General features: G+C 44.9%; 1 protein-coding gene across 5 annotated transcripts; it reads left to right on the forward strand.

The window, feature by feature from the left end:
- Positions 1–208: 208 nt before the first annotated feature.
- On the forward strand, positions 209–214,240 carry C2H10orf90 (chromosome 2 C10orf90 homolog). 5 transcript variants are annotated; one of them, XM_070481036.1, is made up of 11 exons: positions 209–1,025; positions 24,323–24,395; positions 44,134–44,212; positions 138,627–138,718; positions 146,601–147,729; positions 187,156–187,443; positions 190,603–190,787; positions 192,937–193,114; positions 207,557–207,620; positions 210,740–210,839; positions 210,929–214,240. In XM_070481036.1, exons 2-11 carry the CDS (start codon positions 24,375–24,377, stop codon positions 210,965–210,967), a joined length of 2,175 nt encoding a protein of 724 aa, XP_070337137.1. In that variant the 5' UTR covers positions 209–1,025; positions 24,323–24,374; the 3' UTR covers positions 210,968–214,240. The 5 variants fall into 5 exon arrangements, with proteins under 5 accessions (XP_070337137.1, XP_070337129.1, XP_070337131.1 ...); XM_070481028.1 differs by lacking the exon at positions 44,134–44,212; XM_070481030.1 differs by lacking the exon at positions 44,134–44,212 and having other exon boundaries at positions 187,159–187,443.
- Positions 214,241–221,195: the final 6,955 nt, after the last annotated feature.

Here is a 221,195-nt window from a genome sequence, read left to right on the forward strand (position 1 = left end):
GATCCTCCCAACAATCCTGTGAGTGGAAGGTATTTTTATTCCAATTTTCCTCGTGGGGAAACTGAGGCTCAAGTTGGTGAGGGGACTTCCCATGGTTGAGTCAGGACCAGAGCCCTCTCTAAGCCAGGGCACTCCCCTCCCCGCTGACGGGCACACGGGGCTTCCTCACAGGGCCCTGTCTTCTAACGCCTGCTGGCTGCCATCCCTTGTTCTCTTTTTCACTTGAATGTGTTTCTTATCTTTGCCGGGGCTGAGGTCACTCTTTGTGTCAGCAGGAGTCTGCACTTGTTCCTTTCAGTCCTGGCGAGAAAAAGCAGGAATTCTAAAAAGCAGCAATTATCACTCCTGCTTCCTTTGTATGGTGTCCTGTAAATAATTTATCTGGCTTTGAGGGGTCTGAGACTGAAAACATATTAAACCTTGCTGTAACCGGGCGAATTCTGCGTTCCGGACTTGAATGAAGCAGGAAAGAGAAAGGTGTCTTTGAAATCAGAGAAGACTTCAACTGACCGGAGAACACAAGTGGAAGCGCTGGAAAGGGAGGGACGGCAGCAAGAAGGAGCATTTTCATGGCATGGAAAGGTCACCGCGAGGTTCCCACGTCCACATCCCACACTCTTTGCAGCTGGGATCTGGGACCAACTAGTTCTGGAGTTGGAAAACATCGGGAGAGGTCCTAGCTGGGGCACTTCCCGAGTCCCTCCTGCTGTATTCGATACCTGGATTAAACAAAGAAAATTGTGTTTGCCAGGCTCACCAGCTGAAGTCACAAGATTCCGGGGATCATGCAGCGCTCTGGAATTCCTACAAAAAGTCATCAGAAAGGGTATGCTGCCCGCCACGCAGAAACAGCTGTGCGCCGGACTTTTCAGATAAAAACCTTTAGCACAGAGTTGAAAAACCATGTGATGGTCATGGATTTCGTGAAGAGTAACTGGTTTCCCTCCCAGAGAAGAGCCAAAGTTTGTATCATCCACATGTATCAAGGCCTGAAGACAGCTGAGCAGACAGCTAGCAGATACGAGGTATGGCTGAATTTGGGCAGGGAGCAGTGGGCGCACACCCCATCCAGAGAAATGGAGCTTTGCTCATCAGGCAGACAGTTCAGATGTTCTAGCTGGTCTAATAGATTAATCATCTGTTTACAGTTTTTCCCAAGGAATTTGGAAAAGACTTTCTCATCTCTTAATTTATTTCAGCTTTTGAAATGTGAGGAGGGAAGCATTGGATTGATGTAATTTACACATGGCGCAAGTCTGCATTTATAAACATTTAATAGTGTTCCAAACAGTTGATAGTTTGTATCCTCATTTAGAAACTACAGTAAATTTTTGAGTTAAGTATTCTTAGCTCTGTAAGTTTGCAATCATCTGTCTTTAAAACAAATTCCTGTTTCCCCATGTGTTATGCAGGAGACTATCTCTGACTTACCTTGATGGAGTTGAAATAGAAGGATTTAAGTTAGGTGGGTAAGAATGGTCTTTTATTTTTTGAAGGTGAGCTCTAATTTTCAAGCAGAAACTGCTTTTGTGGGGGAAAAAGAACTTCGGAGATTTAGAATGTCAAAGTGAGATAAAGACATTATTCAGAAACATATTTGTATTCTGCAACTAGTATAAGCCACGAACGGTTATCCTTTGGAAAATAAACACACATGAAATCTGATCAGCTCTTTATTGTACATGGAATAAATTATGAATGGCATTGTAATTGACTCCCATATAGCTCACTTACCCATCTCTTTTGATAAATGTAACATGCAAATTGCTAATGTTTTATGAAAAGGGAGGCTTTCTGAATATTGACGCTGTTATTAGGAAAAGCTGCCCATGAATGCTGGCAAGAAGTCCAGATCTTTTGTTCCGCACACTGGGCTTGCTTATTTCGGGACAGTGCGAGAACCTGTTCCACAGGGTTCAAGGCTGGCTTCTTCCAGTTCCAGCCCTGGGATTGTGAATTTCCATGTTCACAACAGAGATGTAAAGGCCACAGGAATAATGGTGTTAATTAAATTCAGTAATAGTTTTTCATTAGTTCATTGCCCAATCAACCAGAGCAAAAGGTGTGCAATTAGAATATAATTGAAAGAAACCAGAGATGTTATTATTCACAACTAATTAATCAGATGGGGACAGAATTTTATCGTTGTATAATTTTCATTGAGGCTATTTTTCAGTCCTCCAGAGAGAGAAAAACTTGTTGAATGATATCATCTTGTATTTTACAAAAGCCTTATAGCCCCATTTTAAACCCTAAATGGCAAAGAGCAGGTCTGGCGTCCCCGTTTTTTTGTCTGCATAAAACTTCATTTATTTCTATAGCAACGTGCAAGATAACACTGTGGGAAAGTGCAGCTTTGTAGGAGATTGTAAAAAACATCAAGTATACTGACAATCATAGCTACGGCATTTTTTCGTGCCCCCTCCCCATCCATTACCAGTTTCAGCCACCAACTGAGGTTGTGTGCCTGCTGCTTAAATGTAACCTAGAGTCTAAAGTCTTCTGTGGAAATGAGTCCAAGACCCCTCCCACGGCAATCAGCCTGGTCCGCTGGACAGTCCTCACTGTGTCTGTGATTTGAGAAGTGGTCCTGGCGGGGCTGCTTCTTCCGCTCGCCGGCAGGCCAGGTTTGAAAACTGTCAGATAGGATCTGCGCTTCCTGTCCCTCTGAATTCTGAGCTCTGTTCTTTCAACAGCAAACATTTCAGAATTTCAAATTTTCCATATCCATTGGACTGTTTCTCATATTATTCCCACTGGGGCATGTCAGTACCATTTAGATTAGGAAACCCAGGAAGAAGGCAATTCCTTGCTCAATTTCCAAGCTGAACTGATGAGAGAGCACAATTAACAGCCGCTGGGTCCTGTTAGACTTGGCCCAGTGACCCCTTCTCTCTCCAAGGCTCTGAGGCCATTGGTTAACTTGCCGGGGCCTTGACCATAAAGTGCCCAGTGGGGTAAAAAATGAGCCAGGTCACTGGAATGAACTCTCAGTGCACAAAGTTGCTAGATTAAAGAAACTGGTTCTCCAGTAAAAGTGAGTTTGAGAGATTTTGTTTCCATAAAAACCTTATGGATTTCAAGTCCTTCCCATGAGGACCTACAAATCTGCTTGAGTTGAGTTTCAGATCTAAGACTGGCATTTTTCTAAAACTGTGACCTTAGTCCTGAGCTGTGTTAACACTTGGAGGTGCTGCCTCTCATCTGGGACAAGCAGTGACCCAGCCTATCTCTGCCACTGATGGTCCAGCCACACTCACTCTCTTACTTAAATGCCTTTTGACAGGAATGATGAGCAGACCTCTTGTGCTGGAGGGTAACTAGGATTGAAGCAGATGGCGGTGAGGGCGCTAAAGATCTGTGTCTTCATGTTTGCAAAACTTTGATCCCTTCTGACTCCAAAATGCTCAAAACTGTTAAAAGCACAGTGTGTGAAGGCCATTTCTCCCCCTGCATACACATTTGATAAATTTCAGACATCCAGATAGCCATAACTGGGCAGTGGGATGGACCTGTGTTTGGGTTATGACCACTGTCATTGCAAGCATGGACGCGTTCTGAGATTCCCTGTGAAGCAGAGCGTGGATGGTTTCACCAACTTCATGGAGAATTCAGAGGTGTGCTTGCATCTGCCAGAGTTTCACTGTGAGTCGGCGTCTCCTAATTGACTGTTGAGACCTTTCTGATGATAGGTGCAGGCTGGGGCCACCAAGCCAAGGCTTGTCCATTCATCTTCCTGGAGGTGACAGTTTCTAATATATTTAATCATTAGATGAGCCAGGGAAAGTTTCTGTATTTGGCAATTGCCATTTGGCCATGCTTCTCAATATTTCCCAAAACCCCTGTCATTTTCACCTCCCCTTCCTATTCATCCTACTTTTTGGATTTGGCTAGCGGTACTCAATTTTGGCTGAATACATGAATCACGGTGAACTTTTATTTTTATTTTTTTGATATACAAAAAATTGCACATATTTAATATATATGTTTTGATGAGTTTGGACATATGCATACACTTGTGATGCTATCACCACAATCAAGGTACTAAATACATCCATCACCTCCAAAAATTTCCTGTGTTCTTCTGCATGTTGCTTTTTTATTTGTTTTTGGTGTAAGAACACCTAACATGAGATCCGTCCTCTTCATATTTTAAAGTGCACGATGCCACGTTCTTAGCTGTAGGCACTGTGTTGTGCAGCAGAGCCCCAGAACTTACTCATCTTGCAGAACTGAAGCTTTGGACCCACTGAGCAACAACTCCCCATTCTCCCTCCCCCAACCCCCAGCAACCAACATTCTATTTTCTGCTTCTATGAATTTGACTAGTTTGGATCCATCATATGAGTGGAATCATGCAGTATTTGTCCTTCTGTAACTGGCTTATTTCACCAAGCATAATGTTCTCTAGTTTCATCCATGTTGTTGCAAATAGCAGGATTTCCTTTTTAAAGGCTGAATAATATTCCCTTGTATGTGTATGTTACATGTTTTTTATCTATTCATCTATTGATGGACATTTGGGTTGTTTCCTCATGGTGAACTTTTAAAAACGATGTGTGCCGTGGCCCAGCCTAGGCTGTTGAGAGCCAGAGCGGCTGTTTGATTTGGTTGTAGTCCTTTGGAGAGCATTGACCTTTGTTCTGGCATGACGTTAAGTTCCTTGAAAACAGTTTGATTCTTTCAGGGCTTACTTCTCAGCCGACTTTAGTCTAGGGAGAATTTTACCCCCAGGGGGTGTGTGGTAACGTCTGGAGACATTTTCGGTTGTGATAACTTGGGGAAGATGCTACTTGTACCTGCTGGGTAGAGGCCAGAGACGCTGCTAAACGTTCTACATGCCCAGGACAGCTCCCCACCCCCAACGACAAAGAATCACCAGCCTGAAATGTCCACAGAGCGGAGGCTGAGAAACCCTGCTTTAAGGCTGATTTAGTCCCTCTGTTAGAGCATGACCCTGTGAGAGTCTAGCTGATGCCTCACGAGTGTGAGATCTTTCTCCCGGGGCCCGTGGGAATATGAACTGTTTCCAGCTCTGGGTGAGGTCCCAGAAGTGTTCGACCTACTATTTTCTGGCAGTTCTTTTCCTAGTTTCAGGTCGTTTCCCCTCAAGCATGTGCAAACCAGTATTCAGCCAAAGACTCAGGGACCTCCTGCAGATTGCTAGAAGTCTCTTTCCTTGCAGTTCTCTCCTCTTCGGTGTGTGGCCCGGCGAGTTCTAGCTATCTTGGCCTCTCCGAATCCTGAGCTCTGCCTCCTTCACTCAGTGAGTCCCTGGGTTCTCTGAGTTTCTCCTCCCTGAGCTGCAGCCTGGAAACCGCCTCCAGGTGGGGACAATTATAGGGCTTGCCTCTCTCGTGTTTCCCCTCCCTCCAGGATCAGAGCCCCACACTGCTTATTGCCCAGTGTCTGGAAACCATTGTTTCATAGCTTTTGTCTGGTTTCTCCATCATGGCCAGAAGCAGAAGTCTCCCCGGGTGTTTGCATGTCCCACCAGAGCTGAGAAATGGGCTCTGAGGGATGTTTGCAAGTGGCTGGGGTGAGCCCTTAGGTCTTATGAAATGAAAGTGCTCAAGTGCTTGAAAATGAAAGTGCTTGGGCTTCAAGACAGCTGATTATCAGAGAATAAAGAAGTCACTGAGACGCAACAGCAGGTAAACAAATGTTCCCTTTCTTCTCGTAGTTATCGAAAGGAGCAGAACAATTTCACCTCTTTCCAAGCTCAGCTGAAGAGATTGAGCCAGATCCGAGTCTGCAGACTCTCGCTTCTCTTCCTCAAATCTTGGCCCCCAAGTGATGCTTTTTCCGGAATATGCTGGTGGCTCTGGCTGCAGTGAAGGCACTAAGCCCTCCAGAGTGAAGAGGGTTGAGAAAAGGGTATTTCACAAAGGGCCAAACATCTTTCAATTAGCTTTGCCACCCCTCGAACGGGTCAGGAAGCCCTGCCTCATCCCTGGGGCCTGCCTCCTGCCTGAGCGTGTACTTGATGATCCTCCTGGCAGCCTCAACCACTCACCTCCGTTGACAATGGCTGGTAGCCAAATGCAGGAGGAGGGAAATCTAAGAGGCAAAAGGTGAAGCGACCACCCTTGGGGCTCAATGCTGCCCACTCGCCGTGTTCTTCCAGCCCCTCCTGGCACCTGCCAATGGGAGGCTGGCTGTCAGGGGCCAGGCCTGGAAGAGGAGCAAGGGGTCAGAGGTCTGAAATTAGTTTTTCTGCATCAGGAGTTGCATCTGGTGATTGAGGTCTCCGCTGGGAATTTTATTATGGGTGAAGGGACTTGATCCAGGGCATTTGCTGCCAAGGCTCCTGAGGTCTATCTGACATCATTTTGGCCAACTTCCATCAGAAAACTGGACGTAGGTGGGCAGACTATGTCCGCATTTCAGCCAAACCAAGGGAGAGGAGACAGCAGATGAAAGGTGGTGGTGTGGTTAAGAGCGAGGGCACAGGATTAGATTTCCTGGGGTCTTGCTTGTTGAGTGACCTTGGCAAATTTCTTGACCTCTTTGAGACTCAGTTTCCTCATCTGTGTTCATGAGAACCGTGATAATATAGGGTTGTTGAGAGGAGTAAGGGAGATAATCTATAGAAAGGGCTGAGCCTCAGGCCTGGCATGGAGACAGTATTCCCTGAAAGTGAGTCATTGGTGCTCAAGTTTCAATATGCTTTTTTCTGTCATCCCCAGCCCTGCCACAGAGCCACGGTGGGAAGATGTGGCCCCAGGGCCCAGGCTCACTGTGACCAGCACTTTAAGGATGCTGCCTCTGTGCAAGCAGCCGTGTTTAAATTGAATACTCCCTTCCGTCTTTCCCCACACTCAAAGTGCCAGGTGGTAGGGATTTATGACCTTCTATACTCTGCACGGGGAAATCCCCATTCCCGAAGAACTCAGAGATGAGTCACCAAACTGGCCCTGAGCTGAACGCACAGTTTGCATTCAGAGCCCACCCCGTGCTGTGGTCAACTGCAAATTCCATGTGTGACAAGAGACTATTGAGAATGTGAGTTCGTACTGCTTCCTGCCTGATAGACGCAGGGTTGATGCAAGGAGTATTAACAGGGCATTTTCCATGTGCAATGCACCCTCCCTTAGAAGACCTATAAGGACCCAAATGGGTTTTTACCATCTCCTAAAGGATCAAATGGACCTCACACCTAAGTGTCCTGTAGAAGCCTCAGGAGAACTTTCTAAGAATGCAGACCCCTGGGCTCTGAGAAGGGTGAGGTCTAGAAAATCTATATTTTTAACCTGAAAACTGTGATTCTGATGCAGTTGTGAAGTCCTGATCTGGAAGTTCCAGGCCAATATTTTCCAACTGCGTGAGCCCAGGAGAAAATGGTAAAGAAGCCCATGTGAATTGCCTGTGTGAAGAAAGCTGGTGTGAAGGAGTAGGGGGATGGGGGAGGGAGGTAGGATCAGGGAGGAGAGTGGCAGGGCTGGACCGCTGTGTGCAAGGAGAGTTGAGAGACAGTGATTGAACAAAGGGGACTGGTGGTGTTGATCCTTGAATTGCCCCATTGACGCTCACCACAGCTGTGTGAGGCACGTGAGCCCTATTGTTCCGAAGAGAGAGTTCTGTGAGGCCCAGATGGATGGTGCAGGCTGCCTGGGGACAGGGTTAGGAGTGGCAGGATCTGGCTTGGTTACGCCCTACCCCGAGGGTGTGCTTATTCACGGTGCTGGGGAGAAGAGCAGGAAGCAGCATTTGTCCTGACAGCCACAGCTGGAAACCCAGGGGCCCTCAGAGTTGACCGTGGAGAAAGTGAGCTCTGCCAGGATCAGGTGGCAAGAGGCCGCTCCAGAGCCCCTCTGACTTCCTCTCTCCTGTAGCTTTGGGCATCCTTCCTTCTAAGGTTCTTTCACTAAGCACCTCCTGCGGGCTCTCAGTCCCACCTGTGTTCTCACTACCTGCTGTTTTTGCTGTTCCAGGTTCTCTTACTTTTCTAGTGGAGCAGTCAGATCAAAGAGGAAATATTGGGCTGTCTTGTTAAAAAAAAAATATGTATCAAGGACCTACTATGTGGTAGGAACTGTGTTAGGTGCTGGGGACACAGAGGTCCCCAAAGGCAGTGTTCCTGTCCCTGTTCATCATCTGGTTGGGGAGGCAGCCATTCCAAGGAATGCCAAGTCAGGGTGTCTACACTGAGCCGTAGACCCAGAGAACTCAGCAAGACTGCACAGGGAAGGAGGCATTTGGGCATGGAAGATGGGGAGTTCCTGCCCCGTGAATCCGCCTTCATGGAAGGTTGGGAGTTTTCCATGTCTAGGAGGGACAGTGAGAATATGGAGAATATGGGGCAAAGAATGGGGACATTTCAGGCAGAAGGAATGACAACCTCTGGATGGTGGCACAGAAAGGGAGAACCTAAACAGATCTGATCGTCTCTACAATTGCCACTAGAATTTGCAGGGCACAGTTCCCGAGAGCGGGGATCCAGGCAGAGGAAGGGCTCCAGAAGTTTGCTTCAGATTCCCTTGGGTCTGTGGCTGAAAGCCAGTCTGTGCCATGCAATCCATGAGGCCAGATGAAGAACTGGCCAGGGAAGAACAGGGACTGGGAAGCTGTAAGAGGAACGATCCTCAGAGCTCACCCAGGGCTGCGGATCATTCAAGCTCCCTACCATCCAGAATGTAGGGACCTCACTCACTGAATACAGGGTGAACTCAGTAGAGGTTGCCATGCCTGGGAAGGATGGCTGAGCTAGTCCCAGACTAAAGGCTGCTCTAGGCCCATCCTATAACAATTGTAAAAACAATTCTTGAAAGAATTAAGTTGTTTCACAAGTAGTTTAACTGCCTGCCTGAACAAAGTTCCACATTTTTTAAAAGATGACAACAAAATCCAGCAAGCAATAATATAAAATAAAAAATATCTGCATCCAGACAAAGCTTACTAGACATTCACAGAAGCAGGAAAGTATGACTATTAACCAGGTGAAATTACGGTTAATAGAAACAGACCATGAATGACAGAGACGATGAAATTAGCAAGGAAGGAGCTCTTAAAAAACTATTCTAAATATTATAGATATATTGCTTTCCCTTTAAATTCAAGGATTTAAGGATAATAGGGAGAGAAACAGTTGATAGAGAAAACGAACCAAATAGAATTTCTAGAGAAGAAAAAAAAAAATGACGCTACCTGAAATGGAAATTTTCCTAGGTGGAGTTAACAGGAAATTGAATGCTATTGAAGAAAAGATCAGTGAAATTTCTAAACTGAAGACAAGAGAGAAAAGAGGAGAGAGAGAGAATGAGAGAGAAAGAGCAGAGCTTGAGGGACCTGTAGGACAATATCAATATCAAGAGGTCCAACATACACATAATTAGAGTCTCAGAAAGCGCAGGGAGGGGGTGAGGGCAGAAAAAAGATTTGAAGAAATAGTGGCTGAAACATTTCCAAATTTAGTAGAACATAAGTCAAAGTACTACTTGTCAAGTATGTATACAGCCGAGGCCAGATTGTCAATGTCGTCCTATGCTGTGTTAAATAGTATATATTTCAGTGTTTCCCAGGACCGTGGTCCACAGGGTTATCAATCAGCCTTCTCCACTCTGAGGGATATGTTTGTTTCCATATGATCACTCTGCATAAATTAACTGAGGCTGCTTGCTTATTTACTTGTGGCTGAGATATTATCAATTTAGGGTAGGGTCCTAGGTTGTTTTGGCTCTGATCGGCTATTGGAAGAAGGAAAAACAATCTGGCAGACACTATCTGTATTATTCTTCTATTGCTGCAAAACAAATTATTACATACTTAGCAGCTTAAAACAACACCTATTTATTATCTCACAGTTTTGTAAGTCAGAAGTCCTGATGTGGGTTAACTAGCCCCTCTGCTTAGGGTCTCTCCAGGCTGAATCAAGGTATCAGATGAGGCTGTGATTTCATCTGTGGCTCAGAGGCCTCTTCCAAGATCACTGGTTATTGTCAGAATTCAGTTCCTTGTGGTCACAGGACTGAAGTCCCCATGTTACTGGTGGCTGTCAGCCAGCCCTCTCAGCTCCTGCAGGCTGTCCTCAGATCCTTGCCCTGTGCCTTCAGCCACAGGTAGTTTACAACATGTTCATTTGCCTCTTCAAGGCCAGCAGGACAGTCTCTGTTGCTTTGAATCTTTGACTTCTTTTAAAGACACACCTGATTAGGTCAGGCCCACCAGGTATAATCTCCCTTTGATTAACTCAACACCAACGGATTAGTAACCTTAATTATAGCTGCCAAACCCTTTTGCCATATAACATAACTTAATGGTGGAAGTAACAGTCCATCATATTCACAGGTTCTGCTCACACTCAAAGGAAAGAGAACATACAGGGCAGGTGCGCCAAGAGGTGGGAACCTTGGGAGCTGAGAATACTGTCTACCACACTATATTTGAAATTTTTGTATCTGGGCAGAAAAGGAAATAAAAGGAGCTCTTGAAATTGGAGGCATGTAGATTGGAGGCTCTGTCGAGGAGTTCCGTGAGGAAAGGCGCCCCAAATCTCCTGCAGCTCACCACTGTGCCCCCAGCACCAGGTCAGCCTTCAAGAAACATCTGAGGGATACGTGTAGGACTGAGTGAGTAAATGAACAGAAGTGCGTGAAGTGCGTTTTAGATGAAGACCTGAGGCCGGGCGAATGGTGGCTGATGACATCACACATGTAAGAGATGGTCCTCTGATTCGATACTTCTGTTAGGGTCCCTTAAAGATTCATTCATCTTCTGGTCATCGACAGACAGACAGGCATCAGCCCTAGTTTGCCCAAGTGAAGCTCCAAAGTGGACGGCACTTGTTTTATCACAAACTCCAAATAGAAAATTGTTTAATTTCCTCTCTGTGAGTCTCATTTACACCCCTTCTCCATCCAGAAAGGACTTGGAGACAGCTCCAAACATAAGTATGTTGGAAAACATCCAGCCTTTAGGAATAATAATGTATCAGACAAACAAATAGGGCTGAAGACAAATGGAGGCATTTTCTTAGAGTAGACAACAAATTGCTTGCCATTTTGTATTGAAGACAAGAAGCCACTTCCCAGCAAAGCAGCCTGCAGTCAGTGGTGAGTAGATTGGCCCTCAAGGGGCGACTCTGTGGCAGGGTTCAGATGGCTCGGATCTAGCCCTCTATTTCCAGAAAGTTCATGAAACTCATTATTTTAGCTACAAATGTGCTCAACTCCTCACTAATGAGCTCTGGATGCTGCTGGCGTCTCAGTGCCTGGCTCTGGTCAGTTGCTTCGTGCAGCTCTATAGTTATGGAGGAAGCATGTTGAGCGGTGCTGGGCGAGGCCTCGTATGCGAAAGGGACTGGGTCTCGTTGGTTGATGGACATGCAAAGGGGGGCCCAGGAGTGTATGGGAGATGCCGTGTGCTCAGATCTGCACTGTTTGCTCTCACTGTTGATTTAGTACGCAGGAAGGAAGCTTTGCTCTGCTCCCAAGGAGTGCAGGCCACTGTGCCAGCTGTCAAACACTCAGGGAGCAAAAATATGAAGACTCCGTGAAACATTCCGCAATAAATGGCCAAATGGTGTTTATTTTTAATACAAATATAAAAGCATTTAACTCATGTGGAATCACCGAAATGATACAATTTGTATTTTTTAGCTCATAGATGCATGTATGTATTTCATTCTTACTAGGACAATGGAAACACTGCAAAAACCAACTCAAAATTTTTTTCATCCCTTGATATAATCACATTCTCCCCACACTCTCTGCCTTAGTCCACTGCCGAGTAAGGAAGGTTCGAAAGGAAAGGGAGTTCTGGTGCCCTGTCCTCCCCTTTGCTTCTTCACCATCATTTTCGGCATAAGCGATTGGCTAACACAGGGACTTAACTGAGCAAGAGATGAACGATTGGGTTGGCTGGTTATTCACGTTTCTCGGAATCCGTCACCTTCTTTCTGCATTTGAAGTCGGTCTGGTTCTGGGGCAGCATGGCTTCTACGACTGACAGAACTCCACCTACTCCATCTTAGACATAATTCACTCATTTCGTGTTCATTTTGAGTCTTGCTGAACTGCCATGCATCGTAAGTTCACCCGAATTCTGTAATCAAGAAGCACCTGACACCTTATGTGAATGAGGCAGCGAGCACACACATTGTGTCTTTCTGCTCACGTGCACACTTCACTGGCCCACAGGACTTCAATTACAAAACGCAAGTTCAAAGGTAAGATTATTAAAAAATTCAAGATGGCGATACCAAAAGCAGAGGCCACAAAACAAAAAATGGATAAGTTGGAATTCACCAAAATGAAAAGCTTGTTTGCATCAAAGGACACTGTCAACAGAGTGAAAAGGCAACCCTCCTACAACATAGATGAACCTTGAGGGCATTATGCTCAATAAGCCAGTCACAAAAGGACTTATATTGTTTGGCTCCATTTTTATGATCTACCTGGAATAGCTAAATTCACAGAGACAGAAAGTAGAATGGTGGCCACTAAGGGCTGGGTGGAGGGGGGAATGGAGAATTCTTGTTTAATGGGTTCAGAGTTTCAGTTCGGGAGGATGGAAAATTCCAGAGATGGATGGTGTGATGGTTGCATAGCATGGTGAATGTACTTAATCTCACCGAATCGGACACTTTAATGGTCAATTTTATGTTATGTATATTTCACCATAATAAAAGACAGCTCAAGATGGCAACACTAAACCAAGCATGTGGCCCTTCTGAGTGCAGGCCCCGTGAACCGCAGGGCTCTCACACCTTGAGGCTGGTCCTGAACTCACTGGTGTTTATAATGCATAAGACAATTCTTTTTCACTAGATGATGAGATCCCTGAGGTCAGAGTCCAGGTCTTATTTCTCTCACTAACTCTCTGTTTGTTGAATTGAAACTTTAACCTAAATTGAAGCTGATTCATGATACATTAAAAAAAAAAAAATCAGCCTTATTAAGGTATAATTTGCATACATTAATATTCATACATATTATAAGTGTACAGTTCATTTTGTTTTGACGAATGCATACAGTTGTGTAACCAGTACCAAATCATGATGTAGGGCATTTCCACCAACCCAGAAAGTTCCCTCATGCCCTTGCACTCAATGCCCTTCCCCCGACTCAGCCCCTGGCAACCACTGAGCTGCTTTTAGCCACTTTAGTTTTGCCTGGTTCGGCAAGTCCTATCACTGAAATCATGCAGTGTGTGGTTTCTGTGACTACGATAAGTTTCTGTTACACCTTTTGGCGTCTTAATTAAATAGATGATGTTCTCTTGAGGCAGCAGAGGGGTGAGGACTTGGCCAGGTAAACTTGAGTTTTTATCCTGACTTTGCCATTTATTAATTCTGGCTTTGTGTGAACTCTGACCTTCTCCAGTGTCAGTTGCTTCATATACAAAACGGAATTAATAGTTAAAGTACCTTCATCTGGCACGTTTGTGGGGATTGAATTATGTGGTATCCGGAAAGAATTTATGGCAATGCTTGGCTCAGAGTAACAGCTCAGTAATGCTTAGTTATTTATCATATTATTATTGATGTTATTAACCTTAATCCTAAGAATAACATATCCTTGTGTGCATCATACAATGGGAGGAGAGTGGTACCTCCCTTATAGGGTTGCCATGGAGATTACATATGCCTGGGAAGCATTTAGCATGGAGCCTGGCGCTTGGTAAGCGCTCTGTAGTGTAGCTGTTATAAAGCCATTAAGGACCCTATCCTGCTATTCCCCACTAAGTAAAAGTCACCGTTTCTCCTAATTCTGAGAAGGTGTGAAAGCCAGCTATAAAAAGGGCTTCTTGTAGACGGCTTTTTGTCAGTCTGGGTGAAAAAAAAGTTGGTGAAATGCAGCCACCAGTGTGAGATGATAAGGCCCTTTGCCCTCAGGCCCAGGGGAATAGGACAGCGTGAACAGGTGAGCCAAAGCACAGGAAATACCTCCATCCTTTTTCTTCTTTTTTTGTGTCTTTTCCTTTGAAAGAAGAAAAGCAACAGCAATTGAGTTAAAAGTTGTAGGTGTGAGTGGGCGATTGAATTCTCAGAACTTTCCGAAGTGTTCCCAAGCCAGAGTAACTTTGTTGTATTTGATTTTGAAGTACCTCAAGCAATGCAGGACTCTAATTGAGGGAAAGTAGATGGTGACAGTAAACAATTACCGGGGAAAGAAGTTTGCGCATGGTACAAGAAATGGATTCCGTTTCTGGGATCATCAGCTCACATTTCCGAGTAAGGAGAAAATGCTGCCAGTGATAGGAAACATAATAGAACGTGCTGAAAGGAATACTTAAGGAGTCAGGGGAAATCTAACTCTTTGATATACAAAATAGTTCAGCTAAATTTGACTTTGTAACCGGGTAATTAACATGCCAATATTATGGAGTTATTTTCCCCCCACGCCTGATGTTTGCATAGAAATCTCCAGCCAAGTGCTTCGTCATTGCTGTTCTCATTTATCCCTGCAAACACTCAGGGAGCTGAAGTCACCCCAGTGGGGAAATGAGGAGCGAACTCTCTGTAGATCACTTCTCATTAGGCAGCCAGGGGAGGCTGTCTTCCTCCGCGTGTCTCGCAAGAGGAGGAATGATCGAAATAATACATCCTCTTTACATCCTGATTTGTCTCATTTTTAAACCAGAACCCCACCGGACACCACCCTTGAAAACAAAAGTGAAGGAGAATCAAGGAGAGACGGAAAGACCAAACTGCATCATCTTCATTCAGATCCTAACAAGGGAACCATCCCGCCATTTGCAATCAGATAGGGCATATTATCTCAGTAATAAAAGACAATTGAGAATCTAAATGAAAAATCTAATGCTTTTCATGCTGATTTATTTTATATTAGAAAAAGTTAAACCAGATGTAAACATGAAGAGATGAAGCATGAAGAGGGAATCAGGGCAGAGTGATAAATCTCAGCTTTGAGTTATTATAGGTGCAGGGTTGCATTAACCAGAAAGTACCCTGTTGATCCATAAACTGATCTGACATTAATTATTGTTGCAGAAGAGAGTTCAGAAGATTGAATACAAACATGTAACACTGGCAAAGATCAATCACGCGTCTAGATTAGCTGTGGAGGGTGTATTCGGCCCCAAGAGAGGCTGTGTTAACCCGTCGGCAGTCCAACCTGGAACCACCCCTGCCACAGGCTTGCTATCTGCCCTCTAGTAGGACCCTCAGCATGCCCAGGAGGAGGCATCAGGATGCTGAAAAGAAATGGTTCTCTTCCTGTCCTGTTGACAGACTCCAACAACGTCTGCCACATCCTAAAGAGCAGACCCAGCCAAAACCCCCCTTGGCCTTTGACAACTTGGGATATAAATAGATTCAGAATCTCTCCTCTGTTTTCTTTGCCGACCACGTATGTGTCCAGAAGAGGCAGAACGGAGGTGGGGTTCTGTGTGGGCCTGGCAAGTCCTAATTGTTTTCTCCCCTCTCTTCTTTCCTAGGGCCTATGAGATTTCAGTCCTTGTTTTACTTGCTCAACCATCTCTACCTACTTCCACTACCCCTACGTAAACACACACACACACTAATGTGGGGAATGCAGCGAGAACACTACTTCTAGTTGGAGAAGGATCCTGGCTCTGTCATTGGTAGTTCTGTGACCTGGGGCAAATTACTTAATCTTTCCCTACCCCAGGACCCATATCTATAAAATGCAGAGGGAATGCCTGTCTTGTGTGGACTGGATGAGGGATATATGGAAAACCCTAACCCAGGGACCAGTGAGTTTCTTAACTATCTGCAGTACCAAGCCACAGTTCTCCACCGAAAATTCTTGGGGCCAAATGTGATTCAACAACGATTTCTTAATATTATTTCAGAAAGGTAATACTGCACGACATTCCCAGCGGGATCTGAGGTAGCACCCTGTAATTAAGCTCGCTGATGTTTTTGCAATAAAATTTGTGAATAGTCACGCTAAATGGAATACATTAATATTACAAACAGCCTCAGGTTAGTTCAGGTAAGGTTTTGCTGTCAGGTTAGTTTTCTACAAACTCAGAGAGAAAAACTCTCTGATTTCAGAGCGTTGTGGAGTTTAGAATTGCAGATAAGGCATTATGGGTTCATAGTAAGAACTAAGATGTCTTGAAGGGAGAGTCAGTAAACAACAAAAACAGCGAAAAGCAGGAACATATTTGCTGCTCAAAGCCCAGCTGTGATGTCAGGGCTCGGGGGCAGCAAGGGAGAGAGTGTGAAAGTCATCCTGTAAATCATTTAATCTGACACAAATGGACGGGTCTAGTGGTATTGTACCTACGATGTTCAAATCCAGCACAGCTTCTGCCACCTGATGGAGCGCATAGGTCAGTTTGCTGTCAATGTCATCAGCGTCCTCACTGGTGTCAGGCTTAACCACAGGATTTCTGCTGTGGCTGGTGCTGGTCAGGCTGGACTCTGTAAGGTGGCGGGTGGGGAGGTGGTGTGGAAAGAACGCCAGATGAGAGTTGGGAGGGCTGGCATAGGGGCCAGCGCCACTGTTTTCTTGTTCTTGAGCCTTTCTGTCTCTCATCCTCTCTGCCTTGGTTTCTTTATATAAAAACCCTTTGTGTTCTGGCCATGTCTCAGCACCTTGGAGAATCAAAATGAAGTAATGTGTATAAAAGAGCTTTGCAATCTGGAACATTTCCTATGATTGTGAGATATCACTATTCTCTTCACGTGCTTGATCCCAATCATAGTTTTCTCCCAAAAAGTAGATCCTAATTGCCTGGCTTCCAATCTGGGCTCTTTCACTTGCTTCCTAGGTGTGTGTGTGATTTTGGGCAAGTGAGTTAACCTCTCTGTGCCTCAATTTCCACCTCTGCAAAGTGGAAATAATAACTATCCATCTCTCACGGAGTCGCTGGAGGATCCAGCGAGCTAAGTGTCAGGCCCTCAGTGAGCCCTCAGTGATAGCTCCTTTGTGATCTCAGGCTCGAGCCAGGCCCAGGAGCCACTGGGAACAGAGATGGAAAGCAGGGTCTTCAATCTTTTCCCTATTGTGTGGCTTTGGTAAATTACTGTTGCCATTCACTAAATAACACGCTAATGGCTTCAGAGACCTAAGGGAGACAAGATCTTGAAAGAACTGAGTTAGGAGTCACTTAATGATCACTCAGGAAATAGCTTGGGGCTGATCAGACTCTCCCGGTGAGTAGTAAATAGTAAGAACTATAGCAGTACCTTTCCTTTATCACGGGAAGTATTTTTACATGTAGAAAGAGTGTCACTATAGTCACCTATGTATGCTTTTTCCATTTTTTAAAAAAAATTTATTTTTTACTTACTTGCTGGGAATCATAGTGGACATCCATTTATGTTGCCTGTTGCATTAACAGTATATCACAAGGATGTTCTCATGTGATTTCACAGTCCTTTCATTCATTTCATTCATTCAGCATATATATATATATATATATTTTTTTTTTTTTTTTTGCTGAGAGAGATTAGCCCTGAGCTAACATCTGTGCCAATCTTTCTCCACTTTATATGTGGAGGATGGCTGACGAGTGGTGTAGGTCTGCACCCAGGATCCGAAACCATGAACCCGGGTGGCCGAAGTGCAGTGCACTGAACTTAACCACTATGCCATGGGGGCAGCCCTTCAAAGACATATTACAGACCTGGTGCTGTTGTAGGTGTTGCAAGTACTTCAAGGAACAAAGAACTTACAGTGTGGAGCTTATGTTCCAGTGGGGAGGAAACGGAAAACAAATCAATAAATAAATGTCACACTCGACAAATGAGGAACAGAAGGAAACTACCTCCACATAATGAAAGCCATATATGAAAACCCCACAGAGAACAGTATACTCATTGGTGAAAGACTGAAAGCTTTTCCTCTAAGATCAGGAACAAGGTGAAGATGCCCACTTTCACCACTTCTCTGCAACATAGTACTGGGAGATCCAGCCCGAGCAATTAGGGAAGGAAGAGAACTAAAAGGCACCCAAATTGTAAAGGAAGAAGTAGAATTATCTCTGTTGGTACATATATGTAGAAAACACTACAGAGTCCATAAAAAACTGTTGGAACTAATAAATGAATTCAGCAAAATAGCAGGATACAATGTCAACACAGAAAAATCAGTTGCATTTCTATATACTAACAATGAGCAGTCTGGAAAGGAAATTAGGAAAGCAATTCCATTTACAACAACATCTAAAAGAATAAAATACTTAGGAATTAACTTCACCAAGGAAGTGAAAGACTTGTGCAATGAAAACGGCAAAACGCTGCTGAAAGAAATTGACAGACATAAATAAATGGAAACGCATCTCATATTCACGGCTTAGGAGAATTAATGTTAAGATGTCGATACTACCCAAAACGATCTAGGGATGAAGTCTCCATGAAGGCCCAATGATTTTTTTTTTTTTTTGGTAGAAACAGAAAAGCCTATCCTAAAATTTGTATGTAATCTCAAGGGATCCCACATAGCGAAAACAATCTGGAAAAAGAAGAACAGAGCTGGAAGACACACACTTCTGATTTCAAAACTTCCTATGAAGCTACAGTAACCAAAGCACTGCGGTGCTGGCATACAGACAGATGTATAGACCAACAGAGAGGAATAGAAAGCCCCCAAAGAAACCCTCACATATACAGTCAAAGGATTTTTGACAAGGGTGTTCAGACCATTCAATGGGGAAAGGACAGTCTTTTCAACCAATGGTAATGGGAAAACTGGACAGCCACATGCAAAAGAATGAAATTGGAGCCCTTTCTAACACCATATTTTAAAATTAACTCAAAATGGATCAAAGATCTAAATGTAAGACCTAAAACTATAAAACTCTTATAAGAAAGCATACAGCAAAGCTTCACAGCGATGGATTTGACAATAATTTCTTAGATATGACACTGAAGGTACAGGCAACAAAAGAAAAAAATAGACAAATTGGGCTTCATAAAAATTAAAAAACTTCTTACATCAAAAGACAATATTGGGGCCCAGTGGCACAGCGGTTAAGTTTGCGCTCTCTGCTCTGGTGGCCCAGGGTTCACAGGTTCGGATCCTGGGTGTGAACCTACATCCCACTCATCAAGCCATGCTGTGGCAGCATTCCACATACAAAAAATTGGCACAGATGTTAGCTCAGGGCCAATCTTCTTCACCAAAAAAAAAAGAAAGAAAGAAAAAAAATATCAACAGAGTAAAAAGGCAACCCACAGAATGAGAGAAAATATTTACGAATCATGGAGCTGATAAGGGATTAACCAGAATATAGCGAGAACTAAAACTCAAGAACAAATAAACAAACAACTCAATTCAAAAATAGGCAGAGGACTAGACTAGAATAAACATTTCTCCAAAGAGGACATACAAATGGCCAATAAGCACGCGAAAAGATGCTCAACATCACTAATCATTAGGGAAATGCAAATCAGACTACAATGAGATACCACCCCATATCCATTACGATGGCTACTATCAAAAACCCCCAGAAAATAGTAAGTGTTAGCGAGGATGTGGAGCAGTTGAAACACTTGTGCACTGTTGGTGGAATGCAAAATGGTGCAGTTTCTGTGGAACACAATATGGCGGTTCTCCAAAGAATTAAAAATATAATTACCATACGATCCAGCAATTCCGCTGCTGGGTATGTACCCCAAAGAACTGAAAGCAGGGTCTCAAAGAGATATGTGCACACCCATGTTCATAGCAGCATTATTCCCAACAGATAAAACATGAAGGCAACTCAAGTGTGTCTATTGACAGAAGAATGGATAAACAAAATGTGGCACATACACGCAATAGAATATTATTCAGTCTTAAAAAGGAAGCAAATTCTGACACATGCTACAACGTGGATGAGCCTGGAGGAGATGATGCTGAGTGAAATAAGCCAGCCACAAAAGGACGCATACTGCATGATTCCACTCATATGAAGAACTTAGAGTAGTCCAAATCCCAGAGACAGAAAGAACAATGCTGTTTGCCACTGGCTGCCGGGAGAGGAGAAGGAGGAGTTGCTGTTTAACGGGTAAAGAGTTTCAGTTTTACAAGGTGAAAAGAATTATGGAGATGGATGGTGGAAATAGTTGCACAGTATTATGAATGGTTTGAACACCACTGAGCTGTACACTTGAAAATGGTTATGATGGTGAATTTTATGTTAAGTATATTTTATCACAATAAAAAACTAAATTAAAAAATTAATATACGTCTCATGTTAGTCTTGGTAAAACGTAGTTGCAAAATGTTGCGTCTTCCAGGGGCAGCAACCGACTTCAGCTCGTGAGCAAATGCTCCCAAGATAAGGCTGTAAGCCAGCCCCTCTCAGGACCAAGCTTTAACACGTCACTGAACGTAAGGCACAGACTCTCCTGGTTCAAAAATTGCCGAAGCTTCTCTGTCACTTAGGAAATAAAATCCAAATTAGCCTAGCATTCAAGGCCACCCAGGATATGTTGCTATAGTCTGTAGATGCCAAGACTGTAGCGTGGACCATGAAAATTGTTATAATGTTAATGGACACATTAACACAGGTACTCTGACTTACAAAGCCATTCCCTGCTGTTGGATATTTCCGATACTTCCGATGTTTTTCCATTATGAACCACACTGCAACAATGTCCTCGTGAGTATGGCTTTAATTATATTTGAATCAGTTAAGAATCCGAGAGTTTTAAGCTGGGGAGGGACATAACCAGATTTGCTCTGTGGGCACACCATAGGTGATGAAGTGGAGGGAGGAGGCTGTTGGAATGTGAGTTAGGAGGCTGGTGGGGTCTTGGCAAGAATTATCAGGGCCTCCGTTATGGCGCAGGAGGAGAGAGGGGGAGGCAGAGAGAAGATGGAGAGATGTTTAGGAAATGTAACTGACAGGAGTTGTTGACAGAACACATCTATTGAAGTTGGCAGGTAGGTGGTCACCGGAGAGCAGAGTGAGAAGAATTCAGTGTCACAGATCACAGCAGCTCAATCTTGTGGTATTGATGGTGGTAAACTGAGGACTGAGTGGGGGACGAGGAGGTGGGGCAGAGAGTGTGGCCATTTCCTTCAAGAAGGTTTCTGCGGGTGGGAAGGTGAAAGGGAGGAAGATAACGTGTTTTGGGGAGGAAGTCTTTTGGTTTTAAGTTGAGAGAGATTTGGATGTGGTTAGAAATGTTGAGGGAGGCAAAGTTGAAGAGAGGAGAGAACACGAGTCCTTGATGGCGTAAGATCTCTGAGGAGACAGGAGAGTGGATTCCAAAGGGCACTGTGCATAATTTACCCCAGATAAGAGGCTTTGCTTCCGTTCAATAATTAATTGATTGATTAATTCTTCCACTTTTTTTCTGAGGAAGATTAGCCCTGAGCTAACATCCTCCGCCAATCCTCCTCTTTTTGCTGAGGAAGACTGGCCCTGAGCTAACATCCATGCCCACCTTCCTCTGTATGTGGGGTGCTGCCACAGCACAGCTTAATAAGCGGTGCGTAGGTCCGTGCCTGGGATCCCAAACCGGCAAACCCTGCACTGCCGAAGCAGGACGCGTGAACTTAATCACTACACCACTGGGCCAGCCCCTCTTCCACCCTTTTTTTCAACAAGTATTTATTAAAAGCCTACCATGTGATCGGCCCTATACTAAGAGCTAGGAATCCATTGGCAAGCAAGGCAAAAATAATTTTATCCTCATAAGGATAATAGTCTAGGGGAGAAGCAGACATCAGTTGTGGTTTCACACAAGTCAATATGTATTTGCAAACCCAGGTGAGTGCCCTAAAGGGAAAGGAATGCTCTGCAAGAGCTTATAAGTCAGAAACCTGACCTAGTTTTGAGAGTGGTGTCTGGAGAGAAACTCACATGAGCAGATCATGTGAGCTGAGATCTGGAGGAGGACCAGGAAAGCAACATGCTATGCCTATGGAACAACATATGCAAAGGCCCTGTGGTGGGGGAGAGAATTCATATTCAAGAGGATGAGGGAAGCTCACACAGTGTGTGGCCTGGAGAGAGGTGTCCATTGATGTCACAGAGATTAGCAGTGGCAGACCACATAGGGCCCTTTGATTCTTTTTCCTAAAGGCAACGAAGAGCGTTGCTCTTCTGTACAAAGGGATTACAACGAGCAACCAGCAAAGGTAGAGTGAAAGTCAGGACGTCACTATTGGATTGAGACCTGGAGTCAGTTGATGACAGAGATTCCTGAATCGCCCTGGTGTTGGGAATTCTTGGATCAATAGTGCCAGAGCCTGTACAAGACGGTTCCAGGCTTTGGAGAAGCCAGGCGTTTGCAGAGGGCTGTGGGGCCTCGTCAGCTTGCCACCCCCTGCCCCCTGCTGGGACCCGGAGAGAGAGAAATCATCGTCCTCAGTCTGAAGCAGGGCATGTCAGTGTTTGTTCCTTCCCCGTGGGGATGGGGCTCCCCGCTGAGGACTGTGTGGTGCATCGGGAGTTTGCTGGGGAAACATGGATTCTGCACCGTCCTGTCCCAGCTTAGCTGCCTCTAGTTAGACCTGATAGAGCTACTTTAAAAAATAAGCATAAAATCTTTATTAAACAGCCGCACAAGACAACAACCCAGGAGAGAGGAAGCTTAAACTGTCTGCCCACCCCCGCCCTAGAGAGCTTCCAGACCCACCTGCTTGGTTGTGTTTGAAGCGACGGAGAGAGAACTCACTTCTGCTGAATTTGGGATTGAAATGATGTTCCAGCCCCATGTCTAATGTTGTTGTATTTTATTTCCTTCCAGAAAAGTTTTCATGTGTTATCCAGTAATTCTTATGATGTGTCTATGCTAAGCCTGAGAAAAGGACGTATTATCAGTATAACGGCTCTATACGTACAGCCAGGTGTAGTCAAATAGCCAAATAATAATACTTAGTAATAAAAAAATAGTAATCACAATATTTGGAACACACTGGCTAAGAGCTCAGGCACCTTGGGTGGACCAGCCTGGTTGGGATCCCGGCTGTGTGCACCCAGTGGGTGCCTTAGCCTTGGCTTTCTCGGCGGCCGTGGCAGGGCTAATTCCATGCATCTTTCTAACAGTTGTGAGAATTCAATGAGATGGTACACGGAGCACAACAAGGGGCCCGTGTGAAGTCTCAGCAGTTCTTCTTATGACTATTATAATTAATAATCATATTACTAACAGGCAAAGGCTGAGTTAGGCCCATGGTAGAGAAGGCCAGGGAGTGGCTGAAAATGGTGCGGAACGGTTTAATTCTCCCAGGCTCAGCCCAGCCACAGGCCAGGTCCTGCCCCCATCTTTCTCTGCTGCCCTGGGGTCTGGGGGGCCAGGCTCCTGCTTGGGACAGAAGAATTGTTTGCCTGCAGCTTCCCCTCTGCAACCCTGAACTGGTTGCCCAGATGTTGGGGGTGAGAGGAAGCCAAAAATGGGACGGGAACCCCGTGAAGCTTAAGTCAGGCTAGAAGTTAACCAGGGTTCAGAGTTAGAGGCCGGCTTGAGCTCCATGAACGCGCCGCCTCTTCAAATCACACTAGGATTATAACGGGGAGTCAGAAGAGTGATTTTTCAGCTTTGGGGGGAGGTCACGGGGTATTCAGAGGGATGACGGCCGTAGGGGCGGACCCGGTGTGGAATGAGGTGCTGTGAAGTCAGATTATAAGTTTATAAATCAGAATCAAAGGTCTCAGCCACAGTGAACCGCTTTCCAAATCAACTTACAAAACAAACCTTTGCCTCCTGGCGGAGAAAGTCAGCATGATACTCAAACATGCAGACAGTAGGATACTTTTGCATGTATTAATCTCGTTTTCATTGAGCCTTGAAGGCTAATTGCTGAAATTTGACTGCTCGTGGTTAATCAATTTATCAATATTTATTGAATGTCCAATTTTAGCTCAACACCCGTTCAGCACTATGACGGGACAGAAAAGAAGCATTAGATGTGGTTCTTTGATCTGCTAGCAAAATCTGTGGCAAAATCAATGTTAGCTGATTGCAATTTTTCTCCCTCCCTTCCTCCTTCCTGTGTATTTTGAAACCTTCAGAAACCTACCCTTTATTCATTGGCAGAGCTAACACAGGAGACAGTGGAAATAAGCATTCGTCACAATCTATAGTTCTTTGTTAGAATGGAGAAATTCTAGGGACGTTTCAAAAATTTTTTTTTTTTAAAGATTTTACTTTTTTGCTTTTTCTCCCCAAAGCCCCCCGGTACATAGTTGTATATTCTTCGGTGTGGGTCCTTCTAGTTGTGGCATGTGGGATGCTGCCTCAGCGTGGTTTGATGAGCAGTACCATGTCCACGCCCAGGAATCGAACCAACGAAACACTGGGCCGCCTGCAGCGGAGTGCGCGAACTTAACCACTCGGCCACAGGGCCAGCCCCTCAAAATTTTTTTAAAATAGTAATGTATGTTATTGAAGATTATATATCTGGCAAAAAAAAATATAAAACTGGGAAGCTTTCTGTTTGTCTTCCAGATCCACAGTCGGCTCTTCTCGTCCCCCAAAGATCGCTCCGCCTGGGAAAGAAATGAAAGTCTTTCAAACGCAGGTAAAGACCTGGGCTCTGACTGGGTACATTCGCTTTCAAGCCTTTATTTTTAATAATGAAATGTGCCTTGGAGGCTAGTGTCCCCCCAAACCCGGGAGGAGGGCTCAGTGGCTCTGACAAGACTTGAAGCTGATCTGAATTTCTAAACACACGGGCTTCTGGGCTGGCAGTCTCTGAAAAAGCAAACGATGCAAAAGAAATATTAGTGGCCTCAGGCAGCGCAGGGGAACCCGAGATGACGGCAGATTGCTGGTCGTGCAGGGGTTCAGGCCAGTGCTGTGCGGGGTTCCGCCAGGAATGAGGACTGGGACAAATGTGGAACCTTCTCAGTATAGAGTGGGTGCAATTTACACACAGGCATGGTATCTGTGCGTTCATCAATCATTTTTTTTTTAAAGATTTTTTTTTTTATTTTTTCCTTTTTTCTCCCCAAAGCCCCCCAGTACATAGTTGTATATTCTTCGTTGTGGGTCCTTCTAGTTGTGGCATATGGGACGCTGCCTCAGCGTGGTTTGATGAGCAGTGCCATGTCCGCGCCCAGGATTCGAACCAACGAAACACTGGGCCGCCTGCAGCGGAGCGTGCGAACTTAACCACACGGCCACGGGGCCAGCCCCTCATCAATCATTTTTTACGAAGCTTCAATTCATAGCCACTAAGCTGTAAAAACACTAGGTGATATGGTTGCCGTTCATAACGTTTATTAAGTTTGTCAACATAACTGGTGTGAAAGCAAACTTTTTTTCTCCCTTTCATGAGAGAAATCATGGATTTAAGTCAGATTTTCTGATGGGACTGTAGTAAGACTACTGGGTTAGTCGAATATTCCAATTCAGAGACTCTAGCAAAAATAAATTCTGAAGGAATGTTTTCATGCGGCAAATTTTATTTTGTAATCTTCATTTTAATTGGAGTTTGTAAATGTTGCAGACGAGTTGGTATATGCAAAAAATATATCTGCGTGTGTATATATGTGTACATACATATGTGTGTGATGTGTGAATGCACACAACACACATACAGTTTATAGCTTCTCTTTTTATTACCTCTTACCACCTGCCTATGTTAAAGATATCAGGGACCTGAATTCTTTTTCATAACTGACACAGTCAACCCAGGACGAAAATATTATTTGAAGGAAGCCTTCATGGTTAATCCTTTCTGGAGCGCCCCCAAAGCATGGTTTACAGCTTGTTCTTTAATAGTGGCAGCTACTTAGTTTGGATCCTTTACACAACTAGCCCAGAAACTGCCTGTGGTAAGAAGGTGAATCCGCTGATAGAAGCTTCTGGTTGCCTGAACGGCAGGCTCAGGAAGCACGTCTGGCCCCCTGCACCCCACAGGGAATTGGGGAGCATTGAGAAGAATGCCGCATTTTCCTTAGAGCACTCAGAGGTGGCTGGGAGACTAGTGACCTAAACGAGGACGCCTTGGTCCTCTTCTCCTGAGGACGAGGTCAGCTGGAAATGGGCCTTCTCCAGCACTTCTGAAGCGGATGCCTGTACTTAGCAGTTTAAGGACTTAGAAACCAAGTACAAGCTGGCCCCCATGCCAGAGGTCAACGGTCCAGGCTGCAGGGAATGGGCCCCAGCAGCTCTGGGTGAGGAGAGGAGGATGCATGTCTCCTGGATTTCTTTCTTCCTTTTTAAATCTATCTGTATTTTCAAAGTTCTAATTATGGAAGAACACTTCAGAGGCGGTCTTAAACCTTGCGTATTCTGGTAGAAGGCAAGGAATTATTAAAGAAAAAAATCATTCATGGTGCTTTTTAGAGGGTAAGGCAGACTTTATCTGGGGGACTACTGCAGTGGGGGTTTCATAGCAGGGGAGAGAGGTTGGGTTCAACTCCACATACAAGGAGGAGTGGGGCCTGATGGCCAAGGAGCAGGGAGGGGTCGGTGGCTGGAACATTTCTAGGAGGAAACACCAGAGGTAAGGGACATTTTGGCTACATGGACTTGAGAGTTGGGAGGATGAGGAATTTGATGAGACGTCAAGGTTGGGGGATTTTCTCTAAATTGACTCAGCAGGATTCTTGCTAAAACTGGACTAAACAGGCCAAGGACAGAAGCCAAGAGTGAGGCCTTGTCAAGAGTTCTCAGAGGAGACTGACTCAAATTTGGTTAAAGAGAGTCTCTGTCAGCTGGGACATAAATGGGCACCAAGCTTCCCTGGAGGGCTGACTCTCTGAGAGCCCACTCGTGAGATGCTACCTGCATCTCCCCACAAGGTTGTTTCTATCTGTTAAAGAGAACTTGCCCTGGATGCTGGTTAAAAAGGGCAAGACAGTTTTATTCGAGCTTCCGAAGGAGAGGAGAGAGACTTCAACACAGAACTGAGCTCAACTCTGAATACAGCAGGGGCAGCTGAGGATTTATGGCTAATGGGCAGAGAGAGGGCCTTGTGGATGGGAAATTACTAAGAACTTGATCAGATATCAAAGGTAGGGAAAGAGGAACGTGATTAGACAGCAAGGGTCAGGGAAATACTTGCTAAACTGGCTCAGCAGCATTCTCTCTAAGACTGGACTCAATAGGATTCTTGCTAAAACGGGGCCTGGCAGGCCACAAGACGGGCTAGTCTGGAAGGGGGCTCAGAGGAGCCTGAGTAAAGTTTGCTCAGGGAGGGAGTCCTGTCACATCTTTTCTGTGATAGTTGGCCTGAGCACCACCTGTGCCCTCGGAGCTCTCTGTGGTTGAACTTGCTCTCTCAGGAGGAACAAGGAAGTAGACGCCCTGTCCCCATACTCATGAGAACCCAGCACAAGGAGGACATCTTTAGCAGCCCTCTCAGTGGCTTTGGGAAACCCAGAGAACAGAGTTTAAGGTCAAGCTTGGGGTGGCAAGAACCAGAATCACACTATAGGATACAAAAGGGACACTGGTGTCAGGAAACTAGTGAATTTGATGGAAGCACAAGCCAGCAGGTTGCAGAAAGCACAGGAACCAAGGGGGCTCCGCGGGCCTCGGCGGCAGGATGGTGGACCGTCACCTAGAGCTGTGGTAACAGGAATCGGTGCCTGACTCTTGCTGCTCGTGTGGCCCGATGCACCTTCTCGGGCTCCATCCTGACTCAGTCATCTCAGGTCAGGAGGCAAGGTCAGACACTGGAAACACGGCTTCCGAGGATCCGACTTCATGGGTGCCAGCTAGGAGGGCAGTTCTCCCAGAAGGAGTCCATGGACCGAGCAGAAGTCCCAAAGGCCCATGGAACCTCAAGTTTGAAAGGCTCCACAGAGGTCATTTTGTCCATCTTCCTGAGTCCAATATCTGAAGCCCCACCCCTCATTCCCAGGCAGAAATGGAGAAGCCTCTGCAGGTAATAAGCCTGAAGGACAGGGGACTCACTCTATTCCAGGGTAGCTCACGCAGCTGGAATTGCTAGAAGGCTTTTAGAGTGTGTTGAGCCAAAATAAATAACTTTATTTTTAATCTGTATTGAGTAGGCAAAGAGGACCTATTAAATGGTTTAAAGTTGCTGGAATATGTGGTCTGGTCAGTGTTCTAGGAAAATGACTCTGCTGTGCCATTCCAGGAAGGAGATGATCTGAGTTCGGTCCGGGCAGGGGCAGCGGGTGCTGGGACCCTTGGGGCGCTAGGAAATGGCTGAATTATTTCAGGGCAGTTGGGATAAGGGCGAAGTTAAAGATGTTGCTGGGTGGATAGTGGTACCATTAATGGAGTAGAGAATGCTGGATTCAGGAGGCTTATGGGGTCAAGGGATCGTGTTGGTGGGAGGATCCTGAATTTGTGGTGTTTGGACACTGTGTGTAAGAGGCCATCTGCCCTAGGTGTCCAGGAGGCGGTTGGCGGTTTGGCATCGAGATCAAGAGACCAGTCAGGGTTATAGATCTTGTTATGATTGTCATTTACAGGTGGGTCATATGAGAAACCACAAGAACAGCTGAGGTTAGTGCAGGAGAGAACACATGTGGCAGGAAGAGGATGAGGCTACAAAACCTATGGAACCCACATACATGGGGTGGGGAGATGAGTCCTGGCTTTGGCTCCTAGACTTTTTTTTTTGTGAGGAAGATAGGCACTGAGCTAACATCTATTGCCAATCTTCCTCTATTTTATGTGGGATGCTGCCACAGCGTGGCTTGACGAGTGGTGCAATGTCCGTGCCTGGGATCCGAATTTATGAACCTCGGGCCATGGAAGTGGAGTGCACACGCTTAATCACTACGCCACCTGGCCAACCCCACAGACTTTTGTTTTTTTAAATTGAGTTTCCTAGTGGCAGTGTCGACTGTGCCCTCAATTGGGGCTTTATCTTTGGAAGTCTTTCCACTTCCTCAGGTCTTATTTTGCTCTTAGACAATGGTGGTTTAGGGTCCCCCATCTCTGTGGAGCTGCTCTAAAATCCAGTGATGTGGGTGGTAGCCTCTGGTATAGATGCTGGATCAGTGGGTATTTGGTCCACACAGGGTCCAAAGTGCTTATCAGGAAATCTTCACTGAACTGTCCCCTCCAGATTTTCACTTTTGTGTCCTTGTCTGCACAATGCCACTATTCATGGCCTGGTCATTGGAAATTCCAGGACCACGAAGGGCAGGGAGCTGACTTGATATGGTAAAACTGTCCTCTTGGCAAAGCCTTTGAAATCTGTTGGCCTGGGTACAATTTCAGTTTACTGTGATTAATAGGATCTGAACACTAAGGGAGAAGAAAATGTAGGAAGGGATGATTATTTCTGCCCAAACTCACATCTGTTTTCAAAATCAGTGGAAGTAGGAAGTCCCATTCAAATTTCCATTCTTCGTGTCATAAAACGATTCCATTTACCGCCGTTTCCCCATCATCGTGCTACCTGTCAGCAGGTGAGACTGCTTGAGCTTAGGATTTCACAAGGATTGGGAGAATCTGGTGTCTAGTTAAGCCATTTCCGGGGAAATCAGTTACAGGAAATGTATCTAAAGGGAACTGATGAAGGTCACTTGGAATTTTTAATTACTAATTCTCTCTGTTTAGGAAGGAAGGTGGGACAGCATGAAATTTTCTGTCTCCTGATCAATTAGGCCTGACCTTTACGACTGGCAGATTTTAAAGGGTGGGTCTTTGATTGATGAGTGGGATGAAGTAATTATATTTCCGCTTAAAACCTGAGGAGAATTGTTCCTTTAGTCCAGCTTTTACGAGAGCAGTGATGCAGCCTTCATAACCATAGTTTGTTTCATTAGTACCCAGTCAAACAATTAGTTGCCCCAAAAAGATACATACCCTTGACGGTGCTTTGAGGAAAGATTGTTCTATTATCCCTTAAAAACCATCCTGGATCTGACATGAGCTGTGTTTCTTTTCTCTTCCAGAAGTCATTTGTAATTGCAGTTCTCTATGAACAAGGTATGGAAGGGACACCCAATTTATCTGTTTGTTTTCCCTGAAAATAACTGGTTTTTATCAAGGCTCTAATTGTTGGAGTTGAGACGTGGGTTATTTTTGACACAGAAGCCGTTTTGAACACACTGCACTTCACCTGCCTCATTCTCATAGATGCTTCCCTGCCCCTGAGGCGAGTTCACCTACTGGTCAGTGTTTTAGAGCATCTTTAATCAATGCAAATTCTCTGCTCAAAAGTCCCATCAGTCCTCAGAGGGCAAGGTGCAAACTCCTTCGCAAACGCCTTTGGTGCCCTTCCCACTCTGACTCTAGTTTATCCTTCTAGATTTTTCTCCAGTAACATAGGCTTGCAGCACCTGTGCTCAACACTTGCCTGTATTGCTCCTTGCCTGTGGAGAGACTTTCCTGAAACCAACTTCTATATATTTCTGTTGTGAAAATCCTTCCTTTTGTGAAACGAGTCCCCTGATTCAACCTGCCCACCCCCAGTCTCCAAGGGCATTTGGTTTGTTCCACAACCAGCATTGCCTTGTTCCAGCATTGCCTTGTTCCCTTTGTAGACTTGTCTTTTTTCCCCCTTCAAGACTGTGTGTTCACAGGGCAGGGACCTTGTCCCACTTGCCTCCGTGTTCCTAAGATCAGGGACTGGCTCGTAGGAGTTGTTCACTAGATTGAACAGCATTATTTGTGTGAAGGAGCTACATGGAGTTGATCCTGCATCCAGGGACCACCCCCCTTGACCCTCCCAGGCAAGCCCGCAGAGCAGGCTGGGAACTGGATCATGTGATAGCTGTTGGCGCCTGACAAAGAAAGCATTGCCTTTGGTCACCTGTGCTGTTACTCAGCTTCCTTTGTCGGGAGGGACAGAGGCTTCCACCCAGGCGGCTCCTGGGGAGTCTGCTCGGAGCTCACTCCTCCCAGTGTCCACGCTGTTCTGGAGGTGGGAAAAGGCAGTGCAGCTTCTGAACACCAGTGAAGAAAGAACATTGACTCCTGCCTTCTGCACAAGACATAAAGGAGACACAATTGAGTCTGTTGCGCCTACTTGTGTAGGATATCATTGGAAAGAAAATGGACCAAGTCTCCTTTGTCACAGGGGCATGTGATAGTCCCTGTTTGCTCATAAATAACTGTTATGCTCATGAATAACCCCCTCCTGAGTTCTGCTTGGCGGCTGCCTGGGTGTTGATCCTCATTTTGCTGCAATCACCCATAAACAGGGTTACAAGCAATGTTTTTCCCTCCTGCACGAGTTTCTGCCTCTAGCTTCATCTTTGCCCATCACCTGGTGCATAATCTAATTTTAAAATAATTGGTAAAATAATGTGCTAAGCAAAGAGCTGAACTGAAGATTTCCCAGTCTGTGTAGCTTTGTGTCAGAAAGAAATGCATCCAGCCAGATTTAACTGCTTCCTCTCAAAGGTGTGAAAGCTCAGTTAGTGCCTCTTGTGTACTGAGGAACACATCCAGATCTGAGGAAATGAGGTGCTGGGGTGGACACGAGGTGGGCAGTCCATGAGGGCCACTATGTCTCATTCTTAGAAAGGTGGAATGAGGGGGCTGGCCCAGTGGCATTTGCGTGCTCTGCTTCAGCAGCCCAGGGTTTGCTGGTTTGGTTCCCAGGCACGCACTTACGCACCGCTTATCAAGCCACACTGTGGCAGGTGTAGCACATATAAAGTAGAGGAGCATGGGCACAGATGTTAGTTCAGGGCCAATCTTCCTCAGCAACAAGAGGAGGATTGGGAGCAGATGTTAGCTCAGAGCTAATCTTCCTCAAAAAAAAAAAGAAAAAGTAAAAAGAAAGATGAAATGAGTAGAGCCACCTGTAGTTTCAATTTGTTTGCCTCTGAAGTGTGTGAACCCTTCTACCTTGCTGTGGGTGCCCAGATAGCTAGCCATCTGGGCCTCAGAGACAGGCATCCAGCATTTATTTTTCCTGGAAAGGAGCACCCCTTAGTGAAACATCAAGAAGCCTAAGCACAATGACTGAGAAGCAGCTCCATGCCATCCAACAGAAAGACAAGATTTTACTGCAATCACAGCATGAGGAAAATGGCTTTGCTTTAGCAGGAGTTCTCCCAGGAAGAGGGCATCTGAATCAATCACAGGACCTAAAACAGAAATAGGTCTCCTGACTCCACCCAGACCCGCAGCATCAGAGTCTATGGGTGCAGAACCGAAGAAGCTGTCATGAGCATCCCTTGTTAAAAGCACCAGCAAGGGTCTTTTGGAGTTTGCTGTGTTTTTAAGAAATAAAGGTGTAATTTGCTAGTTCAAGTGATTGTCGTTCCTTCACCTCCAAGAGTTATCCAGCATAAAGCTCTTCTGTAAAGCGCTGTTTTAACTGCCTCCTCTTCGTCCTGTTGATAAGGGAGGGATTCCTGCACTACGGTAATGGGGATGGCCATATGCCACACCTGACCCTGGACAGATGAGATCAACAGCAGTTCGTGAGTCACGTGCACTCAGCCCCAGGGAGGAGGAAACCACATGCTACATGCAGGGCACACAAGGATCGCACGCGAGAACATGGTGAACAAGGACAAGCTGTGGGAGGCAGCTTTGTAGTATCAAAGGGGGAGGTGCCCCCTGGTTCCTGCGGGAGGATGTGATTGGCTTGTTTGAATAATTCCATGGGCTGGCGGGGATGTGAAGCCCACCACTCGGGGATAAACAGGAACTGCTCCTAGTGCCCATGATAAGAAGGTTATTTGCCTGGGGGATCTTATCTGTGGGAGCCAGTAGGAAGGCTAAGCCAGTGGTTTAGCCAGATGAAGCCCTCCCAGTTGCTTCAGATGTCATGGCAGCATACAATATTGGGTCTTAGTTTTTAGGCCTGAGACCACGAGGGCCTGACTTGGAGAAAGTGAAGCTGTGGAAGACTGGGCAGAATGAGATGCCTGGGACCTGGGGGTCAACCCAGCTGCCGGGGCAGGGAAGTCAGGGAGAGCCTGAACCCAGTTCCAGAGAGTATGGTGAGAGCTGGGTGTGGACAATGTCAGGGAGAGGCAGTTGGAGGACACGGTGGCCTCAGATGGAGCAGGTACATCTTGGTGTCTGGGATCATAGGGTGGGGGCCTTGTGGGAGAGAGGCTGTGGCTGGTCTGACACAGGACAGGTCCTGCCCAGAGTACCTGAGGTCATCAGGTATAGGAACTGGGTACAAGTCAGGAACTCACTCTCCAGAACTAGGCAGAAACCCAAGTTTGAGACTGGGCACAATGTGGGCATGAGGACCATTGAACCGCTGACATCTCTGTAAGCTCCAGATTGCTGTCTCATCTCAGGAATGGCACTGCTGTCCATCTGGTTGGCCAAGCTGGAAACCTGGGAGTCTTTCTGCCTCTCCCACACTCCTGTGTTCAATCCATGACCAAGTCCCTCTGAGGTACCCCTGGGTAAATCATCTCTGGGATCCACCCTCTTCTCTCCAGTCCTGCTGCCCTGTTGGCCTGGACTACTGCAACAGTCTGTGCCTTCTCTGTCTAGTCTATGTCTCCAGCTAGAATGAGTTGTTGAGGCCATGCCACTCTCTGCTTGAAACACTTCCAAGCCTTCCAATTGCTCTTAGAATAAAGACAATTCTTACCGTGGTCCAGAAGGCCCTGGGGCCACTGGTCCCTGAGCGCCATTCTACCTCCCTCTTCCTGTCTCTGCTCCACCCCTGCTCTCCATGTGCCTCCTGCTACGGAGTCTTTGCACAAGCTGATCTCTTTGCTGGAGCTATGCCACCCATCCTCTTTCCCTTAAGTAACCTTGACCCATCCTATGGATCCTCATCCTTATGTCTTAGTGAAGCCATCCCTGATCTCAAGACCAATCCCACCTCAGGAGCCCACCTTTTTTGCTGCACTTGTCACAGTCACGATTTTATGTTTATTAGTATTTGATGACTATCTGCTCCCCCATCCAGAGTGTAAGCTGCACAAGAGCTTGGGTTTTGCTTGCCAGCCCCATTGCCAAGCCTAGGTCCTCCATAAACACCTGTTGGGAGAATGAGCTGGCTGGTTGGAGGGAGGAGCTAAGTTACTTGTGGAATTTGGAGAGTCATGGGGGACAGGGAACCAGGCATGTCACCATGGCTGACGTCAAAGGACTTTGAGGTGACACACCGAGACACTCCGTGTATTTCCATTTCTGCTTTCTCTCCTTCCACCGCTCTGAGTTGACCTGTCCCTCTCCCCTGACCTTGGTCGTCTCAATCTCCTTCCTCTGACTTCATCAACCTCTGTCCATCTTATATCGCCTGGCCCCAGGGCCAAGAGCCCCAACCTGTGCAGAAGTCTGAGTGGGGCTTATACGTTATTACTGGTGTGATTTTAGGTTGCTTTAAATTAAAGAGGTTTATTGGTTTCAATTTTCTTATTAATTGCTAGTTGTATATCAAGAGCCCCCCAAGAGAAAAATAGCAAAAGTAATCGCCGGAAGTCACACGCTCCTTCCAAGGGTTGTATATTATTGGGGAATGCCTGCAAATAGAAGGCATGTTCCCAAACTCGGTGGGCCCTGCTGTGCGGAATGCTGCTTGTTTTGGTGAAATATTATTAATAAGGCTTGGAGAGAATAGACTTGGTTAGGAGCTAAAGTGGCATTTTTTTGAGTAGTTTTGAGCCCCGCTGGCCATCTAAAGAAAAGATTTTTTAAAAGAAAAAGTATATACACAAAGGCGACACAAATTGAAAGCGACACATGGAATTAAATGTATTTTTGAAGCTTATTGTGTTATTTAATATAACGATCATGTTAGTGTCAGCTTCCCAGCACGAAAGGAAGATTTATTTGGCAGCTGTTATGTGGCTGAGCCAGAGGGGACGAGGACACTGAGGAAAGCAACTCCCCAACCAAGGGAAGCCCGCTACCCTCTCATTGCATACCCTTGGCTTTTCAATGCCTATTTTAGACCTTGGTTAAGACGCCAGCACTGGCTGTGAGATCATTCTCGTAAAGCACCTTGTTTTGAACGATGTGTCTCCTAACCTACTTTCTCCTCTCTTGCTTTTTAAGAGTGGCTCTGCCTCTCTGGGTGTGGTTGCATGCTGACCACTTGTCCTTGGCTCAGGTGGTGAAATGCACTAGGCAGGGAGGCCGTGCCCGGCTGACGGAGAGCTCCTGAAGAGCATGAGAGGTCCTAATTGCCAGAAAAGGAAAATTAGGGCCAACGCCCTCCCCAGCTTCTAGGGAGCTCAAAGACGTCTCGTGTCCTGGTGGAAACCGTATCCCCGTGCTCCAGCAGAAGACAAGTAAGATCTGGCTTCCTGCTCACAGATGCCCTTGTTCTTGAAAGGGCCGTGGCTTCACATCATACGCCTACCTTGGGCACATGAGGAGATCTTATGTTTATAAAATCTTCTGGAACATTCTCCCCTTAGGCTGGTATTTGACAATGCTGCCGTCTGACCTCTGTGCTGAGGGGAGAGCACCTGAAAAATATTTTAGGAGCTTCAGCTGTGAAGTTTCTGTTTTTCACAAACTCTATTGACTCCAGAGGGCTGAGTTCCCTTAAAGCAGTTTGTGTTATTTTTAAATGGAACTTTTTCGTAAAATGGAATCTTATGGAAAGTCAATTTGCAAAACAGATAAAAGGAGAGGCGCTCTGGTGGGAGGGGGCGTTGAACACGTCTGTCCAGGTGGCGTGCTCCCCTGTGCCGTTCCAGAAGTCCAGCCGTGTGTTGGAGCATGGTTGGAAAACCATCGTCTACAGTGCTGGAAGGAGAGCTCAGACTATTTGAGTGAAAATTGATTGCTTTCTCTTTGAATGTTAAGACTTCACATAGTTAACCTGGAGCCCCGTGGAACGAGCGGGTTATCTCTGTGGGTAGTCCATTTTAACCTAGAGATGGCTGCCGCTTCCTTATCGATCTGCTCTTGAGTTCCTCAATCCCGCCTATTTCAGGGCTCTCATGAATGTGATTATCTTAGCTCCTCTGAGCCGGAGCTGATACGGCACATTCTCAGGGGTGGAGGGCTGGTTCCCGTGGCGCCCCCGAGAAGGGAGAAGAGGTGGACACAGGCTCCTCATTTTAACTGGAAGATGGGATGAAGCGAGAGTCTATAATAGGACTGTGATTTTAAACTTCTCTTCCTTTTCCGGTATTAAATTGCTTGACTTTAATGACCCTCAGCTCATAGTTTCTTTTAGATCCTTCATACCGGCCCTGGCGGAACTCCAGCTACTTACTCAGCCCAGAATGTGGCTTTCTCTAATGCCTTGCGTGTGCTTAAGTTTGATTTGTTCTTTTTATGGGACTTAGGAGACAGTCTATGAGGGTGATTAAACATCGAGACAGGCAGGAGGGGTTGGCCAAGCCCTGTTCCTGGACGGCTTTGAAAACACGCAATGCTAGGGATCAGGGACTTCCCTTCCAGAAAGCTGTGCTACGTGATGAGGCTGGGGAACGTGGATTCTGAGTTTGGAGTGCCTTGAGCGTGTATTAAAATTTGGGTCAAAGGATAATGTTCCTGCCCTCGGAGACAAGAGTGGAGTCAGCGTTCTGGGGTGAAACTAGGAGGTTTTGGGAAATCCCAGCTCTTCCACTGTTCATTCTTTGACCTTGGACAACTTAGTTGACCTCTGTGAGGCTGAGCTTCCCCATTTGTAAAGTGGTGCGCCTACCCTGGATTGTTGTTCTGAGGAGTAGTTATAATGGATATAAAATGCTAATCCCAATCACCTTTTAAAATTTTACTTTATTGTGGTAAGAACACTTAACGTGAGATTTACCCTCCTAAGAAGCTTTTAAGTATACATTATTGGTGACAATACAAACAATGTTGTTCGGTGGATCTGTAGAGCATATGCCTCTTGCTCAACTGAAATTTTATGCCTGTTGCTTAGTAACTCCCATCTCCCCCGCCCTTCAGCCCCTGGCCATCACCATTCCAGTCTTTGTATGAATTTGACCATTTTAGAGACCTCATATAAGTGGAATCATGCAGTGTTTGTCTTTCTGTGACTTGCTTATTTCACTTCGTACAACGTCCTTAAGATTCATCCATGTTGTTACATATTGCAGGATTATCTTCTTTTTTAGGGCTATATAATATTCCATTGTCTTTATATACCATATTTTCTTTAGCCATTTATCTGTAGATGGACATTTAGGTTGTTTCTGTGTCTTGGCTATTGTGCTGCAGTGAATACGGGGATGCAGATATCTCTTCGAGATCCTGATTTCAATTCTTTGGATGAATACCCAGAAGTGAGATTACTAGATCAGATGGTGGTTCTATTTTTGATTTCTTGAGGAGTCTCCATACTGTTTTCCATTGCAGCTGTACCATTTTGCATTTCTCACTAAGAGTGTGCAAGGGTTCCAATTTCTTCACATCCTTGCCAACACTTGTTGTCTTTCATTTTTTTAACAATAGCCATTCTGGCAAATATGAGGTGATATCTCATTGTGGTTTTGATTTGCATTTTCCTGTGATTAGTGACTAATCCTAATCATTGATTTCTAAATTAGCATGACATGATCTCAATCATCCCCCCAGCCTGGTCAAAAAAATACAGATGCTTATAGATTGTGTTATTTTCTTTTCTGAAGCATTCTGTTCAAACTGTGTCTTGGGGAAAGAGAGAAAGTGAGATTGGGAGGAGGGAAAGGGGATGAGGGTTGAGGTAGGGCATGCAGAGGGAAGGACAAGTTGTCAGATGACCTGTGGGCTCACTCCAGGTCTGTGATACTAGGAAGTCAGGCAGCTGTTCTCTCACTACTGACATATACAGTTGGCCGCCATGCTCGGCCCATCTGCCCGCCTTCCTTTGTCTTTATCCCAGCAGCTTCATCCCTGGCTAAGGGCTGTTCTCTCCCAGCTGACCATGGAGGCACCGCCCAACACCTTCCCTGGTCAGGAGCCCTGCAATGGCCAATGTTGTCCCTGTCCTAGGCAGCCCCAAGATGAATCAGACCTACGGGCCTGGCCTGTGCTTCTAGCTACTTCAGCAGGTGTCTGGCGACCTCCTTGCCATCTCAGGGACACACTGCCATACCTTCTCCAAGGAATTGCCTGGCAATTCCCGGAATGTCCTACATCCTGTCTTCCACAACACTTCTTTCCTATCAGCAAAATTCCTGCCTTCTGGACACTTAGTGGGGAGATGATGGAAAATGCCCACAGAGCCTGGACACGGCACCCTCCCAGGCAGGGTTTTATCACATGGGTGGCTGTGGTGGGGGTAACATCTGGATGGTGGCAGCAGGCACAGGAGTCAGAACAGCCTCCATGTAGACCTAGAAATGTCATTTTGTCAGAGGACCTGGAGGGGGATAAGGTATGAACAAACAGTAATGGAATTCAGGTATCTATTGCCATGATAATGCTGAAAAACACACCATCCCTAGACACAGTGGCTCAGGGAACAATAAACATCTCTTTAGCTCTCAAGGCTGAGGGTTGGTGATTTTGGTTGGTGGTCTGGTCTCGTCTGGGCCTGTGTACTTGGGGTCAGCAGGCTGTCAACTGCAGTGAGGGCTGTGCTCAAGTGGACCAGTCTGGGAATGCTGTCAAGGTGAAGGCAGGGGCAAGAGCAGAAACACAAGTGCGAAAGCATGTCTGCAAACCAAAGCAAGTCAAACGGCAGAACTCAGAATCTAGAGGTGGGAAAATAGGCCCCACCTTTTGATGGAAGGAGCTGCAAAGCCCCCTGAAAATGGTGAGGTATGGGGGCTGTGGAGAATCGAGACTCCTAATGCCATCCATCTACCAACACTGCACCCTGCAATTTACTGGGCAGGGACAAGAGTTTGTGCTATTTTTCACAACTATTCCACGAGAAAGGTATACTTATACCCATTGGATAGACAAAAATATTGAGATTCAGAAAAGTCCAGTAACGTGTGGGGTTGCTGAATTGCTCATCCCTATGATGGAGGTCATATTTTCTACCCCAAGTTCTTCAGTGGGGGTAAATGTGCTAACATATGTTAAGTGCTTTCTGCATCTGTGCCTGGCAACGGTCAAGGCTCAGCAAATGCTGGTTGCCCACTGGCCTGGGACCACACGTGTCCAAGAACCACATGTTGCATGCATCACTGCAGCCCCAGCGCCCAGCACAGCATCTGGGACCCAATCAATAGCTGTTCAATGGATTCATGACAACATAGAGGGTCTTGGAAAGGTAACAGCTCAAGGTCAGACAGACCTGGGTCTGAGTCTGATGAGTCATTTATTAATTGTGGGATCTCTGGTTTTGGAGTCTGAGAGACGTGGTGTCTTCCTAAGGTCACTCTCGAAGGTTTCCAATCCCATCTCTTCCGTATGAATTTTGCCAGTTTATCCAACTTGGGATTCTGCTCCCTGCAGTCACCGTGTTCCAGCTCTACTGGGGCACCTGCAGCTGCACAAAGGAGGACAGCGTCTGGTCCCCACTGATGCCTGCCCCACGTGCTCTTGCCACTTCTGCAGTGGCTTAGTCCTTGACCTTGCCCTGCCAAGAGGAAGCTCCACCTTGTGGCTTCTTCATGATGGTTTCATCGTCTCCATGCTTCTGTGTGTACATCTGCTCCTTGGGTCTCAGTGCTTATGCTGCTTGTCCTTGATTTCCATCACTGAGCAGTTACTATGTGCTGGGAACTATGCTGAGCACTGGGTATGCACAGTTGAAGACGACATCACGGAAACCTGCCCTACTGAAATTTATATTCTAGAGGTTCAAGATGGACAAAAATCAAGTGAACAGACAAGTAAGCAAAATTACTGCAACAAAGAGATGAGAAAGAAAAACAGAAGGGCACCTCATTCAGGTCAAGAAGCTTGAAAAGGAGTTTGCCATACCAGTAGCCAGGGTCGGGGGTGTTTCAGGCAGAGGAAGCAGGCTGTGCAAAGGTCCTGAGGAAGGGAAGAGCCTAGTACCTTCAAGTAGCTAAAAAGAAACCGGGTGTGGCTTGATCATGCTGAGCAAGGGGGAAGTGGTATGAAAAGTGGCTGGAGAGGTAGGTAGGAGATGGATCAGGCAGAGTTAAAGGCCCGCGGCAGCTGTCCATAGAAGAGAAAGTGGTGATGAGGGTGGTGGCCTCAGAGAACCAGATGTACTTGGAGAGGTGTGGGAAATAGAGTCCAAAGATTTTTCTCAAGGATTGGATGTGGGTGGCAAAGGAATGGAGGAGTTGAGGAGGATGTCACACAAAGGACCTCTTTTAATCCTGTGGATACGTCTAGGAGGTGCTGATTATCATCTTAAATCCAGAAGTAAGGAAGCGCACACTCGGAGGGTTAGTGACCTGCCTGGGTCTCAGGGCTGCTTAGTGTCAGGCGTGAGCCCTGGCTGGGCTGCCCTCAAGCAGCTGCCCATAAGCCGTCTGTCACCATAGGCTCATGGGGGCTGTAGAGCTGGGGTGGGCCCTCTCAGGGATCATTCACTTTAGACCAGACCCACACAGGGCCCATCAGACAGACCGGAGGAATGGCTCTGTCCTTCTTCCGTCTCTTCTTCATCCTCACTCTACCTCCTTCTCCCCACTGCTGACTCTCACCATCTGCACTCCCAGGGTCCCTCCGCTGCTTTTCAGAGCCCCCCCTGGCCATATCATCTGAGGCAGTCACCTCTCTTTCCTCCTTTGCTTCCCCACCCCCAACCCCATTGGTTCATTCAAAGGGTGACCACCCTGGGACCAATTCATCCCAGCGTCTTCCGGGCTCAGTGCGCAGTAGGCATCCAGTCGAGTTTTGTTGAATGAAGGTCTTCGATATAGAGGTCGAATAGCAGGCTGGTTACGTGCAAGGGCTGCAGGAATTTAAGCTCTCTGGCTTGTTTTCTTGTTATTAAAATGGGGACGATGCTAGTCCCTGCATCACGGAGTCACTGAGAGGATTAAACAAGGTCATGCTGGCCCCATGCCTAACGCAGAGTGCACACGCAGGTGATTGTTATTTTATTATCTACGTTTTAAGAGGCAAAAAAGATGAACAATGTCATATAGCTAATGTGAGATAAAACTCTGAGGAATATTTGCAAGTTAAGGGAGAAGTTGGTGAATGCAAAAGAAATGCTCTCTAGCGGCAAAGATCATAGACGATCTTTGGGGTCTGAGACCCCCCCCATACTCACCTTTCCTTGCAGCTGGCATTCATCAAACCCAGCACTGCCTGGCCTCGTCCCTGGACAGAGCTTTGCAGGGTTGGTGGCTCCCATCTTTACTGAATACAAAGTATGTGGATTTACTAATGGGGAAGGATGTCATATCTACACGGAATACAAAGCATGCATAGCCCTACTGTTTGCAAGCCCATTTTTCTACAAATGGCTTCTCATCCCTTGTGCGCATCCGTTTTTCTGATAAGTTTAACTAAGATTTTAAATATGTGGAATTTAAAGTTACTTTGAAAACTTTCCCCCTTTCAAGCCATCGCATAAAGAATAGATCCCTTCAGATGTCTGCATCTGTTGGGCAGCTGGAAACTGCGTCTCCTGCTCTTCCTTTTAACTCCTGCCATTTGTCTCTGCAGAGGCTTTTCTTGATAATTGAGATGTGTTGTGCATGAAGCAGGGGTCTTCTTCGAGGGTGCCTAAGACAGTCTCCGGCCAGATGTTTCCCCTTCATTAGAATGTGTCCATCAGACATTGCTCATTGCCGGAGGGTGTCTGCCTCTGTCGTCCTATTAGATAGGATAAGCCGGGCTTCTTCTTCCCTCACCAGAAAGACAAAATTAACATTTAAGAAGCTGTCGTCATAAAAGTTTTCACCCTCACAATTAATGCAGGAAGAGGTCAACGATGGTAAATTAATGCTGCAGGAATAGCCTTCATCATTCATGAGCAGTTAGGGCCCTAAATGCCACATCTGAAGGCTGCCTCTGCCTTCCAATCCCAGTGAGGATGTAACTATATGGAACACTGGCTTGTGTTTGGAATCTTAATTTCTGCATTGGCAGTGTTGCCAGGAGTCCTATTTAGATCCCAGCTTCTTACACAAGGGCCATTCAGAGGCCAGGGTGTGTGGTGCGGGGGAAGGGGGGGAGCAGGGCCAACAGAAGCAGTTACGTGTTTGGAAGGAACAAGGCAGTCACAGCCCAGGCCCTCCGTAATGAACTGGGATCACCAGTTGCACTCTCACCTGTGAGAAGAGTGGAGATTGAGTGGTGGGTAAGCAAGCCTGCTCTCAGAGAAGCTGCAGGGACCAGAGGAAGGACGTCATGTTATGTGGCGAAGGAGACACCCAACTTAGGAGTGGTGACTGCCAGGTATTCAGAACTGTCCACTCCGCAAAATCAGCCCCAAATTACTTATTATTGAACTATTCACAATGCTGAGAGGCAGGAGCCAACGAAACTCATCTTGGAGGCTGACCTCTAGCAAGATCATGTCCTTCCCCTGGGGTCAGTGTTCTCAGTGACTGTCAAAACTCAAGAAGAGGGCTCATTATGAGTGTTGGAATCCTCCACAAATAAAGAACCCATGAAACAGGGATGAACATAGCATCCAATCACCCAACTCCATCCTTTCCTTTCCAGCCATCCTTCCATCCATTCACCCAATATCTAACGGGTGCAACTTTCAGAAAGGCCCTGAAAATAAATAAGACACAGACCTTGGTATTTTGAATTTACTACAACAAATTGACATTTGGAGACCCCAAGAATGTGAAAGCCAAAGAGATCTTTAGAGACCCCCTTGTCCTATCTGACCAATAAGAGAACTGAGTCACAGGAAAGGTGAGTGACCCAACCAGGCTGGGCTGGAATCCAGGCCTTATAACTGCCAGTTGAAGGAGTTTTCCTGTCCCACACAGAGGAGCCTGTCTTCATGATAAGAACAAACTTATGCTTTGTAGATTGGATATAATTGCATGCATTTTTCCAAGGGACATTTGCTAATTTTGAGGAGGAGAACAAGCAGGTCCCTTTTTCAGAGAAAATTGGTCCAGCATGCTCAGAAGTAAATCGGCTATATTCATGTTGACATGAAAACATGCTCTGCTAAGCAGCTGGGATCTGGGTTTTCTCTTTGCCGAGGGTGCCAAGAGAAATGAAAGTGCATAACCTTAGCCCGTTAGACCTCTCCCTCCTGGTCTCTAACTGCCAAAATGCAGAAATGGGCTAGAAGTGCTTTTTCTCCAATGGTGGGTCTCCCTCTACCCCACGCCTCACCTTCTTTGTTTTAACCCTAGAGTGGCCAAACCTCTAGAGTTTCAGTCTGGCTTCAGGACTGGAGGCATGGACCACAGAGAGACAAGCAAGAGGTTGTTCTCCTGCGTGTTTCTCTTTAGGCATCACTCCTGGTAAATCACACGCTATTGCATTGCTATTTCACCAACATGGACCACAGTGAGGTTTTCCCAATCATCAACAAGGCATATTAAAGTGGAACCATTCTTTAAAAATTAAAATAGCCAGGGGCTGGCCCCGTGGCTGAGTGGTTAAGTTCGCGCACTCCGCTGCAGGCAGCCCAGTATTCGTTGGTTCGAATCCTGGGCGAGGACATGGCACTGCTCATCAAACCACACTGAGGCAGCGTCCCACATGCCACAACTAGAAGGACCCACAACGAAGAATATACAACTATGTACTGGGGGGCTTTGGGGAGAAAAAGGAAAAAAAAAAATTAAAATAGCCAGTTTATCTCTATTATTATAAAAAAACAAAGACACCACACTTACATGGCCAACCAGGTTTCACCGAGCTTTATTTCAGTTTGGCAAGATGGCCTTTGTCGTGGCAGCTGAGGTAGCTGCTAGATGGAAATGTCCTTGCAGACAGCCGGGGAAGAGTTTAGAAATGTTGACAACCCCAAGGACAGTTACACTCTCACTTAGAAATCAAGGTTATGTGCTCCTGGTGAAGCGGTTTTAAAGTCAACCTGTGTCTTTAATCGCCAGCACCAGCCTGCCCAGGAAGCCTGCAAGCGACAGCCCCGATATCGCTCAGTTTATTGATCCTTCTGATTCAGTGTTTCCGCTCAAGGCATATTTTAGCACTTTTAGCAGATCAGCACAATAGTTCAAGGATCAATCATTATCTCTCCCTACTGATCCATTTTAATTGTGATATCAAAGATGCAGTAATCCTTTCTTAAGTTGCAAGGACATATCTAAAGCCAGGGTAAGACTTTATTATGACAGTAAGGAGACTTTCACATGTGAGGCAAGGTAGGAGCCTCAGCAGGTCCTGGACTGACCCCAAGCATCCGCACCCCTGAGCTGAATTAAAGCTGCTGCAGTCAGCAATTCAGCCAGCCAGGTGACCTCTGTCCCTCGCTCCTCATCAACAACTGTGGGTTCTGGGAGGCAAGTGGTCTCTGTACGACAATAGAGATGTAGGACTCACCTGGGCTATGGGGGATGGACAGTGAGGTTGAGGGAATGGCCCACTTTCTGTGATAACCTGTCTTTAGTTCAGAGGAGACTGGGTTATATACCAGAAAAAGAAAGCCATCTGAGGCCTTCCTCCACTTTCAGAAGGAACCCAGCATCCACGGAAAGTCTGCCATCGCAAAACCTTCCACTGCAGGAATTAAGGATTGCCATAAAAATTCTGGTAAGTCATGTAAAAAAATTAAGTGATTGAGTTTCAGTCCTCAAGGTAATTTCTATGTTGCCCACTTTCTACCTCCTTTTGAGTCTTTGATATCTCTAGAGAAATTAAGGAATTGCCCAAACCAGGTTAGCCCCCTTAAAAAGCAAGTGTGCTGGCTCTATCTACACTGCCTCCCACCCCCCACCACTTCTGCCCTCTGAGTTTCTCTTCTTTCTCACAGTACATTGGAACCAATCAGAAGTGAGATGGGTGGCAGAGGGAACACATCCTAAAGGACCACTGTATTCTGGCTCAGGTTTCCCAAATGACGTTCCATTGACTACCAGTTAAGCAGGATGCTAAATGCTTGGTGCGTTTTGTAGGAACGTCACTTGGGCAAGTCAATTTGGGAAACAATGGGTTACTGAGGTGAGCTGATTTTTTTTTTAAGTGAGGAGTTCTTAGAGCCCTCAATACACTAATGGGCATATTTGTGCAAGTTCTGGAAACCTACTTGACTTTTGCATGATGGGCATCTTGCAGGACAAGTGTTGTGTGGAATATGCATTAGGAAGTGCTGCTCTGGAGACATATAGTGAATGCCCAGCCTATGGGACTAGGCCCTGAGGCTCCACGGGAAAGGACAGACCAGTGTCTGCTCAGATGTCATCTCTTTACTTCCAATGAGGAAGAGTGTGTGGGGGACTCTAGGGTCCCATCGGGCACCTCCTCAGAACCCCTGAAGCTCCCTGCATCGGCATGGCCATCGTGTCACTCGACTAGTGCATCCTTCACTTATGACTTAACAGTAAGCACCTGGCAACTCCTCGAGGGCGAGGGCGGAGTGGATATTGACCATCTTTGGCTGCCCAGAATCCCTTTCCATTTCCTCCCAGCATGCCAAATTCTGTCTAGAGACAGCCTTAACCCACTGCACTCAGCCTCGTTGGGAATAAATATGGATGCCTATTCCCCACCATGGATGCTAAAGTCGTCCCTAGGCAGATTCCCTTCTTCTTCCTGCTCCATACAGTTAGCATAAATCCTAAAGGTGACCCATCGGATGCTCTTTCCTAGAACTTTCACCCTAGAATAAGGAGAAAAGAAGTAATCATAGGTCATATGGCTCAATGTTCTTGTCCTGACCGTGTCTGGCTATAAAACCACTCCTGACCCTCTCTGCTGTTTAGTTCCCAGGAGCCCGCTCAGTTCCTGCCAGGTTCCGTGTTCTCAGTCTTCTCAGCAATTCTGTGAGCTACCCAAATCCCATTGGTTTAGGTTCATGATGAGGCAGTTAGGTTCCCAGAGGCAGTTCGTGATGAGAACTCTGCATGGAAAACAGACAAAAGGACCAGGTTTTATTACCTTGTAATCCTCCTCCTGTGCTAGCACTGGCAAGACACCTAGTGAGATTTTAATACCTACTTGCTGACAACTCAGTGAAGTTCTTCATCTCTTTGCATTATGGGGGTAGACCCAAAATTACAGTGATGGAGTCATTCATTCAACAAATATTTATTAAATAAACATTATATTCTAGAAACCACTCTAGGGGCTGGGACTATAGCCGTAAACAATCAAAGACGCTGTCACACTAAGCTCTCATTCCTCTTGGGGAGACAGACAAACAAAGATGTAAGTTGTCAGGTGGTGGTGGGCTCTGCAGAGAAATATAAAACAAAGGAAGGTGGTAGAGAGGGATGGGGGTGTGCTCTCTTATAGAGGAGGTTGGAGAAGACCTCTTGGATAAAGGGATCTTTGAGAGACTTAGAGGAAGTGAGCTATGTAGAAATTTGGCGGGGGACAAAATCCTGAGGCTGGGATGTGTGCAGGGTGTTTGAGAACAGCGTGGAGGCCAGCCTGGAGCTAATGCAGGGGAGCAGTGGGGGTTGATCTCACAGATGGGGGTCCTGAGGCCATGGTAAGGCTTTTGACTTTTACTCAGGTTGAAGTCAGGAGCCCAGGGAAGGTTTTGAGTGGGAGGGCATGCTCCAACTTCTATTTTTCAAGTATTACTCTAAGGTCTGCAATGACATCCAGCTGTGAGCTCATCCGCCAGCTCTTGGAGCTGCTGGTTGGGCAGGGCTGGGGCCTGGGGCCTTGGGCTGTGCTGTTTGCTGCAACTTCTGTGTCTCCAGTGGAGGATGATTGCGTAGAGCACTTGGAAATCAAATTATTTTGTTAATATTTCATGTGAGACTTTCCAATATTGCCACTTAATTTGTGGCAATGATAAGTATGTATGAAAACATGTGCTTGCACATGTAAATTAAATAATTTTATGTCGAGTAGATATCTGAAGGGTTGTTGAGGTTTCTTTGCATAACAGGAGTGTGTGCACCTTTCTGACTAGAGCATGGTTGGCACTGTCAGAGCCGGGGACCATGGCTGCATGCCGGGTCATTCTGGCCACTGCTAGTGAAAATATTCCCAGGGTTTAGGCTTCTGGGGACAAGGAGACTGCTAAGTGGTGGCAGAGGGGCTTCTGAAGTAATTGGAAGGGTTTCATAGAGGAGTGTTTCTCAGCCTCAGCAATATTGACATTGGGGCAGATCATTCTTCGTGGTGGGGGCCGTCCTGGGCCTTGTAGTGTGTTAGCTGCATCCCTGGCCTCTACCTCCTAGATACTAGCAGCACCTCCTCCCCCTAGTTAAGAAAACCAAAAATGTCTCCAGACGTTGACCACTATCCTCTAGAGGGTAAATTGCCCCAGTTGAGAACCACCATTACAGAGTGTCCAGACTTAAAAACAACGCTAACAGAAAGAGAAATCGGGATTTTTTTCTTGGTCATGGGGAAGAGAGAGCAGAGCCTCTCAATGGGCAGGAGTGAAAAAAAGTAGAAAGTTGGGTCTGGGTCTCCTTTTTAAGCCTGATGAAATTATTCATTAGTTGAGCTAGAGAAGGCTGATATCCATGGAGTTTATTTCAATTATTTTCATCCACTTAGCCATAAGTCTGTGATTGTGACTATGTCCCAGGGACTTTGACAGAGTCCAGGGTGAAGAGTGGGAGTGCGCGTAAGAATGACCTCCGCATAGTCGCTGCAGACAGTTCTAACACTTGATACAAAGTGCTAGGAGAGGGGAAAAATCAGGGGTGCTAGGAGGAAATAGGGGAGGAACACTCCAACCCGTCCATGGGAGGGAGAGAGCAGAGGATGTTTGCTGAACTGGGAATCTGAAGGAACGGAGTATAAGCCAGTTGTGGGGTGGAGATGGGCAGGGGTGGTAGAAATGGCAGAGAACAGTATGCTCAAAGGCCAAGCGGGAAGAGAGAGCACAGTGCATTCTGGGAACTGCACGTCAGTTAGCATCGTTGAAATGCAAAATAATTGTAGAGAATGAATAGGTGTGTATTGATCAGTTAAAGCAACGTTTGGGGGTTTTCTTTAAATTTCCATATTTATATTACATCAATCATATAGATGAATTCTTATTTATATCAAGAATGAGAGGAGTGGCCTCAGAAAAAACAATCCATAAGATTGTCAGACTGAAACAGCTAAATGGGAGACTCTTATTCATGACAGATGCTACTAAAAATAAATATACCATATGTCATCATTATCATAATAAACAATCAACATTTATTAATTCCTTCCATGCGCAAAGCACAGATGGCAAGAATAGACGGGGAAGAATACTTGAAACAAACATGATTCCATTCACTCAGCAAATATTGATTGAGCACATGCTGTGTGCGTGTCGTGTGCCAACCACTGAAGACACACAGATGAATTCCACACGTCCCTGACCCAAAGGAGCACAAGCTCTAACAAAAGACAAATAGCGCTATTTTCGTCATCTAAAGACGTGTTATGCAAACTGAAGAGAAAAATATTAAGACCTTGCTATATCAATGCACAAAGAACCAAAAAGATGTTAGTAAAAAACACATAGAAAAAGATTTGACCTCATTAAAATGTAAATTAATTCACAATGTGTATATTGAAACTGAACACTGTCAGTGGTCTTGTCAACTAGTAAAACCCACTAGGAAGAAATGCTTCAGCAGAGGAAAACAACCATATAGTTGAAGATGTTCGTTGCAGTATTATCTATTCTAAGAGAAATCAGAAGCAACCTGAAAGCTTGACAGTAGGGAAATGGTTATGTAAATTTTGGTAATGTGCTTAATCAAATGTTCACATTTATGATAGAGGTTATGAATAAGTTTCAGTAATGCAAAACGTGGTACAATGCTTTGCCAAATTAAAAACCAATGGCTAGTTAAACATGTGAAATAAAGACCAGGCAGAGACAGATTGAATTTACAATTGTTGAGTTAGTTGGGAATATAGATTATTACTCTCCTTCCATTTACTGAAATTTAGGAAATGCTTGTATGGCTTCTATAAGTTTAAAACCAAACAAAATTCAAACAAATGATTAACAGTGAGTCTCTCTAGACCTCCCTGACCAGTCAAAAAAGACTGGATTTGCTAAACTTTTCTTCCCTGTGCCCCTTCCACCCTCCAAGGAGTGTCTTCTATTTTTTTCTGACTTCTGTGATGGACAGCAGGAGAGTGAATTAAGGGTGGAGGAGGAAGGTGCTCAAGGAATGATGCTCAAGAAATACAAATAAAGTTGTTGAAATATTTTTAAATTTCTTTGGTTTCAATGAACTATGTTCTTTTGTTCAAGACACTGTCCTGGGGATGAATCACATGGGTAACAATTTGATAACAAAAATAAAATTAATTTTTTTTGCTAAATAAAGCAAACGAGCTAAAGTAGTCAAGACAGTGTGGAACTGGAGCAAGAATAGAAAAGAGAGCCAGCTACAGACCCACATACATGGTCACCTGATATGTGACAAAGGGGCCATAGCGATGACATGGGGAAAAAGTCATCCTGAATCAGTTGGAAATACCCCCAAAAATTTAGTTCCACGTGGATTGTGAAATGTTTTATCTAAATGTAAAAGCTAAAACAACTAGGTTTTAGAAGATAACATCGTAAGATATTTTCATGATTGTAGGGTAGGTAAAACATAAAACACTGCCTGTAAAGGAAAAGATTGTTTAACTGGATTATTTGAAAATTGAATTAAAATCGAGAACTCCTGCTTATCAAAAGACACTGTGTAAGATAATGAAAAGGCAAGCCACAGAATGGCAGAAGATAATTGTGATGATAGGTAGGTAGGTAGATAGATAGATCCAACTAACAAAAGATTTGTATCTAGTATTGAATATGTAAAGAATTTCTATAAATGAATAAGGAAAAACAACCCAATTTTTAAAAGGGCCAAAGACTTGAAGAGGTCCTTCACAAAAGAGGATATCCAATGGCCAAGAAATACATGAAAAGATTCTCAAGATTATTAATCATCAGGGAAATGCAAATTAAAACTGCAAAGAGATGTCACCCACCAGAAGTAGACACTAGCGAGTGTTGGTGAGGATTTGGAGCAGTTGGAATGCTCAGACACTGCTTGCAGGAGTATGAACTAGCACGACGCCTTTGGAAAACTGGTGTGTGGTCAGTACTAAAGCTGAACATATGCATGCCCTATGACCAAGTGATTCAACCCTTAGGTATATTCCCAACAGGAATGTGTGCCTATGTGTCCTGGAAGACGTATATAAGAGTATCCCTGAGGGGCTGGCCCCGTGGCCGAGTGGTTAAGTTCGCGCGCTCCGCTGCAGGCGGCCCAGTGTTTCGTCAGTTTGAATCCTGGGCGCGGACGTGGCACTGCTCATCAGACCACACTGAGGCAGCGTCCCACATGCCACAACTAGAAGAACCCACAACGAAGAATACACAGCTGTGTACCGGGGGGCTTTGGGGAGAAAAAGGAAAAAATAAGGTCTTTAAAAAAAAAAAAAGAGTATCCCTGACAGCGTTATTCATAGTAGGCATCAGTGGGAAACACCCCAAATGAAATGGATAAGTATACTGCAGCAATGAAAAAGAACAGACAACTGCCACACCCTGCAAGACAGTGTGCATATTGTTGAGAAAAGAAACCAAATGCAAAGGAATATATACTGTATGCTCCCATTTATACACAGTTCAAAACAGGTAAAATGAATCTCTGGTTCTGACTAAAGTAAGAATGACTAACTTGGGGGTGTAGAATGAAGGCAGGATGGCACGAGGGAGGCTCATACTTCTTAAAAATCAGAGTGGTGATTTTTTAGAGGTGTTCACTTTTTAAAAATTATCAAGCTGTACATATGTGATTAGTCTTTTTCTGTATGTACCTGTCATACTTCAATAAAAACAAATTGAAGTTATTTGACTTATAGGAGAAAAGACTGGGGTGCTTGACTCTGGTCTTTAAGCAAATACAAGACTTTAGTTAACATAAGGAAGGAAAAGTCTAGTGTATATCCAGGTAAGTGGAAAACCAAACAAGTAGAAATTAGAGTAGTGGAGAATTTGGCCAGGCAAAAGGAAGGACTTTGTGAGAATAAGGATGATTCAAGTGCAACAATGGTTTGTGGGGTGGTGGAAGGCCTCGTCTTAAAATCTTCCACGAGAATCAAGAAGGAAACAGTGTTCCAGCACTGACGTTTCCATGTCAAAGTCAGGAGCAAAGTTAGATAAAATAACACATTTTATTGATCCTAATATGCACATTTTGCCACATTTTATTATTTCTGAAACCTGGGTGCATCATACAGTCCTAGCACTTTGCAATTAATGGTAGTGTCTTTCTTAGGTCCAGAAAATAATGGTGCATCAATATAAGATTGTAAGATTGAAAGACACTTTCAATTTGATGAAATATGGTAATAAAACCCCTTCTAGCTTCAAGAGTCCCTTCTGAGCCTCACAATGAGGGAGGCTTGTTCCCTTAGGAAAGCATTTTTGATGCCCCCTGAGGGTTGTTCCACAAGAGGGTCAGAAGGGGCCTCATTCATTATGAGCACTCAATAAATATGAAGCATCAGCTGTGGCCCACAGCCAGCTCTGAATAAAAATTGGCATACGTTAACATTTATTGCTCACAGATTTTGTGACTGATGATCTCTCTCCCTCTGATTGTATAATCCACATTCGTAATGGCAAACCCAACGTAAGACAGAGAGACAGCCCGTGGTAGATGATGCTTTTCTCTGTAGAGATAAAGAGTGGGGATGAGAGAGCAGATCAGCCTGGCAGAAAGAGAGGATCCCAGGACACAGCCAAGGAGAAAGGTCTTGATGTCAAGGCCTCTTGTCCTAGAAAAGACCTTGGAAGCCATTCAAGCAAATGAGGTACAGTGTTGGGGAATGCTTCTCCTGCAGAGAATGAATCAAGGGCCTTGTGTCCATACTTGAAGACTGAATGTTTAACCATGATATATACACCTGCTAAGAAGACTGGCTCTTTGCTGGAGGAGTCAAAGAGCCCACGCCATGATGGCTTGACCCAGTGGTTTAGAAGAATCCAAACCGGTCATTATGAGTGGAAGGCACAGCATCTCTGAGTAGGTATTTAGGTTGGTGGTGGTATCTTGCCATTGTGCTTGTTCTTGCCAATCAGCAAGCACCCTGGGGAAAGGAGTGGAGAGCAAGCACTAGTCTCATGACACTCCCTGGTTAAAGATCAAATTGGAAGAAATGCCCCAAATTTTCTCATTGGGGTGGGGTATAGGCATAGAGAGTAATCTGGGGAAGATAAAGCAGAGGCAGCTCAAAGCATGTTAGCCCAGCATAGATAGAAAAATTTGTACTATTCAATTGTGCACACGGTTTTTTATTTTGCCCCTCTTTCGGTTATGAGAAACAAGAGGAAGTTTCGATGGGTAGGAATTAAGGCAGTTTGATTTTCTGGCAGCAAATGGTGCCCAACAGATTTAGTGGAGTGGAGTCCAGGGATTTAAGTCTCCCATTGTCTTTCCAGTTAGATAAATGGCTCTGATTAGGAAAGGGAGGTTCGGGAAGCAGGAAGCCTGGTCACATATCAATGTCTCAGGGCCCCTGGGCCGGGGCTCTGAGGGTCACTGCATGGAGGAGGGAAGACTTGCTGTTATTTTTCTTTCTGCCTGAGATTCAGTTAGAAGGAGACAAGCAAAGAGCAAAGAGCAAAGGTTCTGCTCTTCAAGTGGCAGGAATGGCCACGAGCTTGGCTTTCATCGTGAATGGCCATTAATTAAGGAGATGGATTGTAGAGACCAGAAAGAAAAGGCTCAAATACCCCAAAGCCCTGCCCTGACCTCTAGAGTTAAGTTAGTGGACAAAGAGCCACCATGTTGCTGACTAAGAGACTGCTGGAAGCTGCTGGCGGTTCACACTGCACAACCACCTTTGTGCCTTGCTCACATCTGCAATGCCTTCCTGCCTCTTGAAATCCTCCCAAGACCCAGCTCACATTCTGATCTGTATAAATACCAACTGGCTGCAAGGCTCTCTAGTAGATTCAGTGGGGTGAGTGGAACCATATTTGAGCGATCACTTGTTGTGCGTCTCCCCCACTTCCCACCCCTATGCTCTTCAGATTCCCTCAGGTCAGCCACGAAAACCTTGCCCCTGGGACAGGTAGACGTGGTCACTGCTTGATGGCAGCAGATCACTGCAGAAAGGGAAGCATAGATGGCGGCAAATGCTCGAATATTTAGTTCAAAGCCGTTGGTTTCAGTGTGAGGCAGGCAGACTTGGATGCACATTTGCAGAGCTAGTTTATTCCACCCCTAGAATCAGTAAAAGACACACAGGCTTGGAAGAAGTGCCTCTCAAATAAGAATAGTGGAGGATCGAGAGACCATCAGCTTCTGGCAGACCATAAACACCAGAAGTAGGGGTGTGCATATCAATTGTCCAGTGGAAATGTGCTCGTTTGTGCCCTGAGACCTTGCTCAGCCCCACATCCAGTCATCCCAGAGGATAACCCCCTGTCCAGGGTCTAGGACACTTGGAAGTCCCCAGTGACTACTGCCAACATCTTGGACGTCAATAAAGGTGATAGTGCCCTGATAGGAGATCCCCAGCGCCCCAAGTTAGAACTAGATGGAAAACCGGGAATTCCATGAAGCTACAACAGTGAGGTATACAGAAAGCCTGATAAAAGTGGGTATACAGAAAACCTGATCTTGACCCATTGGACTTTTCTCTGCTTCTCTACTCCCATAAAGCCTTTCCCCTCTCTTATGGCAAATGTTACAGCAATTCGAGTAGAGACTCTGTCTCTCCCAGTGGGGTAGAGATCATGTCTTACTCATCTTTGCATCTTCACAATTCCTTATATATCATAAGTACTGAAAAAAGATGTTTGCTGAATAAGTGAGGGAAACATTAAGGAGATTTGATTAGAGAATAAAACATAAGGAGTGTGAGTATAAAAGTAGGCGTCAGATCATTGTATTCAGATTTTGCATTTTTATAGCTTCGCTTCAACTGCATCTTCTTTCCTAGATAATGGTTACTGAAGTCATATCATGAAATATTACTAATAAGTATAATAAGTTGGCTTTGGTACTATTTCAGTCTTGTCTACATTTCATTCAACAGAAGAGATGGACTTTGCTGGTTTATGGTACTCACATCACATCTGGGGTAATTTCTGATAGATTGCTGCAGAAATGGCCTCCACTGAATCATGCCTCCCTGTGGCCATGCCCTTGGATAGCTCCTCTTAACTGACTCTGGGCTGCCCATTTGACTTGCTTTGGCCAAAGGGACATCCGCAGTTGCAATGCAAGTAGAAGCCTGAAAAGCTCTTGTGAGGTGGGGCTTATCCCCTCTGGTTTCTGGGAACCTTTGTGCCTTCGAGTGAGCAAGCTCACGCTAGCCTCCTGGAGGATCAGAGAGCACAGGGAGAGAGTCCCCAGGACCCCAGCTGACAAGGCAGACATGTCAGTGAGGCCATTCTAGACCATCTAGCCTCAGCCAGACACCTCGGAACAGAAGCAGCATCCAGCCAATGCACAAAATCATGAGAAATGATAAATATGTCTTGTTTCAGCACACTAAGTTTTGCAGCACTTTGTTATGCTGTACGTGCCAACTGACACACAACTGAGCCCAATCGTTGGCATAGAAAAATGTATTCCTGCTGCTCTATTTCACAGGTGATCTCAGATATCATCAAAGTATTTAAATCTATTAGACAGAAGCTAATGCCACTCTTCTTTCTGGTTCTATGTAACACCTCTCTATTCATTGCTAGTCCTCAAGTTCGATGAACCTTCACTGGCGTTAAAAGACTGAGGTGAGGAAAGAAAACTATGTAAGAGTATTAGCCCTGGACTGGGACCCACCCTAAGAATGGGTAACTGGTTTCTCCTCTAAATTCCCAGTGCCCCACATCCACCCCCACATGACAACCTCACTCCACAGACATGGGAAGGGCAGGGGTTACCTGGATTTGACAGCTGAATTGAGCAGAAGGTGTTACATGGTTCTGCAGACCTGAGATGCCTTTCTCTAACCCTGACTCCGCTAAGCAGAGGCAAGCTGTGCCTATTCTTGATCTTGTAATATTATTAGAGGTGCTTGCTACATATTATGAATGTTTTTATTCCCTTTATGGTGACCAGACACCTTGATTCCTGTCCCATCCCAACGACCTTGATTTAGTCTTTTACAGAGAAGTGGCCTTCTCTGTAAAGTGGCAACGGTAAGACCATACCTCCCGGAAAGTCGTCAGGTGAAGATGGCAGGAGCTCAGAGCAATGATCTCTGTGGTCTCACTCAGCTTTCTCTCTGTCCCTAAAAGACTTCTGATTATACCCACTCTTGAACCTACTTTACAACTACATTGACTTTTCCTGATACTCTGCTGCTGCTTATGACCCACCACACAGGGAGAGTAGATGTGCAATGGGACCACGTAATATGCCCATACAGAACACAGGCCTTTAAGGAAGGAGAATGACACCAGCTTCAGTGGAGCCCACCGTCTCTTGACTGCCTTTGGAGGGGAGCACAGGGCTAGGCTGCCCGTCTGCATTTGCTGAACAAGCGGTGGATGTCAGGCCATCACAATCAGCAGCTTCACATGGGGTACTGCATATTCTGTACAGATGTAAAACGTTGAAAATCTTGGCTCATGCATAAACCAGAGGCCCATATCCAGAGAGAATTCCTCAGACGCCCTTCAGTCTTTGCCTGAAGATCACATACTTGTGAATTTGATTTATCCTGATTGAGAAGTTACTGGTTGCCTCTTTAAAACAAGACCTGGTGGGGCTGCCCTGTGGTCAAGAGGTTAAGTTGCGTGCTCTGCTTCGGTGGCCCAGGGTTTCATCAGTTTGGATCCTGGGTGCGGAGATGGCACCGCTCATCAGGCCATGCTGTGGTGGCGTCCCACATAGCACAACCAGAGGCACTCACAACTAGAATAGACAACTATGTACTGGGGGGACTTTGGGAAGAAAAAAAAAAGATTGGCAATAGTTGTTAGCTCAGATGCCAATCTTTAAAAAAAAAATCTTTAGTGTTAAAAAAAAAAACAAAAAAAACAAGACCTGGCAAGAGCTACTTTGTCTACCGTGATTTAAAGAGGGGAAGAGCTCTGTGGAGAACTTGACTTTTAAGTTGCTTTATATGGTTTTCCAGATTTGAATTAGTAAATACAAACTTCTGTACAAGTGGATTGAAATGTTCATCTGTAACTTCGGTCCTCAGACATCATTTAACTTGTGGCAAAGTGTGGTAATATAACTTTAGAGATAAGGCTAGTGCCCACTGATATCTCCTATACAAATGGTAAGGAGTGTTTGCCTGCCTTTCAAAGTATAAAGAATATACTCTTTGAATATTAACAATAATAAAGACGTGTGAAATACAGTATTTGGTATGCCTCAGCAGATCCCCAGCCCCGGCATTCAAGGCTGACTCTGCTTTAGTATGTGACACGCCATTGCTGCTTCAAGGTCAACTTTTTCGCTAAGAAACCACTTGGTTAACATTTCTAACATGCTGGAAGCTGAAAGTGTTAATTGACTGCTAATTATTAATAGCACATATGCAGCAAATTCATTTTTTTTAGAAGAACATGAATGTTGGCCATCCTTCACAGAAAAGCCTTCAAAAAGAGATCATTTTAAATGTTAGGTATTTCCCACCCCACACATTGAGGTTTGGGTGGTCAGATCCTGAAGAGTAAAAGGAATGACTTCAATATCATGGAACTGATTGGAAAACATGAAAGTCCATCTGTGAGGTCTAGAGGTCTACTTTCCTGCATTCTACAACAAAATAGACACCCATCCCCCTTTTTTTTGGCATCCCCAAGGGTTCTGAGCTTCTTTGGTTGACTGGAAAAATGGGCCATGGGGGTGTGTGTCATGGGGTATTTAAATGGAGGAGTCTGGAGACAAAGCCACTTTGATGAACATTTCTCAGAGGGTGGTGATGTGCAGTGTCTGTTGTCTTTCCTCTTAGGTGTTGTCCAATAGAACTTTCTACAGTGATGGAAATGTGTTGTATCTACACTGTCCACTAAAGCTAATGAGCACTTGAAATGTGACTAGTGTGGCTGAGCAACTGATTGTTTAATTTCATTTCATTTTAATTTAAATTTGAATGGCCACATATGGTTAGTGGTTGCCATATTGGACAGGATAGCTCTAGAGCATGCAGAAATCATGCCATGGTGGAATTTGTCTGGACTCCTGTTGTGCTACTTGGGGCCACATCTACTTAGTGCCCCTGGAACCAGATAGAACTCCAGAAATTGCGAGGTAAGGGGAAGCAGCTCTAGGATATCCCCCTAAACATGTGGTCACTTCACTGGGGGCTCCAGACAGCTGACTGAAGCCACCTTTGACAAAAACCCCCTCTCCTGGAAGAATTGAAGGATGAGTCTAGAGCTATCATAAAAAATCCCGGATCATAATATGTGTTGGTGAGGGTGTAGGGAAGCTGGAATCCTCCTACTCTGCTGGTGGGAATGTAAAATGGTACAGCTCCTTTAGAAAACAGTCTGGCACTTCCTCAAAAGGTTAAACATAGAGTTACCATAGGACCTGGAAATCCCACCAAAGAGAAATGGAAATGTATGTCCACATATAACTTGTACACAAGTGTTCATAGCAGCATTATTCATGATAGCCAAAAGGTGGAAACGAATGTCCATCAACTGATGAATGGATCGATGAAATGTGGTCTCTTCATACAGTGGAATATCATCTGGCAATAAACAAGAATGAAGTACTGATATATGCTACAGCATGAATGAATCTTGAAAATATTATGCTAAATGAAAAAACCATCACAAAGGATCGCATATTGTATGATCCTATTTATATGAAATGTCCAGAATTGGCAAATCTATAGGTAGTGGATGCCTAGGGCTGGGGGGTTGGAGGGAAATAGGGAGTGACTGCTAATGAATATGGAGTTTCTTTTTGGGGTGGTGAAAAGGTTCTAAAATTGATTGTAGATGTCGTTGAACAATTCCATGAATACACTAAAAACCAATGATTTGAACACTTTAAATGGGTGAATGGTATTTTACGTGAATTATATCTTAATCAAGTTATGTTAAAATGTACTGTAAGTGAAATTAAAAGGCAAATGGAGACAAAGAAAGAAAGAAAAACAGAACAAATATACAGATTCCCACCCCTCTCCCGGTCACAAGAATGTTTCTGGGGAGTGTGGAGTCCTAGGTGAGATTTCCAGATAGGGCTTCATTTGTGTTCTCTCTATCTGCTAACTTGTTATGTGTCTTGTTTTTCATTTATTAACTATGGGTGGGTGGATGTTTGATTATAGCTGTGGATGAAAGTAATGACTAGGAGAGTCAATTAATTCCCATTCTAAAGTGTTTTGAAGCGTTTGATTTAATATATGAACAGAATTAAAATGGAAATTCATTTATCATTCACTCATCCAACAAATATTTAGTAAGTGCCTACTATGAGCCTAGGACTCTTCTCAACCCTGCATAACAGTGGTAAACAGGACAGTAGAGGGCCCTGCCCTTTCCTAGGTCCATCTATGCCCAAGGTATTAGGTTGGACCCGTGCAAGGCCATTGGTGAGGGGCCTGGTAGGAGACAGAAAGCACATTCCATTTGGGTAATTTTAGGAGAGCTTTAAAAAAGGCACCATTTATAAGGTGTGGGCAGAGGACGGTGCAGAACCCTAGGACTTGTTTTAGCGCCTCTTTCCAGTCTCACCAGAGGTAGTGATGCGAGGCTGGGTTCCAGATGGTAGAGTGTGGGAGGTGGGAAAAGAGAAAGAGCTGCCTACAGGGCCTGGACTCAGTCAGCCCAAACAAGGCCCACGAGGAGGAACCAGGGGAGTAAATACGCCAACGTATCTCCTTCCTATATCTTACCTGTGGCCCCTTTGGATGAACCCAACTGAGAGCCAGAGGCAAGGAATCCTTATGAATGGGGTCCACGCAGGTCAATCTGACAGGGCCATGCACAGGTGGAGAAGGATAGAGTGAATCTGGAGAGGTGGAGAGGAGACATCCAGGACAGGGGGAAACAACATTGAGAAGGATTCACTTCTAACCCAGACACTTGTGATCTTTAGGGCCCATGGAGGAGGAGACAAAGAGATATTTCTTGGCTACTGAGAAGACTCCGAGTAAAGGTTCTATGTGAGCAGGCCCTGAAAGCTTTGCCCAGGCAAAGAGGGCAATTCTGGGGGTGAGGACATCACACCATGATCTTGTTAAAGTGGGAATCAGATCACACCACACCTTTGCTCAACATCTCCCAAGCCTCACATCTCCCTCAGAATGTGCCCAAAGTCTTGTCAGTGCCCGTGACGCCCCATGTGGTCTGCCTCACCCTCTCCCACTCAGATCTGGTCTCCTGCTCAGGCTCCCTTGTCCATGCTTCAGCCACACAGGCCATCCCAGGCCATCCCACCGGTTGTTTGGCTTGATCCTTTGCCCTCTCTGGGCTTCACTCACATGCTACCTTGTAGCAAGGCCCTCCCTGCCCATCCTTCTCTAAATCTCTGCTCTACGACACGCCCCACCCCTCCTTTCTGTCACACTTATCCCTCTCAAACATACTGGACATTTTACTTACTTATTTGGTTCATTGTCTGCTTCTCTTGGCAGAATGCAAGCACCCTGAGGCCAGGGATTTTTGTCTGTCTTGTTCACGATTGTTTTCCCAGTCTCTGGAACAGTGCTGGCACTTAGTGATGCTCAATGAAGTTATTGAGAAAACAATAACAGCCAACACCCATTGAGGGCTTACTGTGGACCAGGTGCTGCACTAAATGGTTTATATGCATTATTTCATTATCACCCTCATTTTACAAATGAGGAAACTGAGGCAGAGAGGATTAACTGTCTTGCCCAAAGCCACACAGCCTGTAAGTGGCGGAGACAGAATCTTTTAAGCCAGTAATTCTCTAACTTTCTGGTTAGGACTTCTAGAACCTTTCTGAAAATTATTGAGATTTGGTTTACATAGACGGTATCTACTTATATTTACTGAATTAGAAATGCAAACTAAGAAAAATTTAAAATATTAATTTATTGACTCATTTAAAAGAACAGCAATAGATCTATTGCCTATTGACATAAATAACATATTGTTACAAAAATAACTTTTTTAAAACAAAAATTATGATAAGCCTGAAATTGTTTTACATTTCTGCATCTCTCTGTAGTGTCTGGGTTAATAGGAGACCGCTGGTTCTCATGTCTGTTTCTGCATGCAATCTATTACCAGATGTTCTTTGGGTTGAAGTATATGAAGAAAATCAGACGTAATACAAGTATGTAGCTGGAAGGGAGGAATATTTTAAAAGCCTTTTCATATAATTGTGGATAGTTTTCTTTGATACTATGCTAAAACTTGTTGAGCGAGAGTTTCCTAAAGGTTAGTTATAATGTGGAATTTGAAACCATTTCAGTGAACTTCTTTTACTTTGTTACATTAAAATCCATCGGTTGGTCTGACCCTTGAATGATCTTTTATCCACGATATGATTTGGGAGCATCCTGCACAGGTGATTTGGAAAATAGTGCCTCTCTGGGTTATGCAGATCTTCCAAGTGTTGACACGCTTTATTTTTCAATATAAAAATTGAATTCATTAGTATCATTTCTGATCTCATCAGAAAAGTTATTGAGAAGCTGGCAATCTCCAGGAGGCATATATGAGTTTTCAAAATTCTAATTTTACTTGAAAGTTCTCATTTTATCCTTGGCTACTAAGATTATCAGTTGTTTTCCTTAAAGTAGTAAGGTCAGTTTGTTTATCTTGAAAAAAATGTCTGCCAAATACTCATGTCTGAGGAACCATAGTTTGTCAGTAGTTCTTTCAAGTTAAAATGAAACAATGGCTGAAAACGATGACTAGCTGAAAACAATAGCTAGTTCAGTTTGCTACTCCAACAATTAACAATTGCACAAGTGCATTTCCTCGAGACAACCAAAGTGCTACAGCTAATGTGAGCTTCTCGTTTCATCTCACAGAATATTAAAAAAGGGAGCCCTCAAGGGTAACTGTGTAGTGTAGTTAATAATTTGTCTGTTTTCATCAAAAACATTGTTAAGGGAAATGGGCATTTTCTATTTTGTTTCATACTGTGGGTGTGTGCTGGTGAAGGATACAACGACTGCTCTTAGAGTTCGGGGCCATGCCGTTGATACATGTTGAAGAGCCAGCTGCTTTAGCCATCATTACTTTGGTACCATCAGTGCAAGTGTCAACTCAGTGGGGAAGGCAAATAACATCTTGTTAACGTTATAGAAATAACTTTGGCATTGTGGAATCTGAAAGGACCACGGGGATCTCATATGTTGAGAACTGCAATTTTAAGAGATGCCCACTTTTTTTTTTTTTTTTTTTGAGGAAGATTAGCCCTGAGCTAACATCTGCCACTAATCCTCCTCTTTTTGCTAAGGAAGGTTGGCCCTGAGCTAACATCCGTGCCCATCTTCCTCTACTTTATATGTGGGATGCCTGCCACAGCATGGCTTGATAAGCAGTCCATAGGTCCGTGCCTGGGATCCCAACCTGCGAACCATGGGCCCCCAAAGTAGAGAGCATGAACTTAACCGCTACACCACCGGGCGGGCCTGAGATGCCCACTTTTAAAAGGTTCCTCTTTACACCTTATAGGTCGTTGCATTGACTATTCCACTGGCTATTGTCCCTGGTTATGTTCCTCATCCTGTAATTGAATATGGGTTTTGGAAAATGAAATCCAGGAGTTCTATTGCTTCCCCAGGTTCAGCAGGTTCATCATGGAAATCTAGAATATTCTCCAGCATTTGTGCAAATAGTCCAAAATAAATACCCCAACCAAAACAGCTACATCATTGAAATTATTGAAACTGATTCAATCAAGAGTTGAGCTATTCTTAGTTCTGCTTCCATCCACACCCCACACCCAGGTTCTAAAAGGATATTATGCTGTTAAGCTGCATCCAACAGCAAATCATTAAGCCCCTCAAAGTTTCTTGGAAGTGGACTACAGCAGGTGGAATGCCTAGGACTTTTCTGTTTTTCTGGCAGTAAGTTATCTGATTTTACTTACCAAGAAAGATGATATTGGACAGCCCACTCCGGAACAGCCTTCAGAAATGGCGTGGATGACCTGGAGCATCTTCACGTTATTCAAAGAGAAAGAGAGATGAGATATTCACAGGCCACAACCAAAGTGAGGCAGCCCACAGCCACTAGTAAGAACCAGACTGACTGATGGTGTCACGGTAATGGGCCGTACTTATTTTCTCCCCCAAGCGTTTTAAAACCAAAATCCTTTTTCATACTGATTATAACCTACAAGAGTGACATTATTCATCTTTTTAATATCATTTCGTGTCTCAAAGGACATTCTTTTAATCATAACATCGATAGAATCCCTGATGGGCATTCTCCTGTCTTCAAAGTTGCTTTATGTACTGCACACAGAACTCTTGAGAGCCCCTGGGACCCCGGGGGGTGATGGGACAGCCTTCACAGACTCTAGCTGGAATGGCATAGCCTCTGAATTGCTACAGACTCTAGCTGGAATGGCATAGCCTCTGAATTGCTATTCTATAGTTTGAGCTATTTCTTCCACTTAATTTCAAGGCTACTAATTTGGATCTCAATAGTGGCCATCATATGAACTTCAGTTCATAGATGGAATTTTTAAATTTAAAGATTGTATTTAGTTAGAAAAAGTCCTTTTAAAAAAATACAACTGAATTTCATTATTATTATGATTATTAATTTTATTATTTTTTTAAAAGTTTTCCTTTGCGGGGCTGGCCCCGTGTCCGAGTGGTTAAGTTCGCGCGCTCCACTGCAGGCAGCCCAGTGTTTCGTTGGTTCGAATCCTGGGCGCGTACATGGCACTGCTCGTCGGACCACGCTGGGGCAGCGTCCCACATGCCACAACTAGAAGGACCCACAACGAAGAATATACAACTATGTACCAGGGGGCTTTGGAGAGAAAAAGGAAAAAATAAAATCTTTAAAAAAAAAAAAAAAGTTTTCCTTTGCATCCTCTACTAGTTCTGTTCCACGAGGAGCCATCTTTTCTGGGTTTCGGCTTGTTCCTCACTCTTGGGCTGGGGTCTCCAGGTCCCAGGCTCTAGTCATTCTTAGGCTAGGGGTCCAGTTTCAGAGGCTGCAATGTCACACGCAGTGGGATGCTCGACAGGCCCCATCTCTAAGAGCAGGTGTTGTCAAGGCCCCCGCAGGAAACAAGGAGACCTCAGAGCCCACCTTTCTCCTTGGCTACAAAGGCTAGGGGCGCGTGCTCTCCAGGCCTAGGGGTTGGGGCTGGGGGCATGCAGACCATCTTTCTCTCTCTCCTATTTGTCTTCCCAGGACCCCTTACACAGGCTGTTTCCACCAGGGGCCCAGTGGTCGCCAAGGGGCAGCTATTCTGCAGAACAGCAGAACTCCTCCAGGTTACCCCACAACCAGCCCCCAGAGGGAACAAGGGCTCCTTTTGTACCCTGCAGAACTGGCCCTGCCCACTCCCCACAAGGCCAGTGGGCGCGCCTCTAACAAGTGGGGCCTGTGCTTACACTGGGGTTGGGAGAGGAGAGTGTCGGAGTCAGAGAAATCCATTCCTGCCCCCATATCGCCTCGGGTTTGGCACGTGGAAGAGTGTGCTCCTTTGAGGGCGTTTATGGTCATCCATATTCATGACTTGTTGGCCCAAATTCTGTCTCTACTTGAAATAAATATGAAGCCATTTTTCAGAAGGAAGTTTGTTTTTTTTCTGTCTTGGTTATAAGGTTAAAAACAGCCATTAGGTGATTAGCGTGACTGCATACATGGAGCAACATTCATTCGAAAGTTGAGTTCTTTTTAATATACAAAATCCATTTTATTATACAGTGTCTTTTACAGCCAGTTTTGCCTTTTTTCTGTGCTTCCCTGGCGTGGCACCAGATCAAAAGGGTATGGTGGAGCGAAATGTCTATATTTTAGGCAGGGGCTCTGTGACCAAGTCCCAGGATCCATTAATGGAAAAATATGCGTACCTCTTGTGCCCTATTATGAAAATGTGCCTTATCTTACCTGATTAAACTGTCAGCTCTTATTAAAACGGATCCATGGAGCTAAAGAAATTCAAGCTTGGTGGAACTTGCAGAGAAGTGTAGATAAATTGTTACCTCAGTAAAATCTGTGTCTATTATTAGAACTTCAGCCTTTCCGACCCTTAGGATGTTGAGGGATGTGGTAAAAACCAATTCTCTCACTCTATGGCTTCTGAGGGAAAAAACAATCCTGAAATGAACTTTGCTAGTAATCTGGGGGCAGGAGAAGAGACCACAGCTGCATTTGCATTTCTGTGTTTTGTCGATTATCTTTCCTCTCTTGAATAGTAGAGATGAGGTTCTCCCTAAAGACTGAAGACTTTTTACTGAAGCAATTTTCTCTCTATCTTTAAAAAAAGTGCATACATATGGGTTCGTATTTTTTTTTTTTCCTTCAACTAAAGATCGAGTCTGAGAAAGGAAATGAAGAATTAAGACAGCTGAACAATTCAGGCAAAAGTAATGGATAAATTACCTAAAGGCTTCTTTTTTTTTTTATTGTCCTTTGTGAAAATGTGGCACAGAAGAGGGCTCTCAGGTGATGCAGAAGGTTCATGTTTTTCCCCGGCTCAATTTTATGGAGGTGTCCAGGGACAGTCAGGCAGAAGGTCAGGGCCACGCTGCCACCAGGAGAGCCCAGAGAGTCCAGGTGGCTTCTCAGAATCCGAATTTCTGGAAGGAGCCCAGGCTGGCTCAAGGTGGGTGGAAGTAAAAAGATCATGGAGATGAGCCAGCCCTGATGGCCTAGCGGTTAAAGTTGAGTGTGCTCTGCTTTGGTGGCCTGGGTTCAGTTCCCAGGTGTGGAACCACACCGCTCGTCTGTCAGTAGCCATGCTGTGGTGGCGGCTCACATAGAAGAACTAGAAGGAGCTACAACTAGAATCTACAACTATGTAATGGGGCTTTGGGGAGGGGAAAAAAAAAGAGGAAGATTGGCAGCAGATGTTAGCTCAGGGTGACTCTTTCCCAGCAAAAAAAAAATCATGAAGGAACTGAGCACCATGGAGAGCCATGTTCAGGGAAAATGGCCGTGAGCATCCTTCTTCTCAAACTCACCCAATCTATTTCATCTCAGTCTTTGCTCTCACCCCCGCTTGATGAACGCGTGTCTCCCCCTAGTCTGAATCCTAAGGGGAGGGCAGCGTGACGTGGTCTCTGATGTCAGGCTTTCTCGGGCGGCCTCTGTGCCCTTCCCTCACCTTCCTCAGCTACAGTTCTTTTTGTCACCCAGCAGAAGCTTCCCCCAAATCCAAATATTTGGGTGGCTTCAACCCCACACCTGTGACTGCCTTTTTGCCTGGAAGCAGTATAAGCATGCTTTCATAGATAAAATATAGATTGACACCATCTAGGGATAATCGCCAGGGGCTCTTTTCAGCACTTTGACGTTCACACTAACCTGGCATGGAGGGTCAACAATTAGCCCTCTTTTGCAGATAAGGAAACTGAGGCATGGAGGCTTAAGCAGCTCACCTAAGGTCACACAGCTAGCAGGTGGGGGCATCCAGGAGTCAAACCCAGGTATACTGTCTCATCTAAGACATCAGATGACACGGATGAGACCCAGAGCTGCACCTCCTCGCTGGAGCTCTCCTCTGGTTTCTCAAGTGGGTGGATGCAGAACAGCACCGGCTCCCAGCAGGCTGCCTGTCTTCTCGGGTCTTTCTCCCCCGCACTTTGTCCCTCCCCCAGAGTCATTACTCTGTGGGTGCTGCCTCATCCACATTACCAATTGTTTGTTCTTCTGAATTCTGAAAACTGCTCATATGGAATATATTTCAACAATGGGGTAAATAGACATTACCATATTTCATCAAATCCAAAATCCACCGATTGTAAGAGTCGCCATTATTTTATGTGCAGTTAACAAAGACCAAAAAAGAAACCAGAAACTTGTCAGTTAAACTATGACACACCATCCCTTGGAAGACTTCAGAGAGGTTAAATTGCTTGCAGCAGCAGGGCAAACTGGCTTACAAATCATATCCCAAACGCCTGTATTGACACGGACTCTGAGCAAACCAGGGAAGCAGTAATTGGTGCCACTCCTACCCATAAGGGCCTATGTGCTCCTGGGACTCAGCTGTGTGCCAAGGGAAGCATTTAAGAGCAGGGGTTCTGCAGCCAGACCACCCCAGTGGCGATCCAGGAGAGCCCTGCACAGCTGGGCCACCAGCTGGGGGTGTCTGGCTCTTGCTTCTCCTGCCTCCCCTTGTGGGTATAAGATGCAATATTCCGTAGAAAGCCCAGGGCTGGGAGCACAGCAACTGCTCAGGAAGGGTTAGCTTTCATCACTATTACCATGATTATGATGTGCCCAGCTGTTGGCTCACCCAGGTGGACGCTCAGGAGTTCAGGGAAGAATTTACTGGCAATGCATCCAGCACCTTCATTGTAGCTCAAAGCTTGGGAAACGGTGATTCGTGTCACATTTGAACATTTCTGTTTAGAGATGTGGCTCATCAGAAGGGCTTATCCTGAAAGAGGAGCAGACGATCCGGGGGACGCTTTTCCTGGAGCTTGGGCTGTGGGCCTCACTCAGAGAGCACAGCAGCTCTCATGCTGGGAGGAGGCTGGCTGTAAAGAGGGTATTTGCACAGTAACAGGAACAAGAGCGGTTTGACTAGGCCTGCTTTTTCCTAAAGCCAGGTGCTTGCTCCATGCTTCTTCATCCTCTAGGATCCTTTGCAGCATATCGAGATGAGACAGGAGAGAGGGTCACCATATGAGAAAGTCTTACTGTGCTTTCCTGCTCCCTGATGGCAAGCAGAGGGCAGGCCATGCTCCCTGCCTGCTAAGAGCTGTGGTGCCCCAGCCTCGGCATGATCGGAGGTCCTCGTGGTTCCTTAGCAGGGCGACTTGCTGGTTATTCTGGTCCCAAAAGAATGTCTGTGTGGTAGGAACCTTAGAGCTCGGAACTTCTTCCAGCTTCAGAATACTAGGGTATAACTAGAAAAGTGATCTTATTCTATTAAAATAAAAAAATAGTCATTGAAGTCAAATGAGATATTTGGTGTATAATTGCACCAAAATGGCAAGAAACTGGGGAAAAACTGATTGTTTGAGGTCAGGCATCATATATGATGCTTTCGGAAAAAAACAAAGATAAATAAAACACAGTTCCTGCCTTCAGTGGCCCTTAATTAAAACGTTGCCTTTAAACATAGACTTGCAGAAACATACACACACATACACAGATGCAGTCTTTAGTGTGTACCTGGACCTGCAGTACATCTTGTAAATTTTCTGGTTTGAGTAGACAGGAGCATCTGGGTCGCTGTTTTTTTTGGGGGGAGGTTGAAATTTAGTGCCTCAGTGAGATGGGTTTCCCTCGCTGGGTAGCGGGGTGTTTCTCTGCTCTCCTGGTGCTTCCTGAGCCCAGCACTGGGCGTTGCTTGGTTGCCCGGAGTACACCCATGAGCTTCTCTCTGCATCTGTCCTTTGCTCCCCAAGGATTTCCTGCTTGCACACAGCACGGGTCTCTGCAAACCGGGGCTCGGTGGGTGTTTTCATCTGACTGGTCACGAGGGGGATAATGAGATTGCCCTCAAGAGTTTCCGCGGCATCTCCCAGGGGAAGTAGAGCTCGGATCACCTGTGCTCAGCCTGCCAGCTGTGGTGAGCTGGCCACCTGCTGGCCCTCTGGGCTGCAAGAAAAGTCACCCACCTGCACCCTCCCCCCCCCCCCCCCCCACCGTGACGGAAGCCTGGTTCCCATTAACTGAGCTCCCTCTGCGTTTTTATTTCAATAATTTGACTGCAGTGACCAATAAGAAACTTCTTGGAGGAAATGATAGACAATTATGGCTCAGAACTTAAACATTTCCTCACCGCCGGGTGATGGCGGGAGGTGAATGACATTCCCTTCCTGCTCCCTTCCCTTCCTTCCACCCCCGCTATCACAAAGCTCTGCTCCAAGAGGGAAAACAAACACGCAACGCTTCCTGGAGGGAAAAGACAAGCTGAAGGCCACCTACTGCCCTGCCTTCTCGATTTCCTCCTTTGCAGAAGTGGTTAGTGTTCGTGGCATAATGAAAGCAAAAAGCACTTTAAGGAATATTAACAATTGGAAGGGGATTAGTGCCCAAAGCCCCTATTACTCGTTTTTCTAATCCACCTCTAATTGCACACGCAGCTCTCAGTGAAGCACTTAAACCCTGCAAAGCAGAGGGGGCAGCCAGAGGGGGGCAGTTCCCCCGGTGTCTCCGAGGAGGCCACAAGGGCCCGTCCAGTCTCTCTCTCCTGGTCTTTCCCAAAGGGCTGCTCTTCCATCCATTGAAAAATGGCTCCATGATCTTCCTCCAACCTTGCCTTTTCAAGAGCGGAACTCCAAGGCGGCCCAGCATCTTTATCTCTGTAGTGCACCAAGTTCGGCTTCCTGTGTAGCGGAGATCTGACCAGAAAGAGTAGAGACTTGGGGAACGTGAAACAGGCCTAAGCTAAGGCCCACTGACCCTGACAGAAATGTCTTCAAGTTTCTAAGTTACTGTCAGCAAAATTGCAACTAGAGGTTTGCCAGCAGGTACATGTGAAGTTCTGTTTCAAAGATAGAGTAAAGCTGAATTATAGACAATCACAGCCAGCAAATCCTTCATCATTTAATTGGAAAAAAGAAAGAGAGAAAGAAGGAAGGGAGGGAGGGAGAAGGAAAACCAGCAGGCCCGATGCCCCCAGGTTTCATCCTTCCCCTCCCCACCCCAGCGCCGGAGATGGAAATGCTCCCTGGTAAACTCATTAATTTCACTCAGTTTTGACAGCCTGCTTAAATCAGCTCAGAAATGCCACCGCTGAATAAGTCCATCCATGAGTTGATGATTGCTTCCCTCCTAAAGACCAGCTCACATGCCAACTGCAAATGAAATGGTGTGCTGAAAGACTAGCTTAATTACAGGTCTGGGAGAGGAAGACACAGAGGAAGTGGAAGGACTGAGGAGGCTGCAGGCAAGGGGCGTGAAGCCGAACAGGTGTGATGGATGCTTAAATCATAACCTGTTAGATGGCATAGCTGGAGGACAAGGCAGGATTTGTTCTAAATATCTGCTTCCAGTGGATTTGGTATTCAAAGATATTAATTCCCACGTGGTCAGATTATAGGATGTTCAAAAGAGAAAGATGTCAAGAGGATATTTGCTGTTTCTTTCTCTCTTCCAAGAAAAGAGCACCAGATGTAATTATTTACCTGAGTTTATAGCACACTGCACAGGAGGGTCAAAGGCTAAGTTCTGCTAGATCTGTCATCTCAGAGCTGAGCGCTAGAGAAAGGGCAGAGTGAACGGTGCTCAGTGACCTGGGTGTGGGACCAGCTCTGCCACTGATTGGTAAAGATACACGAGGACCACAAGGAAGTCCTTGGAGATCTCTAGGGGACCAGGACCGTTTACAAGACAGTCAGTCATGTTACAAGATCCTTCTTCCTTTTCTGACACGCTTACCAGAGCAGCAGGTCAGAGGAATGCTGTGAGTAGGGTCTCTCCCATGAGGCATTTGCCCACGTCACTCATGATGACCTTGAGGGAAGAGTGGAGAAACGTGGGCTGGTAGAGTGAACCAACATAGCTGGTAGAGTGAAGGGTGTTCCAACTCAACTTAGAAGGAGAAGGGGTCTCTTGTGCCAGAATGCACCTTGTCTTGTTTTGACATTTGCAGCAATGCCTTAGATGACACAGACAGACATTGATCAGATTTGTGAGGAATTACTTATATCCTAGATGACAGAATCTAAAATGAAGAGTAGAAGCTAAGAAGATAAAATGTAATAGGGATAAATAGAATCTTTTCCCCAAACCCAATCAGTCATTGAGTTCTGTGGATGAAATCTCTTAAAGCTGTCTCAAATGCACCCACCTGTCTCCATCACTGCCATCCTAACCCCAGCCACGGTCATCTCATTTCTCCTAGTTGGTCTCATGTCCTTTATTCTCGCTCCTTTCCAGTTTACTCTCTTCCCAGCAGCCAGCTATCTTTTAAAAAGGCAAATCTGATCAAATTAGTCTGCTGCATCACTTTTCCTGCCCTTAGAACAAATCCAGGCTAATTAGTATGTTTCCCAAGGCTGTGTGTTATCTGGTGCCAGATATACCGTCCATCCACTCCTTTTCATTGCTGAGTAATATTCCATTGCTTGGATTTACCACTGTTGTGACTGATGTAATTATAAACATTTTCATACAAGTCTTTTGTGGACATATGTTTTCCTTTCTTTTTGGATAAATCCCTAGGATTGGATTGCTGGGTTGTATAGTAAATCTTTGTAGTTTAACCTTATAAGAAATTACCAAACTGTTTTCCAGAGTGAACTGTATCCTTTCATAGTCCCCCCAGCAATGTATGAAAGTTCAGATTTTTTTGTCAACACTTCTATTGTCAGTATTTTTTGTTTAAGCCATTTTGTGTAGGTGTCTAGTGATATTTCATTGTGGTTTTAATTTGCGTTCCCCTGATGACTAAAGATGTCAAGCAGCTTTTCATGTGCTCATCTGTCATTTGTATATCTTTATTTATGAAGTGTTTGTTTAAACCTTTTGCTCATTTCTTAAATTTGAGTTGTTTTCATCTTATTGAGCTATAAAAATTCCTTATATAATATGGATACAAGTCTTTTGCAAGATATATGTAATGCAAATATTTTCTTCCAACCTGTGGTTTGCTTTTTCACTTTCTTAATGGTATCTTTCAAAGAACATGAGATTTTAATTTTGATGAAGTCCAATTATCAATGTTTTTATGGTATTTTTGCAGTTCTGAACAAGAAATCTTTGCTACCCCAAGACATAAAGATTTTCTATGTTTTATTTTGCAAGTTTTATAGTTTTAGCTTTTACATTCAGGTCTATAATCCATTTCAAATTAACTTTTGTATATGGTGTGAGTTAAGGGTTGAGGCTCATTTTTTTCTAAATGGGTAGTCAAGTGGGTTATTTTCTAAATGATACAGTCCCGTGAACTTTAGGATTCCCAGCACCCAAGATAGGAGCCTCGCTGTGATATGTGTCAATGGAAAGGGGTACTGAGTAGGTCTGGGGGATCCTGGATTGTCCACCCATTTCAACCTTGGCCTATCCACTTTGATCTCTGCCTTCATTGGTCTTCCGCACAGAGTTTCATCTGAACCAGGGATTCCATGAGTAACGTGGTTAGGATTCTGTCTAATCCCTAAGTTACAAGATGGGGAAATTGGGCCCAGGGAAGCTTGTGATTTGCCCAGGTGAGTCTATGCCCAAACTGGAGCGGGAGGCCAGGTCTCCATCTGCCATGCAGCCTCCCTGCCCTCCCCTGGGTTAGGGTTAGTGTTAGTGCTGGGTTTTGGGTTAGGGTTAGGGTTAAGGCTGAGAACTGCTGGAAATTCCACAAAAATCCCTTATTTGCAGGTTGCCTTTTCAGCATTTTAACCATTGAACACGGGTAACCAATAAAGCTAAATAATTTAGGTCCTCTTTTTCTGACGCTGTCACTTGCAGGGGAGATAAAAGATGGGTTTCTCAGGAGGGGTGGCAGCTGTCCAAAGGCTACGCAAGCACATTTTGAATCTCAGTGGAAGAGCCCAATCTATCAATCAATGCGGAACAGAGGTCAGCTTCATGGGTATCAATTAGGATTTCTTTTCCACTTTCTGAAATGTGGCCTGACATTCTAATGATCTGCTTGGGTTTCCAAAGACTCTGCATTCTTGTAACCTAACTAACAACCATAAGTGCAAGTGGAAGCAGAGCAAGGGCTGAATTCCACAGTTGAAGAACAAGGCCAGAGAATTCCAGGAGTCGTAAATGAGGGCTTGTAGAACATGAATATATTCTCTTTGCGACCGACTCTGATCCACATTGTCTCCCTCCCACCCCTGAAACCACCAGTGTCCAGGTCATCGGTGACAGTTGTGTTGTCACGTTTCTACCTCGCCGTACTCCCCTCTCGGGAGCATCTGGGACAGCAGGTCATGTTCTTCCTGGACCACCTCTGCTGTAGCCTTTAAGGCCACTCAGTCACCTGCCACTCCTTTTCCTTCCCTGTATTCCTTGATGTCTCCTCCACCTTCCCCAGACCCTAAATCTTGGTGTGACCCTGAGCTGCATCCTCTCATCTACCTGCTTCATCTCTCAAGGTGACATCATCTCGCCCCATAGTTGAAGTACCTTCTAGGGGCTGCTGAGGGCCTCTCTGATTCAGAGCATCGGTCTGAACCTTCTCCTGGGTCCCACAGCTGTCTGTGGGACCGCCTACTTGTATCTCTTCTTGGAAGGCAACTCAGACTGGCACCTCTGATGATTTTCCCTCCAAATCTTGCCCATACTCCCTGCCCGTCCTCAGTCTGACCAATTTCAGCAATGAAACCATCTTCCACCAAGCTTGTTGGCCTCCACTCCAGGGTCACAGTTGATCCTTCTCTTTTGCCACATCCCACACTGAATGCATCGGAAGTCCTGCCAAATTTCCTTCAAAAGCAGATCATGAAAACCACCACTTTATGCCATTTCTGCTGCCACTCTGCTTGGGCCTGTGCCCCTGCCTCTGCAGCAGACTGATCTTTCTTAGCATAAACCTGATCATGTCTCTTCTCCTCCACCTGAGAACTCTCCAGAGTCCTCCCATCTCACTTAGAATACAATCCAAACCCCTGACCTTGTGAGAGGCTCCTGCCCACCTCTCGAGCCTTCTTTCCACCTCCTCTCTGTTGACTCCTCCCTGGCCCCAAGAGTCTCCTTTCTGTCTTTTGAACCCAGCAAGCTCTCCTTGGCTCAGGACCTGTGCTCAGGATGACCCTCTTGCCTGGAATGTTCTTACTCTGAAACTGCTGTGGTTTGTCCTCAATCATTCAGCTGCTCAGAGAGGACGTCTCCACCCACTCTGCCATTTCCTTTTTTTTTTAAAGATTTTATTTTTCCTTTTTCTCCCAAAGCCCCCTGGTACATAGTTGTGTATTTTTTAGTTGTGGGTCCTTCTAGTTGTGGCATGTGGGATGCAGCCTCAGCATGGCTTGATGAACGGTGCCACGTCCGTGTCCAGGATTTGAACCCGTGAAACCCTGGGCCGCCAAAGTGGAGTATGCAAACTTAACCACTAGGCCACGGGGCCGGCCCCCCACTCTGCCATTTTCTATCACGTACTCTCCTGAATACTCTCCATAGCATTGATCTGCACCTGATTTTACTTACTTATGTGTTTGTTTATTCTCTCCTCCCACCTAATGTAATCACCTGGAGGGCGCTGCCTCTCTGGTTCACCCCACATACGTAGCATCAAGAATGGTGTTCAGCACGGGTGAGTGTTAAGCTGTGCTGACTGCTATGAGAGTCAGTTCAGGAGGCCCTCATCTTCCATATCCAAACTCCCTCCCCAGGTCCTCACTGCTCACATGTTCGTGCATTTCCTGCCAATCCTTTTCTGGACACTTACATATCTATATATGCACTTACATTGGACACGTACGTGATTTGTCTCTGTTTTGGGCTTCTTTTTTGTTTTTTACGTAAATGAGATCTTTCTATCCATCCCGTCCTGCAGCTCACTCTTCTCACCTGGGAATGTGCCTGGAGGGAATCTCTCCCCTTCAGCACATAGAGATCTACCCCATTTTTGGTAAAGTCGGCCCGGTCTTCTATGCTTGGGTCACTATCCAACTATCAACAGATGTCCGGGTTGTTTCTGCATCTGTGGTTCTAGAACTTCACCAGCAGTTCCCTCCCTTGGCTGATCCTGCTTTTCAGCCCTCATTTTGCCCTTCCCTTTTGGAAGCTCATTCACAGTGTGGCCCTCCCTGTCGTTCCCACCCTTCGCATGCAGACTCAAGGTAGATGACGCCTTGCTGGAATGCCAAGGATGCTATTCCTGTGCATAGAAATGGTAACACCCCCCTCCGCCGACACAGTGTTTGAAAGCAAAAAAGGGTTTTTTAAGACTACAAGGTGGCAGAGGACACAATGTATGGTAGGAAACAAGTAATTTTAAAATAATATACATCCTAGAAAACACTATATTGCTGATAATTTTGAGCTCACCTTACCCTGTGGTTTCTCCGCCAGCCTTCAGATGTCTGTGGACTGTAAGCACACAGCTCTTTCTCTTCTTGCCCCTTGCTCCTCCCTGGAAATCCTGGTGGTGTCCTCTTGGCAACTCATTTCCTTGTGTGGAGTAAGGAGTGGGAGGTATGTCACATGTCTCATCGCTGCAATTTACTAGTGCCTTTTGACTTTAGGTTCTTGAGCCTCCATAGCTTCAGCTGGACTACCTTTCAAAGATCTGTGAGATGGTTGGTTGGGGCCTAAAAAAATCACTTTAATGGCTCAAAAGTGTGAAAAGAAAAAGTATAAAATTAATACATGCTTACTTAAATGTCTACAGAGTATCACATTATGTCAAGTAATCAACCACATCTCCACTCGACTCCTGAAGCTCTATGGGGGCATTTTTATTTGTTTCCTAGGATGGGACTCACAAAGGCCTTAAGATGCCATGGATCCCATCCACGCTTTATAACATAATTATATAAGAAAATATAAAAGTGGCCAGAACAGTGAGGCCTCCCTGATGTCACTGCTGTGATGTCACTGGGCTGTGACATCACTGGTGGTCATAGATTGGTGGACTCCATCATTCTTAGGCATGAGACCTCACAGCTAACCTTTCTTCAGCTATCATAATGGTATGACTCTAAAAATGGATAATTACAGAATCCTGTTGTCTCAGTGCCGCTGTAGCCCGGTTGTCTCCTTTGTTGAGAGAGGAGGCCATGCAGGGCCCATTCCTGTGCTGGCCTCTGAGAACCTCCACATCTTGGACTTTGTGCAGAGTCGGATTCCCGAGGTTTGGGGTGAGGGCGGTGAGTGGAATGTCTCTGAGGAGCAGAGTGTGTGGCCAGCACAAAGCTCATGCTTTAAAACTGAAGAGCCTCCTCACGACACCAGCGTTTTGATCTCGCTCTGCCTGTTTGCCCCTCCCCCCTGTCATCTGGGAACTTTGAGACCCTCCAGAGTCTCTTGCCCTCCACGTCTGACACTTCTTTCTGTTACCTTTGGGGATTAGGGGACCCAATTAAGAAAACGTTCTATAGGCCTATTCCAAGCAGCGGGATGCAAGTTAAGACCTTCAGGAAAGAAACAGATGCAAATAGCCATTTCGAAGGTGCTGGGCAGCAATTACTGACCTGTTTTTTTAATCTGTTGTTTTGTGAACAAAGTGACTCAAAGAAAGCTGTATCCTGGCAGCTGCACAAACTCTGAATGTACTCGCGCAGCGGCATCACGTTTGGTCAGAACCCCTTCCAATTTTCACTTGCCTGACCTCTCATGTGAGTGCCTTGGGGGCCACCTCCGTCCGGGCTCCACAAATGCTCTCTTTTGCTTAATTAAAGCAAAGGTTTTACAAGCTGCAGCTGCTGAGGGATGTCAACGGCTTTGGTTTCAGGGCAGCATCCTCACGTCTCTTTCCCCTCAAATGGATTTCCTGTGGCCCTTATTCAGCACGCCTGGCTGCTGGTCTAGGGAGGTTGTTTCTATGTTGTCAATATTAGGGTAGCAAAACCACTCTGAAATAATCAGAGCCGAATATTAGAAAACATGCCATTGGGGCGGCCCTGTTGCTGAGTGGTTAAGTCCGTGCACTCTGCTTCGGTGGCCCAGGGTTTTGCCGGTTCGAATCCTGGGTGTGGACATCGCACTGCTCGTCAAGCCATGCTGAGGTGGCATCCCGCATGCCACAACTAGAAGGACCCACAACTAAAATATACAACTATGTACTAGGGGCTCTGGGAGGAAAAGGAAAACTAAAATCTTTAAAAGCTGGCAAAAAAAAAAAGAAAGAAAACAAGCCGAAGGAGAAGGTATGGAATTAGGAGGACATGAAACCACTTAGACTTTGAATTTACCGTTCACATTTTGAGATGCTGGGAAAAAATAAGTTGCTTCAGTTTTTAGGACAGATTTAAGTCACTTCTCTGCCCAGTCATCTCCAACATTTCCCTATTGCTTACAGCAGTGGGTCTCAAACTTCAGCAAACTGGAGGGCTTTCTTAAAACTCAGATTGCTGGGCCTCATGGCAGGGCTGTCTGGTTCTTAGGTCTGCAGGGTGGGGGAGGTGACGTGAGAGTTTGACTTACTCTGTAGTTCCTGGGTGATGCTGTTGAAGCTGAAGCTGATGCTGTGGTGTGTGGACCCCACTTGGAGAACCGCCAGCTTATAGCATGAGGTCCACGTGCCTTAACCTGGCCCTGAACGCTCCCTGTTATCTGGCTCTAATTTGCTTTTCCAATCTTGTCTCCAACTCATAAATTCTTTACTTTAGTCAAATGGAATGCTTTCTGTTCTTTGTACTTGCCCTGTACAAGCTGAATCTTGCCATTTCTCCCTCTCTCCTTTCCCTGCTTCCTCCCTCCCTTCCCTCTTCCCCTACCTCTCTTGTTCCCTTTCCCCATCTTTCTCCTTCCTTCCTTCCATTCTCCTTTCCTTCCTCCTTTCTCTCCTCCCCTCTCCTTCTTTTCTTTCCTTTCTTCCTTCCTTCCTTACTTTCTTCCAATGCCCAAATCCCACCTTCAAGGATTCAAGCATCACCTTAATTCCTACCTTCGTTATCTTTGTCCTGAACAGCTAGAGACTAGCATCCCAGCAGGAATCCTGCCTCCAGCCTGTTCCCCCTCCGTCCATCCTCCACGCTGCTGGGAGAGGCATCTCCCAGATAGAAATCTGATGCCACGTCTGCTCTTCTGCTTAGGCTCCTCCAGGGACTTTGTACTGGCCACAGCCAGTGTTTGCCGCCCTGGGGGTTGAGAAGTATGTGTGTGTACTCATAGGGGATGGGATGGAAGGACAGGGCTTGTTAGACCCACCCAGGGAACTTCGAAAACACATGCAAACATCATACAGCACCTCTCAGGGATTGGAGTGAATGGGTATGAGAATTGTGAAAAATTCTAAAATAATAATACTATTCTAAAATTACAAAATAAAATAAAATCGTAAAAAGCAGTAATATTCCTCAACCCTCTTCTCCAGCTTCCGGAGTGTCAGCCACTTTCAGATCAGCTGAGTTCTGAGAGGGGACAGTGGGCATCCCTTGTGCTGTTGCCACCAGGAGGGGGACAAGACTTGAAGCAAACAAAACAGTGGAGGTGTCCTGTAGATGGGAAGGTCCAGGCTGGCTTTTTCGGGTATTTCCCACGCAGCACAAAGCGTGTCCACAGTCTGCATATGGCTCTGTTCATGCTCCTAAATCCCACGTGCTGGATGGAGACGATCACTGAGCACCATGGACAGATGTGTAGACTGGCTGACGTGGTGGTTGTTAGTGGGGTTTTCCCTTCCAGGTCAGAGCACTGAATTTTTATCCAGTTTTGCTTATCATTCCCACTAGCCTGTTGGGCACTGGGGAGATGGGTAGCAGGACTGTCTTTCCTGACACATCATCGGTGGGTCCCGAACACTGGAAGAGCTGAGAGGGCAGAGCGCAGGAACTCGGGGAGCTGCGGCAAGTCCGGAGGCAGAGCCGGCTTCAGCCGTCTGTCCTCACGGGGCCAACGCTTTGACAGGGCACAGGTCCTTGGAAACACCACAAGAGCCTGCCCGCCATGCCAGGCTGCACTCTGAGTAGCATAATGCCGAGAAATGGCTGTTTAAAAGAACAGAGCTGCTAATGTTCACGCTCATAAATATGAAACAGAAGAAAATTGAAGAATATAAATTTAGTGCTTATTTGAAGCCTGAAATATAAAGTTGGATAAGGGATCTTTTGGACAACCTAGGATCTATTTTCGATATAACATCTCAAATAGAGGGAGATGACTTTTGAGGTTGAGAGATTTTTGAGCTCTTTGTATTAGAATTCATAATGATTTTTCCTCTCTAAATGTTTCAGAGATAAAAGAAAATTACCTTGAGATTTAGTGTACAACTCTTGAGATTTTGACTGAAAAACATTATTCTTTAAGCTTAAACACTCATGTGCATGCACACACACACACACACACACACACACATAGTGTTTCCTGCACTTTGGTTTGGCAAAGTGGCCTATTGTGTCTACCTCTAGAGCAGTAGTTCTCAATCAGGGTGATTTTGTCCCCAGGGCTCATTTGGCAATGATTTCTGGAGACATCTTTGGTTTTTACAACTGGTGAAAGGCATCCTACTGGCATCTGGTGGGTAGAGGTAGAGATGCTTCTAAACATCCTACGATGCCCAGGACAGTCCCCACAACTGAGGAGTATCCAGCTCAAAATGTCAATAGTGTCAACCAAGGTTGACAAACCCTCCTGTAGATTGAGCTTGAGCCATTGAGGGGACAATCTCTTGATCTGTGATTTAGTGGCACACCACCTCTTTCTAAAAGTGGTGCAAGGTCCATATTTTCAAGTTTTTTTCTTTTTTCTTTTTTTGCTGAGGAAGATTTGCCCTGAGCTAATATTTGTTGCCAATCTTCCTCTTTTTGCTTGAGAAAGATTCACCCTGAGCTAACATCAGTGCCACTCTTCCTCTATTTTGTATATGAGCTGCTGCCACTGCCTAGCTGCCAACAAGTGGTGTAGGTCCACGCCTGGGATCTGAACCTGCAAATCCCTGGCTGCTGAAGCAGAGGGCACAGAACTTAACCACCAGGCCCCGGGGCCAGGCCCCCATATTTTCAAGTTTTAAGTAGTCCATTACACCTTTTATTTCAAGACTTTGGGCTCACTCCTTGAGATCATTAGAGGTAGCATGGGATACTGCTTGCATCTCTTGATTACATCATTTTTATGATGTTTAGAAAATAGGAAAGAAATGTAATCACATGAAGAAGATAAAGAGAACCAAACTGGAAGACACACATCTCCCCATTCATTTCCATGGTTATGTGATTATATTCATACCTCCTTCTCCCTCATACAGATCGAGGGGCTTTGTCTCACTTTTAACTGGAAATGAAAATGGAATCTGGAGGTAGCAGCCACCCTCACTGTTCTACGGGGTCCCAGCAGATCCTTTCACAGCGAACACTGATGTTTTCAGCAGGTTGCAAATGGGCACGCCCATTTGTGTGACACACTTTCCTCGCAGGCTTCATAAGTGTCCTTAGGTTTCATCTGAATCATGGAAACGAGGAAAAATGAAATCAGAAGAGATGGATCAGGAAGCAGAGCAGTGCATGCAACTGCACATTTCGATCAAAAGTGTGGAAGCTCCCGAGGAGGTGGGAGCGGGGAAGCAGCAGTCCTAGTCTTTAAAAGTGCCCTTAGCACACACTCAGCATAGACTTATGGAATTGGCCAGGTTCTTAGTTGCAGACCACAATGTCCTCTGCTGCTGGTTCGAGGGACTGTTTAAAGGACATCCCTAGAGCGGTCCTGGGAGCAGGCTCCAGGCTGCCTCCAGGACCAAGTTCCCAAGCCACTGCAGGATGACCTGGCGGAGGAGCTGCTGCTGATGCCAGGAATATGCTGTCCCTACCACAGCCAGGAAGCTGCCTCGTCCCCATGTCCCTTCACTGGAGCCCACTATCTCTGCTACAACCAGAAGTTGGCACCACAGCTGCCAACCTCAGAATCACATCACCTTCTGTGACTGGGATGCTGCCACTGTGCGCCAGTAAGAGGACCCCACGAGATTCCTTCTACAGCCGCTTTCTGAACCAAAGTGCTCCAGGGGCACACCTGGTTGGCGGCCTCTGAGTCACATGTCTGCATCCTCACAGCAAAGTATGCTGGGAAATGGAGTTCTTTGTTTTTGTTTTAAAATTATGCACTATAAGTGAGGAATTTTGAAAATACGGGGAAGGCGTTCATCATGTTTTATGCAGCCACATGTGATAGCTAGGCGCGAGTCCACATTTAACACTGGCAAATATGAGCTGCCATTCAATTTAGACTCTGGCCATGAGTGCCATGCCTGTGAAGAGGATGACCCACCTGTGGAAAGGTGGGAGGCAAAGGTCTGCTCCCTAAGAAGGGAGAAGAGAGGAAACATGGCCGACATGATGATGGAGCATCTGCAGAAGGCCCCAGCGCTGTCTTCAGGGCTGCGCGGTGCACCCAGAAGGCGTCATGGCAACGGGCCAGCATGGACTTCCACACCGCTGGGCAGCTAGCCCCCCTGGCCATCCCCTCTCAAGGATGTGCTCCTAGGAAGAGGGTCAGTTGGGCTGTTTGCTCTCCCGTGGTGCACACCTGCTGCTCGAATAAACTCTGAGCCTGGAATTCTCACCACAGTGGGGCTTTTTCTTTCTAATTCCTGGAGTTCTTCAGAACAAAAGGCCCAGCATGAATATTCCTGTTAGTCCCATTTTGTCAAAGGGCCTAAGTGAGGCAGAGGAGGGAGAAAGCTAGTCTAGCTATGGTTCTAGCTAAACAAACAGCAGAAGACGTGGCGCGTATCCCCAGGGCTCGCAGTCTGCAATGCAGCTCATGCAAGCGGTGGTGTCTCAGCCAGGCTGTGAGTGAGCTCTCTGTGGACACCTGTGGTTTTGCCTTGTTAGTGTAAATTAATGCCTCCTATAACAACTGTGAATGTCAGTCATGGCTGTTGGAAAAATAGGGATGAGAACGTGGGACAAAACTGACCGTGTGCCTAGTGCTTCTGGGTGGGGCAGAGGGAGGGTAGAAACCTGTCCTGAATACACACGGACGTGCACACACACACATAGACACACGCACACTTCTTGTTTATGCTGTGGAGAAGTAGACGGTATGCATCTTGTCTTAAGTGGTCTTTTTCTTTTTTTCTCACTGTGGTGAGAGAAACCAACTCAAACTAGCTTTTGGAAAATTAGATTTATTAGAAAAGAAACAGATTTCATAGGATCCAAAGAGGAGTTGAAAATTCAGGTCTCAGGAAGAGAGAGCCAGGCATGCTGGCCCCCGCCTCCCCCCCCCCCCAGCCCCTGCAGTAAGAATTCAGGTGTAGCTGGGTTTCCCTCAGGCGCTCACCATTACCACACCTCCATCCCATCCTTCTCACCTGGTAGCTTCCAGATCAGATTCTGGATGCTGGCCAGCAAATGGGTCAATTTCCACCAGTCAGGTGTCTCCCCCTAGAAAACCCGCCATGACCCAAGAGAGGCACAAGAGAAGATCATTTCCAGGTAGAATCCTGAGCGCAGGAACCAGGCACTGGGTTTGTGGCCTATCGGCTTCATATAAGCGATTTACAATTGTGAACAAACTGTTTAACCATTCAGCTTCCCCGGCTGTAGAAAGGAGCTAAGAAGACCCTACCCGGTGGGGTCATCCTGAGGACCGCTGGAGGGGGATGCATGGAAGGTGTCTGCAACTACACCTTCCATGTGAGAGCTGGGTGAGAATCGGCTCTTTTTTCCCGTTACCTCACCAACATATATTTACATGTGAAATATTTTGTAATAAAACGATGGTAGGTTTCAATACGAGATCGCTCCTGAAAAACTTCTGTTGTTTTCTCTTTTCTCTAGCTATGAGTAATATACACGCTAAACTTTTTATAAGTTTCAAGCAGTCTTTTATTTGAACAGAGTTCAGTGAAATTTGTTTAGTGTGAAACTGCATCACGAAATATAGATTTGTGAAACCCTTTCGGAATGCAATCTCGCTGAAACACTGTGTGCGACTGGTTGATAAGTCTGACCTTGTGGCCCTGCCTCCTTAGAGAAAAGAATACGGGTGTGCTGCTGCTGCCTGAGCAGCTGGCACTAAACACCTGCTCGTAAGAGCAGAACTGACTTTTTTTTTTTAACTTGTAACTGAGCTGTATTATCTGTACACAAAAATGCACATATCATAAGCGTACAGTTCCAGGAATTTTCACAAAATGAACACACCTATGTAACCAGGACCCAGATCAAGACATAGAACGTGCCCGGCCTCCCTAAAGCTCCCCGTCTCCTTCCTGACTCTCCTGGGATCGACACACCGACCAGTTGGCTGGCCGGTTGGAACTTGCATTCGTGAACCTTGCAGTATGTACTTTTCATGTCTGGCCTCCTTCACACCTTGTGTTTGTCAGATTCATCCATATTGTTGCATGTTGTCGTGGTTCACTTATTCTCACAGCTGAGTAGAATTTCTTTGTGCAAATGTATGATTTCTTTGTCCATTCTGTTGTTGCTGGACATCTGAATAGTTTCCAGTTTGGGGCTAAGAACAGAGCTGCCATAAAAATTCTTATGCCTGTCTTTGGGTAAGTGTATGTAAGCATTTCTGTTGAGCATCTGGCCGGGAGTGAATTGGTGGGTCATGGGGCATGCCAAACAGTTTTGCAAGGCGATTTTTCTACTGCACTCTACCAGCAGCACTGTGTGAGATTCAAGGGCTCCATACCCTCACCAACACGTGGCATTTTCTTACTGTTTCACTTTAGCCATTCTGACGAGAGTCTAGCAGTTCTCATAGCGGTTTTAATTAGGTCTTCCCTGATGATTAATGAAGTTGAGCATGTTTCCCTTTGTTGATTAGCCATTAGAATATTCTCGCTTATAATAAAAAGCCTGTTGAAGTCCTTTGCCCATCTTCAATTGGGTTGTTTGTCTTTTTCTTACTGATTTGTAGGAATTCTTTCTAGACCCTAGATATGACTTCTTCGTTGGATATGTGTGTTATAAATACCTTTTCTCACTCTGTGGATTGTATTTTCCCTCCCTTAATGGTGTCTTTTCATGAATAGTTCTTAATTTAGTAGGATCCAATTTATTAGTGTTTCATGCATTATGAATAATGCAATTATTTTGTTTGTGACATTTTTTGCCTACTCTAAGGTCATAAAGATGTTATTGTCTAAGTTTTCTTCTAAAAGCTTTACTTATTTTCTCCTTTCACATTAAGATCCTATCCATCTGGAAGTGATTCTTGTGTATGGTGTGAGATAGGGGTCCTACAAATATCCATTTGACCCAGTTCCTTTTATTGAAAGACCATTCTTTTCCCTGCCACATTTCTGTATCACATTTGTCACAAATCAGGTGATGGTCTGTTTCTGGACTCTATTCATTTCAAGTGGTTAGTTTGCCCATCCTTCATTAGGATCACACTGTCTTAATTTTTGTAACTTTAGGGTAGGTCTTGGTGTCTGGTAGTGTAAGTCCCCCAGCTTTGTCTTTCAAGATTGCCTGGAATTTCCATTTGAGTTTTAGAATCAGGTTAAGTTCCACAAAAAATATGGAATTTTGCTGGAATATTGATGGGATTGTGATGAATTTATAGGTCAATTTGAGGAGAGCTGACATCTCTACAAAATATGGTCTTCTACTCCATGAACATGGTTTATCTCTCCATTTATTCCTATCTACTCTATTTCAATAATATTTAAAAGTTTTTAGCCCAGAGGTCTTGTACACCTTTTGTTAGATTTCTTCCTAGGAGGTTTTTTTAATGTTATTATAAATAAGATAATTAAAATTCTTTTGTTTTCTATTTGTTTGTTGCCAGAAAATAGAAATACTAGTAAATTTTGTATCCTACTCTCTTACACCCAAATACCTTGCTAGTTTCACTTATTAATTCTAACAGTTTATGGATTCTTGTGAGTTTTCTCTCTATATAATCATGTTATCACTGAATAATTAGTTTTATTCCTTCCTTTATATTGCTTCTGCATTTTATTTCTTTTTCTTGTCTTATTTTATTGAGTTGGACCTTCAGTACCATGGTGGATAAAGTGGTGTAGAAGGCATGTCTATCTCATTCCTGATCGTCAGAGGGAAAGCTTTTAATAATTTACCATCAAGAATAAAATTTGCTCTAGATTTTTTTATACCACTTGTCACATTATTTTTACATCTTTCAAGATGTTCGTGGTATTTTTCTCTTTTTTCTCCTGTTAATGTGGAATATTACATAGATTGATTTGTTAAATGTTAAACTACCCTTGCGTTCCTGCAATAAACCTTACTTGATCTTGATGCATCATTCTTTTTACATATCACTGACTTTGATTTGCTAATATTTTGTTTAAGATTCTTGCATTTATGTTCAAGAGAGAGTTTGGTCTCTAATTTTCCTGTCTGGTAATATCCTTTTCAGGTTGTCATAATTTGTATTTCTCTCTTTATAGTGAGGTTAAACATATTTTCATATGTTTAAGGGCCAGTTCTAATTTTTTTCTTGTGAACTACCCATTTGTGTCCTTAGTTCATTTTTCTCTTTGGTTGTTTTTCCTTCTCTTATTGATTGTAGAGGCTATTTATGCATTAAGGAAATTCATCTTTTGTCTAACATGTGAGTGTTCAATATCTTTCTGCCAGTTTGTCATTTATCTTTTGATTTTGTTTATGGTATTTTTTTTGTTCACTATGCAGAACATTCTAATTTTTTATGTAGTTAAGTTTTCAGTTTTTCATGACTTCTGGATTTGGGGTGTTCTCACTCAGGTTATTAAAATATTTCCCTTTTCCTCCTTCTAGGGCTTCATTTCTTACTGTAAGTCTTTGATTACTAGAATTTGTTTTGGAACAAGGAACATAATGCATTTTTGCTAAACCAACATGAACTACAATAAACTCAGGCCTATAAAACTAAAAAGTAAATTCTCCCAGAGCAGGACCAAGCCTGTTTTCTTCAAGGTCCTATCCTCATGTACTCTACTTGTCTGAGGTAGAATTTGAACAAATCTCTCAAAATGACAACCACCATTTATTAAGAGTGAAAAAGACAAAGTTTAAATATTTTTCTTCTGCTTACGAGATTTCTTCTAAGTGTTCCTTGAACAGACATTGTGTTGGGTAACAGAGCTATGGGCTCTCTTAGGAATTGTTTTGGGGGTGGTCTCCCTGAGACTTCTCAGAGGCCGGAAGGGGGAGCAGGAATCTGCTCAGTGGACAGGGGTTCATGGAAGAGACGACCAAGACAGGGGAAAACAGGACTATGGAAGGCCCTGGTGTGCTCTGGGGTGGGCAAAAAATGTAGTGTGAATATAGTGCTATGGAGTTATTTCTGCAGCTAAGGCTACTGAGAACAGAGGCCAGATCAGCGGCTCCTCAGGAGGCCATCTGAGGTTGTCCTGCCCACCATCTCCAGCCAGGTCTTCCTCTGAGGGGCACAGGTTCCAGGTGCTGGCTCTCCAGCCAGAGGTGCACAGGCCTGACCACTTACACTCATCCCACCTGCTTGGTGCCCCTTTGCTTTGGCAGCCAGAGGTGTGAGGTCTTGAGGTTATTTATGCCCTCCTAACTCTCCCACCCCCTACTCCATCCCCACCCCCTCATGGATGTTCCTTTCAAGCATTGAATGGTGGGTGGAGGGTCAATCCTGGGCATCAGGTCCTGCCCTCCCAGTTCCCCCTGCTTCATCCCTCCCAGGAGGCAGGGGCTGTGCCTCTCCTTTTAAGCTGGGATGAGAAACGGATGCTTCATTTGCGTAGTTTGAATGGAATGCTAATGATGGGAGGCGAGAGTGTATTCATTATTCATGTGCCGCCTCCTACCTCGGCCTCCTTCCAGGGCTCTGGGACTCCCTTAGGCTTACCTGTGACTGAGCAACAGGTGACTGCCCCGCCCGACTGACTGCACAGAGGCTCTGCAGCAGGAGCAGCCCTCCAGCCCAGCTGCCCGGGTTCCCGACTACTGCTGGTGCTGAGTGTCTGGGGCCACAGGGCTCCGGGCCAGCCCTCCTGAGAGAGCGAGTGACCCTGGTGAGTCTCACCCGCCCGTTGGCTTGCACTGAGGTTGTGGGAGTGAAAACCGATTCCTGTCTTTGAAAAGTGATTGCTCACCTTCCGTTCTAAAGGAAATCTCTGTGTCTCCAGAAGGACGTTGCGGGTCAGTAGCTGGGTGCATTGCGCTCACTGACTGCATCTTCTAATTACCTTTGCATTTCTAATCCTGACCTCTGTAAAAGGGACTGGCATCAAACCCAACACATATTTCCCTGGCCACCTCCTGCACGGAGCACATCTATTTTAATGTAAGTAAATCAAGCCATGGGCTAAGGTTGGGTTTGTGCAAAGGGAAGGGTGGAAATGCTGTCTGTGGAGATGCCGCAGGGGAACGCATTGGGAAAATGTGTTCCTGGGATCTTGATAAAGATTCTGTTATGACTCCAATAGTTTTCCTTTATTTTCTCTTTTTTTCTTTTAAATGAGATCACATTAGTTTGAAAGACTGTGAGAGAAATGGGAAGTGTGAAAAGAGCACAGCTGTACCCAGTGTAATGAAACATTAAGGATACTTAGGGACCTCCCCAAAGAATACAGACGTGAGACAGGAATGCGGATTCGCTTCTCAGAGGAACTTCTCTTAGGAACTGGGGCGTTCCTGTTTGGTTTCTTATTTCTTTTCAGTAAAATACCTTCTGCGAAACTGTAAGAAACAGTACCCTTGAGAATGATTTTACAACAGTTCCAAAAGCTTTTTCCAGGATTTCCAGTAGATAAATCTCAGGAATATCAGTGCATTATTCCAAAGTTTTCAGAAATTCAGTAAGAATCCTATATAGTCTCTAAATTTTCCTAATTAAGTTTTAAAGTAACTCCTTTTATTACTTAAAAATCGTTGAGCATTACATTATAGTCCTGTGAAATGGAATTGTGCTAACTGGGTAATAATATATTAACTTCTAGGGGTCCATTTAAATGCATCTGATTCCTGCAGTTTAAAGAACAAGCTGGCCTGGTGGGAAGGTAACAGGGGAGAGTAAGGCCATGTATCAAGTTCACCATGTGCTGGCGCTCTCGAAATTTCACATAACTCTCCGCTGATTGACACCAACCTTAATGAAGTCCCTGCCCTCAGGAGTTTCTGAGTCTGCAGGCATAAAGTGTGCCATGCAGGGGAATTCAAGACAGACAGAGAATAAAGCAGGGTCTGCAATAAAGCAGGAGAAGATGATTAGTGCCGAGCTGGGTGTGGAGTGTACACCAGTGCTTGTGGAGAGCTTTCGCTTTATTTAATTTTTAAAGAGAGATTTCCTTTAGATGTATGCTGTTGCCTCTGGTTCACAAGGATTACAATGAATCATTTAGAACAGCCACCATGCAATGTACTGGGTCACCAGCTAAAAAGAAGCATTGCTTTTCTGCGCCCCCTCCCCCCCTTTTTTTTAAGCTTGAAGGTGATACATATCTGCTTTCTCTGTGGTCCAGAAATACTTCAGGAGTTTTGGGGCCCCTTCTGAACTTGGTTTTCTCATAACAAGGGTTGATTTTAGTGGGGACGATCACAAGGTTGTCTGTTGTGATGATGTTTTGGTTGGCAAGGCATTTGTAACACTCAGAGCCGTTAGCCTAGGTCTGCCACAGACGCCCAACAGGTTGGGGGGAGAGATCAGACTCCACTCCTCCAATTAACTCCCCTCCCCTCTTATTTTCCCAAGAAATACCCTTCTCTTTGCTCACCCTGCCCTCTGCGTCTAACTTTTATTTTCACGCCTCTTTCTAAAACTTCCAAGGCGTATACTAGGTTCCACCTGGTCTGTGGTCTGGGTCTAACCTGTGTGATGATCGTCTGTGGGTGGTTTGCATCAGGCTGTGGAATCCTCAAAGGAAGGACCAGAGTCTCAGCCCCTTCTACACAGAGCCTGGCACTGGTTGGGCTAAGTGGGCTTCCCAGGTTATGAGGATCAGAGACCCAGGCAAGTTCTACCACATGAAGACAGTTGATTGTAGGGATTTGTGTTGTAATAAAGGAGGCAGGGATCTCGCTGGACCCCAGGAAGAGCTGCTTTTTTGTATCAAATGCAGTGCTAGGAACTGGTTCTCTTCTTACCCGAGAGCCCTAGGAGTTCACAGACTTGTTCCTCCCATGGCCACCCTTTGGCTTCTGCTCCCTCGCAGCTGTTTCTCCTACACCACCACCCCCAAGCTGGGAATTAAAGGAGGTATCCTTGATCCCCTCTAAACAGCTCCCAGACTATTTTTCCCTCCCTTTTTGCAAAGGCTGGCTGGAGTGAAGCTCCTGCCCGCTGACTTTGCCATGCATCCCTCTCCCCAGTTGCTAGCACCACTCACATCCTGGCCACACCCTCCAACTCAGCACCAACTCCAGCCTTCCTCCTGCCAGCCTGGCCTTTTGGTTCCTTAACCTCTTGTCTTTATCCTTCAGCCCTCCCATGCTCTCTCCTCCAACTTTCTCAGCAGATGAGCTTGCCTCATATAGCATTGAGAAATAGACACTGTGAGTTGCAAAATCTCTTGTCTGCCTTACTCAAACCCTCCAACTATGCCTCTGTCTTTCTCCATCTTTTCCCTCTTTCCACGGTGGGCAGAAGTCTAAGATTCCTGCCCGCTAGTATACCCGTCCTGTGTAACCCCCTTAAGTGTGGGCCAAGCCCGGGAATGGGATGGGATACCACTCCCATGATTAGGAGACTGACCAGTTGAATTTGAGTTAATCAAAAGGAAGATTATCTGGATGGCCCCAACCCAATCAGGTGAGCCCTTAAAAGGGTCAGGCCCTTCCTGAGGTCAGAGACATTCCAATGTGAGGGAGATTCTTTGTGCTGACTTTGAAGATGAAGGGGCCATGTGGTGGGGACGTGAGAGTGGCCCTTAGATGCTGAGAGCAACCCCAGGCCAATAGCCAGCAAAGAAACAGAGACCTCAGTCCTACAACTGCAAGGAACCAAATCCTTTCTCTTCTAATCTGAATGAGCATGGAAGAGCACCTCAGACTCCTAATGAAAGCACAGCCCCGACTGACAGCTTGACTTCAGTCCCAGGAGACCTTGATCAGAGAGCCTAGTTGAGATCTGCCCAACTTCCCACCTAAAGAACTGTGAGATAATAAACCGGTGTGGTTTTAAGGGCTAAGTTTGCTAACGGCAACAGAAAACTATGACGTTCATTCTGTGGCGGTGGAGATTTGCCCATCTTTGGTTTATGCCCTAAGCCCCCATTTGCTTCTGTTCCCACCCCTTCTGCCGTCTCAAGAGTGTCTCTCCTGTTATCTCTCTACAATATCTCCTATAATACCACTCGTCTCTGCTTCCTGGACTGTTTACATCAGCATAGTAACCGGTCCCACTTAAAAACTATCTTCCTTGACCATGCATCTCTCCCAAGAGACCACTCCAGTCCTCTGCTTCCCTTTAGGTAAACTTGTCAAACATGCACACCATACGCTCATCTCCAGTGCCCTCTCCACCTGCTGCCATCTGCGTTTTGCTTTGATCAAGGTCAACAGTGGCGCACCTCTCTGTCCTGATATTCCTTGACTTCCTAGCAGCATAGGTCAGCCGAGCCTCTGTCTTCTTTTGGCTCAAGGACATCATTTTCTCCTGGTTGGTTTCCTCACTTCACCGGCCATGTCTTCTGGGTCAACCTTTACCCATCCCAGCCCTTACTCTCTCTTCTCTACCCTCTCCCATATGTCCTGATGGATGTAAATATGTATCTCCTTATGCCAAGACTCCCAGATATCTCTCTCTTCTCCAGGCTCTCCTCGAGCTGCACATTCTTGCAGCCAGTTGCCCACTCAATGCCACCTATGGCTGGGTAATGCGCATCTCAGTCTGGACATGTGTAAATGAAATGTTCCACCTCCCATGCAGTCCCCAGTCTTCTTGCCTCAGTAGAAAATCTAGAGGTCATTTTTAATTCCTTCCCTTGCTGACTTCATTGCATGTGCTCCATCAGCAAGTCCTGAATGCCCTGCCTCCTAAGTGTATTCCCTAACTGGTCTCTCTGCCTCCACTTTTGTCCCTTTCTGGCCCATTCTCTACCCATCAGCAAAAGGGCTTTTCTGGAAATGTCAACCCCTGTGGTCATCTACGCTGCTGCCCCTTGCTCACCAGCTCTAGTCTCTGTCCTCTTTCAGATCCTTGGTCTCACCAAAGTCCTTCTTGCTGCAAGGTGGCTGCCCAGGCCGTTGCCTCCTGTTGGAATGCCTTCACCCTGTCTTTGCTGGCTGCTTCCTCCTTGCCTTTCAGCTGGCTCCTCAGAGAGGCTAGCCCTGTCTACTTGTCCAGCAGTGCTGTCCCAGCGTCTTTTATTCAGTCCCTTGTGTTTCCATCATCGAAATTTCTGAAACTTGAAAGTAATTCCTTATATTTTTGCCTTGTTCTTTTTTTTTTTCCTTGTCTTCTGAAAGGCAAGGATTCAGTCCAGTCTCTTCACTCTTCTATCTCCAGCACTTAGCACGATGCCTGACACGTAGGGGCCCTCAATTAATATTAGTTGAGTTAGAAAAATAATGAACAACACCAGTTGTTGGCTTGCTGTCTTTCAAGCACGGATATTCCATTTGATCCGCTCAATAACCCCACCGCGTAGTTATTATGATCATGAATATTTAAAAGGTAAAGAAACCAAACTGGAATGAAGTGAAATCATCTAACCGAGGTCATCCTTGTACGAATGCCGGAGTTGGGCCTTGAAGGCAGGCATTCTGACTCGGGGGCCTGCCTCTCAGTCACACACCTGGCTGGGTGATTAGTCTGCTCACAAGACTATTGAGGGGAATTAGTAACTAATGACTGTAGACTAGCTTGAAAATACAGAGAGCTGCAAAGAGGGAAATGGTTTTCAATGCGGATGTAGAAAGGTGAGGGAGATACGGAGGGGGCGATCCTTATTTTAACCAGCATCTCCTTAGTGGCTGGTAACATCGCAGCAGGTGCATTTGCTTGCACGGTGCAGCATAGTGTCTGGGAGGCTGTATTTGCTCAGTTTCAAAACAGCAGGAGGAGGCTGCTGGGACTGGCTTCAGGAGCTCTGAGAGAGGAATGTGGCCACAGGGCCACATCAAAGGCTGCCTGCCAGGACTGTGCTGCCTCTCTGGATGGAGGATGCGCGCACGAGGATGGCTTCTTTCTCATCCCTTTGTTTTCTGTTTCCAATTTGTCCAAATGACAAGGAGCTTGGAAGTGCCTCAAGTCAGCCCAGTGTGGGCCAGGACCACTAAGTGGGGAGAAGTGTTCTGTTTTCCTGGAAACATGCCAATTTCCCAGATGCTAATAAGAAAGCAGAGCTTGGGGTTCCTAAAGTGCCTTGTTTTTAGGGAAAGCGACAGCAAATTCATTGATGTATGAGTTTGAAAGTCTTATATATATATGTATATATGTGTGTGTGTGTGTGTGTGTGTGTGTGTGTGTGTGTATATAATAGACCTCGGGTCTGGAGTCTCATTCCTACACTTATGGTTGAGTCAACACAAAGACGTCTTCGTTTTAGCATTTGATCAGGTGGCTTGGGGCGGGTGGGGGTTAGTAGTCATGCCACACACCAGGGGGAGACAGAGAAAAGCAGAACAAAGCCAGTCTGCATGGCGGAGTGGACATGGGACAAGGCTGGCCACTCCTACGTGAGATGGAGGAGGTTGCTATGGTTTCATCAGCAAACTTGTCCAGGCTGCGAGAGGCAGGCCCTTTCTTTCCTCTTGAAGACAAGTGCTCAGAGTGTATGCAGAAGTCCTTCCAAGCAAAGTTGAGGGTGAGGGGTGGTTGGTAGTATATGCCTGGATTTGATGGCTTTCTCTGTAAGTGACCCTCCTGCCATTGGGCCCTACCTGTCCATCGCCTCTTTGCTTAGCACGAAGTTACTTGGCTTGGGGTCAGGAGTGTGGGCTCTGTTTATTTCCAGCTCTGCCACTTCCTGGCTGTGGGACCTTGATAAAGTCACTTATACCCTGTAGAATAGCAGGAATAACTCCATACCTAACTCATCGAGGGCCTTGGAGACCATATACGATGACATTTTCAATGCCCTTAGCCTAGCCCTGACCCTTGGAGACTGCTTGCTTCAAGTGGTGGCCATCAGGTGTCATTATTATTTTTCTCATTTCTTTCCCTTGTTTGCTTCTAACATGTTCTGAAACCGTGGGAAAGTCACTTTTGGGACCACAGTTTCCTTGTCTGCTAAGCAAGGGGGGAAGGGTACATCAATAAATACTGCTGGTGTGCCAACAGTGAGCCAGGCATTGATGGGTTCCCTGGACACAAAACCCCATGGGCCTCAGTGTCCCTGCTGCTGGGACAAGCCTGCACCCCTCTGAGAGTCAGGTTCTTTGTTCACTGAGGGGTTTTAGTTTTGACTGTTGGCTTGTGTTTGGCCTGGAGGGAGAAGGATGGCCCCTATGGGGGGCCTTCGTCCCTGCTGCTGCCTCAGTGAGGGCCGCCCTTGCTGCCTCTCAGGCCTTGGCCTTCAGGATCCAGGTCCAGTCACCCCCTGAGGACCCCTTTCCTATGCTCACCCAAATCTGGTGGGATTTTCAACCTTGTTTCCACAGGGATGTTTACAAAGGCCGAAGGATACCGAAATGCTCAGTTTGTAAAGGAAAGTCACTCCAACTCTTTGGTGAGGCACTTCCAGATTTCTTCTGAGCGTGTAGGTCTGCAGAGCCTGGCAGTTTAGAGCCCCTGCCCCCACAGCCCCTGGAACAGACAGCTGTCTGTCTAAACCAGACCTGTCTGTTGAGAACCAGAGCAAGTTTGCCCCCCGGAGACATTTTATAATGTCTGGAGACAGTTTTGGTTGTCACAACTGCAATGGAAGGGGTGCTACTGGCATCTATTGGGTAGAGGCCAGGGATGCTGCTAAACATCCTACGATGCACAGGACGGCCCCACTACAGACAGTGCTCTGGCCCAGAGGTCAACAGTGCTCAGGCTGTGAAAGCTTGTTCGAAGCTCTGCTGCTCTGGCCTTGTACTCATCTGGCTCCTGTGCTGGGCTATGAGTCACTTAAGGTAGGGACTGCCTCTGGCTGGTCCTTATTGAGTGTCCATTTAATGAAGGAATGATGAGTATGCATCTTAGCAATTTAGCTGCTGCAGCTTACTTCTCTGGTCTCAGGACCAAATAGTTTCACTGGAGGCAAATGAATAAGAGTTGATGCAGGACATCCTGGGCTGTGTGCCTTCTGTTTGGAGCTCACAGCTGCCTCAGCAGTGCAGCCCGGCAGGCTGCTTCTCAGCACAGCCACCTCTCCCATAGCCGTCAGTGTGGAGTGGGCATGGTGCCACATGCTGGCCTACACATTTTTATAGGAATGACTTCATTTAATTATCACAAGAGCCTCTAAGGAAGTGACTCTGATGATCCCCTGTTGCAGATGGAGAGACGGGCTCAGAGGCCAGAGATCTTCTTACCCACCATCACATATCTAGTGGGTCTGGGAGCCTTGCATTTGGCCATTTGTGGCTCCTGGTGGAACCCTGGTAAAAGCAAGGCAGGACTCCACTTGCGCTGCCCTGGATCCATTTCACTGTGCATTTGGGTTGAAAGCTCAGGCCTCTGGTGCCATTCTGTCACATGGTGGATGATAGATGTTGGGGCATGGGGCAGGTGTGCTGTGGGCCAGGGTCCCCTGTGTTTGGCCACACTCAGCTGTGTTCCTGGCTGACCTGTCTCCCCTAAGTGCACAGCAGTGCTTGGACAGGGCCAGCAGTGTGCTGGTCAGTCTTCAACAACAAACAGCTTGGGGAGGAGGTTGGAGGAGGGGAGTTGCCCTGAGCTGTAGTATGTGCTGCTTTCTGTGGTGTAAATACTCCCACCATGGCTGGTTTCAGGCTATCAATGTGATACCACTGAACGAACACAGAGTAGGGAAGAGATGCACACGCTTGTCTCTCACAAGCCCATGCGAGCTGGTTCTAGCATGCCACTGCAAGTGGCCATGAGGAGTGAGCTAAATCAGATACCCTACTCCCTGGGAATCTCAGTTTCTGCAAAGTATGAAAAAGCAGGCTTGCACTGGCAGATGGGGTAATGTGCATTTGCTAAATTATAAGGGAGAGACATGACTAATGGTTTACTTCCCAGGTTGCAGAGCTGTGGCAGGCTCTCCTTCCTGGATATTACTGACCCTCAGATGGGTATAGGGCTCTTGGTGGCAGGCCACAGGAGTACGGGTTGTAATCATGCGACTGATGCCCCTTAAAATTGATGGTGACTTCTGAATCTGAAATAGTCCCTGTCCCCGGAGAAGAGACAGGAATCACTAACTGAGCCTCTGCAGGTTGCTTCGTGCCCATTTGATGGGTGGGGCAATCTGCATATCAGCAAGGTTACTTGGGCTCCCCAGGGTGGCACAGGTACAGTTAATGGAGCCAGAATTTCCACCTGGTGTGTCTGAGACTGTTCTGTCTCATGCAGAGACTGAAGGGATTCTGTTCAGAACCATGTCTCCCATCGCTCCAACCCTGGGTCAGCCCTTTGGTCTTGCTGGAAGAACACAAGGAGCATCCAAGCATCTGTTAAAGATGTCCATCTTGGGCAGCAGCCGTGCCTTGGGGTTTCGCTTTCACCTGCCTGGGGGAGGTGGGACAAGGCAGATCCTTTTGTGTCAAGGAAGCTGCAGCTGCTGGCGTGAGCATACAGACAGGGAGAACAAGGACCTCTTTCCCCCTGCTCCACAGGTCCCCCTGGGCTGCGCTGACAAAGGCTTGGGACAACACTGGCAGGAGGACGCTGAGCTTGCAGCTTCCCCTGGGCAGCCTGTCCTGCTCAGGCAGAGGGGAGAGAAGCCAGCCAGCTCCTCAGCTGGGGGGCAGCCCCTCTGGCTCCACAGCTGCTAGGAGTTAATGCTTCATGCCAGGCCCGGCTCTCTCATTACTGTTGTTTAATTGCAGGGACCTTCCTGGTCACAGCTTTTACCCTCCTAATTCAGCTCTCAGTGGGGGGGTTCTTTCTCACTTAACTTCCAAATTTACACCTCTCGTCTCTCCCTGGCACTCCTATCTGCAGTTGTTGATGGGTGCTTAGCAGATCCCCAGGGGCCGGAGGAAGCTTCGGGAGGGGGGCTGGTTCCCCTCTGTATCAGGCGCGCATCTCTGCCTGCTGTTCGCCCAGCCTCTGACCCTTGGCCCTTCTCAGAATGCAGGCATGGTTTCTCTAAGAGTCCCCTTGTTTAATTTGCAGCTGCAGTTCCAGGAGGTGACATTTGTCAGTCACATCCAAGCCTCATTGCAGTGCGGATGTTCCGTGGCTCCCGGCGGCACAGGGAGTGAACACTTGCTTCTGTTTTTTTTTTTTTTTTTCATCAGGACCACCAAAATTTCACAGTCCCGCAACCTGGTCCTGAGAGCAAATTTTAATGAATTCAGCAGAAACTTGTGTAGCAGTGATAAAATGTAATTGCCTACAATTTCACACCCACACTCGCCTCTGTTCGGCTGCAGAATTCCAGAGAGCTCGCTCCTCGACCGTTTTGCAATTTCATCACCATGGAATCACCCGCTCCTGAGGTATTCAGGCCTCACAGACGCTTGAATGAAATGTGTGGTGAATTCTCATCGTGATGCCATGAGCAGAAGCAGGCAGCGCTGCCATTAAGATTAATTAGGGGGTGAGGCCCACACTTTGGACCCGGCAGCAGGCTATGAATTATATTCTTAGTGCATTTTTCAAAGACTCTTTCTTCCAGAACATCTCCTGATTTTTTTTTCCGGCCATTCTGAAACCGTTGACTGCACATGTTGACTCAATTTTTTGTCTACTCTGAACACCTCTTTGAGATCAGCCAGGGTAAAAACCAGCACATTCTTCTAGCATCTTAAATAATCTGCAGGCATTTAGTTTACTCCAGTGGCTTCAGGGATATACTTTCTACACGGCCTCTGTAGGACCACTAGATACCATCCCAGAAAATCATATTACTTTTCTGTTTGTAAGATCTCTGAGCTAAGAATGTCTTTTTACGTTCTTAAGTGATTGAAAAAAAAATCTTTTGTGACATGAAAATTATGTGAAATTCACCTTTCAGTGTCCATAAATGAAGTCTTGGTGGCACACAGCCAGGCCCATTCATTGTCCTATTGTCCATGGCTGATTTTGTGCTGCACAGGCAGAGTTGAACAGTGCAACAGAGATCATACAGCCTGCAAAGACTACGATATTCACTCCCCGGACCTTTGCAGAAAACATTTGCTAATCCCTGGTATGGAAGAGCAGGTGCCTCAGTGGGGACGGCTTTGGTCCCACCAAAGCTGAGCTGGTGTGTCTCTCCCTCAGTGAGGAGCTGTGTTTTTGCTGATGTCCACGAAGGTCATTTTGGTTTGACGCCCTCCAGTGGTGCTGGAGGCCGATATGAGTCAGGGCCCTACAGGACAACAAGGTTTCATCCCAGAGGGAGGGCCACGTGACATTGTCCTTTAAGACAAAGTCAAGGGGCCTCCAACCATGCACTGAGCGCGCTGGTGGCTTATTATTTGCCATTTATCACCATGCCTTGAATGTTCACCAAAGTGAAAAATAGTTTGCCAATGAAGTAAAGTGGAAAATTAGTTTCAGTTTTCCTCCTGCTGCAGGTAAATGCAGAAATTAAAAATGAAGGCTTTAATCACTGGTGTGTTTTCATCTTAGGCTGAGTCTTACCCACTTAAAAATTGGGGGGGCCCTTGCTTATTTTATTCATGAGGTAATTCTCGCAGGCCAATGAGAACTGTCCAGTGAGAAGGGGAAAATTCTTTTCTGTGTGTGTGGCTTTGCTCAAAAAACAAACTTAAGACCATTGAGGAAATAATGGAGTGGTCAAGTAGAAGTATAAGATTTATTGTCAAGAGCAAGTACTGTAAACTGAAAATGTACACCTTCGGGCAGCCTGACTCTGTACAAGCTTCTTTTATGAGGGAAAATAGGCTGGAACTTTAAAAATCCAAACATCATGTGGTTCTCCAACGGGCTTAATTTGTGTATCAATTATAGATGACGTAATCCTGCATTTTCTCCAAAGCTGTTGAGGGTCTAATTTCAGTAGAATTCTCAACAAGCATCTTAAGCATGACCAAGAACTGTTGTTAATAAACTCCAGGTAAAATATTTCTAACTTGCTTACTCAAGGAAAACAACTCTCGATTAAGCTCATATAATAAAATGTCTTAACTTTGCCAGCTGGCATCATCTAAGAACCATGTAAGGCTTGTTGGTTGGTTGGTTTGTTGGTTGGTTGGTTGGTTTTTTAGCCATTGGACTGCTGTGTAGATACAGCAGAGATGATCCGACTTCTCTGGTACTCATCTTCAGATCAGTTCCACCAGGCCAATTCCACTGGCCCAGTTGCGACAGTTGCATGATGCTCTGCTAGGCTGTGGAGCAGAAGGTGGAAGAAGAGGAGGGAGGGAGGGTAGTGGGAATGGACCCGCAGCTCCTCTGAGGTCCTCCGAGGTGTGTGGATTTCCTTGGCTACCTTCAGGGCAGGACTTTCCCTTGATGACTGAGAAGTGACAGATGACAGCAAAGATCATTGACAGAAGGGATATCAACCCTCTACATAAAATCTCAGCTGGGCCAGCCCAGTGGCATAGTGGTTAAGTTCACATGCTCTGCTGTGGCGGCCTGCGGTTTGTGAGTTCGGATCCTAGGCATGGACCTATACACCATTCAACAAGCCACGCTGTGGCAGCCTCCCACATACAAAACAGATGAAGATTGGCAGAGATGTTAGCTCAGGGACCATCATCCTCACCAAAAAGTAAAATAGACAAATTAAAAAAATTTTAAAAAATAAATAAAAGCTTAGCCGTATGGGGCCCGTAGAGACAAAACCTGGTATGGATTCTGCCACTTAAGGATGGATGCTCATAACAATGGAGCATCAGGAAATGTTGGAAACACCTTTATTGATTGTTTTAAAAATTTAAGAAAGCAAATAATCAGGAGCAATTTTCAAAATATTCAACAACTGTGGGGCACAGGCACTGATCTATGAGAATAAATGTGGCTAGAGAAAACCGGTCCAGACATCCCAGAGAATATTGGCCAAATACCAGTGGCATATAGTACTTTTAGAAAAATTTCTAAATAAATTACTTAATACAGGTATTTCTGGCTTAAAGAGGTGAATTTCAATTATGTAGAAAATCCACTTTTTGAGAGTGCCATGTTTCTCAATAATTCCAGTAATGAGATGGTTGCACTTCAGGGTCTCCACAGGTATGTGGCCATCAGTTTCCTCCACGTGGCCTGAGATAGTTCACCCAGCATTCACCCAATACCTGCCAGGTGTGGGCACTGAGCAGGGTCTTGGAAATACGGATCTGGGAGCCCACTGCTGTGTGGGGAAGAAGAGAAATGGACAGGTGAGTACTGATCAGTGTGAGCATGCCATAGGAGAGGCAAGCAAGGGGGATTCTGAGGACCATGGAGCAGAGGGGCCAACTCAGATGGAGTGGGAGCTCAGAAAAGACCTCCTGAGGCTGCTCAGAGGAGTCTTGAAGGACCAGTAGCCAGCAGTGGCCAGTCAGAGAAAGGAGGGGAGACCATGCAGACAGAAGAAACCACAGGTAAGGTGAGAGGGTGTGCAGCCGGTCTGGAGAATTTCAATAGCTCTTTAGTGGTGGATGAGATGAGGCTGGCCAGATGGGCTAGAATCAGGTTACAAGGAGTCTTACACATCAGGCTTCCAGTTTGAATTTCATCCTGAAGACAATGAGAAGTCTTTGAAGGATTTTTAAGGTGGAGGGGATGGTTTCCTGAGGTTCAAGTTTCTGTTTAGAAAGCTTCTTCTGGCAATAAGACTAGAGGCAAGAGACCAGTAATGAAGCTGGTAAAGTAATACAAGCCTAAGACAATGGTAGCCTGGCCTGGGATATTAGCAGTTGGGATTAACAAAACTGGATTTGACCCCGGGCAGGGCAAGGAGAAGGAGGCTGGGCAGATAGATCCCCCCAATCCAAGTGAAAAAAGATAGGCTCCTGATGTCAGGCCGTGAGAGCAAATGGGGAGATAAGAGAGGTAAGAAAGGGACTTGAGAGATGTTAGAAGGGGAACCAGCAAGACTTGGTCGTTGGCTGGGGAGTGGAGGATGACTCCAGGTTTCTACACTGTCATTCCCCGAGAGAACTTGGAAGAAGGAGGAGTGAGGAGTAGTCATGTGGAGGATGTCTCCCCCTTCCCAACTTTATTCTCTTGTGATGGTAAAAGTCATACCTCTCTGATGCAGAAAATAAGAAAAGTGTGGGGGGCGGGGGAGAAAAGGAGAGAGGGTGAAGAAAGAGGCTGCCCATTCCTATCATACAGCAGAGAAAAGGAATCAATTGGAGCTACATGTGTTAACATGAATGAATCTCAATTAAATTGCTGAGCAGAAAAGGCAAGTTCTAGCAGGGAATAAACAGTGCAATACTATTTATAAACATTTGACAACATCAAAACAACACCACAGATTGCTAAAGGAATCATACATTTGTATAAAAGTAGATCATGGGAAGGACAGACCCCAAATCTAGGCCAATGTTTGCCTGAGAAGGCAATGTAATTGAGGAAAGCTACAATCAATATATAATCAGGGAAGAGATGTCAACTGTTTTGGTAACATTTACTTCTTAAGCTGAATTCTGAGTATGCTATTATGAAATTTGTTATTTATTATAACTCTGTATGTCTTAAATATGTCATGATTTTTTTTTTTTTTTTTTTTTGGTGAGGAAGATTCGCTCTGAGCTAACATCTGTTGCCAATCTTCCTCTTCTTATTTTTTGCTTGAGGAAGACTAGCCCTGAGCTAACACCTCTGCCAGGCTTTCTCTATTTTATATGTGGGTTGCCACCACAGCATGGCTTGATGAGTGGTGTAGGTCTGCTCCCGGGTTCTGAACCTGTGAATCAGGGCCACTGAAGCGGAGTGTGCTGGACTTAACCACTATGCCACAGGGCTGGCCCCTGTCATGATTTTTTAAAGTCATTGAAAACCCATCCCCTGAGAGCATCAGTTTAACATATTTTCTGGGAACAGCCTTATCTCTGCTCTTATGCTGAGAGCCTTCACAGAGATAGCCCCGATCCCCTTCAGAGTCAGGATTCCTGCTTGCACACAGGTTCCTTGTCTGGGGTCCTTGTTGGGGGTCCCCAGATGTATCCATGGTGTTTGACCCTCTTGTCTTCTGTGGGATCTCTCCCATGCCCTTCTCTTCAGAGATCACAAAACAAATTGAAGAAATTGGGTGTCTGAGTTGCCACTATCAGTTAAGACTCCAAAATCTGTGATTCAACCCAGTGGGAATGAACACGCAGACAACTTTGCCCCTAAAGGATTATTTGTTCTCACCTTGGGAGAGAAACCCACTACCCGGAAACCTGGTCTCATAGCTAACAACATGCTGCTGGTGTGTCATGCTTAGCTGGAGTGTTCCACAGCTTGGCTCATAAATTGAATTTCATTTTCAGAACTAGGATGAAATGAAGAAATAATTTCACATACTGTACACTTATTGAAATTATATCAAAATAAGCAATGAAGGAAAATTTCTCTTGGTAATATAATTTCAAGGATCATTTCATGAGCTTGCAGCTAGAAAGCATCTAGGTTTGATAACCACCAGGAAAGACTGTCTGTGCTCTATTTTGAGCGTGAAAGAAGAAGATGGTGTCACTTTGGTTTTCTTTGCTGAGTACACTCAATGTCTCTCCTCCCGGTCCCTGCTTCTGTCATTTTAGTACCTGCTGTTGATATTTTGCAGTCTTCCATATCACAAGTCATCATTTCTTCATCCTGATAGAGGACCAGAGATTATTATTGTGGGACATGGCATTCAACCAATGGTCCTTTGTGCCCATGCACTGGCATAAGTTGACTAAGTGCCTGGCAGCCAGCTGATTTTGATAATATCGGAAAGTAAAGATTCATTTATGATCTGATGCAGGCTGAGCCAGACATTTTCACCAGCTTTGGTTAACGCGAGGATGACTCACTTCACAAATTCACAGGCATCTACCAAAATTGTATAATTTCACAGAAGTTTTACAGCAGGTTAAAATGTGAAATTGACTCAGGCATAGACAGAATGATATCTTTGTGGAATGTAATCATTTCTCTCTATTTCTAAGAATGAGCACCTTCTGAAGTGAGCTAAGCGTTCATGTAGAGAGAGGGACTTCTATCTGCCTACTTCCATCGGCATTTCTGCGTGACGCTGATTTCACTTGCGTTGACCCAAGTGTGACTTTGAAGAGTTTGATTAGCTTATTTTAAACAGTGTATGATGAGACAGGTAAGTTACTGTGTCAGTCTCTTCCAATTCCTTCTCTATTTGGAAGCCGGTGCTTGGATCCTGCTGTATTTTATGTTCTGTTTATCGCTCCCCACCTCCTCTCCCTCCAAAGCCCAATCCATTTATCCTGTAAACACTGAAGGTTAACCCAAAGTCAAGCTGTGAATTAGTAAGAAATGAAATGCTGATGAGTCAGGTGGGACCAGCTCCATCACTGCCCCAACCTGCCTTATTTAATTTCCTGGTTTGAAGGCGGAGTCCTAGTGATAACATACAGATGACACATCTCGGGAGAGGTTGCTTCTTTTGTGTAGACCTCGATCTGATGGTCTTCCCCAAATAAAAGGGATATTCAGGGGAGATTTTCCAGTATTTTAAAAGACTCCCGAGGAAGGCGAGTGCTGTGAGAATTAGAGCAAGCAGCACGGTGCCCTGCAGTTCCCAGGTTATTTGATGTATCTGATTATCAGCTGTCCTCTGCATTCGCTTTCTTTCCTGTCTTGATGCTGGCTTGATTGTGCTGCACGTTTTGTTGAATATCTTGCCTAGGTATAATGAGCAGGGGGAGTCATTTGAAATAAAGGTGTCTTTGACTTCCATACTTGTTTTCTGAGACAAAAGGGAAAGCGGAAGTAGTTTTAAAAACTACTAAGTTAAAGTTTAAAAGGTACTGTATTGTTCCTGCAGTGTTTCTGGAGAAAACTGGTAGCAGGGGATGAAGTTGGGAAGGAATCTGTCATTGTGATAGTAAAATTAGCAAAAATGATATGTCACTAACTTTTTTGAGTGATTGCTATGTATCTTGTACTCTGTTTAGTGGGTTATTGTTATCATATATGTTGGGATATCACATACATGCAGCACAGCACACGGATGTTAGGTGTACAGCTTGATGTGTCTACTTCTATATACCGCCACCCAAATCAAGATGGAACGTGTCCAGTAGATCAGAAGGCACCTCCAAGTTCCCTCCTCATTCATAACTACACTACACAGTAACCACTATTCTGACTTCTATTGCAATAGATTACTTTTGCCCATTGAACTTAATGGAAATGGAATCATGCAACCTATACTCTGGTATCTGGCTTCTTTTGCTTGACATTATATCTGAGATTCATCTATGTCCTAGTGTGTTTCGACAACCTAGTGTTCTTTTTCATAGCTACGTAGTATTCTATTGTGTGAATATACCACTGGTTATTTATCTGTTCTACTATTGGTGAACGCTTGGGTGGTTTCCAGGGTTTGGCTGTTAGGAACAAAGCTGCCACAAACATTCTTGTTTGTGCCTCCAGCGGACAAGTTCATCCATTTCTCTTGGATATACTAGAAGTGGAACAGCTGCATCATAGGATAGGCACTGGATTTCTTTTAGCTCTGTGGACAAGGTCCAATAGTTTCCTAAAGTGGCTGTATCAGTTTACCCACACACTAGCAGTGTATGAGAGTTGTGGTTGTTCTGCATCTCTAAAACTTAGTATTGTCAAACATTTAAATTTTAGCTTTTCAGCAATGTTTTCTTAATTTAGTTATTCTGATGATTGATGTTGCGCCCCTGTTCATATGCTTATTGGACACTGAATATCTTCTTTCATGAAGTGCATTTTCAAGTCCTTTGCCTAGTTTTTTAAGTTGTGTTTTCTGCTTTTTTCTTATCGATTTGTAGGAGTTCCTCATATCTCGTAGACAAACTTATATGGACTACAGATATCTTTTCTCCATCTGTGGTTTGATTTTTCGTTCTCTTAATGGTGTCTTTTGATGAATATAAGTTCTTGATTTTTCTGAAGTCCAGTTTATCCATCTCTTCTTTTATAATCCGAACTTTTTCAGACCTTTTTAAAGGAAATTTTTCCTGCCCCAATGTCATGAAGCTAGCTATTCTATGGTTTCCTCTTGAAGAATTACAGTTTGACCTTTTTAAATTTAGGTCTATGATTTGTCTGGAATTGATTTGTGTTTATGGTGTGAGGCAGGAATCAAGGTGTTTTGTTTTTTTTTTGTCTAAACTGATATCCATTTGGCCAGAACCATTTATTGGAAATATTTTCCTCCCCCTCCCGCACTGCAGTATCGTGCTGGGTGATTTGCATGTTTCCTTTCATTTAATTCTCACAGTAATCCTAAGATAGCGATACTGGTTCTACCCCTATCATGAGGAAGCTGTCCATGGAGCAAGAGCTCAGGGTCTGAGAACTTCACCCTCTGCCTTTGCTGCTCCCACATTTCCTTTCACACTGGGTAAATGATATGACAAGGTGGGAGGGGAATGCCACTTAATCAGATTGCGGGGTGGTGGGGATTGTATCGCGTTTCAGGTGAGTGTCTTTAGCCCCACTGTCTCCGTCTCAGGGCTCAGTTCAGCCTCAGCTCAAAGCAGACGTGGCGATTTCTCAGCATCGAAGAAGTAAACACTGGTGAGCATACTCTGGAGAAGAGTCTTCTTCGGGTTGAGCAGCCCTTGAAGGCGCAGCTGGGTTCCACCCTTGCAGGGAGAACACCTCCATAGGGGACCAGTCCTTCCCTATTTGCCAGGAGGACTTCCTTGACTGAACACGCCCAGTTCTACTGAAGCTGTGTTTCCTCGGATTTTGTGGACCAGTGTGGAGATGTCAAGGTGGAGGCTTCTGTCCTGGGACTGGCTTTAACAAAGACAAAGGCAGACCACATTTAGCGCCACCAGCAGTGCCCTGAGGCACTTGAGGGTAACAAAGGCAAATCCTTCATTTGTTCAACAAATACCTATTGAATATATACTATGTGGTTCTAGGTCCTGGCAAAACGGCGGTGAACAAAACAGATGGGGACTCCTGCTCTCAAGGAGCTTACGTTCAAAGAAGAATCTTGTAACAAAGGTGCTTTCAAGCTGGTGAACCTAAAGCTTTTTCATTTAAAGATCAATTGAACTTTAACCAGCTTCTCCACCCTCACTGGCATCTCAATTGACAACCTAGTTCTTCTAGGTTATAACCCCAGGCAGTCTTCCAGTTTCTCACCTATTTTCTAGTAATTTTTGCTTTATCTCCAAAGATTGGAAAATGGAAAGAGTAGCTTGAAAGGCCTTGGAAAGGCAGTGGGTCTTCTCTCGTTCTAGTGGGTGAATTCAACTGTAGATGTTACTGTTTGTGGTTACTACCAGTCAACTGACACATAGCTGTCCTCTTCACTTCTGTGCAGGCCTTTTCAAGATTGCCCCCAGCAAGAGTACAGGGCCCTCCTTATCAATAAGGAAGCCGTTTTTGGACTTAACCCTGCAAACTACTGGTTCCTGTTCTCCTGGATGTTTTTCCTGGAGACATTATATCTAATATCTCAAGTGGAACCTGTGGCCTAAGACATGAATTTGGAGAAATTGTCCGCGTATATGCTCCTTGAATCTGCTGAAATACAGCAGGTTGCTTTTAACGAGGATGTTTTCTTTCTCTTTATTGATCTTTCGTTTTTCTGCCTCAATTTTTTTTTTTGCCCTGGTCCCCCTATATACTACTTTATTCCATGAGTTGAATCCAGTATGTGTTAATGAGGCATTTATCATGTAAAAGGCTAGGATACGTACTGAGGGAAAGACGAATCAATAGGATCCCATACTTGGCCCAAGGAGTTTCCAATCCACTGGGGAGGAACCCATATACCATCAACTATTGCACCAAGCGAAGTGGACTGAATTTCCACCGAGGTGGTGGTAGCAGCGGAGAAACAGTTACTAGTTATTAAGCATTTATTATGTGCTAGGCACCCCGTGGGCATGTTGCACATGTTCTCTCTAACCTCAGGGCAGCCGTTCAATGTAAATTTGATCAGCCCTCTTTTGCAGAACCGAGGCTTGGAGGGGATGAGTGACATACTCAAGGTTTGCAGCTGCCACATGAAGAGCAAAGACTTAAATCCATGACCCCCTGGCCCCCAGGCTGACTCTGCCCTCCACTCCCCACCCCTTACTCTGAAAGAGAGAAAACACAGGCAGGGCCAGATGAATTCTCATTTAGAGAAAGGCAGTGACGTTGGAGATGTTCACAATTAAATTTTTTTTATTTTGAAATAATTGTAGGTTCACCTGTAGCTTTAAGAAATAATACAGAGATGTCTCATGTCCTCTTCGTCCTATTTCCCCCTAATGGTAACATCTTACAAAACCACAGTACAATATCACAGCTATTATACTGATGGTGATACAGTCAAGAGGTAGAACACTTCCATCACCGCAAGAATCCCTCCTGTTGACCTTTTATAGCCACACCCACTGCCCCCTCCCCCACCCCCTAACTCCTGGCAACTACTTATTTGTTCTCTCTTTCTCTCATCTTGTCATGTCGAGCTTGTTATATAAATGGAATCATACGGCATGTCGCCTTTTGGGATTGGCTTTGCCCTCTAGTGCAATTCTTTGGAGATTCATTCAGGTTGTTGCTTGTATCCATAGATCATTGCTTTTTACTGCTGTGTAGTGTCCCATGATGTGCATGTACCACAGTTTGCTTAACCAACCCTCCGAAGGACATCTAAGTTGTTTCCAGTTTGTGGCTCTTATGAATAAAGCCACTAGAAACATTCATGTGCAGGTTTTTGTGTGAACACAAGTCTTTGTTTCTCTGGGATAAGTGCCCAGAAGTGCAACTGGTGTGTCGTATGGTGTTGCATGTTTAGCTTTTCAAGAAGCTACCAAACTGTTTCCCAGAGTGGCTGCAGCATTTTACGTTCTCACCAGCAATGTATGAGTGATGCAGTTTTTCTGCTTTCTTGCCAGCATTTGGTGTGGTCATTATTTTTTATCTTAGCCATTTGATAGATGTGTAGTGGTATCTCATTGTGATTTTAATTTGCATTTCCCTAACGGAAAATGATGCTGGACATCTTTTCACACGCTTGTTTGCCATCTGTATATGCTCGTTGGTGAAATGTATCTTCGTGCCTTTTGACCATTTTTTAATTGGATTGTTTGTTTTTCTTACTGTAGAGTTTTGAAGCTTCTTTATATACTCTAGGTACTAGCCTCTTGTTGGATATGTGGTTTGCAGATATTTTCTCTCATTCTGTAAGTTGTCTTTTTCTTTTCATCTTTTAAACAAAGTCTTCACAGAGGAAAATATTTTCATTTTGATGGAGTCCAGTTTATCACTTTTTCCTTTTATGGATCATTCTTTTGATGTCAAGTCTAAGAACTCTTTGCCTAGCCTAGATCCTGAAGATTTACTCCTGTTTTTCCCCTAAAATATTTATAGTTTTACATTTCATATTTAAGTTCACAACCCATTTTGAGTTAAGTTTTGTATAAGGTGTGAGACTTAGATCAAGAATAATTATTTGCCCTATGAATGTCCAATTGTTTCAGCACCATTTGTTGAAAAGGCTATCTTTCCTCCACTGAATTGCCTTTGCATTTTTGTTAAAAGTCAGTTGAACATATTTGTGTGGGTCTATTTCTGGGCTCTTCGTTCTCTTCCATTGGTATATGTGTCTATCCATCTGCTAGTACCACACTGTCTTGATTACTGAAGCTTTATAATAAATCTTGAAATCAGGTAGATTGGTTTCTCCCACTTTATTCTTCTTCTATAAAATTGTTTTAGCTATTCTAGATCATTTGTATTTCCAGATAAATTTTAGAATCATCTTGTCTATACCTATAAAAAATCTTGCTGGGATTTTGATAGGAATTGTGTTAAGCCTGTATATCAATTTGGGGAGAATTTATATCTTTACTATATTGAAACTTTCAATCCATGAACACAGAATGTCTCCCCATTTATTTAGATTTTCTTTTATTTCTTTCATCAGTGTTGTGTCGTTTTCAGCACACAAGCCCTGTACATGTTTTCTTAGATTTATACCTAAAGATTTCATCTTTTTAAGCAATTATAAATGGTATTGTAATTCTTTTGATATTCCTGTGTTCATCATTAGTATATAGAAACACAATTGGTTTTTGTATGTTTATGTTGTGTCCTGCAACCTTGTTGAACTCACTCATTAGTTCTAGGAACATTTTGTAGATTCCTTGGGATGTTCTATATAGACAATCATGTTGTCTGCAAATAGGGCTAGTTTTACTTCTTTAATTCCAGTCTGTATGACTTTCATTTCCTTTTCTTGCCTTATTGCACTAGTTAGAATTTCCAGCATTATGTTGAACAAGAATGGTGAAAGCAGACATACTTGCCTTATTACTGATCTTAGGGGAAAAAGCATTTGACAAAATTCAATACCCATTCATGATAAAAACTCTCAGAAAAATCAATACAAATCTACAGAAAGCCTAAAACTAACATTATGCTTAATGGTGAAAGATAATGTTTTTGCTAGCCAAATTATGTATTCAGTATTTGGTGGTAGTTTTCAAGGAATTTGTCTATTTCATCTCAGTTGTCAAATTTATGTGTGTAGAATTGTTTGTAGGACACAAATAACATATTCCCTTATTATTCCCTTATTATTCTCTTGATGTCTGCCAGGTCTGCAGTGATAGCTTCCTGTTTTATTCCTGATATTGGTAATCTGTTCCTTTTCTCTTTTTTCTTTTTCTTGTTAGAAGTTTGTCAACTTTATCGATCTTATCAAAACAGCAACTGTAGTTTCATTGATTTTTTCTATTGTTTTTCTGTTTTTCATTTCCTAGATTTCTGCTTCAGTTTTGTTATTGCCTTCCTTTTGGTGCTTTGAGATTAGTTTGCACCTTTCCTAGTTTCTTGAGGTGGGAGCTTATATTATTGATTTGAAACTTTTCCTCTTTTCTACCATATGCATTTAATGCTATAAATTTCCCTCTCAGCACTGCTGTGCCTGTGTCCCACAAATTTTTATATGTTGTATTTTCATTTTCATGCAGTTCACAGTATTTTCTCAATTTTCCTTGAGACTTCCTCTTTGACTCACTGATTATTTAGAGGAATGTTGCTTAGTTTCCAAGTGTTTGGCAGTTTTCCTGTTATTGATTTCTAATTTGACTCCATTATAGACAGAAATCACACTAGATATAATTTCAATTCTTTTAAATGTGTTGATGTTTGTTTTATGGCTCAGGATATGTTGTATTCTGGTATATGTTCCATGGGCACTTGGAAATCGTGTATTTTCTGCTGCTGTTGGGTGCACTGTTCTATAAATGTCAATTAGATCCTGTTGGTTGTTGGTGGTGTTGAGTTCTTCTGGATCACTAATTTTCTGTCTTGACAGAGGGATATTAAAATCTTCACGTGTAATTTCAGCTTTGTCTACTAATGCTTTCAGTCTATCACCTTTTGCTTCACATATTTTCCAGCTCTGTTGTTTGGAACATACACATTTATGATTCCTGTCTTCTTGGTAGATTGACTCTTTTATCATTATATATTGTCCTTATCTTACTCTGGTAATTTTCTTTACTCTGAAGTCTACTTTATCTGATATTAATAAAGCTACTCCTGCTCTCCTTCAATTAATGTTTTCATGAAATATCAGTTTCCACCCTCTTACTTTCAATCTGCCAGTATTCACATATTTGAAATGAGTTTCTTGTAGACAGCGAATGGTTGGACCACATTTTCTAATTCACTCCTTGACCCTCTGTCTTTTTTTTTTCTTTCAGTTTTTTATTTTTATTAAGATTATGATAGTTTACAACCTTGTGAAATTTCAGTGGTACATTATTGTTAGCCATGTTGTAGGTACACCCCTTCACCCTTTGTGCCCTCCCCCCACCCCTCCTTTCCCCTGGTAACCACCGATCAGTTCTCTTTGTCTATATGTTAACTTCCACCTATAAGTGGAGTCATACAGAGTTCGTCTTTCTCTGTCTGGCTTATTTCACTTAACATAATACCCTCAAGGTCCATCCATGTTGTTGTGAATGGGACAATTTTGTCCTTTTTTATGGCTGAGTTGAACCTCTGTCTTTTAATTTGTGTATTTAGACCATTTGCATATAACGTAATTATTGATATGTTAGGGCTTAAGTCAGCCGTTTTGTTTATTGTTTTCTGCTTGTTCTCTATGTTTTTCATTTCTCTGTTTTCTTTTCCTGACTTTCTGTGAGTTACTTCAACAATGTTTAGAATTTCATTATGATTTAATGATAGCGTTTTTTGGTGTGTCTTTGTATAGCTTTTATAATGCTTACCCTAGGTATCAAGTATTAGGTGTGATACTCTAGCTATTGCATTGTATATATACGTGGTATGTGTATATATATCACATTAGTATACAATGCAAATGTAAATGGTCTAAATACACAAATTAAAAGATAGGTTCACAGAGTAGATTATAAAACATGACCCAACCCTTTGCTATTTACAAGAAACTCACTTCAAATACAACAATATAGGCAGGTTGAAAGTAAAAGGATAGAGACAGATATATCATATAAAAATTAATTGAAGGAAAACTGGAGTAGCTAAACTAAATACATACATACATATATATATATGTCTACATATAATCACAGTCTCTTGATGTCATCATTTAGCCAGTTCAAGTAAAGTACAGAAACTTGCCCTCCCTTACATCCCTTTACCCTACGCCATTTGTAATATAATTGTTTAAATACTTCCCTTACATACATTTAGAAGCACAGCAGGCAGTGTTACAATTTTTACTTCAACCGTCAAACACAATTTACAAAACTCAAGAGGAGAAGGAAACCCTACTGTATCTACTATCCTTTTGCTCACTGTGTTCTTTCTTTCTTGATGTTCCAAGTTTCTTTCTTTTATCTTTTCTTTTCTATTTAGAGAATTGCCTTTAGCCATTCCCTTGGGGTGGGTCTGATGGCCACACATTCTCTCAGTTTTGGGTTTTTTTTTTTCCATCTCAGAATATCTTGATTTCCCCTTCATTCCTGAACCATATTTTCGCTAGGTATAGGATTCTGGATTGAAAGTTCTTTTCTTTCACCACTTGAAATATATTGTGTCACTTCCTTCTGGCCTCCATGGTTTTAGGAATTCCAGTAAATGGATTTAGCAAGGGAAGAAAGAGACCACTATTTAAATATTATGAGAAATTTCTGCTTCCAGGTTTATTAGCTATCTTTGGATCACAGGCAATGGATAGAGTTAAGCCTGAAATAGTCATAGTATATTGGTAAGAATAAGTGAATAATTTCAAAGGTTTCTTTATCAGTGACCAAAAAAAGCGAAGCATTTGTGTCATTCACTTGGCCTGCAAGTTATGGTGCCTTCTTTAACATAATGAAAGAGGAGGGACAAGGAATTAATTAAGGCCGAAGAGATAACTGGACCATGAGGGGTTAGACTATAAGAAAACCAACCATAGTTTGTACATTTTGTATCCGAATAATAGTCTATGGGAGATTTTTACTATGCTCAATCTCATCTCATGTCCCCTGGGTCCCAGGGGTGGGGACCTGGCTCTGGTGAGAGATCAGAGGGAGGCCAGTGTGACTAGGTGCACAGAGATGAAGGAGGGTGTTAGAAGTGCGGTCACACCCTCTGAGGTGGCACGGGCCACAGGGAAGTGGAGGTGCAGTATGCATGACCTCAGCTGGGCTATAAGTCACTTTCATGCACAGGACAACATGCACCACATCTTTTAAATAATGGGTAAAAAAGCCTTTATTTCTTCTAAAACTGACTTTGGTATTTAAAAATAATTTAAACCTAGACTACAAATTGACTTCAACATTGTTCACCCTGATCAAGAAGGAGGGAAAGATACTAAAAATCACCAGATCATCAAAGAGCGTCCACCCTTTTGGGAGTGCATGTAGTGGGATCGATAGGGCAAGGCAGGGGCATTACGCCATCCGGAAAGAATGGGTTTCAGAGTAACTCTCCCAGGCCATGCATTATGCCATTATTCACTCACCTCACTTAAGAAAAATCAATTCTGCTCCAGCATTGCCTGGTGGCTGTGTAGTTTCTCTCCCCCTGACTCCAACATTCCTCTTTATATTCATTTAAGGTAATCTTTCTAAAAGCTCCACTGACAAAAGGGAGACCCAAAATGTCACAAATTCTGTTGACTCTTTAAGTGGAAAGGAAAACAAGGTTCTCACACATGCTTTCTTGGTGGAGAATACAGCTTGTGGTTTATTTTTGAAAAGTGAGCTGTACGTGAAGCGCTGTGCAGAGAAACGGGTGTTATTTCAAACGATGACCCCCCCAGCAGGGGGTGTAGTGTGCAGAGGAAGATGAGGCCGAATCCCAGAGACAGACGATTGATCCGGTGGGGATGGGAAACCGACTCACATCCAAGGATGGGCTTTGCCAGACCCAAAGAACATGGCGGATTGTTTCCTACGACATCCATAGCCATGCCTGTGAGCACCTTCAGATGCACAGTTGCAGACCTGTGAGGGCAAGTGTACTTCACGGAACTCACCAGCTGGGGCCCTTGGGCCAGGTTCATCACACACGAGTATTTGGTTAGGCCCCAGGAGTCTTGTTTTGGTTGTTTACTTTGAATTAGTTGACAACATTAAAAAATTGAGAAATTTCAAATAAAAATTCAGTCATAGAGTTTCTCTTAAAAAAAACTAGAAGGTCTGGCAACAGCAGACCTGTGCTTCCATCCCGTGAACTGAGAAGCACCCACCCCTGGGGGGGCACTCTGATGTGCCCAGCCCCACCCAGCCTGCTTTCCACTTCCCCAGCACCTGCTGGCTTCTGTCGGCATGTCATTTCTCGACCCTAGCGTACAGTGGAGGTGAGATGATAGCCTTGAAGCTTGAGTCACAGCACGCTTAGTCCTTCAGGGAAGGTCAAATTGGCATCAGCTTTTGGAGTGTCCTCCACCTCTTACATTTGAGAAAGGATTTTCTTGAAAGTAATGGCACTGCTAAGGAAAATTGATCTTTCTTTCCAACAGTGTATTTTCTAGAGAACAGACAGGGGATGCTTAAACATACGTGCTAGTGGTAGAGAGCTCAGGCATGCAGAACTGAAATCTGTGATCCCCGGGGAGAAGCATATTAGTCTTGGTCTCAACCATGAGGCCTGGGCCCAGTTTCAGGGAACAGGGTGATAGCCAGCTTCCACGTGGACTGAGAGGTGACAGGAAGGGCTCCTCTGGGTGGTCAGCCTGCCCACAGTGCCCCTTCTCTGTTCTCTGTAGTACCTGTGCCTGCAGCTGCCAGAGCCCTCATCACATTGCATTATATAAAACTGTCTATGAATTAGTTACCTCTCCTTCCAGAATGTCAACCCCTTGAGTACCTAATTATATCCACATTTACCGCACGCTAAGATGTGCCAGATGCAGTGCCAGGCACTTCACCTGAGTTAACTCGTTGTGTTCTTTCAATGACCCTTTGAGGCAGGTGCGTGTAGCACCCCCACTTTCCAGAGGAAACAGCCAAAGTGCAGGGACACCTGATTATTCTCAGCAGGCGGAGCCAGCAAGTTTGAATATTTACAAGTTCGTTGAAGTGTGTCTAAGCAATGTAGCACTTGAATGATTTAATTTTTATTACAACCACTTTATGGAACTACATATTATCCATTATTGTGTAAATTATATATTTTTACACTTTTATTGCTGTACGGAGTTGTTTACACAAATCGCACATATGTCATTTATGAGTGACTTCAGGGATGTTCAAGGGCAATTTGAGACCAAATGGTCCTTCCGTTTCTTCTTTGAGGCTCTCAACAAAACCAACACCACCCATATGCCAGATTTTTATTCTTTATTTTGTTTCATTTTTTAAACAAATAAAGTATCAGTGAACATACACATCTACCTTGGGGCACACGTGGAACTGAATCCTGTAAGTGAAATTGATGGGTCACAGGTACGGGCATTTTAAATTTTGACAGATATCGCCAAACTTCCCTCCCCAGATGCTCCACCTGTTTACGTGCACAAGTTTTACACTTTACGGATTGTGCATTGAGAGAACTCACTTTCCCACATTCTAACACTAGATTTTTATAGATGTGTGTGTTTGCCAAACTAAGGAAAAGATAAAGGATCTCATTGTTGATTTTTAATTGAGGTGAAATGCACATAACAAAAAGTTTAACCATTTTAAAGTGAACCACTCGGTGGCATTGAGGACATTCACAATGCTGTGCAACCCCCTCCTCTGTCCAGTTCCAACACGTTTTCATCACCCCGAAAGGAAACCCTGTTCCATTAGGCGAATCCCTAGCAACCACTAATCTGCTTTTCCTCATTGTGGATTTACCTATTCCAGACATTTCACATAAAGGGAATCGTACAATATATGACCTTTCATATCTGGCTTCTTTTACTTAACACGAGCTTTTCAAGGTTCACCGTGTTGAGTAGGTGTCAGTACTTCCTTCCTTTTTATGGCTGAATATTATTCCATTGTATATATGTGCAACACTTTGCTTATCCATTCATTAGTTGATGGACATTTGGGTTGTTTCAACCTTTTGGTGATTGTAAATAGTAATGATATGAACATTTGTGTACAAGTATTTGTTTTCAATTCTTTGGGATATATATAACAGAATATGGTCATACGGTAATTATATGTTTAACTTTTTGAGGAATAACCAAACTATTTTCCAAAGCATCTGGACTAGTTTACAGTCCCACCGGCAATGTACAACACTTTCCATTTCTCCACATCCTCGCCAACACTTGTTATTTTCTGGGTTTTTTGTTTGTTTGTTTATTTTGTTTTCTTTTAGGTTTAATTATAGTCATCCTGGCCCATATGAAGTGATATCTCATTGGGGTTTTGATTTGCACTTCTTTAACTGCTAATGATGTCGAGCATCTTTTCATGTGCTTCTTGGCCATTTGTATAGCTTCTTTGGAGAAATGTCTACTCAAGTTCTTTGCCCATTTTTAAATTGAGTTGCTTGTCATTTTGTTGCTGAGTTGTAAAAGTTCTTTCTATATATTCTGGATTCTAGATTGTTATCAGATACATGATTTGCAACTATTTTCTCCCATTCTGTAGTGTGTCTTTTCACTTTCTTGATAATATCCTTTGTTGTACAAGGTATTATTATTATTTAAACATTGTTTTAATTTGTATTTCCCCAATTGCTAAAGAGCTCCAGCATGTTTTTAATGTCTATTTTATTTAAAGTTAAAATTATCCCATTGTATTTATTTTTCCATGAAACCCATGTTCAAACCATTTACTTGCTTTTCTTCTAATCATAAAAATTATTATTATTTTGGTGAGAAAAATTGTCCCTGAGCTAACATATGTGTCAATCTTCCTCTTTTTGCTTGAGGAAGATTGTCACTGAGCTAGCATCTGTGCCAGTCTTCCTCCATTCTATGTGGGACACGGCCACAGCATGGCTTGATGAGTGGCATGTATGTTCACACCTGGGCTCCGAACCCATGAATCCTGGGGCTGCTGAAGCAGAGTGTGCCAACCTAACCGCTATGCCACTGGGCCGGCCCCCATAAGTGTCACTTTTATAGCCTGGGTATTAATCCTTTTAATATTTTCTTCTAGTCTGTTACTTGTCTTTTAATTTTGTTTGTAATAACATTTGTCATATAAAAGTTACCCATTATTTTTTAGTTTAATTGTTAATCTTTTATGGTCTCTGGATATTTTGTCTTCTTTAAGCTTAAAGACTTCCAATATTATAAAAACTATTCTTCTATTATTTTTTAATTTCACTTTTTTATGTTTACACCTTTAACCCATTTTAAATTTAGTCTTGTGTATGGCTTTAAATATGGACCTTAACATTATTGTATCCTCAAATGGATTCCTAGTTTTGGATGCTATCTTATTTCCTTTGATTTAAAATGTCCTAGTCATAATCTGAATTCCCAAATGCACACAGGTGTCTTACTCTGTGTTTTATTAATTGATTGATTAATTTCTTCCTTTGCTGAGGCCACACTGTTTTAATTAACAGAGCGTTAGAGTAAGTTTTCATGCATAGTGTGGCAATCTGCCGCTCTTACTGTACGTTATTAAATTGTCGTGGGTAATCTTATGCATTCTCTCTGCCATAGACATTTATGACTCAGACTGTAAATTTTTATTTTATTATTTTATTTACTGTTTTTTTTTATTAAATTGGAATTTATAAATTCATTTGGACATAATTGACTTCACAGTTCTGACTTTTTCAGCCAGAAACATGTCACGCCTTCCTTCTTTCATTTCCTTCAGTATACTTCTATAGTTTTCTTGACATAGGTCTAGCATATTTCATGTTAGATGTGTTCCTGGATGTTTTATAGTTGTCTTGCCATTGTTGATTTATTTTCTCCTGATGTTTTCTAATTGATTAGTGCTGCTCTTTATGAAAGTTATTAATTCTTGAAGGTTGCTTTTGATTGTTATTACATTAGATTAATTAATCTAGATTAATTAAATTAGAACTACCAGCTCTCCTATTAGTACTAATGGTTTTCAGCTTAGACCCTCAGGTTTACAGGTAGATAGTCATATCGTCTGAAATAAGGAGAGTTTTGGCTCTTCCATTCCAGCTCCATGCCTCCTACTTCTTTATCTTACTGTGTTGGCAGCACCTCCATGATCTTAGGAATGCTTGTTTTCTTCTCAGGTTCAAAAGTTTCATTGTTTGGCATTTCAGATTTTGTCACAATAACTCTCATATGTGAAATTGCAAAGAAATCCAGAAGTCATGTAACATGTTTAGTAACTGCATGCTGGAAAAGATTTAACTCAAGCTTTTCCAAAGATAGAGGTCTTCAGAATTTTGCCCGTTTTATAAAAATCACAAAAGGAGCATTTTATTTATTTTGCTTCATTAAAATTTTTTAAATCATGTTTTAATATTTGATCATTTCACTTACACTATATTTATGGAATGAATTTATTTCTACAGCAGTTGGCTGAAGGTCTGTGTGAATAGAAGAGTCATTAAAATGCATGTATTTATATGATCTCACCTTTTAAATAATGTAGCAGCTGGAGGTGGCTTCCTTGATAGGAAACCTTTGCCCCTGTCATAAAACGCTGCTGCAGAGACGCCCGTTAACGACAATGAATCCTCGCTCACCCTCCCCACTGTGTTTAGTTTCCCAAACATGACGACCTTGTTTGTAGTATAAACACAACTTCACCTGCCTGTGATGAGTTCAGCCTGTCTCTGTTGTGGAATGGAACCCTGTGGTGGATTTTTTTTTACTTCATTCACAACAGTTTTACTTTTCCCACTAAATGCACTAATGCAAACTACAAGAGAGTCACTGAGTATTTCAAAATGTGAAAAATGCTTCCGAAATGCCCCGCTGCGCCACTGGCGTGGAAAGGTGCCTCCTCGTCGCCTTGCTCAGCTCTGGGACTGCGGGAGCTGCCTCCAGGCTCTTTCTCCCCGTGGCCCTAGAGACACGGAGATTTAATAAACTTCAAAGCTAATTTCACTCCAGGCTCAGCTTTCTGCAGCAGAATTCTCTTGCCCATCAGCCAAGGACCAGTTCCTGGCTTCAGCTCAGCTGGCAATAGGCCTCCTATCAACATGGTAAATATTTCCTTGTGCCTCGGCTCTTTGGGTTTCCCTGCCCTGGTTGGCACTTAGCTCTGCTGTTAGTTACTGTGGGAGGAAACCCCTCCCTGTGAGGTGACGGGAAGACGTCTACAATGAGCAGAGGGAGACCAGCAAGGGGGTTAGGGGTGTGAACTTCTGTGGCATTCCAACTTGAGTTTGAATTCCAGCTCCTTTGCTTGGGAGCTGTGGGATGTCGGACAAGTTACTCCATTTCTCTAAGCCACAGCTTCCTTATTGTTAGCTACAGTGAATCATATACGGTGCTGCAGTGATGGCTAAACGAGACAGGGAAGTGGTACCCTATGGCAGTGTGTGGAAAGTGGGAGACATCAGTGTGAGTTTCCCAGGGCTGCCGAAACAAAGTACCACACCCTGGCGGGGCTTAAACAACAGAAATGTACTCTCTCAACGTTCTGGAGGCTGGGGGTCCAACAGCAAGGTGTCGGCAGGGTGGGTTCCTTCTGAGGGCTGTGAGGCAGAAGCTGTTCCGTGCCTCTCCCTTGGCTTCTGGTGCCTTGCTGGCAATCTTTGACGTTCCTCGGCTTGTCGAAGCATCACCCGGATCTCTGCCTTCACCATCACATGGCATTCTCCCTCTTCTCCTGGTGCATGCGTTTATGTCCAAATTTTCCCTTTTTATAAGGACACCAGTCATACTGGATTTGGGCCCACCCCAAAGACCTCACTTTAACCTCTGGAAGGACCCCATCTCCAAATAAGGTCATTCTGAATTCCTGGGGGTTAGGACTTCAACATGAATTTTCCGGGGGGACACAATTCAACCCACAATATTCAATAAATATTATCAATTTCAAAATTTTCGATAATAAATCGAAACCTGGAGAATTGCCTCCAGATGAAAAAGACAGCAGCTTCTTTGCCAGGCCATGGACTTTCTTGAGTATCCAGAGAACTCTTTAGAAGGAAAAGAGTAAATTTCTGTTAAGCCGAGTTGCAGGGGGACTTGAAAAGTGGTGAGGAATCCCAGGATCTTAATCTTAGAGGAAAACAAGCTGTGCAGCTTAGACATGAGGCTTTTGTGCTCATCTGTCACTGGGAGAACACCCAGGGAGGAAAGAGGGGTGCTCCCTGCGAAGCGCTTTGCTTTGGCAGCTGCAGGCAATGGCTGCATCTATTAAAGATGTTCAGTTTCACAGGAGCCAGGTAACAGGCGGGAGTTTTGGGGGGCCGAGTTGCTAGGCAACAGCTTTCTCATTTCCTGGGAAAGCCATGAACCATCTCATTCCCCTCGTCTGAACGTCTCTTCTTTGGTAAAGGCTACGTTTAGAGAATTGATGACAATTGAGAGCTTTCTTTTTTTTGCAGGGGGAGCATGTATATATGTAATCAGTTCACAAAATCTAAACATGATGCCCTCCTCTTGGAAGTGGCATGGTTGACGTTTTCTTTGTTGCTCCTTGCCTATTTTTCTTATTGAATTGTGTGCGGGCATCAGGGTGGTTTGACTATCGGTCCTTAGCAGCAGAAGTGGAAGTTAAGGATCTGTGGACTGCAAAGTTGAGGTGTGATATGGAGCCTTGCTCCTTTACTTTCAAATTTCAAGTGCTAGTGATAAAAAAGCAATTACCTGTTATCTTTTATTGGAAAAGAAGATAAGCGCCAAACCCACTTACATCCCTCTTTATTTTTACCTTCCTGTGTTTGTTTAATCTCAGGCGGTCCTATTCCAGCTTCTGAGGGCTTGGCAGGGTGATGGTAGACTTGCCAAATCCAGCCCTTGGAAGATTTTTGTTTCAGGGGAAACACGAAGGCCATGATAAGGACCTCAAGCCTCCTTGCCCAGCCAGGCCTCTCTGGCGGCAGGATTTTTAGGGCTGCCTTTGACCAGCAGGCATTTTTATCAGACTCAGGCAGGGCTCTGAAAGAAGTCAAGGGCAGTTTTGTCAGTAAGAACACAAATATGGCTTTCTGCACTGGTCTGTGGTGGGCAGTCTGGGTGTTGATGGCACAGGTCTAGCACAGAGAGCAGGCACTCGGCACGATGGGTGCAATCTTCACTCTTTCCTTGGACAGATCGAGACTAGGGCTGATCGCTGAGAGTGGCCGTGAGATGGTCTTAGGCACGTCTGCCACCGCATATTTACTGTGCCACTACCCCAGCCACCTCTCTCCTGACTTCAAGGTTGTATCAAGACCCACGTCACAGAGGGAGGATGTTCTGTGCTCAACAGTGGGACCCGTTGTCCCCAGCTGAGGACCTGGTTCCGGAAGTCAGTGCACACTCATTCCCAGGGCAGCACCACTGCAGAGGTCCCTTGCAGAAACCTGTGACATGCAGAGTGGGCTTGCTCTCTCTCTGGCCAGGATCCTCTTGTAACCACAATGACCCCTTAGGGGCTGTACCTTTGTTCCACGTCAGTGGGGAGAAAAATACCAATCAAGATTCTGCTCCACCTGTCACCTAATGGTGGGTTCTGTAGTGACAGCTCAGGTTGTTCTTGGAGAAGAGAAACCACCGGCAAAGATTCTAATACTTACACCTGATGTGGCCCTGAGCCTGCTCGCACTAAAAGTTTAAGGGCAGCCATGCTTCATACGGGGTTTTTATGACTCATTGTTATTCATGCTGTGTTCCCTAATGAGGATGTTCCGAAGGGAGAGTCCTGACTGCGCGAGGCAGGAGGAGGCAGTGCTTCTCTGTTGCCTGCTAAAGAAATAACCATATTTTCTCCACATTTATTTCTAATGGGAAGATGTAAGACAGATTAAAGGAAAATGAAAAAAATCGCAAAGTTATTTTTAAAAAAATCTCTGTATATATAGTCAGAAAGCCTGCTGCTGTGGGTTTAAATTGAATACTTTTCTTGCTATTTCCTTTACATCCAGGAATTTCAAACAATGCAGTTGATTTATAGAGATCTGCGCACAATTTCATGTTTTGCAATCTCGTAGCAGGAATCTATTAAGAATGTTGTGATATGTTTGGGGATCTGTTGAGAAATTTCCGGGACTGAGGTGAAAATATGTGACCCTTCACATGAGCGTGATCTCAGACACTCTGAGCAAGCCACCTGGGCATCAGCTCCTTCACTGACAAGGTGGAAGTGGCCTGTTTTTGCTCCCAGGAGGAAGGAAAGTGCTATTATGGGTGGCTGTGGCTTTCACAGAGGCTTGCCATGGGAAACAGCTGTGTGCAGACCTGGCTGGGGTGTTGAAAGGCAGTGCCATGTCCCCACGGTGTGGGTGCAAGATGAACAGGAGCTTCCCAAGAGTCCCAGCTCACCAGTTCCTCCCCGTTTCTGTCAATTCGCTCAGGGGTAGGGGAAGCAGAATAAAAATGATGACAACAAGCAAACTTGGAATTCATTTTAGGAATTTGGACATTCTTAGTAGAAAAATGAAAGTCGTATGGACCTGGTGGCATTATCATCTTTTCTTCCTTTGAGAGTGAAAGAAAGATAAAAGAGCTGGATATGTCTCTTGGATCTTGGTTTATAGCACCAGTGATACTCCTATGAAAGGAGGGCCCACGTGTCCCAAACACTGCAATGGCCTCCGTTTGGCAGAACACCTTCCAGCCAGATCCAAAGGACTGAGAGATTTGGAAAGAAAAATGCCCAGTTACATCTGTAGGGGCAGGCACAGTGGAGAACAGCAGATGTGGTGCCAAAGAAAAGGAAACGGGAGAGAGGAGATGCCCAGAAATTCTCAAGCAACAAAACCAGAGAAGTCATTTGGGCACCAAAAGTAGGCGTTCTGAGGCCTACATTGGTAGCACAGAATATGAGTAACCAAACAATCCTGGGTTTTGCAAGAGCATACCCCCAACATCTCCTGGGTGGGGTGGGGCCTTGATGGGAGGGGACTTGCACCCTGGACATGGAGGGCAGAAGTCGTCTCCAGGGAAGCCGATCTGGTGGGGCAAGAAGGGAATTTCTCAATGAGAGAGGGCACCTGTGGCTGGTCACTGCAAGGGAGGGTGAGGAGAGCAGACAGCAGATGGTTCCCTGTCACAGTGGGTCACTGCATTTCCTCCTCCTTCTTCTTTATAGGTAGATACATCTTGGGGGCTCTGGTCTAATCTGGTCCCCGCTCTTACAGGGATCCTGGCCTCAAGGAAAGGTGCCATGTGGACACCCTGGATTGGGCCCACCCCTGGAGAGCCAGCACTTGTAATTCGGCCCGCTTCAGCAAACATTTAGTTAGCTCTTATTCTTACTGGCAGCTGCCATTTCTTAGCTTCTACCATGTACCAGACACTAGTGCTGAGAGCTTTCCATGCAGGAAGCAATTCCCACGGTGAGTGTGGTGCGTGTTCTCATTTCACATGTGGGAAGCGGGCTCTGCGAGGTTAACTTTGCTGAAGTCAAAGTTGGCGTCAGGTCCTCCAATGTTGAATTCATTCCTTGTTTCTTTATCTCCCCAAGTAGCAGATCAGGCAGTGGGGACACAAAGATGGAGGCTCCTGCCCCCAACAGGTTACAATCCAGCCAGGGGAGCAGCCGCCTACCCCTACAGTACAGTGTGAAAAAGTCCCCTGGAAACAGGACAACTGGTTTCTTTCTTCTAGGGGGGAAAACTTCCAGAGAGAAATGATTTGAGCTGGGCCTTAAATGATAACACAGATTTCCCCTGAGTTGAAAGGGACTTACTTCTATATTTAGAGGACTTAGGAAAGCTATTGCCTTGACCTCAGATTTGCAGAGCTGAAACGTATCTGACTTGTCTGGAAGGAGATTTGAGCAGGGGCACATATGAATATCACCCATGAAGCTGAGAGAGAACCCCAGAACTCCACTGTCGGGAGTCCTGCTGGGTTGACGTAAGGATTAGCAGTACAGTAGCAAGCTTTTTTTTTTTTTTTAGAACACTTGCTTTGTGCTCATTCTGCATATGAGTCCTGACCCCACTTATTGGGGGTTGATCTGGGTGGACCCCACTCTGATAAAGCCCAGTTCAGGCTGCAGGCCCAAGTTCAGAGAACATGAGGGGCTTGTCTTCTGTGAGTTCCTGGGGCCCAGGAATTGCTGAGGAATGGAACAAGATGCAGTTGTGGTGTTGGACACTGGGAGAGGGGCCCCAGAGCTCAGCCTCCATGGCCTCCTGGAAGGTGATATTTGCATTGAGGCAGCAGCTCACCTACTGAGCATAGGAACCACCCAAGAGGATCATCACAAAGTTACCCACCTTAGGCAGATGGAGCCACAGGTCAAGTTAGAGATATGGGAGGCTGGGATGGGATGAGAAGGAAAGAAACCAGACTTAGCCCAGGCAGCCTGCTGGCACATCAGAGAAGGCAGAAGTCTGACCTAACTCCAGGGCCGAGTTACACGCACGACCAAGGAGTTAGGTGCCCCGGAGGTAGGGGTGGGCTGCCTGCCTTCACAAGTCACACACAGCTGCCCAGCAACCGGCCAAATAGGGGTTATTTCCAACCCAGTGAGGGCAGTTGAATATTTGGTAATTCCGTTTGATATAGCACTATTTGTCTTTTTATGTGGTGGGGGTTCACTATGTATCCTGGGCATCCGTCCTTTGTCAGAAATATGGTCTGCATGTATTTTATCCCAGTCTGTGGCTTGCCTTTTCATTTTTCTTCGCAATTTCTCCTCATGAGCAGGAGTTTTAAACTTTGATGAAGTCTAATTTATCATTTTTTTTCTTTTATGGTTATTACTTTCTGGTTGCCGCGTAAGAAAACTTTGCCTACGCCTAATTCACAAAGATATTCTGCTATCTTTTCTTCTAAAAGCTTTATATTTTTAACTTCAGGGTTAGGTCTGTGATTTCCCTCAAATTAATTCTTGTGTATTGTAGGAGGTAAGGGTTGAGGTGCATTTTTTTTCCCCCCAGGTGACTATCCGGTTGTTCCAGCAGCATTCCTGGGATCAATTCTACTTGATTGGGATGAATTGATCCTGTTTGATCTTGTTGGGTTCTATTTAATAATCTTTTGTTAAGAACGTTTGTGTCTGTGTCAGGTTTTCTCAGCCTCACAGTGTTGACACGTGGGTTGGAGATGTCTCTGTAGTGGGATGGTCCTGTGCATCGTAGGATGTTTAGCAGCAGCCCTGGGCTCTACCCGATAGCTGCCAGTAGCACCCCCGCTCCTGCCCTACCAAGTTGTGACACCTAAAAGTACCTCCAGACACTGCCAAATGGGAGGCAAAATCACCCCTAGTTGGGAACCACTGGTTTATGTTCATGAGGGATATTGATCTGTCATCTTCCTTCCATTTTTTTGTGATGTCACTGTCAGGGTTTGCTATAAGGCTTATGCTATTCTCTCAAGAGTTTTGTAGTGTTGTTTTTTTTCTTCCTTACATTTTTGATAGAATTCATCTTTCTTGGATATGCCTGCAAGCTGCCTGGACTAAGGTTTCGTTTTCTCTCATCTCATTCTATCCCAGACTCTCATTTCTTTGTCTCCAGTAAAAGCCATCTGGGCCTGGAGCTTTCTTTATGAGAAGGTTTTTGATAATGAGTCAATTCCTTTAATAGCTATAAAACAGTTAAGATTTTCTGTTTCATCTTGTGTCAGTTTTGCTAAGTTGTATTATTTTTTTAAGCAATTTGTACATCTTTTCTATGTCGTTGAATTTATTCACATAACATTTATTCGCAATGTTTCCTTATTATCCTTTTCATGTCTGTAGGCTCTGTAGTAATAACACCTCTTTCATTCTTGATAAGAGCTATTTGTATGTGTTTTTAATTTTTTTCTTGAGTGATTTTGTTGACTTTTTTCCCCAGAGAACCCTCTTTTGGTTTTGTTATTTTTTTTTCGTTGTTTTCCCCCCTATTGTTCCATTGATTTCTTCTCTTATTTTGATTTGCTTTTGTCATCCATGTTAACTTGTGTATATGTAATTTATTTATTTTTACTGCTGGAGAGTTGACTGTCTCACAATTTATTTATAAATTCTATCAAAGAACATTTTGGTTGTTTCTGTTTTTTGGCCATTAAAAACAATGGTGCTATGAGCAGTCTTATACATCCTGGTCCAGAAGTACACGCGTTTCTTTTACATACATACTTTATTTATCTTAAGATGTATTTTTTTTCATTTTAGTATAGCTGAAATCAGAATGTGTACTAAAAGTAATGGCATCTTGGAGTATAATTACCAGCTTTTTTTTCCCCTTTCTTGGTGACACATAAAATAATGGTACATCTTACAATCAGTAGAATGATAGATTTTGATAAAATACTGTAAATAAGAGCAAAATTGCTGATCACCTTTGACAGGTTACTTTTCACAGTGGTTTTATCAGTTCATGCTCGCCAGTCATGCACGGGGGAGTTGCTTATCTTCACCAATATTTGGTCTTGTTGATTTTTTGGCCAATCAGGTAGGTGTGAAACAGTCTTTTATTGTGATTTTATTGTCATTTCTCTACTTACTAACGAGGTTGAATATCTTTTTGGATGCTTAGTGACCATTCCTCTTCTGACAAATGCTGCTTCTGTCTTTGCCTATTTTCTCATTGGGTTGCTAGTCTTTCTCAAATTAATTTACAGGAGGTTTGTTTTGTTTTGTTTTGTTTTTATTGTTGATACTAAACCTTTCTTTGTCTATGGTATAGGTTACAAATATCTTTCTAATTTGTAGCTTGCCTTCTCTCTTGATCAAATCTATAGATGATGAGACATTCTTAAAATATTTGAATTTGGTCACCAGAGAGGAGGGGGATGGGGAGATGGGCAAAATAAGTGAAGGGGATTAAGAGGTACAAACTTCCAGTTATACAATGAATAAGTCACATGGATGTAATGCATAGCATAGAGAATATAGTCAATAATATTGTAATAAGTTTTTATGGTGACAGGTGGTTACTAGACTTGCCATGGTGATCATTCTGTAATGAATATAGCTGTCAAATCACTATGTTATACACCTGAAATTGATATAATATTATATATCAACTCCAATTTAAAAAACTAAAAATAAAAATTCATTTTTTAGGAAAAAATTAAAATCCTTGAATTTATCAAACTTTTCTTCAGTAGTGTTTGCTTTGGAAACATTTTAAAGATACTCTTTTGTCCCCAGGATCTTAAAGATATTAACTATTGTCTCTTAACAATTTTAACATTTTTTCTTTCATAGGTAAGGTTTTTGATTATCTGGAGTTGATTTGTGGGTATGGTAAGAAATAGGGAATTGACTTTGGTTTGTAAAATAATGATAATTGTCCCAACATCATTTATGATATTTTGTTTTTCCTGCATGTATCCACAATATACTGTGAATGCATGCAATGAGTCCACACCACCTCATTATTTTTCACATTTCCATGTATGTGAGGGTCTCTTTCTGGCTTTCTTATTCTTTTCTGCTAGTCTGTCTTTGTTTATTCCTATTACAATAGACTACCTTTTTCTACATCTTTAAAGTAAATTTTGATATCTGATAGGGCAAAGTCCTCTGCCTTGACTATCTGTGTGTGTCTTTATCCAAATTGCAGCTTTATTGATATTCCTGTCTAACTAGGTTTGACATATCCCATCACACACACACAAAGAGGCTGCTGTCATCTGGGCATCTCAGAGAATCTGCAGTAAGCTGGGAATCAGTGACTAGGTTATGGGAGAAGCCTCCCATCCCAGGAGGTGGGAATACTCTTCTAGAAGGACTTGAGAGGACCTGTGAGATGAGATTGCATTGCTGAACTCATTTTGCAGATGAGGAAACAAGAGAAGGGAAATGACTTGTTCAGTTCACACAGCCAGTCGAGGGTGGGGCTGGCCTGGGGTGCAGCTCGGTTCGGTGTGTTTCCACTGCGGTACTGCTGACCTCAAAACAGAGCAGCGTTCCCCTGATCCCAAACCTCATTTGTTCAGGGAGATTTGCGCCCAGCCCTCGGAAGAGTTCTTGAGACTAGCAGTTTTACCCTTCATCCAGTTTCAGGTTCAGCCCCACCCAGTCCCACTGGACCTGTTTTTCAAGCAGCAAGAGCTACTGTCCTCCTTTCTTCTTCCCAACACTTCGTCATTTACTTCTTTATTCTATTTTTTAATTATCTGTGCTTATGCTTCTCAAATTTCCCCAGATTGGTAAGTGTGTGTATTATCCCTCTCTTATGCCTAGACACCTGGAAATGCTAAATTGTGGTGTTTACTTCTTTTTACATCCTGAGACCTGGTGGACCCACTGCCAGTGGCTTCTCCGGCCCCTCTCCTTTCGTGTCTCTGCAAGTACAGAGGGAGGAAAGGCTGTGCTGGGGAGCTGGCAGGAAAGATGTAATTACTGAAGCTAATGCTTTGTCTCTCTCTAAAGTTCAAGTTCATTAGTGAAACTTCTTTTATCTTGTCATTCTGGTTTCTGGTTTCTGATGAGCAGGTACTTATTTTGCAATCAAGAGTAAAAATGTTGAATTATAATAGTAACTGGCATCATTAACTTTTGCTAGAATGTTAAGCTGCGTGTAAGCTCCACGAGGGCAGAGATTTTTCTGCCTGTTTTGCTCATTGCTGTGACTCTCGGGTCCAGACCAGTGTCTGGCCCATGTTTGAGGCAACAAGAACATTTGCTGGATAAAGAAAGAAATGAATTTTATTGGGTGCTTCCCATATGCCAAGCCACAAGCTAAAGATTTTCAGTGCGTCTTCTCTCTTCATTCTCATAACAATCCAGTGAAATAGATACCATGATCCCTCTTTTGCACATGAGAAAATTAAGGCATAGAGAAGTTAGGTGACTTGTCTAAGTCACAAACTTCATAAGTGGTGAAGCTAGATTCAAGTCCACATCTGTGGGATGCCAAAGAACATTCTCTTAGCATCTATGCAATAAAGCTATCATCAAAGGTACGTAGATATGAGATGCTGCCTTAACGAAGTCTGAGAATCGTTGTTCCTTTCACTTACTGATGGGGGGGGATGGGAGGCATCATTAAGTGTCTTTTTCCTAGAGATGCTATAAAAAGACAAATAACCCAATTTAAAAATGAGCAAAAGATCTGAACACACATTTCTCCAAATAAGGTATACAAATGGCCAACAAGTACATGAAAAGATGCACAACATTCTTAGTCATTAGGGAAATGCAAATCAAAACCACAATGAGGTTCTACGTCATACCGACTAGGATGGCTATAATAAAAAAGATGGGCAATAACGAGCGCTGGCAAAGATGGGGAAAAAAATGGAACCCTCATACATTGCTAGTGGGAATGTAAAATGGTGCAGTCACTTTGGAAAACAGTTTGACATTTCCTCAAAAAATTAAACATGGAGTTACCATATGACCCAACAGTTCCACTTCTAGGTATGTACCCATGAGAAGGAAAACCTAAGTCCACATAAAACCTTGTACACGATGTTCGTAGCAGCATTGTTCATTATAACCAAAAAGTGGAAACAACCCAAATGCCCATCAGCTGATGAATAGATGCACGATATGTGGTCTAAGCATGCAATATGAATATGAATACAAACGAATATTATTCAGCCATAGAAATCTGAAACATGCTACAACATGAATGAACTTTGAAAACGTGATGCTCAGTGAAAGCCAGACACAAAAGCCCACATATTGTATGGTTCGATTTATATGAAATGTCTAGAATAGGCAAATCCAAGAAATGTATATTAGTGGTGTCCAGGGATGTGGAGTAATGGGTATGGGGCTTCTATTGGGGTTGGTGAAAACATTCTGGAATTAAACAGTGGTGATGGTCGCACAACTTTGTGAATATACAGAAACCATTGAATTGTACACTTTAAAGGGTGGACTTTATGGTATGTGAATTATATCTCAAAAGCTGTTATTTAAAAAAAACAAAAAGTGAACAGCAGAGAGAGCTGCTCAGCCCAGCCAGATGGGGTGTGGTCAGAAGATAACTTGACTGGGAGCCAGGGATCTGGGGTCTTTATTGGGGTCACACTTGACTGAGCTAGTCTGACTCTGCCACTTGCCAGCTGGGAGCTCCTTCCGCAAGCCCTGATTCTCTCCGAGCCTCTGTTTCCTTTTTCCGTAAAGTGGCAGGTGTGGGCAAGCCAATATTTAGGGCGGCCTTTGATTCTTATGCGCCTTCACATTTAAGGCGACAGTTTCCCTGGTTCTCGCCTAAGTTTAGGCTCTGTTACAGCAGGAGGGACTAGTGGAGGACACAGGGTGCTAGGATCTTTGCTCCATTAAACAACAACAACAGAAAGCCAAAACAACTCAAAAAACACAGCAGGGGAGAAGAGCAACCACCTTCTAATTGCGCAGCACAGCACAGTACCACTTTGGTTTCCTAAGTAGGGATACAGGATAAAGGCAGTAGTGTGTGTGAGCATCTTTGAGCCTGGGTTTTTCCCCTAATGCTGGCTCTCAGATCTGGTCTGGTGACAGCGGCTCTCTCCTCAGACCCCTGATGTGCAGTGTGTGGCTAATGGCTCCTATAATGAGAGATTTATGACTTGGAGCTTTCAGACCCTGCGCCAGCCTCATTTGTCCAGCTCATGGCGGAGCCTGTAATCATCTCTGTGGGCTCCTGCTCCAGGCTCCAGACAGGCTCTGGCAAGTCAGCCGAAGGGATGAGAAGCAAGAAGCTGCACAGACCCACAAGCTAGAGTCACGTTGCTCCTCGTGAAGGAGAGGAAATCCATGCTGACATCTTATGAAAATATTTTTGTAGCTTGTTTACGTAAAGAACCCTGAGCTGACAGCTTCCCTTGGTCTCACTGGAGTGCGTGGCTTTGTGGCTGGGCTGGATGCAGCTCCAGGTCCCTTTGCAGGAGGTTTTAAAGACGCCCCATTTTCCTTCACTGCGTATTTGTTGTTACCCAACACTGAATTAAAAGCAAACAGTCCACCCTTTCTCAGCCTATAGAAAGCTGCCTAGGTAACAAGTCGGGTGATTGGGATCCCGTTGCAGCCTGGATCTCATCAAGGGGAAGCTGGGGGCTCTCTTTCTGGTCACCATTGTTGATAACAAGGTCCCAGTCTTCTGCCAGCCACCTGTGAAGGCAGCAATGGTCACCTCTGAAATCAAACCACTCCCTGACTTTCAATACAAGGTAATAATGATTCTTGTTCAGTGAGCTTGATGTTCCTTGAAGAAGAGAGTGCATAATGATGCAAATGATGCCATTTTCCACTTTACGAAAGAAGCAAGCTAAAGTGGAGCTGCCGCTCTCTCACACACACCCTCCCTCAAATGTTCCCAACACCTCAAGGCCCACACATTGTGGGACAAGAGCCGCTGGCAGAGCTGGATGCCATCCTGGAGGCCATGCAGGCCCCTGCACACTCCTCATGTCACAGATGGGGAAGCTGAGCCCGGAGACGGGCTGACCTCTCAATGTCACAGCTGAGATGGCAGGTCGCATCTGAGCCCAAAGTCTTTGCTGCCTGTCTGGACTCTTCCTGCCATGTCTTGCTGTCCCTTTTGAGGCCAAAAGAAAGGAAAAATTCTCACATTTCAACCTCTTCCACTGCTCTTTCTTGCTGCCCAAGCACAGCCCCTCTGCTTAGGGAGGCTGTGCACCCCCGGAACCCAGCAGAACTCTTGCTTCCTGCCCATGCCCTGGTTTTCTCTGACCTGGGCTGCCTCTCAGCTTGTGGAGTCTTTCCTGAAAGGGGATATGCATTCTCTTCCTTTCATGTTGAAGCCCGCGTTCAAGGTGTTTGGGTTACATGATGGAGACCACCTGTGTTTAACTGCCGACCTCTGTCAAGGACTTAAAACAAGACTGCCCCCTCTCCCTCTTCCCAACCCCCTCCCCACTGCATGGGGGTATGAAGGGAGGAAAGGATAATTTTTTAAAGATGCCTTTAAGATGACTACTAAAATTATCTATAATGTGTCTATCTCTTTGTCCTTCCTACCCCTCAATAAAGGACTCTAGAGTTTGCTAAGAAAATATTAGGTAATTAGACCAAGACAGGACACAGAATGAAAGGCAGAAGACAACCTGCAGAAAGAATTGAAAGCAGGGACTCAGAGTGTTATTTGCACACCTATGTTCAAAGCAGCATCTTCACAAGAGCCAAAAGGTGCAGGCAACCCCAGTGTCCACCAATGGATGAAGGGATAAACAAAATGGGGTCTATTCATACAATACAATATTATTCAGTCTTCAAAAGGAAGAACATTCTGACACATGCCACAACATGGATGAACCTTGAGGACGTTATGCTAAGTGAAATAAGTCAGTCACAAAAGGACAAACCCTGTATGACTCCTCTTATCTGAGGTCCCTAGTGTAGTGAAAATCATAGAGACAGAGAGTAGAATGGTGGGTGACAGGAGCTGGAGACGGGGAAGAGGGAGTTATTGTTTAATGGAGGCAGAGTTTCGGTTTTACAAGACGAAAAAAGTTATGGAGAAGGATGATGGTGATGGTTGCACGATACTGTGAATGAACTTAATGCCACTGAACTGGACACTTCAAAATGGTTAAGATGGTACATTTCATGTTACGTGTATTTTACCACAATAAGAAAAAGACAGCCCATAAGAGGAAATGATCAAGTCCACGTTGTGTTGAAAAAGGTCTCATTGTGTGTCTCATACTCCCACTGAGCTCTGAGCTCTTCCAACATGGGGACTCCTGGGCTGTCTTCAACTTTGTTACCCAAGCACCTAACTTAGGTCCTCAATATGTTACATTCTCAGTCAGTGTCTGCTGAACCGAGGTCATGGCCTGATGGCACTACGCCGTACACGTGAGCAGGGCATCGCGGTTTACAGGATGCTGCACACAGGCATGCTCATATTTGGTTGCACAGTCCTTGCACCTAGTGGTCTTACACTGTCCTCCAAGGGAGACCTCTACTCCAGCCACATGAAGGGCAGGTCTGGGGTGCCACGCTGGACACCAGGGGCCAGAGGCACGATGCTTCAGATTCCAGGTGTCTCGGAAGTCAGCTAGAGCCCAGGAGGCTACAAAATGAATTGACAGGCTTTTAAAACATCTTTATTACACATCGTAATTTTCTGAGAAAGATGAAAATTGTATGTAAAACTGTGGCTAATAATACATTTCATTTTTTCGAGGGCCCATTGTGGCAGGCACTATGCTGAGCTCGTGAAAACCTTTGTTTACTTCATGTCATAGTTCTTAGCCCTACAAAGCTTATGTCAGTATGCCTCTTTTGCTGAGGAACAGACAGAGGTTTGGAGGTTATGTGACCCGTCCAAGGTTGTAGGGCTAGCAGGTGGTAGCACCAAGTGTCACTCAGCCCTGTTGCCAAAGCCCAGGCTGCCCCATCAGCTTGAGAGCTTCGGAGGAGATGTTATCAGATCCTGCAGATTCTGCTCCATTTCCACCTGTTTCGCATGTACGGTGATCATGAATATTGCAAGCTTGAGGCTTAGTGGACGGGTGACACTTGGCAGCTTACTTAAATGAGGCTTACTTCCTCCCTGTACAATGGGGGTAATACTAATGCCCTCCTCAGAGGGCCACTGTGAGTGTTAGAGAAAGCACTTGTATCAGCCTCTGTCTCAAAGTGAGTGCACAACGAATTTTAGCCATTATGATGTAATAGTGACATTGACCAGACTCAAAGCACCTTGGGATTATCCAGTGAAATATACATTGGTCCCGTGTTTGTGAAACAGTTTACAAAGGTGCTGTCCATTTCTAGAACAACCCATGCTATCAACGCCTTGTCCCAGGGGATAAAACCACCCTCCCGATGGAATGGGGTATTTCATTTGAAAGGCAGTGAGTTGCTCAATTTGTCACGTCCCCCTTTGGCTTTGGCTGTTGGAAACTCACCCTTAGGTTGTGATTCCTCTGTGCCACTGCCCTCTTTAGCACAGGCTTTTTGGTTCAGTGATTTCTCCAGCTCATTACTTGCTTCTTTTATCACAGTTTTACCAGTTTGTATCTGTGTTGTTAATTATAAGCTACCTCAAATGTGGTTGGGTATAAATTATAAAACAATGTTCATTATAGCTTAGTGTCAAAAGTGTTTTATTAAATTGTATGAAAACCAATCGTTCTCGTTAATAGCTTGCATGATAAACAGACTGTCATATTGCCCGATTTTCTAGATAAACCAGTTTGCCAAAATTAACACATGTTACAAGTAGGTTAAACAAATTAACATTGTGATGTTATCTGAATGCATTTTAAAACTCAAGAACCTTCTAAACAGTAAAAAGCTGTCTGGCAAGAGAACCGCACCATCAAAACAAGGTGAAAAATAAAGGACTGAGGAGTTGGGGAGAAAGAGGAGAAATGTGTGTCTGGAGGCAGGAGATAAAATAGTTCTTTGTCTCACATCTAAGAGTGCTCTGCAGAAAACTTTTAAATAATGGTTGTCCACATACTTTCTTTACTTGTCAAAGAAGCCTCAGATATAAACGTCAAAGCGATGATTGCTGTTCCTGCTAATGAGGAATGGCTGGAGCCAAGGTGGACTCCCCGCCCCCTCTCCCGGTTGCCACATAAACATTCCGGTGTCTCCATCGCAGGTAGATCCCTTTGAGGTTCTTCAGCCCAGGGCGGAAGATGGGAGCCTGACTCATTCCGAGAGTAGTTACAGATCTAAACTGTGGCTGATTTTTCTTTCCTTTAGCCAAACACATCCTTGTCATTAAAAGACCTTTGAAACTGAGTAAAATGTCTTTGAAATGCCAGTGGAATATGATCAAACTGTCTGAGGAAGGTATGTTCTGATTTTTTCTCATAGATATAACTTTTATCAAAATATAAAATAATTTGTTCATTCAGTTAACATTCAGCGAGTGTCTTTAGTTGGCCAGCGACTGTGCTGGGCATGAGGGGAAGGTGGTGACTAGGACGTCCTCTAAAGACCTTGGTCAACTTTGGGAGACAGACTCGTAATCACAGAACAGTGTAGTAAGGACGTACATAGCTACAGCCTGTCAGGGGCGCTCTTGTGGGTTGAATTGTGTTCCTCAAAAAGATATGTTCAAGTCCTAACCCCTGACACCTGTGAATGTGACCTTATTTGGAAGTAGAGTCTTTGCAGATGTAGTCAAGATGAGGTCATACTGGAGTAGGGTGGGCCTTAAATTCAAGGGCTGGTGTCCAGATAGAGATTTGGAGACACAGAGATACAGGGGAGATGGCATGTGAAGATGGGGGCAGAGATCCAAGTTATGCTGCCATAAGCCAAGGAAAACCAAGGTTTACCAGCAACCACCAGAAGCTAGGAAGAGGGAAGGAAGGATTCTCCCCTGGATTCTTCAGAGAGAGCGTGGCCCTGCCAACACCTTGATTTCAGACTTCTGGCCTCCAGAGCTATGAGAGAATAAATTTCTGTTGCTTGAAGCCACCTCGTTTGCGGTAATTTGTTATGGCAGCTGCAGGAAGCGAACAAAGGCACCGACACAGGTGGGAGGGCGTGTGGAGGAGGGGCAGACCAAGAAGCCCCTCTAAGAGGAGGTGAACTTGAGCTGTTTCAGAGGGTGAGGAGTTAGCCCAATAGGAAAACTGAGAAGGTGGCACCCAAGATCAAAGACACAGAGACACTGAAGCATGCCACATCTGGGAAGTAGACGCAGCCTTATTTTAAGGATTTCTCTCCTGGTTTCCTTGAGCTCGAGGAGCCTGTGCACATGTGCTCAGATTTTTACACGTATGTTTCCCAGGCCCTGTTCTTGGGGGAAATGTATCCCTTTCATTAGAGTTTTCAAAGGAACCTGTGACCCCTACAAGGTCACAGACTGGTGATGTCAGGACGATTTGGGGGAAACTGACAGGAGATGAGGCTGGTGGGTTACCAGCTTGATTGTGACCTTGCCAAGACCAGACAGTACAGAGAAGATTAAATTGATGGGACAGACCAGAGCCTTTTTCGTAAGATAAAGCAGGCCTTGGCTTTCAGCTGGACATTGGAGGTGAGGAAAGGGAGGAGTGTGGAGGTGGATGCCTCGATTTCTATTGTGGGTGATGGGAAGATGGTGGTTACTCACCAAGATAACAGACGCAGGGAGAAGGAGGGAGAGGAAGGGAGGCAGGGAGAGACAGCAGCAAGTTGAGGGGAGTTGGTTGGTTCCCTTTTGGAAAAAGCTGAGTTTGAGGTGACTTGGATCCAGCTGTTTCTAAGGGCTGGTGCCCACAGACGAGATCTGGGTCCTGCCCTGGCATTGGTCTATTGGCAGAGGCCATGGTGTGTCTGAGATTTGATAAGAAGGCCCAGAGGGAGAACAGGGGAATTCAAGGAGAGAAACCCACACAAAAAAGTAAAACACAGTAGCCGGGAGGGAGGAAGACAGTGAGAAGACCATGTTCTTCCAGGAGTCAAAGATGGAAAGATTTTCCAGAGGCATGGAGTGGTTAAAAGGGTCAAATCTCACGGAGATGATTAATTTCAATCTGAAAAGTGGTTCTCTCTGAAGAATGTCTATTTTAAAACATTAAAAAGGGGTATTGGTAAAATTCAGAGCAAACCCTGACTCCCAGAAGACTAGAAGTGAGGGAAGGCATTTGGAGTCCAAGAAGTGGGAATTTGAATGTACTTTCTGTGTCCCTGATGAGAATGGTATAGATATGAAATCAAGGCAGCTTACTAGACTACAAAGGGCTGGAGTGTTCGTCGTTTACACATGACTTTGACGGATTGATTCATTAGGCAACACATGATGTTGCTTGTCTGCTATTTTTGTAGAGACAACTCAAGCAGTGGCGGGTGCCGCGTGCGAACTGTGTACAATTCCTTGCCAGTGTCTTACGCTTCACCCAGTGTGCTACTTGCTGGTCTCCAGATACGCTGTAGCTGCTGCTTTTGTGCTGATGCAGTTTTCACCTTTACATTTTCCCTCTCCTTGGGCCACACCCCATTCTCCCTACCCTGCTTCCAGTTTTGTCTAAGTCCACCCCATACTGCAAGGTCAGTTGAAGTATTCCTTCCCCGCCGAACCTGTCTTGGGACCCTTGGCTGGCAGGGCTCTCTCTGTGGCTTACTGAGGCCAGGGATAGCAGAGCTGTGACTTCGTCTTAGAGTCGTGGGAGGGGAGAGCATCTCACCTGCCCTTGCCTTTCAGCCCAGGGCCTCCGGCACCCTGAGTGCTGCTTAAATTCCTGCTCAGTTGCATTGCATTTCTGAAGCACACCTTCCTCCAGGGAGGAAATCTCGATTCCAGAAGTGCCTGGCTCAGGCCCTCATGATGTGTTCAGTTAATGTCACTCGTGATGCTTATGGCCTCTGGGAAGGGGCTCAAAGTGGGAGGGGTGGCTTTGGACAAGTGGGTCAGGCTGATGGAGACAGAAGCACATCCAATCCTTCCAAGTGTGTCAGAGGAGAAAGCTCTTCAGACGTGCTGGTGCACGGACATACTCCTGGGGCACAGAGGACCGGAGCACTGGGCACCAAAGACGGCCGATTCATAAACCAGCAATGACTGGGTGGCTAACTGGACTCATTTTTAATTCATTTCAAAATAAAAGCATGCTGGCATTCTTGATGGCTTCATTCTAACTGAAGCCACCAGTAAAAAGCCCCATTTAGATCTCCTAGGTGTGGTTTTCTAAAAGCCATGGGGTGGTTTTGAATCAAAAGCATTATGGTTTCCTCCTAGGGCTTCAAACACACCATCCGTAGAGGAGCTTGTTGGTCTAAGACCGACAGTGTTCCTGGACTTTGGCTGCGACGAATGTCCTGGAGGGCTTGCTAAAGCACAGAGGGCTGAGCCCCACCCCAGAGGTTCTGAGTCAGTAGGTCTGGTCAGTAGGTGGGCCCTGAGAATGTGCGTTTCTAACAGGTGCCCCTGTGATACTGAGGCCGCTGGTCTGGGATCCCTACTTTGAGAGCCCCCACTCTTAAGCAGTCCTGTGTGGTGGGACGCTGTCTTAGGTGGGGTTTCCAAGAAGCAGAGCCTGAGGCAGGGATTGGGGGGCATGTGTGGGGAGTGCTCTTCAGGAAAGAACATGAGAGAGTTAGAGTGGCCTGATGGGGAAGGGGAAGAAGCCGAGCAAGGATGGGGTCTCAGGGACTGTCTGGCCCTCAGTTTATGCTCTGGAGCATCAATAACAGAGTTGCCCTGGCTTTTGTACCCCAAAAAGCCACCACTGGCTGTGGTCCAATGTGGAGAAAGGTACATAATCTCATAGAGGACCATTCTCAGAGAAGAGCAAAGCTGTGAGCCACTGACAGCTACCCTCCCAGAGGCTGAGGGATGGGGCAGACCCTCGGCAAGGGAACAGGGCCGGGCACAAAGAGTCAGCGCCGGCTTCCAATTTCACGGAGCGGGAAACTGGGGTTACCGAAACTACGCAAAGCAACACAAGTAGAATTTGGACCTGGGCTGTGGGACTCCTGCGACAAAGCCGTGTCTAGCATGTGTCCTGCTCAGGGCTTGCCCACCCGCTGCCAGTTTCCTTCTAATCAGGACAATTTCTTGATGCAGAGTGGAATTAACCCAATGCCCCTGGGGCAAGCCCCTGCCCCTGTGAGAGTTCAGGGACAGACCAGCTCCCACTGTGGGTGGAAGGAGCAGACCAGCCTGGCCGCCTCCTGGCCTTGCATGAGGATCTCTTGTAGAAACCAAGGCCAGGTGCAAGCTGTCCTGGTTTCTGCTATTTTCTGTATTGGAGTCATGAACGTTCCTCCTGTGAAAGTGATCCACCCCAGCTCCCGGGACATGCCAAAACTCCCATTAGTCTGGTTCTCGCTAACCTCCCCAAATGTCCAGCAGCTTTGCCTGCTCAGCGATGCCAGTCGGGGGGTCACCTAACGGTAGGTGCCTCTATCAGTGGTGACAGTTATGTGGTCAGGTGGAAAGGGACAGGGGATTTGTCCTCGCTACATGCCAGGCACTCTGCTAAGTTCTTGATATTCGTCATCTCTTTATTCCTTGTAACCACCTAAGAGATAGGTTTTATGTTTCCTGTGACACATGGGAAGATAAGACTCTGACAATTTAAGTAACTTGCCCAAAATTACTTAAATTGCCCAAGTGGTTAGTGGCAGGGATGGATTTGAAGCAGGATCTTTCTTTACCAAAGTCTATACTTAGAACATTCTGGTAACTCACCTCCTGATGTCTTTTGGGATCATTAATGTATCGGCACCCTCATGCCTGGCTTTAGTCATACCTCAATTTCACTCAAAAATAGGCTCATGACTCTAAGTTACAACTTTACTGTTTGTGTGGATTCCCACAAACTTAAAAAAAGTCATGTCGCAATCATGTGGTTCATAAGCTTTTGATTCCTTTCTTTCAGTAAACGTTGCATTGTAAGTGCTTTCCCATGTTTCTATACAGACTTTATAGTCATTATTTTGAAGGCCCTACATTCCACTCAATACGTCTACCTCAGTCTCTCCAGATAGTCTGTGATGGGCACAATAATGGTCTCCCAAAATATGTCCATGTCTTAATCCCCAGAACCGGAGAATAAATTACCTTTTGTGGCAAAAGGGACTTTGTAGATGTGATCAAGTTAACAAGCTTGAGATGGGGAGATTACCCTGGCTTATCTGGTGGGCCTAATCTAATCACAGAGTGGTAGAAGGGTCAGAGAGAGGTGGAGATGTGATGACAGAAGCAAAGGTTGGAGTGAAGTGAGGCCAGGAGCCAAGGAATGTGGGCAGCCCCTAGAAGTTGGAAAGGCAAGGAAAGAGATTTTCCCCTGGAACCTCCAAAGGAGTGCAGCCCTGCCCACACTTTGATGTTAGCCCAGGGAGACCTGTATTAGACTTCCGACCTCCAGAGCTGTGAGGGAGTATGTTTGTGGTCATTTGTTTTGCACCAGAGATAGGACGCTCATGCACAGCCCCTGCTTATCCGATCATGGCGGCCTCCATCCCCCCTGCTAGAGATGACAGTGCTTCCCGGTAGCTAATGTTTATTGTGTGTTGTTATGCTCTGGGCATCGTGCTAAGGGCTAGTTACTGAGATCACTTCATCTTTTTCGGGAAGCCTATGAAGTAGGCACTCTTATTATCTCCATTTCACAGCAAGGAACCAAGGATGCTGAGTAACTTGCCCAAAGCCACACATATAGCTGGAGACCCTGGGACTCTGTGGTCTGATTCCAGAGACCTCTGATGCCATGGTGATAGTGGCCATCGGGATCTGGGGGGAGGCTGACTTGGTCCTACTCATTAACAATCATAACTGGTGACACACCCCACCCCTGGCCCCCGAATTTACATACATCACCCCAGTGCATCGCTGGCAAGGCTGGGCAGGAGCTGTTATTGTCTGCATTTTATGGATGAAGAAACTCAGAGAGGGTGAGCAACTTACCTACTACGAGTGAGCTTGGGGCAGAGCTGGGATGCAGACTCAGGCCTGTCTGGCCCCAAAGCCTGTGCTGACTCCAGAGTTCTTAACCACGATGCCACATGACGAGAGCCAGGAGATTTCTGTCTTCATCAGCTTTATTGTCAGTTCATCATGATGCATCGACTCAGCACAGAAATCCATGAGATCTCTCAGGTCTTATATTTGCACTTCACGGAAAGTAATCTGTGCACATCATCTTGGATGACTGTCTCTGTCACTCAATAACAGGCATGATGGAGGGACAGCCACACATCTAGGTTAGAGCTGATGGGGGCTCTGTTGTCATCTAAGGATGAGATGAGAGCTGAACAGGCTTTGGATGGGTCAGCGGTAGGCCCCTGAGCCAAGTCCTCACCCCTTTGCAAACCGGCCAAACTTGAAAATACTATCGCATCATTTTCCCCGTAAAGCGCTTTAAATTATATCTAAATTTTTTTTTTAAGATTTTATTTTTTCCTTTTTCTCCCCAAAGCCCCCCGGTGCATAGTTGTATATTCTTCGTTGTGGGTCCTTCTAGTTGTGGCATGTGGGATGCTGCCTCAACGTGGTTTGATGAGCAGTGCTATGTCCGTGCCCAGGATTCGAACCAACGAAACACTGGGCCGCCTGCAGCGGAGCGCGCAAACTTAACCACTCGGCCACGGGGCCAGCCCTATATCTAAATTTTTTAATAAACCCTTCTCACAAGTTGATAAACACAGGATTAGAGAGCTGCTTTCTTAAATCTCTTCTTTCTCATCACCTTCACTAGCAGTTGGGGAACCATTCTTTGCAGCCTTTTGAAAAATCATTTTCCCCAGAATATCTGCATTGTGGAGGCAAAATTACTACCTGGTCTGGGTGGTGTCTTTACCCCACCTTCTGTGTTTGATTTACATTCCTGCATTAGCGATAAGACACCCAGGCAGACGTCATAATACTGCTAGCTTGCATCTGAGAGTGCTTTTTCCTTCTATCCAGTGCTCCATGAGGCGTGCAGGGGAGGTTTGGTGGATGAGGAAATTCCATAGAGTGATTCCATAGACTTGTTCATCGTTATCAAGCTGGTTGATGGTGGAGCCAGGAGCAGAACCCAGGTTCTACCATCTTGGTCCACTGCTGTGTGCACTTGGACCTGATGATATTCTTGGCTATCATTGTGCCAGTTGTTTATGTGGAGGGCCATCCACAGTGTCTCATTTATCCTCACAAAATTATCACAAAATTATCCTCAGACCTTCCAATGTAGTTTCACTATCAGAGTCTGAGTCGCTCGTTGCTCTTTCGAGAATGGTTGCATTAAGAAGTTGGATGAAGGCTGGTCTTATATTCCAGCCTTTCTTAACTCTAGTGGTATTGGGAAATCCATAGATGTGATTCTCTCCTGCTGAGTGTGAACTCAGGACATGGGAGAATTTGAGAAGCCTACACTCACTCAGTTGTTATGAGTCTAGGAACAGACAGCTGTGTGGAAGAAAGAATCTTGCAGCCTAATAAACTAAATAACAGTGAACTCAGAGAGCCTAAATGGAGGGGGGTGGAATGGAAGAAATGTACAAGGTTTTATCAGGAGTCAGAAAAGACTGGATTCACTATTGGCTAGTATAATACTCGAGTAGGTGACATTAAATTTTATAGTAGTTATATACTCCATTTTATCCTTTCGTATACTAAAAAGTAGCAATATTATCTCCTTTTGCCTAGGATTACGGGACAACCAGTACAGTACGAATGATCAAATTGCCCTTAAAAATCTCCAGTCTGGTGTTCCAGAGAAGAAATCTGACTTCACTGAGGTAACATATGCTTCTAACTTCTAGAGTAGTCAGCAAAATGCAGCCAATTATAAAACATGATCGTTGGCCTACTTGTGATGTGTTTGCATTTTATTTTGTTTAGTCAAAAATTGAATTAATGCAGCAGAAAATCTAACCATCAATGATTAAGACTTGTTACATTAAAGTATGCAGTATATATGCAATTATTCTTTTATAATCTTCAGCAACAATTTGTGGATTTGCAGTATCATAGGAGAGTACGGTGATTGAATCTCAATTTTAAATCAAAATTAATCTGCTAGGGGGAGAGAGAGAGAGAGAATGATGCCATATAACATTTCGAAGATGGAGAAGAGGTAATTTGAAATCTAACAAGCGGGGACAGGTTGTTATAGCTGCATAAAATGTCAGTGGTCTCAAATAGGGAAGAAAATTAGAGGTCATGCTTATAAATGTTTCTGATTCTAGAGGACCATGAACTCTGCACACGGAGGTTAATATTGCCAATGTAGCATATGCCAAGCTCTGTGTAAGTGACTCATTTCATCTTTTCCACAATCCTGGGAGGGAGGTATGGTCAATGTACCTATTTTGCAGATGAAAAAACTAAAGCTGTGATAGCTCCAGTAGTTGACTTGCCCCAAATCTCGCAGTCCACGTGCTGCCTGGCTCCAGAGCTGCTGTTCTTATCTTGCCCTAAAGGGCTGGCATAGAAGAGGTCTCACTCCAGTTATGAGAACTTAAAATATGGACTTTCCTGCCTGAAAGAACAGTCTTAAGTGTTACAGTTTACAAGGCACCTGTTCTCCTTCGCATATGGATATTCTGCTGCCAACCTTTGTAATTCTAGGAGAGAGTGGAATTATAAGAATCAATCTCTCATAACAGATTAAAGGAATAAGGTTATCTGCAAAAAATCATTCCCCCCCAAAATGCTTGTCTTAGGTATTATTCTTTGATTCAGCTCTGCATTCAATAAAGCTCAGAGACCCCAGGCCTGAAATCCCACACGATGGATCAAGGATGCTATTCTAAGTCCTCAGATTTAGTCATCGATATTGAAAGCCCTTTCTATGTGGAAGCACCGAGCTCACTATCTGAAGATGTAAAGATGCAGGACTATAATTAATTCCATCTGTGGGAGCAGGAGCAGGAACCCAAGGTTGCAGGGAAGGAAATGAGCAGGAGGCGGAGTGCGTCATTGAGAGCCATCCTGGGAGGAGATGCCAAGTTAAGAAGAGGATAATAGCATTATTCACAATAGCCAAGACATGGAAGCAACCTAGGTGCCCATCGAGGAACGAGTGGATAAAGAAGATGTATATATACACAATGGAATACTACTCAGCCTTAAGAAATGATGAAATCTGGCCATTTGTGACAACATGGATGGACCTGGAGGGTATTATGCTAAATGAAAGAAGTCAGAGGGAGAAAGTCAAATACCATATGATCTCACTCATAAGTAGAAGACAAAAACAACGACAAACAAACACATAGAAGCAGAGACTGGATTGGTGGTTACCAGAGGGGAAGGGGGAGGGAGGAGGGCGAAAGGCGTGATTAGGCTCATGTGTGCGGTGATGGATGGTAATTAGTCTTTGGGTGGTGAACATGATGTAATCACAGAAATCGAAATGTATAACGATGTACACCTGAAATTTATATAATGTTTAAACCAGTTACCACAATAAAAAAAAGAGAAGGGGATGATAAACGTGAGGTTGATTACTACTCTTTTTAAGAAAAGTTACCAACTGAAGTTCTTTCCTACCTGTTTTTCATATTGATCTGGCAAATTTCAGCATTTTCCTGTTGATGTTGAAATTAACGAGGTTGGTCATTAGTGATATAGATCTTTGGGGCCATGTGGCTGGGTCTCTGTAACACACTCACACACACACACTCACACTTGGTCATTATCTGTGACTGAGTTAAACAACTCCCACAAATCACACCTTCTAAACATCTGCTTTGGAACGATCTGTGTTGCCTCATTTGATCATAGCAGTAGGGTGAGTTTCAAACTTCCCTCCTACCTCGAGCTTTTCAAGCCTGTCCCTGTGTGTTTGTTATAAGGATGCTGTAAGATGATGAAACACTCCAAGCAGATGCCCTTCCTGTGTAACTGCCGTAAATCTCTGCCTCTCCTCCAGAGCCTGCACAGGATTGATCACTTTTCCTTTCAGAACTCATCGAAGCTATAGAAATGATATGCAGGCACTTCTTCAGCCAGGTGATTATTTAAAAGGGATGAAATATGGAACACAATTTTCTCCTTTAAAAAAACAGTGTTTAAATTTTCCTGATAACAAAAGTAATGGCAATTCAGGCAGACACTTAATAAAATACAGAAATACATAAATGAGAAAATATTTATATGTATTTCTTTCTCTTTTCCCCATGCATTCTTTTTACATAAGACTGTAATATATACCCACTTTTATAGCTCTCTTTTATTACATGACATTCTATCACAGGCAATTTCCCGTATCTTTTAAATTCTTTGTAATGTTTATTTTTAATTTCTACAGAATATGATGCTGTTGTATATGCCATGATTTACTCGCCCATTCCCCTCTTAAAAAACATTTCGATTCTTGCCAGCTTTTCACTGTTGCACATTACGTTGCACTGAATCTTTTGGTTTCTAGTAAATGTGTGGAAAGACAAGAGTTTCAGGATGGAAAGTGCGAAAAGCTCTGATTTTTTCCATTTGTCTTAAAACCATCTTTCCGTATTGCTACATACCATAGTTACTCATACATTTGAAAATGTCTTACACTCAGGATGAAATGCCACTAGGTTGACCGATTACCTAGTGGTGATGATTCTAGATCAACTAACTGGGAATGAGCATGTTTGCATGAACGTGGAGCTAACTGGAGAGTGTATCTGTGGGGAGATGGGTCCACCTGGCAAATGTAGTTGTTGTACAGGTGTGGGAAAGGGAAGAATTGCCTCATGGAGAAAAATATAGATCTCAAAGCTGTAGATTGGATTAGATGCTTATCCTTTGGAGAGATAAATTGCTACAGGAATGGAGGCATCCTCACTCCAGAGGCTCAGGATCCGATTTCTCTGTCCATCCACAACTTATCTCTTTCTTTCTTCAATTTATGAAATGATACCCATCTTCATAATGTGCCTTAAGGCATAAATTCAAAAACAGTCAATAAAAATGCATAAAACTATGAATGCAGTTACCAGTACTACAAAATCATGTTTGAAATATTTAAAAGAAATCAAAAACGTACAAATGTGAGTGTTCTGTAGTGATGGTCAGGAAATGGGTGATTTACTACCAAAGCAAGACACAAAATTCAACTATTCATTTGGCCTCTCTCTCACCTTGAACACTCTACTTTAAATACAAGATTATTTTCTTCCCTTCAAATCAAATCTTACATCAGTTAATTTTATTTTAGATAAAAGATATCTTTTTTCAAAGCCATGTTCAGTTAACCCAGTAGAAAGAACAGATGGAGTGACACCCTGAAATATCTTGATTGGGGAAGATATTTGATGCAAAAGATGTGATTACTCTTTAAAGACAATTAGCCCTGTTTCAAAAGTAGTCGGCTGATTTAGGAATATCAAATAGTCCCTCTGTCTTGTCTCTTTCTTGGTTTCCCAGCCCGAGAAGAAGAACTGGACACAGAGTGGTGGATTGTAGTCTGTTATGGACTGAATTGCGTCTCCTCCAAATTTACATGTTGAAGTCCTACCCCCTAGTATCTCAGAATGTGACTGTATTTAGTGACAGGGCCTTTAACGAGGTAATTAAGGTTAAACGAGGTCATTAGGGTGGGCCCTAATCCAATGTGACAGGTGTCCTTGTAACAAGAGACCAGGACACAGACACAGAAAGAAGAAAATGTGAAGACACAGGGAGAAGACTCAGAGGGAACCAACCCTGCTGATGCCTTGCTCTTCAGGCTTCCAGCCTCCAGAATTGCGAGAAAGTAAAATATCTGTTGCTTAGGTCATGCAGGCTGTGGTACTTTGTTATGGCGGCCCTAGCAAACTGATAGTGATTTTTAAGAGGTTGGACCTTATCTTTAATTATGTAATGGATCTCAATGAGGAAATAGGATTTTGATCAATGGAACTTCTCTACAAGTGTATGATGTATGTTGATGAGCAAAGAGCGCAGCGTTTCCTTGTTCGTTTCTCTCAGTTGATTGGTTGGGGCTTTTGTCAAAGCTGAGTCTAAACACCTGAACAAACACAGTAGGATTTGACCTCAGAATCCCTGTGCTGGTAATTTGATTACCTGCTTGATGTTATCGCCAGCTTGTTAACTCCTCAGCTCCCAGCACAGAGCCTGGCACACAGTAGATGCTCAATAAATATTTCTGTGCTGCGTGAATAGTTAAATGATCTGTCCATGGTTCTGTGTTATGCATAACAGAATGTGCATCTAAAATAGTTACACTCATTTTACATTCTCATCAAAATTTCAGTGTATTGGGCATGTCATGGGGTCATTCCCATTTATGCAATTCAAATAAACTCAAATGCATTCATTATAAATTCCACGGAAATATAGTATAACTTTGAGGTAAATACTCCCTCATTTCTCCATAGGTTTGATTATATCAGCTCTCCACTGATTTCTGCTAAATCACAGGAAAAGTCAAACCCAGGAGTTACATAACATGTTCATATTTTGAGAGGCACTTTTATGTCCAACATCGTTTTTGATCTCCAAAACTTCCCTGTGAGGTAGAGAAGGCAAATAGGTTTTTCTCTGGAAATGGGCTTCCATCAGCACTTATCCCCCAGGCACAGTGTCACCCTGACATACTGAGTGATTCCGGAGCTTCAGAAATAAGTTCAAATTCACGTCATTCGTTATTGCTCTTCCCTCATCTGATTGCTTCTGAGGGGATCAAAGGCACAGCCACACTTGTCAGGCTCAGGGTAATGAAGTGGCGGCTGATTCTTTATCCTGTTCTTCTGGGCCTCTGGGACCTCCTGCAGCGACACTCACTGTGCCTGTGCAGCCCCCAGGGCATGCATCCCTCCAGCGTGTTAGGCCCTGGGCTCCTGGCCGTGGCTGCCTGTCTCAGCCCGGGTGTGGAGCCAGGTTGACACTGCCAGAGTCAGGGTCTTTTCTGTCCTCGTTCCAGGCTGAGATGACATTTACTCATTCCTAGAAACACGCCCCCATGTTTCTGACACCCCTTGTTTATGTCAAGGCCAAGGTTTTCATGGCATCCTGAGCAAGAAGTCTGGGGTACTCTCTTGATGGTGGAGACCAGCATACAAGGAAGGCCAGAGTCCCCACAATTCCTGTTTCCTCCTTGCTCTACAGATGTGGAACCCAAGGCCGCCTCTGAGGTCCTATGGCCAGTCTGGGGGCCCCAGGCTCAGGATGGGCCCCAGGAGGTCCAAGTCCTAGCCCCACACCCTTTGCACCATATCTGTGCAGAATCATCATCTGGCTAAAAATACCAATTCTTGGCCTTATCCCCATAGATCCTGATTCCACCTATGTCTAGGGAGGGAGGGGGGTCCACAAATCTGCATTTTTACTCTCCCATAGGTGTTTTTTATGGAGGTAGTCACCGGCTCAAACTTTGGGCAACATTGCTCTATAAAATGAGACCAATGCTGCACACTTTCCAAGATGGATATTTGATTTTTTTCTTCAAACACCAGTGTCAAAGGAGTTCCTACCGGGTATGATCATGGACTTTGTAGGGTACACAGGAACGATGATTGTACGAACTAAATTTAACTAAAATGGGAGGGATTGCATACCAAGTCAAATGGCCTAGGTTGGGCACCAGGTGCCCTTCAGTTTTCTGATCGGTAAACTACAGCCATGAAAAGCGCCACGTAGAGAGAGGAGGGTGAGAGAGGTGCCTCAGAAGCATCGCCGATGGTTCTTGTAGCGCCCACCTGCTGGAATCACACTGGAAGCTTTACAAACACTGAGGCCGGAGCCTTACACCCAGGGATTCTGATGTCATTGTTCAGGGGTGAGGCCTACGCACTGAGGTCTTTACAAACACCCAGGTGACTCTCCGGTGCAACCGGGGCTGAGAACCGCTGAAGAGAGGCCCCACCTTGGAGGAGGAGGTTTCAAACAGAGCCTGGCTCCAACTGGCCATCTGGAAAAAGGTAGCAATGATATTTTGATTTTTAAAAAATGAATTTTAAGATGACCCTCCTATCCGTTTCTTCTTCTTTACCTATCTCTTTTGAGTCTGTAATTTCCCACATATGTTTAAAATCTGAGCATGACCAAAAAGACTGCCATGAACAAAGAAAAAAAGGAAAAACCAAGAAAGACAAGCTGACCATCGTCCCGTGTCTAACAGTTAGGACGCCACGAGCCTCAAGTGCTAAGATCACATGCGCTGGTCCTCCCGTCAGAAGTCCAGCTGGAGGGGAGCGTTTCATTAGTTGAGTAAAGAAATATCTATCCTGCTCTGAAGAAAAGAAAAATGCCCCCGTGCTTTCTTATCACATCTTAGCAAAAGAGAACAATGTGCTCCCGTCACACACAGGCTCTTCCCCTCTCAAAAGCACTCTCTTGAAAAGACCAGTAGCTCCATGACTCTGTCTGTGTTTCTCAAAGTGTGTTCCCTGGATCACCTCCATCAGAATCACAGGGATGTTGGTTAAAACATAGGCACCTGGGACCCACTCACAGACCTATAGAATCAATCTCTGGAGCCTGGGAAAGCTGCAGGTGTAGCAGCCCAGGTGATTCTCAGGCACCTTGGAGTTTGAGAACTGCTGCTTAGTGTTGAGCACCAATTATACCATCAGGCTCCCAAAGTGAGGACACATGAGCAGTGGGAGCTGCGCGCTGCAGTTACCGCTATTATTTCGGATCCTGTGCAGTTCCATGCAAGCGTTCATTTTAAGCACTTGGAATGACGAACGTCAAAATGGGGGCTCAAGATGCCGCGAGCATTCACTAACGCTGGGTATATTCAGTCTTCTGTGTAGCTTCCTGCAGTACTTCATGCATACACGTAATACAAACAAAATGAGGGCAGGAGAGACTCTCCTGGTCTCAGACTGGTTAGACGCTTTATTAAAAATCACAGCACATTGTTTTGAACACACTAGCTATTTACTGTTAGGACATAGGATCTGCTGGTTAGGAAGCATGAAACACCTTGATCATTATGCTGGTCAAAACTCATGGTTTGCAACTGAGCATTGAAATGCAGCAAAACTACATCTGTCCTGATCTAAACCCCTTCCCCACCCCATTGTGATACGTGATTGTCCTGGTCATTGTGTTCGTCTGAGCAGTTGTCAAGCTTGCGTGTTTGCTTGCCATTGTTTCATTGTCTGGAGTTTGACCCCCCATGTTGCCAGGCCTGGGCAGCCCTGAATTCCGGTTTAAACCAGCGAAGGTGGAGGGCTACACGAGGGAGTTGGGGACCAGGGCAGAGAGGGGCTCCCATAATCACATTTGCTGTTTCCATGGAAGAGCGCTGACTCGTCTCCCATATAAACCTGTGCCCCCCAGTCCTAGCCCCCCTCTGGAATTTCATCTTCCCTCCCGGGTGAGGCTGTGAACCTGTGTTCAGGCGCTCTGGGGCCTGGTGGAGGTCATGATCGAAATTGACGATCCCCATCAGACACAAACACCATTAAATAAACTAAGAGTAGACACCCAGCAAAGAAAACCAACTCCCTAGTCAGAGGAACGTTTCCAGAATGTATAACCATCTCACAAACAGATCTGGGTTTCTTCCCCTTCCAACTGCTTGGAGGTGGTGTCAGGTGTGGGAGAAAAGGCTTTGGAGGAGAAACTCTTGAGTGTTAGTAACAGAGTTCTCTGGAGGCCTGTTGGCCCTTGAAAGAGAGTTTACTGCCTGCATTACAATGGACTGCTTGAATAATTGCCATCTTTTTCCATTTGCAGGAGACTCTGGCATCACAGAACACAAAAATGATTTCATCCATAGTCATTTCACAGCTGATTGATGAGAATAAATCAAAAGAAAATGGGGCTGCGTTGCCCGCGCCGTGTGCAGTCGCTCAGCCTCCAGCGTGTCCCATGAAGCAATCTTTGGCTAATCGCAGTGGAGTCACCATCAGCAGGGCATTCACCTTCCTTCCTGGCAGATTAGGAATTCAGACACCAGCAGAGGAGCGAGGATCTGAGTCAGAGCGGCCACCCAAAGAGGAGAAGCTGTGCGGTGGCCCCCAAAAGGGATTTGCGTCCATCACCATCACGGCCAGGCGCGTGGGCCCCCCAGCCAGCACCCTGGTGTGGGAGGCTGTAGGGGACCCCATGTGCAACAAGTGCAGAGCCCAGGATGCTCTGCTCAGGGACCCCTCTGCTCTGGCCAGTGGTGTCGCTCCACTGCAGTATCATGGACCTTTCGCCTGCACGGAATTCTCCAGAAACAGCTCTGTGATGAGGTTGAAGCTTCCTGAGGCCCACACACAGCTGTGTGAGGGACACGAGTACTGGATCACCAACGGGGACAACAGAGAGAACAGTTTTTCTCCAGATACCCCACAGTCGGGAAAGAGCCCACTGGTGTTCAGCTCCTGTGTCCATCTCAGGGTGTCTCAGCAGTGTCCGAATTCCATCTACTATCTAGACAGGCCCCTCTCTGTCCCCATTGAGCAACCTCATCTTACCAGTCCTAAAATGCACAGGTCGGTCCTGTTGCTCAACCTAAATTGCAGTTCACACAGATTGACACCAGATGGAGTAGATGGCACAGCTAACGGAGAGCCAATAAGCAGCGCCCTGAAGCAGGAGCTCACAGAGGGAAACAAGAACCTCCTAGGCCCGCGCTGGAACCCAGGTTTGCAAGAAAGTTTCTTGAAGGAAAATGTATCGTTGGAACAGGTGCATTTGGGGACTGGCACATGTCCTTGGAGTGGCTCCCCTCCGTTGGAAAATACAGAATTTACAGATGTGGGAACTAACCTGGTCACTGTAAGAAAAGGGAAAGAGGACCATGCAACTCATTGTCACACCAGCAGTCACACCAACCAGCTGTCCATTCACATTCCTGGCTGGAGTTACAGGACAGGTGAGTGCAACTCCTGATCTCGCGAGGGCGGCCGCCAGTGAGGACACCTCCCCATCAGGTGATTGATACAAACGCCCTGCCAGGGTGGACAGGGGGCAAGTTTCTTCTACACAACCTATTCTCAGTAGAGTCGCTTTATCTGCTCCCTCAAAGCTGACTGTTGATAGCTAAGTGACGATGTCTAGTTTGGGTAGGTTTCTTAGAAGAGAGTTTTGTGGATTATGAAAGACCTTCCCTCAACGTTTTGTCTCCAACAATAGTTCCAGACCATATGTAACAAGTAGAAAAGTCAAGCCCCCAAATGAGGTCACTTTAGGCCTGCGTCATTCCAAAACAGGTGACAATAACAAAGTACCATCCACTCCTGAGTGTTTCGTCTCTCTGGTCCGAACACCTGAATATCTGGAATTGTCCAGAGCGCTCACCTTTTACCTTTCAATCAGATAGTTGATATTTATGGATTGGCCTTAGAAACCTAGGCCACACATCTCCATAATGAAGTGTCTGTGTGTGTGAGAGTGTGTGTGTACAGTAATTATAGGATATTTTCAAAAAGAGGGAAACTGGGGATGCTCCGTGCCAAAGAGTAGCAGGAGCTTTCTGTTTCTTGAGCTGTTTTCTGAGGCGACTCTGCCGGGATTTGTGGCTCTTTCCCCCACTCCAGGACCAGGCGGCGTTCCGGAGGTCAGCTGCCCCAGACACCCCTCCCCTTTCTTGGGAGTTGAGGTGGGGAAAGCAGATCTTAGCCAGAGGCCAGATTTCTTTCTTTCTCTGTGTGAACTTCCGATTCTCAGCTTTACTTTCTGCAAGAGACTCTGGTTTATGAATTAGTGACTTTCCACTTGGGGGAAATATTTAAAGATAATAGTAGTAAAATTGAAAATGCAGCATATGCATAATAATTTTACGGTGCAGTTTTTGTCCATTAAAGCTTTATTAATTAATAAAAATGACTGTAAAACATTTTAAAGCTATAATGTGCGTAGAAATGTTAAATGATGTAATTAATTTTAACAAGTATATATATATTGAAGGCTGAGAGATTTTTAAGGCAGTTTGACACGGCTTTCGGATTGATTAGACCATTGAAATGCCTCTGAGTCTTGTAGACTTATTGCAAGAAGGAAAATGTAAGCAGCTGTCAGTGTTGCAAAGACAGACCTCAGTTTAGTATTTAAAGAAATTGTTCCAGCCGACCACTTCCTTTTCCTCGTAGATGAAGGTTCCGGAAATATATGGGCTGCATTGTTGTAATGCACATCCTTGTCTTTATGTCGTTTCTCATGGTGTGAAATAATAATTTGGATTTACGGCACTTCCCCTAAAGGGTCTTTAAAAATCCCTAGAGTCAAGTCTCAAACGTTTATCTAGGGAGCAGGAGCAGGGAAAACCTCCCCGACTTGTTTTTGGTTTTGATGCACAGAAGAGTTTTGAGCGTGTCTTTGTGACATGTCTCCTCCTGTAACTGATTTTCTTAGGCAAAGGGTATGAGTTAATTCTACTTCCCGTGGGCCAACTTCCCTCAGAACAGCTCTATAGCCCAAAGATTCGCAGGTGGAGCTTTTGAGCAGCTCTAAGTCATGTGATCTCATTCTACCATTCCAGGAAACAGAGATGCACAGAGGCCAGATGGCCTTTTTCAGAGTTGCTGATCTATTATTTTCTAGCACAGTGAATGTGGACAAGCCACACTGCCTCTCCGAGCCTGTTTCCTCATCTGGGTAACTAAAGAAGGGGGTGGATTGGGTGTTCTTCAAGGTCCCCTTGAGCTTGGAAAAATTCCTGCTCTATTTGCCTGAGGTGGAACCTGTGAGGGAGAGAGGTTCTTTGTGACTCTGGGTCCCTTAGTCATGAAGTTCAAAGCCGTAGAAACTCGGGCTCACCTTTTTGAGCACCTGCCTCAGATGTGTACAAATGCACACTCACACACACACATATCCCTGTCCTTTCGTGCTCTCTCACTCGGAAACTAATTTGCAATGGAATGTATTTCTTCCCAGGTGACAAGAAAGCGCTTCTTGTCCACGCTATAGAATTCTTGCCTGAAATTTATAAGCACAACTCATGGACTGTTACTACCACCGGCTGTCCTAGTGTAATCTACACAACGCTTCAAGGGTGAGCTCGCTGACCTTCAGTCTTGACAAAGCTTTTTAGCCTTAATGCAAGTACTTTCCAACAGTGGCAGAGCTCATTAAAACACCAAGGAACTGTTTGTATTTTCCTGTCTGAAACTGGAATCTTGTCTGAGGCTTTCTTGACAGCCTCCTGTGGCTGTACATGCTATTAGTGGTCTTCAGACTTCATAGTTACTGAATCTGATTCTTTTTTATCTGAAAGATTCCAAAATACCACATGAGCAGCATCCTTACTGCTGACTTACTGACATCCGGCTGCAGGGTAGGTGAGGCCTGGGAGATGCTACAAATGGAAGCAAGGCAATTTTAGCTCTAGTCGTTAGGTCATCAGACAGAAAGTCCTGTAAGTCGTATTCTTGAATGAGCCTCCAGGACACGTTCTCAGAAAGATTGCCAAGATTAGGGAAAATGGGATACATTACTTACGAACCTTTTGTGCAGGACAGATGGGCCGTGTCTACTGGGACAGAGCGTTCTAGCAGACACGGGTACTTGTTCTCTTTTCAGGGGCTGAGGTCTTAGGGACTGGTTCTCTCTTCGCTCGTCTCCTCAGTCCCTGTATGTTTGTCTCCACCACTAGTCAGCATCCTGCTAGCACCTGCCTGGTGGGCATCCCTGCCCCTATTATAAGGAAAAATTTCATCATCATTGTCATTGTCATCATTATCATCATCTTATCAACAACCACAACATACAGTGTGGACATCCTAGATGCCAAGCCTTGGGCTACATCGGTGTATCCATTAGTTTGAGTCATTCAAACAACTCTGTAAAGAGAGAATCTTTGGCTCTGTTTTGCAGATAAGACAAACGAGGCTTGGAGATTACATGATTTGCCCAAGTGCCAGAGCTGAGAACAGTCCTGTGTGTGTGGCTCCTGCTGTGCCCTTCTCAGTGACAACCCTAACCAGAACGGTTAGGATGGTGGGGATCGACTCAATGGTGGGCCCCATCTCCACTATCATTAAAGGTGATGTTGGAAGACCGCTCATGGACATATGAAGTAATACCAGAATTTGGTGGCCACTTACCCTGGTAGAATCTATTGGGAGAGTGAGCTACACAGTTAATTTCTAATTAAGTGTAATAAGCCATGTCATTTGATATAGTTAAAATTTATTGGCTCAGAAATCCTTCTCAGCCTGAAATCTTATTCTTTGCGGTGTTCTATGGGATATACCATATTGATCTGCATGGTTCTCTCCTCACTGGGTGTTTCATGCCTCGAACAGTGTTGACTTCAATACATCACTTATTGCCAGTTTCATTTTGCCTTCATGACCTAGAGCTGAAGCTTTCCTCTACTCCTGAGACACCCAAGTAGATGGAGCAAAACCATCTGATTTTGTTAGACGCTTCTGGAGAAGAGACTGATGCGCAGTTTGCCCAAGTCTATTTGCCCCAAATGTTGGTGTTCTATGGTGGACTCTATCTTTGAATGCCTCCCTCAGTGCACAGGCTTCTGGTGGCACTGGCCTAAGAAGTCCCCAGGGGAGTTCAGTATCACTAGTGACCCAAGATGTGAATGGCTGGACAGGATTCATTGGCGAGGAATCACTGGATCTCTGCCAGATCACCAACTGAGCGCTGTGTCTACTAGTGTTCTGGTGCTGTAGTCTAACGCATTGGTAGTGAAGAAAGCGCTTATACCCATCAAGGGAAGATGACAGACTATATGTATATGTGTCAAGCCCACCAGAGAAATCTTCGTTAGATTCAGCTCCCCCAATCCCCTGAGGACTACTTCTTAGAGGGGCCAGAAGACATTTGCGGAACCCTTATTTTACAAATGTGATTTTTCTTTAATGATCTAGAACTGAGGTCGACCAATTTTTTTGTAAAGGACAAGATAGTAATTAAGTTAGGCTTTGTGGGCCAGATGGTCTCCATAGCAACTACTCAACTCAGCTGTTGTAGAATAAAAGCAGCCACAGACAATTCACACATCAATAAGTGTGGCCATGTTCCAATAAAACTTTATTTACAAAAACAGGCAGTGGGCCAGATTTGGCCTGCAGGCTGTAATTTGCTGACTCTGAATCATCCATCCTCCAAGACAAACTTTACCCTGTTTATCAACGTTGCGTGTTGGGTTCTCTGGAAATCCAACCCTGAGATGGAAGTGAAAGGACAGGGCATTTACTGGGGAGTGCTGTTGACATGGCACCCGCGGATGGGAAGGGAAGAAAGCAGGAATGGGCAGAGGGAGAAGTTGCTCTGTGATGCAGTCATAATGAAGGCCTTAGGGAACTCTGAATTTGGGGAGCCCCTTCAGAGTTACTCTCAGTCGAAGCAGGGGGTTGGGCTTTATACCCCCTGAGAAGGGGATGTGACCTTGGATGAGCAGCTCTCTTCAGCCAGCCAGTTGCCATAGTTGTGGTGGACTGCAGGACTCCCAGCATCTTGGGGATACATCTTTCCATCCTGAGGGGGGATCTGAATGCATCACAGTTGGCCATTCTGTTTAATCTACTCTTTCCACGCTGTGACCTCATAATTCTCTAAACCAAGTCAAAGATCTTGCAAGGCTGGACCTGGAGCAGTGGGGTGGGGGCGTGGGGTATGGACCTTTGCACCTGTGTGGAGAATTCTGTTCTCCCACCCTTGACACTTATTCATTCGTTCAGCAAATGTGTATTGGACAATCATGCAGGTGTGGGCATGATGACTTGGACCACAGTGGCAGTGGTGCTGAGAAGTGCTCAGCTTCTGGGCTATGTTTTGAAGATAAAGCGCACAGGGTTGCTAGGGATCAGATGGGTTGGCAGTGCCCACAGTGACGTGTCTACCGGGTATATCTAACCATCTCGTTTCCTGAGGCTGACTCAACTCGGCAGTGCTTCCCAAGCCCTGCAGCTTGTCTACCAGCGCCTGGCCAACATTTATACCATGGCTGCACACTTTCCTGCTGATGGAGTGTCGTTGAGGACCAGGTGAACAATTTTATGATGACAGCTTCTTTTGTGAAGCTGTAAGAGAAGAAGTGGGCAGAAGGAACAATCATTGTGAACAATGTTTTTGTATTTTATTGTTAACAAGATAAACCAGGGAGTGTTAGAATCAGCTGACAAATGGACAACAAAACTGTTGAGACCCCAGTATCTAGTAACAGCTCGAGAGCAGGGATTAGCAAACTGCAGCCCGAGGGGCCAAACCCAACCCTCCACCTGTCTTTGTAAGGCAGGTTCTTTGGAACACATCCATGCTTATTCGTTCACATGTTCTGTGGCCGCTTTTGCGCTTTATCAGCAGAGTTGAGTAGTTGGGACAGAGACCATGCGACCCATAAAGCCTGCAATATTGACTATCTGGGCCTTTGCAGAAAAAGTGTGCCAGCCCCTGCTCAAGGGCGAGCTCTCTGGGTGACTTTGGGCAAGTCACTTTCCTGCAAGGTCTTCAGTTTTTCATCTATGGAATGAGACATAGACCAGATTATCTCTTGAACTCTTGTCAGCAGGTCCATTAAGTTATTCATTTTGGGGGCTGTATTTTGCTGTTACAATGGATCTAGACAAGTCCAAGGTTCAGGTTAACTCTTAAGTTATAGGAGAGATGCTCAGAGACAAAGGGAGAAGCTCTCACTCCTTGAGCTCCAGAACCCTGTTTGGGTTCTGGGTTCTCTGGGTTCTGCTCCACCTTTTCTGACCAGTACGCTCCTGGCTCTCTCTCACTCTTCCTGCTCCCTAGATGCAGGTGCCACTGAGGTTCAACCTTAGCATGCAGCTCTCCTGCCTCTTTTCACATCAGCAGCGAGATCAGGCACTTCCATGCCACCCGCCATTGTCAACAAGTGGATGGGGCATGTGTCTAGCCCTGGCACTCCTGCTAGTACCAGAACAGAGTCCCCTCTAGACAACCTCCCCTCACTCATGTGACATTTATTGTGTCAGCCATGGTACCAGGCACCATGCTAGGTTCTGGTTGCACAACGCTGAAAGAAAACTCAGACATGGTCTCCCACCATACAGCTTACAGTCTGGTGGGAAAACAGACATGCAACTGATATTCCTAAAATAAGTGTGTGATTATAGATTGTGGTCCATGCTCCAAGGGAAGGTGAGGACCATAAGTTTAACGAGGGAGGCATAATTTAGAAGAGGGAGTTTGTCAAGAAGACCTTTCTGAGGGAGGGACTTTTAAACTGATTCTTGAAGCATGACTAGAAGGACCAGCGTGTGCCAAAGCTTCAAGGCAGAGATGAGCTCGGCACTTTGGAGGAACTGAGAAGGCCAGTGAGCCTGCTACATAACAAGTACACGCCCTGAGACTAGAGAGATGCGCTCTAGCCATGGTTGGGGTTAGGGTTGGGGTTAGAGGCTTAGAGACAAGAATAAGGATTTAGAATTTTATCCTGAGTGCATTGAGATGCTATGATATAATGTGTGCTTTAAGAAGATGGCTCTTGCTCCTTGGAGGAAAAGAGAGAGGAGGGAAGGCCACTGCTGTTGCATAGATAATAGTCATTTCGGAGGCTGTGGAGGCAGGAGAAGTAGTCTGATGGTGGAATTCACAAGCCTCAACTACTGATGAGGTCAGAAGGAGGGAAACAAGGAGGTGGCAAAGATGAAATCTGGGTTTCTGGCTTGAGCATCCAGAGAAGGTTTTTTATTTTAACAAACTTTATGTTTTAGAGCAGTTTTAGGTTCACAGCAAAACTGAGAGGAACATAGAGAGTTCCCATATACCCGCTGCCCCCACACATGCACGGCCTCCTTCACAATCAACATCCTGCACCAGATGGTATATTTGTTACAATCAATGAGCCTGCAGGGACTCACCATCGTCACCCAAGTCCAGAGTTTACATTAGGGTTCACTCTTGGTGTTGTACATCCTATGGGTTTTGACAAATGTATGATCGCATGTATCCATCATTATGATATCATACAGAGTATTTTCACTAAAAATCCCCTGTTCTTCCCTTATTCATTACCCCCCCTCCGCCAACCTCTGGCAACCACTGCTCTTTTAACTGTCTCCATCATTTTGCCTTTTCCAGAATGTCATATTGTTTTCAGATTGGCTTCTTGTACTTACTAATATGCATTTAAATTTCCTCCGTGTCTTTTCCTGGTGTGATAGCTCATTTCTTTTTAGTGCTGAATAGCATTCCATTGTCTGGAAGAACCACAGCTTGTTTATCCACTCACCTACTGGACGAGATCTTAGTTGCTTCTAAGTTTTGGAAACTCTGAATAAAGCTGCCATAAACATGTGCAGGTTTTTGTGTGGACGTAAGTTTTCAACTCCTTTGCATAAATACCAAGGAACGTGATTGCTGGATCCTATGGTAAGAGTATGTTTAGTTTTTAAGAAACTGCCAAACTGTCTTCCAAAGTGGCTGCACCATTTTTGCCTTCCCACCAGCATGAATGAGAGTTCCTGTTGCTGCACACCCTCACGAGCATTTGGTGTTACCAGGGTTCTGCATTTCAGCCATTCTAATAAGTGTGTAGTGTATCTCATTGTTGCTTTAATTTGCATCTTCTTGTTGACATATGATGTGGGGCATCTTTTCATATGCTTATTTGCCATCTGTATGTCTGTTTTGATGAAGTGTCTATTAAAGTCTTTGTCTCATTTTTAATCCAATTGTTTGTTTTCTAATTGTTGAGTTTTAAGAGTTTGTTGCATATTTCGGATAACAGGGGAGGTTTTTATCCAGATTGGGAAGATAAGGAGGAGCAGAGCAGGTCCTGGGCACCATGAGGAGAGGTTACATCTGAAGAGTCGGGGACGTTCAGGTGCAGATGGTAAGTTGGGAGTTGGACCCGTGAATCTGGAGCCCAAGAGAAAGTTCCAGTCTAGAGTTGTGGTTGGGGAGCCTTCTTCCTAAAGTGTGTGTTTTATGCCACAGAAGGGTTTAAGAACACCCAGGGCAAGAGAAGGACAGGATGCAAAAGGGTCCTGGAATGCTAATATTTAGAGGTCTGGCAGGAGCAGCAGTGTTTCGGCTCAATATTAGTACTACAACCACCTCCGCTGCTCTTTCATTTACTGAGGTTTGACTGTGTGCCCTGCGCTGTTCAGGTACTTCATGAGTTTTAACCCATTTACTCCTCCCTAGAAATCCATGGGATAGGTGCGTTGCTGACCTTCATTTTCCAGATGGGGAAACTGAAATGTAAAGAGGTAGAGATTTGCCTGGGGCTACACAGCTGGATGGGGGGGAGGGGCTGGGGTGGACAGGCTTCCTGCTTCTCCATCTGGCTGTGTTCCCATGGCCTCCCAATGGCACATCCAGGCCTGTCGTCACCTTTCTGCTCAGATTTCTCCTGCTCTTGGGAACGGTTCCTTCACTTCCTGGACTCCAGGCTCAGGACTCTGAGTCATCTTGGGACTCTTTCCTCCTCTCCCTCACTGCTGTGTCCAGTCACCGGCCACGTCAAAAGTCTCATGTCCATCCCTTATCTTCCATATCCGCAGCCACTGTCCTCCTTGAAGCCTTTATTATCTTCATGAAATCTCTATGCCCAAATAGATTTGTTTTCCTGACTATAAATTTAATATAGGCAACTGAGAACAACAAAAAGTAGAATAAAAAGCTCAGTACCCTGAAATAATCATTGCTAATATTTTGGTGTATTTTCTCCCATTCTTTTTCTATGCATATGTATTTTTTCTTTTAAATGGCTGAGATCCTGCTGCATATGTGATTTCTCTCTGGGTCTCTGCCACTTAGCACTATATCATAAATATTTCCTGATGTTAACAGTACTTTACAAAGATAACTTTTATTGGCTATGAAATGATGTGTTTTATGGATATATCATAGTTGACTTAATTATTTCTTCATGTTGGTCCTTAAAGTTGTTACTCATTTTTCACTTTTGGGAATAACATTAATGTGAACCCTTGGTGTGTAAGGCTTTTCTGTAGGCTGGATTATTTCCTTTTGAGAAATATTCTTGAAATGGGCTGTCTAGATCAGAGAGTATCAGCCTTTTTAAGGTTCTTGATGCACAGTACTGAATTAGACGCCAGGAGAAACCGAGATGACCGCTTCCCCCTTCAGTGTTGTAAAAGGCCATTTCTGTATGTGCTCGGCCAAGATGAGGTATCAATTTGCAAACTTTTGCAAATTTCCTGATGAAAATTACTGCTTTGTGGTGGGTTGGGCTGGCATTTCTGTGATTGCTAACAAAGGGGAATGGTTTTCTTCATGGTTCCTGCTTCTCACCTGACCTTGTCCATAGCTATGTGACCATATAGCTGACCATATAGCTATATGACCATAGTCCATAGTAGGCACCCCCTCCCATGGAGCCTTCCCTCTCTAGGCCTCAGCAGTATTGAAATGTGGGGCCAGATAGTTCTCTGTTGTTCAGGGCTGTCTACGCATTATAGGACGTTTAACAGCATCCCTAGCCTCTGGAACCCTACCCACTAGATGCCAATAGCCCTCCCTCTTAGTTGTTACAACCACAAATGTCTCTAGATATTGCCTGGTTTGGGGGTTGGGTCAACAAAGTCACCCTTAGTTGAGAACTGCTGGCCCGCACTGTGCCCAGACTTCCTTACAGCCCGCTGTTATTGTGGGCCACCGTGTTCAGCAATCCTCACCGCTCACCAGATGGCGACCAGCCTCAGTGCATCTTCCCAGCCTCACCTCTCAAGTACTCGACTCCCGGGAATTTTATGGCCTTTTATTGTGATGTCTTTGCTATGTCAGGAGGCCATTTTTCTTCTTCTAGACTGTACTGTCCTAGAGGTCAGAACCCCAGTCTGAGTCATTGGCATGAACCTCTCCACGCCCAGCAGTGAGCCACAGAGCATGCAGCACCTCCTCAGGACCCGGGTGCTGGGCAGAGCACAGGTCATTCTGATGACCCAACAAAGCCTTGCTGATGTCAGTCACGTAAAAGCTCACTCCCTTTCCTTCTTCAAACCACCTCTCCCATGGCCGTATCCAAAACCTCTCTAGCCAAGAAAGGGTGAGGAGCCGTGTAAGATTCACTGTCCAGAGGTAGGTTGTGAAAAGTAAAGTGAAAACTGTAGTATCCCCACTTGGTTTTAAAATTGAGGGGAAAAAATACATCAAAATATTCTTTCCCTCTAAGAACGCACTAAGAATAATCAAGTATTGTCGTGAAACAATTTTATTATCCTTCAGATGGTCAAATTTAATGTTAAAAATAAAAGTATAGACATTGTTGCAAAAAATATTCTGAAGGGTTTTTTTTGGTGATTTAACTCCTGGTAAGTCTTGATGCAGTTGGGTCATTTTCCCCATAATCTTGAAGATGATGATCAGATCCCTCCCCAGAGTGTATTGGTCTCTGAAGGTTGCTCATGTCAGCCACCCCAGCTGGCACTGTGGAGCAAAGGGCTTATTTTCTTCTTTCTGAGTAACTCGCTTAGTTGTATGAATGGGTTGTGTCCCCACATTGTTCAGGAAATGGTCATTCCAGTGGGCCATTTGCTCAAGTTTGCCAGAGATAGATGAAGAGAAATGGATTCAAGTTCTGCAGCAGGCTGACGGGATAGCGGTCTGATTCGTAAATTAGGAAACGGCAGAGCAACCCTTCATATGTAAATAAGAAATCATGATAATCAGGGTGACAGAGCAGCAGCACCAGGGGCTGGGAAATGAGTCCCGTTTGAGTTTCAGTTCAAACTCTGCTAGTTGCTGACCTCGTGTCCTGTGTGAGGTAATTTACATGAGGAGCACCGAGCACGGTGATACATAGTGGGAACTCTGTACATTTTGTAATTACCATTAGTCTTCAGTATCATCTGAGCTGTCTGCGTGATATCAATTTAGACATGATCTTCAGAAAAGGAAGTGGTAGTAACATGGTGAATTCTGTAAGGAAAAGTATTTCAGATGTAGATGATCCTCGAAAAAAGGAAAAAAAAAAATGTGAGAAATAGGTGGTGTGTTTAATTCCTTTGGCTTGATGAGTTTTTGCTATTTTCCCAATTAACACAGAAGCTCAGATCTCTCAAAAAAAAATGTAATCTTATTTTCAGTGTTACTAACATTGGGAGAATGAGAGATAAATGAGGATGGTAAGATCAGCCTATAAATTCATCTTAAGCTATGTTGTCCAAGTAGTTTGTTGTTAAATGCACAAATCTTTTTCGCATTGCTATCACAGGGTCATTTGTTTCCCGTGTAAGGTCATAACTGCATGAAGGCGTTACTGTGGATGAAATATCAGTTTACACACAGGGCATTCACGTGATCTTATGTGGTTCTGAGGCTATGCTCAGGGGCCACACTCAGAGAGCGTGGAAGGGTGTTCAGGGGAGGGCATCAGACACATCAGGGATGCTTTTTCAAAATGCCCGTGCTGGGCCCTATGCTGGAATTCAAATAAGTGCCTCCTTGGTTAAGAGCCCTGTTCTGGAGGATGCAAGGGAAGGAAAATAGTTTTCCTTCCACCGTTCTAAGTTCTGTCTGGGGCCCCTATAACAAAAGACAGATTAACAAGAGAAAAAAAAATAAGATGATTAACATGTACACTTCATGTATATGTGGGAAATACCCAGGGAAAAACGAGTAACTCAAAGCAGTGGCTTAAAACTCAGGTTTACTTAGCATCTTCAACAAAGAGCAACAATGTTGTGGAGAAATGACAGGACAAAGGACAGCAGTTTTAGGCTTCCAAGGTTGGCACAGTAGGAAAGTAGATATATGGGAGGAAACTAATGGTAGATAAAGGCTGAAGTTTTTTATGTCGACTCCTCTGGTGCTGTCTCCAGGCTGATAGGTCTCAAGTTGTCTCTGGTGATTAACTTCTGTTCTTCCTGGTAGAGAGGGGAGGCGGGACACCTTTGTAAATTTATGTCCTGCTTTAAGGCAAATAGGGGGAGGGCGGAGAGCTTTGCTTATTTCTGCTTCTTCTCAATTGCCTTCAGCTCAAAATAATCCTTATGCCAAAGTGACATATTTTGATGTGGTGGAGGGACAGCATGTCCTTCCTCCTGTGCATCTTGATTCTCAGCTGTTTAGGGGTGATGATCAGACTCTTCAAGGTTGAGGTCCCCAAGAGGTGCTGAAGGGCAGCTGCCCAGGACAGGTGTCCTCTTTGCAGGGAGCACAGCCTTTGTTATGCCACTTACGGTTAGAAGCTGCTGCCTCAAATGCCTGCCCTTGCCCACTCTGAGTCCTGTGATAAATGCCCCATGGGAACATAAAAACCCATAGTCCGGGTGAGGAATAGATAAACTGGCCCATTAGATGGTGGTTGCCTATAGAATCAGAAGTTGAAGACAAAGGCTGCAAAACTCTGGGTTTTCTTAACTGTTTTCTCAATTAGTTGAAATATTTGCATACAAGGACTGCATCCTTTTGGTCTTTTGTAGAACTGCCTTTCTTTTCATTGTGCTTTGGTGTTGGGTCATCAACCTACATTAAGGACATGGATCATTCATAGTATACAGGGCCATTTATGTGGGCCCAATAAGGAAAAAAATCTCTACTCGCCGTGTTCCGAGAGTTAAACTATAGTGCTGTGCATCTTCTGAGAAACTCTGGTTCTTACCTCTCAGAGCTTTTGACCCATGAAGCTGCTATTGTTTCTCCTTCTACACTGTCTGTTAGAAAATTCAGACAACTTTGAGGCCCTTCTCTTGCAAATATTCAGTCTTATGGCAATATCTGGTGTTTTGGCTTTGTCTTATCTTTCCCATGTATAAACATATAATTTGGCTGAAATAAAGGGAAAAATTCTATAGTTTTACTTAAAACCTGCTCCCTCCTTGGGGAGGATGCTAAATTGAAGGTCCAGGCTTGCGCTGAACAAGTTGGTGTATGTTCAGCAGATGAATGGCTCTGGTGTTTTAAGATAGAGGCTTATCCACTTTTACATGTAGATGGACCACTGGTAGGTGTCTTTGATCAGATGGCCTATGTAGATGGTAAACAAATGACTCTGAGTTCTGGCGGCCTCCTGTCCTTCACTCTCGTAAATACACGTGTGTGTGTGTAAGACCGAGTGACCCACTTCAGTTTAGAAATGATGGCAAAGGAGCTGTGAAGAGTGGAGCATCAGACCCCAGCCAGCAGAGTTTGGCAGACGTGGTCCATAAAACACACTGAATGTCCCAGCATTGTGCAGTTGGGAGATACAGCTTTCCCAGACACCAGGGAGAATTTGTGCTGATGTAATGGTTGTGGCAAAGCCCATCGTGATTCTCTCAGCCCCAAAGCCTACCTTGACCCTCAGCACTGCTGGCAGCACTGTGGTTTCTCTCTAGGTCTTACATCATCCATAAAAACGCTGCTAAAAAAAGGGTATAAATGTAATCAGTTTCTCCTTTAATTCCTTTGCTTTCATACTGGTTTCCCCCTTCTTATTGAAAAAAGTAAAACATGTGCATTGTAAAAATTAAAATGTAAAAAGCAAGAAAAGGAAAATAAAACCAACCATAACCCATTACCCACAGATAACATCACTGTTAATATTTTAATCTATCCTCCCAAGTAGGTTACTTGCATCTTCTCACATACACAACAAACTTTTCTTTTATTCTTTATTCTTCTTTCCTTTTCTTAAGAAAAAGGGGATCATGCAAAACATGGTTCTAGAAGGCTGCTCGTTCTCGACAATGGATTGTGAGGTTCCTTTTCATGTCCTACATATTCTATTAATCATTTAATGGCCACACGGTCTTCAATTGAATAGATTTACCTAACCTATCATTTAAAACCCTTCTTGTTAAGTAGATTGTTTCCATTTTTACAACAACATGTTGACAAATGTCCTTGTAGAGAAATCTTTGTGGGCATGTCATGTGATTTCCTTAAGCCAGGTTCCTAGAATTTCTGGGTCAAAGGATAGGCACAATTTTAAGGTTTTTTAATATAGATTTCTAAATGATGCTCTGTAACAGCTGTGTCAAGTTCCACTATCAACACATAAATACGAACTTCCCTGAACATTCATAAGCCTTGAGTATTGGCATCACAAAAATTTCCATGCCATTTTGATAAGTGAAAAATGATACTTATGATATAATAATTTGTATTTTTTTGATGGACATGTTGAACTTTTCATGTGTTTATTGTACATCTGTATTTCTTCTTTCTTGAATTTCCTCTATATTTTCTTTGGTCACTTTAGTAGTTTTTCTTTTGAATTTTTATTTATGTTAAAAATATCCTTTTGTATTTTACTTTTTATTATAATTTTTAAACTTTGAATTTTGAAATAATTTTAGATTAACAGAAGAGTTACAAAGATAGGACAGAGAGTTCCTGTATATCTTGTGTATATGGCTTCTCCTGTGTTAACATGTTTCATAATCACGGTACTTTTATCTAAGCCAGAGTTGCTCAACCTCACACTATAGACATCTTGGGCTGGATGATTCTCGGTTGTGGGGGCTGTCCTGTGTATTGTGGAATGTTAACAGCATCCCTTGTCTCAACCCATGAGATGCTGGTAGCACCTCCTCCTGGCTCCCTAGTTGTACAACCAAAGATGTCTCCAGACATTGCCAAATGTCCCCTGGGGAGCAAAATCACCCGCAGTTGAGAATCACCAATCCAAACTAAGAAAGCAGTATTCGTACAATACTATTAACTAAGCGACAGAGTTTGTTCACATTTCACCAGTGTTTCCACTAATGTCCTTTTTCTGTTCCAGGATCACATCCAGGAAATCGTTGCATTTAGTCATCATGTCTGTTGATGGTAATTTTTGACATTCACATGTTTCTATTATCTTCTTAACCCTTTTTCCTTTGTTTTCACTGACAGGCTTGGAATGGCCTTCTCTAGCCCACATTCCTCTCTGGCTCCTTTATTTAAAACTGTCACCTCCCTGGATATGTTTCCTCCGGTGCTGTAAGATTGGGATCTATTTTTCCTAAATGGCCTGCCAGTTGTCTATGGACTATTGATGAGATACTCCATTATTTCTCTGCTGGTTGGAAATGCCAATTGTATGTCGAATTTGTGTTTATGCAGTGATTTCTCTTGACTTATACGTTTGTTTCCTTCTAGAAATTTTCATGCAACTTGAATATTATGTGACTCACAAAAGCTCCTCTGTTACCATCTATGGATTTGAAAGATGGAGAAGCTTTCAGATCCTGCGAAGTGTGCACTGTTGGCAGTGGATGTACCTCATTACTGCAAGACCCAGGCAGTGAGAGACTCCGGCTGCTGTCACACTTTTCCAAATTTTAATTTTATATTTAAAAATATCCTCTCAATCTGACCCTACACTCTGTTTTTACAGCAATACTGAGAAAATTTACTTACATTAAAATGTACACATTTAATATCTATGCCCACGTAACCAACCCCACCATGAAATACAGACCAATCACCTCAGAAAAACATGTGGCCCCTTTGCACATTGGGATCCCCTTCCCCCAGTCCCCAGAAACCACCAGTCTTCTTTCTGTCACTATTCTAGAGTCTATGTAAGTTGAAGCAAATTGAAATTCCTTTGTGTAAGGTTTCTTTCACTCAAACTAATGCTTTTTGAATTCTTCCATGTCTGCATCTATCCTTAATTTCTCTCTGCAATGCTTTGTAGTTTTCATTGTAGAAGTCTTTCATGTATTTTGTTCAGTGTATTCTTACTTAATTCATATTCTGAATGCTACTGTAAATGAATGATACTGATCTTTTTTTGCTTAGAAAGATTAGCCCTGAGCTAACATCTGTTGCCAATCTTCCTCCTTTTTTTGCTCGAGAAAGATTAGCCCTGAGTTAACATCTGTTGCCAATCTTCCTCCTTTTTTTGCTCAAGAAAGATTAGCCCTGAGCTAACATCTGTGCCAATCTCCCTCCACTTTATATGTGGGTCACCACCACAGCATGGCTCACAATTGGTGTAGGTCTGCTCCTGGGATCCGAACATGTGAACCTGGGCTGCCAAAGCAAACTGTGCCAAACTTAACCACTATGCCATGGGGCCAGCCCCAATACTGATTTTTTTAAAATTTCACTTCCAACATTTTTTGCTTACACGTAGACATATATATGATTGCTTTTTGTGTAGTGCCCTTGAATCCTGTAACCTTGCTAAAAGTGCTTAATTATAGAAGCATTTTTGTAGATTCCTTAGGATTGTCTATGTACACAATATTATATATGAATAAAATTTTACTCATCCTTTTACCATCTTGATGCCTTTAATTTCTTTTTTCCTTACCTTATTATGCTAGGTAAGACTTACAGTAAAATGTTGAGTAGAAGTGATAAAAATGAGCATCCTTGACTTATCCCCTTGTTAGCCACAGGGATTTAACAAAGATAGAGAGAGAGAGAAAGATTGAGTTATCTCCTAGGTTGAGGAAATTTCCTTCTATTTCTAATTTTTTTCTCTTTTTTTATTCTGATAAAATATATATAACATAACATTTACCATTTTAACTATTTTTATGTATACAGTCCTGTGGCATTAAGTATATTCACATTCTTTTGCAACCATCACTACCGTCCATCCACAGAAGTTTTTTCATCTTGCAAAACTGAAACTCTGTACCTCTTAAGCACTAACCAGCATTCTCCCCTCCGTTGGTCCCTGGAAACCACCATTCTCCTCTCCGTCTCTATAAACTTGACTACCTCATATAGGTGAATCATAGAACATTTGTCTTTTTGTAACTGGCTTGTTTCACTTAGCGTAATGGCCTCAAGGTTGATCCATGTTGTAGCATATGTCAGAATTCCTTCCTTGTTAAGCCTGAATAATATTCCATTGTATGGGCATAGCAGATTTTGTTTATCTATTCATCCATCAATGGCCACTTGAGCTACTCCCACCTTTTGGCTATTGTGAATAATGCTGCTATAAACATAAGTGTTTAAATATTTGTTTGACTCTCTGCTTTTAATCCTTTTGCGTATATACCCAGGAGTAGAATTGCTGAATCATATAGTAATTCCATGTTTAATTTTCTGAGGAACCACCATGCCATTTCCCATAGCAGTTGCACCATTTGACATTCCCACAAGGCTGCCAATTTCTCCACATCCTTGCCTACACTTGTTATTTTCTGTATTTTTGGTAACAGCCATCCTGCTGAGTGTGAAGTGGAATCTGATTGTGGTTTTGATTTGTATTTTCCTAATGATCAGTAATGTTGAGCATCTTTTCATGTGCCTATTGGCCATTTGTATATCTTCTTTGGAGTAATGTCTGTTCAAATCCTTTGCCCATTTTTTATTAAGGTTTTGTTTGTTTCTATTCCTAATGTGATGAAAGATTTCATTGTGCATGGATGTTGAATACTGACATACTTTTTACGCACCTCTTGGCATAATAATTGGATTTTTCTCCTTTATTTTGTAAATATGGGGAATTACGTTGATTTTTTATACGTTAAGTTATATAGTTCTAGGTTAAACTCTATTTACTGATGGTGCATTATGCTTTTTTGAAAATAAATACATTGCTGGATTCTATTTGCTAGTATTTTTAGGGATTTTTTTTTCTTCATTTATGTTAAGTAATATTGGTGTGTCATTCTCTTTTTTGAAATGTTTTTGGTTTGGGTATCAGGAAAATACTACCTTTATACAATGAATTAGGAAGTGTTCTCTTTTCTATTTCCGAAAGAGATTTGCAAGATGGATGTTGTTTCTTCCTTAAGTGTTTGGTAGAAATCACCAGTGAAGTCAGCTTGGCCTGAAGTTTTCATTGTGGGGAAGCTTTAAATTATGAATTCAATTTCTTTAATTGCTATATGATGACAGTTAGGATTTCTACTACTTCTTGAGTCTGTTTGATAGTTTGTGTCTTTTAAGGAATTTGCCGTTTCCTCAAAGTTGTTGAAATTATTGCCATAAAGTTGTTCATAATATTTTCTTATTATCCTAGAAACTATAGTGATGTCCCCCTTGTTTATTCCCAAAGTTGGTAATTTGTGTCTTCTCTTTTTTCCTTATCAGTCTAGCTAGAGGTTTATCCATTTTATTGATTTTTTTCCCCAAGGATCTAGGTTTCATTCCATTGATTTTCTCTATTGCTTGTCAATTTTCTCTTACATTGATTTCTGCTTTTAGCTTTATTATTTCTGGTTATCTATTTACTTTGTTCTGAATTTGCCCTTTTTTATTTTTTAGCTTAAGAGGGAAAGCTTAGGTCAAATGCTCATAACAAATGTTTTCATATAATCATTCAACATTTAAATTTCCTTCTAGTTTTGATGTGTATTTTTTCATTTTAATTTAGTTCAAAATATTTTCTTTGTATACTCTACCAGTATCACTTTATATTAATTTTATCTTTATAATAAGCTTTAATATCTGAATGTGCAAGATTACATTCACTACTTTTTTTTTTTGCAAAATTTTGTTAGCTAGAAAATTTAGACCATTTACACTTATTGTGATTACTGATCTATGTGGATTTATTTCTTTCGTGTTATTTAGGCTTTCTATTTGTCCTACCTTCTCTATTTCTCTAATAGCCTTGTATTGAATTAATTTTTGTCTCATTCTATTTTTTTCTCTGCTATTTGGAAGTTACACTCTTTATTTCTATTATTTCAGTGACCAGCTAGAAATTGTACCATGTGAATTTAGCAAAGCTGAAAGTTAATCAGTATTTTTCATAATCTCTCAAACAAATCAGAAATTTAGAACACTTTAACTCCCATCAACCCTCCGACAGATTATTATATGTTTTGGTTCTCTCTTGTTTGTTTTTGTGACTCCTGCAAATCGAATGTTATTTTTATACAATCATGGTTAATTTATCTCATGTTTACCATTGTCTGTGCTCCCCTTTCCTTTATGTGTGTCAGATCTTTGCTGTTGATATTAATTTTCATCTTCCTAAAATACATATTTTGGAGTTCATTTTGGTGGCACCTCAAGTGGAGGGACTTTTGCTGGTAAACTCTCCTAAGTTTGTTGGAGTGAGGGAAGGTGAGAATTCTAAAAAAATCTTCATTTAGCCATGTTCTTGAAAGAAGACTTCGTAATGTATACAATTTTCTGTGTTACAATTATTTTCTCTCAGTCCTTTAAAAATATTATCCCACTGCCTTGGGCTTCCACTGTTGCTATGGAGAAGACACCTGTAAGTCTAATTGTCATGACTTCATGCCTTTCCTTTGAGTTGTTTTTAAGATCTTCTCTGTGCTTGGTGTTATGCTTCATTATGATATTTTTAGATGTGGATTTCTATTTGGTTATCTTCGTGATTTGTTGTGCTTTCTATGTCCGATAGTTCTTTTTATTAGTTCTGAAAATTTCTCAGCCATTTCTTTATTTCCTCTCCTTCATTTTCTCTATTATCTCCTTTCGATTCTGATTAGATTTTTTCACACTAAAATTCATCCTTCTTCATCCCCATTTCATCCTCCTTTCTCCTAGCCTGTCTTTCACTTTCCATTTATTTGACTTTCTATGATTCATTCAGTAAACTTTTTTTAGGTTTATACTTCACTTCACTAATTCTATTTTCAGCTATATCTAAATTCACCTGAGTTTTTAATTTCAATCAATGTATTTTGTTTATTTCTAGGAGTACTTTTATATTTTTGAAATCACTCCAGTTAGTTTTATAGTCTCTTATTCCTCACTCCTAATTTTGATTAGCTCTTTTATTCCTTCAAACATATCAGTTGTTTTATATCCTGTATCTGTATTTCTAACATCTGAGGTATGTGTGGGTCTGATTCTGCATTTTGGCTTGTCTGCTGACCTTTGCTTATGGTGGTTGTTCCTAGTATGTGTTGTGATTTCTGGTTGATAGAGATATTGTTACTATGATTCTGAGCTCATGTTCATTGGAACTTTATCTGTGGAACTTCTCTGAGTCCTAGATTGAGGACAAGTTCCTCCAGAGGGAATTTCCATGCCTCTCTCAGGTGGGCTCACATTATGCTAAATTTTCAGCTTGGGATTGTTCATACTAAGCAGGTTGTGTGAATTTTGGCCTCAAGCCTGAAAGGGGATCAGCTTGTGATTATGAATTGAGCTTCTGTGCAGGAGTTTCCAGTCTGACTTCCCACATTCTCAGATCAGAGACAAGGTTTTGTCTCCTTGCCTCTGGAGCAACTGAAAGCTCTGGGTGACAGGAAATGAGCAGTTGCTCTTAGGGCAGATAGATTTGTTCTTCACTTTTCTTCTCAAGCTCTGAAGGATTTCCTTACTTTTTTCACAAGCTGAGCCCTACATGTAAAATAAGTATTTATGTTTATTTCCAAGTTCCTTAGTTGTTTTATAGCTTTGGGGTTTGGGGGTTATCTAGTCCACCATATTGTAGGAAATAAAATATCTCATTCATTTATTTTTTCCAGTAAAATTTTAAGTTGCCCATCCATAAATAATGAATGTTAGGATTTATGGGGGATTTCAAAAATTAAACTTGTAGATGAATTTAGTGGTCATCATCACAATAGTAATTTTCCTATATATGGATGTTGTATGCCTTTACGCAAGTAGACTTTAATGGTGTCTATTCTGTTTTAACATCTTTTCTTTCTAACATTACTAGCTTTTTCTAACATCATTATAGTTTTTATCAAGCTATGAGTCAGAGTGATCTGTTTCACATGTTATTAAAAATTGTCTGCGAATATATGAAATAGCTGTCTAATATTCAGATCATATATGGCTATAAACTTTTTAACTTTTAATGTTGGGTATTTGGTTTGTTTCCTAACTTTTCACCACTATAAATAATATTTAATGCATATCTTTGTGTGTCCATCTTTGACCACACTTCTGCTTGTGTACTTAAACTACGTTTCTAGAATTAGAATTGTTGGGAAATGACTTGAACATTTTTAAGGCTTTTGATTCTATATTACTAATTGCTTTACAAAAATGTTGCAGCAGTGTGTTCTGCCATTGACATTGTTGGAGAATTTGTCTCCTTATATCTAAAATCAAGCACATATATTTTTATGCTTTTCCAGTTTGATAGGTGAAAGATAGTATCTTATTCTTAATTTCAGATTTCGAGTAAGGTGGAATTGTTTGTTTGTTGGCCATGTATATTTTCTACTTTGGAAATTGTCATATGTTCTCTCTCCCCTTCAGCTCTCTGAGTGCTGGGGTTTGTCCAGGACTCTTTAACGTATTAACTCTTTTATGTCACGAGGGACCACAATGGTGAGCCTGCCCAGTTTGGGTCAGTGTATAGTGACCCCTAAATCATCTTGAACTTCCATTTTACATTTGCACTGTTGTAGTCTGATTTCTTTGTCTTTAGAGAATTGGAGTTGTTGTCACAACACAAAATAATGATAGATCTAGAGGGAATTGGCACATGCATGAAGAGAACTGGAATGTAAAAATAATACATTTTAAAGTTTTATTGGAAATAGAGTACATTTGAACTACTGTGCTTGGCACTATAGGTGATACAGTGAAGGGAAAGATAACTTTCTCTGTCCCAAGATACACACTGGCTAGTGAGAGAGAAAGAGAGAAATGCAAATTGAGGCAAAATCAGGCCTGTGGGATAATCTGAACCCTATGCTGAGCCTGCAGAGTGAGCAGGATTGATTTATGATGAGACAACTGGTGAAGTTTCAGGGAGAAGATGGCGTTGGCAGGATAGAGAAGGACATCCCAGCGAGCGGAAGCAGACACAGAGATGCAGAAAGTCTTGGAGAATGACAAATAGAACTTGTACTTGCATCCCTGGGTCTTGAAGGGTTGCAAACAGGATATGGCAAAGGAAAAGAGGTTCAGGACCCCGTGTGGAGAGCAATCTACCCCCAAGGTTTCAGGCCTCTCTCTGGGGCACTGTGAAGCTCCCCAGGGCTACAAGGAGTGAAGTGACAATACCCGCATCTAATTGGAATGAAACCCGTGTTTGTGGAGCCAACGTTGAAATCTTATTCTGAAGATGTAGTTGTATGTTCTTAGGATTTCCTTACAAAGATGCATTTGATGATCTCAAATCACAAAACAAGAGCATGCATGTATTTCCAGACAACTTGGACTAGACTAAAATACCACTGATCATTGCAGGCTCAGCTCCGTGCTTGCAAATGAGCTTTCTGCTTTTCTCCTGAGCATCGATCAAGTCGGCACACAGGCCCTGAGTCCAGGAGTAGTGGAGAAAGGATGGGAAGAGGGTTTTTAACTTGATGTAATTGGATGTGAATCGTTAATTACATTATGAAACTTAAAGCACAAAAACCGGAGTCTCTGCAGCTGAGTTGAATTAGTTTCTCAACCAAAAGAAATTAGACTACAACTCAAAAGACTAGCAAAGACCAGAATGCTAAGTGCACAACAGCATATTTCATTGAGGTTCCACCTGCTAAGCAAGAAATGCTCTTAGTTTAATTCCGTGCAACTCCCAGCTTGTTCAAACTCCTGCCTAATTCAAAACCTGCCGGCCACATGCCTATCAACATGGTGAACAGTCTTGCTTTTTAAAAAGTTTATTTCATAACAGCTTCATTGGGATATAAACCACATACCATAACTGTCTTGCACTGTATTGCTCCAGCTAGCAATATCTTCTAGGCATTAATTTTAAAATGCATTGAATTTCTGAATGTTGCATGCTGTTATATATTATTCAGCAAGAGTACCTAATGTCACAGGTGCAGGGAACTTAAAATTAAGGGTGGCCCAAACCAAACTTGTTCCTTAACTCCTTTTCCGGTAGACAAACTTCCCTTTTAAACTTGGATTATTTTTTCCTACAAGGAAATGCACGCCCTCTTCTGATCTCAGACACTCTGACCATCTTGTTCTCCCCAGTAACACACTAGGGTTTGCCGTCTGGTCTGCACCACCTGTAAAGCTGCTCTGAAGCTTCCTTCTTGAAAATTGCCCTCACATGGCTAGCCTGGTGGTTGTGTCAGAAATGGAAAACGTGTAATTTCAAATCCAGGGAAAAGCCACAGCGACAACTACTAGCTATTTCGGAAGTAAATTATTGCAGTCAAAGTGTAATTGAGCTCTTTGCTTCGCTGTCTCCCCTCTTCTATCCACCTGGCTCTTGTCTAATTTTCTATAGAGAGAGAATGTGAAGTTGGAATTGGTCAAGTTTGCCACTTAGTTTATAAAAGTTTTGGAATGGAAAAGGGTAGGAACTGATGTCCATGGTGAAATAGTTATAATAAGATCTGTACTTTTGAATTTTTGCTGATGTCCAGTCCCCAGTAGACTGAGATGCATACAACCCCACATTCCCCCTCCCCCCCCAACCCCTTGTCCCTTTCAGCCAAATGGATTTGCAGCACCTGCCAATATGGTGGCCCAGTTAAAGCGAGCAAGGTTTCCAGCACCCTCCTTAGCAGAGTGAATGATTTGGGGAAAACAAAGGGCCAAAAGAGCCAGAATTGGCTCTGCCATTCAGGAATTAGCCTTAGTCTCAAAACAAAATTTCCTTGAAGTTGCTGAAATTGAGAGAGAACCCAGGTGCCTCTAGAATGACATGTTTTGTTATCAGAAGATTGAGGATGGCATTATCCCCAGGTTTAAGGCATTTATCCTTCTGTCACAAATTCCCCAACTTGCCAGCCTGTGGGGCCAGTAGCCATGTCTCTTTGCTCACGTCCTACCCCTAGTTCATAAAAGGGACCATAGGAGGTACCTAAAAATACTTTTGAGTTATTGAATTAATGTTCACCCCTAAGAAACTATGAAAATTCCCCTGAGGACGCGTCTGGGTGGGAATTCTGTACTGCCTCATTATCTCCTCTTATCTGCTGGGCGAGTGAGTCTTCAGGATTTTCCTGGGCTCCTCATGGGCTAAAAGCCCTTCCTGAAGACATAAGCCATCAGTTAAATGATGGTGTGACTCACTTGACAAATATTTACTGAGTGCCAAGTGTCATCTAGGTGTTAGGTACTGCAGTAAGTTCGTGCTGTCATGGAGCTTACTATGCATAGATAGAGAAGGATAACAAATAGATAGATGTATTATGAGAAATTGCAGGGGGTGATAAGAGCTTTTGCAGAGCACTGAAGGCAGGTCATGTGATTGAGTTGGCTTCTTTAGATGGAGTAGTCAGGGAAGGCGTCTCTGAGTAAGTGACATTTCAACCAAGATCTACATGAAAAAAGGAGCCCAGCTTTTGAAGGTGCAGAGGATGAGCGCTTTAGACAGAAGGAATGACTGGCAAAAGCCCCTGCTGTGATAAAGAACGGAGCTGGTGCATTCAAGGCACAAGACCAAGGCCCTCGGGAGGGGACACATGAGCTCAGGGAAGTGAGCAAAAGCCAGCCCATGTTGGCAGGTGATATTTTTTTAGGTGGGATGAAACCATTGGAGAGATTAAGCAGAGGATTGTCATGATCTGACTTACGTTTTCTCAACATCTCAGGTGGACGCAGGGAAGTCAGCAACAAGAGAGTCAGCCAGGTGAATGGTATGAGTGGAGATGGAGACTAGTGGATGGTTCGAGGTAGGTGTTAGGTAGGTAGGGTTAACAGGACTTGCTGATGCATTCCATGCGGAGTGGAGGGAAGGAAGGAATCAGGGTTTGGGGGGACCTAAGTCATTGCATTCAGAGGCCGGATGGTTAGCTCAGGCCCTGACTACGCACTCACTCGTCATTTTCAAATGTATGAGACAGTGAGCAGACCGCTGTACACTCACCAGTCCCTGGGGAAAACCTCCATAGCCAGGCAGAGACTGGAGGTGTCCGTAGGTTCCCAAGCACTGAAGCAAGCTGTGCATAAAGCTGTGGCCATGTTTAAAGATGCCTGCAAATTCAAGCAACGGGAAAAGTGAAATAAACAGTGCAACAGGTCCTAGATGGAAAATTAGAAATGTTAATGCCAATAGAAGACTGAGGAAATTTAGCCAATTTTAGAAAACACTATGCATACGTGGATGAGGTAGACCAGAAGTTCATTTTCAGTGTTGTTGTTTTGTGACATTTTGAGTTTGCCCTATGGTGCTGTCAGTATTTTGAATGGTATTAACATTTTATCATTGCTTTTTCTTTAAACATGTACCTTAAAAGGATGTTTTTGTTTTTAAGTGTGATTTTATTATATCCAAGAGATATATTTTTAATCCTTGCCGTACGTAATTACAGGTGAATATTGAAAGTCATTAGGAAAACAAAATTCTCTTTTTAGTAATTTCCTTTACAGTAAATTTTTCTGGAATACAGCTATTTTGAACCATAATACAGGACCATGCCATAGTCTACTAGCTACTTAAAACCTTTCAGTATTCTGATCATCAAAGAAAAGATGGGATGTATTTTTCAAGGGATAAAAAGGGCATTACTTAAACTTATATCATAAATTGAACAGGATTTCAGATTATCCCACATCTAAACCTATGAAATGACAGATAACCTGTCTGTTATTATAATCAAGAAGGTACTAGATTTCTAGGATGCTGAATCTCTCTGGTTCATTTTGGTTTGTGGTTTTACAACCCCAAATAGAAAACAATACATATGTTTTCCTTCTCCGTATTTTATTTTTAGAAAATCTGGAAAATGAAATGCCTTCAGTTCAGCCACATGACTCCCATTAGCCTTAATGGGAGAAAGGCATCTTCATGGAGGAGAAGAATCATCCCAAGTGTGTAAATAACAGCCGGCCCGTGGCCACAGGGAGGCCTCAGTGCCGCGCACATCGGTAGCTGCATTCTTGTGGGGGTGGGTCCTGCCCAAGTCAGACCCCACTCAGGATGAGCTGGGATTGAATCATCAGGTCCCTTTGGAGTTCAACCCCCAGATACATCTTCTCTGGCCCACCTGAAGCCCCCAGATGTGAGCAGGGTGGTCTCCGCTTGTTGGGAAACTCCGTGCGTTGCTGATTCTCATTGCATTCTCTTCCTCAATGCCAGGGCATACCTGTGTGACCCCAGAGCTTGTCCCATTGCAAGTGGACTTTTCTGAGAAATTCTGAATGTTTCTAGGTATGCGTTGACCTTGGAAGACTGTCTGTGTTTGCTGCTCCTCCGTGCCTGGAGTTCGGTGGAGGTTTGGCACGAATCTCACTGTGTGCTCCTCTCCCCCTACGCCTCACTCTACTGCAGATATTTGTATCCAGCTGAGTCTGACTGAAGTGGTCAGGGCAGCTTTGAAGGTGAGGAGGGTTAAAGGAAAGCTGCGGAGGGGCAGGGGCCAGTGGTGCCCCTTTCAGCCCTGTTTTTGCATTTGAAGTTCACCTGAGGGTCTCGGATCTCCTCCAGCCTCTGCAGGTGCTCCACATCCTTCTCTCCCACCTGCTCCCAGCAGAAATGCCCCTGCCATGACACAAGGAGGGAATGGCACATTCCAGGGACAGATTGAGGCCAGTGCGGGTGGAGAGCAGAACCCCCTCCCCAGAGCTTCCCCAGGTCCAGGAAGATGGCTTGGTTTGCCCCACCCAAAGGACAGCTCTTGTTCTACCACGTAAGATGGCCACAAAAACTAACCCACTAGCCTTCATCCAGTAAGTCTGACAAAATGGGCAGGAAATGGCAGACTCTGGGCACAGGGCTGGCACATGGTCAAGGATTCAGCGAACTGTCTTCCTGCCTTTCTCTGTCTCCTTGTGTGTATATCTTTTCCTAGATTGTAAACAAAAGACAAAGTCTCTCTATCACTTAAGGGTCATATTTTTAAAGTCGTGTCTTAGATATGGACCATCTATGGATTAAACCATAGCAAAGGCTCACCTTTGCATGGTGCATTATTCTTTTTGAGTTTTCACGTTATCCCATTCCCTCCGCATGGAGCAGAATGGTTATTATCCCATTGTAGAGCTGAGTAACCCGAGGCCAGATGGGCTGGGTGACCTGTGCACAGACAGTTGACGGGAGGCAGAATCAGGCAGAAGTAGACCCCAGATCTACTTATATTCCAAATTCTTTCTGTCATTTATACTTCAAATGTCTTCTGTCTTTCTGAAAAGATGTCATGTTGCAAACTTGGCCATCCTGGGAGAATTCGTGCCATGCTCTCTTTGATGGATTGTACAGGTGCCTGGTCAGTGGAGCTGACCTTGGTGGGGTTCTGAGTAGCCAATGACCCGTCTCTACTCACCACCAGATTGATGGAAAATGTAAACTGTGCTGAGATGCAGCAGGAAGTTTTAATAAATATAGTACAGGATTTTATAAACGTGTTTATTCCATTTCTTGTGAATCAACAAATACAGAGACAGTGAGTCATATTACAGAGTTACTGAGAAGTGACTTTTGGCTATATGAAACGCTGCTACTCTGAGTTTTTTTTTAAACCTATCACGAATGACCATTTTTTAAAAACATTCAAGTTTGAACTAATTTTAGACTTATAGAAATGGTGCAAAAATAGTACAAAGAGTTTCCTTGTACCTCTTACCCGGCTTCCTCTAACGCAAACATGTAGGATGTTAACAATAACCATTTTAATAAGCATTTTTCTTAAACAAATTGACACATAGCAATGCAATCTAAAGACTAGCTGCCTAAAAACACGCTTTTAAAGGGTACTGTGCTTACTCTGCTGCTTGACCCAAAAGATTTCTTTGAAAGGCATCGAGATGAGAAACAAAGATGGCCCAAGGTGTGCAGGAGCTGGATAAAACCGGAGTGGGTGCAGCAGGGTGACTTCCCTTCCTAAGAGAAGCTTGGGGAAACTTGATTGTGGTGTCTGGTTGTCACTGGACATTTAAACCTCTAGTCAACTACCTTTTTTTCCTATTGTTTTGAAATTTAAGAATATGTTGGATATTCTGACTGAGAAAAAGAAAAGGGGGAGGTAGGTTGGTATAGGCAAAAAAAGTGCACATCCTACAGTTGTTCTGTATAATTCACTGCCAGCGATGCAAGTTTCTATAAAACGATGCTTGGCTGTATTAACTGAACATTTAAAATTGTGAGAAGGAAGTGTTTCCTCCCATAGTCAACATGAGAGAAGCAGAAAGAGTAAAAGTACATGAGACCTCTCCCCTTTCCCCAGGCTCATATATTAGACGTCAATTCAGAAAAAGATTGTAATTTTTAGTGATTTTGCCTTTTCCACATTGTTTCAAAATGATAATTTTCAATAAGACAGTGATAAGTTTATTTTCATAAAGAAATCCCTCCCCTCTTTTGGGCATAAGGGAAATGCTTTTACTAGACACAAATACTCACTGTAGCATTTAAAAAACAGTTAAACATATTTCCACTTTTCCGTACCTAAGTGGTCTCTCGGGGCAAACCCATAAACTAAATATGTTTTGTTTCTTATGAATTACTCTCAGGGACGAGAGATAAATAACCCAGGTAGTCCACATTAAATGGGAATGATGGGAAAGTGGAGCATTTGTCTGGTACAACACCACCTGTTTATCTCATTGGGAGATGGTGGATGGGAGCGAGAATGAGAAGACCTAAAGTGTGGAAGCCTCGTGGTCCTGGGAGATGCAGGCAGAGCCTCCCCCCACCATCCCCCGCGTCAGCGTCTTACTCTCTGTGTATTGACTGAGGTCTGGCCGGCCCTGAGTCAGGCTTTTGGCTGCAAGATTTATTCTTCGTTACTGTTTTCACGCAGTATGTGCTTCTCTTCAGAGGCCCTGGAGAGTCTCTCCAATTCTGATTTTCAAAAATAGTTCTTCAAAGGGCACAGCATTCTTAGAAGGAGATGCACACAGGGCCATGTGTTTCCCGTTGAGTTTGGGTTGACATGATTGAGGTTTGTAAAAAAGTCTGAGAAAACCAGAAAAATGATGTCAGCCAGGCAAGGAAGTGTTTCCAGCGGTCCCAACAGTCCTGAGAAGTAGAACCCAGAGCCTTTTCCATGGGAATCCTACAGTCTTGGAATTCACTTCCTTTTCTGACCCGAAGTCCTCCGGGGTATTTATATCTTCCCCAAATGGGGTTTGCAGATCTTGTAATGGAAGCGAGGGTGTGACTGGGGATGGAGGGAGGGACGCGACTGATGGGGAGAGGCAGGAAGTAGAGGTATTGTGTGTCACGCAAGCCTGTCTCCTTCCTGGCTCCAGCCCTACAAAGCACCAAAATGAGGGATTCCTTACAGCTACGTGCTGCAAACATGCGTGGAAGCTGACTATGTGCTGGAAAACGTTGGGAAAGGGGCTGCTGTGATCAGAGCCCTCAGCAGTATTAAACAATCCCTGATTTTATATCTCACACTTTAGGCCCAGTCTTTGCTCCTATGTATTGAGTATATTAAGCACTTCATATTGGCCCTTTAATTTTGTTCATTTCCTTCACAACTCAACAAGAAATCAACCAGTTTCTGCCTTAAGTCCAGTGACCACTGAGTTAGGGCTAAAGATTTAGTTCTTCTGACCCTGATGATTTTCGTCTTCATCTTCATTGCATTAGATGGGTCCCAAGCAGGTTCATATGCCCATTTTCTACTCATCTTTGTCAAAAGAGGGGAATGCGGTATATACTCAAATTATTGCCAGAAAATAAGCAGTGCAAACAGGAATGATGGCTATGCTCATGCTGAAGGCCTGGAGGCTTATGTTTGTGGCTGATGTGCCAACATTCGCATCAAAGTATGGAAGCTGTAGGGGGCATGGTTCTAAAGTTCAGGAATGTCGGGATCTGCCTGTGCGTGGACTGCCCAGGGTTCATACCAGATCAGTTGAAGGGCGTTAAGGCCTTAATCTGGAAGAGCCTCCCTCGCTGATTTAGCTGAAGGCCTCCCTGAATTGCCTGGAAGTGTCGGTATCCTCAGAGATACACATTTTGGGTTTTGCCGCCCTTTGGCTTTCAAAATGGTCTTTTCTACATCATTTTGACACATTTATGGGCTAGAAGACCCTGCTTGGGTCCGTCAGCAGCTCCCACACGTCAGATTCATTCAGTGTCTGGCCATTTGGACTTCTCGGGACAGGTGACGACACCCTCAGTTCACTGCCAGAGTCAGAATTGGCTTTTGGGGGGATCTACCCCTGATCTGACCGTCCATTCTAGCGCAGGGCCTGAGGCCTCGTCCTCAGATCTGAGCTTTTTGCTCTTGGCTTGCTTCTGGACAGAGGACAAGAGGCTGGTGATGCAGGCAAGGTCTGCAGGCCATCTCATGAGCCTTCTAGAGTCGATTCTGAGTGGGAGCATTTCTGGCCTAAGGGTAAACTCGTGTGAGGTTCTATGGGGCATTGCCAAAGTTCCCTTGTTTTGTAAGCTGCGTTGGAAGTCTTTTTCTTTTAGTAGGCAACTTAAGCCCCTTTGCATTTATTGATATGACTGATGTTTGGTGCCAACTTTGTCATAATTTTATAATTACTTGTATTTTGTTATATTTGCTATATTTCTCCATCTCTAGGATATATGGTTTTTGCTTTTTTATTTACAATTTTTTTTTGGTATTAGGAAAGTTTGTATCTTTGTTCTAGGGCTTACATCATTTGTACTTACACCTCTTTAAATGTCCTTAGTCCCTAGTCTGAGAGTAGTTGAACGGATAGGAGAGGTGGGCAACCAGGAGGCTGACCTGGGCATCTTTAGGACCGTTCTTTCACATTCTTTTTTTCTCTTTTAAAGATTGGCACCTGAGCTAACAACTGTTGCCAATCTTTTTTTTTTTTTCCTGCTTTATCTCCCCAAATCCCCCCGGTACATAGTTGTATATCTTAGTTGCAGGTCCTTCTAGTTGTGGCATGTGGGATGCCACCTCAACGTGGTCTGACAAGCGGTGCCATGTCCGCGCCCAGGATCCAGACCAGCGAAACCCTGGGCCACTGCAGTGGACCGCACGAACTTAACCCCTCGGCCACGGGTCGGCCCCTCACATTCTTGTTCTCCTTATGCGCACAGGGCAGGATTGCACATTTCTCCACTTTGGTGTTATACTTTGGCCAATGAAACTCCGAGTGGTTGGAGGGCTTGCAAATGGAAGCCCCAAGGGCCAATGCAGACTATTTGCATTCCTTTGTCCCAGCCTCAGTGGTCATGGAAGTGGATGTCTGGGTGGAGCCTCCATCTGCCTTCCTGAGTACTGTGATGAGGCTAGCCTGTTGGGGCTGACACTGAGCGTGTCACTTGTGCTGCGCCCACCTGGGAATTGGTTCCAACGCAGACTCTGATCTAGTAGGTCAGAAGTGGGGTCTGAGACACTGCGTCTCTAACCAGTTCCTAGGTATTGTTGGTGCTGGTGTTTGTAAATCATATTTTTAGTAGCAAGGTGCTGACCCACAACAGTTTGTTTTTGTTCCTTACTACATTATAACCTAACCTAGTGGTTCTCAGCGTGGTTCCAGAACAGCAGCCCCAGTACCACATGGGAACTCAGAAATGCACATTTTGGGGCCCCGCTTGGGGTCTACTGAATTGGAAACTCTGGAACTGGGCCCCAATTCTGGGTTTTAACAGGCCCTCCTTGTGATCTGGAGCATGTTGCCACTAACCTAGCCGATCCAGACCCATAGCTTGATAGACGGGGGTTATGTCAATTGGTACTTGTGTTTAGTTTTGAGTAACTACACATCCTAAAACTATCGGCTTGAAAATGCTAGGTTTTATTTTTGTTTTAAAAGAAATCCAGAGGTGGGCAGTCTGGGGCAGGTATGGCAGGCCTCAATGTCTTTAAGAATGCAGGCTTTTGGGGGCCGGCCCTGTGGCTGAGTGGTTAAGGTTGCACGCTGGGATCCTGGGTGTGGACCTAGCACCACTCGTCAAGCCATGTTGAGGTGGCGTCCCACATGGCTCAACTAGAAGACCTACAACCAGAATATACAACCATGTACTGGGCGGGGGAGGCTTTGGGGAGAAGGAAAAAAGAAGAGGAACACTGCCAACAGATGTTAGCTCAGGGCCAATCTTTAAAAAAATAGAAAAAGAGCCCAGGCTTCTGCTTTTGAACTCTACTTTCCTTCAGGTATGACCCTCAAAGGTATGCTCATAGGGTAGTCCCAGGACTCCAGCCATCACATCCACATCCACAGTGAATACCAGCTGGAATATCTCCTTTCAAGACCTTCCCAGAAGTTCTCCCAAAGGACTTCTGCTAACATCTCACTTGCCAGAGCAATAGTCTATGACAATGTTGGTTTTAGCTGGGTCCATTGCCATCTTGAACAAAATGAAGATTCTCTAAGAAAAACAGACAAGAATGGATATTGGGTAGGCAACTAACCATGTCTGCCACAGACAGTGGGGACTTAAGGTCTCACTGATGATGAATGAAGGGCATGGAGAGAGTAGCATTTGTGAGCAGGAAGAGTTAGTGGATGTAGTTAGAGAGTAGAAGGTTTTAATTTACTAGCTCAGAGAAGCAGCTCCTGGTATGGATACATTCTAGGTATAGGTATGGAATGTGGTGTAGAAGTGGGGGCTGGAGTGGAGGTGATGGCCATTGGCTGTGGGAGTAGAAGTGATGGTCATTGACTATAGGAATGGAGGTGATGGTCACTGGCTATAAGAGTGGATGGTCCTTGGCACGAGGGCAGGAATGTTCCTGTTCTCACTGCTGCATCCCAAGTGCCCTATAACAGTGCCTGGCACATAGTCAGTACTCAGTAGTTATTGAAGATCAAGAGGTCACGCAATTTCTCTGAAAGAGCAGTAGAGCCCAACAACAAACCCTGTGTTCTCATCCTGGAGTACTGAAAACTCAGGCGAGGGTGATAGAGTAAAGTCTGACCTGGACTCCCTACCCCTCAACCCCCCTACCCCGACCACACACACACACACACACACACACACACACATAATGACTCTAGAGCTGCCCTGAGCAGGCATTTTATGCCACAGAAGCCTTGACTCAGAGTCTCCTCTGCTCCTCCCTTTGACACCTAGCATGTCAGTCTGATTTTTTTTTTAATCAATTTTTTAACATGCAGCATTACCTGCTTGGTAATTGTTTGAGCACCAGGAAAAGCAAGAGAAGAGATGAAAGCCGGCCAGAGTTATCCAGCAAAATGGAAAGAGTGGCCATCAAGAGCAATAAACGTTCCCAGACAATAGTACGCTAACGAACTGAGCTTTTATGTATCACCGGTGTGGAAGAGGTGATCTTGTCTGGTTGTAAGCTGTATTCAAAATGGGAATGATGGAAATAAAGGGGAAAAGCCACGTGTTACTCTACTCGAAATGTGCCACACCTCCCAGAGAAAATCACTGTGAACATTTTGGCAAGTGACAGATTGTCAGAGATTTAAATTTTTTGGTATACTTCCCTATATTTCAAATTTGACAGTAGTTATTTACTGCTCTTATAATTTAGAAAAAGTTTTTTAAAGGAAATATGCCTTAATGAGAACATTATCACCTCAAATGCTCGCTTTTGGAAACTTTAGCAAAAAGTTTTGAGAAAAGCTTAAAATGTTATTTTTCAGTGCTTCGCGAATCTGACTAATGCTTTGGGATAAAGGATTATGGGAAAACCAATAACCTGGGGCTCTGTTTCCTGAGTGTGAGGTAGAAAGGTGGAATCTAATGATTAACTGGAACTTGTGTCTCTTGTCATCACTTGCAATGTTGTCAAGATAATCATGTTATTAGAAAACAGACAGGCGTGTGTGTATGCGCATGTGTGTGTTTTATTTCTGCCTTCTAAATACTTTTTGTGTGTTTTGAAACTTGTTCATCAGTCTTAAGACCTCTAGGATTATGACATAATTGGAAAAACAGCTTTGCCCAGTTTTCTAGTGTCCTTTCTGGATGTTCTCTAGGGGAGAGGGGATAACATGTATTCCTCTTTGCAGCAACTGCATGTCTGAGCCCTAACGGTAAATGAGAGTTGTGTGCACAATTCCCCACGGGGTATCTTGAAACGTGACCTTAGGACAATAATAATGAATATACTGCATTTTTCCTTTTTTCTCTGAATACGCAGAGTTCTTCTGATCCCTGGGCTTGCATGTTTGTGTCCTAACACCATGTTGACATCCTAACGACAGTTCTTCCCTCCCCACCATCCTCCTGGTGTTCCCAAAAGGGAAGGCTCCTTTCACAGATCAATAGCTCCTCACACTGCTTTTTACAAGTCAGTTTTATTTCTTGGCCATCTCCCGTCTCCCCAGTTAAGTCCACTTCTTCAGGGAGAGACGAGGTTCTGATGTTTGGCATGCATAGCAGAAGCAACCTGTTTACTGTCTAGGAAGTGTGGGCACAGGCAGGAAGTCTTGTTTCCTGGAAAGGAAAGGACTCACTCCTGGGTTTCCTCTGACCCAGCTGTCTCTGGACTCCCCTTCATCCTTGCCGTTGGATTTTGCGGTTGCAGTCTGTTCTCGGGGCTCCCGTTTCTTCTCTCTCCTTCCTCTTCCCAGAGGTGCCGGCTCCAGCTCTGCTCCTGCTATATGGATTGGCTGTGGGACTTGCGCATCCCAAACACAGCTCGCTGCTCCAGATCCTCTCTGCCAGGAGCCATCTGTCCCATTTGCTGCCTGTCGTTCCCCTCTCCCCGCTTCCTGATCCCCTTCCTTGGCTGCAACATCTCTGTACAGAAATTTAACAGAAATATGCTGAAAGGATTATCCACTGATTTTAAAGAGAAGTCTGGGTTGGGTGGATGCAAGGTACCAAATGGAGACTGATTTCCACATGAGGAAATCAAATTTTAACCTGCAGCCAAAAGATGAAGCCTTGGCCAGTAACAAAGCAGAGAAAACACCAGCCTCGTCCATTGTAAAAGGCTTCTTCTTTGTTTTCTCCCTCAGTTGTTTCTCATGGGCCAGCAACTAACTCTACTTTCTTTTACTTCCTCTTCCATGTATTGTAATTGGAGGTGGTTTGAGGTTTTCTCTTTCCTGAGAAAGGAAAGAAATAAAGCCAACAGCACTTGCTGGAGAAGTTGGGTGTGTATCGAGTGCCCAGGATTACTGCCTCTTCCTTTGTCTGTGGTGGTCTCTTTGTCCGTGAATTAGCATGCATTGAGCAAAGAATGCCCTGCCTTTCCCCTCAGCAGCAGCCTCTGGCAGCCCAGTGGCAAAACTGGGGAGAGCAAGTCCCGCCTAAAGTGAGGGGGGTCTGTGATTCACCCCGAGGTGCCATTCAGGGTGGCTTTCCTTTGATTGCCACACATCTTATCAAGCTCACTTCTTTGGCTTCCATTTGGATGCTGTTGTGATGGGGTTTGCTGGAGGAGAGCCCACAGGTGAGGGAGGAAGGTGAGATTGGTAAACTATACATAAAACGCAGACACAAGAGATTTGAGAAGGTGGTGATGGGTGGGGGCAGTCTTGGGCTGCTTAAGGTAGTGGCAAATAACGTTAGACCTTCAGGAGATCCTGAGGCCTGCCCTGTAGTTGAGTTGAGAAACTGATGTTTATATCAGTGACTCAGAAACATTGGCACAAGCTTCAGGTACGGTACTTCTAAGACACAGTCAGTTGTAAGATGCTCCAGCTTTTGAGGGGAGAAAATATCACCACCAGGAACATGAAAATGTGGGAGAAAATGTGTGCTTTGGACTCAAGGAAGCCTGCTTTGTTCAGAATGTCTCTGTGGTTGCATGGCTGGTTTTGGTCTATTTTCAGAAGGCAGGAAAGCGTGCAGCACTTAGAGGATCCTTCTAGAGAGCTGAAGATTCACCTTCAACACCAAAACACCTGTAACAAATTTTAAACTAATTTGGAGATAAATGATTCTAAAATGTGTTCTGTATGTGACTTACCTGCCTCAGGCTATTAAATGTCCCCAAACAGCCATGCTGGGCTTATGGGTCTATGTTTCATGGTTTTCTTGCTCTTCCTTTGCAATTTCGCTGACAGAGTCTGGCCGCTGTGCTGGTGCCTCTCCTTAGCAACAACTCTCCACTGTCCAATTTCCTATTGTGAGCCAAATTGCCACAGTTAGTAGAATTGTGTTCCAGTGGGGGGCTGGTGGCTCAATAGGGGCTCATCTAAGAACACAAAAGATTATTTATCACCTTAATATTTGGAAAGAAGCAGTAAAGTATCTTTTTTTTATCAAATTGGTCCATTATGACATTTTCTGGCCAATGGAGGTAAAACGTCTTGGGGGAAGGGGCGCCTTCTTCTCATTTTGTACAAAGGACCTGCATGGGCTGGTGGTGCCCTTGCCCGGCCCAGATCTGTGTCTCTTCTCAGCTGGTCTTGATGCTGTGTCGACAGGGTCTCTGCTCACCCCTTCCTGCCCTGCACCTGGTCTCTCAGGGCCCACTTTCACTGCAGAGAAGTGTCCTGCTGTGACTTCTCCCTAAGGCCCGCAGCTGGACGCAGTGAGGTCAGGACCAGAAAAGTCAGAGCAGCCCACTCCCCCGATCCTATTCCTGCCAGCCCGTTCTGCATGATGCCCTGAATGGTCAGCCCTTGTTTTCAGGACGCATTCCTGACTGACCACTATCTTCCCCAGAATCGTATCCCATCAGCTGCTGGGGAAGCTGTGGCCCAGCCATCTGCTAAACTCTCTGCCCCTGGAAGCTTTTGTCTAACAGATGCCATGATGTCTTTACCTTACAACAGCTGGCTTTGTGCTTGCTATTCAGATTTTTGGTATTAAAAATATATCGTTTGTTGATACCTACATAACTAGGACATTTATCGACAAAGCAGTGAATTGAATACCGTGAAATTCAGGTTCTAGCTGAGTGAAGTGTGATCCAGAAGAGGCTCAGAAATGACGTCAGAAGCCCAGGGAATGTTTGCTTCTTAGTCTAGGAGAGTTCCTGGGTGCTCTGATGAACATCTTCAAATAATAAATGTAATACATTTCGCAATAAAACGAGCTTGAGAAAAGCATAAGTGAGCACTGTAAAATGGTCCAAGAAGCTCTTCTCTGAGCCAAGGGTGTGAGTTTAACAGAAGGAATTTGTGACTGTTGGGCAGGATGTTTTTGCTGGTTTTCACTCACCTCCCGTTGCATAGTTCAGTTCTGGATAGGTGAGTTTGCTGGATAGCTGAGCTATAGAGTATCAACCAATAGGGTAATGCATTTGAAAAAAGGGAAGAGAGGGACTGTCAGTAGTTGAAGGAAGGCTGCAGAGCCCCAGCCCCTCCAGGTCTCAGGCTTTGGGCTTCAGCCCAAGTGATAGGAATGTCTGGCAGAGGCTGCTGCTTTATCCGCACTTCTCTTTAGGCGGGCAGAGCCTGCGGTGGCAATGGGTCTTCACCAAGGTGATGTGGTCTAAAATTGGGGGCATGAATAGAGAACTCTTAAGTCTAACCTGCTTGCCAAGCATATGGGAAAGCAAGAGGATGCCTCTGCCCTTCCTGGAGAAGGCCGGCCTGCCTGAGGATCCTTCCTCGCTTCTGATTGTTCTTTCCAGAATCCACACAAAGAGATCTGATCAATAAGTTGTCAGAAAAGTCCTTCTTTGGCTGCATGTTTTTCCTTTCTTCTGTACACCAACTGCATTCCACTTTCCTAGAGTAGTTTTAACTCTTTCAAGTCACCAGTGGAATCTCTGACTTGCACAGAATCATTCACGCAAGAATTTACATTAAATCAGGTAGAGGGAGAGATAATTGACAGGTGGGTAGGTAAGTAGATGGATAGATAGTTAGATCTCCGTGAGTCTGTAAATAAATACATTCACCTAAAGAGCATAACACCAGGGTGGAACTAGCAGGCTGAGACTGCGTCACTGATAATTAATTTGATTTTTGATTCTTTAAGGGAGATTCTAATAAAAGGAAGCAACGTAGAAAGGAAGAACTACTTTAGGCCTTTTTTGCTTGTGATATTTTATACTTAAACAGAATTGACAGTTTTTGAAATAAAAGTTTAGAAAGGTTTTTCTGTACAAATTAGCAAAAAGATCAGCTTTACCTTGGGAGGCCATGTTCCCTCTCCAGATGACAAGGACTAATAACAACTGCCATTTTTTTAGTGCTTCCTGTGTTTCAAGCCCTGGGACCAAGTAGGCCCTTTACCTACATTTTGTTTGTTCATAAGAACGTGGAAAGCTGGGTTTACGCCCTTGTTGACTCATCTGCCTCAGATGCCACAGCCAGAACTCACATTGAGGGGAGCTTCTGTATTCTCTGTCTTCCCACTGCCCTGCACGGCCTCACCACACTCAGCCTCTTCCCATTGCCTGGGACACCAGGACTTGGGGACAGAGGGGCTGGAATGAACTGCAGACAACCGAGATATTTTAAGAGAGGTCACTGTTCTAATTAGTGCCAGGTAGTCATAGGCTCATTTCCTTTTTGTGCATAAGACATTTGAGAAAAGGTAGCGAGAATCTTCCAAGAATCTATCATTCCAGTGGTTCCCAGGACTTTCTCCTGCCCTAGTACACAGAAGGTTTGCACGCATCCCCCTGGCAGCCTGGCTCTCTCCCCAGGTGGGGCCCTTCTACTTAGCGGCATCAACACAGGGAGGAAATAATGCCTGGCAGATAGTCCCTGCCTTATTTAAAATGAATAACTTTTAAAAATTAGTAAAGTATTCCAAAAGAATAAAGAAAGTAAAACAAAGAGTATAAAACAAACGGTGAAAAGAAAGTCTCTCTACTACCCCCCGTTCCTGTCTTGCATTCCCCTCTCCCGAAGTTTCCAGCATCTTCTGGGTCCTTCGAGAGCTATTCTGGGCACGTGAGCATTTACTGGGGAAGCAGACCTGACACAAGCATTTTGCTTTGTTCACTTAAAATTGTATCGTAGAGATTATTCCATGTCTACACAGAGCAGCTGCCTCACTCTTTTTCACTGCTACAAAGCACGGATGTACCATAATTGACTTACTAGTCCCCTATGGTTGGACGTAAGGTGGATTCCACACTTTTGATGTTATAATGTGGCAACAGGCAACAAGTTGTGCACATTTTAGATCCCCTGCTTTATTAGAGGTGTGCACCGTGACCTGATCAATTGCCACCTACCTCTGCACTTGCTGTGGCAGATAACCTGGCATCAATGTTTCTGCAACAATGATGATGACTGATATGTATTAAAAGCTTACTGTGTAGCAGGTACTGCTAAATACCATACATGGATCATACTTTATTATAGTATTACCTCGATTTTAATATTTATATTAATAGCATAAATGTTATTCATTATATAAAATATAATTATGTAAAGTATCTAAAATATATTGTTTACTATATAAATGTATTACAAAAATCAATTAAAAGATACAATAAATAATATGGTAATATTATTACCTCATTATGGAGTGACCCCGATTTTGCAGATGAGGCCAGACAGCTTCTAAGTGGTGGAGGAGGGATTTGAACTCAGGTGTCTGGCCCCAGAGTCAATGTTCTAGATCACCCAGTCTACTGCCTGCTGTCCAGAAGGTCATTTGAGTTCCTATGGGCACCAGCGAGTGCAGTCTCTTTAGAGCCAAATGCGTGACAGCCGGTGGACATAATTGGAGCCCCTGGGTGAGCTCCAGGGGAAGTCTGACCAGGAATGACCACCAAGTGCTGAAAGCTGTGACAGCACATGCACGATGGCCACCGAGGGCTCCAGGTCTCCCAAGGCAGTGCTGCCGCCTGTCGGCCTGTCTCGAGTAGAGGGAAGTGTGCACAAGTCAGTGCGTTAGATGTGGGCTCATCAGATGTTTTGAGCACAACTCTCGTTTTATTTTTAGTAGAAACAAAAGTATTTTCTGGAAGCAACAAGAAGCAACAAGAAACGCGTGTGACTTTGTCTGCTCCCCCAGTGGAACAGAAGCTGGTTAAAGATTTCCTGCCTCCTGGCTGTAGCCCTCCAAGCAACAGCTGTCAGTCTAGCGACCTTTCTGAGCCCGCAGAGAGTCAACAGCAAAGCTTCCTGAAACCCGGAATCCGTGTCCCTGGGTTTCTTTGCCCCTTGCAAGATTTATGCACATCTCCACAGGAAGACCATGGTGTTCAGGTAGAAAGAGAGTTCCCCAAAGGTAAGAAGCGAGGGAGGTAGGGTTGAGATGGTCCCTCCTTGATAGTCATATGGAAAACATTACAGTATCTTCCTGGGGTCTGGTTCGCGCAATCTCGCCTTGTGAAGCTGCCCCTTCTCCAACTGTGCGAGCAGAGAAGCAAGCAAGTCCAGCAGGTTTAAATGGTGGGCGGGTTCTACCTCCCAAGCATCAGGAAGGCAGCCCCGTGTGGGTCAGGAATTCCAGTCCCACTGTGCACAAGGCCAGTGTCACGTGAGGCTGAAAAGAAGGGCACTCCCAGGGGCATAGCACATTCTCAGGCCTAGGGAGGGGATGTTTGAGATGCTGCTGTGGCTGCTCTGAAGGCAGCAGGTTTCCTAGGCTGATGGTGGTCCTCTGTAAATGACTAGCAGGGATAATGGCTGAGGGGCATAGGCCCCCACATGTGATGGATGCTTAACAAGCATGAGTGCACTAGACATCACAGTGCCCACAGGGTAGGTCCCAATCTCAGCCTCTCACAAGGGAGGGAACCAAGAATTCAAACCAGGCCATCATTTCTCTAGAGGCCAAGTGGCTGATCCCTACTATTCCTGCAGTAAGTGCTGTGCCATAAAAGAACAGAGGAATAGAAAATGGGCCTGTGGTGCCCAGTGATGTGGGTGGAAAAATTTAGCTTTCCTATCACTCTAAAGATTTTCCCAAAGAGCTATCGATAAGGATAGAAAGAAAAATATCAGATTATAGAGCTTTGGGATGTAAAAGTTAAAATGTTTATGGCAATTGATAAAAATAATTTCACTTGGAACCCGAGTTAATCGCTAGCTCTTCCTTCATTAATACATTAAAGAGGCATTTATTAAACACCTACTGTATGCCATTAAAGAAGCATTTATTAAATATCTACTGTGTGCCAGGTGCTCCCTGCCCTCCAGGTGCTCTCAGTCCAGTGCTGGAGACATTGGGATTGTAACTGTGTCTGTGGTGAGCTATCAGGAAGCTGAGGACGGCCCCAGATGCTCCAAGGAGGGTCTGGACAGAGACATATTCCTCAAGGAAATAATTTTGAGCAGGAACTTGAAAGCTGATTAGAGGTTTAAAGATTAGAGCCAAGGGTGAAGACCGTTTCAGACTGAGGGAAGGGCATACACAAAGCAAAGAGTTGGTGGAAAGAGTGTGGGTTATTTGGGGGCCAAGGGGCCAGAGTGCAGGGGACGCTGAGGCAGGAAGGCTAGCATGAGTCTAAGGTCACATGAATCAAGTTGGAAGATCCTTATAAGCCCATTAAGGGAGTCTGGACTGAAGGCAGGGCCAAACGCTTGAAGGAGACGAGGCTTAATTGGATTTGCTTTGAAGGAGACTGTCTCCTGGACAATGTGGAGGACAGATGAGAGAGGGGCAAGGCTAGGGGGCTGAGACCCAGCCAGCGATGAAGACAGACCATGTCACTGAGGAGGAGGGGCCACAGTGGTGGGGACTTTCAAGATACAGGGGACAAAGCTGTGTTGTGCACTGATGAGGATGGGCACATCAGGACTGCGTCTGGGTTGCTGGATCTGGTGATGGGCCAGATGGTGGGGAAGGATGTAAGGGGACTGTGGCTTCCCTGTGCATAGGGTGAGCTAGTTGTAATAAAGGCTCACAGTAAGAAATGGAAACAGTGTGTGGAGGGCGTAATTAATTCTAGCTGGAGGAGGCCCTGGGGGACAGAGATCTGGGCTAGTTGGTTAGGCCTGAAGCAGGGATGGGGGAGCAACAGGGAAATCCTCCAGAAAGAACAGAAGCAAATGCTTAGAAGAATGAGAGAGGATGATCTGAGAACCTCGAAGTAGTGTGTTGTTGGTAGAGAATCAAAAGTGACAGCCGGAGCTGGAACATCTACCCTGAACAAGCCACGCAAAGTCTGGTCCGTCTGTAGGCTTGTAGGAAGTAGGGACCATTGATGGATTTTGAGTAGAGATGGGACAGCTGGTCCAGGCCACAGAGGATCCAGGGTGAACAGTGGAGGTTATAGCAAGGGGTTCAGATAAGAGATTCACGGGACCATGGAGATGCGTCCTATGGCCAGGTGAGCCTCCTAGTGGACACCTCTCCACTCTCAACAGAACTACTCCTTCTGGGCGCCTGGGCTGGCACCATGGAGAGATGCAAGGCGAATAGGACACAGTTTAGCCCTAAGGGGAGTCACAGGCTTGTGGGGTTAAAACATCCTATGACGAGCTTACTTTGTCACTGATGCTGCTGAATGCGTGAAGTGTGTTCCACTGCGGGAACACAGAGGAGGCAGGATGGAGCCTGCCTTGGGAAGGGGAGGGGGCTTCCTGAAGGATTTGGGCTCAGCCTGGAGGTAGGAGGTCACCGGGTGGAGGAATCAAAGGGGCTTTGTGGAGATAGGAGAGCCTGTGGGCGAGGATGAGAAAGACGCTGTTGAGTTGCAGATCTGGAGGCATTTGGGGAGGCTGTGGTTGGGGGGACGTGTGGTGGGGGGAGCAGGGGGAGCTCAGGCGGGAAGAGTGGCCTAGGACAGACTGAAGGGATATTGTGTTCCAGAAGGAGAAGTTGGTCAGGAAGTGCTCAGTGAATTCAAATTAATCCCCCCAACTCATTCCCTGACCTTTTCCACAAAGGAATGTCAAAATGGCCCTGGGATGAGGCCACATCCAGCCGTGCGCGTGTGCGAGATAGAGAGAGAGAGAATTTCCATTACAAATGTAAAGCCAGTGGTAGTCTCGGGCAAATTAAGAGGAGGGATAAATAATTGAACACCATTCCTCTATCTTACATCATTAGTGCCGCAAACATGAGATAAATGAATACACTGTCCCCAAACAACCAAGCCGTAAGCATTGTACAGGACACACTTAATGTGAAGCACAGACTAGAAAAGTTTCTTTTCCTTGTGAGGAAAGGCATTTGGAACATCAGAAGCCAAGGGAATACCTCCATGGCATAATTAGGCAGTCCTGAGGCCTGGCTGCCCGCAAACCTTCCTCCCTGTGACTGGGCCAGCTGAGGGGGTGGGGGTCTGTGATGAGGCAGATCTTGTCGGCTTAACGAGGCCCATTAATAACCCACTGGCGTTTCTATTTTCAAAATTGTCTTCTGTGCCTAATGGTGTTGAGGAGCCAGGCGGCAATCACGTGGTGCCCTCTAAATGGAATTCTAAATCTTTGCTCCTAGGAGACTACACCTGCTGCGACTTGGTTGTAAAGTTAAAGGAATGCAAGAGGAGTGAGGGCCCCAGCACCCCCGAGCCCGTGCCCACACCGCCTGAGCCAGCAGCCCCACAGGAACCAGAGACCCCCGACCTGCCGGAAGACTGTTCCAAGGGCCGGCAAATGCCTGCAGGCTCCTTGACCCTGCAGGTGAGAACTTCCGTGCTTCCTGGCTTGATTCTGGCTGAGGAGGGATCTTCCCCAGGGAGTCCGTGGGCACACGATCTCACTTCTGCTTCTGAGAATGGAGACCTGTCTCCCCTTCGTAGTGTCTGTGTGACTCTGGGCAGGTCCCCTATCTTCTCGGAGTCTTTGTCTCACTGTGTGAGTGATGGAGAGAATGTTGTCTGTTCCACTGGCCTAGAGTGAGGGTCACATAATATCCATAGTGACAGTGATTGTAGCAATGACAATGAGCATCTGTTGAGAAGTTCCACGTGCCCAGACATCAGGCAGGTCACTTCCTAGGCGTCAGTGGCTTCCATTGTCACAGCACCCAAATGAGGCAGGAGCCCCTATAACCTTGTCTTCGGTTAAGGACATTGAGCCTTTGAAAGATTAAGGAAGTTCCAAAGTCAGGTGGCCATGGTTTCAAGGATACGAAAGCTTTCATTTGGTATCTTTTCCCAATTATAGAAGTAATATGGACACATGTTTTAAAGTTCAAAATATACAGAGATATAAAAATTAGAAGGGCAAACAGCTTCGGAGAAAGCCCTTGCTGACAGCGTGTGGTAGAGCCACCATGCCTTGGGGTGTTGTAAGCCGCCCTGTGTGTGTGGAGACGGCTCCATCTGCCGGCCCCTGCACCCCTGTTGCGCGGGTTGGCCCTTGGTGAGAGACTCATGGTGCCCCCAAAGCAGCCAGAGCCTCCAGCCTCAGGGTGCGCAGCTGAGGCAGCAGCCAAGCCTGGGCCAATGGGCCATTCTCTGTCTCTCCAGTCCCTGTGACTTGTGCCGGGGACCCAGGCCTGGTGAGTGGAGGCATATTGGCTGCGAAGACTCCTTTCCTGGTACAGCTACCAGGGGCATGTCCATGACACAGATGGAGCCCAAGCTGCCCTCTTCCTGGGAGCTCTGAGCTCCTGGAGAGCTGGAAGAGGAATGTGGCAGAGGAATGTTTCTGCTGCAGCAGCACCTCCAGAAGGACTTTTGAGCACCTAATGTGTGCAGACCTCAGGGAAGTGGCTGTGAGGGATACTATCTGGATGAGATGTGGCCCGTGGCCTCCAGGAGCTCACAGCCTAGCAGGCCGATAAACATGTGTGAACCACTTGCACCAGGTGGTCTGTGAAGCACCACGATGCTCAGGCTGAATGGGGAGACACGACAGAGCATTCTGGGAGAGTGGGAACTTGAGCCGATGGGTGTGACTAGTACCCCAGGCAAGGGACCCACTTGAACAGAGGTTTGCAAAGGAAAGCAAGTTAGGACAATGAAAGGCAGCGTGGGAAAAGCATGACACTGCCACAGCTGAGAGTCACTGTGTGATCTACCAAACTACGGTGAGCCCCAGTTTTTGCATCTGTCAAACGGAGATAAACAAATCTGCCTTCCAGGATCGATGTGGGGATTCCCAGAGACAATGAACACACAGACAGCACCTGGCCCAGTGCCTGGCATGGAGCAGAATTCATCCATGGTGGTGTCTCTTTTTCAGTAAACCTGGGTAGGTAGCTTAGTGTAGGCCTGGATGGGGGAGACAGTGAGAGATGAGGCTGAAGTGGAAATACAGAAATTCTACCTTCTCTCTGGAGCTACAGACCCATTTTGCATAGCAAAGATTTCTTGCCAACTCTTCTACCTGGGAGGAGAAGCTGTTTCTGTTAGCTGCAATTGCTGCTTCTCCTAAAAAGACACACATTTTACATTGAGTGGATGATCTGGTCTCTGCTTCTTAAGGCGTCCAGCTCCCAGCAGAAGCAAGGGGCTCATCGTGCTTCCATTCCTGCCCTGCTCTGTGTCTCTGGAATTGGGCGTTTGGGGCAGTCAGACTTTGATATGGTAGAATTGACAGCATAGGAGGAGGAATGGGCAGAAGTTTGCCTGTGCCTCGTAATCTTGATGTTGGTGACCAGTCGGTCATGCTGCAGTGGCGCACTTGGGGCAGGGCAGGACCGGCCGCCAGGACCTCTGGTATCAATATCCGTTACAACCTTTACAGGAAGTTGTGGAAGAAAATTGTGACGTGCTTACGCACGGTGGCTTTCGGTCTCTGAGTGTTGTACTTTTGATCAGCTTCTTGACCAAATTAGATGGATGTTGCCTGTCTCTTAAAATGTTTTCTTTCCTTCACTTAGGAAGCGCTGGAAGTCCGTAAACCTCAGTTCATTTCTCGCTCACAAGAACGACTGAAGAAGCTCGAACACATGGTGCAGCAGAGGAAAGCCCAGCGGAAGGAGAACGTGGGGCAGAAGCAGTCTCTTCTCCCTGTCCGCGCCAGCAAGAAGCAGTTCACCGTTCCTCATCCTCTTAGCGGTAAGCTCTGGGTGGCTGAAGAGGCCTGGCGAGACTGGGGGATCCCTGGGGCTGGACCCTTTGCCCGAGGTGATGGTGCAAATGACATCTGCAGGACTCGTGTTTGCTCTAAGTATCCAAACCTTAGTATCAGGAAGCATGCTCTGGGAGCCAGCCCATTTTGAGAGATTATATATGGGCACTGAATTCAGCAGTAATAACTTGGGACACAAATTTACCATTAGAGCTGGGAAAGAAGCCACACAACTGTAGCAGCCAGGGTAGCAAGTTCAAATTCTTGGCTCCTAACAGATATTTGCAAGAGATCCCCTTTGCCCTTTATAGATTGCAAAACAGACCTCAGGGTGCGAGGGTGACTCCAGCTTGTCTCCATCAACATTCTTCATCTTGAAACCCCTTTCCTGCTGCGAGCTCAGAGAGGGGATGGCCGGCTTTCGAAGAGCTGCAGAGCCGGTGTCAAGCCGACCCTGGGAGGGGCAGCGCTCATACCCCTCATTAGAGAAGAGATACCAGGAACCTTCTCTCGGCCAGGCACCGTGCTGGGAGCTGGGGATGGTGCAGTGAGCAAGGCTGACCTCAGTCTTTTCTTCATGGAGCTTATAAACAGACTATTAAACCAGCAAGAATAGCAAGAGGAGATGAGGGCAAGAACAGGGACATCAGAGCACAACTGACGGCCTGCCAACTCAAATCTTAAAATCTGGAGGCCTGGGGAAACCTCAGTTTTATTCTTTTGGATAGAGGAGCAAGATTTTTCTTCCTAGGAAAATGTTCTGGCCCCCAGGAGGTGAAATCATGGGTATAATTCTGAATAAAAGTCCTCAGGGGAAATAACTATATCCAATAAAATGCAGCTTAGCAAACATTACCGAGGTCTTGCAGGGGCCTGAGGGACAGAGGACAAAGAGAGTTGTAAGGGCATTCCTGTTAACCTCCAGGGTCCATGGGCAGGCCAAGGTTCCCTCATGCAACCAGAGCACTGTGGGGGGAGTTGCCTAAGACCCTGGGCAAGGGTGGACTTGAATGCATCCTTCTTGTGGCAAAGGATTTGGCAAAACACACTGCCCTTCCCAGTGACATGTTCCAGTAGGCCAAGGAAAGGAAATCAACAAGATGAATGGGCAAAGAGTTCCCCCCCCTTGAAATGTGTCTCTCACCAGAATTTCAAGCCAGTTGGCAGATACAGGCTCGATTTGAGTGTGTTCTCCAGGGTGCCATTTAGTCTCTGGCTCAACAAAGAGTGAGCTGGGTTCAGGTGCTGACTTCTCAAGCTGCTATGAGGGATGACAAATGTCAGCCACAACTGGGAGTCTTCAACACGGAGGCCCCCTGGGGCCTTCAATGTCTCTGCTTGTCCTGAGGAGGGCTGCCCAGGTACCCATGATGTGTGGGCCCCTCCGCCTCAACATTTTTGAAGATCCTTCTTGATAGGTTAACAAATATAACACAATGCCTCTTTAGAACTCAACAGATTCACATTCACACAAAAAATAGTGTCTGAGGAGCTTCCTTTTGGTCAGATCCCTTTACTTTGTGTAGCAAAATATGGAGACCCAAGGACATTTGGGAACTTGTTATGTGTGGGGCCATGCATCAGCCGCCGTGCTGGGTTCTTCGTCCCCTGGGGCAGCTACCTTCCAGCTGTGCCACATTGTGGGTCCCAAATGGTCTGGAATACCATCATCTCAAATATCAGAGGGAGGCCGCCTTGGTCAGCTCTATTCGTTTCCTGGGGCTGCTGTAAGAAATGACCACAGACTGACTAAAATAACAGAAATGTATTCTCTCACAGTCTGGAGGCCAGAAGTCCAAAATGAAGGTGTCAACAGGATTGATTCCTTCTGCGGCTCAGAGGGAGAGTCCATCCTACGCTTCTCTCCTGGCTTCTGGTGGCTTCTGGCATTCCTTGGCATTCCTTGGCTTGTAGATGCATCATTCCAATCTCTGCCTCCATCTTCACATGGCCTCTGCCATGTCTGTGTGTCTTTATGTAGAAATTTCCTCTTCTTATAAGATCACAGGCGATAGATCGGGGTCCACCATTAATCCAAGATGACCTCATTTTAATTTGCGTACATCTGCAAAGACCCTATTTCCGAATAAAGTCGCAATCACACATATGGGGCTGGGGATAGGGGGACAAGGACTTGAAGGTATCTTTTAGGGGAGACACAGTTCTATCCACTGCCATCATCCAACTGTGGTGTTTGCTGGAAACAGAAATCCTCACAAGTCCACATTCCTTTAAATGAAAGTCTTAAAACCATATCTATATGAAAGCTGGTGAGACCCAGTCAATAGTAGTAAATAACCAAGCCACTTTTCTATTCCCCAAATTTCAAGACAGTCCTGGCGATGAGACTGCTCTGGACGGGCCTCGGGTGCAAGGGTCTTGCGGCTCTTCTGCCCATCCTGCGGTATTTATTTGTCGATGAGAGCTTTACCCCCATGTTTGTTTGTGTTAGGTCAGTTCAGTTGGACAACTTCGGGAATCAGAGCCTCTTGTGAGCCCGCGCTAGTGAGAGGGAGTGTTGAAGGCCCCATTAAACAAGTCTACAGTACACATCTTGTCTTCAGCCTGTCTGCTGGCAAGACGATAAAAGCAAAATGCACATGTTTTTCTTACATGCTAAATTAGTTAATAAATCATTTGCATGAATGAGCTCTGGCTGCAGTGTCCAGACGTCTGTTAGAAAGAAGGCTTGCTTGCTTTCCGAGCTGGGGTAGCGGCCTCTCATCAGGGCTCGCCAGCGGTCTTGGCTCTGGAACAGACCTGAGCTGTTCAGGTGGGAGCTCTGGCAGCTGACAAACACCCACCAGGGCAGGGGCTGCCGGGAGAGCAAGCGCCTGCCTCGCAGGGACAATTACAGTGAGGGCCAGAGGCCAGCTCTGCTTCCTGTTGGCTGATGAGTTCTGAGGAGTCTTTGAGGCTCAGAGCAGTGACATGTGTGCACGCAAGCACGTGCATGCACATGTGTGTTTGTGTTAACCAGGCTCCCTGTGTGGAGACGGGGATTCTCATGAACATTTGGGAGGGATTGTGGAGAAGCCAGGAAGTGGCATTATAAAGGTCCTGCCTACAGCCCCAGCCTCTCTTTACTATCTCGTCCCCTATAGCTTGAATTCCCAAAGCCAATAAATGCATGTCTCTTTCCTTGCCCAGGAGCCACCTGGGCCACCTTTGCATGACTATAGCAGTGGCATAGGAGCTTCTTCATCCATCTCTTAGCAAACCTATCTTGAGAACTTACTCTGTGCCAGGCACAGTCTCTGGTCTCACAGACCTCGCCACCTTGTGGGGAAAGCACACAGGTAAAGAGGAAATGACCTTGGGATTTACTAAGTGCCATGAAAGCATTTGTCTGGTTGCCATGGAAACTCATAGGTGTGGACTTGCCCCCACCTTGGGGGTACTGAAGGCACAGTAGTGAGAGTAACCTGAGGTGCTCAGTTCAGCTAGGACTGGGATGTGAAATGAGAGTGTGGGGCAGAGGGAGAGACACAGGGGCCCAAGACGAGCCCAAGGAGGCTAGAAGGCATTGTATATGCTGCTCCTGAGTCTAAATACTCTGTGGAATGCAGAACAGTGACAGACGGAGAGGTTCTCAGGTGGCACAATGAGTGGAAAGTGGTGACTGCCAAGTTGCGGAGGAGAGGAAATGAGACCTAGGAAGCTGAAGGGGGAAGGCAGGAGGCAGCTTTGCTCTCACTCTCTGAGGTTGCAGACTCCCCAGTCTGAGGGCCTCTCTCTTTCCCAAGTCAGGGCTCCTCCTGCACACTCCACCACTTACCTGGGGCTGTAGGCAAGACTTCCCCATCTTCCCACACTGCTCCTGGCATCCCATGGCGGGGGGAGGATGTGGTCATGTCCAAAGGCACCTAGGAATTAGAGTGGTTCAGAATTAGTGATAGCGTCCACCTTGCAGAATGAATCTGGAGCAAGATGGACTGAAAGCACATGGGAAGCATCAGGTACAGGACCTGCAGGAATAGGCGGCCCACCACCTATAGGTGTAGGAGGTACATTACCTGCAGATGTACCTGCAGGAGTAGGCAGTACAGCACCCATAGGTGTAGGGGTACAGCGCCTGTGGGTGTAGGGGTACAGCCCCTGTAGGTAGTAGCTGGTGCAGCACCTGCAGTCTTGCAGGTAGGAGGCAGTACAGCACCCGCAGGTTGTAGGTGCTCAGTCAGCGGCAGCCCTCACTGTCCTCTGTTGACCCATCTGTGGCTCTATCCTGTTCCCACTGCAGCTCCCCAAGCCTGGCCTCATCATCTCCCTGGGCTGGAGGTTCAGCTCAGATCCTCCCTGGAGCCCACCCCCACCCTGCCTGCCTCTGCCTTCCCCCAGCCTTCCCAGTTGGTCTCATTTCTCATTTGCTGTTCTTCCTTACCTCCAGGGACATTCACAATCAGGGTCCCCAAACCACCCGATGGAAGCTTTATCTATCCCTCTTCCTTTCTGCCCTGCAAAATCCTGCCCAACCTTACTAGCTCGTCTCAAGTCCAGCCTCTTCCTTCATCTCTTACCTGCGAGGCCCTTTCCTCTCCTTCCTGCACTGCATGACCTGGGCAGTGTGATGACTTTCAATTCACAGAGGAGCGCTTGCTCCTTAGGAATCACCGCTGTTTCCTGCCCTCAGTGCTGCCAACAGTCAGAAAGCCCAGCCGTGCTCAGATCCAGCCCAGGCTGCTTTGCTCCCGTCTCGGTTGATTCCCCTCTGCCTGTCAATATCTTTGTCATGTCCCCTTAACCTGTGTTAAGAATGTATGGAAAACCCCGCAGGAACATCCTCCTCTTCCATGAAGCCCGCCGTGACTATCCCCATCCAGTCTCCCCACCCGCTTCCATTTGCGTACTCTTGACTCGTATATCTCTCTAGATCGCCCATCTTCGTATCTTCTTATTTGGATTATAGTCATATGTGTGTGCTGGAAAATTCTCCCTACATCTTGAGTGCCAGTGTGCACACACCACACCAAGTCACTCTGGGACGCCCTCCTATGTGCACTGAAGCAGACTGAATTAATCTGAATCGCGTTAGCCACACTTCCGAGGGTGAGCCAAGTCAGAGCTATTCAGATCACGGACCAGTAGAAAAACGGAATTCTCCTGAAGGCACTGCAGAATTCCTTCTCCGACGATCTGCTTTCACTGACGATTCTTGGCTGGAGCAAGTATTAAAGTTAATTTGCATTCCCAGAGCATCTAGCTGGAGAAGTGACCCAGCAGATACGTGATGGCTGGGGAAGTCACCGCAGTCATAAAATCGTGCTGCTCATCACGCAGCAAGCCGGGCCCTGGCTATCACCTGAGCTGATCTCGTGAATGTTTTTCCATAAAACATGCGAGTAAATATTTGTGGATAGTTCTCCCAATATTACTCACAAAGAAATTTTAAAATGTGCGTATCAGATGCAATTAAATTGTAAGTTCATCAGTCTGCAAAGAAAACAGGGAGCATGATTTAGCTAAAAGGCTGTCTCCTTGATTCAAAGACATTTGCGTGTAGAACATATTAGTGTCCTTCCCAGACCAATGAGAAAGTATAGTGTGTTTTTTAAGGAAACATGGGAAGAAAAGACCAGTTTATGTCCACTGATTAGAAGTAGACCTAAAGGACAGGTTATTTACATTAAAATAACATAAGGTGAAAACACAGAGTTGCAGACCAGTGAGGAAAACCGAATTCAGGGGACATTTCTTTTCCCGGTTGTCTTGATTTTATTTTCCAAATGATCTCCCCTTTATCCCACACTGCAGCTCAGTAATAAACCTGCAGTGACACTAAGGGTATAAATCTGCTTGGCAACGAGAATGAAAGTTTATTCATCATCTATAAATCACCCTATTTTGTGGTTCTCTAAAAAAAATGCTGGGAAGCCCTGGAATAGGAGCAAACAGAGACTCCCAGATCCACAGTGAGTCTTTCTGATTGTACTAGATGGTGCTGTTTTCTGGTGACGTGTGTGAGTTGAGCCATTGTTGAGGTTCCTTTAAATGAGTAATTTAAACTTGCCATAATGTGGAGAAATACGCCAGATTTTCTTTTTATGTATAGAGATTAAATGCTATCCTATAGCCACAAATAACGACTTTGAAAACTGAGAACTATTTATCACTGTTAATGTTCTGCATTTGGTCTCCCTTTTCTCCCCAGTGTCCTCAGGCCTAGAACTATCCAAACACAGTCCAGAGGGAGAGCAGGCCCTTCAGGTCCCTTTGAGAAATGTCTTGTATTCTGTGTGGTCTTGGAGGGTTACAATGCCCAGTGTATGTTAAGGGCACTGATGAACCCTGCAACAATGAAGTCTGCTTAAATTTGTTTAAGCTTGTTTTCCCTAAACTTCTTTGACTTTGGAATGCTTTCATCTAATTCTTGAGAGTCCACTTTGGAAACGTTGCTCTAGGAATCTTTACTTATAGAAACATCTACCATGCTTTGCTAAAGAAACCCCAACTGGAGTTTCGATCTGCCATTTTCCACAGAAATCTGGGACTGTGGGAAGGAGGTCTTGCTCTCATTACCTGCGTCCCTCGGTCTAGCAATGCCAGGAAGTGATGCCTGAGAGCCCTGGGGACCTCTGGGCAGTGGGGTGTGGGGTATGATGCTGACTTCACAGTCTGTGGCTGGCTTCGGCTCACTGGATGCTTGTCCACAGACAGGCCTGCCTGGACCTGTCTCCATGTGGGCTACCCTGGCATCGGTAACAATGCCATCATGCTGGTGCCCAGCACAAAGTCCATCAGAGAAAGAGGAGCCAGTCACAGTCCCTTTGGAAAGTACTTCACAAATGTCACCATCTGAAATAACCAGGGAGAAAAGGGAGTCAGATTTATCAAGTGAAAATACAGGGTTCCCAGTGAAATTTGAATTTCAGATTAACAAAACATTTTTCAGTATAAGTATGTCCCAAATATTGCATGGGACATACTTACGCTAAAAACTGTTTCATTGTGGATCCGAAATGAAAATTTCACTGGGCATCCTATATTCCATCTGGCCATCCTTCTACAAAGCCTTGAAACCCACTCCAGGACTTGGCTTTTTTCCTCATCACTTGAGTTACCTTCTGTCAGTGGTCCTCAAACCTGAGCGAGCACCAGTATCCCCTGGAGGGCTTGAGAAAGTGAACACCACTGGCCCTTCCCCAGCATCTCTCATTCCGATGATCTGGGGTGGGGTCAAGAATCTGCATTTGTAACAAGTTCCCAGGTGATGCTGATGCTGCTGGTTCCGGAAGCTGCACAGATATTGGCATTTATGTGAAAATATAAGCCCCACTTTGATGAACCACAACCATAGATCTTCCACAGAGAATAAAAATCCCATAGATTCCATCAGGAACTCAGTTCTCAGGACTTTTACTTCCTGACTTTGAGACCTGCGGAAAGTGACCGAACCACGAGACCTCAGTTTCCTCCCCTATAAGGAGGAAAGAAGACCTGCTTTACTGGGTCATAGTTAGGAGGAGCTGAATCACGAACTGCGGCCTCGGTGCAGGGGACACTTGGGGAATGGTGATAGCATTGTTGCTGTGGTTTGGTCTTCACGGGTTACAGTGCGCTTTCGTATGGACCATTCCCTTGAGACCTCCTAAGACCCTTTAAAGCAGATGCCGTCCCCCCATTGAGCAGAGGAGGAGCTGACTCAGGGTGCTTGAGCAGCCTTTCCCAGAGCACACAGACTCGGAGCCCGAACAGACATCTTTACCATGGTGTGGAGGGTCAGGCTGGCCAAAGGAGGCATCAAATGGACATCATAAAAGTATAATGTTTAGTTTACTAATGCTCATGTTATTTTTATGTAAGTATAAACAAACTATGAATTTCCTGCCATATGTAGCGAGGTCACTAAGAAGTGGGGTTATAAAATCTTCGGGGCTGGGGAAGCTGCCCATCCACTGCTGGTTTGCCTTCAACTTCCCCAGTGAGCTGTTCGCAGAAAATGCTGTGCATCGCCTTGCCTGCTACTGCAGGCCTCCCATGGGGAAATGCATGTTTTCAGCAACTGATGGGAGCCCTTGACGGGGCTTCACATTGTGAGCTTCTGGTCTTGAGTAGGGATCTGGGTTAGGTTGAGAGTCACTGATCTTACAGACACCCGGGTAAGCTGAATTCACACGGTTGCAGCTTGCTGTTCTGCGTGGCCTTGGCTGCCTGCCATGCTGGCAACCAGAGATGGCTGGTGCAGGAGAGAGCCACCATGATACAGGCCAGCCTTCCTTTGCGGCCCCTGGGGCTTTTCTGGGGCTACTGGAAAGCCTTGGGCCTCTCTGTTCTTTGCTGGATCTTTGAGGAGTAACCAGGCAAGAAATATTAACCCCAGGTGTCTTTGGCCCTGGAGGTGGAGTATGAATGGGAGGGGGCAGGGGTGTTTGGGGGGTTGGCGGGGAGGAAATAGAGGAGAAGAGATTCTCCCTTGTCCTCTAGGGGTTCATGTGCCGCTTGGGGAGAGAGTTGGTCAGGAAGACAGCTGTAAACCAAGTCTAGAATCATCTAAGAGAAGACCCTGAGGGAGTAAGGAGGAAAAACGGGCTTGCGATGGAGCTCTTGGGCCCAGGAGATGAAGCAGGATTGAACTAGGGATTGCATCAAGATTCCATTTCTCTCAAAAAATGTTTTTCATAGACATGTTTGACTTGGGCATCTGGTCCCTGTAGTTGGGGGAGCTGAAGCCATGCTCCTCGTGTCTTGCCTGCCCATGTTTCATCAAGGGTTCTCCCGTTATGCAGATCCATAGGGGGCTCATAGGTTGCCAGCATTCATGGTGAGTCCTTTTCATCACCACCCCCTCCCAGGGGGGCAGACCCTTTCTCAAATCCATCCTTAGCTCCCCAGCACCTCATCTTTTTGTGGAAGCCCCCAGGTGGGGAGCCTGCTCTAAACTAGAGCATAAATCTCTGCGTGCAGGAGCTGAGCTCTCCTCCAGGAAGGTGATTCATTGTTTAAGCAGGAGCTCCCTCATCCCGTTTCTCGAAAAGAAAAGAAATAGATGTAAAAAGAAATAGATGTCTCTGGAGACCTCTGGTTTATTCTCCTTTCTTGTTTTTGTATGCCTTCACCAGAAGGGGCTGAGAGCCTCGTTGCATTTCTGCAGTGTGACATCAGCATCTCTCTTGTGTGTCCAGACGATAATTGGCGCACAGTGTTGTTTTCATATAAGTGCCAGCATCAAGGCAGCTTCCACCCACCTTCCAGCTCCCTGGAACAGGCTGCTCACCACGTGGAACTGTCATTCAGGGGCAGGATTCCACAGAAGGCTAGAAGTGATTTTAGAAAAATGAGGATGTTTATCCAGCAGTAGATTTTATCATCACAAGAGCATTTCGGAAGGAAGCAGCCTACGAGTCTTCTAACTCACTCTTGCGTGGTGCAACGTGCACCGTTTAATTTCTGGAGAGCTAGTTAGTCCAGAGGGCACAGCTCTGCTGTTGCCTACCTCAAGCAAATTAGAGGTCCCACTGAGGTGAGCTGAATAGAAAGGGCGAGCAAGAAATTGGATTTAGCTCCTGAAAACCATGATGTAATTGCTCCAGCGGCAGGAAGGCCAACTGCTCATTGGCTTTGAAACTGGCGTAGTGAAAAGTCTGTGATCTTAGAGTACAGACGTACTGGGGCCCTGTTTTAGGGGAAAATTTCTCTAGAGATTTTTTCCCCCTAAAACATTTCCATTTCCTTTGGGAGGCCTAGTCTTTAATAGGAGATTCTGGGAGGTGTAGACTTGGCATCTACACTGCAAACCGGCTTATTGGCTCCTGGCTGAATTCTCTCCAACAGGGATCTCCTGGTTTCTCAGATGGGGAAGCAAACGTGTGAGTGATTCTTCCGAGTGCTCAGGGTGACTGCAAAAAACCCGCTCTGGGAGGGCCTCGTGCTAATAAGTCTGGTGTGAACTTGATTACCATTTAGATTACTTGTGCAATCAGCAAAGCGAAGCTTTGCAATCAGAGCTGGCGATAAGGGCTCCATGTGGACGAAAAAGAGCCCTTGCCCCATAAACAGCCAATCATGCCGGCAACCGACCCGGTGATCCTTGCTGCCTCCTGGTGACACTGTCAGCTGTCTGAATGTTGAGGCCACCTGTCCCTGTGTGTGTGTGTGCATGTGTGTTTTGCACACATGTGAGGTGAAGGTTATAATAAACACCTGCCTGTGTTTATAGAGATCAATGGGATGTCAACACTTGGCTTTCACTCAGCTGCTCCCCCAGAGCAGCCTCGGAAGCACCAAGATTTGGTAGCTGAGTGTTTGCTGACTTTGAAGCAGGCAAGGGCTTAAGCGTGTCTGGCTTTGCCAAGTGAAATTAGCAACAGGCCTGTAGTTTGGATATAATAATGAGCCAGACACAGAGACTCAGGGTTAAGAAAATAATAATAAAAAGAATTTTCCAGAAATACAGAAATGGGCAACTTACTTTAGTAATTTTATTTTTAAAATAATTCTTCTGTTTGAATGATAATGGGAAGTAAATACAATTCTAGTTCTTTCTCCTCCACATTAGTGAATTAGAATATACGAAGCTTCAAGGAAAATTCATGAAAGACCCATAAGTGGGCTGAAAATTGTTCTCACCAGTCACTTTAATTTTATAAAGGCAGAATTTTCATTAAAAGGGAATTGATAGATGGGATTTCACCGTATGTTTGAAGAAAGCGCGTGCAGGTTGAGGTCTATCCCGTGAAACGAGGTCCCTAACGGGTCCTGCCGCGTGTGTCTTGAGGAACTCTCTCTTGCTGCAGGCAGGTCCCCGTGGTCCTGCTGCATTTCCACCTGGGCTCCCCTTCCCCCCAGCCCTCCTGCCGCTGCCCGGGGACCCCTCTCTTTCTCAAGACGCAGCGCGGCTGTCGTCTGCTCTGCGGTCTTCCCAGCCCCGCCTCTTCCCTGATGGACAGAGCAGTCTCCCATGAGCCCTCTCCCTGTGCAGATGTTGGTCCTGGCACCTAAAGGTTCTCACCCTTTGAGCCCTTAGTCTTATTTGTGTCCCTACTGCAGAGCACCAAAGAAGTGAAAGCTTAACTGTCATCACATGAGTGGTCACTCAAACCCAAAGCCTGGGAGCCATCCTGACTCTTCTCTCCCAGCCCCGCACTCACTTTGTTCAGTGTGGAGTGCCGAGTTCTCCCACCGCTCGGCCTGTGCTGAGCACTGCCGTCTCTCATTTACCGCTGCAGCCACCTGGTCTGTCTCCCTGCTGCCATATTTGCATCCCCCCCACCCAGTTCGTGCTCTGAGCAGCCGCTAAAATCATCTTTTAACAATATAAATCAGATCTCCCATTTAAAACCCACGTGACTCTCCATCTCTCTTACTCTAAGGAAAACCCCTTAACAGGCCTGTAAAAGGCAACATGGGTGTTTCCCGATTCTGGTGCACATTAGAATCATCTGGAGATTCTGGTCCAGATTCCAATACTTACACATGGGAATCTGGTGAAACTCCCCAGGTGGTGGTACAGTGTGACCTAGGTGGAGGACCACTGCTGCCCTGCTCCCGCCCCTCTACCTGCCTGGCTCCACGGCATGCTCTCATGCCACCCTCCCTCCCTCATGCTGCATACACCATGGCTCTCACTCCTCCTGCCTGAGGAGGAGTTCATTGTTCCCTCTACCCAACCCCCTTCACCCAGATCCTCTGCTGGCTCTTGTCATTCCTGTCATGGTTTAACTATCTCCTCCCCGAGGGGCCTTCCTGACCGCCCAGGTCCCCCCGACCTCATGGCCTGGTTTCCTTTTCTTCGGAGTACTTGCCTCATATTCTGTAGGTTGTTTGTTAGTTATTTGACTCCTCCCTCAACAAGTGAGTCTCATGGTGGCAGGATCTTATCTATTTTTTTCTTCTGAGCATCACCTGGCAACAGAGTAGTTGCTCATTAAAGGTAGAAGGATGGCGTATAAGAAAAAGGAATTTTGAATTGGTCTCATGGGAAATGAACTAGCACTTTCAGGGTTCCTGTCATGCGGATTCTGCAACCATGGGTTGGTGGCCAAGTTCTGAAGTGAAGAGCATGTGTGGCCGGAGCTGGGCTGATTCGGGCTGAAACCCAGCTCTGCCACTCACTCGTTCAATGTGTGCACCTGAGCAGGAACCACTCAGCCCTTTGAACTTTGATTTCCCCAATCTGAAAATACGAAAAAATCATGAGTGTGTCATAGGGTTGGTATGAAGATCAAGGGAGACCATGTAAGGAAGCATCCTAAGCGCTGGCAGCATTATTACCGATAATAATGCCGCTTTGCTGCGCTGCTCCCTCCCCCTCCCTTTCCACTTCCTCCCCGAGACAGCCCCTGGATAGTAGGTGCCTTCTTTGAGCTCTGGTGAGTCTGGGAGCCCTTAGCAACCACTTGCTTTGTTTCAAACAACCTCCTCCAGGCAGGAAGCACCTCCCTTTCTTCCTTTCGCTTTCCTTCTGGCCAGAAAGGCCCCACTAGTCACCAGACAGGCTTGCTGCTGTTACGAAAACTCAAAGTCAACGGCACCCAACATGCACACGCTTCCCCAAGGTGTGGGTGGTGCCCGGCAGTGGGGGAGGGCCCTTGTGGAGACAGACCTGTCTGTTTTGCACCTCACAGGGGCTGCTGGGCCCAGACTTGAAACTTCTGCTGAGACACAGCAGGCCAAAGAGAGTTCAGAAAACAAAACAGTGGAGGTGCCAAATAGCTCACATTTGCTTTTGTTTCCTCTTGGAAATGAAACCAAGGCTTCATTGTGGTATCAGGTGCTCTAAAGAAACAAACTCAAAAAAAAAAAAAAAAACCCCAAAACAAACAACTAATTTCTGAGATAGACCACATGCAACTGGATTGAGCTTATAAGAATGCAACAAACGCGATTTTTATTCCCTTGGGACCCCATCTGCCTGCATTAGCCTCACCCTGACTTTGAGTAGCTCCTGAGGAATGCTAATCCAGACTTGAGCCAAGAACCTGACTGCCTTAAGGAGACTCCCCATTTCTTTGGGAATGCCGTTGGGATTTTCCTGAGGCCCCAGGCTCTGGCCTGGCCCTGTCTGTAGTGACAGCCAAGGGTGGGCACTGGGAGGTGTCTCAGCAGATCACAGACTTCATGGTGATGTTGACTGCTCCTCATTCTTGTGGCCCGGTGCCTTTCCAAACACTGGGGACAACGTCCCTTAACTGGGAAAATTCTTCTGATTTCTTTCCCCTTTCTCCTATTTCTCCTTTGAATCTCGTCTTTGAAGTTAAGTAATGGTGCCATTTTTTTCTTTAATATCTCCACAGAATACAAGCTTAGCCGCTGTGTGCTTTCCGTATTGTAAATTGGTAGCCGTGTTTGTTATATTTCTCCAGAGGGAAATAATCCCTTAGTATCCTGTCTCTACCCCACCTTCTTGTATATTCCTGTAAAATTCTGCTTATTCTCAAGCCTGAGAAGTCTTTGGTGGCTCCACTGGAGTGTTAAGCAACGGGGACAGGCCCAGGTGGAGGAGATTAACAGAAATATGCCAGGTCTTTGCTGGGGATCCCGGGAGCCCACTTCAACTCTGCAATATGGAGCAAGGATGCTGAGTTGCCTGTCTGCTTGTGCTGAATGAAGGTGGTGAGCTGGTTACTGTCCAGGTGTTCCAGAAAGTGTGGCAGCTGCTCAGACACACCTCCATGCAGTGAGCACCCCAGGAGCATTTTTGTGTGCCAGACTCTTGGCTAATCTATCTGGCTCAGAGCCTTATGGGAATTTCAGTTATTGTTAAAGGGTATACACTATTTTTTTAAACAAATACTATTTTTAAGATGTGCCATCTGTAAACATCGTTGTGATTAGTAATATATAATTATGTTGAAAAACATTCCAGACTCATAGTGATTTCTAGCCACAGTGCACTTTCTCAGGCACGGGACACTAGACAGGCTTTACTGTTAAGTTGTGATCCATCACATTTTCTGATGCTGGAAAGGGGCGATCCTTCCACTAGGACAGATGCAGAGGCTGAGCACCCCGATGGAGGCCCAGAGGTGAGAGCGCCTGCTCTCAATGCTCTAGTGAGAGCTGGGAGACTTCCTTGTCCTTGGAGGCACCAAAAACCTGGGGGGGGTTGTGTGTGGGACAACTGCACACCCAGCACCAGGCACCCAGGTTGACACTGAAGCCCATTTTAGTGCCACCTGGCATTGCCCCCAGCAAACCCTGACTCTATTGCTGAATGGAGCCTGCAAAGGAGCCGCTGTCCATAAAGTATGTCAGATGCTAACCTGGTCCTTCATGCTCATATTGGACCACTGCCAAGACCAACCTGGTGGTTGTCGATTTCAATACAAGCGTTTATGGCATATGAGTGTCTACTGAGTCCGGCAGTATTCGTAACAGGCTGGGGCTTAGGTTAAGGGTCAGTGACGGAGTGTGAACTAAGTCTGCTGCAATGTTTCTCTAAAAACCTGCGACATCCATACCTTCTGAATTAATCCTCTTTCCATTTTTTCCAGATAACTTGTTCAAACCCAAAGAAAGGTACATTTCAGAGAAGGAGATGCACATGCGATCTAAAAGGTACTTGGTTATCTTGTGAGGTTGAAGAAAGCAGGGGAGGAGGGAGTCAGGATCCATGTGCTGTACAACAGGGCCACTATTTCTGGGTCCATGTTTAAGGTCTGAGATCTTCTTGGCCGTGAATTTGAAAAGTTGGCTAAAAGAAGTGCAGTTGTTGAATTGTGCCCCTGAACATTAATGCCATTCTTGGAAAAACCTTAGGAAAGTGGTGGGTCTTGGATTCTGAACCAATCCAGTAACTGGTCTCTAAGAGATCCCTGGACTCATAATGGGGACACTTCTGCACATTCTCATCATCGCCCTGGGCAGGTGCTGTTTGTCACTGTGCGCCTTTGAAAGTAATTTTATGAGGATGAGAGAAGCTGCTTCTCCTGAGGGCCTCCACAGTGGCAGGGCCTGCAGGAAAGACCCAAATTTGGAAGCCAATGGCATGTAGTAGCCAGCGAGGCCACACAGGGCCACGGGCCAGCCTTCCTGGCACTCCATCCCCAGCGGGCTTGGCGGCCCTGTGGCCAGCAAACTCGACCTGTTCTCCTGGGCTGGTTGCTATTCTAGACGCCCTCTAATTCTCACCAACCTGATGCCCACCAAGGCTGCCATTCTTTCTGAGACCTGGCCTCCTAAACAAAATGTAATAGCCCGATAGCGTTGGCCAAGTTTATGCTAGTGAAATGTCATTAGTTTTAAAAAAGTACCTAGCACTGGGAAGAATTATAATAATTGAACCCAATTGATAGTGCACTTAGAGAAACCACTGAAACAGGAAGAATGTGTTTCTCCCCACTCCAGGCACAAAATCTCTGCTTTTCCCGTGAGAGGTAATATTAGGTTGTTTTTGTGATAGTTAGCCAACTTTCATCATCTGTGGGAAACCTCTTCGTAAAAAAAAAGCCAAAGTCACGAGAAGGGGGACCATCCCATTAACGACCTGATTCACAGCATTCTAACTGGGGCTTTTAAAGGGCCTATGGGTTTTAAGACTTGCTGTTTCAGAAGTGCAAAGTTGCATATACCTCATGCCAAAAGCATTCCTTTCTCAATTTAATGAAAAGATTCAGCCAAATCTTCCCCTCCCAGTCCCTAAACCCACCACTGCTATTATGGAGCCACACAATTAAGATAATAGATCTCAAAGCAGCATTACAGAGAGCATTACCCTATTATTTTACAAAAGGGGACATTGAGGCTGGAGAGGACAAATGAGCTGGGTGAAGCTGCACCCACATGATTGGCTTCCCCAGCCAGAAGCCAGGTCTCCTGTGATGGAGTCAGTAACTGGGTTTTCACTCTGCTCTGTGGGCTGTGCCCTGGGGGGCTCTGACCCTGGCTCTCAGACCCCACTCACCCGCAGAATCACACCAGAGCTTTCTTTTCTTTTGTATTCTTTGTTATTAATTGTATTGTTAAATTAAATTCTTTTTTCTTTTTTGAGGAAGATTAGCCCTGAGCTAACTGCTGCCGATCCTCCTCTTTTTTCTGAGGAAGACTGGCCCTGAGCTAACATCTGTGCCCATCTTCCTCTACTTTATATGTGGGACGCCTGCCACAGCATGGCGCACCCGGGATCCAAACCGGAGAACCCCTGGCCGCCGAAGTGTGCACTTAACCGCTGTGCCACTGGGCCGGCCCCCAAATTAAATTTTCATTTTAAAAATTCCAACAATGGTGATAAAGGCAAAGTCCCTTATAACCAACTGTCCCTCTTCCCACTGCACTGCCCAGCTCCGGTTCCATCTCCAGGGACACCCACAGTTATCAGCCTCCTGTGTGTCCTTCCAGGCCGTTTTTATCTGAATTTTTATCTGAAACTCCCCATAGGATTCAGACAGTCAGCATCAGGAAGAGGGGTCTCGATGGATCTGAAGGGATTTCCACTGGGGAGCTTTGGGATAGTCAGCTTTCTTACTGATGCCTTACCATCTTCCCCCTGGTCCTTCCTAGAATAGCTCCTGGGTGTGGCAGCCATGTGTTCATTTATTCATTCAAACCATATCGATGTCCACAGTGTGCCAGGCACTGTGCTAGGCACAAGCATGTCCCGGGTTACTTTAGCTGCATGGTTGGGGGACAATGTTGCATAAAGTCACACAGACTGAGGTTTGAAACCCAGCCCAGCCTTAGCCAGCTGAGGGACTTTACAAGGCTCCTGACCTTGCTGGGACCTCATATGCCAGCAGGACACTATAGGCCCCTTCCAACTGTCATGAGGATTAAATGAGAATATTTCTGTCAGATGATTAACCTAATGCCCAATAACCAAGATAATGTCGCCTGATTTTGTCGCCATCAATATTTTTATACTTTGTAATTATTATTTTAACAGTGGAACCTGTTAAACAAATTGTGTCCGGCTTTCAAACATGAGAGAAAATGAAAAAGAGATGTTTAGCCAAGTCCACATATATAGCAATTCAAAAGCTTGGGGTACAGCGACTCCACTGTGTCTATGATTCTAGCAGAAATGCTGTTTGGCATCAGTACATAAATAGTTTCTGTTAGGAGGTGGGAAAGAAGGATCCAGAAGAAGGATCCCTCAGGCCCTTGTAACTTGGAAGTTCCTAGTTTTATACCAGGACAAGAACATAATACTCATGGCTGAGATGTAGTTGGAAACAGCTGAATTAGGAATGCTATAGCTGAAGAGGTAAACACACACACAGTTATGTGTGTTATTCCAGTATAATTCTTAACACTTTCATTTATTTGCTGCTCCTCTTCTAATTCACAGGGAGGCAAAAACTGAGGGGCAAAAATGTATTTGGGGGCAAGTTTACGCTGAGAGTGGCGAAACAGAGGGGTTGGAATCTCTCATTTTACAAGCAAGTAGTTCACTAGCATAGAGAATGGAGGGACAAGAAAAGTGACTTCTAAATAAATAACCAGCCTCTCCAGCCGGGCCCTGGCTGGGGCTCGGCCTGGCGCCGTCCCTGCCCCACAGCCCCGTTCTGGAGACTGTCAGGGAAGCCCCTGGTCTGGGCGTCTCACAGATCAGGGACACGGCCACGTGCAGCCGATCTTCCCTTTGAAATGGAAGCGCCTGCTGACGAGACAGGACGCAGACCCACACCAGGCGCACCTTGTCTTGCTACCATTCAAAATATTTTCTGAATCTGTTTCAGAATCTATAATAACTTGCCAGAAGTTAAAAAGAAAAAAGAAGAGCAAAAGAAAAGAGTGATCTTACAGAGCAACAGACTCCGTGCCGAAGTCTTCAAAAAGGTAACGGCCTGGCCGCCAGCAGGTGTGACGTGTGTGTGGCGCACAGATGCTGAGTCTGAACTTGACGTCTCTGTCTCCTACTTCCCTAGCAATTACTGGACCAGCTCCTTCAAAGGAACGCAGTCTAACCCAGGCTGCCCCGATGACCCACTGCCTGGACCCGGGATGACTTCAAATGCTGGATAAACCATTAAACTTAGCGTTCTCTTCACGACATGAAACATTTATTTTACATTTTTTTTTTCATAAAGGAAAACGTAGCTTCCTGAATTGCTGACCCAAACCAAGCAGAAACAACAACCCTCGAGGAAATGGGTCAGCAGACTGTTGTGGGGTGATCGACTCAACGTGACCCACTAAATGCAGTCTCTTCATTTTTTTACTTCAGATTTTATCTTTTGCTTCAGATTTTCCCCCCGTACCATTTCCACCCAGGCAGAAGAGCCTCATACACTCTCGTGGGCGTAGATCCCTGGGGGTTAGTTTTTTTCATCAAATTTCTGGGACCCAGATCCATCACTTTTTAAAAACCAACCGCAACTTCTGCCAGTCCTGCAAACTCCAAACTTTGGGTCTCTCACATGGTATGTCTGAGAGCGCTCTGGATGTGTGCGCCACGTAATTCCAGAAGCTGGCTTCGATAGTAAGTGGGTGCTCTGCCAGAGACTGGGGAGGTCTGTTTCTTTGTGACCTGGGGTGGTCAGACAGCCCTCGCCACCCCCACGCACACGCCAGCGCCTTTCTTCATTTAAGAGTCTATTTCCACAGAAGCTATGAGGGCAGAATTGGCTGAAAAAAATCATAGGTAACTCCAGTGTTTTTTCTGCAACCACCCCCCCCGCCACCCTCCAAAAAGCTATGTTGCTAAAAATGACCTGATGGCTCCAACTCTGCCATTCGTTCTTCCAAACATTTACAATGTCCATTATTTATAAATGTGTATTTGGGGAGTTAAGAACAAGCTAGCTTTTACCAAAAATGGAAATAAATGCAATTATTTCAAGAATTAAAGCATTTCTCTGCTACATATTCTGTGCTGGGAACTGAGCAGCACTGTAGGTGACGCTCAGTCAGACATGCTGCCAGGGCCCAACGGGGCCTCTGAGCTGCTCCTCCGCCACCCTCTCACCACCCCGGAGCCCGGGTCAGCAGCCTTGTTCTTCCCAACGCCCTGGAAGAGAAGGTGTTCTCAGAGAGCTGGCACGAGAGAAGCAGGGGAACTGTTGAGAGCAAGGTTTAGGACCCCGACCACCCAAAACTCACTAGGAACCTCCCAGGAACAAGGAGGAAGTTTGGGGGATTAAGCAGGAACCCTGGGGACACCTCTGACCCCATCCTGAGGTAGCCACCCTCCTTCCCTTTTCCCACTGCTGCCTACACCATCCCTCTTTCTAGAATGCCTTTCCTCTACGTGTCTGCTGGAAAACTCTTTAAAAAAAACTCAGCCTCTGGGCTCTTGTCTGATGCCTTCCCTGCCCTGCACTCCAGTGCAAATTGGCACTTCAGCATTTGCACATTTCGTGGGGACCTGTGCCATCTTGCCCACATGAGACGATCGAACAACACTATCAAGGGCAGAGACTGGGATTCACATCCGGGCTGTACTGCTCCCTGGTCTCTGCCCTTAGGCAAGGGTATCTGGCCGGATCGCATTGGAGAGAGAAACCACACAGTGAGCTGAGCAGGGCAGCTTAAAGTATATAATTATTAACCATAACAGAGGATAGCAGTACTGAGGGATTGGCTAGTGATGGGCACAGAGAATTCAAAAGAAGACAGTAGGAATAGCGGATTAAAAAAAACAGTGTTAGCCCAGAAAGAGTATCTTTTCTACCCCTGGGCTGTGACATAGATATTGTTGGCAAGGGGATGGTTGTGGCTGGCAGGTGACAGAGAAGTTTCTGTGGTGCCATGCCGATGCAACCTGTTCAAAATGTGCCCTCTAGAACTTGCCAGAGATCCACTCTCTAGGATGCATGGGGAGCTGTCTCGTCGGAGGCACTCTGCTACAGTACCACCCAAGGGAGGGTCTGGGGGTGGGGGGGGGAGAGCAGCCGGCCACCACGTGTCACCAGCTTCATGTTGCAGTAAACCACTGAGCGAGTTGCTCCAGGTCCAGGAAGCGACACCCTGTTTCTCCGGCAGTGTCTCTCCAGCAACTTCTACTGACAAAGCTTCCCACTGTGCCCGTGGGCAGAGGGGAAACATTTAAAGGGCCCGGATCCATTTTAACAGAGCAGGCAAAAAGGGTGAATTTGGAGATAGGAAATAATAAAACCCAAAACTGGCACAGCAGGTTATTCATCTTTGCCTCAGTTTCCTCATCTACACAATGGAGATCATGATAGTGCCTCCTCCAGAGGGTTGTTATGGAAATAGAATAAGTCGGTGTGAGTTGGGTGCTTAGAAGAGTGTCTGGCTCAAGCAAATACAACACGAATGTTTCATGTCGTACGTCTGCAGATGTGGAGGCTGGAGTGTCCTGAGCAGCCCTTGAGCACAGCGGCTGTGAATTGTTCATTCTCATAATCCCTCAGTTTGGCTCTGAGAAAATGCCCCCAAAAGACTGTTGAAGTTGTGGGTGTTGCTACAGCAAAAATCAGTCATGCAAACGAGATGCTTCACCAACTTATTTTGTTTCCTCTCAAGCTCTTCTTTCTCTTAGAAACAATTTCAACAGCACAGTTAAGCTTATCCTTAAGGTTAATTCCAGCTTTCTTAAACTTTTTAGTCCTCTTCTGGGATGCTACACCGAATTTCTATTTATATTTTTTAATGTGTTTTTTTAAAAAAAAACATTTTTAATCAAATCTATGATATTAATTCAGGACAATCTTCCTTCCATACCTTTTTCTTGTTTTTCTTTAATATCTTCAGAGAGTTTCCAAAGCTTTTCCTAACCAATAATTTAAGTTCAGGGCCCAGCCACTTCTAGACTGTTCTGTGACACTTTCCAAGAAGGAGATTTATGTCAGCTAACATGTGAATATCTCAGAATGCCTGGATGGAGCCAACTTTCAGAAGTGCCCATGAAGAGTGTAGCCCTTTGTAAATCTTGATGCCAGGTCTTAAAATCTAAAGAATAAGTAAAAGTCAACTTGAGATGATTAAATATCACTGAATAATGTATTTCTGTGCACAGTTCTCACCTAAAAACTGGGGGCGGAGTCCTGGGTAGGAATATGTGAGATCTAGCTTGAGCTCGTCTTCCCTCTGGACACCAGCTAACGACAAGGCTGCAAATGAAAGTTTCGGTTTCTGCTTCCCTATTGTAGTTGTTGTTTGTTTTTTTCATGTTGATGACTGAATTTCAGGTACACAGCATTTCTTTTCTGTTATAATAAGGTTGTAACAGGAATGTAATAATGTTATAACAAATATGGAAATAAAGGCTTGAATCATAACAGCCATCCCTTATATTTCTCTCAGGAATTGGTCACCTGTCTGTTGGATCCTCTTATTAAAATCAGACTTCAGGAAAGACTGAGAATTTTGAAATTCTAAGTAGAATTTACCGCGGTAACTTCGATAATTCAATTCCGTTCTGGAGCTGACTTTTTTACAGCTGAGTGTGTCTGGGTTCGGGCGTGGAACAGTTCTTCAGCAAGGCGGCAGGTAGCAGAAGTTAGAGATTTATAGCTGGTATTTGTGGGCTTGGACCGAGCAACGTTCGGAATAATTTAAGATGGACAGGCAGTAACGGCACCATGACTTCATGTCGAAGGAGACATTCCTCCTTTGGTTATTTGTCCCCTCTGCCAGCTGGTAATGGAATAATGGAAAAACAATTGCATTGGTTTTTTTAGCCAGCGTCTATTGCCAACCAAACTTCCTGGAAGCTGTGTGCTCCCTGAGTGAGTCAGCAAATGCTTGCTCAGATGATACGAGGCTCTTTGAAAGAACTATTTGTGAAACAACCAATTGTCGAAGAGCGGTTGAAAATCTTATTCCTTAAGAAGTTCTCCCATTTCAACACTTGTTGGTGTAAAACTCGCAGGCCCATGGAGCTGTTCTCCGACTGTATCAAATGACCAACAGTCTGAGAATGAGGCGGATCAGATGCAGAACAACGAGAGAGGGGAAGTGCTTGATGTCGCTGCTCCAGAGCAGGATGTCTGACGGTGGGGACGTGAGAGTACTGGGCTAAGAAGTAAGAATGCAATAGAGAAACGATTCACTGTGGCTTTGTGTGCATGTGCTGGCGTGTGCATTAAAAGCAAAGGAAATGATCTGTGAAGTGATTAAAATGAGTCTGTCAGCAGATGGTTCTACCTTACCGAGTTCGTCGTATCTGTACTTGCATCAATACTTGATAATTACCCACGAATGTCTAGCTAAATGGAAACCTTTTGGAATTGGCTGTCATTGAGCTGAACCAGCCCACACCAAGGACTGAGACCTTTTGGAAATCACCCCAGCCTTCTCTTGTCTGTCCCACGCTGACAGGACATCTCCCCACCTATCGGGAGAGTAGGCTGTCAGAAAACTCCGTGAGATTCCACCGGCCCCCCTTTCCAACGCTCCCCCGCCGCCCCCACCACCCCCCGCCCCAGCAGTCGGGCTGCTCGTCTGGAAGTGGCGGACTCCTTCACGCAAATGTTTTCTCCACATGGAACGTAGCAACAACTTTGGCAATTCTCCCCTGGAACGGAGGGTTTTTTTCAAGTCTTGTCGGCTGCCTCAGGCACAGTTCTGATCCTGAGACCCCAAGAGACTGTCTGAGGTAGTTGTCTGGGGTGGTGGGGGGGGGGGGGGTGAAATCCTTCCATTTTTTTTTCTGGCTTTGCTAAGAAGGTTTTCACATTCACATTCTGAATGCTGCTGTTACCTGCCAGGCTGCAGCCGGAAACAGGACTTCAAGCAGTGGCCCTTCTCTCAGATCTCAGCACATCGGGAACTTGAAGAGGGTGGAGGGGGAGGGAGAGGCATCGCTTGCCACTAGGATCTTCAAAAATGCTGGGTTATTCTTGTCAAAGCTTAAAAGAGAAGAGAGAGAAGTTTATGGTCTAAATTGCCGCTGAGAAAAAAACGGATGAATTTCTTTAAATCTTTTTTTATGAAACAGCACCAAGAGTGAAAGACATAAGAAAAGTGTCCTGTTGATGACTTTTAGAGCATTCTTCCTTTGTTTAAATAGCTTTGCTTTCCTGACATGCCTGAAATGGGGCAACAGCTGTAACTGACATCAGGGAAAAGATATTACAACCGTCAGCCATGTTAACTACACAAGACGTGTAATATCCTTTCATCAAAGCCAACGAGGCCGCCTGCTTTACTTGCCCACTGATGTCAGTGAGGGGGAAATCATAAATCTTTTCACTGCTGCCGATTTATAAAGAAATAAACCCACACTATGTGTTATATCCACTGTGGTTCCTCATGACTGATGTTATTACACGGATACCAAAGGAATGACTGATGACGATCCACTTAACGCTTACGTGTTGCCAAATATGTGTTTAACATTAAAAGCTATTGAGTGCACATACAGAACTTTTGTGTTTGTTTTTTTGTTTAAAAATATACCTGGAGGCTGCTGAGGCCGGATTTAATTATTGTATGCTGACATAATTATAATTCTAAGTCTTGCTCTCTCAGCTGAAATGTTTGCTAAATCAGAATAACAAAATAATTCAGGATATTTTTCTGGGTGTTTGGTAGCCCGTGACATTTCATTAGCAGGGCTAAGCCTACAACTGATAACAACAATTTTTGCATGGATTAAACTAGGGTGTGTGGACATCAATATTTCTACACGGTGAAATTGATTCTGATCGGTAAAATATGTTTTTGTTGAAGCATTTGTTTCAGATTGGGGCATTGCAATTCTAATTCTCAATTAGCGATTGAGCAAGATTGCCCCACCCCACAGCCACCCAACACATGAAGGGGTTTCTGATTAGTTTCTGAACAGAAGAGGAGAGCCAGAAAGAAAACTGCTGAACGCAGGACCCAGTTCAAAAGTTTCAAAAAATGATACAATCGTGTGTCACTTAATGACAGGGATCTATTCTGAGAAATGCATCTTTAAGCAATTTCAATGTTGTGCAAACATCATAGAGTGTGCTTACATACCCTAGATGATATAGTCTACCACACACCTAGGCTATATGGTACTAATCTTATGGGACCACCATCATATATGTGGTCTGTTGTTGACCAAAACGTCGTTATGTGGCCCATGACTATAACTTAGAACTTTCTTTTTTTGAGTGCTAACCACATGCCACACACTTGCCATGTGTTTTACATTGTAGGAGAGGATAAATTTTCCCTCTATCCTTCTTAGGTTCTCAGCTAAGGCTCTGTAACAAAAGATGGATTAATAAGAGAAAGACGAACAGAAGTTTATTAAAAAGTATATCTCATATACCCATGGGAGAAACTCAGGGATGAGTAAGACAGTCTTAGATCTTCTTCCAGGGTCCTTGGATAGCAATGGACCTGTGATGGACTGAATGTTTGTGTCCCCAAAATTCACATGTTGAAGCCCTAGTCCCCTATTTGGCTGTCTTTGGAGATAGGGCTTCTTAGGGAGGAATTAAGGCTAAATGAGGTCATGCGGGTGGGGCCCTCATTCAGCAGGATTAGTGTCCTTGTAGGAAGAGTCCCCAGGGAGCTCTCTCTGTCTCTGTGCACAAAGAGGAATCATGTGGGCACACAACAAGATGGCGGCCACCTACAAGCCAAGAGAAGAGACCTCAGGGTGAAATGTACCTTGTTGGCACCTTGATCTTGGACTTCTCAGCCTTCAGAACTGTGAGAAATTTCTGTTGTGTGAGCCCTCCTAAAATGTGAGGTATTTTGCGTGGCAGCCCAGGTAGACTAAGTCAGGACCCTTGCTGTCCTCTGCAGCCATGCTGTTCCTTGCCCATTCTGCTGGCACCTGCTGCCCATGTCTACAGCAGGTGGGCTTGCGCCTGCTGGTTCTCCTTGCTGACCGGGCTCCACTTTTGCATTCCCAGGCACGATGTATCCGCCTGAGGTCTGTAACTCCCATAGACCTCTGGTCTCTGTCCTCTGCTCTGCAGCCCTGTGCTAAGAGGGAACTTTGCTCTCTCTGACATAACTCTCTGGCAAGTTGGCCAACCAGTACCATTAGCTTTCTCATCTACCCATGGGGTATACAGGAACTTCCTGACACTTTCCTGTGTATCCTGGGGAAAGGCCTGCAAACAGCCTGGAGCAGCAAATTCAGGCCCTTCCTCTGTCCGAGCTAGAGGGAGTGGATTTCTCCTCTAGGTCATCTCCTGGATTGTCTCTGCCCCTGGCATATAGATAATCTCCATGATCTAGTACCTCAGGTAGAGACCTTGATATGCCAGTGAAACTCAGGACACTTCGAAAATTACTCCCTCTTCCCCTACAAAGCTTGGCTTTCGAGACAGTTGTCTCACGAAATATGTCAAGAGAGCAAGCTTTTGGGCTCAAAGCTGCTCAGTGGTCTCTTTACTTTTTGAGATATCCCATTCCTTTTCTTTCTGAGATAAAAAATTTCATGGTGTTTCCTACACCTTTACAGATCATGCCCATTTCACGTACAGTTTTCTCAGAATAACCCTAGAGGAGGCAGGAGGTGGGTAGGCTCTGGACTGGCTTCCTTTTCATAGGAGCTGGAGGGGCAGTGTGTGTTTGTTGCGGGGGGGTGGGGAGAGATTGGGAAGAGTTTCTAAGTCAGATAAGAATGGAATATTATCATATCAAAATAACTCTTAAAAATCCCTTACGTGCCCTCTTGAAGACAGCCTAACATTTCTCGATGCAGGTCTGCAACCCGTCAGAGTTTCCTCCCGCTCTGAATCACATGAAGACATCGGCATGTTTAGGGAATGTGATGCCCCAAAATACGTTTCCTTTAAAATATTAGAATCCCATCCAGCGTAGTGAAATGGTCATACTTTGAGAAGCCAATGACCATAGATTTCCATCTCCCATCTGGTTGTCCTGCAAGGCAGAAGCTTCGAGGGGAAAGAGTGAGCATCATCAACTGCTGGTTAAATTGTTCTCTCTCCCTCCCCTGAGCTGGTCTCTGAATTAAGAGAAGCATGTGAGTGCGCCATGACCCGTGGAATAATCTCCACTTTACCTGAGGAAGTGGAGTCAGTGAGAGGATGGGTGTAACGTGTTCAGGTTACTTCCTGTTGGTAGGTTGAGACCGAGACCTGGACCACGCCTGTTTCCCTCCAGAACCACAAGCTCTCATTTTGGCAGCATGCTGCACAGGTGTAAATGTGTCTGAGAATTGAAGATACAGGCGTACTTTGGGATTTCACTAACACTTTAAGTAATTTTAATGACACAGGATAGACTTTTGGTTCCGGGAAGAAAAACTTTTCCTTGACCCTCTTAGGGTCCCTGGTTGGGCCTGAAAATTAAACTGACAAAGATTAACAGGAGAAAAGCAGACAAATATTTAATATAAGTTTTCTGTGACATGGGAGCCTTCACATGGAAATGAAGACCTCAAGGGATGGTGAAGCCTGAGAGCTTCTATACCAGGTTTGATGAAGAGTGGAAAGTTGTGATAGGACAAAGGGTATGGACTACATAGAGTAAACTGTGGGAAACTTAGCAAGGCCTATTCATTCAGATTCCTCCCGACATGCCTCCCTCTGCTAAGATAAGGATGCTCCTTTCCTCCAGGTACAGGGAGAGCACCTCTCACCCGGCGGGTTTTCCGACCTGCGTCAGGAAGAAAGAGGAGGTCAGAGAGTTCTTCCTGCACCTGCCATTTCTCAGATTCCTTCAGCTTAAAATCTCCAATATGCCAAGTGGCCATATTTTGGGGGAGCAGGTTCTGAGCTCCATCAGACGTCAGTTATGGACTAGAATACCTCAAAGCTTCAGGGAAATAAAATTAGAAGATATTTGCCGTGGAAACTTGCGTCCTTAGCAGCGAAATGCCAGGTGCTGCAGAATAAGGATGATTTAGTAGGTTTATCATAACGTGGGAATAGTGGAATGTGATGTTTAACGACTGAAAGCACCCCTGGGGCAGGGGTTATGTCGTGCTTCTCCTGCCCAGCAACTGGCAGAGAGCCTGGCACCCATGGATGTCATGACGCTCTTCTAATTTCAATGTCATCAGCCATCAGGACTTCGTTTTTGTGTTACATCTGGGCCTCGGCAGCTGTTCGTCACTTTTCTTCCTTCTGTGTCTTGCTCCGTCTGGGAAAGTGAATGCTGCACAAGTTCTGTCTTCAAAGTCAAAGGGAATGGGACAGACAGACCCTTTTCAAATTCTGAACAGAAGTTGCCATTAAGTTTAAATCACCTTCTAAGAGGTGAGAAAGACTTCTTATACATACATGTAGATAAGTGCCATTCACGTGCCCTGCTTGTTCCTTCAAAGCCCACATTTTGACATTGATGCTCAGAGCTGTGAATGAAGTGTGTGATGGGTAAAGAAGGGAGGAGGTACTGTCAGCAACAATCTTGTCCAGAAGTGGGAACAAACTTCTAAATTCTGAACCTTCCAGGTTACGTCAGTGAAGGAACTTTATTCTTGATACAAAATAACAGTCAAGTTTCATCGAATGTAGGTCACAATCGCACTGGTACAAAGATGTGAGATTCGGGTTTATAACTTTCTCTTCCTTCTATAGAATATATGCATTTCCCTAAACACATATATTATTAAGAACCCATGAAATATTAACTTCATCTAACACGCATTATTAACAGCATAATCTGTGCAATACACCCTTTGGTTTTCTCCAGGCACATTATTGAGAAAACCGAAGCTCCCTTTTTCTTAATGTTGGGGAAAGAGACAATTCTACAAAAGTTGATTTGTAATGATCAAGAGAGTTCATGATCTTGTAGTTGAGGCGTCAACACAGAATCAATAATTCTGTCAAAAAAGTAAGATTTCAAACCAAAGATTGTTTCCTAAAGTTGAGAAAGTACTGGGGCCCTGTGGGAGCACCGTGTCTTTGGAAACGTGCTACATGGGTTTTGCTTTCTGTGGGCACTTTCTAAGATGGGACATGAAGTCCTGGAACTGCAATGAGGCCCACCACGGTGATGCTGTTGTTGTCTCCATGTGTGTGCTTAAAGACACTGTAAAAAGATTTGCAGCAACAATCGACTTATTGCCTCGAGCTTGTTGACACCGCTTTCCACTTGAAACCAGGCACTGGCTTTGCTGTTTGCAGATGGGCCCTGTGTTATCAACTCTGTACGAATTTTCAGAAATCGTTAACGCGAGAAGGTACACATCATAATCCAAATCTCTGAAGGGAAAGAAGGAAGATGTTGACTTCCATCTTCATTTGGTCCTGTTCTGGGACTCCCAGACTCTGGAAAAAGGTCACCCGCACCGCCTTCTGAGCATATTGCCCTGGGAAGGGCAGC

The sequence above is a fragment of the Equus asinus genome, chromosome 2, assembly GCF_041296235.1.
Source record: "Equus asinus isolate D_3611 breed Donkey chromosome 2, EquAss-T2T_v2, whole genome shotgun sequence".
NCBI classification, from domain to species: Eukaryota; Metazoa; Chordata; class Mammalia; order Perissodactyla; family Equidae; genus Equus; species Equus asinus.

What these genes read in the sequence shown, in the direction of transcription:
- C2H10orf90 (XM_070481028.1), top strand. Translation starts at nt 786, where the DNA reads ATGCAGCGCTCTGGAATTCCTACAAAAAGTCATCAGAAAGGGTATGCT. An exon ending in TGGCTGGAGTTACAGGACAG is followed by an intron (nt 147,730 to 187,155) that starts GTGAGTGCAACT and finishes TTTTATTTTTAG; the next exon opens with TAGAAACAAAAGTATTTTCT. An exon ending in CGTTCCTCATCCTCTTAGCG is followed by an intron (nt 193,115 to 207,556) that starts GTAAGCTCTGGG and finishes CATTTTTTCCAG; the next exon opens with ATAACTTGTTCAAACCCAAA.